Source organism: Meriones unguiculatus, chromosome 8 (assembly GCF_030254825.1).
Source record: "Meriones unguiculatus strain TT.TT164.6M chromosome 8, Bangor_MerUng_6.1, whole genome shotgun sequence".
NCBI lineage: Eukaryota > Metazoa > Chordata > Mammalia > Rodentia > Muridae > Meriones > Meriones unguiculatus.
In genome coordinates, this window is record NC_083356.1 from 14579535 (window position 1) to 14867892 (window position 288358).

At 48.1% G+C, this 288358-nt stretch overlaps 1 protein-coding gene across 5 annotated transcripts; it reads right to left on the minus strand.

The window, feature by feature from the left end:
• Positions 1 to 6600: 6600 nt before the first annotated feature.
• Positions 6601 to 220951, minus strand: Tafa5 (TAFA chemokine like family member 5). Of its 5 annotated transcripts, none has more exons than XM_021644104.2 (4): positions 220576 to 220936; positions 88348 to 88497; positions 49173 to 49300; positions 6601 to 8664 (listed from the first exon to the last, which is right to left on the minus strand). In XM_021644104.2, exons 1-4 carry the CDS (start codon positions 220685 to 220687, stop codon positions 8656 to 8658), a joined length of 399 nt encoding a protein of 132 aa, XP_021499779.1. In that variant the 5' UTR covers positions 220688 to 220936; the 3' UTR covers positions 6601 to 8655. The 5 variants fall into 5 exon arrangements, with proteins under 5 accessions (XP_021499779.1, XP_021499781.1, XP_021499777.1 ...); XM_021644106.2 differs by lacking the exon at positions 220576 to 220936 and adding an exon at positions 145219 to 146471; XM_021644102.2 differs by lacking the exon at positions 49173 to 49300 and having other exon boundaries at positions 220576 to 220951.
• Positions 220952 to 288358: the final 67407 nt, after the last annotated feature.

The window sequence follows — 288358 nt, forward strand, 5'->3', positions numbered from 1 at the left end:
TAAACCCAAGAATATAATAATATCATTTTTATTTTAAATGGTCATGCATAGTATAAAAAAATTATGAGAGTATACATATGCATACATACATATTTAATATTTCAGCATTTCTTGCAGTAGGGACCCTCTGGCCATGATTTTATTCAGCTTTGCCTCTCTGGAAAGGCTTTTGTTTCATCTCTATTTTTGAAGATTAATTTTTCTGGATATACTTTTTGTCTGACAGGTATTTTTCTCTGTCAACACTCTAAGTCTCAGTGTCTCTGGCCTCCTGCACTTTGGATGTGGGACCATTAATCTCACCATTGCCCATCTATGAAACATGTCATTTTTTCTTGCTATTTTCAAGAATTTATCTTCATCTTCATTTTTGAAGCTGCCTCTCTTACCTGGCTTGGTTTTCTAATTTTTTTCTTTTTTTTTTTTACTTCTTTGGGAGTGGCTCTGAATAGTCCTGTTTGTTACTCTCCTTCCTAAGGCTGGAGGATTTGAGCCGTGAGTTCTTTAAACCTTTTTTTTCCCCCCACACCACATTTTCTGGAGCTCTGATTACAGGTTGCACTGCTTGATTTGGGCCCAAAGGTCTCTGAAACTTTCATATTTTTCTTCAATCATTTTTCTATCAGGTTCTCAGATGAAGCCATTTTTATTGATCTGTCTTAGGTTCACTGGTTCCTTTTCTGTTCCCTTCAATCTGCTGTTGAGCCATCTGGTAATTATTTCCATTTCTTTTCTGATACTGTATTTTTCACCTCTAGAACAACTACCTCATATCTATATACATATATATGATATATGTGATTAATAGCATATAGATGAGATAGTTATATATACATATATGAATATCTCATTATATACATATATATATATACATACATATAAGTATATAATTTCCCCTCTGTTGAAATTCTACCTATTCACTCATCAATACCATTACTCTCTTAATTATTTAGACTTAGGATATCTGTACATAGCAATAGCCCACACTGTCATAACTCTGAAACCATTGCCAAAGCCAGCACAGCCTATCTCTGGTTAGTTTCTATGCTTGGGTACTTTCCTGATCACCAGCCTGTTTTTGTTGATGTTTGTTGTGTTTTGTTTTAGTGTGTCTACATGCTTGTATGATTGCACAGGGGTGTGCACTCAGAGGCCAGTGGTTGATGTTTTCATCTTTGCAGTTGCTCACCTTATTTTTTGAGACAGGGTCTCTCATTAAACCTAGAGCTCACTGATTTGGCTAGACCAGGTGGTCAGGAAGCCCCAGGTATGCTCCTGCCTCTGGTCTCTCACTACTGGGATTACAGGCATGGGCTGCTTCCCTCAGCTTTTTTTTACTTGATTGCTGGTGGTATAAACCTGGGTTCTCCTGCTTTCATGACAAGTACTTCACCTTGAGCCATCTACCCAGCTCTCCAGTTTCCTGTGTCTTTGCATGTCTAAAAGATGCTGGTGTGAAGCTCAGCACTGTAAGTCATATGTCATGGGTACTCTGAAATATCTTTGGCTTTGCTAAGGCTATTTGTTCAGTGCTCATACTTAAATTTGAGGTTCACCCCCCCCCACCTGGAGACTTGATTCTGATGCTGTCTCTTCCTTCTTCAAAGCGGAAGCTTCTTCCTTCAACAGGAGGACTCACTCCATAGGTAGAAGAGCAAGCTGGGCCAGTGACACAGGACTCTTGCAAATATAGCCAATCATTTCCTGTGCTCTTTCTGCCTTCCTTTGCTGGCCTACCACGCATACATGCCATTAGTGGTCATCAAAGGATTTGAGCAGTTTCTCTCAGCTTGCAGAGCTCAGTCCATTTGTGCTCCGAGCTTACGCATGTCCTCTATTCTCCAGCTGTTCAGTTGCTCAGAGCTGCTGCCACCTCTGCTGGCAGGGCTGTGCCTTTCACTGCAGGTGGGGTTCTAAGGAGCTGCCTCGGGCAAGCGGCTGAAAAGCTGTGGTCCTCAGCAGATGCAAAGGCCTCCCTTTAGAGCCTTTCTGTTCAATTTCTGCCTCCCTTTCCCGACCTTTTTCATTGCTTCCCAGTGTCGTTCATGCATGACTGTGCTTGGACTCTCTAATCATTGCCTGCAGGAAGAATCGCCCCTGGCCTCTTCATTCCTCCCTCTGGGTCTTCATGGTCAGAGGATCCTTCTTCATTACCTAGGCTCCAGCATTCTCCTGGAGTCAGGGGGTGTCTTTATTGCCTCATCCTTTTGGGTTGCCTGAGGTAAGCATCTGGGGAGAGTACATTCTTTGCATTTATAAATATCACCCACTACACATTCATTTAAAGGTACACCGTTAGCAGATATAGAATTTTAAATTGGGAAGTTTTGATTTTTCTCCCTATCAGGACTTTCAAGGTATGCTGTTGCTGTATGGCCATGAAGATTCAGTACCACATACATAGCAATCCCATGGGTCAGCAGATTGAACATGGACTTGCTGTCTCATAATCTGAGTCCTGGGGTGGGAGGTCTTCTTCTGTGCTCCTTTCTTCTGTTGTAGCCCCCAGGATGGCCTGCTTGAGGGTACCATGAGTGGGCGGACACACACAGCCAGCTCTTCTCACCTCACTGCAGCAGCATACTCACAGCTGTTGTTTCAGCTGGAAGTCTTGGGGACAAACTCAGAGGCAGTATGGATTGCACAAGAAAGTGTGGGCTGATGTGCTTGGCCCCAGCAATCCAGCAGAACCCCTTTCAAAGAGCATATGAACTTGGGTCTGTGGGCATGCCTTTTCTCCTGGTGGGTCTGATCAGATGCATGCTATTAGTGTCCAGAATGGTGCAGGCAAGCAACACTGACCCACAATTAATGCTAAGTTGCCTTGTGTCACGTGCACCATGGAACCTTCCAGAAAATACAGGCTGAAATAAACTAATCCACATTGCACATAAGAGGAGCCCTTCTTCATGCAAAGCCTCATGGTAGACAGTTGCACCCTCTCCCATGGAGCCCAGCACCAAGGACTGAGGGCACAGAACTGGACTCCCCCTGATGTTTTAAACAGAACTCTCCTGGGGATCTCACACCTCACTATCACATCGTTTCCCCTTTATGCAGAAACTCTCTTTTCCAATATACACATAAACATGTGATTAGTAGCTCCAGGCTGCCAATCTGTGTGCACATTGAGGACAAATACCTTGCCTCTCCTTATAGGAAACTTTTCTCTTGTTGAGAGAGAAAGATAAGGAGATACATAGGTCTTTTAAGCTATGGAAGACAGAAAGAGGGGAGTTGAGGCACGCCATTCTTTGAATGGCCAAGCATGAATTTAAATCTACAGAGTGAGTGGGGTCTAGATCATGGGGAACTGGGGTTGTGGCAGGCAGAAAGGAGTTCATATGAAGGTGTGAGAACACGTTCACATGGTGAACCAGACTGGCTGGGTGCAGCGATGGGGGATGGGGGCACAAATCTTGTGCAGTGGGGCTGTCCTGCTTTCTGCCCTGGGTGCCTCCCTTATCTTGCTTATGGTGGCTTCTCTGTGACTTGATTTATGTTCCATCCATATATGAGACTTATAGCAAAGGGTTCTTAGTGTGACTACTACAGTCTGACAAATCAACACACCCATTGCCTCTGAGAGCACCCAGTGTGTGTGTGTGTGTGTGCGTGTGTGTGTGCGTGTGCGTGTGCGTGTGCGTGTGTGTACATGCATGCATGTGCACGTGTGTGTATGGTATAAATGTGTATATGTGTGTATGTGCACGGTATGTATGTCTGTATATACATGTGTGTAGTCATCACACCTGAAATCTGTGCTTTCACTCAGTGTTCAAATGTCCTTACCAGAGTCTCCTGCTGTGTGCATATACAAGGCAGGGCGACTCACACAGGCTTCTGGCCTCTACTTCTGACCCTCAGAAGGAGGGCCCCAGATCCTGCGCATTATGGGGGCCACAGCCACCCAGACCTGCACCATTTGATCTGCAACCCTGCCAGTGTACTCTGCTAGTCATGGCCCCATATGCGCTCTTCATTCATTCTGCTCAGGCCCTCACTCCACTCAGTGGCTGGAAGACCTTGCCATCTGCTCTGAGTGGTGTTTAGCTGAGGTTCTCTGCCTGTGTCTCTGGTCTTGGCTCCTACCCTCAGGGTCTTAAGTTAACACTTCCTTTCTGGTCTCGATTAATGTCATGTCTGAAGCTACGGGCCATGTTCCTCCTTAGAGTCACTGGCCTCTTTTGAAGCAGGACTGGTCTGTGCCCAAGACAGACACTGGATCTTCTGACTGCTTTTGTCCCGGAAGAGTCTTCTCAGAGAAACACCAGAGGAAAAGAGGCAGGAGCTTCAGCTGAGCCACCAAAGGTCGCCCCAGCTTCACAGGGCCAATGGCTACCCACAACCAGTGATGGAGACAAATTCCCTCCCCGAAGCGTTGGTGGAGGGAATAAACGAATGATATTCTTAAAAGCAGAAAACAAATGTGGTTATTATTTCAGAGTAATTCCATGACCGCAGGCACAAACAAAGAAACAAAATATATTTAGGATGCAGCAGGCCCCTAGTGGTGGAAACTTCTGGATGATGGTGTGAAGGGTCACAGAGCAAGATCAGGCCTCACTGCATGGAGCCAGTGCACAGGAGCTTCGAGGAGATGAAAGTGTGGTAGATGCCCCAGGTTTGGGGGAGCACCAACATCCGTTCTGGCAGAGAGGGGTTCACTAAGTGGCTGAGTCGGGGGCAATGTCCTGTCTCCATGGCAGGTACCTGGCCAGACGAGACCAGACCCTGTGCCCCTTCCTATATACATGTTGCTGGGGAGTTGACAGGTCTACAGGCTGAGTCAGGTGGACAAACAGGGACAGGAGCTAAGGTAGAACCCTGAGATAGAGATGGCTGAATATGTGTTAGGGCAATGATAGCTCACTGTCCTGAGCTCCTGAGGTACTGGACTTTGTTTGTTTTCTGTGGAGCAACACAGATGTCCCTCTGATCTGGTTCTTCATTCCCTCAAGATGGTGCATGGCACCTCCACTTTGAGCCCAGTTTATCCTTCCCTATCAACTTTTCCTACTTGCTGCTCACTTCCCTGGCTGGCCCTGTGGAGGAATATCCACCATGAGCTCAGACAGGTAAGAGGGAAGGACCTACGGACGACCCTGCCAAGTGAAGTAGAAAAGCCTATCTCTTCCCATCAAGTGCAGTCTTAGATCTCCAAGATCTGGTTTCTCTCCATTCCAGAAACAGCTGTAAGAAGAACAAGTCCTATATTCTTGGCCACCTTTCAATCTGCGTGGTACCTCAAAGCTCTATGTGTTTTCCCTCTGGATGTCAAGGTGTCTATCAGGAGGCAGGGAAGACTCAGATACTGCAGGAAAGAGGGAAAGAGGGGCAAGGCTCTTTTTGGGTGTCAGTGGCTGTCACCTTGGGTTACTTTAACTCAGCTATCCCTTACCTTCAAAAGGTACCTCTGATCACAAGCTCCCTCTGTCATGGGTTGTCACCCTTGCTGGGTGCATTTTAGGTGATGCAATTGCCTTTGAGTTGACTTTGCACCTGTCAGTAACTCCTCACTGTCAGTAACTCTCCCCTAACCCCAATAAACTCTCTGCTACTTAAAGTAGGATTTTTACTTTTCTCTATTGCCAATTCCCTATCTGGGATGAATAGACAACTTCCTAGAAATGATGCCATACAATGTGTGATTAAAGGATGGAGGAGGGGACCTTGCTCTTGGTACCACTGATCCATATGGACTATACTCTGACTGCCATACTCCAGGGCAGCTTACCACAGTATACCTTTGTGAAGGAGCCTGAAGGTAAAGACTCCAGGCTGACTCTTCTTGGTATGGGCATTCATGCCTCACCTGAGAAGGGACAGTTTTTTTTTTGGGGGGGGATATGGGGGTCGGGGCTGATGATAGCTGCCTTTTGTTTCCTTCTCAGCCACAGCACAAACCATATCCTTAAAGGCAGACTGGTATTGTCTACCTGCCTCTGTGTCTTTGAAGACTGATGGACTCTCTTCGGAACAAAGCCCAAACTATCACCTACAGCCCACCCAACAGACACAGCTATCTGGGGTTGGTATTGGTAGAGGATCTGGAAGATGGCTTTGGATGGTGACTTTAGGCCTCATCATCAAGGACTGCTCTTTGGAGGCCTGAGATTTCTGTGAAAGGAAATCCTCCAGGAGTGCATGCACTCTTGAGCAGGATTCTCCTTCTGTATCTTGGCCATTATAGCCCAAGAACTGGGAGACAGGCAGATATATGTGGTAGTCCATCTTCCCTTGGGCACCTGGATGTCTCTGGCCCACAGGGGTGAAGGAGAGCAGAAGACTATGTCTTTAAAGAGCAGAGAGCCCTGCCCTTACCTCTGGGGGATGGGCAAAGGACTCATCCCAGGGGTGCAAAGCACACCTGAGCAGAACTATCATATAGTATAGAACCCCTGGGGTGGCTTTAGAGCCCACTGCTTCAAGCCCAAGAAATACTTGGCACTCAACTTCCAGATGGTGCTACAAGAAGTGTCAGCCTTGGGTTCTGTGACTATGAAGGACCCAGTGCGTGGTGCCCACCTACGGTCCCCACCAGCCACACAAACTATTCCCCTCTCCCAGGACACCACGGCCAGGGAACAAAAGCCATGCTTATCAAAGGACTTTTTTTCTTTATTTTCATAATTTAGCTGAATCAACACAAAATTGGATACTGTAAAACAAGGGGGGAAATATGCTGCGACATCTTAATTCTCCCGGTCTCTGCCCTCAGAGGTGTCTACACTAGCTTTCAAAAGAAACAGCCAAAGGGAGGTGGTGCGATGTTGAGATTCAGTGGTGAAATAAGACCTCCTGCTTTGCTGACCCCCTGCAACACAGGCCACCAGAGCCCGGCACCATGGGGACAGCGGCCTTGCCTGACCACCTCCTCTGATGAGAATCCTTCATGCCAGCCTCATCTCACTGCCCAGCATGCTCATCCCTATGCAAAAGTGAAGGGGGTGACATGTGGCTACTGGAATGGGTCTCACAGAAATGGGCTTTCTTTCCTATCTTTAGCCTATGGTTGCTGAAACAGCATCTATATACTGGAAGTTAAATACTTTTTTTTTCTTTTACGTTTTTCTTTAGTAGCATATTACTAGCATGATAGTCATGTTAATTGGACATGTAGGTAGTATACTTTTAGCAGAACTCAGGAAAATAAATAGGGACCATGTCTGTCCCTTATTCGCTGGCCTCTGGTCCCACAGTGTAGGGTAACCAAGGACAGTGACTCTGTTCCCCAGCTCCTCCACCCCCTTCACCCCAACTGTCTCAGCCTCCGAAAGTGGAGACCTCTGAGAATGAGGGGAGGGGGCATTCATTTAGGAAGGGCAAATTGGCCGAACATGGACTCAAGATCTACAGATGGCAAAAGGGGTTAGGAGAGAGAGGGACCAAAATATTGTACACACAATGTTTACCAACACAGACTCACAGGGGAATGTGAGCTACCTGACCAGACCAAAGCAAAGAGAGACACAGCTTCCTAGAATGGGCAGGGCCCTCTGCACCTCACCCACAGCTCTGCCCCTCCATGCCTGCACTGAGGTCTTCCATGGCCACCCCAGAGTCTTCAGGGTCACAGGGGGCACAACTCTCGGGATGGTCAGACCTGCCGTCAAATGTTAAATAGGATTTTCTACAAATATACAACATATAAAAACTGTTAAATATATAACTTTAGGCTTTTGCAAAATACATTTAATGATCTCTTTCAAACAGGGTTACTTCAGTTTTCTTTAATTTGCTTTCTGGAGCTAAATGGTGTATCAGATGAGATAGCAGTCACGGGAGACCCAGCATGCTCTTGGCAAATGGTGGATTATCCAACTATCAAAAATGGAGCTGTGGAAGAGGCATGTCTAACTGGTTAAAACAGAAAGTGATTTTAGTACGATAGAGTTGGTCTAAGCACAGGGGCAAAGGGTCTGTGTCCGGGGCCCTTGCTGTCCGCTGGGGGCCGTCGCCGGCCACGCCCCGGCTGGGTCCTGCAGGTGCACCACGGTGGTGTCCTTCTGGGCAAAACCATCCTCCTAGGGCACGCTGCAGTGTTCGTGGGGCGAGGGTCTTGGCCGCGGATGCCCTCTCCATGCTGCCTGGGCCACCAGCATGTCTGTCCCTGTGCCCTCCCCCGCCCCACAATCAAACCCGGGAACTCTTGGCAGCAGGGATGCGTCCACGTTAAAATAGATTTGCTCTTTGGTCTATTGAGTATACTGAAAGTATAAGAAAATAAAAGCGATTCAGACAGTCTGGGACAGAGGAAGTGGTGGCTTCTGCACCTGGCAGTCCCCGGACTTTGCGTCGTGGCTCAGCTGGCTGGGCCGCAGCCTCCTTATTCTTGTTCTTGTCCTCCAACTCCAGGGAGCAAGTGGCTAGTGAAGATGGGTGCAGCCAGGCTCCACACACCAGGTATTGCTGATTCCTGGCACCACCCCTGACATGTGCATCTGAGTCCCGGCCTCCTGGGTTCAGTTGGACAGACTTGAGCTCAGAGCTCCGCGGAACTGGGCTGTCCTTGTTAGGCTGCTGGGGAACAGTGGGTGGATGAAGGAGGAGGAGAATGGGCGGTGTCCACACAGCATGGAGGACGGTGGCTGAGGTGTAGAATCTCCAGGGAGCCACGGCCACTCCCAGGGGGCACCGCAGGGGCTGCGATTGTCAGGAGACCTGAGAAGCAAAGACAGAGAGCTGTCAAGCTGCATACAGAGAGCACCCGGAGTCAGGTCCCTGACACATACCTTCCCTTTTGCCCTTTTGTCCTGGGCAAGTTAAACATCTTCTGGAAGGGAGACCATGATTGCAGACCTGGTTGGCTGGGGCGAGGGGTATTCTGCATTGATTAAGCCCCAGAGGCACCAGTCTGTGTCCCACGGGAGGCTGCCCTCTGCTGGGGACACAGAGGAAACTCTTGAACACTCTCCAGCCTATGCTGATCTAGGTGCTCTCGGTTTCCTGAGGGTGCCTAGCACAAATCTGCATACTTAGCATGCTCCCCACACTGGTGCAGGAGGCAGGCACTTCACCCTTGGACCCTTTAAACAGTTATGGCATGGTGGGAGATAACTGGCCCCCACCCCTCAGCTCTCAGACTGAGACAACAGACCCTAGAGAATTAGAATATCTCCAGAAGCCCTAGGGTGACAGAAGGGAAAGGTAGAGGGTTGGTGGCAGCCACAGGAGAAGCCTGTTTCTCAACAAGAGCACTCACACAGTTTGGATAACTTCACAGACCACCTTGTGGTTCCCTAACAACGGGAACAGGGGCTGTGTCTGACTCTGTTGCCTGCCTATGGATCCCTTTTCCTTAGCTGGGCTGCCTTGTCTGGCCTCAGTGAGAGAAGTTGCACTTATTCCTGCTGTGACTTGAGGTTCAAGGGTGGATTGGTACCCCTCACTGGCCTTCCCTTCTCTGAGAACGAGAAGATAGAATGAGGGGAGCAGCGTGTGAGCGCGGGACTGGGGGGTTGAGATCAGGCTGCAAAGTGATAAAATATTTGAAACCCCCCCCCCAAAAAAAAAAAAGGAGAGACTTGAGCTGAGACAATGATGGCCAGCAACAGCTTGACCAAGACTGTTTGGTCACACAGATGCCTCCTATCCTCTACACCTAAACCTCATTCAGTATCCTACAGATTCAGGGATCACCTGACCTCTGACTCCTCCTCCCAGTGTGTACATGCGAAATAAGTCTGCTTTCCCTGCTCTTCACCACTGCTGGCCTCAGTTGTATCAGGATGGATGACAGGCCTTGCTTGTTGAGGCTGCCAGGTCTCAAGCTAGGACTCTCAACACTGCCAGTCAGAACCCCAGCTCTGCCACCCTGAGGGGTTGTCCTGGGATGGAGACACCACAATTCCAGAACATGGATCCTTTCAACATGGACAAACCCCGAAGATATGTACACATAGTGGGAGGTTCAGCTGCTGAGCGGCCTCTCCGGACCATGTGCCATGGGAGAAGATGGCAAGGGTTCACGGTGGCAGCCACCATTCCTTTGGCCTGGCAAGTTTGTAGGTGTAGACAGTCCTTTGTATCTTTATTACTTACCAAACATACAGGGAGAACTGCATCTAAAAAGCTCACATTGCTCTTATCAATATCACTGGACAGTGCATGTAAGAATGGTCACATGGCATTCACACTGCAGCTGTCACCAGAGGCTGACTAAGGCCGCACCATCCTGCCTGCCTCTGTGGCTTGGCAGGTTTGGTGTGGGCTTCAGCAATGTTCGCCCCTCTCCCCCTACTGCCATACTGAGCTGGGATGGGATCTGTGGTCTGTGTCTGCAGCAAATTTTGGAAGGTGATTGTTAGATATGATAAGACGGTGGGGGCTATCTGCAAACAGAGGGAAACCAACAGCTGAAACCATACACATTTGTTATTCAGTGACATCTCCTTGGAAGAAAAAAACAAGCCATATTGTTGAATTATCAAAAATTCACCCTTCCTAGATGTGTTCCGAGGGCTGCTCTCCCACAACTGTTGTGTAGCAACAGTCTCTGCTCTTTCTAGAAAGAAACAATGAGGAAAGTCTTAGCATTTCTCCATCTGTGCTGCAGGACAGGATCTCCTCCCCCCTGCACACACACCCTAGCTGGTGTCTGTTCTTGTCCATATTATTGCTCTATAAAGCCATGCTCCCAGCATTATGGAGATTCTTCATGGTGAGGGATTAAGCAGACCATGCTTAGCACTGTGTGTTCCCCCTTCCTGCATCCAAGGCTGCCTGCCTGTTAGCACATGGCTGTGGCAACCCTTTCAAAACCACAGAAGCTCTGGGCTGTTCAAGCTACTCGCTGGCTAGAGGGATTATCCCTGAACACAGATCTGCTGAGACACAGCTCATAGGCTGCCTCACAGCCACCCTGAGGGACAGGCCTGCCGTCCACTCGACACTGAGCTCCTCTGTTTCTACCCTTGCTTGGCGCTGCTGTGCATCATGGCTATACATAGATAACCCAAACAACAGTAGCTCCACACCTCACAGTTCTTGGCCTAGAGTTGGAGGGCAGCTGACCAGGGCTGGCTCCAACTGCATGGAATTGCCCAGGTCTTCTTGAGGCTGGTGGTTGTGGCCTCAGATTCATGCTGACAGGACCCTGACTTTGCCTCTCTCTCACAGCTCAAGTTAAAACAGTTGCCACTGGCCATATTAGGCCTGGAAGTATACTTTGCATGGAGGGCCTTGGTTCCATCCTATGAGCCAAAACTGCTGCCATGGGTTCTGAGTGGACATTCCTCTTGGGATTCCCCCGTTAAACCCAGTGGGTCCTTCCTTCCCTCACTCCCTGGCCAACCTGTACATTCTCATCTGGGCCAGCTGCTGATCCAGGCTGCTGACTGTGATCCCAAGGCTACCCTCTCAGATTCTCACCTTCCCAGGCTCTGCTGTGCCCCAAAGGCACAAGTGTGTAATGCCATCTGCCCCTAGCCTTCTTTCATGAGGATCATGTGAGACAGCTTGACCTGTGCCTTCCAGTTCCATCTAGTGCCTGTGTGCCACCTGTGTGGCCTAAAACCGAATGCCATGTAACAGTGCGAGCACTGTAAAAACAGTCTACCCACCTTCCCCAGCCCTGAGTTTAATGGTGGATATGTGTTGAACAAAGGTCCTGGTTTTGAAGGAATGTCTTCCTGCTATTGCGACTAGCCTGGCAGTGTTGAAGATATTCCAAAGAGATGTTTGCTGCTCTCACTTTGGCTGTCCCACTATTCTAACAACGATCCCTAAGAATCTGGAATCCCTCATCCCCCCAATAATCTCAGGCTGGGAAAAGAGAAAGCTTAAAGCCTGAGCTAGATAGAGGGGACACTTCAACACGCTGAGATTTGCAACTTGTCAGGGCAGCTTACAGAAGGGACAATGATGGGTCAAGGTTGAGTGGGACCACACGCTGACCAGCACCGCTTAGATATGCACAATGCCTCCCTCTACTTAAACCTTGACCTCACTTCAGGACCCTGAGGATGGATCTGAGGAAGTCATTGCGTCTCTTTTCCCAATGTAGTCACATTAAACAGATCAATTTTTTTCTTCCTCCGCTTTTCACAATTAATTGGACTGTTTAAAATGGCTTATTGAGTCTAGGTGGCTGGGCCTGGCTTGCTGAGCACAGGCTGTGTCCAGTCACTGTTGTAGAGTGAGTCAGGAGCACGCCTCACAGTAATCACCAGTTATGTGATGGACATGAGGTTGTTGGTGCCACTTTGGGCCTACTGTGGTTTCCTGTCTGCACCCTGGATACGATGGCTGTTTCTTCGGCTTCTTTGACCCTTATCACTGTGGCGACAGCTACACAGGCCCTGGTACCACAGGCTCCCATTCACAGGTCTGGTATGTATTTAAGAAACCCATTCCACACCAATACACACTACTGTGATCAAAATCTTTAGTTTCATTCTTCCACAAGTATCCAGCATTTCCAGTGTTCTTCACCGAAAAGGCTGTCTTCTTTCTAATGTACTCTTTTGGTACTTTTTGTTTAAAATCAGGTGCTGTTCCTGGGTGGGCTTTTTTCTGGGCCCCCTATTCCATACCAGCCCACATGCTGTTTCATTTCTATGGCTCTGTGGTGTAACAGAGGTTGGGTCTGGTGGTACCTCCAGGGTGTTTCTTTCTGTTTAGGACGGCTTGAGCTCTCATACGAATTTTAGAATTTGTTTTCTCTATTTCTTGTGACAGCTGCCACTGGAATTGTAAGTCCGCTAAGTCTGTGGACTGCTTTTGGTAATACGCCATTTAAATAATTAAAACAACAACAACTAAACCACACACACAAATAAAAAAACAAAACAAACAAAACAAACAAAAACCATGGGCCAGTTGTCCATGATGGAGCTTGAATAGTCTATCTTCTAGTGTCTTAAACTTTCTTCTTCAGTGTCCAGAGTCATGGTGCTATTACTGCAGAAGTCTTCCACTTCCTTGATTAGTTTTATTCCTTTCATATTTTTGAAGCCATTGTGAAAGTCAGTGTTTTCCTGATTTTTCCCTCAGCGCATTTGTTACTGAACTTTGTATGGTGACTTTGTATCTTACTTGGCTGTAAAGTGTTTATCAGGACTAAAAGTTGCCTCCTGGAGTCTTCAGAATCTTCTACATTTAGGATCATGCTCTCTGCGAACAGTAGTGATTTTGATTCCTCGTTTCCTGTTTCCTCCCCACTACTCCTTTCTCATCTTGCTGTTTTGGGCTGGGTCAATTTTTGTCAACCTTACACAAGCGAAAGTCATCTGGGAAGAGGGAACTTCAGTTGAGAAAATGCCTCAATCAGACCAGCCTATGGGCATTTTCTTGATTAATGATTGATGTGGGAATGTTCAGTGCATTTTTGGTGGTGTCACCCCTGGGAAGGTGGTCCTAGGTTGTATAAGAAAGCAACGAGGAGAAAGCAAGCCACGAGGAGAAAGCCAGTAAGCAGCACCCTCCGTTGCCTGTGCTTTAATTCCTGCCTCAAAGTTCCTGCCCTGTTTGAGTTCCTGCCCTGGCTTCCCTTAGTGATAGACCATGATTAGGACTTGAAAGATGAGTAAACCCTTTCCTCTCCAAGTTGATTTTGGTCAGAGTAGTCAAACACAGCAACAGAAGATAATTAATACTCTGTTCTAGCCAAGGTGGCACACACTACTGAGCAGAGACCCTTGTTCCTTTTCCTCAGTTGTCCCACTTAATGTAACATTGGCTACAGATCTGTCACCTATTACCTTTATTGAACCAAGGTATGTTCCTTCTATTGACTTTCTTTTATCATGAAACTCTGTCAAAATCCCCATCTGTGTCTACTGAGATGATCTGTGATTCTGTCCTTGAATCGATTAACGTACTGTATTATACATTATACTTGTTGACTTGTGGAGACTGAATCATACTTGCATCCACAGGATGCAATTATTTTGGCCATAGTGTAATGTTTCTTGAGTTCAACTTAAAAGTATTATATTAAGAAAGTTTACTGGGCAATGGTGGCACACATCTTTAATCCCAGCATTTGAGAGGCAGAGGCAGGCAGATCTCTGAGTTTGACACCAGCCTAGACTACAGAGCAAGTTTCAGGACAGCCAGGGTTACATAGAGAAACCTGTCTAACTATTCTTCCACAGGACTTGGGTTTAATACCCAGCACCTATATGGCAGTTCACAACTGTCTATAATGCCAGCTCCAGGAAAAAAGCACTAATTCACATAAGTAAAAATTTAAAAATCATTAAAAGTATTTAAATCATTTAAAAAGAAGAATGTTTGCATCTATGCTCATCAGGGATAATGGTCTGTAATCCCCCTCTCCCCCACCTCCTTTTAAAAATTCTGTCTTCACTTGGTTTTTATTATCAGGACAAGGATGGCTTCACAGAATGACTTGGGTAGAATCCCTTTTATTTTGTGAAGCCATTTGAGAAGTGTTGGTTTTTTTTTTTTTTTAAACTTGTAGAATTTGGCAAAGAATCCACCTGTTCATGGGCCTTTATACATATGGAAATTTATTGTTGCTTCGATCTCATTTGTGAGGTTAGCTATTTATATATTCTTGACTTAACTTTGTTAGGTTACTTTTGAAGATATTTATCCATTTCTTGTAGATCTTTCATATTTAGTGGAATGTAATTTCAGTGTTCCATTACAGTCATCTGAATTTCATTGGTCTCTAATTTTATTAATTTGGGTTCTCTTTCAGTATGCAAAGTACTATCAATCTTGTTTATCTTTTCGAAGAGCCAACTTTTTGTTTGGTTAATTTTGTGTTGTCCTTTAAGCCTCTACTTCATGAACAGTGGGGACAATGAAACTAGATCCATATCTCTCACCCTAAACAAAATCAGTTAAGTATGGATCAAAGACCTTAACTGACCTGCAACTTCAAAAGTGCTGAAGAAAAACACTTGATGATATGGACATATACAGGCTCTTTTTAAAAACAACTCCAGAATGCTACAGCAAGTGAAAACAAAACAAAACAAAAAACTAAAAGTTGACAAACCTGTCAACTAAGAGTTTTAAACTAAGAGTTTAAAAACCTGCACAGGAAAGGAAATGATCAGCAGGGTGAAGATGCAAACTATACAATGGAAAGTTTTATCAACCATGTACAGAACACATGAAACACTGCAAACTATAAAAGCCAAACAACTAACAAATGGGCTACTGAAATGAAAAGAAAGTTTGCTGTGTGCTGGACAGTTTTATGTCATCATGATGACAAACTAAAGGCATCTGAGAAGAGGTAACCCCAGTTAAGAAAATGCCTCCATTAGATCTGGCAATAGGCAAGCCTGCAGGGCATTTTTTAAAATTAGTGATTGATAGGGGAGGGACCATCCCATTCTGGGTAGTGCTTTTCCATAGGCCGGTGGTGCTGGGTTCCATAAGAAAGCTGACTGAGTAACCCATGGAAAGCAAGCCATTCAGTACCACCCCTCCCTCCATCGTCTCTGAATCAGCTCCTGCCTCCTGGTTCCTGCCCTGCTTGAGTTTCTGTCCTGACTTCCTTCAGTGAGGAGCAGTGGTATGGAATTATAAGCCAAATAAACCCTTTCCTCTCCAACTTGCTTTGGTCATGGTGTTTCGTCACAGCAATAGTAATCCTAAGCAAGACACACAGTTTTCAAAGAAAGAAACAAAAAGTGGTCAATTTAGCCACCAGGAAAATGCAAATGAAAACTGCTATGAGATTCCATCTCACCCCAGTCAGAACAGGGGTTCTAGAGAAGAGTAAGTGCTGGTGAAGGTGTGGGAGAGGAACCCTTTAACACTGCTATTGGGGGTGTAAACCAGTGTAGCCATTCCTTTAAAACACTGAGAACAGAACTGCCACATGACCCAGTTATTCTACTCTCCGGTATATTCCCGATGAACTCCAAGGCAACAGACCATGGAAGTGCTTTTCTCCTGTCCACAGTTAGGGCAGCACTAGCACTAGTCATAACCCCCAGGAATGGAACCAGCTCATGTTCTTTTCTGCGGTAAACACACACAAACACACACACACCATCCCTAAAGGAAAATACAGCTGTGACATTTTCAGTGAAGTGAAGGCAACTGGAAATCACACTGCTAAGTGAAACAAGCCAGACGGGGGTGGGGGAAGGTCACATAATATGGCTGAAGAGACAACCCAGTGGCTAAGAGTGAACACTGCCCTTGAAGAGCTTGTCTCCTAGCACCCACACCCTAGAGCCCACAACCATATGTACCTCCAGTTCCAGGGTATCCAATACCTCTAACCTTCTTGGGCACCTGCAGTCACATACATATGTCCATGTACTGACATATGGAATTTTTTTAAAAATCTTTAAAAATAGAAAAAGCATATTACATGTTTTCTCTCATATGTGGAACCTAGTTCTCCACCCTCTCTTCTGATATGAAAATATCTAGGAGAGCACAGAGACCATGAGAAGAGAGGAAGAGATTGTCAGGAGGAGAGAAAGGATAATGGAGAGTATTAATGGAAAAGGGGGTACTACTATTTGGGAGAAAGCAGGAAATAAGGGGGGGCAGAGAGATGAGGAAGAAAAAGGTGGAAAAGGAATGAGTAAGAGTGAAGTAAAAAGACATATATGCATGGGAATGCTTAAATGAAACCTGTTACTTTATGTGCTAACTTAAAAATAAATCATCTGATGCAACAATTTACAAACAAAACAAAACAAACAAAAACCCAGGATATAAAGTATAGAGATGAGCCAGGCATAGTGGCATACACCTTTAATCCCAGCACTCAGGAGGTAGAGGCAGGTGGCTTCAAGGCCAGCCTGGTCTACAAAGTGAGTTCCAAGACAGCCAGAACTCAGAGAAACCTTGTCTCAAAAACAAAACAAAACAAAACAAAACAAAACAAAACCAACCAACCAAATAAAATACAGAGATGAATCCATGCATCCTTTAAAACCATGAATATGATTAAAACATATGAAACTCTCAAAGGAAAAATAGAAATTAAAAAAAAAAAATACAAACACAGACTCTAGAGATGGTTCAATGGTTAAGAACACTGTCTGCTCTTCCAGGACCCAGATTTGGTTTCTAGCACCCACATGGAAGCTCACAACAATCTGAAATTCCAGTCCCAGGGGACCTGATGCCCTCTTCTGCCCTTCATGGATGCTGCACACACATGGTGATAGACATACATGCAGACAGACACTCATGTATTTAAGTAAATCTTAAAGAGAGAGAGACACATACACAGAGAGAAATATGCAAACCCAAGCAGCAGAGGGAAAACCTAGATGACACATAAGACTGATTACTGATCACTGATTACTGAGCCAACGGGGGTGGGGGCAGGGATCTGGATTAGCAGTATAAAAAGTGCTTTGTGCTCGGTCAGCATGCCTGCCATTCTGTGCAGATGCCTATGGCTTCTCAGAGCCACAGAATGAAATGCTCTGCTCTTGCAGCTGAGTCTCCAGTATTTGTTGGTTTGTTTTATAATAAAGTGAGGGTCTGCGTATCACATTTGGTTTGATGAGTGGCAAAGCAGCATTCTGTTTACGTCCTTTTCCACCTTTTATTTTATTTTATTTTATTGGATGATGGTGGTAGTTTGACAAAAATGTTTCCTGGTCACTGGGTTAGCCTATCCTTTGTGAGTGTCTGCCACTGAGTCTTGTTTTTCTCACTTACTGCATCTGTGTCTCCCTGGAATAGTTACTGTAGGCCAGTGGTCCAAGCTCTTTTGCTTTTATTTATATCACATTAGATAAAGGGAAGTCCTCCCTCTGCCTTCCTTCCTTTGTTTCTTGAGATAGGGTCTTGTGATACATAGCCCAGGCTCTATCTCCCGTCTCAGTTTCTAAGTGCTGAGTGCTGGGGGAGGGGAGTCTCCTGTGGGCCACTGAGCTCTTCTAGATGTCCTCACTAATTCTTTCTCTGGATCTTCCATCGAACATACAGTGAGTACTTTCTGGAGATTTCTTACAGCAGTAGCTTCCTCACCACACCGCCCTGGTGTCTTCTGTAATGCCTAATCACTGAAACAGGCACTGCAGATCCCACCTCCTTCCCAGGCCATGAGGTGCCTTGGGTACGATAAGGGAACTGTACCAGAGACAAGGGTCTCTGGAGAAAGCTTGGGGTTGGCAGGTGTTGTGAACTCCTCCAGGGAGGTGACTGTCATTCTGACAAGGTTCTTCACAGGCATGTTAGATACAGAGGAACTGAGTGAGTGCTTCTTACTCCCCAGTGACCACTGGATGAGGCCAATTATGCCGCATGGTTCATGGTATCTGTCCCTAGCTCCCAGCTTGGATGTCACAGAAGAAGTATAACAAAGATTAGAAGTCCATGTCCACATATGGCCTAGTGTTATAGAATGGCCACTGTAGGGCCTGACCCCAAGGCCAGGACTCTGCTTTGCTTTTCCCAAACCATTCCGGAAGTGAGTAGAAGGAGAGTGACTGGTCAAGGTTCTGAGAGAGCATCCCACATTGTCTATGGGACCACACAAAGGACCTGTAAGCCTTTCTGGGCTTATGTAGTGGCAGTGGCAGAGGGGGTAGGGGGTAATCGGGGCTATGATGGGTTTTCAATGTCAGTCTTTGATGCAGGAGGCTAACTAGAGGGCCTGAGTGTCAAAGATTTATGGCTGGCTGAGACTCTGCCCCCATAGTTCTAAGTGTCTATGACTCATATGTCACTGACTGTCACAGCTGCCATCTCAGCAGTATGGCCCTCTATGTTCCATGTGTGTGCTCATTAGATCTGACTTGAAACCAGGCATGGCCAGAGCTGGTTATAAATCTTACCTTATAGGGCCACAGGCCTTTAGCAACATCCCAACTCACTTTTTCACTAACACTAACCTCATACCCTCTTCTCAGTTGTCCAGCCGAACACTACTCTTGCTGGTCCTGAATGTCCCCGGAGACTTATGATTAGCTACAGTCCCTATCAGCATAATCCAAGGTCTGCCTTTTCAGCTGGACTGGAGGCCAAATGTCCTGCCCACACAGGATAGAGAGACCTACCACAGAGCCTGAACTGTGCAGGGACAAGCAGCTGGGAGCCCAGCATTTTTCTGCTTGGTATGGACTGAGAGCCACAGGAGGCTGACTTGTAGTTAACCCTAGACTGGCATCCTTCAGCCACCTGCACATTCCCATACTCTCCTGCACAGCAGACACTGAATGGGGATTGTGAAGTCCCCAGAGGCTGCAGTCAAGGACAGAGTGAGCACAGACCACAGAAAGAAGGTAGGTATATGGCAAAGCTTAGCATACACTGAGTTATGATCCCAGACAGGTAACCTGTGGTCACCTGACAAACTGACCAGTTGGTGTTGACTGTTCACTGGTCCTCCTGTATAACCCAGGCTTTCAGTGCTATAGCCCTAAGATACAGCAAGGTCCAGAGGGGGCTGAGATAATGGCAGAGTCCACCTGGCCCCAGAGAGGTGTCTGCAGTTTGAGGACCTTGTGACTAAGTCACTCTGTGGCACAGATCCCATGTCTAGGAAGAGTCCTGGCATTGTTCTGCCCATGGTTGTAGCTTGGAGGTACCTGGTCCAACAAGAAGTGAATAGTAGGGTCACCTCTCTTACCCAAACCCTGGCATAGTGCCTTGCTGGGATACAGTTCTACCTCTACACATTTTCCTTGCTTTATCCCCTAGAAATCACCATGTCACAGTGTTCTGAGGACAGCCAGCCAAACCTCGAAGAAATGCAGGAAGCCTTCCTGGCCCCATGAGATACTTCTCCATTTACCTGGGTACCACATGCTGGATTTGGGCCATGACAAACACCAACTTTCCACCCTGCTAACAGCAGGGCACAAGAGACCTTCCAGGGTATCCAGGCTTGTTGGTGTCCTCTGAATACCTCGTAAAGGTTCAAGTCCTGTGAGCATCTGGTATGAGTTGGGCCTGTCCATCTCCTGCTCACTGTCGTCACTTCAGTCCTATCCTACCTGGCCTCACTTTCAGCCCCATCCTCTAGAGGGTTTTTATCCTGATACCCACCCCTGCCAGTGACTGAAGCAGTCTTGACAAGGTCTTTTAGCTGAACTCAGACAGGAAAACTACCAAAGGTCCTGGCAGGGATGACTTGGGAGCTCAGCCCACCCTCACATCCCCTCCCAGATAGGTAGCTGTTTACTTTGACGACAGTGCCCTCTTTCTTGGAGGACTGACATGAAACTAAATCAAGGGTGGTGCTAGTGTCTTCCTGACCCAGACAGAGGAGGCACCTCTGTGCCCCTATTCTCTGTGACCACAGCTCACAGGCTGCTGCTGCTGCTGCTGCTGCTGCTGCTGCTGCTGCTGCTGCCACCGCCACTTCCCTGTTGGATTCTCAGCTGTGCAATGGGGCTGTGGCTCTGTCAGTTAGTGTGCAGTTAGGCACTGAACTCAACTTAGAGGTAAAACAGCTCACGCCAGCTGAGGAAAGCCCTGTCCTAATCCATTTCTGCCGTCAAGGCAGGAACTCAGGGCAGTGAGTTACGTCACACCCACAATGAAGAGCAAAGACAAATGAGTGCCCGATGCCCATCTGCTTGTGCTCAGCTCAATTTCTCCTCTTGTAGAGTTCAGGACTCTGCCTAGGGAGTAGCACTGCCTACAGTAGACTGGATTTTTCTACATTCATTACCTTTTTAATACAATCCCCCATTGACACAGCCACAAGCAAACCCAATGTAGCTGATCTATCCCTGAGACTTCTCAGATGATTCTAGGCTGTGTCAAGTTGACAAGGCTAGCAAGCACCAGCCCCAAATGCCAGGCCTTCTTAAGGAGGCACCCTATGTAAGGACTCCTGGGGCTGGCCCTGTTTACTCTGCACTGTGTAACCAGGTTTGGTTCACTTTCCTGGTATCATCTCTAGGATTCCCAAGTCCAAGATTCATGATACTTCCCTCCAACCAGCCAGCATGTTCATCCTCTCTAAGGTGGACAGCTAGGTTTGCCTTTAACTTGGACATAGCAAAAGCACCAACGCATAAACAACCTTTCTGCTCTTCCCATAGGTGTGACTTTGTCATCCTCATTAAGAGTTTCTTGTGACACTGTGGTGAGGAAGTGTCTGTCTCCTGGAGGGGCACACTGTTCTGAGTGGGAGAAACCACAGGAAGTCCCTGGTAAAAGCAGGAAGTGTGAGCGGCACTCAGCAGCAGCCTGTGCCCTGCAATCTCGTTCCTTTTCTGGATTATTTCATCTTCTGAAAGAAAACAGAACTCACCAGGAGCCAGGGTCTCATACCTGTCAAGCTTCAGATCCACAGACAGCTGGCAGAGTTTGTGGCTCAATTTAGAATCATGAAACATGGCTGGGAATGGTGGCACATGCTCTTCATCCCAGCAATCAGAAAACATTAGCAGCATGGACTAAGATGGGTTTGTTCCAGACACCCAGTGAATGTTCTGGGGGTCAGAATGCTCAGGGCCCTGGGACCTGCAGACCTTTTGTTTAAGTCTGGGTGGTGGAGCACATCTGGCCAGGGCTGGGCAACAACAGAAAGCCTTATCCTTTGGTGTTGTGTTCTGCTGGTGTCCACTCCTGGCTTGTCTACTCTCAGCCCACCAACTCACAGCTTATGTGAGTCTAATGCAGTGGTTCTCAACCTGTAGGTCTGGACCCCTTTGGGAGTCACATATCAGATATTGAGCAAATTTACAGTTATGAAGTAGCAATGAAAAATAATTTTATGGTGGGAGGTCACCACAACATGAGGAACTGCATTAAAGGGTCATAGCATTAGGACCAACTGGTATATGGCATCAAGCCCTAAATTCATGGTGACCACCAGGCTTCAGAGATGAGGACCAGGATACCTTTTTATGACCTTCCTAGTCTGTTCTGGGTCCCCCTGGCTCTGTTCTTAACCAGCTGGGCTACCCTGCTGTACAGGAGGGGCAAAGTCTCACCCCATTCCCAGGGAAGAATGTCCCTTCCAGGCCTAGTGCAGTGCTGCAGATTGCTTTTTCAACACATGGTTGGTACCCAAAGTTGGCCTCCTCACACCTCAGTTTCTCCAGGTCCAAACACATCTCCATCATCAGTTAGTGTTTACGAATGGTGAGATCTGAAAGCCTGTAGAAGGTGGCAGCCCATGTTGAGAAAGACAATAGCTGATATTCTGAGACCTCTCTTGCCCTCCTTTCTGGGGTGTGTCCATCCCCCTGATATCTTGGGGTGTCTCTTTTCTGGCTACTACTGCAGTCCTGGTGCAGTGAGTGGGGAGTCCAGCCGTCAAACCTTCATGACAAATGGGTTCCACTCTGGGCTTGCCTGCCTGTTATTCACATCTGGGAAGGGGGACAAGTGCCAGTTGGAACAAGACCTTTGTCTCAGGAGAGAAGTCTGCCCACGTCCAGAAGGTACCATTTCCTGCTGGGACACCAAGTAGGGAGTCCTACACCCACCACTGTCACTCAGTTCCTGTGAATATATACTGGGCCACAAGAGACACCCTAGTGGGATAAGGACAAGAAAGATGTCCTTATCTTATAACCTGCTCTGCTTATTTCACCCAGGGGAGAATGGCCAGAGTGAGATGCCACCAGAAGCAAAGCAAGCAGCTGTCCAGATATCACATCCAGGGTTACAGTCTGAGTGTGGGCTCAGGGCAACAGAGCCACTTAGTAGTCACGAGGTCACCTTGACATCTTGTAGACTCCAGCTCGACACTCACAGTGACTGTGGTGGACTGAAGGCACACACAATAGGCACCGCCTTGCTTTGAAGTAAAAGGACAAGCATTTGCTGAAAATGGAAATAGGGTTCATTCAAAGGCCCTGTCCCGGTCATTTCTGCAGTCAACACACAGGGTTGGGCCTGGGAGTAATAAGCACCATGTGTACTCTGATGGCATGCCAGTAACTTGGGTGAGGGGCCCGATGGGTCACTGTGCATGGCAAAGATGTCTTCCTGAATAAAGAACCTCCACAGTGACAGAGCTGGGTATGGAGTCACTTGCACTCAGATTCAAAGCATTCAGGATACCCTATCTGGCTGACGCTGGTTCTAGGAATACAGCAGTTACCTCCTGCCCGTCCAGCCTGGTTGAGAATGCGGCAGGACACTCATGGCTAGCGGGGAAGAGCCCGATCAGATCTGCACCTTCAGACAGCAGGTGTGTAACATACTTAGCTTTAGTAGGCTCGTTCTGTTTGCAGAGGGGCTTTGCTCAGGGCTACCTAAGTGGAAATGCACTAACACACGGTAGCAGAAGCAACTGCACGGCTCAGGAAAGGCACGGGGCTTAAGTGCCTGGTCCCAGTCTCCAAATGCAGAGCTGCTCCATATTTGGTCTTGCTTTGAGTCCAAGTGGAGACCTGAGGTAAGCAGCACCACCCTGTCACCCGAGTGCCACCACCCACCTGCACGACACAAAGGACCTCTCCCAGTTAGTATCGGAGACTACTCAGAACAGACCTTCCCAACAGCCAAACAGGACAGCTATGGAAAGTGACCCAGACGCAATGCCACCACACAGTACAGGCAGATCTCAATACAGGGCCACACCCTCAAACTGCCCAATGGCAAACAGCAGCCCTGATAAAATTAGCAAGTAACACCCCCCAAAACTAAACAAAATGGGGTGTGATCACCGAAGCAGTACAGAGCCCACTGGGACCTAGAGCTATGTTCAGGAGTTGTAGGAGGCTCTGAGGAAGCCCGGAGGCTTGCCCGAGGAATCTGCCCACGGTTATTCATCCTTCCATTAAATATTTATTGATCTTCCATAAACAAACTCCTTAATAAGGAGGGAACCAGAGAGGAGCGGAGGCGGATTCTCTTCTCAGAGAGAGGGCTCTCCACGTGCAGCTAGTCTTGGAGAAAAGCTGCAGTTGTGGGGATGCCAGGATGCCACCTGGGCTCTCGTGCCTCCGTGACTAGGAGCAGAGGTTGTGCCTAATTACTCTTGGTCCCCTCAGAAGGTTATGATCTATCCACCCTGACCTTGATGGTTCTACCTGAGGTAATCAAGGAAAGATATAGTACCACGGGATTTTGGAGAGCCCTACTCTAACGACTGGTGTTGGTACAAGGGCAGGACTTGAGGTTTGAAGATATAGACAGGACCATTAGCAACAGCCACATGGGGCCAGAGGTGTAGACTGAAATGATGCAGTCATGGGTCAAAGACTATTGCCACCACCCGAGACTTGGCAAGATGGGAACGGTTTTCTTCCCTGTAGGCTACAAAGAGAGTACACACCCTCATCTCAGAGTTGTGCATTCAGAACTGTTACAAGGTAAGTTTTGGCTGTTAGAGGTCTTCCATCTCTATCAAAGCGGGCTCCCATACTGTCACCACATGGACCTCATAAAACCAGGCAGGATGCAGGTGCTACAGGCCCTTGCATCTGAGATGGGTTGGGGTGCTCCTGCTGAATTAGATTAGCATCCTCCACTTCAGGGTCTCTATGTAGTATCTTGACTATGGGTCAAGGGCTGTACTTGGCTGAGAATGGAAAGAGGTACCCCTGCTTGCTTCCACAATGAAGCACAGCAATCAGGATGCTTACAGTTCTCAACCTGTTGAGACCATGGGGGTCACATGTCAGACATTTGCAGTATGATTCAGAACAGCAACAAAATTACACTTATGAAGTATCAATGACATAATTTCATGGTTGGGGGTTGCCATAACACAAGGAACTGTAAGTAGAAGCCTTTCCAACATCTGGGGGTTCCCACATCCTCTAACACCTGAACACCCAGAAGACTGCATAGCATGCTCTGAACAACCCAGGTCCTGATCTCCACTGTGCACAGCACCAGCCATTCCCTTGCTGCAGCAATGGAACCTCACTGACTTCTTTCTGGCCCTCTTCTAGATCCCAAGATTCCCTTTGATTTACTAATATGGACCCTTCCAGGCAAGAGAAATTGCAATCAAGGTGAACATCTTGCAGTGCTGATGAATAGCCAGCATAAGGGTGGGAGGCCACCCACAAGCACACACGGAGGAGGACAGGGATGGGGTTGTAAAGAGTCAGCACCTTTAGGTCCTCTGTCCACTGCCAAGCAGGCCCTGCAAAAGCAGTTGATTAAAGACAGAGATGGACCCAGGGCTGAGACCACAGATCAGAGTACATGACCCTCACACAAAGGGACAGGACGTGGATGGGTGAGAACAGGCCGTGAAGAAAGGAGAGACAGGCAGCCAAGAACACACTCAGAGAGATGGACAGAAGACCACATGCCGCTACCTCAGATCTTCCTTAACCTGAAGCCATCAACCATCTAATCCTGAGCTGTGAGCTCCAGGAATAGAGGTGACTAGTGCACCTGAGGTAACTCTCTACCTTGTCACAACTGTGGTGTGTGCTACCAGACTGCTGAAGGACACTGTGGCTGGACACATGCACTAACCCCAACCTAGGCTGGACTGCAAGTAGAAGAGCAGGAGCCAAACACACCCAAGAGGCAGGAAATCACCAAATTCAGAGCTGAAATCACTAAAATAAAGGTGAAGAGAACAACACAAAGAATCAATAAAGCAAAAAAAAAAAAAAAAAAAAGAATAGTTCATTGAGAAAACCTGCAAAATAGACCAACCCTTAGTCAAACTAACTAACAGACATAGAGAGAATATCCAAATTAAAAAAGAAATCAGAAACAAAAAGGGGGACATTACATGAGGCACCAAGGAAATCCAAAGAATCCTTAAGCCATACTTTAAAAACCTGAACTCCACAAAATTGGAAAATATAAAAGAAGTGGACAGATTTCTTAACAGATACCATTTACCAAAGTTAAATCAAGATCAAATAAACAATTTAGATAGACCTATAACTCCAAAGGAAATAAAAACAGTCATCAAAAGCTCCCTGACCCTCCCCCCACCAAAAAAAAAAAAAAAAAAGCCCAGGGCCAGATGGTTTTAGCACAGAATTCTACCAGACTTTCAAAGAAAAGCTAATATCCTCAAACTATTCCACAAAGTAGAAACCGAAGGAACACTGCCAAACCCATTTTATGAGGCCACAGTCACCCTGATACTCAAACCACACAAAGACTCAACAAAGAAAAAGAATTACAGACCAATTTCCTTCATGAACATTGGGGCAAAAATAGCCAATAAAATTCTCACAAACAGAAGCCAACATCACTTTAAAAAGCTCACGTAGGCTTCATCCCAGGGATGCAGGGATGGTTCAACATACAAAAATCTGTCAATGTAATCTGTAGGGCCCACTTTTGAACTCATTTTTTATTTGGGGTTCCTTAAAGGCTCTCCCTCTCTCCCACCAACCCTTTATACCTAGGTAAGAGAAGAAAGGTTAGTGGGGAGACAGGGCGCAGACCTGTTTACTTCTCCCAGTTGTTGAGGGGCAATGGGTTGGCTATACCAATCTCCATCAACAGCAAATGCAGCAAGCAGTCTCCCCTGTTTACCTCCTCCAAGCTGCTGCGCCATGAAGCATCTCCCTGTGTCTCTCCAAGCCACCACACACCACACCTTCTCTTTCTGGGCTCTCATATTTATCCCTCAGAGTCCTAGACCAAGTCCCTCTCCATGCTACACGAGGCAGGCCATTACCAGCTGGCAAAGACCATGCCCCAAAGGAGGCAATTATCAGTCAAACTAAAATCCCACACTTGAGATTAAAACAAAAACATATTTAAAATAACATAAGTAAGTTTTTAAAGAAACCCAAACTTCCATTACAGTAATCCACCATATAAACAAACTGAAAAACAAAACAAAACAAAACACCAACATATAATCATCTCATTAGATGCTGAAAAGGCCTTTGACAAAATCCAATAACCATTCATGATAAAAGTCTTAGAGAGATCAGAGATACAAGGAACATATTCAAACATAATAAAGGCAGTATACAGCAAGCTTACAGCCAACATCAAATTAAATGGAGAGAAACTTAAAGCAGTTTCATCAAAATCAGGAACAAGACAAGGCTGTCCACTCTTTCCATATCTATTCAATACAGTATTTGAAGTTCTAGCTGGAGCAATAATATAACTAAAGGAGATCAAGGAGATACAAATTGGAATGGAAGAAGTCAAAGTAGCCCTACTTGCAGATGATATGATAGTATACATAAGCAACCCCCAAAATTCTACCAGGGAACTCCTACAGCTGAGAAACACCTTCAGCAAAGTGGTTGGATACAAGACGAATTTTTAAATTATCAGTAGCAGTATCCATGGAAAAATACTGGCATAGTGTGTGTGCGTGTGTGTGTGTGTGTGTGTGTGTGTGTGTACCTGTGAGTGAAAGCAGGTTTGGTGCATGGTTGTGCATATATGGGAGTGGTATGTACATATATGTGCTTGCAGGTATGATATATACATGTATGGTTCATGTGTGCATGCAGCACATGTGCCTGTATGGACATATGCCTGTATTTTATACACATATGTGACTGTAAGATAGTACACATACATGCATATGGGTGTGAATGTGCATGATGCCAACAAGAAGCTATTAAGTCTTCCGATTCATTAAGCAGCAATAGAAAACAAACCCACCCGGTGCAGGAAGACCTAACTTCTTATACATCTTAAATTGGAATAATGATGTTAGGTGTGAGCACATAAAGCTGTCATACCCCTAGCTTTAGCCTCCTTTCTCACTTAATTAAATGACTGTCAACAGTGAGGATGGTCTCCAGATGAGACCTATGGGGTGACATCCCTCCTCACAGAATCAGAAGCAGAGGGTTGTGGAGGATAGAGGTAGATGAAGAGGCCCTCTAGATGCCTTGTGGGGGTGTAGAGACCCCCAAGAGAGCTGAGAAAGGGCTCAGGGATGTCTGGTTCACCTTTTCTCTCTTAGATCTTGAGCCATGGGTTCAAGAATAAAAGCTCCTGCCCAGTGGTGAGCCTCTGGATGAAGGATGGTATCAAATGTCTTCTGCAATCAGTGGCCTTGTGACAGCTATATAGCTGGGCTCTGTGCACTTTACTGAGAGGGCTGTACCCCAGCCTACAGAGGAGCTGATGTGTCCTGCTTCCTCTAAGAGTTGAGTTGAGAATAATCACTATGTCCTAGGCCTTTAGAATAGTGCCCACATGTCTTCCTAAATGACAACCCCGACCTCTGAAACATTCAAGAAAGGTACTCCGTTTCCTCAGTAGGCAGGGGAGATGGCTTTGAGTTATGAGGCCACCTTCAGGCCCACAGTAACCTACCACCTGTCCCTATTAGCCTCAGCTTTACTGAATCCTGGGTAGGGGAGAAGGTCAGTTTTCTGTTTCAGGAAGCCTGGAGGCTACAAGCAAGCCATTCATGGTGAGGAGAGTCCTGGCCCCTCTAGGCTGAGGCCATTTCCCTCATCTCTCAGTCTTGCACAATCCCATTTGGACTATGGAGTGAGGCTCCAGCCTTTGTAATGGCCATACAACAGGAGGATGGGGCATGTGGCGATGTTTTCCCTGACCTGGATGTGGTCCATTGCTGTAGAGGCGAGACTCATCTCCACCTAATGCCTCGGGTAACCTGGTACTACCTGGGGGTGGGGGGCTGCTTCTAACCTCTCCATGCCTCCATTCCTTTGGAGAGGGACGAAGGAGCCTTGACAAGTGAAGGACATGCATTGTGACTTGACCCCTTACCCCTTTATCCTCAGCCATGATGCAGCTCTGCCACCCCTATCACTCTGCTGGGACAGAACCTGTCTAACACCTGGCCCCTCTGTCAGTCTGAAAAACAAGACTTGGCCAAAGTCACAGAGGTCAACTGAGGCTGCTCAACTATTAGCTATCCACAGATATATGTCTGAGCCCTGTTACAACAGAACCAATGTGGCCAATCAGTACTCAGTTGCATGGCCAGTATGTTTCTGTAGCCCATCATCTACATGACCATTTCCAAGGTCCCTTCTCATGTCCCTTTCTACTCAGGATAGCCACTAGGGGCAGTGTGGCCACATCTTTGTGGCAAGATTTCAGAGCTCTGAGCAGGATACAAGAGATCCAGGATATATAAAGAACTCAAGAAGTTAAAAAGCAACAAATCAAGTAATCAAATTAAAAAAACAAAAACAAAAACAAAAAACAGGGCACAAAGCTAAACATAGAATTCTCAATAGAGGAATATCGAATGGCTGAAGAACACTCAAAGAAGTGATCAACATTCTTAGTCATCAGGGAAATGCAAATCAAAACGACCCTGAGATTTCACCTTACACCCATCAGAATGGCTAAGATCAAAAACTCAAGTGACAACACATGCTGGAGAGGTTGTGGAGAAAGGGGAACCCTCCTCCACTGCTGGTGGGAATGTAAACTCATACAACCACTCTGGAAATCAATCTGGCACTTTCTCAGACAATTAGGAATAGCGCTTCCTCAAGATCCAGCTGTACCTACCACTCCTAGGCATATATCCAAAATATGCGCAAGAACACAAAAAGGACATTTGCTCAACCATGTTTGTAACAGCTTTATTTGTAATAGCTAGAAGCAGGAAACAACCCAGATGCCCCTCAACTGAAGAATGGATGCAGAAATTGTGGTACATCTACAGAATAGAATATTACTAAGCAATAAAAAAATAAGGAAATCATGAAATTTGCATGTAAATGGTGGGAACTGGAAAAGATCATCCTGAGTGAGGTATCCCAGAAGCAGAAAGACACACAGGGTATATACTCACTCATAAGTGGATATTATACATATAATATAGGAGAAACCTACTAAAATCTGTATACCTAAAGAAACTAATCAAGAAGGAAGACTCTGGCTAAAATGCTCAATCCCCATTCAGAAAGGCAAAGAGGATGGACATCAGAAGAAGGAGAAAACAGGGAACGGGACAGGAGCCTGCCATAGAGGGCCTCTGAAAGGCTCTACCCTGCAGGGTATCAAAGCAGATGTTGAGATTTATGGGCAACCTTTGGGCAGAGTGCAGGGAATCTTATGAAAGAAGTGGGAAATAGTAAGACCTGGAGAGGACAGGAGCTCCACAAGGAGAGCAAAGAACCAAAAAATCTGGCACAGGGGTCTTTTCGGTGACTGATACTCTAACCAAGGACCATTCATGGAGATAACCTAGAACCCCTGCACAGATGTAGCCCATGGCAGTTCAATCCAAGTGGGTTCCATAGTAATGGTAACAGGGATTGTCTCTGACATAAACTGATTGGCCTGCTCTTTGATCACCTCCCCCTGAGGGGGAGCAGCCTTACCAGGCCACAGAGGAAGACAATGCAGCCACTCCTGATGAGACCTGATAGACTAATATCAGAAGGAAGGAGAGGAAGACCTCACCTATCAGTGGACTTGGGGAGGGGCATGCATGGAGAATGGAGAGGGAGGGTGAGATTGGGAGGGGAAGAGGGAGGAAGCTACAGGTGGAATACAAAGTGAATAAAGTGTAATTAATAAAAATTTACAAGAAAGATGGTATGGTCCCATTAAGCTGGTCTCCACAACACTGCAGTCCATCACAAAAGGTTTCCTAAGTTCGGGCTTGTAAAAGTAACTTTTACTCACCCTTTTCAATTGTTGTCTCAGAGGCTTACTGCCTCTTTCTACTAACGAAGGCCTAGTCCTGGAAGCTTCTAGCTTCTGTACAATCTATCCTAGGCCTAGAATGTTTTCAGCTGCTGAGCCTTATTGCTGAATAAGCTCACTATTTCCTGTTCTTACTGAGCTCTGGGATAGCTGGTTCAACTCAGCTGTTCTAGCTCAAACTCTTCTCCTAGCTAATGTATTCAATCTGGCTTTTCTCTCAGCCTCTGAATTGCTCTGCTTGGCCTCAAACTAACTCCAGCAATCTGCTCTAATCTTCTGGTTCCTTCTCAGTCTCTAGTTTGTTCAGTCTTCAACTGAGTTCTCTCTCTGTAACCTGTCTCTGTATATTTGTCCTAGTAAAACTGTCTCCCCTCCCTCTGCAATGCCCTTTAAGTAACCTACCTTTCCTCTCTCTTCTCTTGAATGTTGGGAATATATTATTCTGCCAAATCTTTCTCTGATTCCATACCTTTTCTGCTACTCAATGAGGCATCACTTTCAAACATGGGTGCTTCCTTCTACAAACTACCCACCTTCATTGTACCACCTTGCCTAAGCTTTTCTTTATCTGATATTTTCTCTATACTAGGCTGGCCTTGAACTCAGAGATCTGCCTGCCTCTGGCTCTGGGATTAAAGGCATGTTTGTATTCTACTTGGATCACACAGACCTAGAAGTCTTTGGATCTGGCCTCTTGCCAGAGCAGGCATGTTCTGAATTGAAATTCCTCTACACAGGTTGGGTGAGATGATGCAGGGCAAATCTCCATAGATGCAGCACACAACATATACATTTCCTTCATAGCCATTTTACTGAAATAGGTCTAACTATCTCGTATTTAATCATGAATTGTGTTAAGCCAATGGATTTTAGTATATTCACAGGGTCAGGTGATCGCCATTACAGTCTGCTTTAGCTTAACTTTGTCTCCTCAACGAGGCAGCATGCCATCAGCCATCACCCACTTCCCTTACAAACTTCTGGGATTTTCCTATCCTTGTGGTCTGGACATTTTACAGAGGCAGAGACATGCAATGAGGACTCAGGCTTGGCTTCTTCTACGCAGTACGAGGCGTGCAAGGTGCACCACATGGCAGCAAGCATCAGCACCCATTACTCTTCACAGGGTTGCAGTTACTAACCCACCAGCCACTGATGGACACCTGACCGTTTCCATCTCCCGGCTGTTTGAACAACGTCACAGCGAACAGGTGTGCACGTGTGCAGACAGGCATTCCTCTTCTGTGGGTAGAAAGGCACAAGGAGGGGGGTTAGGGTCCTGTGCCAACTCTAGGCTCATCTTTCTGATCAATGGCTACCCTGGGTTCCATGTGCCTTAAGCACTTCTCTCTGGTTATCCAGATGGATGTGGTCCATACGCCTTCCAGAAGACTGATGGGTTTCTACATACTAGCATCTTCCAGAAGGTCACAGAGGGAGCTGGAAGGAGCCAAAATGTCTCCGATAACTGGCACCTCATTTGTGTTTTTATCAGCCATTGTCTAAGAAGAATCTCTACATTTCTTTTGCATTCCTGTTTCGTATTGTAGGAATTCGCTAGTCACACTCCTTACCCCCTGTCCTCTGGGGACTGTCTCTGTACCTCACAGTAAGCCTGCCCTAACAACAATTCCAACCAATCTCCAGATTACCACAGCTCTACCTATAATTTTTCAGCTTTATGATGGGTTACAGATCAAAATATTTTCAGTGGAACAAATATCTGGAACACTGATTTTTGACAGGAAGTGGGGAGTGGGCTGGTGATTAAACCCAGGGCACCATGCATCGTAGGCAAATGCTCTGCCATGGAGTTGTACCTTCAGCCCATAGGTTTCTCCCAGGCGAGAGAGCTGCAATGCTTGGCAGCTGCAGTGTGTAAGCTTTTCCACGGAGCTAGGCTGCAAGATCGGTCAGGTGCACTCAGGAATCTGACACTTTTGGTATTTGCTATATTCACAGAGAACACTGGCCAGCTCATGGTATCAGGGAGCATGACCTGAGGCTGTGAATTTTGCAGGCTAGGTTTGAGCTTGCATCCTTCTTCCTGCCTCTGAACTTGGTTCAGTGCTCATCTGTGCTTTGTCTCCACCACCTCCATTTCATCCCATTCTGCAATCCCTAGGGAATTTCATTTGGAATACAGTGTGTGATGCGGACCCAACCTGACTTTCCCCGGAAATACTAAGGTAATCCTCCCAGCAACTGCTGATGCTCTGAAATGCTGATGTGTCCCAGTTGAAGTTCTTAGGAACACCTAGCTCTATTTTAGACCTGTTCCGTGGGTCAAGAGACTACTATCTCCTGTAACAAGATATAACCACTGCCAGGCTTTAATCAAGAGCTGGGACTTTGTCAACATGGCTCTTACATCATCTCACATGGGACAGTGGCAGAACCAGGGCTCAGGTCTGGCTAGATCCTCAAGCCCAGAATCAGGTACCCCTGTACGACCTTTGGTTCCATGCCAACACTGGAGTCATGTGTCTGCTGCAGCAGGGCATCCCCGCTGGGCACCCCTGTGCATCCTCCTGGCTGAACTACATTGTAAAGCAGTAAACGAACTGAGCTACACTGTAAAGTCCCAAATGATGTTATTGGAGATTTAATGGAAATTATAGCATCAGATGTGTGGATGAGCATGAACGATCCCTCCGAAGGCTTTATCTACAAACAGAGTAGCTGGGTCTGGTCTAGGGATCACTGCTTGTCAAAGCCTACACTACAGGGTGTGTATGGGTACATAACACTCAACATTGAATACACTAACTACGGGTCCAATTTATTACTTCTGAGTCACCCAGCCAAGTTTCCGAGGCTCACAAAGTTTGCATTTCTCATCTCAGATATTCATAGCACTGGGTTTGGTTTTCAAAGAACGTCCAGTGAGTGGTTGGTGGTGGTGCTGGCCTCAGTTCCTGACTGGGCAACCTCCAGGTCTGTACCTGCCTGCAGGGCAATCAAGGCCTCTGGTTTACATGGACCCAACACAGGGCAGGGAATACCAGACCAGTCAGGCTGAAGTCTGAGGCTTCTGGTGCTGTTCATTTGATTTTCACTATTTGCAAGTATAATTATTACGTGCCCAGTGCCTTTCAGGTACGTTGGCTGCAGGAGAAACTCTGTTTTTTGTTTGTTTGTTTGTGTTTTGGTTTGTTTGTTGTGTTCTATCAACAACATATCATGGTCTTTCATACTACCTGACTTTGAAATTCTAAAGTACAACTTCATTTCTTATACAAACCCTACATTATGGCCACTGGCTTTATCTTACTTTTCAAGGACTGTGAAGTTCAGGGTGCAGTGGTCTCTTGTGGGAATAGATGATATGTGTTGAACACAACAATGCCATTGGCAAAGGCATGCGGCAGCAGGAACCCAGATGAATCTGTAGCATCTCAGATGGCTGAGGACTCAGGCTCCAGGGGTACTCAGCTGGGTCAGTCCTGTGCCCAGCATTCCCTGCAACACCAGCCCTCAGTCTTCATAAATATGAGCAATCTTGCTTTTGCTTCTTGAGGATACACCTGCGATCAGGGCTTCGATGGCTCCTGAAACAGGCCCAGCAGTTTTCTGAATTTCTCAGTATTTAGGTGGAAGAGTCCTGTATGTAAATGTGTTCATCAAATCTCTCTGCCTAGAAAGTTTACTGGAGATTATTAACATCTTTCTCCTCTCTGATATGTTTGGTAATTTTCTGTACAGAAAAAACAAACAAACAAACAAAAAAAAAAACCATGCATGTCATCATAGCACCTGGATCTTGATGAATATAGTGGCGGTTACTGAGCATCTGAACAGTGTGAAGGTGAGACCGACATTCTCTTTCTACATTTACTTTTTGGCTTTAAAAAATGTGGGCCAGACAGAAGTAAAAAAACAAACAAAAACTGTGTCTTTTTGATATAAGATTATCAAAGATATAGCAATGAAATCTACAGGTTTCTCTTTAAGCTAATTAATAATTTCAGTGCTAATTTTTACTCTGTTTGGAGGGTGTTTCCACACAAATTTAGTTTTAGTTTTAGTTTTAATTTTCATTGTTTCTTATTTGTAAAGACACACTAGCTCATACCAAGAACATCTTTTACTGGACATGTCGAATTCTTTCTGCGTCATCCTAAATGGTATGCTAATTCCTTGTACGATTGCCCAGCACCTGCTGCCCTGGACAGGTGATGCTCACTTGTGGCACCAGCTCTGGAGGTGGCATCTTGCTTATTTTATATGGACACAGGCTGAGGCCCTGAGAGCCAGGTCACCTGAGTTGGCCTGGGAAGCTGTTAGACGGCAACATGGCTTCAACTCTCTGTGGCCTTAAGAAAGCACAGCTCCATGATTCCGAGGGGAAAGGAAGGCTGATGCCCCTCTTCCACCTGGGGCTTAACGATACTCTTGTGGAAATTTTGAAAATGATAACACATTAGCAGCAGCCTTGTTCACACACAAGTTTCCAGAGATGACTGCGAAAGCATGTGTGGAAAGGTGGGTTTCATGCCCTGCTTCCCCCTACTCCTACTCTTGGTGAAAATTATTTGATCTCCAAGCAGAACTGACAGACCCCATGTTACTTCAACTTCAAACACTAATTCTGTTCATTTTATGTGCAGTCATGCTCCCTGACATGCTTGTCAGCTGTAGGGGTCCCAAACATTACTCCTTATTATTATTTCAACTTGAACTACAATGTACAAACAAATACATGTCATTAAGTAACTGTACCGACACATGACATCACAATGTTCCAATTTCTTATATTTCACCTCCTGTTCTCCTTTCAATTCTATCACTTGCTATAGCTTTCTTTATTCTTTATTCTTCACTGTAAACTTTTCCTGTGTTGCTTAGAGTGCCTTCAGAAAACTCTAAACAGTTGCTATTTTGAACAAATGACCCGATAGTCTTTGTTGTTTTTTTTTTGTTGTTGTTGTTTGTTTTTTGTTTTTGTTTCTTTTTTTTTTTTGTTCCTTTGTACAGCAGACAAAATTGTTTTCACTTGACTGAGAATTTCCCATTCATTTGAGAACATTATTACATCGATGCCCTGTAACAACGCTTTAGTTAAATAATGATGGAAGAAAATACACCAGTGAAGACTGTTTTTTGAATACCATCCACAAGATAACCTGAGCTAGTGTCTGGAGCTGGGGAATATATTAGTAAATATGATGTTACAAAAAAAAAATTGTGAGCTTTGTTTTTAATGTTCTATAAAACAATCTGAGATTGTTTGGAAATTTTTGGTTCTTTTAAAATTTATTATGTATATTTTTGTCACTAATATTTTTTTTCTTATGGAAATGTTCAATGTCTTTAGTCATAAGGGAAATGCAAATCAAAACGACCCTAAGATTTCACCTTACACCCATCAGAATGGCTAAGATCAAAAACTCAAGTGACAACACATGCTGGAGAGGTTGTGGAGAAAGGGGAACCCTCCTCCATTGCTGGTGGAAATGTAAACTTGTACAACAACTCTGGAAAGCAATCTGGCACTTCCTCAGACAACTAGGAATAGCGTTTCCTCAAGATCCACCTATACCACTCCTAGGCATATATCCAAAAGAGGCTCAAGTACACAATAAGGACATTTTCTCAACCATGTTTGTAGCAGCCTTATTTGTAATAGCCAGAAGCTTGAAACAGCCCAGATGCCCCTCAGTGGAGGAATGGATACAGAAATTGTGGTACATCTACACAGTGGAATACTACTCAGCAATGAAAAACAAGGAAATCATGAAATTTGCAGGTAAATGGTGGGATCTGGAAAAGATCATCCTGAGTGAGTAGTCTTTGCTTTTTTAATACAGACAGCTGGTACATTGACATTTATTGTTTTCACAGGCAGTAAGGTCCTGTCATACAGAATTCTCTGTACTGGCCTCTGGCTACCCTTCTCTCCTGGCTCCACTCATTTGCATATTTGCTCAGATCTCTTTTGCTGTTTTGTTTGTGGTGCTTTATCAGACTGCAATTTTAGTTTCACTGTTAGTTTTTAATGTTGATCAAACTAAGGAGACCGTTTCCCAAAGGACTGAAGCCATCCTAGAAAATTTTGACCACAAAGAGGAATGATCCTGCACTGAGGATGGACTGGAGTAATATTTCCCATACTTCTGCTGTCTGCACTCTGGCCATCCTTAATCAACCACAGGTGACACTAGGGCTTTGCAAAATCAGAGAAAATAAAGGATCAGCCCTGAGAGTTTTTATTCAATTCTATGGTCACAGCAACAGGCTGGCTTCAGACTGGAGATCTTACTGCCTCACTTTCCTGAGTGCTGGAGTTTTACATATGTGGCCATCATGCCCTGAGATTGGTGTCAGTGATAAACATCAGTCTTCCTTCAAATGAACTTTTCCATCTCCCCCTCTTGATTTCATTGATCCAAATGTATCTTTTATTCACCTTTTAAGGAACATTATGCTGGGGTATGCTTTCCCAGTCACAGAAAATCCTCCTAGTTACTCCCTTTATCCAGTGCAATTTGAAATAATGCTGAGTTCATGAAGGAGATTATGTTTTACTCTATCTTGTCAACAGTCCTTGTGTTCTGGCTTCAGGTCTCGATGGGCTCACAAGACTGTGTCTGCATTGGTTCTGTGGATTCATGTTCTTCCATCTTTATTTTTCTTCTGTGTCACCTACATGGCTGTCACACAGGTGCCCTTCATTCATCAAACTTAGACACAACCTGTGATGTCTGATCTAGTCAAGTTTCTTCTCTAATTGGGACTTTCCTTCTGCCTGGGGGACCAGAATATTTGTTTCTAACACCTCACATTAGCCTGAAGCTCATCATTTCACTTCCTGATGCCAGGTTCTTCTCGGCAGCACCCATTCTCAAGCTTCATGTCCCTTCTCTGGTTTCCAAACCTGTCTCCATCACCCTTTGTTCCATTCCTTTTATGTTTCCTGGTTTTAATATTGCTCTCACGCCGTGGTGGTTTCCATCTTCTTCTGTTATTTGTAGCTTCAGATACACATCTGGATTCTGCTCCTAGCTCTTCAGGGTTCCACATGCGCCATGTGTCTCTGTGGGAAAACACAAGGGCCTGCCTTTGCTCCAGGACCTTCTCTGCCATATCTTCTCGGAATAAGGGACATGACCATGCTCAGCTCAGAGTATCCAGGCAACATCTCTGAGGCTGCCAGTGTGAGCCCAGTGGGTTGTTGCAGGGTTACACGGCTCTCTCTTCAGGACACACTCTTCACAGGTAGTGCTCATTTCCCAAGGATCCAGCCTATGGCTGGAGCTCACCCAGCAGAGACCAAAGCTGCCTCACACTCCAATGAGGCTTTGCCAAGTCTTCGGACTCCCTCTGCTCCTCTGGATATGTGTTGTGCTATCTTCCTCCAGGCTGGACCTGGGTGCTGATAAATGTGAAGAAACATTCATTTTTGTGTGACCATCAGCAGGTTCCCACCAGCCAAAGGTGGCCTTAGGGATGGATTCTTGCTATTAGAAGTTTGGCTTCTGCCTCAGGTTGGTAGTTTCACTCTCTTCAGAGGTCAGAAACAGACAGGATGAGCATAGACCCTGAACTTCTCTTTGCTTCTGCTCCACACAGGAGGCTGTGCCTACCAAGTAAGCTTTGAGAGCCAGAGCTCTGGAGCCTGATAGTGCAGGAGCAGACCCTACGGCATGCCCTTTGCCTTCCTGTTTTCCCACCATCGCCTAGATCACATGTCCCAGTACTAAGCCCACTAACATGTCCTAGGGTTCTTATGCATGTTGGATCACAGTCAAAGAAGGGTTGAGAGATGACACGGGTTGTTTTCTCTCTTGAGGAACCCAAGGGCATCTTACATGGGGAATCTCTTCATGCCCTTAAGCCTTGATGATACTGAGAGGTCCCCATTTCAAACTTCCATGCTAACTGGAGGCTGGGAAGAGGATGAAGCGAGCCTGTTGAGCCCAGCTACTGTATCAATTTACAAACCATAGATGCTTCTCCAGGGACATGGGAGAGAGGCTGAGTTCTCCTCCCAATAATTACTAAGGAGTCCCATCTCTCCCATGATGAAGAAAAATATCAGTCTGTCTCACCTCATCTCTGGACACTTACCCACCAGTTGGCCACATGAGACCCTAATGGTCATGGCTATGCACAGAAGATCCAACCAGAATCAAAACAACATGCTAGAGAGATGCAGGTGTACAAATAGTGCCCAGACTGTTCCGAACACAGGAATGCATTCAAATAAAAGAGAGATGAATCCTCAGAAGAGGCTCCTTCATCTTACACAGCCACTAGAATGTGGGCAACCAAGAATATGTGGTGTGTAAAAGGACACTAACCTTCCCTACAGAGACTTCTATTATCTCAGATGCCTTTTCCCTCCTTTTCTCATCCCAGTAACCTTTGAAGACAGCTGAGGGAACCCTCCCAACTTCTCCCGACAGAAAACCAAGGTTTAGCGAAACCAACTGTCACAGGACACCTGTCCAGAAATACAGACATGTTTCAGTTCCCCAGGTTATGGATAACTGGATCTGAACTAGAATGTTCATTCAGTACCACAGATCAGTCCTACAATGGGGCTCTTCTCCCAAAAGGTACCTAGGTGTTATTATGCATGCTGCAGGCTAAGGCTGAGATTTATGCTCCAGCGCAGGGCATGAAGCCTTTATGGGGACCTGGTGGCAGATCTGCAGTGCCATCTATGCTGCTGCTGGTGAGAGGGTGAATGCTGTCCTAGGACCTGATGCACCTGCTGAGTGTCTAGCTTAACAGAGAGTTGACATTTAAAGTAATGTGACAGAAACACAATCTCATTTTAAAAGATGTATCACAGATGCTGTGCCAGAGAGTTGTATGTCAAGCTAGAGTTATCTGAAAAGAGGGAACCTCAACTGAGAAAATGCCTCCATGAGATCAAGCTGAAGGGCATTTTATTAATTAGTGGTTGATGGGAGAGGGCCCAGCCCACTGTGATCGGTACCACCCCTGAGTTCTGGTTTTATAAGAAAGCATGCTGAGCAAGCCATGAGGAGCAAGACAGTGAGCAGCACCCCTCCATGGCGTCTGCATCAGCTGCAGGTTTCTGCCTTGTTTGAGTTCCTGTCCTGACATCTTTTGATGATGTGATGGCTACTGTTGGTTGTCAACTTGACTGTATCTGAAATGAACTACATTCCAGAAATGGAGAACCTGCGATCTGAATTTTGATGCTGGAAGCTGTATGTTTTTAACCCAGATATTGAGGTAGGAAGACACACCTTTAACCTGGGTCACACCTTCTGCTGGGAACCTACATAAAAACACTGAACAAAGGATGGCTTTGCTCTTTGCTTGCTTGCCCTTGCCTTGCTAGCATACCCATTCCTTCACTGCATTGGAGCCTACTTCTTTGGGATTCCAGCATATAGAGAAGGCCATTTAACCATGTGGGGCTGAGAAACTACTAGATTCTTGGACTTTCTGCTCACAGCTAGCCATTGTTGGATTAGTTATACTTCAGCCTGTAAGCCATTCCAAGAAATTCCATATATATATGTAAATGTATATATATATATGTATATGTATATATGTGTGTCTATGCATGTATGTGTGTGTCTATGCATGTATGTGTGTGTGTCTATCCATGTATACTGGAGAGAGAGGGGGAGAGAGAGAGACAGAGAGGGGAGAAAGAGAGAGAGATGGAGAATCATCACATAAGTTCTGTAGTCTCAGCTCTGTAGAGAACCCTGACTAATACAGATGATGAACAGAGATATAGAAGTGTAAGACAAATAAACTCTTTCCACCCCAACTCTATTTCTGGTCATGGTGTTTTGTCACAGCAATAGAAACCTAACTTAGAGAAGCACCTCTGCCAAAGGCTATATTTCATTACTTCTGTAGCACGCAGAGGCCACTGCCAAGGGTCCACCACCAGCACAGCCCCTCCTGTTCACTCAGCACACAGAGCTGGCTAAGGACAGTGAGTCACATCTGTACACCCAAACACTAAGGACCAACTCAGGGATCCTGGAGCCTGAAACTAAGGGACAGCTTGGTTCAGGGACAGAGCTCACAGAGGTGTTAGGAGGCGTGGCCCTAACAGCTTCCATGATGAACACACAGATGCTAACTCATCTTTCAGCTTTCAACTCGATATTCTCACTATTGCTGATATAGCTGAGACCTGCATATACTCCTGTCCTTAATAAAAAAACAACACTATTTCTACCCAAGAGAGCCTAAGGCCAAGTTCATACAACACAGAGAAACATACAGAAGCACTCTGCCAGCATTACCTGTCAAGATGGCATTAAGCCCCTTTCTGAGGAAAGCAGGCTTATCTGTTGGAGACACATGCCTGGCCCAGGAGGTGGCAGCGGCCTGGGGTGCCACATCTGAGGGTGGTCACCTAGGTATCAACTTCACTGTGCACAGGACAGGTCGGAGGGAGTATCTGACTGTATCATTCTGGGTTATACTTAAGAGGTAACTTCAGAGTCTTCTCACAAGTCTCTAATGCAATTTTCTGGAACATTTCCTAGCCTGAGTTCCATGAGCAGGCTTGCTCGACATGGCAGCCCATGAAAACTTTACATCCAGGTGCTTCACCTTTTCCACGGTTACATTCAAAACAGTAAGTGTTCAGAATGCTGAAAGGTTGAGGCTTGAAGGGGGCCCCTGAAAAAAACAAGATCTCACTTCTGGTGGTGGTTCCATTCCCAGCTTCCATTCCTGGAGAACATGTCATCTAGTCACGGGGGCTGCTGCATCTCTCAGCTGTGTCTACGTGACATAAGTACTGCAAAACCAAAAACTGGCACCACCTCAGCTGTTCTAAGCAGCGCAGTATGCACCGAGATAATAAAGTGTATTCAATAAGCACCAGCGACTGACCCCTCCAGAGAGCTGTGAGGGTTTCAATACCTTCTTAATGTAGGGGGCTATGTGCTGAGTGAGCCCTACACCCGTAGCCTCCAATGTACAGCCACTGTGCTTGAGAGACAAGGAAAGGCACAGACAGGGAGACAGGGTTGCGGAGACAGGAAGAGGCGGAGCATGTGGCCCAGCTTCACAGGGCTAGGAACTAGATTTCCTTGGCCTACTCTGGGAACACGAACCTTAAACAGACCCCAATCCTTATCTTCAACCTCACTGGAACCCTCAGCCATCCTGTGCCCCTTTCAGGCATGCTCAGTGCCGGCCCAGTTACTGGTCACTTCCCCTACGGGGAGGTGGACTCACTCCTCACCCACCTGTCTGATATGACAGGCTCTGCATCTCACCCCCCACTGAGCCAGTTTCCTCTAGTTCCAACCATTCACCACTTATGTATTTAAAACAATTCAAAGAACAACCGCTTTAAGGAAAATTGAGATGAATGCAGACCAATTACAGAAAAAGAGGGACCAGCAGTAATGCCTCTCCTTCTGAAAAATGCCGACAGAAATAATGTAGCTTGGTCAAACCAATCTGTTTTTTTTTGTTTCTGGGCTCATATCCACCAAGAGCATGAAGAATGTCTCTGCTTTACAATACTACTTGATGCAGCGCCACCATATACATTTTTTGTTTACGCACGGAATCTATTAAAACGTCCAGCTATTACTGTGGTGATGAAAAGGGTGACTCAGAGGAGCACAGAATGGACCACACACAGATTCAAGTAATGACTCTGGTCTTCCATCACTTGTGCCGAACAAAGATGGGTTAGGGTGCAGGCGGCGGGCTCCTGAGGACTGAGCCTGCGCTGCCTGCCTCAGCACTCACACCACTTTTTAAATCCAGTCTGCTTTGTCCTTGTGAGGACGTCACGTCCAGAAAGCATCTAAATCGATCTGAGGTGCAGGGCTGCTGGACTAGAGGCCATCCCTGCCTCAGGGTTGCAGGCACGATTTTCTCCTCCTCCTGTTCGGTGACATCCCTTTTTGGCAGTCTGCCTGCTGGAAGTATTTCATCCTGCACGGTGGCTCTCTTCTGCCCTGGTGTGTCTGGTTCTTCCTCCATCCATGCTTCTGGTTCCCTGGGTCCTCACAGTACTGGAGCCTGGCATCAGTATTAGGAAGATATTGGGAGCCAGGCAGATTCAAGAATGAAAGGATGTCAGTGGAGCATACTTAGGTCAGCTGCATGGCAGGTGGTCTCCCGATGTGGCATTCAAACAAATAATCTCCACAAAAGCACCCCACTGAAGGCAGCCCATCCCAATGACCCCCTCCTCTTGCTCATGTGAAATACGGTGAGGTCAATAGGGTGCCACCTGGAGCCGCTATCTAAGTCAGGCTGTTACAGGGAAGCAGTGTCCCCTGAGGTGACCTCACACGCCACCTCCTTTCCGGCTGTCTCCCCTTTGTTTTCTCAGGGAGTGTTCTAGATCCGTGGCCTTACCTTCTAGGCCACACAGATTCTGCTGCCCCTTTGGGGATCTTAGCCCTGACTTGGGCTAAGGGAAGTCTCTTGAAGGCCCATTTTCCCAGGAAGAGCTCACGACAGGAAGGGTCCAACACATCCCATACATGTCGCCTGCTCCTGCCATTTCTACCACAATGGCTTCGAGACCAAGTGTAAGTGTCATGGGGGAGTGGCTTAGTAACTTAGTGAACAGGTAACATGTGTGTTGGAGGGGGTGGCACATAAGCGTTTGCTCCCCAGTCTCATCCGTGTACAATTAACTGAATTAACTACTTGGGAAGATGAAAGACGTTGAGTCAAGAGAAGACATGACATACCACATGCCATGTCTCCAAAGTCTGGGAGTTTCAGACCTAGAGAGCTGCCTGTCTGCACAGATGGACATAAGCTTCAGACATCCCCAACATCAGATAGAGGGAGGAGAACCATATGAAGAGAACTAGCAGTATTGGGAGACAATGGAGCCTCCATCAATCAGCAAGCTGTCAGCCTTAGAAAATGCCTCTGGCATGGCATGGCTTCACAATGAGGAATAAAACAGTCATAGGCTCCAGGTAGGGGTGTGGACAGGGCAGATACAGGGTGACCAGGGCTCCCCAGGGTGGCTAAAAGGTACCCCCTTGCTGCTCACATTTGGCCAGCCACTTGGAGATCAAGACACCTCTTCCCTTCCTTTCAAACAAAGCTAGGTATTGACACAGGCTGGCTTTGTCCTCAAGGAGTCCTGAGCTCTGGTAGCAGCTGCTACAGGGTTTGCTGCCTGCTGTGTGGGGTTGGAAAGTGACCACAAGTGTCCCTAGGAGCAGCCAGGCCTCTGGCATCCACATCACATTCACCCTGATAATTCTCTATGTCAGTTCATGGTCACCGAGCTCATGTGTGGTATACTGCAGGCCTTTCCAGGTCAAATGCTCCTTCTCAGATCAGGGTTGCTGCACTGACTCTACTGTATTTGTGTAAATAAATTGCCACTCAGATGGGCACCAGCAAATGAATTGTTTGCCACTCAGATGGGCACCAGCATGGTTCCTGTGCACCGCTCAGCTTTCCTTGCTGGAGACTCACTCACTCTTGGAAATGCCCTTTCTGGCTACCTATATCAGTTGTCTTGGGTTGGGTGAGGGGCTAGGTCCAAGGTGGACATGCTTCCCTGACTGTCCCATGGCTGATTCAGCTCATCATTTACCCCTCAGAAGCCATGCTGAATGTACAACAAGGTTTCTCACTGAGAGTTCCTGGGCCTTTCTAGATGATGGGTAAGGCTCAGTACACAGATGTGGGACAAACTCAGGCTGAGGCAGCTGGGATAGCTCCCTCCCATCCCCAGGGATTCATTTTCCCATTTTCTTCTCCCAGAATTAAACCATTAGAATTTATCCAGATTCCTACTTGTCACCCAGGAACCTGTTCATTGCTCCTGCTTCTGGGGGTTGTCTTCTAGGTCCTAGACCCCTCCTTCTCTAGCTTCACAAGGGCAAGAGTGCAAAGCCAATGGTGAGGGCTCTGGGAGTAAGGCCCGTTCTCTCTCCACACTGATAGACAAGTTTAGCAACTAGGGACCTACAAGTCAGGAGTCACATATGGTCTCCAGCACCTGTGTCCTGCAACAGGTGGGCTAGGGACACCTAGCCGGTCTCTGTTCCCTAAGCAGCATTTCATTCTGAGGTCTGCCTGTGTGCATGCATGTTGTGTGTCTCTGTGTGTGTGTCTTCTATTGCTATGATAAACAGCATGACCAAAAGCAACCTGGAATGGAAAGTGTTTATTTAAACCTACACTTCAGGTAACAATCTATCCTATAAGGAAATCAGACCAGAAACTCAAGGCAGGAAGCCAGAGGCAGGAACTGAACAGGGGTCATGGAGGAATGCTACTACTACTGCCTTGCTCCCCATGACTTGCTCAGCCTGCTTTCTTACAGCACGCAGGACCATCTTAGTAGGGATGGCACCGCCCACAGCAGGCTGGACATTTCCGCATCAATCACTGATTAGGAATATGCACTACAAACCTACGAAGTCATGGTCTCAACTGAGAGTCCCCCTCAGAGTTAAGAATAACTCTTCACTTGTGTCAACATAGGACAGTGTGGGGCTGATTTCTGCCCTGATGTTCAGATCCTCCCTCCCCCTTCTCCCAGGGGCTCATATCTCACACTGGGAGCTCCAGGATGAACTCTTCATTCATGCACCCTTGGGCTTTGGTGGGTGGTCTCACATAGGAAAACCACACCTTCTAGTTCTACAAATTTTGTATGTGTGCATATACGAATGTGCATTTTGCAGGAGAGACGGGCTGCCTCTCTCAGGTACTGTTTTCCTTGTTGTTTGAGACAAAGTTTCTCCCATGGACCTAGGACATCATGATCAGGCTAGTCTGGCTGGTTATGGAACCCAAGATACTGTCTCTGCCTCCAGTGGGTTGGATATTACAAACGCATGCCTCCATACCCAGTTTTGTATGTGGGCGGCTGGGGTGGAACTCAATTCCTTGGTTTCTGTGGCTAGTGCTTTACTAACTGTGCTGACTCTGGGGCCTGAGCCTTCCTGGATTTTCAGCCACCACTAGTCACCTCACAGGCACGTGCTTCCATCTCTTCTGTGGCGTCTTTGTACTTTCAAAAATAGCCTATTTCCCTCATCACATCTTTGTCTCCTCACAAGGGTTTCCAGAAGGCTGGTAGGCAGCATGGGGGTCTGGTCCTTTTTAGCTGAGGCCTTAGGACTAGCATTTGTTGAGTTTCCACAAAGACCATTCTGAGACTTGCTGCTCAAATATGGGGGTGCTCCATGTTTCTGGATGACCCATGACACTGGTGGGAATCTAGCCACACCTGTGTGTTGGCACTCAGCTAGCCATGGTCACAGCCCTATGTTATTCCTGGGAGGAACCCAGTTCAGTTTTCTCTGATTTCTTTCTTTCTTTTTTTTCTTTTCTTTTTTTTTTTTTTTTTTTTTTAAGTACAGCCAACCAGCCACACACAACCTTCAGAATCTCATGATGAAGACCTTGAGGTTCAAGCTCAACCTACAGAAGCTCCTGAGGCTGGACCCCTTCCCCACTTCCAAGTTTGCAGGAAGCTGTAGGGGCAGAGTCCTGACTACAATGAGTATTGCCCCTCGAACAGCTGGCTCTACAGCAGAAGGGGCCAGGGCCCTCCCTGCCCCAAGCCAGCTCTCCTGAAGCCTGGTTGCCATGGTCAGATGCTAGATTCTGCAAAAGATGCTTCCAGGATGGCTGCTAAGCGGAGCACCTGCATTCGTGTTCAGCCTCAATGTGACAGCTCTCGGTGCTCTTGACCTCCAGATGCCCCAATGGGCCGGGGAACAGTCTGCCCAGCCCAAGGCTGCAGCCAGTTTCAGGCAAGCTCAGAGTTGGAAGTGCTGCTCAGAATGGCTTCTTGGAAGGACTCTGCATCTATCTGCCTGTAACAGAGGCTCCAAAACACTGGGTGCAGAGGTCTGACATTCACGACCACAAGTGCTCCTGCAGCTGGCATCTGGACATATTTGGATCTGTGCTCTCTGGGGTATACATCTCTATGCAGTGCTAGCTCTTGAGCAGGACTCCCAGAAAGCCCTCCCCAAGCCTCCCACCCCCAGGACTGCGTGTTTCTGCATACAAAATTAAAACGCAGTGCTTAATAGCTAATTGGAAAAAAAATGGATTCTAATCCAGCTGGTTTATTCTGATTTAGGGAATGGTACGGCTCACCGTTGAGCATCTTGCGATTCATAAACATCACAGAAATGCAGAGTAAAAACACTGATTAGAATTCCCGTGAAAGCCACTAACACGCGCAGCGCGCAGGGTAGCCGTTGCCAGCCAACATCTACACAGAGAACCATTCCTACCCAGCCATGAGGGAGCAGAATCCCCACCTGGGATCCTCCAGTCCTTTTCATCTAGGTTCCCTGTAAGTCCTGCTGCCAGGGCGAGTGGAAACTGGGAGCCCTGGAGCTATAGAAGAGGAAGGGAATCCTACTGTTTGTCCCATCTCTAAAAATCACACATCGCAGATGGGTACCGGAAAGAATTCTGCTTCCATACCCAAGGAGAACCTTCAGCATTCGCTAGTCCCCTGGCTTGGTGCAGATGGACGCTCACAGGGCACAGTGTAAGGGGCAACTCCAGAGGTAACACTTAACAAAGCTAGCCCAGGGCCTCGTCTGCCTCCTGAGTCCTCAGGGCCATGGACTTCCTACTATCCACAGTGACACTTGCATCTCGCCCAGTGACCTGAGAAACACTCTAGTATTTTCATGACCCTTCTTCCTTCTCTTACTTGCTGATCACGAGCCAGTAAATTAATTTCATGACCCGCTAATGGGGTGGTGACCCCCACTTGTGAGGAGCAGTGATTGTGGAAATGCGAACATCAGCATGTGGCTGGGGTCTGCACTGGGCTAATCAATGGATCCATTTATCACACACACTTAGGAGGCCCCATGGGGGAACAGGCTACTGGATGCCCAGACTCAGAGATCATCCCCTGAGCATCCCCAACTCTGGTGACACTAAGAGAAATGTAATCAGCAGGTGACACTGAGGGGCTTGGACGCAGAGGTGGCATAGTGGAGGTACAGGGTGGGGAGGAGTCTTGTCTGGAGGAACAGCCGATCTGGAATGAGTGACACTGGAAGGCAACTGGCAGCCACCACATGGATACCAGGCCTCCTAAAGGTAATGGGTGACAAGACCATCATCTAGGGAAAACAATTTAAGGTGAACTATGGTAATAATTTACTCTATAAGAGGCCATGATGTGATCACACAGTAGGGACTTTAAATTGTGTTATTTTTAAGATCCTGCTGGAGAAAATTTTAGACACCTTAATAACATGTCATCTCAGGCCAGAGGAGTTGACTCACATCTTTCTAGACTCAAGGATGCACGCAGGGCAGGCTAGACTTGCAGAGCAGTCTAACTCCCTTCTTCAATCTGGAAGAGATAAAGCCGGTGGCTCAGGGGGCCTGACACTCACCCAGGCCAGTTTGATATCCAATTGCAAATACACACTGCCCTTACTTGCCCATCCCTTCCAAGTATCACCTCAGCAAGTGGAGAACACACCAAGCCTAAGGCTCCTTTTGGTTCCAAGAAGGACACAGGCCTGGGTGTTAAGAACCTCTGGCCTTTTGGTGAGTCTGCTCTGAATCACAGAGGGCCATGGATATTATGTGTCCTTTCTAGACACCAGTTTTCATCATTGTAGCCCTTATCCAGGCTGAACAGACTGGAGTGTGGTTAGGGAGGCTTGGCCTTTATACAGGAGGCCACAGTGTGGCATTGGGGCATGCCTTTAGCAGCCCTCTGGGTAGTTATGGGTAATGGCTCATCACTGTCTATTATCATCCCTCAAACCAATCTGCAGCCCCTACCTGGGGGAGGGGGGATTGTGAACTCAGGGGTCCAACGAGGATCTGTGGTCTGCACAGGGCGGGGACAGACATAGAACATCCTATACCTGAGGATTCTCCTCACCCCCACCATGCTTCTTTCCAGGCTCTTCAGAGTCTAAGGCTCTTTGATGCCTGCTTTCTTCCATGCTCACTCAGCAGCCTAACAGGTTCCCCCACTGGACCTGAACAGGTCCCAGACTTCACACTGCTCTGAAAGAAGCCAGTGCTGTGTGAACAGTCACTAGCCCCAATGATGAGGGTAAGGCTTACCTATCTTGCCCAAGGACCCCTTCACCTCTTAGTTTATTATCACAGAGAATCATTATCTGCAGTATCCAGGCACTGGACATTACCTCAGAAATTACAAAGAATGGGCAACAACAACAAAATATCACAGAACACCCTAGAGTCCTCTGCCCTCAACCACCTGAAGGCAGAGCAGTTCTGGAGACCAAGTTGGCTGTGGCCTCCCGAAAGAGCTCAGTGAAGCCTGATCAGTGGGATGAGGAGCATGAAGAATGGGAAGCTCTTGGGGTCTGTTAGCAGCCACCATACTGTATCTGGGGCAGCAGCAGAACTATGTGTAGCCCCCTCCCTAGGTCTGAATCTTGATGGCTCCCTTGGCCTCAGGTGGGGTACAGACACTTGCCCTCAGGTTTGGAGGTACCTGATGTACCTCCACATCTCCCCTACAAAGTCAAGCAGCTTTGGTGCCAGCAATATGCACTGCCCTAGTTTCACTTCCAAGCTGGCCACCCCAGCTGACCAATCCTATGGCTCAGTCCTTGAGTGCCAAGACCAAGTGATTGGGAACAGGCTGTTTGTGACTTAGCACCAGAGAGTAAGGGGAAGCTGTGACAGGGATAAAGACACAGGCTGCCACCTGTCCCCTGATCCATCCCGTAGAGTCTACATCCATCACGGGCTGTGGTGTCTGCTCACATCTCCCATCATGCCCACAAGGAAGGAAAGGGGCCACATACCGTGGTGGTCTTTATTCGCCCTCCGGGCTGTGTGCAAGTCCAGCCTGACCGGTTGATTAACAAATCGCAGCCTTCCCCCTCCAGGCAGGGGAGCATGTCACACCACTGCTTTGTCTTGATAATTCGAGCTGTGAGAGAGAGGAAGAGAGCTGGTCAGTGTGCCACTCCCAACCTGCAGGCTTCACTGAGTGCAGTGCTGGCATGCTAAAGCTGAGCCCTGCACCTGGATGTCATGGAGGGAAGCCCTGTGAGCAGGCACCGTGTCATTCCGAGACATTCGGAGTGGATGCTGGCCACATACTACCTCTCCTGGGCATACCATCATTGGTCCCCAACTGTACGTAGTCAGTGAGGGTGTTAGAACATTTTCATAAAAACATCATTTTTTCCCTGAGGAGCCAAAACCTCATTTTCTGCTTTGTCACAAATGGACAGATCTACCAAGGTGACTGCCCACCGGACAGTTTGGGTAGAATCGGGGCTCAGTGTAAGGAGTGAGGCCTGGCAGAAAGTTAGCAATTTCCCTCATCTACAGACAATGGACTGACTCAAGGCTCTAAGACAAGCAGGCTTAGCCTCTGTCTTGACCCCTGGAGCCTGCAGGGTAGGGGTCAAGTGGAGAGTTGGCAGTGAAGAGGTGGTCACAGTGTTCATCAGAACAATGGATGTCAAAACCTACACAGACAAAAACCATTCTTCTTCCTTGGAAACCCACCTAGGTTTGGTGGTTAGGCCTGGCAGACAGGAAGGCTCTGTGAGAAGCCCATGAGGAAGAAGTCTGCAATGGATTTAGTTTTCTTATTACCAGAATCATCCATGACCTACTCATCCTGCTAACCTCCTTCCTGACACACAATTCTTACTACTGCACTCAAGAGATTCATAAACAAGGCTTGCGGTCCAAGTAAAAGCTAAGTCTTCAAGATGTTCAGTCATGCTTAAAATGACAGGACTCAAGGTCACCTAGGAGACAGTGAGGCACAACCATGGGTGTCTGTGAGGGTTTTTCCAGAGAGAACTGGGCAAAGGGAGACAACCTACCCTGTTCATGGGCAGCACAGTCCATGGACTGGACACCTGGGTAGAGCAAAGAACAAGGAGAAAGGCAGCCTAGTATGGGCATTTCCTGTCTATCATGCTACCCACTTCTGCCCCATGAGGATCTGTCCAAGCGCATGGAGCCAAGCAAGCATGGACTAAGCCCCCTAACATCAAGAGCTGAAAGCAACCCTTCATCCTATCTCTGACAGGTATTTCATCATATCAGTGAGGAAATAATAAACACAGGTGGTCAGTGGGACTCTACTCGCTGTGGGTGCTGTTTGAAGACTCAGTTATGCAGAAGTCAACATCCAACTTTAACCCCAACATCCAAGACTGGAAGATACTCAGAATCTTCCATAATCAAGAAACGCAAAAGGACTGCAAAAACCTTTAGGGTCTAGGGTCATAACAGACCAGAAAAGGAGTAAGGTTATACTTGTTACATTCCTAGTATGTCATCTCCGTGTCTAACACACCTCTCCCTATGCAGGACGGGCCTAGCAGGGACTCCTCACTGCTCACCCATTTAGAGCACCACCTGAGGTGTGGGCTTGATTTCATTTCCTTTGGACATCAGACTTTTGTATTGAGAATCATCACACTTTCCATTTGGGTTCCTCCTCCCTGAAGCAGCACTGCACTTCGATTGGCCCCAAGGCCCAGCAGGTGCAAAGAGCTAGTGGCTGAGCTGCAGGACTTAGAGAGGAGTAGGTCCCTCTATGGCACCTTCACAAGACACAGCTACAGAGACCGTTCCAACCCAGGCAAGAGGGGAACCCCACCACGCACACACCTCTGGTCCCACACACAATCCCTCCAATGCTTACGTTTCCTTCCTTCTCCTAGGCTTTCTTTCCCATTTCATTGTAAAAAAAAATATTTTTTTGAAGCACAGGACTCAAGATTTTCTTAAAATAAAGGTACAGTTCCACAGGATGTGTGTACTACAATTTCTCATAGTAAGGTGTGGTAGCTGGCATGTAAACAGCTCTGCAAACACCTATGAGCTTGGGTGGAGTATGCTTCAGCTGGGAAGTCAGTGGGATTCACTACCATTTGAGAGTATGTGCCATGACCTGGCAGTGCTCTGCTCCTTGATATCTTGATTTTGCACATGCAATCCCAGAGTTAACCTTTTATATAAGGCCAGAAAACTGGCTGCTCTGGAGGAGTGACTGTACTGATCAGCTTGGGCAATGGGTGTGGCAAAGACACAGATTAGAGCTCACATAGTAAAAGCTGGGCCCCACGGTTGGGTTTGGAGGGGCTGAGGTAGTACAGAAGACATGAAAGTGGGCATGCTGGCTAGGTCGGTGTCCATTGCTTGGTAGGCATAACACACCATGATGAAGTGACTGTAGCACTGCAGACAGGAGTTTTAGAATTGACTAGCGATGCCTGCCACAGGCACAGTAGAGAACACTGTGGGATATGTTGCCGGCCTCACCCCATTCCAGCAACTTTATATCAGTTGCCAGCTAGGTGGACTGTCCAGTCAGGATCCTAGGCGGGCTCTTTTCATGCTACCATTAGAGACATAACATAAATTTGTGTGCAGAAGCTCCTGACCCCTGTATTCAGAAACAGGACCATAAAGAAGTAGAATGAAGTCACAAGGATGGGTTCTTGACCTGGCAGGATTAGGGGGTCTTAGAAGAGACCCCCAAAGCACCTCTGGTCCCTGCAACCCATCACCTGTGAGGATACAGCAAGAAGGTAGACATCTGCAAGCTGGAAACTGGCCATGCCATCACTGTAGCCTTGGATCTCCAGTCCCCAGCAGACGTCAAGCCACTAAGCAGCCCACCTGTGGCATTATGCTACAGAAGCCTGAACTGACAGGGTGAGGACTGTCCCATGCTTATCTGAAGTCAGCTGTAGAGTCCCCTGTGCAAGAGTGACAGTGAAGGCGGCTGTCCCCTCAGGGGTCTGGGAGAAAACCACCTGGCTTCCTGGGAAATAGCCCCAGCTGTAGCCTCCCCATGCCATGGGTATCCCCAGGCTGAAGGCATTCCAAAGAGCCAGGCATCAGGCCCAAGCCAATCTCCTGGGCTCCCACTAATCATAGCACAGGTGGCTGGTGGGCGAGTAAAAGTTGGCTTGTGTCACACATCTGTCCCTAGCTGTTCATTACTTGTGCGATGTCTCCAGCAGCTGCTTCTCCCAGCCCTGATGTGTCATTTTTTGGTGACAGCAAAAGATGCTATGAAACCCATCTCAGTCACCAACAAATATAAGCCTGGAAACCTCATCAGCTGCATCAGGATCCACACTCCACACATACATTCTCCCCCAACGTCTCCTCTCTCTCCCTCCAGCACGATGAATGCAAGGGAAGGGTTTAAGCAGTAGGGGAAATTGCCCTGCATACACAAACCTGTACCATACAAGGTGCTGAGAAAGGGTCTTCCGGTCAGTGAGCCACAGGCTCGCATTCACACAGTCTCTGCCTGCCTAACAAGCCACGAATGGGGCTGGCTGGTGCAAGAAGAGGGAGCCTCCAGCTGTTAGAGGGACAGCAGGGCCTGAGGTGACTCAGTATGGACCGGCCAGGGTGGCAGCACCCAGAGCCTGCCCCAGCCTGCCTGTCTACAGGGCACACCAAGACTGGATGGGCTTTGGCAGCTGAGAAAGGTTGGTGGCTTAAAGGGACTGAGTTCAGATCTCATCCTGTCTTGTACCAAGGCCACTTTCCCTGAAACACACAAGGGGCTCGAAAGCTTCCTCCACACACTAACACTCCGGTAAGTAGTGGGAAGAGGAATAAGAGCATGCGGCCTGCTGTTGCTGGGGACAGACCACACACAATGAGGTGATACACACAGATGTGCCCAGGGCTGGGAAGGGAGTGACAAGGTCCTAATGGCCTTAGGTTATGGGAAGGACAAAGCTCCTGTCCAGTCCACATGCCGTCCACACCCTCATGAACATACATGTGTGCAGACATGGGTGTGCATACAGAATACATGGACACATACACAGCACATGGTACATACCTCACCTGGTCTGAGCACAGCAGCATATAACATAAAGCAAACTATATGAATACACATACAAGCAGAGCACATACTCACACATGTACACACTTACAGTGTAAACCTAGGACACCCAGCCACATGTACCTGCACCACACAAACATATTCACACACTGCACATACATGTATAAATTCTCACATACATACACCACAAATGCACATGTACAAAATGACAGACACATTCACACCGGCAAATATATAAGCACACACATGTACATACTCTCCACTAAACATGTACATACATATGTCATGTATAAGTATACACTGGTACAGAAATATGCTTACACACGTACTCACTGCACATACATAAGCATACAGACAGATATAGGCAACATGCATATCACACATGCGCACACTACTACACATGGACACTGCACATAAATATATATACACACTCAGACAACATCCATGTCACATATGCATACACCCACACATATGTATGCACTCTATGCATACTCATGCCTACCTACACATGGGCCTACAACGACGTAGCACGCACAGCCAGGCAGTGTTGTGGGCTGGTCAATGGCAGCACAAAGGCAAGCAGAGCCTGGGCATACCCAGGGGACACTGGAATGGCACTGAGCACACAGGTCCTTTTGTTTGCCTGCAGGAGCTCAGCTCACCCAGTCCTGCCCACTTCCTGCTGGAGGAGGTGGGAGACATAGTGCCAGGCCAGCACTGGGCTACCACATCCTAGGGACAAAGGGGCCTTTCATGCCTCCACTTCATAACTTCATCTCACCCGGCCATGGGCTGAGGAGGTCCTTCTCTGGCCTGTTTTTTGTACAGTGCTCTCAGCACGGGGGAAGGATGTCCCCGGGGCTGATGGGTGCTCCTGAGGAGCATGAGTGAAGGGGGCTGGTGGTCTGAGTTTGGGCAGACAGCTGCCACGGCCTGTAACATATGATGACCAGCAGAGTTCCTTGGCCTGGGGCAGGCAGGAGATGGGGCCTCAAGTATCTCCATAAAGTGCATACTCTGGACAGAGAAAAAGAGGGCAAGCTGGGAGCTCCAGCCTGGATGGAATAGGAAGATGCTCCTGGGACTGAAAAGAACATTCCAGAACCTGAGCCTTCCACAGGGCTGCAGAGTGGGACCCAGAGACACAGCCACACATATACGTGCTTCCCCAAAGCTAGCATGGCAGCCTACAAGCTCCTCTCCGAGGTTGTTGTCTGTAGCACACACATGTACATTTGTATAGACAGCATACTCATCCACACACCACATACATACACATGACAGCATTCACATGCACATACAATAGGGCTGCACACACAAAATGCTGTTCACATACATGCTACACATATCCACATCACACACATGCCTACTCATGCATGCATGCACGCACACACACCGCTCACACGCACATCTCAAACTGAGAATAAAAATTCACATCCATTCTGTCACATTTCCACAACACAGCATGCACCCTTGATGCTGACTCGACATGACAGCCCTATACTTCCAGGGTCTCAGGTAGTATCCTGAGGACAGAGAAGCAGCTTGCTCCCTTCATGTGGACACATTGGATTGTATGGGACAGAAGCTTGTCCCCAAATCCAGTCTGAAGCTGCTGCTGTAGCCCAGACCCTGTTCTGACAGGTGAAGAACCAGTGCCCTGAGGCTGAATGCAGAGGAGGATGCAAGGGCACAGGGACCTGAGGCTTTCTGGGGCTAGGAATGGGTCACAGGTTGGGAAGGCTCCTGGATCTTTGTCGCAGCTAGGGAACCTTGAATGGAGCTGAAAGCAGCTGTTTAGCTGGCAGAAGCTCGGACAAAGGGTAGAGTTTAGACAAAGGACTACAAACTCTGGGATAGAAACAGATCTGAGGGGTATGAAGGCTCTCCACAAGGGTGGAGCAAAGAGAAAGAGGGCTTTGTGGGCTACAGGACTCTAGCTCTCTAGTGACTGCTAGACAGTCTGGGAGGACCTCAGAGGGACAGAAGGCTTTGTTACTGTGCAAAACACAGCCACTTTTCTGTCTGTCCCAATCTATGGACCGTTTTGTGGCAGGTTCGTCATACACCACCTTGTTACTTCCAGCAGTGGCAGCCGCCCCGCCCCCCCTTAGGTCACACTGCTATAAAATCATTCTACATTCTGTTTGCTAAAATAAACCCAAAGCCATCTAATATCATGCGCCTCCCTGGCAGGACCCTCTGTTGCGCCAGCTCAGGTTCACCTTGGATGCACCATACACCCAGGTGTGTGGGGCTGGCGAGCCCATTTCTATGACCAGTGAAGGTACTGCACAACTTGCCTGAAACACCGAAGCCAGTGAAGACATGCTGTGCTTGCGGAGATCAAGCTGTAAGTACACCCTGCTTTCCCCACTTCAGATAGGGCTTGGCCAGGAGTGACATAGCCCCAGCCCCGTGGTTACTCCTCAAGGGCATGACATTCCTTCTCAAAGAACAACCCTCAGTAATGAATGCACGCACGCGTGCACACACACACACACACACACATACACACACAGAGAACCTACCAGGGTCCACTGGAAATGGCCATCATGGAGAGGCAAAGCCCCACACCTAGGGTCATGAACGTTCTGTGACCTTCCTCTACTTAGGGGTCCCTGCGGGGGGCTGGGAATTCCTCGGTCCTGGCTATTCTCATCATGGGCAGACAAAGAGGGCCCCAGGAGCCGTGGGTTTTCTCCCAGGTCTCCTTTGCTGGAAAACTCACGCCAGGACTCGGGAGATGAGTCTTCTCTCAACTGTCCTTTCTCAGTGTGTGCCTTATCAACTGGGATCCAGGACTACAATACATGCAGAACCTCCTGTGTGGTCTTCGGGGGGATGATTCAGCTCTGTGATGGCTGATCATTCCTGTCTCCTTGATGGGATTTACAGTTACCATGGAGATGAGCCTGTGGGAAGGTCTGTGAGGGATTATCTAGACTGAATTAAGTGAGATGGGGGACTGACCATGAATGTGTCTGGCACCATTTGCAGGCTGGGGTCTAGACTGTGTTTGAAAAAATAGGAACACCAGCTGAACACAGAGAGTCATCGCTGCTCCCTGACTTTGGGTACAATGAGACCGGCTGCCTCACACTCCTGCCACCATGCCATCCTGGCCATAATGGACTGTGCAGCCTCAAACTGTGAGCCACAAAGAATCCTTTCTCCCTTAGCTAGCCTCTTGTCAGGAATTTAAGGCAATGAGCAAAGTAACTATCATAAGCTTCCTGTGCTACCCTCAGCCTGTGCCCCCATGAGTACAGGTTTGCATTCAAGTATAGCAGAGGTTCCACAGGAACGGCAGTGGGCCTCGGCTCCAGGGAAGGCAGAGGCAACACCCAGCACCACACGCTGCTGGCTCTCTGCCTCCCACTCCCTGCCTTGCAGCAGTTCATTGGCACTAAGCACGGCAGTAAATAAGCAATGAAGATTCTGTTCCTGGGCCCTGCAGTAATTGGATTACTCCCATTTAAAGCAGCGCCCTGTCAGGCTGCGTGGCAGAGCCGTTGGCATGGGAAGGAGACAGCTTAAACGAGTTATCAAGAACCCGCTATTAAACATGCCTTCTGGGATGGCTCTGGGTTAAATGGAAGGTGTGATCACAACAAACAAAGCCACTGTTATTAGCACGGTTCAGGCAGCTGCCCTTACGTATGTGTGAACTGGCATCCCCTGAATGAACACGGAAGCCATTTGAGTACCAGCAGGTAGTTGTTCCGCCATGGAGTCTACTCCCCGAGCTGCGGCTCTGGGAAACACCTGCCCTGTAAAATTAATGCTGCAAATTTCAATTTTATTGGTTTCGCTGTTTTGTTTGTGTTTAATTGTAAATGGGCTTCGGTTTATTCCTGCTCTACAGTCTGGGAGGGCTTAGCTTGGCTTGTGCTCGTATTCCCACAACATTATAATAAAAAATGATACAGCTCAGCAGCAGCTGTAGGGGGAGCCGCCCTTCCAAGGGCATTCTACATTGTTTGAGTCTGAGGAATGCTCCTGTCTGCCCATTTCTAGGCCACAGAAAGCTGGTCAGTGGGACAGGAGGCATAGCTGAGGTGAGGTTTATCTGGAGAGAAACCTGACCTGCCACAGGGCAGGGGCAATAGGGTATCCCAGTAAGAAGGGACACAGCTCTATCACATACTGGCCTTCAGGAACCCAGATAAGGAGGAGCAAGACTTGGAAAGGAGCTGAGGCAGTGCCCATATAGGCAGTGCCCAGAAAGCTCTGAAACAGTGTACCTCTAGTCTCTGGACAGAGGGCCACTGCCCTCTCCTGTAGTTCTGGCCTCATCTTGTTGGGATTCCAGCATGGATGCAGAGGCTGAACCCAGCAATGAGATGTTGGGTAGAATCAAGGAACAGCTTTGTGCCCCATGGTCAGAGGTCCATGCTGGAAAACACAGATTCTGGCAGTTCTGTGGCTATTTTAATCCCTCCGGAGTAACGGAGCATCGTGTCACCTATGGCCTCACATGGTAATCAATTCTGGTTCCAGGTCATCGAGGAAGAGAACTTGATTGAGCTGGTAAGCTCCCTCTACTTTATCCAAACAGGAAGAGATATGTTCAAGGGTGCCATGTTGAGCCTGGAGTCACTCCAGCACATATTACTGAGTCCTCAAAGCCTAGGAATCAGGCTGCACAGTCTCCTCTGCTGCCTGCCTTGCTAAGAACTCTATAAGGCTGGAGAGGCCGCTCCTGCTGCAGGAGGCACTGACCCTATAGCCACCCTGCTGATGCCTTCACTTTCATCATCTCCACTATTAACACCACCATTATGATCGCCATCATCAGCAGTGTCACCACAACCATTTTCACCATCATCTACTTTGCCTAATTCTCAGACTTATCACTATCATTACCATTATCATTATCATGTCTAGCCCTCCCCCCCCAGCATCACTACTATTTTTATCATCATGGGTTCCATCATCACCATAACTATTACTGCCACTCTGGCCATCACCATCACATTCATCATAATCACCATCATCATCACGACCACCACCACCTCTCCAGCATCACCATGCTCACCATCAGAACTACCACCATGGCCATCACCACCATTACCGTCAGTACTGAAGATGGAGGTAGGCCTTACAGAAGGTGAGGTCTGAGGTCTCCTTGAGGCTAGAGCTTCTTGCTCTTATCCTAGGGCTTTTTTGGTTACGCTGTACTGGCAGCAGCAATCTGGGGCTCTACAGGACAGCTCAGCACAGAAGTAGCCTACAGCGCATGCTGTAGAGGGCTTGAACTCACAGATGGAGGACTCAGTTCCAACACTTAGGCACTCAAGTACCAGCTGCTTGGATTCTAGAGGCTATGAGGTTTCTCTTGGATCCACCCTTTGTGGTTGGTTGAGCCCTGACCTGCAGTAAAATAACTGCAACCATCCAATTCAGTCTGAGAGATACATCAGACCCAACAGCTAAGTTCACTACAATTCTTGAGCCATAGAGGGACCCCAGGAAGTTTCCTAATGACGTAGGAGACAGGGGACAAGTGGAAGGAGGAGAGGGGAGAAGACAGCCCTGCGCCACCTGGCTTTAGAGGTCATGGTGGGCTCAGCACTGAGCTACAGTGCCATCCTTACCTCTTTTCTTGGCAATGTCTGCCTCCCATCTTTCCATCCCAGGAAGACCCTGTGAGGCTCCTGTCCATGTACTATGTAAAGCCCAAAGCCTGGCATCTGGAATTTGCCACAATTTAGAAATGATGGCCCCAATACATGGGTTGACCACAGGTCATAGGCATGAAGACAAGTGCATGCCCGGAAAACACAGCCAGCCATTGTGCTGCTGTCCTAGATGGATGTGCCTCTTCTCTCTGTGCTTGTCACCTTGCTTCTTCAGGCACCTTAGGGAGGCCATGCAGCCAGCTCACCTTCAGGGATTATCTCAGCCTTCCAGAATCCTGTCCGCTCCTTTACAGGCCCTGGCCTGACATAGGTCTTCATCAGATGCACCTACAGGTCTAGCAGCCCCCACTACCACTGTGGCCAACAAAAGGCATTGTGCTCATGTGTGACGCTCATGTTATACAGGTCCCAAGTCCTTTGCTGAATCCTGATACTCAGTGAGGATGGGCTGACACCAAAATACAGACACTCCATTGAAGAGATGAATGAACACATGTCTCCACAGTCTGGAGACACTAAAACTCGTTCCTCCAGGTCCACAGGAACCTGTGTCTGCCAAGGAGATTCAGGGCTTCATAAGCTGGAGAATCTAGCCATATCTCCCTAGCAGGTCTTGGAGGACCAGCTGCACTTTGGTTAGCTTTCTCCACATCCCCACACTAACACCCATGAAAGTCTGGCTTCCTGCTTCTAGCTTTGCTATTAGTTCCCTTGGTTATCCCAAGGGGTTGTACTTAGAAAAAATATGGATTCGGCACTGTCAATCATGGGTGCTAGCAAACATCCCGGAGCCTCTGTAGATGTCCTGTACATACCTGGCCGAGGTCAGACACCACTGGTTACTTCCTGTAATCTTAGGTGCTCAGGGCCCAAGTACCTACTGGGAAAGCATGGCAGGGACCCAGCCTTGCACTTGGAACCTGTGCCGAGAAGTTTCACTCTGTGCCTACTGGACAGAGCGAGGCAGGGAAACTGATTTCAGGCTGCCCTGACCACACAACTTGGAGCATATCCAGCTCAGGAGAATGCAGGTCTGTCTTTAAGATTGTTCTGAGCACACCAATCCTGGTATATAGGGCCATCATATAGAATTCACAGGACAGTGAGGGCTCCTGGGCTGCCCCCAACCAGTCAGGAGTGCTTCCAGAATGAGGTGAGCCTTGAAGGATGAGATGGCCACAATGAGTGTATAGAGTGGATATTTCAGGTTGATGGGAGCAATACAAGTCACAGAGGCCTGTGCTAAAAGGTGGGCTCCTAAGTGTCACTGTGTGCCTAGAGTACATGGCCAGTCCCTTGTCATAGTAGCAACAGGAGATAGACCATGGTTTGCTGGTCCAGGATTTGTGAGCCACATTTATAGATAGACTGCCCTATGATCATCTGAGAGGAAGGTGGCACCAATCAAAGCAGGTCCTCAGTGGGCCCCAATATAGTGTTGCTTGATCAAAGAGCACTCATGCATGGAAAAAGGAGGACTGACATGACAGCATGGAGCCCATTCTGCCTGTGGCCTCTGTTGCCAGCCTTGGTGTAGGACCAGAGGACCATCACACCCAGGCCACTTCATAACCTGATCAACAACTATACCACAGAAGCACAAACCCACAGGGTTCCCTTTCTTCATGAAACCAAGACACTGCTTCCCATAGGAAGGGGATTCTCTCTTCAGCTCTGCCACTGAGGGAAGTATGGAATTCTGGTAGGAGACCATCAGCCACCCTTAGAGCAGGCTATGAGCTGAATGTCCTACAGATTCCGGGGCATTCACGGGGCAGATGCTGGATGGAACCAGCCCTGCTGCAGGAGTACCGAAGATCTGGGGAAGTGAGGGAACTAAGCAAGGAGGAGGGTGTCATTCCCTAGCACCCCACTGTGCTTTTTATCACTTGGAGAGGAACTATCTGTAAAACCCGGTTTTGCATATTGAAATGACAAGTCCCTTCCCACAACTTTTCGACAACATAATTTAGTGAGAACTGCCTCGATAATGATTTTTGTCTTTAAATAGTTGCAGTAGAATGGATTAATTTTCAAGATGGCTCTCTGATTACGGAGATTCATTAGCTGCCTGGAACTATCCCCCAACCCTCAAGAATAGGGAGCCCCATATTATGATTAGCACGTCATGCCACACCAGTGCAAAACACTCCAGATTCGGGTAATCAAATTAGATTGAGAGAGGAGGGGGAAAGCAGAGGGGGAAAGTTGTCATGGGGTGCCTGTTTCATTATTTCATTAGGATCAAGACAGGTAAGGGGGGGGGGAAGCTACTCCAATCAGTTTGCACGGGCAAACTACTGAATTGACAGAGGCTGTTTAAAAGAGAAGACAGGCAAGACAGCGGGCTTTAATTTCCATGTGCGGACTGGAAATATTTCCTTTCTGCTTCCAAGCCCGGGGTAGCTTGCTAGGGGAGCAGACCCAGGGATCATGAGGAATCTGGACCATTGCTTTTTACTATGTGGGAAAGCTACTTGACCCTGCACTCAGAAGACATTTCTTCACTCTGGGAGCTGAATGGGACTGCTGAGTATCAGTGTAGGAAGATAGAGGGTACTCCTGCCTACAGGTGAATGACATTTCTTCTGATGAGACACTGGTCATGGCAAATGGACACTGAGGATAACAGTGATGACAACCTCTTTGGGGAGTCCTTGCTAGGGTTGAGACACCTCAAAACTCAAGTGGAAACATCACTGGCAAGTCCCTAGATTATTTAGTTTTATAACATGCCCATCTGTTCATCCATCTACCTATCTACTCTACTATCATTCTAATCATCCACCCATCTACCCATCTATCTACCCATCTATCTATCTATCTATCTATCTATCTATCTATCTATCTATCTATCTATCTATCTATCTCCATCCATTTATTCAGCATGAATCATTAATGCCACAAAAATCATTTATACATCCATCATCCTTCTACTTACTATCCACTCATATTCCATCATCTATGTATAACTCACCTAGCCACCCATTATGCATCTCTCCATCACCTATCCACCATCCATCCATTATCCATCATTCAGCAATCCATTTATCCACCAACCAGTTTCTTCTATCCACATACATTTTCACTATTTACCTATCATCCATCCATTCATCTCCTATCAATCATTCACATGGCATCCATCCATCCATCCATCCATCCATCCATCCATCCAATCACCCTTCCACTCATCTACCCACCTACTCACACAAACATTCAAATGCCTGGGCACTAACTAGTGTGTTATGATTTGTATGAAGCCATCAGTCTCTGGGTATGAAGCTTTCTTCTACTCAAGTTGATCTCCTGACTTGCCTCCTTGATCTTTGATATCTAGCTCCCAGCCTGTAAGGGACAGAGGATTCTTGCCCATGAAGCCACTGGCAAATGGCCCTGTTACTAAAGACTGAACTAACTTGGACATGAGTTAGCCATGGACTTGCCTTTCTTCCCACAGAGGTCAGAGGCCCTGAGTGTCTTTTCACACTATCCCACTGTGGGACATGTTAGCTGGGTGACCCAGGACAACAGGCACGAGGCTATGATGAGGTCAGAGATGTATCCAAATCCCGAAAATCTCATCCTGAGACTGGTAGGAGTAGAACTGCTCCCTCCTTGCTTTCATGCCTGTATGCCCCCAACTCTCAAAGGAGTCACATGTAGTCATAGATCTGGCACCTGGATGCAAACAGCTTTACCAGCATGCCAGCCACAATCAACAAAACCCCAAACCCCTCCCCACTCACCAAGGTTTATATATTCCTTGTGCACCATGGAATAAAGGGACTTAAGCTGCTTCACTAAAAAACAGGCAGAGGCTGAGGCACTGAAGATCATCTTAGAGCTGTTGTTTCACTTGAGGTGTAACACTTGAAGAACTGTTTCAGAGAGGGACTTTTCTCTCTCTCCCGACATTCACTTCTGGAACCTCGGACCTGACCACCCAAGTAGCCTGGCCAGCAGGTCCCGAGCTCCCATCACAGCCCACGCTGCCATAGCCACCCACCACTCTGGTCACCTGACTGCTCTGCTTCACATTCCTCTTGGTGAAGGGCTATAATTGCTGCCGCAAAGGGCTGGAACACCCTTCAGAGAAGGCCTTCTCCCCCAGGCACCCCCAACTGGACTGAGATCCTGCAGACCTCAGCTGTTCCAGACTCTGCTTCATTCTCCCTGGCTCAGTGTGTGCAGGTGTCCAGATACCATGAGGGACTGAGCTTAACTCTGAACCACATCCTGCCAGCTGGGGAGGGGCTGTGTGTCCTCTGTGTAGAGACCTGCCCCATCTCCTATACTCTAGAAAACTTTGCAAGGGGGCAGAAGAGAGATGGCACTGGGTTTGTTTTGACCCCATCTGACCTCAGCATGCGTGGCCTATGAGCAGCCCTGAAACTTCACTGGAGGTCACCAGGAAAGTAGGAAACGACAGGGCAGAAATGGCAGAGGTGGCCTCTCTGCTACAGCTGGGGACCGTGGCATGTACACAGCAGGAAGCAGGCTCCTCACTCTTCCTGGAGGACTTGAAGCACTCTGACCTAACTGCTGAGGCACCTGCCTGTCATAGGAACACAACACTAGTTATAGCAAAATCCACACTGTCTCTGGGTCTTGGTTGTCTCTTGGGCCACCTCACTCCCACTGTGCTGCATAACGAGTGGGATGTGGCCCTGTTTCTAGATGCTAAAAATGTTGTACATGGACCACTTAGACTCCTCAGAATGAGCTGACAGAAGCCTCCCTCACCAGTCTGTCAGAGGCATCACAGCTACCTCTTCTGGGCTCTGCCCAGACCATCTCTACCAATGTCCACCTCAGCAAATTGACCTAGAGGTCAGTTCTCTAGGTTACTGTACCTTTTCTGCAGTGAAAAAGAAAGGCCCAGAGATTCCTGGCTCGGAGATATGACAAGAACAGGTTGGGAATTCAAGATCATTCCAGAGGAATTTTGAGATGTATGACCTGGCTGTTCAGTGATGGCCTGACCAGGAAGCCACCCAGGGTCCTGGATGCTAAGGGGTCAGAGAGGCATAATGTGAGTCAGAGGCTTGGCCACACAGTGGTGGCTCCCCTCTTGCACAATGTCACTCTGCCAAACAGACCCGCATTCTCATTTAGAAACAAGGTTTTGAACAGCATCTATCTATAGACAGCAATGGGGTATGAAGAATACTGCCACAATGAGCAGGGTTACTATTCTGGCTGGCAGGACTTATGATGTGTACCTTCTGTCAGCGACCCTTCCTTAGCTGGTGAGAAAAGCATCAGCCTGCACTCTTGCCTCCGGTATGAAAGCTGGCCCGATGCCTTGGCATCCAGTGCTTACATCAATAGGCTATTCTAGCCTCTAGTGACTTCAGCCCAACACTTCAAGAAAGTGCCTTTCTTAGGCAGTGGATCATGACCACTGCTGAATGAGTGAATTATGTAGACATGTGAGACACTGATCCTACACAAACAAACAAAACAACAACAACAACAACAAAAACAAAACTGCACCATTAGGAAAAGATGCAGGAGAGTGTTTTGTGCATCCAAGATGGCCACTTGGTGGTGGCAGCGGTGTCTGCAATGGCAGTGGGGTGGGGTGGGAGGGTGGGGATGTCGTTCAAGAAGAGGCCTTGCACTCACATCTGGATGGTCACATGGTGATGGTGGTGATGGTGGGGCTGTCCAGGAAATGGGACTTTGCACTCAGTTCTCTTCCTCAAATTCGAGGCCAAAAGAAAAGCTTTCAGTGGTCAGTTGTGAGAGAGCCCGCTTTAGAAAACCAATGAAAACAGCCAGAGAAGCACAAGCTATAGGTTGCGCTCAGAACAGAGCCCCGCCCCCAAGGCCTGTCAAGTCAGGATGCTGCCAATGACTGTAAGCTTCCACACCAGGAAAGTCCATGCTGAGTAGAGACACCTGCACTTGGATCTCTGCTCTCACCAACTTGTGGGATCAGAACATCAAGGCTTGTGGGATGAGAGGACCTGCCATGGGCTCCTCTATCCTGTCAGGAGCAAAGGTCTGGGAGTGGAATGGAAGCTGGGGGTGGGGTGGGAAAAGCCCAGGTATGAACATAAACCAGTAGTCACCAGGGCAGAGGGGTGGTGTTTCACAATGCTGCCCTCCTCCTTCTCACCTGATCACTACTCCCGGGTAGCTCTCTGATAGGGTATCTTCAAGGATGGCCTGAGGACTTGCTATACCAACATAACCCGAGTGCCTCATCTGATCATCACTAGTGCTTTAGGAACTGCCTGAGAGGCCACATCTGGGATCAGAGGTCATTATACACCAAGGACTGCAGCGTTGATGAGGTTTCGAGAACCCTGACAGCCAGTGTAGTGGTTAAAGGTCCCAAATGTTAAATGTACTCCCAGGGACAGAGATGCAAGGCAGAGACTGGGGTCTCACCTATCCAGGAGGCCCAATCACAGAAGAGAGAAACCGAAGCTCAGGATGCCATGAAAGAGAGGAGGCAGAGGGAGAAATGGATTTGGTCTACATTGCCTGGCATGTCGGAAAAGTCAGGCCCTTTGGACAAGGTTGAGTCCAGATCTGCAGGAATCATGGGGTAGATGTAACAAGTACTGAAGTGGAGACCCAAACAGGAGTGTGATCTGTGGCTCTGGATGCCAGTAAATCTAGGTGTCTCAACCATGCTCCTCCAGAAGGCTGGCTCTAGGAGAAGCCGAGGACTCCACTGCCTCCTGAAGTCCTGGGGGCTGTCGACAATTTCCATGCTCTTGACTAGTAGATATGGCAGCAATTGAGTCTATGTCACATAGCCTTTATTCCTGGGCATCTGTGTCTAGACTCCCTTCACCAGGCAGTGACCATAATGGATGAAGGTCCATCTTCCTCTCACAAGACTTCAGTTAACTCGATCAAAGCTGGAAATGGCTTATGTCACAGTATACTTCCTATTTCCCAGCATGCTGTTCCTCTTAAAGGCTTATTTTCTCTTCTACATAGAGATGTATGTATGCTTGAGTGTATGGCTAAACAACAGATGTACAGGTACCATCAGGGCTAGAAGAGAGCATCAGATGTCAGATCCCTTGGAACTGGAGTTACAGATGGTTGTTAGCTGCCCAGTATGTGTTCTGGGAAGAAAATCTGGGTCCTCTCAGTGCTCTTAACCACTGAGCCTGTTTCGTCCTAGCCCCTCAACCCTAGAACAAAATGCTTTATATTGAGTTCCACTGACCACAGATGCCCACCTGCAGCCAAGAAACAAGAACGCAGGCTTGTCAAGGGCTGGGAAGATACCAGAGTAACAAGGAAAGTAGGCCAGATTGTGTAGAGTCCATGACACTCTCCCTGGACTCCTGGACAGGGTGCTGCTGTTTGGTCAAGCCACGAGGGAGAAGCTATGTTTTGATAACAGACAAGGATCATCTATCCTGCTTCCAGAAAGGATAGACCGCTCTAAGTTAAGAGTGCTCCATCTGAATATATCCTCAGAAGCAGAATGGGCTGTCTCCACTGGGAACCTCTCCCTGTTGGCTTTTGAAAGACTCACACGAGTGTGTGTGTGTGTGTGTGTGTGTGTGTGTGTGTGTGTGTGTGTTCCGCTAAATGTGCTGCTCATCCCTTCCTGGCTTGTTTCCTATTGTCTCCTGAGCCTCTAAACTGGAGGGAATCACATTGTGATAGTTTCCTGAGTGAAGGCTGGGGCAAGCAGCTGAGATATCTTCCCATCTCTCTGAGCAGTGAGTCCTTCTTAAAGATAGAGTCTCAGTTGGGCCTAGAGATCTTGTTTCACATTTCCACATACTGGTTCCCAGCTACTCTTCCACAAAGTGAGTTTGACCACAGTTTGGAGCACAACTTTGTGGCCCCATGAGCACTCCACCCTGCCAGGATTCCTATAGCAACGTTATTTCTGTAGCCACTGCAACAGGAGTCCAGGGGAACTGCCTTCTGTCCACTGCACTGGCCTCCCCAGGTGACAGTTTCTTCCTTATGTCCCACAGTAGTCTGTATGCAGACCAACCCACTGCCTATGGTTCTAAAAGATGCTTGGTGGATGACCTGTGCTGGTGGATGACCCTGGTCCCTGCAGCTCCTATTCTACTCCAAGATCTGTACACGATTCCTACTTTCCTCTTCTGGTGGGTCCTCTAGGGCATCTCTTCCATATCACAGTTTGGTCTGTGGGCTTTGTTTTTGAGAATTCAATATAGCTGGCATTGACCTGGCCTACGAGATAAGCAATCTCCTGCCTGTATTGGCACAGTCCGTGAATCTTTTATTTATAGTGTTGCCTCTACCAGGGGCAGGATTCCAGCAGAGCCTGGGAATTTATGTTAAACAGGTGGGGTTTCAATATCAAACACTATGTCTATTTCCCCATGGAGCAGCTGGGCTATCACTACCATTCATATCCACCATGGTTGCAGCAGCTACTGGAGAGACTCTACAAGAATCCTCAGGCCTCTGTGATTCCTAGACACCCTCCCTTTTAAAGAGGGGGAAACTGAGGCTCAGGAGGCCTGCCCAGGGCTGTCAGAGAGGAAGAAAATGCTGGACATGGACCTAAGAGTTCCCGGCACACATGCCATCTGGCCACGACTAGATTGTAAGAACAGCAGAGAATGTTGGGGTCCTTCAAATGGCGTGGAGAGTGCAGAAACCAGCAAGCTTTCTTTAGAAGGGGGCCTGTCCGTTCTGTGTTTCAGAATGTTGATAGAGGACAGTCCTGTGTTCCTTTTGTCTAGGTTTACCCCCAAAGTCATTGTGACTTGAAAGGGTGTATCTGGCATTGCATGCTTTATTTTTCTTCTTGGTTCTGTTGTGTGATTGCTTGCCCAGTGAGACACTTATCCCCACTGTCATCAGATGAGCACTGAGTTTCCTTCCTGAAAGTGAGTGATCCTCCTGTACACAGACTAGACTCTTAACTCTGCTCAGTTCGGCCATGTCCTGTAGCCTCCCAGCACCACCTCTAGACTCATTCAATTCTGGGACTTCCCAGGCCCACAGGCCCACCATACTCCTGGTGCCTGGGGCCCTTCCCAACATGGCCAGTAAAATACAGGTGTGAGGCCTTGATCAGCACTACAAGATTTATCCTATCTAAGTCCTGCTAGCCCTCTGTAGCTTAAATACCCACCCTTTCCATTCAATTCCTGCCGGGGTCATTTGCGCAGAGGAATCCAGTATTTGCTAAAACATTCATGTTTCCTATTTTAAAAGCATGCTCATTTTGCTCATTTGTCCTGCTCAGCTATTCCCTGGCTCCCTCCCTGCTGCCACCATCTCTAATCATTTCCACAAACATACTGGGATAAGGAAAGCATACCAGGATCATGGAAAGACAGAAATTAACACCAGAAGAAAGGCATATCCCTGCTCCCTGACTTACTAGAGAGTTAAGAATCAGTCTTGTCCACTCTTCCCAACCCCAAGCAGGTCATGAAATTGTTTTGATCCATTGGCACTCCTGCAGGAACAGGAGGCAGATGTATCCACCTGCCCACTGTATCTTTTTGACAGAACACAGGGGCATAGAACACTTAACGAGAGTGTCTTCCCAGGTGGCCATGCAGCTCTCACCTCAGACCCTCACAGTGCCAGGACATGGAATGTTAAACATGCCAAGGGATTATGTCCTTTCACTAGTATCCTAGTGAAATACTGGCCACCATCCATACTGGAACATGTTCAGCCAACCAAGCAAGGCCACAGCCCATGCAGATTTGTCAGGCAGGCAAGGTATCCCTTCTCATAGCTGCCAACAGGGAGGATATGTCAAGGACCAGCTATGGCTCTATCCATACCTTCACTGGCCTAAGAACTGGGGTTGGTTAAGACAAAAGGCATCCAGAGCTAGGCCAAAGCAAGAATGTATGGGAAATCACATGGCCCAGCTCTGGTGCTGAGCAGCTAGGAGGTGACTTGAACGGCTGGGTCCCTGATTCTGCTGCCCGCCCAGCACCACTCACCACTAAAACCAGATTAAAAAACAGAGGGAGTTTTGAAGTCTGAGACTTAAGCCCTCGTCTTAGATTTGTGTGGACAAGCTTGGAGGGCATGAGGCAGACAGTGGAGCCCCAGCATACCCAGGTCAGATGCACAGAGGCCCATTTTCCTGAAGCTATGCCCTGAGCTCCCTTTTCAGCCCCATTGGCAGTGTGTCCTGCCACTCCTGTAGGACAGTAATCAAGGCCCAAAATGGAGCATTGAGTCATGCTGATATCGATTAGCTCAGAGTCAATACCCAGGCAGAAGCATGCTTTGCAAACTCTGCAATGCCACCAATAAAGCTGATGCTGGCCTGTCAGAGCAGCGAGGATCCCAAGGAAGAGTGAGGCAACATAGAATTATGCCACCTGAGTGCCTAGCAAGCATGCTGAGAGGTGCTATGCCAGCGATGTCCTTCCCTCTTCCTGTCCTAGGAGCCCCACATGTTACTTGGGTATGGGTAGGGGAGCAGACAACACCTGTGTTAGTCGGCTGTCCCACTTGTCGCTGTGCTATTCTCCCTGCTGCAAGGGCAGTAGATCCTGAGTAACATGGTTTGGCATCTTCCGAAGTTTCTCTCATCCAGAAGGAAGAGAGACAGCCAGGAACTGTGTGAAGATAGACAGACTCACTTCAGGAGGTCTGACCCTTTCAAAGAGGACCCCAGAGACACGTGGAGGTCAGGGGGTAGGTGACATTCTATTAGCAAGGAACATGAGGGGACAGGTATGAGGGAAAAGGGAAGAGCCCTGTGACTTTCACTGGAACTTCTGTAGAGGATATGAGTATCAGCATGCAGGGCCCAAATGAAGCATGGAACAACAATAATAACAAAAGATGTAGTCTTGCATACATGCCAGAACTTGACAACCTTGGTTCAAAGCACCAAAGGCCCTGAACACTCTGGCACACATAGCAATTAATCACTCACGCATGCCCCAGTGCTGGGTCTAGTGCCCACTGAGAACAGCTTTCTTGCTGGACTTTCAAGAATGGCAACTACAGGGGAAAGAAAATAATCAGAGATATCAGGTAAAAGTCCTTTAGTCCAATTATAACTTCCATTCCCAAAGAGGCAAGTCAGTGGTGCCGCTGAATGGGAACATTCAGAGGAATGGTATGCAAGTCCTGGAGGGACATGGGAATACCTGGGATTTCATACCATACCAGGATGAGGGGCCACAGAGGAGCTGTGAGAAGGAGACACCATCTTTCCATCTATGTGAGAAAATCAGTGGGACTGCCTTTTATACCCAGCTAAAATACCACACTCTGCAGACCAGGCCTGGAGAAATGACTGACACTAGGTACGTTCTTCAGCCTTAAGGTCTTTTTCGTTTCAGGATAAATTCAAGGAACACTTGGCAGCAGTATATTTTGGGTGATACAAATATTTCCATTTTCATCTCTACGCCCTCCTTTTCCCTTCTGTCTAAATATTCAACACTGGATCATATTGTTAAGATAATTAAAGTAGACACTATGGAAGCAGGGAGCAAATATGTGTGAGGCAGGACAACTTCCCACAAGCTGTCTTCCCTTGATAGGATGCATATCCAGGAACCCAAACTGAGAAAGCAAGAAGTTTTAGTCAAGGATCAAAATAGGTCTGTGAATGAAGTCTCTACATGTTGGATGATCTTGGGAATCACCAGGTGACAGTTTCATCTGTTTACTGACCTTGCCTCTCTGATGCTACTTCCTGACCTTGGTTTTGGTATCCTGTCCACTTGATCAAACAGAAAAGTCAGACCCAAGAAGGCATGCAGCTCCAAGCGCAAGACCTGGGATCAGTATCCAAATGGTCTGCCTCAAAGCCGCTCATCAGATGTAACTTGGTTCATTGAGGAAGGCACCCTCTTATCTCCCTTGTAAATCTGAGCCTAGATCAGGAAGCTGAGCTAATGATGCTATGACTTCTGGGTGGGACTAGACCCAAGGTGGCATGGGTGGATGTGCACAGGATGCAACCAATGTCCTGTCTGTCCAGGATGGGAGGTACATGGAGTCTCCACAGGCCTCAGAGACCAAGGTCATTGCCAAGAGCAGTTGTCTGCTGGTGAATCAGTTAAGTGCAGGTATGTTGGCATCTGGGAGATTCCTCTGCCAAACAGCATTCTTCCAAAACTGGTGTCCACCTCTGCTATAATTAAAGACAGTAGAGTGAACTGCGAGCCCCATCAACCAGAGTAAATTAGACTCCATGTCCAAACCCAGGCAGCCAAACCTTGCAGAAAGAGATGGGGCATGAGGAGCTGGAAATGCCTGACAGAGGACAGAAGCCCATGTTCCTTCCACATGGTCCTGAAGGCCACCAGGACTTAGGACATACTAGTCATAGATGCTTCTGATGCTAGGAAGCCTGGCAGAAGAGGGGAAATTTTTCCCATCTTCTGTGCAACTGGAGCATCAAAGGTGTGATTTAACAGGTGGGTTCTGTTCCTCTAGGCTTCCGTGTCTCAGAAATACAGACAATTCACCCGTGTTTTCTGATAAATACCTATGTGCAATGGACCCCCTGGCCTCCTAATTTATGGGTAATGAGCAATGACAGTTTGACTTAACAAGGCTTAAGATTTTCATTCAAACAGATAAGTTAGCACCACCTGTCCCGGCCTTTCGAAATGTTGTTTCCAGGCCTTATTTATTATCCTGAGTAGAGTCGCCAGGGGCCCATAAAGCCAGCTGCGGAGAAGCTGTGGTTCATAATGATCTCCATCATGGAAAATCACCCTCATACAACTTGGGAGGTGCTTCATGGCCATCAGGGCCGTGACAAAATGCTTGCACCCAGAGGTTTTTGCATTAAGTGATGAAATGGCAGAATGGCCAGGTCAATACCAAAGGCTCCTAAATCCTCTTAATGCTGCTGAGAGCTAGACCTGGGGCTCCACTCTAACTGGGCCATACCTGTTACCCTCCTGAGCCCGTCCACACGCACCCTCCAATCACTGAGCTCTGTGGTCCCATCTTGGAACTCCTGGAGCACGGGGCTGATCCAATCCAGAGCCTCCCATGAGTATGAGTTCACAGCATGCAGGCTTCAGGCTCTGACAAGTGCAGACTGATGTGGCTGCATGGATCAAGTGCCCCCAAAACCTGCCTGCCATGGCCTTTTAAGGAGTCTGTATTTGAAGCGTCCTCTAGCAAGAACCTTTGTTAAAAGAACATTCCACATCCTCTGTGGAAACCAAATCATAATGACCTCTTAAGAGGAAAACTGCCCTAGATCAAGGAGCTGTAACCAACACTGCACTTATTTTCCATAAAAGCCACTATTAAGGATGGCAGACCCACACATGTACACAGTGATCAGTGGCCAATTACAGGATTACGGATGGGCAGAGCTAGGGCAGAACACGCTAACAGCCCAGAGCAGTCATGGGGGTGAGATTCAGCCACCCTAAGAGGCTCTTGAAGACTTATCCACCCAGAGTCCACACCTCCTTCCTCTCACCGTGGCTCACCCCCTCCCAACTTTATAGGATGAGCATGTCTGCAAAGCCAGACTAGACAAGCTGCTTGTAAGCTGAGGTTGGTGGTGGCCTGGCCTGGGGACAAAATGGAGGGGGCTGGTGTCAAGGTGGTTGTTTCCTGGTTCCAGCTATTGACTGGCCTTGGAGTATGTGAGATGTCAGATTCACAGCTCAGCTTTGCCACAGCCTTCAAGGTGACCAGCAGGTTCTCTGAGGTAAAGCAGGAAATGTGGAAGAGGCATCATCCCACAGGTACCTTGCTTGCCACAGTGGCTCCATGTCAAAGGCACCATGAGACCTGTCTCTGAGCCATATAAGACATCCTGTTTAGGGATAATGAGACCTTCCTGGGAAGAAAAGAAAAGTAAAGAGCACGTACTCCTAACTGAAATCCCAAAGGCAGGGTGAAATCCCTGGCCACCTAGGATGGTTCACTGAGAACTGAATGCCACAGCAATGATCCAGATACATGGGCTGGGGACAGCAGGTTATGGAGACAGTGGGGGCTCTTCCCCTTCTAGGGATGCAGGGTGTGAAGAGTGACTGACATACAGATGCAGAAGTGAGGCCACAGCCTTGTAGGCTTCAAAAGAAGGAACTCCAGGGAATGGGGGAATGCCTGTACCCAGAGCGAATTCCCAAGTTTCTCTACAGATGGAATTCCACATGCTCATCCGGCCCACAGCTACATCTTCCCAAGAGTCTGAAGATGAGGCAACGGCTTAGTCTATCTGCCAGGAGACACCGCCTTAGACTGGGCACCTTGCAAACAGTGCATGCTGATTTCCATGATCCCAGAGGCTGCAGGCCAAGGTTAAAGTATCAGCAGATTTGGCATCTGATAAGGGTTTGTCTCCTGGTTCGCAGGTAAGATGCTCTCTGGAACTTCTCTTTCATAAGGGCACAGACCTATGACCTAATTGCTGGGTCAAAGACCCTGCTTCCTAACCTCATCTTGCGGGGGAGGGATTAGGGTTTCAATCTTTGGATAGGGAAACCTCAGACATTAAGAGCAGGGCTTGCACTCCTGATGAGATCTGATAGACTAAGATCAGAAGGGAGGAGAGGAGGACCTCCCCTATCAGTGGACTTGGGGTGGGGCATGAGTGAAGAAGGGGGCGGGAGGGTGGGGTTGGGAGGGGAGGAGGGAGGGGCTTATGGGGGGATACAAAGTGAATAAAGTGTAATTAATAAAAAAAAATTAAAAAGAGCAGGGCTTGCCCGTTGGGTGACAGGGCCTCTCTCTCTTCCATCTCCAAGGACAAAGTGGATCAGCAGCAGGTGCCCAGCCCATGAACCCAGTCTCAACCTCTGCACCAATGGGACCTGTTCTGCTAAAGACCCCAGCACGTACAGGCAAAATTCTGCAGCCTCGGCAGTCAGAAGCCAATGGCTCTTGTCAGGAATCAGAATGGAGGAGGAATTGAATTAAGCGGGCAGCAGTTATAATGCAGTGCGGAGCACCAGGGAGCATCAATATTCAAGCAAAGCCCACAAGATAAATAAACATCAAAGGGAGAGAGCAGGCGCAGAAGCGGGGGAGCACTGACGTGGAAGGCTCCTAACACCCAGTATGCAATTCCCGTGTCAGAACCCATAAGGCTACAAATACATCAAGCTCACAGTTACACTATTTCAGGAAATGTAATTCTATTAGAAGTTTTCCAATCTTTCCTCCCTTCTTCCCAGCTCATCTCCCAGGGCTGGCCGTGGCTCCTCCTATTACAACATGCATTGGCTCCCAGGTAGCTGGACAAGACAGGTGGATAATCATGCCATTTAGATGGCAGTGACCGAGCTGGGCAAGTGTGGGACTGGCTCTTTGCAGGTATCCTCTGGGACACCAGATGCCCTTGGTAACACGGGCATGGAGCAGCACAAGGGTGAGCAGCTGTCCCTCCCATGCACTTGAGGCACACCCTGCAAACAGCTTCCCTTGTAACCTATTCAACTTGGCCACATAGGATCCAGGCTATATAGTGAGAACCTTTGGCTGACTGCTGGGTAGATGGCTCCTAAGGTTGTCTTTCCCCCTCTCATGAAGATCCCAGCCATCAGCCATGTGGTGATGGGGCAGGCCTTCACCTCAAGAGGACCTGAGGAGTACCCCCCATGTAGTGTTGACAGAGCATGTACAGCCTCAGTTCAGCATCTCACCAAGGTAGCAAGGGACCCATTCTGTTGTTATCCTCGGGGCTAGCACAGTTTTAGGGCTGAGGATCCACATATGCCTTGTGATGCTGCAACGGTGACCTCTGACACTGTTTATCTCATAAAGCCCAGAGCCCATCCCATCACATAAAGGAGTAATATGCAAGCCATACTCTTAGCTAGTATAATAATAAGCTCCAACTATACTGATCTTGCTGGTGCAAAGGAACATGGGTTGGGCAGGAAGACCTCTTGTGCTTTCTATTCTGTTTTTCTATAAACATAAAACTTCACTAATACAAAGCCGATAATTAAAAGAGAGCGTGCCTGCTCCACCCAGACACAACACAACAAGCCAGGTGGCCCACAGCTTATCTTTCAGTTAAAGTTAGCATCTTCCTCTAGCAGGCAGCACGGGGCCTAGGGGCTTACTTACTACACAGCTGCAGCTCTCATAGGAAAAAGAAAGAAGGCCCCAGGCAGGAAAAGTACAGTCTCTATCACACTAATGGGTACATTGGTCTCCGCTTTTGCTCCCACGAACACACAAAAAAAGAGCAAAGGCTAAGGCCTTTTCAAGGCAGCCTGCATACCAATGCCCTGTAGTACCTACCCCTTGTTCTCATGGACTGGGCATAGGAGAGTGATGGGGAAGGAAAAGCACCCACCACCCCCACATTGCCAACCCCACCCCGGATGTTTATAGAGGCAAAAAGGAAAAAAGGAAACAGAAATGGGTTTGTTAGCATTCCAGGGGAGGGGGGGAACCACACAAATACACATGGTAATCTGTGAATGATGGCAGCCTCCGCTCGAAGCTGATTAGATGGTACGAGATGATTAGCTAATTAGACATAATATAATCAGAGATGAGGCCCATCTCCTCTATTCCACCTCAAAAAAAGTGTTTCGGAATATTACACAAAATCATCATCTCAAGAAAAAATGCTAGAACTTCCCAACAAGGGATACCAGATCTGTCAGCTTTCCAGTGGCAGAGAAGGTGAAACTTGAGCTCTGTGTCATAGCACAGAGGACAGGGATCAGAGATAAACAGGGCCTGAGTTCAGGACCCAGGCACAGGGTCACTCTCACTACAAGGTCAGATGGTGTTTACTGCACAGAAGGAGCACACAGCCTGTAAAGCCAGGACTTGATGCATCAGACAAGAAGATTTCTCTATCAATGTGTCCTATTAGGCAAAGGGCAAGGCACCCATCAAGTTAGGGCACAGGCAGTGGACTCCAAAGGAGAAAGCAGAGAGCCTCCTGTGACGCACCTAACAAAGGACCAGGAAGCAGCAACAGGCAGGGGCAGGTAGACAGTATGGGAAGGTAGCCATTTAATTCCTCAATAGGGTACCAGATCATTTTCAGAGGTAGCACTTAATAGAGAAAACCAAGCCACCACCACCAGGAAATCCCATGTGCTTCCAAGACGGTGGTTAAAATTAAAGACTGAGGATGGCAAGTGTTGGCAAAAACTCAGAACAAATGACACGTCCATGGCTGCAGGTGGCACATTAAAGAGCACACCTGCTTTGAAAAGCACTTGGCAGTACTGATAACCACTGACTCACAGCTCCACCACTTCTTGTAGGCGTTCCTGCAGAAAGATATGCACACGTGGTAACCAAAAGATGCACATTTGTGTTTATAGCAGTTTTGTTCATTATGAATTAGAATTCAGAATAATCTATGTAGAGTATACAAACACAACAGTGCGGTTGCAGAACAAAACTGTATACATTGGAAAAAGCCTCTGAAACACTGCTACACAGGTTTCAAATGGCTCTCAAAGACGGCACATGGCGACATCAGCAGCAGAGGGGCTTCTTGAGTCCAGCTGTGGAGTCCAGGAAAGCAGACACAGGGCAGCAGAGACTCTGTTAAAAGGTCAGAGTTCAAAACCATAGCACATACACACACAGGCCTATTGGATGTCTCAGAAATGTTTTTACAGTATAATCACTTATTTTGGATCTGTAGTTTCATGTGTCCTTACAGGTGCATTTGTGAATCTGTGTAGTGGTGTAGATGTTGCTCCATTAAGGCCATCTGAAGATGTGGGAATACAGCTCTTATGTAGCGATTTCCTCCCAGGGAAAACCTTCCCTCATGGAAGAAAGCTTGTTAAGATAAGGATGATCTAAATGAAGATGAAAAAACACCATTCTTCAGGGAAGCACCTCCGACTCAGAAGCAAACAACTCAAAAGCTTTAGGAAGTCCCTAAAACAAACCAGATTCAGAAAAACCCTCACTCCCCAAGCATTATAAAGACAGCAAGGACCACTGAAAGGCACTCCTAGAAAAGCCAAGCTGCTTGGAAGAAAACATCCCCAAAGCACTCTACTGGTGCTGCAATTTCAGTGTAGCGCTGGCTGATAGTGTACAGTTTTTCCAGGTTCTCCGAGCCATTAGCTATGCTGAGGGTGAACTTTGAGAACACAGCTGTCTTGGATTTCTGCTCCTATAAGAAACCCCTCATCCATACTGCTGTATGTGACCCAGCCAACTTTGGTTCACTGTGCTAGACTTCAGTGGTATTACTTAGGTCTGTTGTCAGTTTTCCATATCTGGGGTGAGTAGATGTTCACTCATGACTGTATCACACAAGATGGAAACTAGGCCCCAGGGGATGGTGTGCTTGGGGACATCCCAATACATTAGTCACTAATGATCTCCACACCATTCAAAGGAGACACAGTTGTCCCTCTGTATCCACAAATACTCCTAAGTCCCTAGATGATCAAAATCTTTACATTATAAAGTGTAATGTTGGCAGGAAGATTTATGTGCTTCCACTGCTAAGCTTTCAATCACCTGTGGATTACTTGTAATGCCTAACACAAAGTAAACACCACATAACTAGCTGTAATTCCATAATATCTAGGGAATAATGGCATGAAATCACACGTTCAGTACAGATGTATTTACAAGAACACCTTAACCCTTCCTTATGCTACATGCTTGGAAAGTGAGGCCTGGAAGACAGGCTGATGTCCCTTCATCCTGCTGCTCAGGTAGTTAGACTATGATCACAGCAGGTGCCTTGACGGGGCTCCTCACCTCCAGCTGTGATGTCAGCTCGCACAGCCGCTTACCCTGAGCTAAGCAGCCAGCTTAGGCATTCCATACTGAAGGGCTGGACAGCATCGCACTGGGAGAATGTCTCTAGAGGAAAAGGAGACAAAGTGCTTATGGACCCCTTGAGTAATAACCCTGTTATGATCCGTCCAGGGATGACAGACGTATCTGGTGTTCGTCACAGCAATCTGTTCTCACCCCACAAAAATCGTAAAAGCCACACCAGAATTAGATGCCAAATGTGTTTGGGACAAGTTCAGCTCAAGGTCTTGGAATCACATTCAACTCCCTTGTTAAGCAGGAGTGCTCCACAGTGGTGCTTGGTAAGATGAATCCCAGGGGAAGCACGTGTCATTCTCTTTCAGTGTTCAAGAGACAACATTGGAACCAACATTTGGGGCCATTGCTGAAAAAATGCCCAATCCCAGGGAGCACCAGGATCCAGGGGCACAAAGCCAGGTCCATCTTGGAGATGCCTAGAATCATCCACCCCTGCATCAATCTCAGGAAAGGAGCCAGGCATGTCCCCATCCTATACACACTCAGTCACATGATTAAAGTGGATTCTAATATCACAATGAAAGGCTGCCTGACTTTGATCTGCTCTTCAGCAAACTTTAATTTGGTCTGAAACCTCAGCTGCCATCAAAGATAGCAATGGGGTTCAAAGAAGGGTCACACTGAGCCTTGAGCCAGCTAGGGGTGGGGGTGAGGTAGACAGGTCATCACCTTCAGTTACATACCCAGTGAGTCCCTGCCACACAGACCCTGCTGGGTACCTCACACTAGGTCTAACAATGATCTCGAAGCATGGCTCACAGCACAGTGGGGATGTATGCATCAGGCAGAGGTCGCCTTGTCCTCCAGGAAGCCACCCTGGATTGCCACCTTTTCACTGACACTGTAACTGTAATATGGATATATTAAGGAGGATGGAACCCAGGAGGTTATGATATGATATATGGTATCATATCCCCCAACCCCCAGACTCAGTCTCCAGTAGGCCTGTGGGGTGGGACTGAACTCCATCCATGACATGATTCCCCGAGATTCCTGGATCCTGTGACCGCATTTCCACAGCAATGCAAAACTGATTTTGTTCTATGACACTGGAGATGGTGTATGTGTGTGTGTGTGTGTTTTCGTGGAGGAGGTGGGGCACAGTCCTTGTGAAGCAGGACACCTGTTCCATGTCACTCTGAGTCTGGAAGGTATTGCTCCTGGCACAGGGTCTTGGGCTGGCCCTTGCCTGGGACAGCTGGACGGTGTTGCCAAGGTGGCTGGATGTACTGCCTGAAGACTTAACCTGTTCCTTAGGAGAACAAATACAGTGGTACCTCCTCCAGGAAGCACTCTACTGGTGCTGCAATTTCAGTGTATTGTTTCCTCCTTATGGCTTATGTCATGGCGCAGACTCTTTCCTGAGCCTCTCGAACACCCTCACTCTCCGCTTAAAGCCCCCGGTCCCATTCCATCTCTTCCTGTACCCCAGTGTCTCAGGCCTGGGCCAGCTGAGATGTTTCCTTGAGGGAACAGACACCCCTTGTGGCCTCATTTCCCAGCTGCTTGCTTTGAGCCAACTCTACCCCATGTGAGCCTACGTTTCCTGTTTGTAACTTAGAACCTCTCCAAGCCGCCAGCAGAGTTTTCTTGGGTGGAATTTGTGAAACTGTATGAAAATGACAAGGCCTCTGGAGACCTGGAGGAAACTTGGATGGTCACATCATCTCCACACTGGCTGTGCTGTGAATTTAACTATATAAAAAGCCCTGTTGCCCCAGGTTAGGTGTGGCTGTAGTCTGGGGTTCCCCAGGTTTCACCCACATTTATATTCCGTTCTGAGAGTCAGGGGCTGCAGAGCTGCGGCACTTTGCAAGCCACCCGCCCAGGTTGACGGGGCTGTGGACATCAACCCAAGAGAAACCAAGGAAATGCAAAGCCACCACTTCATGGTGGCATGCCAGCTACCATCCTTCTCAGCAGAACACTAAGCATTCCACGGACACCATCAAACACAGTGTCAGCAGATATCCTTCTTGCCAGTGAGGAGTGGCTTGCAGCTCTGTGGCAGCATTCCTTCCCCAGGAAGTGTCAGAGTGTCTCCCACCGGTGGCCTTAATCAGAGCATGCAGGCTGTCACCCCATGCTGGGTCCATCAGCCCAGGGTTTCCTGGAGAGAATTCCCTCAAAGATGTTTCAAAGCTATGTCTACTTGTACACGCTGATTATTTCCACACCCTGATTAAACCATGAAGATGAAGCTGCACCACGGTCACAGTGTGTGGTGGGCACATTAAACATCAAGGGTGGATCAGGCCTCCCTGCAACCAGAACAGCGGGATCCCCATGTTCCCGGCCTGGCCTTGCTTGCGACCAAGCCGCCTAGAATCCAGCAGATACCATAGAGATGGCAGGTGGACCGGATGACACTTGTGGGGCAATGTCAGACCCAGGAGATAGGCTCTCTGCAGGAGACGCTGCACGGAAGAGACAGCCAGTCCCTCCAGGTGGGACAGAATGCAGGGTTACTTGGAGAAAAAGGACACACCAAGGATGAAGAATACTGTGAGATTTAACAGAGACACACAAAGCAACAGGACCAAAAGCTAACCTGAGAGGGGTGGAGCTCCCAAGCTAACCCCAGCCTTAATTATTCCGTAGACATTGGTTTAAAGGATTACTTCTTGGTAAACCTGTTGGTTTATTTTTCTTTCATTTTTTCTTTCATTTTTTCTTTCTTTCTTTCTTTCTTTCTTTCTTTCTCTCTCTCTCTCTCTCTCTCTCTCTCTCTCTCTCTTTCTCTCTCTCTCTCTTTTTGAGGAGAGATCTTATGTGGCTAAGATTCACACCTCTCTCTTCCAAATGCTTTTGTCAGAGGCATATGCCTTCATCCTTCCCTTCTTCATCTTCTTCCTCCTCATCTTCCTGCCTAATCGGTCCAGCCACACCTGTAGACATTTCACAGGGTACAGAGAGAGCACTCCTGTCTTGTTTCTGATGGGAAGCACAGCACCCTGCCTCCCACCACTCAGCAGGGCACTGGGGGCAGGAGTTTCAGAGATGGCCCTGCCATACTGAAGATGCCTTCCTTTCTTAGTTTTCCCAGCACCTTCATGGTAAAACATTCGGGGGTCTCATCAAAAAGCTTCCTGTGTATACCCTGACACCATGGTCTAAGAGTGCATCACAGTGGCTGATTGTCATGTGTAGAGCCGACTTTGCATTCCTGAGAGGAATTCTATGGGGACATGGTGCCTGGTCCTTCCAAATGAATGTGATTTCTTATAGCATGAAGGGCTTCTGTGTTTGGATGTCTAAGGCCTACAGTCTTTCTAGAAATACCTTCGCTGATTCTTCTACTGTCAGGATGATACTAGCTTCACAGAAGGTGGATGGGTAAGAGTGTCAGCCTCGGGGTAAACCCGTGAGAGAGTACTTAGGTTTTAGATTAGACCCTGAGCAGTCCTGTGATGAGTCTCTTGATTAATTAAAATGGGAAGGTCCATCCTGCATGTGGGGGCACCTTTCATTGGTGACCCAGAGAGAGGGGCGTAGACAAAGGCTTTTGTTTTTTGCTTGTTTGCTGCTGCTGCTGTTGCTGCTCCTGCTGCCATAACTGCCAGCCACTGCTTCTGTCCCCTTTGATGCCATCAGAATCAGCTTTCTTGGCCTTCCAATGGTGACAGAAGGCAGTGTCTCTCTAGAGTCCTCCAGGGCTCCAGGAGCCTACTGGATCTTCTGAGGCATCCAGCCTCTCTGGTGTAAAGACAGCCATTGTTGGACTACCCAGTTCACAGTGCGTAAGCCAAATCTATTTAATAGTGCTATTTAATATATCTTTATTATATTGGTTCTATTCCTCTAGAGAACTCTGGCTGAGATAGAGGCAAGAAGTGGTTTTGAACATGTCCATGTTCCCAAGCATTTGAGGACAATTCATTCCCATTCTCTGAAGACTTGGTGATTCACTAGAGAAATCATGGCCCGGGAATTTCCTTTAGGAGGCCTTGTGCTCTTCTGTTCTCTGATTCTCCTTGTCGTACTTCAACTCCTGAGACTTCTTGAGTCATTGTTGGTCATTTATGCCTTTCTGTGGATGTCTGTGTTCTTTTCCCTGAAGTCATCTTATACACTTGGAGACAGTCACCTGTAGGGTTCTATCTAACCTTCTCGATTTCTGTAAGTTGGGCAGACCTGTCCCCTGTTCCTGTGATGGTTTGAGCCTTCTGCTTTTCCTCTATGGACCTCTCCCTGCTCTCTTTCTATTTACCAAATTCAGGTTAGCCAACTTCATTCTTTATCGACAGCTTTCTAGTGCTTCTCTGTCTACCTGAACTCACAACTAAAGAGACACCAGTGGGCCGGCCTGAAGCTGCACAGTTTCATTAAGAGTTTGCACATTTCCAAAGTGCCACATCTTAAAACTGTCCCCCATTGTTCACACTGAAAACTTAGCCCCAACACAAGAAAGTTGTCATAAGACCTGCATTCTCATCAACAGATTTATGCCACCACTCTAGAAACCTGAAGACAAACTCTGGCCCATTTCAGAACTTTGCACCCTCAGCCTCTGGGTGGCCTTGACTGACGTGCACAGGCAACACTGGACTTGGCCTTCCTGCCCTCTGAAACAGAAAGAAAATGCCTTTCTGGCCTCTGAAACAAAAAGAAAATGCATTTCTGTTCTTTATAAATTGCCCAGTCACGGGGATTTTGTTTGAGCGGGCTAAGAGAAACACATGGAAGGAAAAGTCTCTTCTCCTGGGAAAGCAGACCCTGCTACCCACTGTGCCCTCTGTTGCCCTGCGTGGCTCTCAGCTCTCAGCAAGGGAAATTGCTGGCATATGACCACCCGCCAACTAAGAGAGAACATGGTGGAAGGTTCCCCCAAGGTGACTGCCCAAGGTGACAGCAGGATGCCATCCTACACCACAATCCCAAAGAACCCAACTCCCACAGGCCCTTATACTCTTACCTACTCTCCCTCTGTCAGGCCTAATGCAGCCTGCGATGGCCTCTTCTATCTCCATCGCCAGTGCTTCTGTTGCATCGCAGGGCAGAAGCAGGGCACTCTCTACAGCTGTTCTGAACCATGATCTGATCTCTGCTCTGGCCAGTATCTTCTGTCTGCTTACAAGGCTGCAATGCTAGATGGCAGTCTAGCCAGATTCACATAGCAACTCCTCAAAGACCCTACCACCCTTTCCCATACTAGTTAGCTACTTTCTTAAACTAAGCTTCTAACCAGCTCCAACATCAGAATCTGAGGTAATACGCCTCCCCCAACCTGCTGGAGCCATTGGAATAAGGATTGCAACACAGGGACCCCTCATAAGGATAAGGGAGAAGGTACTGGCCTGGCATCATCAGGCCTACTCAAAGCCCTGGGTCTCTCTGTTCCCAGATAACATGATACGGGGAATCACAGATCAGGGACTGCATACTATGTCTGGATTCTACCACCCCATTCTCTGGAGAATCGACCCTCATGGCCCATCAGCTAGCTGTCCTAACTGGGGCTAATGGACAGTGGGCTTCACAGAACTGTGACAGCAGCATGATCCTGGAAACCACAAACTCCAGCTTGGCTCAGCACACACAGCAGGCCCATTCTCATGGCCAGCTCCACACAAAGGACTTGGGAGATCAGTGAACACTGGGAATCCTCTTCTACAACACAGAGGAGCAATGTGGGCTACTCAGTGTCCCAGTCTACCCTGAGGCAGGACAGAAAGGAGAGAACGATTCAAGGGACCTGGGAAGGGAAAATGAGCCCCTCATCATAGAATCTGGCTGAAGTTTCTTGGAAGCCAAGAATCCAGACTTCCAATACGACTAATATTTGCTGTGAAGGTTGCCAGCATAGAGAGAATATTCCCCCTTATTTTTGTTTCTATATATCTTTAATAAAGTATAGCAATCATATACCTAGAGTTGTTCAGTTTGGATTCTCATATGTATCTATACACACACACACATCCTAAGCAGGAGCTCTGAGGCTAATCATCTTAGCTGTGCATAAATACCAAATACTAACTGAGTTGCAATGCCATGTTTCTGACAGTTAAGGACTGAATGGATCCAAGAGACAGCATGCCCAAATGACCTTAAGGAAGCATACTCGCTATCAATGCAGTGGGCACCAAACTCTGTGGCTACAACTGAAGCGGGGAAAGCCACTGGACTAGTTTCCTGTTGAGATGGCTCCTTGGTGGTCCCGATGCAAGTTCATATCGAGGGAACTGAGGCTCTCTTCGTGTCCTCTCCCTCTCAGATGCCAGTCACAGCTTGCTCACAGCTCACCAGTGACCCAAGCTCCATGTGGACCAAGATGATCTTCAAGCATGATGGCTGTGCTTGCAAGGTGAAGTGTAGCAAGCATTTCCTAAGTCTCTCTCAGCTTCCAGGGGTTTGCAGCAAGCCTACCTCAGGCATGGCTAGACGACACTGGATCAAGTCACTGCCTGCTACACCTGACAAGCCGAGGACGACGAGGCTGCTCATGTTGGCAACCAAATCCTACACTATGAAGCAGAGATCCATGCTGGGGGAGATAGTGGACACTATTGGACCCACAGGGGGCTGGGGCCTGTGGGAACAGTTTTGGGAAAACCACAGAGTTGTCAGGTGAAAGTCCATTAGGAACCTGGTTGTGACTCCCCCAGATGCTGAGGTGCCATATAAGGCCCTTCCACAACCCATCCTGTGGCAGGGCCCCTACAAGGTGCCCCATCTGACCACTGCCAAAGAGGAGCATAACCCGGCTTATCTTGTCATCCAAAGCAAACACCCCTTTCCAGTATGACTACCAGTAATCTTTGTCTCTGAACTTCTGCAGGACATTTCACAGCAACAGTCTCCATGTGTGGTCTCTGGGGAAATGGCTTCTTTCAACGGCATCACAGCTTCAAGTCTCAAAGTGGTCCAGCCTGGCTAGCCATTGTGGATGGCCAGTCTGCTGACCTCGTGGGGTTGTGATGGACACTCTGCTGTGTCCACTCTTCAGTTACTACCATTCTGGAAGCTCTGGTAGTCAGTGTGTGTGCCTGTGTTCTGATCACAAGCTTGGTTTCTTGTGGGTATATGCTTTGTAGTCATAATACGACTCCATGCTAAACAGTTAAGGAACTCATAGGCTCTCTTTTCTCACCGTTGTGGAAGCTTTACTTTACTTTTCTTTAAATGCTGTTTTTCTTTTTTCTACACCTATTTATTTATTTTGTGTAGGGGTATCAACATGCATATGCCATGAGATGTGTGTGGAGGTCAGAGGACAACCTATAGAATGTTTCTCTCCTTTCACCATCAGGGTCCTGGGGATCAAACTCAGGTTGCCAGACTTGAAGCATGTGTCTTTAACCTGCTAACTCATATCCCCAGCCTTTTTTCCTTAAAGGTTTTAAAAACCTTTATATTTTATTTATTTATTTATTTATTTATTTGCATTTATGGGAGAGTTCATGCCATGCCTTGTGTGCGGAGCCCAGAGAACAACTTGGAGACCTGCTGCTCTTCTTCTACCACATGGGTTCTGGGGATCGGGCTCTGGTTGCCAGGCTTAGTGGCAAACACCTTTAACCACCGAGTCGTTCCACAAGTGAAGTTTTCTCTTTCATGATGGGATAATTGGATACAAAGGAATTTCCTGCTTTGGTGAAGTCCAATCTCTTTCTGTTCCTTATCTTGTTGTTTTGGTGGTCATACCTAGGAAACTTTAGCCAAAGCCAAGATCCATGGGGACTTGCTAATCTTCTGAGAGTCAGACAGTTTTCACTCTTCACATCTGCTCTGAGGTCCATGCAGAAGGGGGTGAGGTAGGGTTCTGGTGTCAGTATGTGGATATCTAATGGCCTTAGTGACACCTGTTGAAAAGGTCTCTCAGGTCTCTAGTGGGAAATCAGCCAACTGTAACTGAGGGCAGATTCTGCATTCCTAATCCCTTGTAGCCATTTCTAAGAGTGGAGGTCCCTTACTCCCTTGCCTTTTTCTGGATCATCTCCCAAGATAAGGGGCCCCATCCTTACCCAGAAACATAGCAGCCCTCTTACATAGGCCAGTCCTGCAAATATATTTCCCTCTCCCTACTTCCCCAGAGGAGTTCCCATGGCCACATCTGATAACATGCAAGTGTTATGTATTAGTGAAAGAAAGATGTTGGTCCCCAAATTGGTATCAGTCTTATGAAGCACTCAGTGTCTTATATTGCTTTCAAGGCTTGAGACAGCTGAGCTGCTGTCCCCAGCTGTTCAGGAAGATGTGGGCTTTTGCTCACGAACTGTGGGTGGTGAGAAGACATGAAGATGGAGCCTCAGGCCAGAACCTTGGTCTGCTTTGCCTCCCAGCCCATGCTACTATTCCTACCAGGAAATGCAGACAGGCACATTCACACCAGCACCTTCCAGGAAGGTGACAGAGCCATCAGCGTAAGCCAAGCAGGGGGCTTGAGAGCCTCCTAAGTGTGGGTGGGTGGGTGGATGGGGTGACATTGGGCAGACATAGAAGAGATATCAGAAGACAACCATGGGGAACCTGTATGAAGTTAAGGGAACTCTCCTCATGCTGGGATGGCTTGCACCCCCACCCATACCTGCCCTCCTGCAAAGTTCTCACGGGAGCCCCCTCAGATCTTAGATGACATATCCATAGATACTACCCTTTAGTAAACTCTAGCGACCCAAGCATTTTTCCTCCAAAAGCAATCAAAATATCGTCTTCCCCTTCCCTCTGACACCTAACAGTCATGCTTTATTCTGATTTCTTTCCAAGGTAATTTCATGAGATCTCAGCATGAGAGAAGGAGGCATCCCCTCTTGGCTCTGGCCAGAGTGAGAATGCACAGAGTTTTCTGCTGAGAGCCCAGCAAGGGTCCACAGGGCAGCACCAGGAAGGGGACAGGACCATGTGGAGTAACACAGAGCATCAACACACACAAGCCAGGGCTGCAGAAACTGCATCTGCCATTCACAAAAGCATAACTATATGGTTAGGTTTGCTTGTTGATGGTATCTGTGTAAAAATGGGAAGCCCTGGGGTGGGTGATCAGATTGCTCTCTGGTTTCTTTTCTTCTGTTAGGTGGATCAAGGCATGATAGTGCATAAGGTCATTGTGTTGGAGAATGGTTTCTGCAAAACTGCCTCAGCCCAGAGGCCAGTCCAAAGAAGGACTATGAAGTCAGTCTCGAGATAAGCTCCATCCTTCCACAGAGAGCTTTACCCCTCAAGACCCCATTCAAATACTCCTTCTTCAAGGATACTCCCTCACCCAGGTGAGGGGGTGGAGTCTGATGGATCAGGTGTTTTGAGACTTGATCTCCCTTACACCTGTCTATACCTGATTTATTTAGATGGATGGATGAATGAATGAATGAATGAATGAATTTATCAGTAGCTACAAAGTCAGCAAGCAAAAGAACATGTGATCACCCAGTAGGATGAGCAGTGAGCAACCACTTTTTTGTTCCTGAATCCAGGGTCAGCATAGACCACTGCAGGCTAAACACCACTGGCACTCAATGTCAGCTGGACTACCACAGCCTAAGTTGTCTTCAGCAGACATGGTGGCATACAAGGAAACTTACTATGCACACAGAGCAAGAAAACAGAAAAGCAGAAATTAAATTGGAGGGTGGCCTAAAAAAACGCCCACTGTGCAGAAAACGTGAGCAAACTAACTTGTTTGGCCTCCCTTGAAAATGGTGAGGTTTTAATGTGGGTCTCTGGGACCTGGCTCCTAAAGCACCAGGAGGCTGTTGGGGGAGGGACAGGGATTTGGTTTCAGATGGGCAGATCCAGATTCAATTAGCAATCAGCCTAGACTCTCTCTCCTTGAGGCTGGTAGAATGAGCAAGAGAAGAGAAAGTGCTTTGGCTGTGAACTCCACCCCACCCCAGCATAGTCCCAGAAAACCTGTCTATTTTTACCAAGTGGCTGCTATCACTCTACCCACAGGGATCAAGATGCTGGCTCCTTGGAAACCAGGCTGCACAGAACCCAATCATTGGACCCCACTACCTATGTATAAGGTCAGCGAAACCCCAGGCATCCTATGGTTCCTCCATCACCCACTGCCCCGGTCAGCATGCTCAGCTTCATTCTCCACTTTCCTGAGTGTTATAGACAGTCTTCAAGCCCTTCCAAGTTGGTAGCAGAAGTGTGGGGTGCCCACATCCCTGGAGAGTCTACAGAAGATGCTGAAGGAGATGAGGGTTTGGTAAGTTTAGGGTCCTTATTTACTGTACCCTTGGGTCTCCATCTGAGGGCAGGACCCCAGTCAGAGCTGACTCTATTCCCCAAGCTACACAGGGAAGCCACGGCCTGAATGAACCTCTTGTCTCAGTCTTGGGTAAACTAGATCCTGGCCAGTACCTAGCCAGATCCGAGATCCACAGTAGGTACCATCTGGGATCTAGTTCAGGATCTTGTCATCCCTGTTCTGACCATGCTCTGGGGTCTGCTGACCCCTTTCTCAAGAGCCTTCCTGGCTTTTAGAAACTGATCAGTCTGGTGGTGGCCCAGCTTGTTATAACAAACATCTTCATGGGCTGAGGATGGGAACAGCATCGGTTGGAGACATCAGGTCTTTGACACCTGGAATCATGTAGTAAGTGGCCGCTCCCATGTGCCCATGGACACAACCACACTAGATATGGAAGCCTAATGAAAGTCTGTCCAGGGTCTCGACCCTAGGGATATGCCTTGAGGTCTTAGCCTCAGAGCATTCTAGAGAAGGCTCCTTCAGAGTGATGCCCTTTTACACAGGAGCCCTTGAAGACTGGGCTCAGAACTCTGAAGTGTTGCTGGAAGACTGGGGGCTCTTACCGTCCACACAAGCAGGCCGGGCTCTCGTGGTGCCTGCGATCTGCCCCTTTCTGCATGCACAGCGCGCCGTCTGCCGGGCGATTGTCCTCCGTGGCTGACTGCTGTCCCGGTCTAGGGTCACAATCTCACAGGTTCCAGCGGCCAGCTGACCTGTAAGGAAGGAACAGCCACAAGCTGAGTGGCCACAGCCTGGAGACCCATAGCCTGAAGCCCACCTAGCACCCACCTAGAGTGGGGTCCACCATAGCTGGCTCTACCAAAGAAATGTGGAGAGAGCTCTGTGACAGCTAGAGACAGCCAGCAACCCGTCTTCTATATGCTCTGTCAGGGATTCCAGTCAGCCCTATCCCAGCAGACAGGAAATTAAAAGTGGCCATCTTCTCTGCCACACACGGAAATGAAATCTCAGAATTACAGAGGAAGGTGCTGCTTCCTCCCCTCCCCACTGCTCCTCCATACACTATGATTTTACAGAAAAAAACACCTGCCCAGAGCACAAGGTCCTCAAATCAAGCCAAGCCCTGTAGGCTCTTTCCCTCAGGATGGGCTACCTTGGAGCCACAAAATGGGGTAACCAACAGTACATAGGGTACCATACTGCAAGGAGGAACCATCATACCCATCTGGGCACAGATGCCAAGACAGCTAGGGACCCAAGTTACATATTCCTGAAGGCCCGCACATACTAATACATGTGGACACATACAAAAGGTGCACAGAGACAAACAGCACCGATGTTACAATCCAAAAGCCTGGCTGGCAGACATGGGGAAGACTACAAAGTACACAGGAGGCAGTGAAGTGAAAACATCCATATGTTGCAGGGGTGCATGTGCTGTGTACATATCACACACACACACAGGTCCACACACGTTCCCACATGTAAACCTATACCTAGGTGCTCATAGGTTATATGGATTTGTCCATACACATACAGAGGCTCAAAGGAGTACATTCAGCTACACTCAGGTGCACACAGGCTACACAGGAGTGCCCGGGTAGAAACACAGGTTCACATAGGTGTACTCATCTGCATTCAGGAACACATGGGCTACTCTGATGTGCCCATTAAAAACATGCATATATGTAGCTGGGTTTTGCTAATTTATGAGTTTTTCTTTTTCCCATCCTCTATCCCTCCAGTGTCAGCCCCTCTCCCCCGCCCCCATCACAATATAGGAGGGAAAAAGGATGGGAGGGAGAGAGAGAGATCCTTGAACCTATTTTTTTCTTTTTGTTTCTTAGTTGAACATGACTACTAACAAACTACAACCTCCTCTCTCCCCTGAACGACCAACAACCGCTCACCACATCTATCAGAGCTCTAGCATTCACGTGCATGCTGAAAAGTTCCCAGAATTTCAAACATCACACAACCACAGAAACTGCCTGCAGCTGGCAAAACCACGCCACTGCTAGAGCATGAGGCAAATCACAGTCAACTGCTGTGGACAGTCCGAAGCAGCCCCATATCCCCACACCTGGGATTAAAATGAAAACATGTTATTATAATTATAATATTTCTGTGTTTTTAAAGAAACCAAAATTCCATAATTCTCACTATGTATGTAACAGCAGGGGCACACTCTACTAGACATATGCTTCATATATGCTCCTCTATACATACATAGGTCCACAAGGTATACTCAGCTGTACTCAGTACATACAGGCTACATGGAATTCTCATATACACACACACAGGTACACATGGGCACACTCAGTCACACATGCTGTAGGTATTGTTCTGTGTGGACACACAGATACACCGGGTGCACGCAGCTGTATACAGGCACACATGACCCTGGAATGACTCTAGAAGAAGGGACATGTTTCTCCAAAGCCCCAACCTCACCTCAGGAGAGGGCATCCCCGTGGGAAATCAATCCCTGTAGTTTAAGCTGTCACTGCATGGCCAACACCAGTAAGTGCTAATGAGCAAGGGTATCCAATAAAGATAGCGTGATGCTCACCGTGGTGTGAACCATAAAGATGAAAAAACTGGCCACCTTGTAGGAGGACAGAGGGCATTCCTCAGCCCAGCAGGTGCTGCCACATTTGTCCTGGCATGGTGAGCCCAAGTCCCCTCCATCATACAGCTTCACAGCCTCATTAGTGACACATTCACAGAAACCCTAGGATATGTTACTTACTCATCTTCAGGCTCTTCCGTTCACTCAGCACACAGTATTTGCTGCCCTCTGTGGGTACAGAAAGACCTCAAGGCACACAGCATTAATCCCACCCTCAAGGCAGAGACGCTGGATGTGAGAATCCCACCCACTTGCATGAGTGCCACACAGGTCAGCAAGAAATAGCACAGGGTCATACAGACAGACAGACACCGGAAAGGAAGTGAGGGATATACACACAAGAGTGCTCATCTGATCTGCAACCAGACTGGCAGGAAGCTCTCAGGGCTTCTCAGCAATAATTCCTTCAGCTCAGGTTACCCTTCCTAACCACATGAATCCTTTTGCAACTGTCACCCAAACACCCTTTCTCTAGTCAACAGGCTCTGTGACAACAGGCACTGAATCAACCTTGTTGCTTGGATTCCACAGATCAACCAAAACCCAGATTAGAGCAAGTATCACACACATTAGCAGGAAATATGGGCAGACTGACTCAGCAACAACAACCGGGCAATGCCCAGGTTACCAAGAGCTTGGGGTGTGTCCTGTCTAGATGTCCTCAGGGCCACAGAGGTATGATAGTTCCAAGGAAAGGCAGGCAGGGAGGAGCTATCCAAGGTGACTATATTCTACTGCTCAGATCCATACAGGATACTGACAGATCCTGGCTGCTGTGCCAGGTTGGGAGAATGAATCAGACACACTCAGAGGAGGAATGGGGCATCTATCTCGGGCCTCCCTGAGGACTATGAGCTGCCCCTCTTCTGCAAAGGCCTATGCCTATTCAAGCAGAACTCAAGGCCCCAGTTAGAGCTGCCTCCCTCAGACTGCTGGTTTTGCCTCATTCATTTTGCCCAATCACACCCTGAATTGCATGCTGTTGTCAAGAAGAAGGCACAAACAAACATGCACAGACAAGTGAGGGGATAGGCAGAGCAACAGATGGGCACCCAGAACATCCAATCAGCTCTAGCACTGCTCCCAGCAGCAGAGCGCCAGGCCTGATGGGAGCTGACAGGCAAACTGGCAGGAAGTGGAACAAGCTCTGCAGCACAAGAGAAAGAAGCGATTTCTTGTGCTTGCCACTGCAATGTGTGGACAGGCAGCCACGTGGTCACCACCCCAGGCTCCTATTTTAAGGCCTGCAGATTGGCTCCAGCCATTTTGCTATTCCTGCCAAACTTCACACTGTGGTCATGGTTTATAGATATGCAGATGGCTTCTCTGGGCAAGGACTGGGCAGTCTTCTAGAGCTGTCCCAACAAGGTGGGGCATACCACCAAGCCAATGACATCTTATAGCTGTACTACTGATTCCTGAACACTGAGAAAGTCCTGGGCCAGCAGCAGTACCACTGTAGGCCCCATTCCCAGCTCCCTATCAGCAGGCACTCCAAGGTCATGTGAAAGGACCAGAGGCCCATGCAAATGAAGCCCCATCTGCAAAGAGTAGGAGTAGGAGAGGCAGTGAAAAACAAAACTCTGAAGTGTCCTCACTAAAGAAAGATGCAACATAGTTAGGCCAGAGTCACATGAACAGAAAGCATCCTTTTTCATCCAAAGATGAGCCCAATCCCAGTGATTTATCAGGATCTATTTGCACTCCGGGGTGCACATAACTGTGACAGGAAATTCCTTCCAGGACCAGCTGATCTCATATAGCATGTCCTAAGTCACCTTTCCAGGAAGGCAACGTGGCTTTCCACTGCTTGTGACTGTCCACACGATACCACCAGCAACCTTTCATGGGGTCTTGCGTGAGAATTCCAAGGTGATATCACTACCCCAGTGATGGACAGATGGACAGCCTCACAATCACATACTGATATCACTGATCTCTGTGTCTGTGCTATCTAAGAGAAGTCTCCACCTTGTCCCCACATAGTGAGCAGGTGGGAAATCTGGGCTTAGAAGAGTTGTGATTTGCAGAACCAAGTAAGAACCCACAGACCTGAGACATCTGCAGCAGGGCCAGGGCCTGTACACGCAGAACCCCAGTCATCTCATTAAGAAAACACCTTGGGGATAGGCCTTCCTCCACTTTCATTCAGCCTGTCCCACTTGCCCAGTGTGGCCTCTGAGCACCAAAGGAGGGGCTCATGGTCTTAGGGAAGCCCTGTGTAGGGGTGCGTCCCTATTAGCCAGAGAGATACCCAAACTTGACTCTTGAGTGAGTTGTGCTTTCAGTACCTGGTCTTCAAGGGGTTTCTGAGGGGCTAGGACATGGGCCACCGCCCATCCATGCCCTTGAACAGCACACAGGGAGAGTGGGCACAGGTGTGCCTCAATACTGGTTTGGATGGCAGTTCTGCCTGCCAGCTTAGCACTGGGACTAAGCCTTAGCACAGTTGTGTGATAAACACACATGCTATCTGTTTCACTGGGTGCTGGTGACAACTGAATCAAATCCTGGGGCTTCCTTAAGGCAGGAGTTGACATTGTAGAGTGGCCTATCAGTACTTGATGCCCTCTATATGCTGGGATTCTGACGCTGGCTCCACAGCACACAGGCTGTGATCTGGATCATGTCCTACATTGCATAGGTTGGGATTAGAAGTTAGCCCAACATTGAATGGGGCCCAGTGGTGACACTGGTCTAGGGGAGTCAATGGCTATACTTTCTCTGGGTATCCAAACCAGGCATACCTTGTCCTCCTCCTCTTGCATCTCTTGGTCCTGAAAAAAAACACCTCTCTCAGCTCATGTCATCCATAGGAATGGCACAAATGCCGCAACAAGATAAAGGCCATAGTGGATACATCTACACGAGATTCCCAGAACAACATTCAGCCATTTGATCTCCTGGGTCTCTAGGACCCTGGTGGCCCCAGACAGGAAGAAAAATGAAGGCTGCATACTCATAAGTGTTCATCCACTCCAGCCGTTTCCTATTTTCTGAGAGACACAATCTATCCAGAGGACATAGCCAACACCAGGGAGGAGCAGACTGGAGAACACAGCACAGGGCAGGTACCATTAAAATGCCCAGCCATGGGGGGTCTGTCAGGTCCCAGGTTCTCTCATACACACCCCTCCACCTGGGGCACACATTGACGAGCTGTTTATTCCAACAAGACGGTGACTACATCTGAGAGGATATATGATATGATGGATGTCAGAATAGAGATTCAAAGTGACTTTGACAGGTACAGACTGAGAGGATGGCATTTAACAATCATAAATGTCAGCTCCATGTTTGGATTAGAATGAAAACAAGGTAGAGTCAGGAGGCCAGAGAGGCCCTAGAGCCTTGGTTAGGTGGCTTTATTTGGTCATGGGATTCAGTGTCATTCAGAGGATGGAGAATTGAGTAGGATCAATGAGAGACACATAAGTTGAGACAGGGCACCCATGACCCTACCGGAATTCCCAGCTCAGCCCATGGTTCACAATTTGGCTGAGTGACAGAAGCCCTGGTCCTTGGCCCACAGAATGCTGGGTACAGCTGCTGGCCCCAGCTCAGATCTAATCCAAAATGTATAGACAGCACCAGGAGCCCACAGGTGGTTCAAGCAGCAAACTTCATTTTACATATATTCTTCACCGCTGACAAGGGAGAGTTTGGGGCCATATGACTTAAGAGATTCATCAGGAGCATCCTTAGCCCAGGCTAGCAGGACTAGGGATCTACTGTGAGCCTGCTGGGCCCCCAGGAATCCTGAGAGGTGATGATAGATTTTGGTGACAGAGAAGCAAACTTCTGTTAGTGCATACAGGCACCCTCATCATTACAGTGAGGAACAAGTGCTCAGTGGTTCTTTAGACTGCCACAGAACTGGTTCTGAGAGCAAGGACTCACTAGTTAGTGGAGGACATTAGCCAAGAACAACACAGAGCATCACGTTTAGGCCTGGGGGAGGGGAGAAGTGCCTGAGGTCCAGGCTTTCCAAATCTGTCATGACCTGCTAATCTCTGGGGAGTCAAAGGAGACCACTAAAGAAGGTCACATGTGGGTATCATGTGTATGCTTTGCAGCACCCTTCTAAAATGTGCAGCTGAGGAGTTATTGTGATGAGTTTGCACAGGGGGAACACACCTGAGACAACAGTTTTTAATTTATTTTTTATAATTTATCTACTTTACATCCATTTTTAGCTCCTTCCCTCTTCTTCTCCCGGTCCCTCCCTTCCTCCCTCTCTCTTTCCCCCACCCCTCTCTCCTGGTCTTAAGAAAGGGGGAGACCTCCTCTCTTACCATCTGACCCCAGCCTATCAAGTCTTGTCAGGACTGCCTGCATCTTCTTCCTCTGTGGCCTGGCCAGGCCGCCCTGACAGGGGGAAGTGATCAAAGAGCAGGCAACATAGTCCATGTCAGAGACAGCCCCTGCTCCCCTTACTAGGGGAGCCATGTGGAGACTGAGCTGTTTATCAGGTACATCTGAGCAAGGGTCGAGGTCCTTTCCATACATGGTCCTTGGTTGGTACATCAGTCTCGGTAGGGCCTCCTGAGCCCAGGTTTGTTGGGTCTGTTGCTCTTCTTGTGGAGCTCCTTTCCCAGCTAGGTCCTTCTATCCTCCTCCACCCCCGACTCTTCCATAAGACTCCCTGCACTCTGCCCAAAGTTTGGCTGTGAGTCTCAGCATGTGCTTCCATCCTGTGCAGAGTAGAGTCTTTCAGAGGACATCTATAGTAGGCTTCTATCCTATATCCTGAATAGTGCTACCTCAAGATCCAGCTATACCACTCTTGGGCATATATCCAAAAGATGTTGTACTATACAACAAGGTCATTGGCTCAACTATGTTCATAGTCATGTTATTCGTAATCTGAAAACAACCTAGATGTCCCTCAACCGAAGAATGGATAAAGAAACTGTGGTACATTTACACAATGAAATGATACTCAGCTATTAAAAACAAGGAAGTCATGGAATTTGCAGGCAAATGGATGGAACTTAGTAGAAAAGATCATCATGAGTGAGGTAACCCAGACGCAGAAAGACACACACAGTATATGCTCACTTATAAACAGATATTAACCATATAATACAGGATAACCATACTACAATCCACAGAATTAAAGAAGCTAAATAAATAAAGGACCCTAGAGAGGATGCTTAATTCTCACTCAGAAGGGCAAATAGAAGGGCATTTCTTCTGGCTCCTAAAAGCTTGCATGTCTTCTATAGGCCTTTCTGCCATTCCATCTCACCAGTTAGTTACTAGGACAGGGACCCTGCTCCCACAGGTGGCCATGACAGGAAAGAAGGGAGATTTTGAAGATATGAGAAATGAATCATGTGGTCAAAATATTCGTCACTGAGGTGAAAGTGAGGGCATATGTGCCTACCATGTATGCAGACTGCTTTGTACACAGTAGTGGCCAAATTCCAGATTTGGTGATGTGGGGGTGGGGTCCCACCAAAGGAGTCCCATACTCATCGTTTCCTAGTCCCCATGTCACTGACCTGTGTCAGTTCCCATGAATGAAATGCACCAGAAGTGATCTGCTATTTTGGGCTCTAACTCTCACATGCCTTGGCCCTCCAGGCTGCAGGAAAGGCTTAGCTCTGGGCTGGCACCGAAATGGTGCTGTGTTAATCTGCTTGAAATAACACAAAGGGATATTAATCTGACTTACCTATCCCAGACATTGCCTGTATCACAGGGTTGGGGATCTAAGCAGGACCAAAGGTTCTGCTTGTGGCCCCTCTGTCCCTTCCCCTGAACCAGAGGATCCTTAGATAGAACTCTCTCTTTCCTGTCACTCCTAGAAGGTGTGATAACTTCTGTTGTGCTGGGCACCACCCAAATGCCTAGATCCCTGACCCATCAGGGAAGGCCTCATACCCATCCAACTTGGGACTCAACGTAAGCCTGGTTGCATTCGAGGTTTGGAAGTGGCCAGGGCCGTGCTAATCACAAGAGAGGGTGCTGAGGCCAGACACTACATAAAATGTGTCCCTGTCCCTATCATGTCCAAGACCTCAACTTCAAACTGAAGACAAACAAACCATCATCCCTGCACAGGGCTCACAAATGAAGCTACTGTTTAGTTTTATCCCCGATTTTATAAACACACAGTACGGAGATTAAAAAGTACAGGGGAAAAAATGTTCTTAAGATCCGATGGAGAATCCATCTCAATGTTTGTGATGGAATGAAATCAAGCCTCAATTAAATCCCAGTATCAAATTCTTTCTCGCACTCCAACTGCTACTGAATCAATTAAGTGAGTGCCACAGATCACAAAGCCCACTTCTGCAGACAGGCTGAGGATTATCCCTGCATGATAAGTGTGAGGGGAGATTTAAAACACACACACACACACACACACACACACACACACACACACACAGAGAGAGAGAGAGAGAGAGAGAGAGAGAGAGAGAGAGAGAGAGAGAGAGAGCAGGATAGGCCATGCTGGTCTGCTACCCAACCTATTTATGCAGTTGGGGCAGAAGATGGAACGGGTTGGATCAGCAGAACACAGGTCTAACCCTTGCTGGAAAGACCTGGTTCATCCATAATCAGCAGTCAGACTCCTGAGTGGTCAGACCTCTGCAGAGGGCATGGAAAGGCACGACTTTGTCACCAGAAGACAGGAAAAGCCCAGGGATCAGGAAGCAGGAAGATGGGTTCATTGGCCCTGCATGGCTTGCAGGGACTCTGGTTTCAGAACCACTCCTCTGCCTAGGGCCAGCTCTGCTCCCAGTGAGCTCCATTTGCAGTGACAACAACAGACCTCAGAAAGAATCCTCAGGGTCCCCTTGGCCTGGACTTAGCTGTCTGGGATGGCAGGCCAGCATAAGGGGGTAAGGACAGCAGAGGGAAGGCCAGCAAGATGGTACTGACCTCCTGGTGCTGTAGGCACACTGGCATCCCTGGAGTCCTACCTGGACATGGAGAAAGCCTGACATGTTTCAAAGACACAACAGAACCATGATTCAAACTCAACCTGCCCAAAGGTCTCCTTTTGAAGGCCAGAGAGATACAGGTATACGTCACATGCTGCCAATACCAGCCTTTTAGCTGTGCAACATGTTCGTGGATGGGATGCACATACCTGCCCATGCACATCCTCACAGTGCACTGCCTACACACAAAAGGCACCCACACATATCCAGACCATGCTTTGTTCACACAAAGCATACACCTCGTGTATACTCACACAAAGGCATGGGTATATAAAGACCACAACATGCATACACATACAAATGGCATGCTGTATATAAAAACTATGCTACGTTACCATACCATACGAACACATGACACAGCAGAGGCTGTGCACACCACAGGTTGCATCTGCACACTTACACCCAGGCATATGAACACAGCTGGAGATGTGTGTGCAATGCCCTTCAGGCTTAGCTCCAGGACTGTCCCTGTTTGTTATCTGCAGAACCAGTACCTACTTGCCAAGATCCAGTGAGCCTCCCCAGGGTGTCCACGAGTTCCCAGGCTGTGTCTCTCACCTCTCCACTGGAAACAGATCCCTATGGCCAGTCTGACTCAGAAGGCCACACAGAACATGCAGTGCCATGGCTGTTTACATGCACGGGTAAGAATGTTTATGGGTGGGAGGCACCCACAGCCTAGGCCTATTGGTTCAGCACTTCCAAAGCAGCTCCTTTAACACCACCCCCTTAACTTCTTGAACTTCAGCAGCTGGAAGGAAGGAAGGAAGGAAGGAAGGAAGGAAGGAAGGAAGGAAGGAAGGAAGGAAGGAAGGAAGGAAGGAAGGAAGGAGAAACAGTGGCTAGGAGCATGAGAAGCTGGGCTCTTTGGACCCTCCCAGAACCCATACCAAAGTGTCCACAGTTAAGTTCCTTCCACCAGCCTCCCTGGCACTGCTCTGCCAGTGGTCCCCAACAGCCACACTGAAGACATCACCAAGAGAAAGATCGGCCAACAGAGCCTGCACATGGACACAGCAACTTCCCCAATGCCATGAGAGTGATGGGAGGCAAGGACAGTGGCAAGCTGTGGTCTCCTCAGTTAACCTCCCACAGTCTATACTTTAGAACTTTCCAAGACTACAAGGTAGGCATGAATTACATATATCTGTCCAGGAGGTGCAAGAAGGATCTCAGATGAAAGTCTGTTCACCTCCCCAACCCCTATGAAGGACTATCAACAGTAACGAGCCCATCTTAGGGTGTTCTCCAACTGGTCACACTATTCAGATGAATGCAATGGCTATTGTTCTGTGGACAGTACTCTACAACATAGGACAGTCCTCCCCTCAGGAGTATCAGAAGAACTAGCTTCCCAGTGGTCCCCTTTTCTCCCATAGGAATCCGCCATCAGTGCCCCCCAGAAATACAATTGTTGCATGTCCAGTCTGGACCTGGCACTCAACATGGATGAGGCTGCCACTAGGAATGGATCACAGGATATAAACTCCCAAGAGGGTTTTCAAGCCCCTAGAGGTTAATGAGCTCCATACATCTCCCAGAAAATACCCAGTTATCCTGGCACTCTTCCTTAGCAACGTGGCATGAAAGGCCATTGAGACTGCTCGGCCTGAGTGACAGGTAGATGCTCACCTGGTCTATGAGCTGCTTGTGGGAGGGCAGAGTGGGGCAGTGGGAGCAGCTCATTCAGGAGTGGGCTCCACCTATATCTCAAACCATAGCCTGGGACCCTTACAGGGAACCTGCTGTTCCTGCTGCCCTTTTCTCCAGGTATAAGTGAGTATTGCACAGCACCTCATACACTGCCTAAACTTCAGCAGGCAGGCCATCCTCTTGAATTAATTATCAGAGTAAGAGCATGAAGCTCAGGGCTCCCTCTCAAGCTTGTCCCCAGGGCCAAGCTGGTTGAAAACAAAGCACACCCCAAGTTGCTGCCCACACAGGCGACCCAAATTCCCTGTTTCTCTTAGCACTGTGGGCCTAGGATGCCCTGTGAGTGCCCAACTTTCATGTCATCACTCAGGCTCTGGCGTAGGTCAGTAGAGAGGACAGGGCCACACCTGCTGTCTTCCGCTCTCCACATGCTGAGGCTGCTCCAATGTTCAAATGTCCACAGGGAAGCGCCTAGCCAGCTGGCCTCTATTCAATTACCCCCTTAATGTGTATATTAATGAGGCGATGCTGCCGGCCTTGGCAGGTCCAGCACAGGCCCCAAGACTGATCCTGAGATGGTCTTGGAAAGCTGTTCTACAGCATCATAAACACAGCAATTATGCCTCAGTTTACGAATTCACAAGGTCAGTAAAAGACGGGATGCAGGCTAGCTGTGAGCATTCCGTGGTAGACAGTAGGGACCAGAGCCCAGGAAGGCACAGGCATCTGGCCGAAGACAGCAAGGCACGTCCTCAGTCTTGATGCCATGGTGAAGAGGACTTTCCTAGAATGTCCTCATCCTGCTTGCAAGTGTATGGTGCTAGACAGCACAAGCCATGGTCAGTGATATTGGGCAAAAAAAGGACAGAGCCACCCACAAACACTCCTCCAGCTAAAAACTGTCAGGTGCATCCTGCAACTCAAGTTGCCTCTTTAGGAAATCTAGGCATTTGCATAGCCTGCCCTCCCCACATCCTACACCCCGCCCCTAGCCAAGTGGGCTCTGGATATGGTGGTCTTCAAAGAGCCTTCTATGCATGTCCAGTCTGGACCTGGCACTCAACATGGATGAGGCTGCCACTAGGAATGGATCATAGGATATAAACTCCCAAGAGGGTTTTCAAGCCCCTGGAGGTTAATGAGCTCCATACATCTCCCAGAAAATATCCGGTTATCCTGGCACTCTTCCTTAGCAACGTGGCACGAAAGGCCATTGAGACTGCTCGGCCTGAGTGACAGGTGGATGCTCACATGGTCTATGAGCTGGTCCTTGTGGGAGGGCAGAGTGGGGCAGACGGGACATGCACCAAGATTCCTGGTTGCCCAGGTGCCCTGACATTCTCACAAGCCAGAGGAGGACCAAGAGCTTTAAGAAGAAGCAAAAGCTCAGATTCCCCTCTCTCCAACTTCCCAGCAAACCTCTGCCAGGAGAGGAAGGCCACAGGCCTTGCGGATGTAGAAAAGGATGGAGCCTGGAATCCTCCTCTTCTACATTCAAGATGTTCTACCCAGGCAGCCCTCGATGACCACAGAACAAAGGCCACCAGACAAGGCCAAGTGGCAGAAAAGCCAGTTCCAAGGCCAAAGTGGAAACATGGGGACCCGTATGTGCCTACAACATGTGTATGTCAGTTCTACACAGCAGCATGGAACAGTGTGAACATTCAAACCAATGTTCACTAAAATCATCTCAGCCTTCAGTAAGCCCTTTCACCTTTCAAACGTTTCTGGGCAACAAGGATGCTTAAGCGAAATATGTTTCACACACAGGCAGTAGCCAGGGCCAAGGCCCAGGAAGCTGCATGATTGCAGAGGGAATCAAAAGGGGCTATGGAGGACAAGGACATGAGATGAAGAACAGGGGTTGGGACAGGGGTAGAGATACAGAGGATTCTGCAAGGTGTGAAGGTCAGGATATGTTGCCTACGTCAGTCTGTCCTTTTGAGACTGACCATGCTGACAGCTATCATTGCCCGTGCCTTGTGCTGTCTAGCACCATATACTTGTAAGTGGGATGAGGACATTCTAGGAAAGTCCTGTTACCGTGGCATCAAGACCAAGGAAGGGTTCCCAGTTTTCCTTGTAGCTGACCGTTTTCTATTTTTGTTGTTGTTAAAGGTTTGGGTGTTTTGCCTGCATGTATGTCTTTATAACACTTTCACATGTCTGTTGCCAGTGCAGGCCAGAAGAGGGCACTGGTTCCCCTAAAACTGGAGTTACAGACTGTTTTGAGGTGCTGTGTGGATGCCAGAAATCAAACCCAGGTTCCCTGGAAGAGCAACAAGTGCTCTTTAACCATCTCTGTGGCTGCAGCTGGAAGCTTTCTTCAAACCCTCCATGGTTTGCTGCTTCAAGTCCTTGGGTTATCAAAGGGAGGCATTACCTGCTTCACCAGACAGGGGCTTCTTGTCAACAGTGTCCCTGCCTCCTCCTAGTCCAGGCACTGCTTTCTTTGTCTAGTTGACTTAGAACCCTCAAGCCTGAACACAGGGAGCACACAGAACACTTGACAAGAGCCCTACTAGGTCTGACAGTTCCCGAAGATGCTAGCCATGGCGGGCTTTGTGCTTGTCTTTGTAACTGAGGCAGGCCATTTCCAGCATTGGCTATCTGTCTGAGAAAGCAAAGGCAGGCTGATGAACTAGAAATGTTAGCCATCATTCTATCTCTGGCTCTGGTTCTGGCTTCAGGAAGGGACTGGGGCTCTCTCCTCCTGTTCTGTGTGCTTGACAGGCCAGCTGGGAATACTTCATCCAGTGTCACTTTCTGGCTGTTGAGCAGTGGAAGGTGCTGTGGCTTTCTGCTTTCACTGATGGCACTCCATAAGCACACACAGGCAGTAGGTGAAGCAGGTGTCTCCACACGGAGGACATTTGGCCCAAGGCAGTTTGCTCAGGACCCAGAATCCCAGAAGAGGGAAAGCAAAAGGCCACTTTCTGGAGGCAGAGGGTAATGGTCCAGACATCCGCAGGACCTACAGCTGGTATGGAAAGGCATGCTACCAACAGACTGCTGGCATCCCAGTTGCCTGGGCATCCGCATGTCATGAGGAGTCTTGCCTAGGCCAGTGTAGAAACTAACATGATAACATATGCCTACAGTAGTCTGCGCTGAGTGTCACTTTAAGTGGACCTGGATCCTGAGGACCCCTCAAAAGGCCTTCAGGCCAGACCCACTAGGGCTTGTCCTGCCCCTCACTGCCCTTGCTCCCCTGCCAGTACTGCCTGCAAGGATAGCAAATTTCAGATTGGCCAGCATCACATCTTCCACTGTAGCTGAGGCACCTACCACACTGAAGCTTCGGTTTCTCTGCCTATGGTATGCAGTGGAACGAGGAAGGTAAGCCCATCCACCTGGGAGCCTGCGACACAGGTGCCAGCTCCGACTCTGGGGCCCATGCACCCAGGCTTGACATGGCTAAGGGGCAGCAGCAGGACCCAGTCACCTGTCTTTTCCTCCTGTTGTCTGCAGTGGCATCTCTGCTAAGCCACACAGCAGAGATGTTTATCTAGTCCTGCTCAGCTCTAGACCAGTGTGCCCCATGTCACCCCATACTGGAAAAGCACAGGGAGAAAGGGGAGTAGCAGCAGCCTTGGGTCCCAGGTCACAAAAAAGTCTCACTTTTGCTCCTACTCCGTTTTCAGTGCTGCTCTGCCATCTGCCTCCTGTTCTCAGAGTGCCACGATGGGAGTGCATCATGTTCAAGGTTGCAACAAGGGTTTTTGGAAAACCACTGGGAGCCATGCAGGTACACGTCCAGCCTGGATCTTGTTTCTGGTGGACGTGTCCACCTGCTCACATATTCTTCTGGTAAGGCTGCCTCTGTAGCTGGAGCCAACAGCTGCTCAGCACAAGCAGTCAGGGACCAGCAGTTGAGAAAATGCCTCCAGGGCATCAAACCTGCTTCAAACCCTCTGTTATTTGGAGGCCGCAAATGTAGGAGGCTTGAATGATTCAGGAGAACAGAACCACTACCAGATTCCTTGGATGCTTAGCTGGTGGAAAACCTGGTCTTCCAGTCCATGCATGTTCTACAGATTAAAAGAAACGAAATCTGCAGGATCATCGCTTGGGAAGGGGAGTCAGATTGCTCTTCTCACAGTGACAAACCCTGCAGTCCCCTTGGGAAAGGTCTTCCACCATGAGAAATAGGGGTGTTGACCACAGGCTCATGCAGCTTTGAGCCCAGTGACAGAAAAATATAAAAAGTAAAACATTGAATCTAGACACATACCTTATACTTTTCACAGAATATAATTCAAAATGCATAAGAAACCTAAATATAAAACACATTAACGCGAAACATCTACAAGTAACACAGGAGAAAAAAAAAAGAATCATGCAAGATTGGATTTGGTGACAAGTTTTTAGATAAAACACCAAATTCAAAATCCTTGAAAGAAGAAAATGTGACAAATTAGACTTTGCTAACACAGAAACATCTGCTCTGCAGAGATGCTGTAAGGAGGAATGAAAAGACCAGCTGAGACAGGGGGATGATATCTGCAAGCCACGAAGCTGATGATGACGCGTGTCCAAGACATCCCAAGAAAAGTCTTTCAAATGCCAGGGTGAGAGACAGATCAAAGACAGCAGACAAAGACTGCAACAGACACCTCGCCCCAAGTGGCAAACAAGCCACCAGGAAACATCAAACCACCACATAACGATAATAAAGGAAATATTCCAAGTCTTTCCCAAATACCAAATGCCAGCTAGAGTGTGGAGCAAAGGAGTCCTCAGCCACAGCTGCTGGGAACACAGAATGATGCAGCTACTTGGAAGGAGGGTGACAGCTTTGACAAAGTGAGATTCTCCCACCAGACGAGACCACGCCCCTAGGGACTTAGCCAATTGATGTGGAAAGTTCTGAGTGCATGCACAGAAACACACACACTCACACACACACTCTCTCTCTCAAACACACACATACACTCACACTGCATATAAGCATTTAGAACAGATTTACCCATAATTTCTCACACTGGAATCATGGAGATCAATCTCAGGCAGGATGCATTAAAAAACAAACAAACAAACAAAAAAAACCTGGGGCTTAGTCCTCATTAAATGAGGAACATTATTTAATAGCAAAAGGTGTAGAGCTCTAGGTGCACCAAGGGCACAGGGGAGCCATAAGTAACTATCTTTAAGTGAGGATGGCCAGTGGGGAAGGCCACAGACCACAGGAGTCTAACTGTATGACATCCTTAAAGGATGTCAACCACGGAAAAGGCCAAACAATGAGTCGTCATCACAGGCATGGGGGACTGAAGGAGGGGAAGAAGAGGTGGAATCCACCATGAATGGGGACTGTTAAGACTCCACAGTATAGCACTGCAATGGAGACACACAGCACCGTGGAGGTGCCCAGACTGCACCATTTAGTAAGCTGAGGAGGACAGTAGGACTCAGGTGATGCACAGAGCCACCTCCCTGGCGAAGCAAGCAACACTGAAAGCCAGCAGGGCCTTGAGACTGAGGGCAAATGAGCTTGCCCCAAGCGCAGTACACTGCATGATGGAGCTGTTTCCATGGGGACACGCTATGGGTTCGACACCCCTGTGTGTGCATACTTGAAGACACAACTGGCTAAGCGAATGGATAAGTGGGAGGAGGCAGCCTTCTGTACAGGAGTGGGAGGGAGGCAGCAGATCGGCAAGGGACAGGGACAAGATGGTCCTGGTGGTGACAGATTAGAATGACAGTGGGCAGGGTGAGATCATATGGATACAGGCAGTTACACACATGTATACATATAGGTCCCTTCTTGTGGCAACTGAGAGGACAGAGAAGAAAAGACACTACCAGCAACAGGGCTCCTAGCCCATGAGCTTCAGTACCACTTTACAAAGGAAGGAACTTTAATGCTGTGTGTAGGATAAGGGTGGGAAAAGTGGAAGAGGAGCCCAGAGACCTAGTTATCCCTAAAGAAAGAAGTGTTCAGAAGACCATTTAGAATTGCAGTGGATGTATCAAGGGACCCAGGAGCCACAGGACATGACTCGCAAGACCAAAACTACAGGAGAAAACAGCTCTGAGTTATTACTCAGATATCCAAGAAGCCTGAGGCCACACTGTCCTACATAAGTGAACCAATCAACACAGGGATGGGATAAAAGCTTCCATGCAGAGATCCACATCCTCTGTGGACAGACATCCTCACCAGCCCAGCATCACTGCCTGTATGACTGTTTGTGGTAACTTCCCCTCACAGAGAATACCATGAAATGTGAAAGTGACTCCCTGGTGAAGAAGCCTGGCAAACTGGTTCTCAAGCATGGAGTCAAGCCAAATAACTCATTCTAACAGTGGAATTGACTGAATATGGGGGCAACCATCTCCGTGTCAAAACCATGGAAGCCCCGTCCAACTGCAGGGGAGAGCTCTAAATGTGGATTAACTATTGGAGACTTTACCAAAGCTCTGGCCAGTATACCTCACAATTAGTTGTCAGGGTTGTGGCTGTCAGGATGCCTTGGAGGCTGTTTCCAGGAGCCAACTGGACAAGATGGGGAAACGCTGTGTGGTGGTCTCAGCAGGATACAAACCCACAAGAACGTCAGATAAAGGATGAGAACTCAGAACATTGAAAATTACAGCATGCTGGTGGTTCCTTCCAAGGTAACAAATGTGCCATACCAAGGTCAGGATGCCAAAGTGTTGACTACTGCCCAGGTAATCAGTTTGGGGCACATGGGGCTTTTTGAACTGTCTCCACAAGGTCTCTGTAAATCTCAAACTTTTCCAAAGAAAGAAGAAGCAAGCTCTATTGAAAAATCCATGAAGACATGAAGGATGATGGCTTCTGTGGAGTACATGCTGGGGAGCTCAGCGGATGCCTTGTGGGGCCTGCGCCAGGATCCGATGCGATTAAATGGGGCGTGCACGGGCCCGCTGGCCTGTTCCTTCTTCACACCTGTCTCTGGCTTTCCAGGAAATACGCTGAGCCCTGGGAATTTCACATCAGCCGTGTGCTTAGCAACAAACGGCCCATTTCCCTTCTCCTATGCACCAGGAGTCCTGGCTGAGACAGCTTTGCTCAAAAGGCAATGCCAGTCATACCCACATCCGGTGGGTTGCTAACCATGATTAGCTTGTAGCAGACCTTGGAAGTCCATGCAACAGACTGCCAGGAAGCTGACGAGACTTTGTAAACTACATACATACATACACACACATCCACATGTTAACAAATAAAAGCAAGAAACCTTTCCTGTACAACCTGAGCTTCTTTCAAGGTCAAAGGTGACAGCTGCAGTCTGAGCTCACCTTGGCCACCTCACATAGCTTCCAGAACACATTTCCATGGAGCGGGCTCCCCTTCTGCTGGGGTAATTAGGGAGACACTGGGAGGGCAGTCTGGAGATGTGACCTTCTGTAAATGAGCACAGCAAAGAATGGAGCAGAGAGTGTGCAGACGTACTCACAGGTACCTGTTGCTAGGATTAAAGTAAGGCAGAAAAACTCCACCTCAGACCACTGTCCACTATCCAGCTTAAGACCCATCAGCCCAGACCCTGCCTACCTCAGCCTTGTGATGGCCAGGCAGGTCTCAAGATGGAACCAGCAGTGCTATTTGCCCAGTCTTTCTTGCCTGCTTCCAGAAGTGTCCTATGGATGAGCCGTCCTCTAGATCACTGTTTTCACTTGTGTGTCACGATGCCTATGACAGTTAAATAACCTTTCCACAGACGTTGCATTATCAGATATCCTGCATATCGGGTATTTACATTACAGTTCACAACAGTAGCAAAATTACAGTTTTAAGTAGCAATGAAATAATGGGGTCACCATAACATGAGGAAGAGAAACTGTGTACTAAAAGGTTGCAGTATTAGGAAGGTTGAGAACCACTGCTCTAACAGCCATAGCCACAGCCATGGATGGCCAGGGTCACAGCCTCTTAGCATCAAGCTCTGATTAGGCTCCTAGAACCTTCTCAGGAAGGCTTCAGCCTTAGCCTGCCTGGTCCAATGTCAGCATAGCACCCCACTGGGACAATACTACAGGATGGATATGCTCTGTTTTACAAGTGCTCATGGGTCGTGACTTGGTTCCCAATGTGGTGGTTTTGAAGTCGAGGGCTTTCAAAGGTAGTGGTGCATAGTGGAAGGTGGTTAGAAGGTGGTGAGAGACCCTTGTAGGGGCTAAGGCCTTTCTCATGGAACTCCAGCTGCTGCACACAAACATGAGTTGGTCTAGAGGAGGGGGCCAGGCCACCAATCTTTGTATTCTCAGTTTCTAAAACTGTGAGATGAGTAAGTCCCTTTTGTACAAACATGCAGCCTCAGGTATTTTGTGTCAGCAGCAGACACTGGATGAATACACCCATTTCACGCACACTCCCCACATCCTTCATGTCCATCAAAGACCTTCTTGACCAACCTTATAGGCACCCAGGGTCCTCTCAGTGTCCAGGTGCTCTTTCATCCTGTAAGTCCCACTTTGTCACTATTTTAAGTTAGGCCCCAGCTTTCCTGCTGCAGAGTCACGATCAGCGTCTTCCTTGCTTTTCTCTTCCCTTTTTTTTAAACAAGAGTTCTATGATGCCCAGTCTCAACTGTCAGCTTGAACATATTAGCAAACCGTGTTCCTGATGGGTCTTAGAGACTACTAGCATGTGAGTCAGCAGCTGGGAGAGAGACTGTCCAATAGACTGGGGATGTGGCAGAAATATGACTGGAAAAGAGGGAAGTCAGCCAAGGGAGTGCAAGTGTTGCCATTGTCTGTGGACATCAGACCCTGGCCTCTTCAGCTCTTGGGCATGGGGTAACACTCAACAACTCCAGGGCCGGTAAAGCCCTCACAGGCCATACACCATGCTCTGAGGTTTCCAGCTTCTTGGACTAAGCAACTACAAAATTCTCTGTCTCTTCAGTATGCATCTGGCCATTGGGGTACTCCCCCACCTTCCATCATTCGAGACAATCAAGTAATTCCCCTGCCTCTTTCTCTCTCCCTCTCTCTGTATGTGTTGGTATTGCTCTAGTAAACCAAAAATAATGCAAGTGCTGTATATTTTTTAAAACACAAAAGTGACAGGACACAGCCATGGTAGGTGTGGATAGATGGATGAATGTGAGAGTAGGTGAAGAGAAGAATGAGAAGATGAATGGATAGATAGGTGGATGAGTGGGTTGATGAACAGACAGAAAATGGATAGATACATGATGGATGAATGAATGTGTTGGTAGGTAGGTAAGTAAGAAGCTGGATGAGTAAGTATGAATAGATGAGTAGATAAATTTGTGAATGGGGAGCAGATATCTGGGTAAGCAGGTGGATCATTGGAAAATGGATGGATGGATGGATGGATAGATGGATAGATTTATATAGTTCAGTAGATGTATGGAAAGGATAAGTAGATAAAGAGGAAAGTTCTCAGAATGCTGTGGGCACACTGAGACAGAGATAGAAGAATGCCTGGGTCAGTGGTTGGAAGAATGGACAGATAGCAATAGCTGACCACCAAGCACTCAAGCGTAGAGGCCTTTCCACATTCACCTCCATGTTTCCTGAAGTTGGGCCCAACATGATGCAAATGGTCCTAAAATAGAAGCCCAATAAAGAGCCATATGTGGGAAGAGGATTCCATCCCTGCAGGAACTAAGACACTGATGTGATAGAGACTTGCCCCCAGAGACCAAGACAGCATCCCTTACAAGCTTTAGGACACACATGATGGAGCTGAGAACATGCAGCAGAAAGCAAGCACAGGCTTTGCAACTCACATTTGGAGATCAAATTAAATTGTTCTCAGCAAAAAATAACAAAAACAGAAGAATAAGGGAAAGTGTTCCCTTCCTTCTCTGAGGAGGCGGCTGCTGCAGAACTAACTGATTACAAACCACCTCCCAGATTCCATGAGGATCAGAGAAGTCCAACTCCAAACTGGGCCATTTTGAGATAATGAAGTCAAAATATGTGCATTGATTTGCATACACGTGGGAAGGAAAGGAAAGCTCCAGGCAAGACAGAGCTATGATGATGAGGGGCTCACAGAGCCACAGGGATGAGGCCAGGGATGCAGATGAGTTCTGGGGGGCCTGGAATGGGGTGGAGCAGATTCTGAGGCTGCAACACAAAAGAGAGTATGTGGGGTCACCAGATAGGCCAACAAAGGTTGGGACAAGCACAAGCCTAAGTACTGCTGGGAGTGAGAGTAGAGGAGATGGGCAATGAAGCCATAGACCATGGGACACAGAGATGCAGGTCATCACTGCCTACTGCTCACAGCCCAGGGCCACCCATCGCCAAACAGGAAAAAGAAAAACTATCCTGTTCTCCACAGGCCAAGGGGAGTGGTGAAACTGCAAGCTCGTCCTCATTAGAGGCCACTTCCCAGCCAGCCAGGGCAGAGGCTGCTGCATAAAGGGGCAATTGCATTTGGGCCAAAAAGCTTCACTTTTAGCACTTAACCAGCACTACCAATGCATGGGGTGCTAAAGCCTAGATCTGGAATGCTCAGAGGCGCCAACAACCCACGGGAGGCATATCACCTCCTCCCCAGCATGCAGTTCATCTCTTAGGAAGAAGCTAGGGTCTAGGATTCCCTGCAGTAACCAGTGAGGGGACAGAAGGTGGGGCTTCAGGTGAACCAGAGGTAGAAGGGATATGGTGGAGTCCAGTTAGGTATGTGGTGGGGACTCTGGAAGGCTGGTATGGCTCCATTTAGAAACAAAGTTCTAGAACCTTGGCACTTGTGTTGGCTCCAGTGATGACTAGGGCCACTCGCAGGCCACCCGGCAAAATCCACACTGCTGTACGCAGCCTGGGGACAGGTGCGACAGAGAAGAAACACATGTGCAAATGAAAGCAGAAGCAGGTGTGGCCTGGAGATAGGAAGAGACAGAAGCATAGACCATGCCTTCCTTCCTCCTTCCTACAGGGGCTAAACATCCCCTTACAGAAACTCAACAACCAAGGTGGTAGACCTGAATCCTGAACCACTGGCACAGCTGGTGATCCCTGGTTACATCTACAAAACGAAGAGACGACACTGCCAGCTCAGAGAAGACCATGCAACAAAACAGCTGATATCTTACTCTTGGCTAGTCGCTGCAGGCTGCTGCAGGGGGTGTGGTGGGGGTGAAAGAGGAAAGAAGTGAATGAGACAGAGATAATCAGAGGCCCCCTTTTTAGACACCCAGTGCCCTACACTAGCCATCTGCTTATTCCCTGGTGGCCAAAGAATCTGTGAGACACCCCACAGAACAGCGAGAATCCTTCCACACTCTGCCACAAGGGCCTCCCAGTCTCCATAAGGGTGTCGAGCTGCCTGATTAGGAATGATGAACATTAAGCCCTGCCAGCCCATTACTTGACATCAGGCAGAGCTTTCCAGCCCAACTTTATGAGCAACTAAATCCTAAGCTCGTTCCAATAAAGTATTTACGAGGTCTCTTGTTTCAAAACTGTGTAAACAGCCTGTCTCTAGCTCATCCATCCCTCAAAGGTAATGATGACTTCTTGAATAAGATGTGTGAGCATATACGGTGTCTGCCAGCACAGCTGTGTTTTGATCTTGGAAAGACGGCTCTGCACCCATGGAAGGCCTGCAGGAGATAAGAACCTAACAGAGAGGCATTTAGGGACCATACTTAACCTCCAGTTTCCATGGAGGCCTGCTGTGGCCACAGCCCTGGAAGAATGTAAAGACTACCTCTCTTGACATACAAGCCAATGTGTCCATTGTCGCTTCTCTTTGCACACAACCTGGTGGTTTACCAGGCGATAGCATACTCTTCAGATGCTGATTCTGTTGCTTGCTAGCTGCCATTGATGGCTTATCTGAAGATCAGATAGAGACCACAGCACTAGAGAAGGCTCTTAATATAGATGATGGAGGGCCCACAAGCTGCTCACCACATATGAGAATACAGTGAACCCCTGAGGACCTGTGCCTCCAAGCATGCTACAGGATGAAGGAGGCCCTGACATCAGGCAGAGCCTGGAGGCACACTGCTGAATACTCGTAGAAAAGTCACTGTGACCAGAAGAACAGGGCCAAATTCAAATCCTCAGGCTCCCATGAACAGCCTCAGGAGCCACAGCTACAGTGGGTGTTCTGTGGGCAACTTGCTTCACATTGAACTTTTGTGCTTGGCTCATGAGTCACACTGGGCCAGAATGAGGGTGACAGTGACCTGCCCCTGGGCTGGAAGAACCTGTGAAAGACTTTCTGAAGACCCCTCTCCATAGCGTGTGCATTTCATATTGCTACACAGAAAATGGCCACAGCTGGGGCCTGTGGGACAGAGCAGGAGGGACAGACCCTCCCTCACGGATCCGAAGTTCCTGAATCTGCAATGAGCTTCTTCAGATGTAGGCCAAGGCATTGGGTCTGGCTCCTTCAGGAAGGTCCAGGTAAAATCTGTGTTCTGCTTTTCCTAGCTCTGAGAGATACCCAAGGGCTGCTGCAACCTCACCCAACTCACGCCTTCCCTTCTGTCCCTTCTTTCTCTCCTTGGACCTTCCTGCTTCCCTTAGAAAAGGAGCACATATAACTCCCCTCTCAAGAGCTACTCTGAAAAGTCCCTAACATCGGGTAAGGATGTGAACTTATTATTCAGATTAGAGTATCACTTTAGCTGACCAAACTCTGGATCTACAGGAAGAGCCACACGGAGTTGACCACAGCAATCAACACTTCCAGGATATTGTAGATTTTGTTTCTTGGCCAAGTAAACAGTCACCTTACCACAGATGAAGAAGAGATGTAGGTGTCTGAGGACTTCACACATCCATGGATGCTCCCGCCCAAACAAGGTGCTCCCCTCCTGCTTGGTGGCCACCAGAGAACCTGGGAGTTCCTTCTGGTCTGAACAGAGCTTGCTAACTCTGGGGCCCTGACCTTCAGAGCTGGGCAGCTCCCTGTTCCTGCATCTACATGCAGGCCTGCTCTGGCTGTGTTTCCTTATCAGTCTCTGGGCGCTTAGGTGGACAGGAGGGAGGTCTGGATTCTCTGAATGGCAACTCTACCAGGACACACACATCCCCTCCTCCACTCTGCCACCCAAGTCCACTGTCTGCAGGGACCTTTCCCAGATCACCTGGCAATATATAGGAGCATCCCACTCACCTATGGACAATGTAGAATACCCAGGGAACTTTACACAATGAACAGGCATTCGTGAAAAGTGTCTGTTACTGTGGTCTATGTGTGAAATGTCACCCACAGGCTCAGTGTTTAAATACTTGGTCTCCAGCTACTGTGCAGTTCTGAAAGACTGTAGAATCTTAAGGAAGTAAAAGAGGAAGTGGCCCACAGAGGGCCATCATTCTTGTTCACACTGCTTCCTTAGTACAAATGTCCTGTGACCACCCAGCCTCTTGATCCTGCTGTCACCACACTTTCCCTGCCTACTGCCATGCCTTTCTTGCCATGGTAGACTATACCCCTCCAGAGCTGTGAGCCAAAATAAACCCTTTCCCCCTTAAGCTGCTTTTGTCAGGGTAGTCTGACACAGCAACAGGAAAAGAAACTGAGATGTCCATCACAGGTGACTGGAAGGTTATGTAAACAAAACTTATAATGAAAGTTATTGGCCTTTCTGCCCAGGGCCAGCAGCCCTCTCTTTTTGCTCTGCCTGGTGCCCAAGACAACAGGACACTCTCTGGGCATCCAAGTCCATGCCACACTCAAACAGCTTCAGTCCATCAGTGATCCCAGCGATCCCCAGATACCTGAACCCCTGTCCCAGGCTTGTCTCTAGGGTTCTAAACAATGAATGGGGGAGCAGGGTTGCAGGACTGAGGCATGCCTGGCTATGTCCTTGAATTTCTTGCACTGAGCTCCAGAGTGAATCCCAGATATGTCTCATAAGTTGTCCTGCGGGAGGAAAGGGTCCCAGAAACAGCTGTGGGGACTGTCCTTATAAACTGAAGGCACAACACTGCATGACTAACAGGATCTATTTATAACTACACTGAGTGAAACCAGAAAGGGACATGACTGCCTTCAGAGACAGCCATGGAAGCCACTCATGAGGTCAGCAAGGCCAAGGAAGCACAGCCCAGGGCCAGCCCAGATAAGCACAGGCAGGTACCATCATTGGCGCCTGCAGGCAGGCACGGCATTCTATCCTCCACCACACGTCAAACCAAAGTGATTTCCATGTGTTCCATTAGCAGCAGGGTACAGTGTGAAGACTTGCCAACTCCACACTCTAATCACTATCTTCGTCTTTCTCCAGACAGCTCTGTCACCCAGAAATATACACACCTGTTCATCCTACACAGCATAGCCTGGCCTGAGGTAGAGGGGGGGGGGGGGCTCCAAGTGCAGGGGGCTTCTGGGAGACACTTGGTTTTTAATCTAAACTTCTCAGAATTGCGTTGGTGGTTTTGCTTGCAAGCCAGAAGATGAATATTTAAAATCCTGTGTTCCCCAAGGTTAGGGAGGCATCCACATATCTTTGTTAAAAGGTCATGCCTTCAATCACAGGGGACCCACCCATGTACAGTATCTGCCTTCTCCATGAGGCCATACTTTCACACACAGGGGATCTCTCCATGCACAGTGCCTGCATTCCCCATGAGGCCACAGGGGATCGTGGCCTGCTGCAGTAGCCACAGGACCCTGCATTCTGTATCTGTCACATCCCACACAGGGATCGGAGGACCACCACTAGCCCACTCAGTACTTGTTTGCAGAAAGACAAAGACAACCCACCCCTGGATTTCTGGAGGGCACACAGAGCATGTTCACCTAAAACATATCCCCAAGTGAGTGATCTCCTGAAACACAGGTGCAGAGGAAGCCGGGTGTCCAGATCCAAGCTCTGGCGTCCATCTAGCCCTGGAGTCTTCTGCTCTTCCTGGGACTCAGTAGGTACCATTGGGGACACTCAGTTTTGAAAACAAGTTCTCCAGCAAATGGGGGGGGCAAGTGGAGTCTCCTCAATATGGCTATCTATGGAGAATGTGTAAGTGTATGTAGACAGGTATAAATGCACACCTGTATATCAGCACCCGTGTCAGTGTGTTGAAAGGGAGCAAATCCAACAATGGTTCAGTGGCAGCGGAGCTCCTCCATGAGGACATCACGTGGGGCAGATGCAACTTTCTCCCTTTCTCTACGACTGTGTTCTCATAAGAATTCCTTAGTGTGGAAGAAAGATTTAAGACCCAGAGGACTGAGAATTAGGCTGTAAGATGGTGTCTTCTCTATATGACAGGGAAGTTTCACCAATGCAGTCTCAACAATATGGTTGCTGAAACAAGACCTGCACAGTGACGACACAACACAACGATGCGGATGCGAGAAATCTCGTAAGGCTCCAGCCCTAGATGAAGTGTAGGCAAACAATGGCTGCTAAGAGAGAAATCAGTTTTCCCCAGAGATAAGCAGTCAGCCCTAAACACAAACACATATGAGCAAAACTAAATGGGCTCAGCTGGTTGTAGTGATATATACATATGTATCTGCTCATGCATAGCAATAATAAAAGAAGAGGTGGTGAATTTGAGAGGGAATGGGGGGGCATGTGAGGAATTTCAGGGAGAGGAAGAGGTAGTATTCACATATGAAACTCTCAAAAATAATTTTAAAAAGATTTGCATGGTGGAAAGCTAGGGTTAGGGTGATGGCTCTGGGTGCATAAGGCTACCATCTCACTTTTAGCTCATTTTGGCCATCCTTTATCCACTGACATGGCTACAAGAGCTAACTAGGCACTTCCGAGTCTTGGTGGGAGCCAAGAACAACAGGGAATGCTATGTCCAGGAGAAGCTCTTAGGGTAGGCAGAGGAGATAGGCAGGAGGGGTGTCAGTCAGGGATGCAGACAGCAGGGACCAGGAGACAAGATACAGGGGCACAGCAAACATAGGGGATAAGATACCTGCCTGTGGGATGACAGCTGTCTGAGATCTTACAAGTGGATTGGGAGGGTGCTGCCCATGTTTGAGACCTGGCTACTGGTAAAGCTACAGGTGAAATCCTGTGAAACAGTCACACACTGGGACTAACAGTGCTGGCTGGAAAGCAGGGTGCGATTTAATCCCCTTCAAGTTTCCCAAGATTTACGCGGACTGTAAAACATGATTGGCCTGCCGTGAATTTTATACTCTTGCTTTTGATTACACATTAAGATGCAAATAAGCAACAATATGCTCGTGTGAGAGTGCACTGTAAGTCAAGCCTGTTTTCGGCCCGGGGATTTGTTCCCATAAAAATTACAAATCGTTAACGCAGGGGGCAAACAGATGCCTGATGCTCAGCTGGCCTGGCCTCCGCAGCAGGAGAAAGAAAGCTGCCTCCTCTGCAAGGCACAGGGCTACCTCCTGGCATCACCTCACCCGGGCCACCAACACAGGCAGCAGCTCCTGTAGCAACCCCTTATCTGCCACCAAAAAAAAATCCAAATCAAAACAAAACTTGCCTGACCACTGGGATCAGTGCCAAATGTGGCTACCTGGAAACGAGCTAGTTTCACAATGGGAATGGGACCCGCAAGGTTCTAAGGACATTCAGACCTTCTATTTTCCAAGACAGGTTGCTGAAGAGTCCTCACAACAGACCTAAGGACTTAAGACCCACTCGGCAGGGCTAGGTGCTGCCGGCAGGGCCACCTTTGAAAGCCTGGACAGCTCCAGCAAAAGGTGGAGAGCCAGATGCCAGAGTTTGCTGGGCTGCTCCCGCACCCGCCCTAACCCCAAATCCACTGTGTGAAGAAGAAAACATCTTATTTCCTTTAAGTTGGGTAACTGAGGCACAGAGAAGCCTGAAACCACAAACAGGTGGCCTGGATTCCAGAATAGCCTCTGATGCCTAGCCTCCCAATTTTCTGTTCGTCTAGCAGTCCAAGAGAGGTAGGCTCCTTGACTGTAAACCTTAGTGGCTCCTGAGGTGGTACATTCGGGATCAAAGCCTCATGACCTGTGCAGTACCTAATGGTCCAGGGGAGATGCTTCTTGGAGGAGACTCTAGTACTGGCACCCACTCCCTACTGTATATGGTCGTCACTTAGCCATCATGAGGCTTTTCTGCTGGGTAGGCCAACCTGTGTGTGAGCCTGGTTCTTCTCACTCCTCTCTGGATCTGTATAGGGAGACCCCTGTTCAGACTTTCCCTTTGCCACCACTGGGCTAAGCTGCTACAAGACAGACTTCAGGAGTGTGAACATTCTACACATCTGGTAGCCTGGAAGCAGCAAGGGCTGTATAGAGGCCACTCTACCCATTAACTGGCTTATACACAGGAGGGTACTCCAGTGTCCTGTGCCCAGTGGCTCAATGCTCATGTACTGTGTCACATGCAAAGAGGCCTGCTCCGTATGTCCAGCAGGCTGAAGCCACAGGAATTAGGTAATGATAGATAGAGGTGATCCAAAAGCACAGCTCTGCTAAGTGTCGGGGCCATCCAGAGCAGCCAGTGTGGGCAGACCAGAGTGGACCACAGTTCAAAGAGCAGAGATGCAGAGAGAAAGGTCAGACGAGACCTCATATAGGAGCAGGTCAGGCCTGACCTTCCTCTTTACAACCGGTGAGTCTTGACCCTACGCACAATACCGGGCCCCCGAACCAAGTTTGCATACTGCCTTTCACACTGATAAGCAGGGGTTCCACAGCCCCCCAGTATAACTCCCCTGATGCCTCAGCAAAGGCCAATGAGTGATCTGTGATCCTCAGAACAAAGACATCATGGCAGGCTTTCTCCCACACACGGTCTTTGTAGGTTCTGGAAAAGACCCTCAACAGGAGGGAACATGAGCTACACTGACTGGTAAGGATGCTTTCATGATCCCACACCTACACCACACTCATGCAGTAGACATCAAAAATTTCAGAGCTTGCAGTTGGGCTAGAAGGGGTCCAAGAGGTGCAGGTTTGGACTGAAATCTCCCTAAGCCTTGAGCAGAAACAAGCTTAGAAACAGCCCGGAGATACTTGCATCTGGGACTCTTCACATACTCAGTGAGGGCATGATGGGTAGGCGCATCACAATTGTCTTGCATTTTGTTACCCTCTGGGGCCCCCAGCCCTCCTGCCTTCCATGACCTGTTCTAATCACAGCAGGCCTACAGAGAGACACAGTTCCATCCACTCCCATCAAGAATGACCTCTTCCATCGGAGCTTTGGTGACACATTCCCCCACAGTGGCAGGAGGTGGTGACCCGCTGACCACAGGTGCCTGCCTCGGTCCACAGCCTTGCTCTGACTCACACTGCTTTAATTACTGTTCTGTGCTGGGCAGTGTAACTCTTGTGATTAACTCTACCAGAGTGATTCACTGAGCTGGGGACACCATACACTGACTCAGAGTCCCAGGGCTCCTGGGCAGATAAGGCTGATGGCCAAGGCCCACAGCTCATTGTCTCCTGGAGACAACCTACTTCAGAATCAAGCTTCAAGCTAGACACTGTGTGGGTCTTAACTTTTCCCATATCCTCTACCCTGTGCCATCATAGGGTAGACCCTTTCACTCAACAGCTCCCACGTAGAGGCAGCTACTCTGCTTTGTTCCAGGCCTAGAAACTTCCCACCTCTATGTACCTAATGCTTGGAATGCATCCATCATTGGAAGACTCTTGCAGATAGTTTATGTAGAGTGAGTCAGAAGAGGGGAGAGGAAAGAGAGGGAAGGAGTGAGGAGGGCTCCCAACCCAGGAGGTCTGTCCTACATTGATACAATCAGGGCATCACACAGACATTATTTCTGACAGTTTTGGGAAACACAGTACAGGAGTAGGCCACAGCACAGCCTCCTATAAACCCTAGTGAAAAAGGAAGAAGCTATCTAGAGGGCCTCTGACCCACAAGAGCAGGGTAGTGCCCACTATAATGCTACCCAGCTGAGCATGTCATCCATCGCAGATTCCCAAGAACAAATGAGAGAGAGAGAGAGAGAGAGAGAGAGAGAGAGAGAGAGAGAGAGAGAGAATTCCAGAACTTTCAATGTCTATCTGAACTGGAACTGAGAGCTATCTACTCACAATACTGAATGGACAGATCCTGATAGGTAACAACAATGAAAAAGCCGAGTGTGAGATATGTACCACCTGTGCCAACACAAAGACGAAAGACCTGGAGAAGGTATGTTAAGGCCTGGCTGGCAGCAGCTGGCAGAGCTTCACTCACAGACACAGAAAACTCCCAAACCCAGGAACCAAGAGCTGACCACAGCTCTCCCAGCTAAGATGGAAGTGAGATTGCAAGCTGGGCAGTTTTGTTTATTCCTTCCCCTGCCATCTTCACAAAGCACTTGTTGGTGAAAGCCAGCAGCAAGCAGGACTTGGGCTGAGAGTGGACCCTATCTGCAAAGTCACTCTCTGAAGCAAGTTCCCCATATGGACCACTTCAATCCCTCCTGTAGACCTGACTGACCTTGACCTCAGCAGTATGCCAATTTGATTACGTTGACGTTTAACTATCCATCTGCGATTATACACTGACGTGGTGTGAGAATGGAATCTTATACATATTCAGTAATGAGGACTCTGACAAAAGGCGAGGCCAAAGGCTTGGGCTCCATAAGAAACAAAAAGGGAAAGTTAGTAGGGGTAGAGGATGGGTGTGCTGCTGCAGAGAAAACCTCAGGCTTTGTATTTAGGGTCTCCTGAGGCCCTTCCTCTGCAGAAGAGTTGGAACACCAATGTAGCCACCAACCACAGTTCCACGCAGGCTTCCCTGCTTAGACTCAGTTGACCCCAAGTCTAACCTCTGATGTTCCACCCTAACCCAAAAAGTTCCCTCCAATGCATGCGTTGGACTGTGCACACCCTCCCCCAATTTATATACCAACACAAAATGCAGCATATCTCTAAATGTCGTCGATAGGATGCGCTCTTACTCTACTATCACTGGCAACCTTATATGGAAAGACAGCAACAGAGGGAACACAGCTTTGCATGAATGAGAGAGATGTCTAGAGCCACCAAAAGCCAGACGGAATCCTGAATAGAGCTCCTTCACAAAGGGCCATGGCAAAGCCATTAACCAGTGTAGTCACAGAAAGGGGCATGAGTCAGCCTTACCATATAAGAGGGGCAGGGATCAGCCTCTTCATAGGGGTATTCATGGGGGAGGTGATTTAACTGTGTTTTGTACTGATCAGTAAGGAAAGCCAATTGTAAAGCTGTATTCTAGCACAGCATTCAACTTCACAAAAGAAAGAGAAAGAAAGAATGGAAGAAAGAGGCAGGGACAGAGGCAAGGTGCCTCTGTCCACCCCTGCCCCCAACAATGTGGGTTGGTGGCTATGAGTAGGACCTTCTACCTTCTGGAAACCATTTGCACAGTTCCCTGCAATAGTAGGGCTGCCTCTAGGCCCCAGCCCTGAATGCCCAGCTATAGTGTGTCCTTCCCTGTCCTACCTACCCCAGGTCCCTTGAAGCCTAGGGGGACACTCTTTCCAGGGTTCAGCCTAAGGGCACTCCCTCCCTGGGATGTGCCAGAAAGAGGCACAGGTGAAACACAGCAAGTTTTATTTCTTTTTATTTATTATTCAGAAACTGAAGTTTTCTTTTCTTTGGGTGCACTGAATGCAGCCTATGGGCCACACAGAAGTGGATGGGCACACCAATCTGCACCCTGGGTGACCTTCTCTAGGCTAAGTACCATGCTGCATCTGCCTTTCAGCAATGGGGAAGAAATACCCCTAGGGCTGACCAAGGGACCACAGGCTGTGAGGACACAGCTTCCTCTTCATGATTCAGAGCCTGGGCTGGATTTGCCCCATGACACTGAGGACACAATAGGGCAATGACACCAACATTGCATGTCTCCATACCCTAGAATCCCAGTCTCCACTATGTTCATCTCATTCCATACTAAGGAGCTGGGCAGAAGAAACATGCACAGTTGAGACATGATTGTCACTGCTCATGGATGAGGGGACAGCCGATCCTACTGCAAAGATCATCAGCCAACAATGTGCTATCATATCTAACAGTCAACTAGAGAGCTGTATACAAAGAAGAGCCCTCAAAAGAAAGGAAACAAATTATGCCACAATCCCAGCACCCTGGCAGCTGCGAGGACACAGCCAGCATCTCTTCTTAATAGGTCTTGACATCAATGTATACTTATACACACGCTCAGGGAGGCGCTGAATCACCACGTGCTGAGCAATACAGTCCTTAACATATCGGCCATCTTCCCAGATTCTAGTGTGTTCTAGGGACATGGGGTATCTTCCTGGATGAGCCTTGAGATGGGCTCAAGCTGCAGCTGGAATGGCTGTAATCTCTGATGGTCTCACTCTCCTTCCTGAGGCCCTTGTCTTCCCCTCTCCTGCTCTCTCTCAACAAGACAGTTCTTAAGTTGGGGGTTCCTAGTGTTTTCAGAGGTTTCGGTATGGGGGGGTTCTCAAGTGCCCTCATGAAGGTGGATCAGAAAAGAACCCTTGGAGATGATACTCAAGCTGGTTCCCATGGAGGGCACACCTGCTGTCACACAAACAAACAGGAGTCCTTAGGACCTGACCTTGGGCTGACTCATCAGGCTCACTGGCTGAGTCATCTCGTCAATACTGCCCACTCCTTCCACCACGGCTCCCCTGCCCTAAGTATGCAAAACCCATGTTCCACCAGGAGTAAAGAGCTTTCCCCTATGCTGTAGAGAGCACCATGAATGAGAACCCTCCACAGACTCTGGGCTCCTCAAGTCCAACCTTAGGAGTACTTATATTCCTAAATTAGCACCATCTTTAATCCCAGGCAGCAAACTGGGAACACTCCAGATAGACCTAGCCCTATGTGATTTGGGGAGAGAAAGACAGGGCCCTGATTTTGAAAGTATTTGTGCTCATGTTCAAATACAGGGGTTCATCATCTCCTGGCTTTGGATGTGGGGTAAGTTGCATCACCTCTCAATCCTCTAATGTCTTATAGAAAAAAATGCCTTCCTCTAGCCTAGCAATATTCTTAGGCATAGAGGGGAGATGATGGGTATACTGTATTAAAACACACTCCTCACCACCACTACACCACCATTACCATAGTTAGCTCCAATAACACCATTATATCACTATCATCCACACTATCACTACCATCAGCATCATGATAATCACCACCACCGCTTACACTACAACCACCATCACCATTATCATCACGATCATCACCACCATCACTACCATCACCTATATTATCATATCTATCTTGACCGTTACCACCGACATCATTATTATCATCATGACCACCATCACTTCTACTATCACTACCACTGCTCTCAGCATCATGATCATTACCATCGGTCACCACCACCAACTATATTATCATTACCATCCTTGTCACCATCGCCTATACTATTCTTACTATCACCATCATGATCATTATCATGATAATAACCATCACTGTTACCATCACCGCTACTATCATCACCAACACTGAAACCACCACAATCACTATCAGTGTGACCACAGCACCACCATAATGACAATCACCATAAGCATCATCACTATCATCTTCAACAATGAAATCATCACTATGATTATCACCATCATCTCTTTTACAAATATCACCTACAGAATACCCACCATCACCGTCAATACCACCACTGCCACCAAAATCACCATCAACAACACTAACATTATCACCACCACAGTCATGATTATCTTCTCCATGACCAGCACCATTGTGACCTCATGGACTAACAGGAAAGTGCTCTATAAGCCACTGATTATCAACTTTCCTATGTTACCACCTTTTATTACAGATCTTCATGTTGGAGTGACCCCCAACCATAAAATTATTCTGTTGCTACTTCATACCTATAATTTTGCTACTGCTATGAATGATAATGTAGATATCTGCTATGAAGGATATCTTATATGTGACTACAAATGAGTTGCAACCCACAGGTTAAGAATCACTGCTTTTCCACAAGGAGAGCAATAGAACCAAAAAAAAAAAAAAAATCTGGGCCCAGGGGTCTTTCCTGAGACTCATACTCCAACTAAGGACCATTCATGGATATGACATAGAACCCCCGCACACATTTAGCCCATGGCAGCTCATTCTCCACATGAGCCTCCTAGTAAGAGGAACAGGGGCTGTCTCTGACATGAACTCAGTGGCTGTCTCTTTGATTACCTCCCCTTGAGTGTGTGGGGGCAGAGCCTTACCAGGCCACAGGGGAAGACAATGCAGACAGTCCTGATGAGACCTGATGGACTAAGGTCAGATGGAAGGGGAGGAGGCCCTCCCCTATCAGTGGACTTGGGAAGGGGCATAGAAGAAGATGACGGAGTGGAGAGAGAGAGGGAGGGCAGGATTGGGAAGAGACTGGGGAGGGGGCTACAGCTGGGATACAAAGTGAATAAATTGTAATAAATAAAAAAATATATAAAATAAGAATCACTGCTCTAAGCTAAGTCCAGATAGCCCTTTCACTCCAAACAAATGTGTTTCCTAAGCATCCCTCCCAGAGAGAGGCCTTCCCAAGGCCCTTCACTTCCCCCAGGTTCTCCTTGGAGGGACTTAGAAGAGAGGAAAGAGAGACTAGCCTTAGGGTGTTGACAAAGCCAAATAACACAATTTGCCAAGGGATTCCTTCAACTCCCAGACTCACAGCAAAGATCAGAAACGACAAAGGAACAGGCCCTAACCCAAGGTCAACCTTGTAGTGCGTGGAGGCCACAGAACCCAAACCCAGGCACACTGACAGATATCTACTTGGAGCACTCCACATGGTGCCAGGGCAGGCTGGGCGAGAATGTAGGACCAGGTTGAGGACTTTTTATAAAGGCTAAGTGGGGAGGATTCATCTCTTTGTCGTCCCCGCTTCTGCTGATCCTTAGACGACAGTCTAAGTACATAGACCACCAACAGCACTGTGACAGCATTCAAGAGTCTGTCTAAAAGCCAGTGTGACCCTGTCAGGACTCCAGCTCAGACACCTGGGATATCTCAAACAAAGATCATGGCCCTCTGCAATTCTGTGGGGTTGCAGCTGCCCTATGATGTCCTCTATGGGGTAGGGAGAGCATCCGAGAAGCCAGGACTCAGGGATGAGTGGCTGAGCACCAACAGGGTTTTGTGGGAATAACGCTTCCAGGTATTTAGTCTGTATGGTTGGGGAACAGGTTGGCCACATGGGAAGTGGCTATGGGCAGAGTATGAAGACTGTGGTAGGCACACTGCACCAAGCAGGTTCTTAAAGCACTGCCCTGGCTTGGGAAGCATGGTCTCTGACATTTTGAGCATGGGGACAGGTTAAGCAGCCCACAGAGATCACTGAACAATTGACTTAGCACACACCCAAAAGGCTAGTGGCTGGAAGCTCCTGAATAAGGACAGCATACCCCAGAAGCTCCTGAATAAGGACAACCAATTCTTGGGACATTTCCATGGCGTGTTTCTGGGCATCTCTTGAACTATGTAACAGTAAAAATGTCACCTACTCTGAGTGTGGAACCTGTTCAAACATGGGCATGTAAACACAAATATGTGTCATATGTGTCGAGATGCCTTTAAAGACTTCCACCGATGCCTGTACACATGTCCACTAGTACATGGGCTTTAAGACACTGAAAAAGGAGGCTGGGGAGGTGGCTCAGTCACCAAATACTGAAAGACACCTCATTTTGGATCCTCAGCAGCTACATAAAAAGCCGGGCGTGGCACTGTACACCCGTAATCTCAGTCCTGGAGAAGTGGAAACAGACAGATCATAGGGGCTTTGCTAGCCTTCTCAGCAAAACTGCAAGCCTCAGGCCCCAGTGAAAGACATCTCTCAGAACATAAGGTAGAGGGTCGCTGAAGAAGACACCAAATTCAACCTATGACCTCCACATATGTTCACACATGCAACTGAACGTTTGTGCACACACGCAAGAACACATCTATACACACATGAGTGTGCGCACACACACATAGAAGCACACACACAGAGACAGACATGGGGGGATTTAAATTGAAGAGACATCTGCAATGGGCCTGGTGTGTCTGTGGTGACTGTTTTAGATAGGTGGGGCTTCTGGTTTGCCCCACTCACAGGTGACATCCTGTTTGCCATCACTGCTGTTTTCAGTTTCACACAGTGGAAACCAATTGTGACAAATAACGGAAAACAAATATCAGGTGGCCTCAGAGGTTGCCACCCTCCATCCATTCCTCCTTCTTCTTCTTCTTCTTCTTCTTCTTCTTCTTCTTCTTCTTCTTCTTCTTCTTCTTCTTCTTCTTCTTCTTCTTCTTCCTCTTCTTCTTCCTCTTCCTCCTCCTCCTCCTCCTCTTCTTCTTCTTCTTCATTGGAATCACAAACACTGGCAGAAACATGGAGATAAAACAGGCCCACTATTTCCAAACAGGGGGAAAAAAATAAAGTGACAGAAAGTAAGCCACAAGCACAAGCCAGAAGGGAATGCAGGCAGAAGGTCCCTTCTGGATGGCAGCTGGTGGTCTGTGTTCTGGGTCACAGTGCCTCCTTCCCCAATTGCACAGTGGCTGGTGGCCTGCATTCTGAGCACGGCACCTCCTCTCTCTCTCAAATGGAGGAGGTAGAGTCTAAAAATAGTGGTGACTGTCTCTTCTCAGGAGAGGCTGCTCCTTGGGCCTCTGAGGCTGAGGAAGAGATGCAATTCCATTCCTATGAAGCCATATTAAAGAAGGCATCTGCCGTATGTATCCACAGTACCAAGGATGTGCAAACTGGCTAAGAAATACAAAAAGCAAAAGTATATCCGGTGCTGATGGATATGGGAGTCCTACCAGTAGCTGCCTATGAAAACAGAACCTCCCTTTTATGTCTGCATGTCACCCCAGAAACAATAGGGTACAGAGCCACAGCCCCAACCCAACTAAAGGCTCAGAAGGATGTTGACTCTTCCCCCTGTTGTGGCTCTCATGAAATCCCACTGTCCAGTCTGCCCTATCGCTCCTGAGGGCCCAGATTGATCTGTCCATAACACAAGCCCACTAGTCCATAGTGCCCTCATGGCCCTTGAGATAAGGGAGCCAATAGTTAGATCCTCTATCCCTGTGCCCTGCCTCTCACCCACATCTCTTCTGCATGGCATGTCAAGAGAAAGAAGGTGGCTAGCACCAGATGTCTCCAGGAAAGGGCTCATCAGGAGAGATCAAAACAGGCAAGAGGATGGGATTCCAACCCCATGGTTCAGCTCTAAGGAAGCAAGGGGTAACACCTGGAGCCAATCACCCTGACACCATTTTAACCACATCCTGACCATTGACCCACATACAAACTCCTGAAAGATTCCAGGAGCTTTGGATAGGGTTCTACGCTTTGTTCCAGCATCATTTCTCTACATGGCAGATCTAAGTTCATCCTTTATAACAAAGATGTCTCTAGTTTCTCAGAAACTCAAAAATGGAGCCAAATAGAGGCGTGTAGCCCCTGGTTGTAAGCAAGCCAGTCATAAGTAGAGATGGAGGACAGGTAGGGACCCAAGTCTGCAGCATCGCAGTCTGCACATGAAGCCCTGTTACCTCGCTTTGTTCTCCATACTGCCGTGAAATGCCAGAGCACGGCTTAGTGTCTGAGAAGGCTCAGAGAGGAACCTGTCACCCATGGACCATAACAGCTCAGGACATCCTGTTGGCCTGACTGACATATCACACAGCTGTCTGAGAACAAGGCCACTGCCAGGCTCTAGCATGGCCATTCTCCCAGTGCTGGCACTCAGAGGAGCTGTTGCAAGTTCCATGCCTCCATGCCTAGACATCAGGGGCTTTCACACTGTTAGCACTTCCCCACTGCCCTCTTGAAACAGTATAATGAGTTTGTCTCAATCCCCCAAGCCACCAGGCTCAGGTATTTGGTCATTGTTCTGATGTTCTTGTATGGACTAACACTCAAATCAGTCAAGGCAGATGGCCCTCCATTATGTGGGTGGGCCTCAGCCAGGCAGTGCAAGGCTGTCAGAACCAAGGCCAAACCCACTGAGCCAGAGGGGTTTGGCCAGCAGAGGCCTTCACTAGACCCAAGCCTGCTACCACATGCCCTACAGAGTTCCAAGTGTATCCTGCTCAGGAACTCCTGCTCCTGTTGCTGTCCTGGCCAACTGATCAACCTTCAGTCTCATATGTCTGAACAACCAAGATCTCCCTGAGTCCTACCTGAGGCCCAACTCTGAGATGTTCCCCAGTCTGCCCAGCCTCACCTCCTCCATGACAGGTTTTATACTCCCAGAGGGCATAGCTTGACCTGCACACCAATTCCTTGTTTGCAGTCAGCCACTGGGAAGTTCCCCCACCCAAACAAGGGCTTTCAGGGGGAATGATGGGGACAGAGGAAGTGGTACCTACCAGGTACAATAGTAAGAAGCAAAGTAGAAAGGAACCATTTATGGGGGATATCCAGCATCCATAAGCCAATGGAAGAATGAGAGGGAAGTCTTAGGGAGAAGATATGGAGCAAAGGAAGTATCAGGGCATGGGCCTGAGGCACAGGGGAGTCTCAGGGGAGGGATTGCTTTTCGTAAGACAGTCACAGTAGACAAACGACATGGCAAATTTGTCTACACTCATAGAATGCCCCTCCTCAGTAGAGTACCTCAACATAACCACACCTTTGTGAACAGTGAGTCATATCAACCTTGACAAATATACCAAACCCAGGTACCTTGCTTAACAGAAACTGAGGGGCAGCACAGAAGACGGGCTGCATAGATCTTTTTAAATTACAATTTATTCACTTTGTATCTCAGCAGTAGCACCCTCCCTCATCTCTTTCCAATTCCACCCTCCCTCCCTTTTCTCCTCCCATTCCCCTTAAGGAGCATATATAGGTTAACAAAGGCCAGTGGGGGAGGCCCCAGGCCACTCATCCCTCTGGCATCCCAGAGGCCCAGAGCCCTACAGACTGGGGGAAGGTTGGAGGGGACCCACAAGAAACAGACAGTGGGCCCTGGGCCTTAGAAACATCATCTACTTCCCTTTTCCTCTGCTCCACAATATAACTCCATCTGCCTAACTCTCAAAAAAGCAACTTATTTTTTAATGAGATGAAAACTACTGGTACGACAGGCACAATTTCTCCAGATGATCCCAGCTTTGAAAGCCTCCCGCTCGCTCTCTTTAAACCTGTGAGATCCAGGCACAGCTTTCAGCTACGTTTTCAAAGCTTTGGAACATGCCTGTGTAACACAAAAGTTAAGATTTAACAGTAATGCCACTAATTCCCCTGTAACAGAGCTTAAACAGAGAGATAATGAATGTCCTGCTACAAATCACGCCCAAAGATGCATTATCATACTTAACGACATTTTTGCATAATCTCACCACTTAATAAGGATACAAGATCTCATGTACGAGAAGTTTTAATTTATTCAGCTTGTAACTCAGCCGTAATTGAGGAAAATCTCAGTTCTAAAAGGATTAGAGCACAGAAATGTTAGCCCGGCCCCACGTAGGCACTAATTAAGCTGTGTGTAGGGACCACCTCAGATGATGGGAACCAGCCCTAGAGGACACACACACACACACACACACACACACACACACCAGGTACTGAGTAACCCTGCGCCCAGGCTTCACACTGGGCTGCTGTCTTATGCTGACATTTATGGATGTCCCTTTGCCATGGCTTCAGCAGCTGCCCCTCCAGTCTCCTCAATCCCGATCCATTTCCCATAGCCCCTTATAACTCTGCATGATCGCTGGGACCGTGCAGCCACAGGCCCTTTCCAGACTAAGCTGGGTCCTAGTTGCTTGGTAAGACTTTCAGAGCTGCTGGGAGATGTTCGTAGCACAGACAGCCCCTGCCACTAAGAGATGCATCGGTTTCTGAACCACTCCAGTGGGTTCACGGGCTGGGATGACATCCACCCAGGGGATGGAGAGAAAAAGGGAATAAGGTGCCCCCGATGTCAGAGCCATGGGACCAAGGTGGCAGGGCTTCCCCGGTTCCTGTAGGCGCACCAGCCTGAGAAGATGAAAAGAGAACTTCCTACCACTCTCAGCCTCCGCTGGGCCTTGAGGGCAGTAGGCAGTGAGCTGGCCAAAGCTGCAGCCGTGCTCAGAGTAACTCCAAAGTGAAACTCAGGGCTCACGAGGCTCATGGGAAATGCTGATTCCGAACGGCATCCAATGGGGCCTGTGCTTACCAGTGTAGGCCAGTAACAGAAAGCATTGCAGAGACCCTCAGGTGGCATGGTCTACTATAGTGCTCATGGGGTGGGGAAGTCCCAAGGGCCGCTCTGGACAGACAAAAGGCACATGTGGGGAGACACAGGTGGGCAAGCTCTACTCCACCTGTGAACTATCTCTCAGGTCACAAAGACAAGACAGAATATGAGAGCACGGCAGCCACAGCTCTGCACTGAAGGCTTCATCCTCACATCACCCTGCCCATCCTTACGTCCATCTACCCACCCAACTTTTCACCCATCCACCCACCCACCATTCATTCATTCTACTCACCCATCCATTCACTCATCTTTACATGCACCAATCCACCCAATCACCAAACATCTTTCCCATCCATCTATCCACCCACTCATTCATCCTTCTACCTTTCCATTTATCCACTCACCCATGTATCCATCCATCACCCAACCACACACTCCTCCATTCCTCTCTCCATCCACCCTGCATTCAGCCAACTAAGCCCTTGCCCATCCTTCTGAGGCAGATAATGGAGAAACAGAGACTACCAAGTTTCAGCAGCTTCACATCCATCCATCCCACCACCCTCTGCAGAAACCTCTGAATGCCACAACAAGGCTGCAAGGTTGGCTAGACGCAGGTACAGGACAGCTGATCAAACAGGAGAGCTGAATATCCAGGGGGCACCAGCCTTGGTGTGTGTGTGAGAGAGAGACAGAGAGAGAGAGACAGAGAGCGGTGGGGGCCCAGGTGGCAAGCTCCAAAAACAACCAGAGTACTAGCCAGCATGAACTAGATCTTATGTGATGCAGGCCCTGTTCACTGGTCAACCACCGCAGCCACCTTCATAATTTAATGTCTACTCATAGTCATTCTGAAAGCCTCGGCTGATGCAATAAGCCAGGAAAAGGAAATTACATTTCAGAAGCACTTTATTTCACCTGACAAGAAAGAAGGGTCACAAGATTCCAGGACACAGCTGGGCAGAACCCCACCCAGCCAAGTATGGTTACTCCACCAGTTCACAGCTCAGTGCAAGCAACAGAAAGTGCCCAAAAGGGATTGGAACCCAGAGGCACAGCTTTAAGTAACTAGTACCAATGGTCACTTAGTGTATTGGTAGAAAGGGCCAGGTGGGTATCTCTGAAACAACACCTTCCAGGCTCAGCGGTAGACTCCAGCCCAACCCAGCCACTTTCTCAGTCACTATCACGTGTCCCAATACCTCAGCCCAAACCGCCCACCTTACATCTGTCGTTTCCTTCTTACGTCCAACAACGCTAATTTGGGACCTATGTGACCTGGACAAACTACTCTGCCCCCTGTACTCATCTGTAAAATGAGACGCTTTGTGCTATGACAGTCATCCTTCAGTCTGTACATTTTATTCAATATCCTGGAATAAGCAGGTGCCAAACCCCACCTTATATAGTACAGGGTCACCAGTGATGTGAATCACATAGCCAGGCTGGAATCCAGCAAGGAGACCGCTCAGAGAGAGGGTGACAGACAGCTTCCATGCAACACTGGTTATGGACATGCCCAGGCACCCACTCTCCTGGTACTGCGTGTCATTTCTACCTAGGTTTCACAGGGGCATCATAATTCCCACAGCTGCAGGTGGAGCCACCCTCCTGTGAACCATTCCCTCCGCTCTAGACAGCTCTGAGGACCCTCAGGCCCGGTAACCAGCAGGAAGTATCATGACGGATAGGATACACCATTGCCTGTGTCTCCTGATAACAGTTCAGGATAACAACGTTGACTATCGGAGTCCTCACTGAGCAATGCCCTTCGCTCTGTGTCTCAGTGTTCCACCCCTCTGCAAACCCTGGAGGTCAAATGCAACAGTGCGATGGAGTTTTAACTGTCAACTTGGCATAATCTAGAATCACCTGGGGAGAGAAAAAAAAATCTGTGACTGACTATCTTAAAGATATTAATTGATGTGAAAAGGCCTATCTGCTGTGGCCAGCCCTATTCCCTAGGCGTGATGATTTTGGACTGTGTAAGTGTAGAGGGGTTGCTAAACATACAATCATTGCCCTCTGCGGACTTTGGAACTGGGTTCCAAGTAACTCTTCTTTTTCCCTTAAGTTGCTTTTGTTAGAGTTGTTTTTTTTTTTTTTTTTTTCTTCACCACAACAGGAAAGAAAACTAGGATACAAAGAAAGGAGAAATGGGAGTTCATGACTAGGAAGGGTAGATCAGGGTAGGGCTGGCCCAAGTCAGAACCCTAGATCCTACCCACTACTTCCAGAGCCCTGATGGATGGCCCTGAAACACCCACCATGGACTTCAGGAGCCACCTCCTCCTTCCCACTCAGAGAGGATGGGAAATAAATAACTCACACACAACCAAATGCTTTGTTCTCACTGCCAGGTTGCCAGCTTAATGGGAAAGAGAACTATCTCACTTTCAATTAATGAGAATTAATGAATGAAGAATAAATCACAAATAAAAAGAATAAGCATTAGGAACACATTTTTAATAACACACCAAGTAACTCCTAAATTGGCCACAGTCTCATCCAATTGGAATCAGGAATGCCTGTGGGGAAGCAGGATACAAATGTCAGGCTGCTTTTTGCAACTCGATTTGAAAACTAAAAAGAAAATGAGAGAGGAAAAACAGGCTTCTGAATGGATGTGGAGTAGACTCCTGGGCTCCCGGGCTCCTTGGCTCCCAGGCTCTTCCAGGCACTATCCCGTGCCCATATATAGGGTAGTCATCATTTCAGCAGGCCTGGGGTGTACAGAAATTACTTAGTCAGTGGCAAGAGAATGGCAGAGAACCTGAGAGCAGGACCAGACTGATAGGACACTAGGGCCAAGCAGGAAGAGACAGGTGGAAGTCCCCACCTGGTCTCTCATGACAACCTTGAATCTCGAATGGTGAAAAGTGGCCACATATGTTCTGGGACCCCAGAGGAGACTGAGGCCAGTGCACAATTTCTCCATATTCCCACATGGTGGTGGGCTGAAGAATGGCCCCAGAGATGTGTGCATGGAACCTGAGAATCCGGCCCTATTTGTAATACAGTATAGCATCTAGCAATGAGACCAATATAGATTGAGTGGGTACTAAGAGCCATGACTGATGCCCTTGCCATGGAAATAAAGATCAGAGGCTGTAACAATGCAGCCCCGAACTAGGAAGATGTGAGGCCAGGAAAGAGGCCACACAACAGCTTTCCACTGGTCCCCTAGAAGGGCCCGCGCTACTGACACTTCAGTTTCAGGTGTCTGACCTCCAACCTACAGGAGGGTAAACTAGTCCTTAAAGGTATCCAGTTTGTGGCCATTTGTCACCATAGCCCCAGGACACGTTCACCCTTCTATACCAAAAGAGATTTGTAGAGTCCTTATCCATTAGCCTCCCATGGTATGGAGGTATCTTTGACATGCGTACACCCTGCAAGCTTACTATGGCTGGAGCAAACCTCCTCATGCCATGGCCCATGTTGGCCTCCACACACCTTTCCAGAACTTTCCAGCATACCTACTCCCTACAGCCAAAGACCTGCTGCCTACCACATCAAACCATGGCTCCCTTGTTCCGCCCACCTTGTCTTCACCCATCTAAGCACGAGCATTTTAGTAGGTGCCAAATAAGCATGTTCTTCCAATGAGTCCCACCCACCTTGTGACCAGGGACTTCGCCATGTCTATGCATCACTTTACTATGAAAAAGACACATTCCATCACCCTGTAAATAGAGCCAGCGGCATTCCATAAATAGAAGGCAGCCATAAAAGTAAACTCACGCCATTAAGATGAAAGATGCCATCCGCATCCTGTGTGAAATCTTCTTGCAGACCAACAACAGTATGTGCCCTTCATTTGGAAGGAGGCTGAATTTGTGTGGGGAGGGTTGTTAGGATTTTCTGGATTTTCTCATCCCAGCCCAATTTGAGGGGAACACCAGCTTCTGCCTGAAGACCCAACTTCAGGAAGCCATACCTCTATCTTCATGAAGAAAAAGCATCTTCCCAACCAGGGCTTTCAGGGGATGTGGAAGAAGAGATGAATCAGTTTCTAACCTGACCCAGGAGCCATATTCTCAGATCGTGCATGTGAATACACACAGAATATACAACATATCACATACATACACACAGCACATATATATGTCATACACATACACACATGCACAAACACATACACACACATGCCACACACATATACACCACACAAATAATCGCATATAACACTTATGCACACACTACACATATATACACACACATTCCCACACACTCATAAACGCATACACACTACTCACTACATACATGAACAACCACACATACATACACACCACACACATATACACATAAAACCCTTCCACCCACCCACCCATATATACACCATAAACACATATCATATTCACACACACACACTCCCCACAGGGGTAGGCTGGAGCTCCTCACTTTCTTAGGATCCCTCCATCATTGGTGTATGCTGCCACTGTTTCTTGAAAGTGGCCCACAATTTCCCACAAATCCTTTGTGTAAAACAAGCCACTTTTTTGCCTTGGATATCTAAGGCTTGACCAGAGATCAAGGAGTGGCAGACACACGTTCCTCACAGGCTCCAGAGGAGGGTGCTCTCTGCAGCACACCCGCTAGACACTGCTTTGAGCTTCACATGTCTGCTGCAAGGCGTGTGTCCACATCAGTGTTATGTGTGTGCATATCTGGTATTGTATGTGTATGAGGACAGGCTATCTCTTCTACTCAAGAGCTTGTTCTTGGAGTTGGGGCATATCTATGGTATCCCCAAATCATATCTGTGAAGAGCTTTAGCCAAAAAAAATTTAAAAAATAAAAATAAATACTGAGTTCATGGATTCAACTTTTGGAGACCACACAATTACTGACCCCTCAAGGCATCCTATTCTCAGGGTACACTAATTTTGCTCCTCTTCCATCCTTCCACATGTATCCTGGCCAGGGAACCCTCTCCAGTTACCCTCAGTGCCTTTCCCCAACACACGAACCCCTTACCTACATACAGTGAGCACTCGATACTCGCACACTAAAAGGAGTCTAGCGTGTCTATTAAGGTTGTCCCCACGGCAACAGGCAGAAGAACAAGAAGCTGTCACTGTGCAGGTGTTCCCTGGGGACAGGAGGTCTGAAGATGCATTCTGTGTCTCTGTGAAGCTGGAGTTATTTATAAGGAGGGCTCAGGCTCTATCAGCGAGGCGAATCGGAGGGCCTGCTTCACTGCCTCTGTGCTCCTGAGAAGGGAGGGAATTGGCTAATAAAATCCGCCTTCTCCGAGGCAGAAGCTGGCTTTGAAAAGTGTGTATTTTAAAGGCCGCATGACCTCTTCTAAATATACCTGGGTAGATCACGTGGGCCCAGCAGGCTCTGTGCAGGACAATTCTGGGGGACAGGTCTGCCTATGGGCTACTGAGACTTCTGCTGGGTGATGGCTCTCACCCTGTGGGTTATGACCCCTTTGGGAGTCGCCTATCAGATATCCTGTATATCAGAGATCTGCACTACAATTCATAACAGTAGCAAAATTACAATTATAAAGCAGCAACAAAAATAATTTTAGGGTTGGAGGTCACCATAACATGAGGAGCTATATTAAAGGGTCGCAAGACTGAGAACCACTGTTCTAGATGATATCTTGTTTGCCCCAACTTAAAACTTCTAGAGGCATCAAATCCTATTCTGTCTGAGGTGGGACAAAGACATATAGAGAGGAGCAGCATAGAGGAAGACAGCAGTGTTTCCTTCTCATGTCCCTAATGCCAGAGCCAGAGGCCATTACCCAGAAGCATCAGGTCAATCTGCTACAGCCTATGATAACTCAATTTGACTCAAAATGACTCTTTGGGTCATTGGAGCTGGATTGGAGGTGACCTCCAATCCCCTTGAAACTTCTGACAACCCCTGTCTTGCAGACATACCCCAGCCATTGAGGGTACACAGCTGAAGGTCTTCCTTACTGGAAGCAGGTCTTAAAAGGCCCTGAGATAGTTACCTGGTCCTTGCCTGGGCTTTAAGTTCATACCTCTGGAGCTGTGGCCAAGATTCTGTGCCTCTGTCCTTGAGTTTCTTCAAGGGCAGTCTTGAAACAGTCAGTCTCTTTGAAGGTGGATTGAGAACTAAATGAGGTGACAGCTAAGAGCCATCACTTTGGTCACTTGCCAGGCCCATGTGCATGCTCAGCACCCCCAGATCTATGCCTTGTACCTCTCTGTCACTGCAGAGGTGACCCCACCCTTACTTCAAGGTAAATGCTGACCCTGCAGCCAACTGATTTCCACAGAGATCCTCTCTCCCTCAGGGGTCTCCAGTGAGCACAAAGAGCAACCTCAAGGAGACCCCACAGTCCAGCCTATCTGCCTCCCTCCTGGAGCCAAACAACCAGGCAAGGGGGAGGTTCCTGAGGCATCATTACCACCCACATAAGGCTCCACTAGGAAGCAAGGTCGACATTTGAGAAACTCAAGGGGCCAGGAAGCAAGCAGGCTACCACCCACTCTGTACACCCTTTATCCAGAGAACTGTGAAACCTTACAGTCTGGAAAAGCACAAATACAACAAGACAAGGTCTGAGGGCATCCCAGAACCAGGTTTGCCAACTGACTATCCAGGAAGGCCACACAAGGTAGGGAACCAGTTGCCTCTGGGTCACTCTTGCTACTACCACTCACTCTTCAGGCCTCCATGCTATGGACCTCCTGGAGACCACAATGCTCAGCTAAAATCAGGTCAATAGGAACCACTGCTCTGAGGCCTAAGGTGGTAGCTCTCCAATGCACAGAGGTCCACACCTGCATGGTCCACCCCAGCTGTCCTTGCTGCATGAGATCATGTTTTTTGTTAACATGGTCAGCAGAACAATTCTTCCTTCCAAACTACGAAGCCCAGGGGCTGCATGAGAAAAGAGAAACTAATGGGTCCTCCATCTACACAGAAGACATATGACAGGTGCACACATGTACAGGTACACATGTACACTCCTGGAATAATCAATTGGCAGCTCCTCAGAGCAAGGCCATGGCTAGGACCATTTAGGTTTTCAACAGAATGGGCTGCACCAGACTGGGGCAGGCGTGGAGATTCCCTGTCAGCAGAGGCTATTCCCTGACAAAACTTGGCCTCTGCATTCTCTGAAGAATTAAACACAACAAAGAACAATACACAAGACTGGGAGAGAAGCATAAAGAAGGCGAGCAAATACTAATGGCACAAGATGGTGCCGGTCTTAGGGTACACATCTATTACTGTGATAAAATGCCACAACCATAAACAATTTGGTGAACAAAGTGTTCACATCCTCTTATAATTCCCAGGTCACACACCATCACTAAGGGATGTCAGAGCAGGAAACCAGAAGCAAGAACTGAAGCTGAGGCCATGGAGGAATGCTGCTTACTGGCTTGTGCAGCTTTCTTACAGCACCTAGGACCACCAGCCCAGAGGTGGCACACACGGCTCGCAGTGTGGGGGGCTTCCCATGTCAATCACCCATCAAGATGCTGTACGACAGGCTTGCCCCCAGGCCAATCTGTAGGGGTCATTTTCTCAACTGAAGTTCCCTCTTTCGAAACTGACTCTAGCTCCTGTCATGTTAACATAAAACTAGTCAGCAAAGCTGACCCCTTGTCGACCTGACACACAAACGTCACTGTTAAAATGTAACTGTCCTTAATATCATAGTGCAAAACATTCCAACTTCCATGAGTCTGAGAATTTTTGAAGTTGCAAACACTTTAATGGAAGTTCAGTCTCATTAAAACTCTCTTCCAAAGCTTAAGGTTTCTCTAATACCCGAAATTTCAAAATTTTAATGAAGGGCTTCTGTCAGATCAATAAATAAGTGACTTAATTTCTTACTCTAAGAGGGAGGAACCAGGGCACAGTCCCAATCAAGTCAAAGCATAACCAAAGTCCAAAGGTGTAAAGGTTCGGTGTCTGACTTTCTCTGGGTTCTTCCATAGTTCTTGGGCCACTTCTCCCACTCTGTTCTCTACAGCCTACATAGATTTTTCTCCTACGTTCAGGCCAGCTCCACTCCACAGCTGCTGCTATCCTTGGCAGTCATCCTATGGTACCAGCATCTCCAAAATGCTCTGCAACCGTGATGCACTGTCATCAGTAGCCATTCCTGATTTCTCTTCAGGAACTCACCGTTTCACCTGGTACCCAGCCTCAACTCCTCTTCATGACCCCTTCCATACTGGGCTTCCACTACAATTAAGGCTTCACATTCACTAATGGCCGGTCCTGACCACTCCTGGTGTCAAGCCTCAGCCTGAGCTCTCCGTGACCTCTCCAAAACCCGTTCCACCTGGGAGACTCTTCCATTGCCAAGTGTGGCTGTCAACATGAGGTATAGCTTTGACCACCTCTGGGCCATACCCACCATGTGCTGGCCCGGAGGAAACATTTCCCAGAAGAGTCTGCCTCAAAGAGTTATGTTTTTTTTTTTTGTTTTTGTTTTTCTTAGTCACAAGCTGATTATCCAGCCCCAGACGGCCAGACCCGCAAATCCTTAATTCAAAAATATCAAACAAAAGACCCCAGTAGAGTCTTCACTTCCCTATGAAACTTTACAAGCCAGGCCTCCATCCTCTGCACAGATCTCAGCATTATCTTCCAAGTTCTTACAACTTCTCATTAAACTCTGAGAACTCAATGACTTAGATTTAAAGTTCCAAAATCCTCCTATAATTCTCACAAAATTTTGGAAATCAGTACCAGCAATACCCTATTCCCAGTACCAATTTCCATCTTAGCTATAGTTTTTATTGCTATGATAAAACGCTATGTCCATAAACAACTTGTAAAAGAAAGGATTTATTTCATCTTATACCTGTAAAGGTCATATCACTGTGGGAAGATAGAGAAGGAACTCAAGGTAGGAATCTGGAGGTAAGACCTGAGGCGGAGGCCCCTCATGGCTTTTTATATCACCATGAACCATCAGCCCAAGGATAGGGATAGCGCTGGCTACAGTGAGCAAGGCCCTGTCACATCAACCATAATCAAGAAGATGCGCTACATGTTTGCCCATGGGCCAATCTAGTGGGGGTGTTTTCTCAACAGAGGCTCCCTCTTCCCAAATGACTCTAAACTTGTGCCAAGTTGACATAAAACTAGCAGCACATGGCAGGCACATGGCTCCAAGGATCTGCTTGGAGTCATTCTCATATAGGTGGGCTGGGATAAGGTGACAGTTGTGTTCTGTTATCCAAACTAGACCTATGCCTGCACGTGTCCTGCCCTTGGGAGCAGGAGACGTATCAGCAGAGGGCTGAAAGCGGCTGGGGATGTCACTGCTGCAAGGTCTCCTCTGTCCTTCCATCACGTGCAGCCAGTCACACGCACAGAGCAGCCAGCCTGATCCCACTCACTGGTAAACTTTCTCCAGAAGATGGGGACCTTGGAGCCTGTCTGTGGCCTTGAATCCAAATGCTTATAAGATGGGCTGTGGATGGGTATGGTGGCTCTGGCTCTCACTTCCTGCCACACTGTTCCAATAAAGTGGCTATTTGCTGAAGGAAAGGCCTGAGATCACTTGGGAATTGTAAAGGTTGCCAGCTGTGTACAGTGGAGTCTAGATGGGGCTTCGAGAAGGCATCCAACAGTGTCAGGGCCGGCAACCAGGAGTTGAGCAGGATGCAGGCACCATCCATCGAAGCCAGGCCTTCCTGAGGGACACAATTTCTTCCAGACTGCTAATATTTGCTCATCCTCCTCCGAAGAAAGTGACAGTGCCTAGGGGATTGTCAGCCCCATGCAGGCACAGTTAGCTAGCACAAGGTCCAGTGGAGAGTAGGACAACTTCAGGGCAGCTGCTGCCTAGCACAGGTGGCTGACCTCCCTCCCCCACCCATCCATATGGCATGACCTTTATAGCGCCACCCACATGGATGTGGTCCTCACTACTGCCTTGACACTCAGTAATCAGCCTCCTGGAAAAGGCCTTCACCCAATTCCCTAAGTGCAGTCCCTGATGAACTCTCCTTGAGAGACAAAGTAAATGAGCATAAGGACAGGGTGTCATCATTGCCCTCACCAGGGAAGCACTCAAACCTGTTCTAGTTCCTTTGTGTGCTCTAGAACACCAGATGATTGGTCCCAGTCCTGAGGTGGACCAGTGTGTAAGTGAACCTGTGTGGCCAGGAGTGGCCACCTGCGCCCTCATGCTGGTCAGTGTTGCACTTTCTTTGTAGGAAGCCTGTGTCTCAGATGAGGTTGTGGAGGCCTAGTCTTGTGGGAGGCCCTGCCACACTCAGATCAGATCAGGGAGGGCACAGGACACAGCCAGCCAATCACCGTGCTAAGAGGATACAGAGGCAGGGTCAAGCCTTTCTGTGGACTCTCTGGCATTCACCCGACTTGGAGAAGGCAGGAGTCAAAGGGACCATGCAGAACAGTGGGAGCCAGGGCAACTGCATCATGAATGCCCGACCAGCGTGCTGAGGCCCCTGCTCCTCAAGACAGGGCATGAGTTACTCCACTTCACGCACCACACCACCTGTCTGCCATGCTCCCAAGTGGCCACTGGGTTTGTTTTCCATTGATCTCCTAGTCCTAGCCTCAGGAAACCAAAACCTGGCAGATGTTCTCACTAGGCCATACTTCCTTCCTCCTTCGTCTGTGAAAACACACTGTCTGGCTTCTGTGGTATGCAGAATGTTCTGGGAAGGCCCAGCTCCTAAATGCCAAGTATGGGATAGGCAGCAAAAGCAGAAAACAGGCATGGTCTGGATCGACCTTCTACCATTCTTGATGCAGACGAGAAGACTGTGGAGGGAGAGCGTGTGGGTTCTACAAGCATGGTGTGTGTGTGTGTGTGTGTGTGTGTGTGTGTGTGTGTGTGTGTGCTTGTATGTGTTTCCAGGTGTGGTGTGGGTTTGTGAGGGATATGTGCATAGTGTATGTTTTCATGTGCAACATACTTGTGTAAGATGCATTTGTGTGTGTGTGTGTGGCATGTGTTTGTGTTGGTTTTAAATGGAACATGGCATGTATCTGTAAGTATGTAGTATAGTAGTATGTATGGCACATGGAATGCATGTGTCTTACATGGATGTATCTATAGTGTATGTTTTTATGAGTTCTGTCTGTGGGAAGTATTACAGATATTGTTTGCATAGTATCTGTATGGTGTCCCCAAGTGTCTGGTGCTATCATGTATGTGTTGTGTGGAGATAAAGGTATGAATGCATGTATGAAGTAACGCATGTGTGTAAATGTGAAATAGGCACATATGTGTTTGTAGTATATCTGTATGTGTATATGGCCAACATATATACTATAGGTATGTATGTGGAGGGTATGATGTGTATTTGGTATATGCAATGCACGTATATTTAGGGTATATACATGTGATGTACCTATGTTTGGTGTTTATGTATTGTGCTTGTGTTCTGTACAGTATATATATATGTATATGTGTTTTATGGTACATATGGTATGTTGTGGCATGCATAAGCTATCTACATATGTTGTGTACTTGGTTTGTACATATGAGGTGTGTGTGGTACCTGTGTGTAGGCAGGTGCTACAGTGACATGCTTCGTGAACAAAGGTCAGTTAAGCTACAGATGATATCCAAGAGAAAGGAAAAGAGAAGGCTGTGGGGAGGAGTTACAAGCCAGGCAGGTTGGAGCTTGTGGATGGAGGGAAAAGATCAGAAGAGGCAGACCTTGGTTAGTAAAGAGAATGTGAGCTGGCATCAACGTGCCACAAACAGACTTGTAGTCCTGTGGGTCATAGTGAGTATTCCATGTGTGCCCACACCATCGGAGGCTACAGCCATTTACACAGTACCCATGGATCTGCTTGTGTATGAGCAAGAGAGGGAGCTGCCCCCACCATCTCCCTCATTACAGAGCTATATTTTTAATCAAGTTCATAATACATGTTCATAAATTTATATGCTTATGCAAATTACATCCAACGATATAAACATCTCAGTACTTAATTAATATGTAATCATATGCATGAACACAAACACCTTACTTATAAAAAGGTCAGCAGTGGGCATCCTCAGGCTGCCCCCCCTGACACCTTGTATACATAAATATTAATACCACATGCACACACACTCTATACACCACCTGGGCTGAGCAAGCAGTTAGTTCACCAAGAACCGGGCTTGGCTCTCAAACACCAAGTTTACATCAAAGCAAGATAGAAGGCTGAGTTTCCCAAGATGCACAGGGAAGACCAGCATGTAACTTATGTAGCTAGGTCCCAAGTGGACAGGGTGTTCAGATACCCTAGCACAGCTCACCGCTTGCTACCTGTCTCTCAAGGGTCTTCCTCCTGGCTCTGTGTGGGCGAGCTGGGAAATTCAGACTCCAGACTCCTGCTTCTTCCAAGCTCTGGTGAGCCAGTATGCAGCCACCTCTATTACCAACCCCTTCAAGTCAGACATCCAGCCAATGAGTATCCTATTATGGTGAGTGTGGGTTTTATTTAGATATGTGTCACACAAGAAGTGATAGTAAATGATGATAAAGGAGCTGGTTATTTTTAATGCTTTTCCAATCTCACCCCTCTCTAGCAGTTGTTTGCTTACCTGGCCTCTCAGTAAAGTCTACAGGAAGGCTCGGGAGAAGCAGACTTTGGGCACTGGGAAGGCACATGCCCTGCCCTATCATACACCTTGCAGAGCTATGCATCTTGATGTAAGGACCGGGGAGACAGCAATGGGGAGCCCTGAGGTCCCTGGACAATGCTGAGACCCTCTACACTCAGTCCTGAGCCATGGAGGAGAAGTTGTGAGATCCAGCCAGGCTGTGGGAAGTCAGGAGAACAGAGGTCTGCAAAAATTCCTTTCCTTAAACATGCGGGTGTCAGCCCTTCGGGACATCATAGGATCTAGGCAGAAGCCAAGCAAAGATCAGCTCTGCCAAGAACAGCCAGGTTGTTCTGAATAGCCTCTACCTACCTCGGTGGACTCCACCAGTCCCCACCCACTGCCACTGACTGTCCAGGAAAATAAGTACTGATAACAGAAACGATACACTTTCTAGATTCAATGATGTTGTTAAAAAAAAATCTTTATTTTTATTGTATGAACGTTTGTCTGTTTGCCATGTGGTATATGCCTGGTCCCATAGAGGTCAGGCAGCAGATCCCCTGGAACTGGAATTACAGGTCCCAAGTTCTCTGCAAGAGTAGCCAGCGCTCCTAACTGCAGAGCCATCTCTCCAGTCCTTTCAATGAGGATATATATATATATGTAATGATTTCTTAGGGCCAGTAACTGATATATTGCTCAAATTCTTTGTCCGTTTTTAAAAGGTGGTCTACAACTGAGAAGACTGGGTGGCTGGTAAAGTAGCTTGCCTTGTGAGCATGAGAGCCTCCGTCTGATTCCCAGAAACTACGAAACAGACAAACCAACCAGTAAATTTATCTAATAACTGGCCTTGGTATTGTAGCCTGTTACCTTAGTGCTGGAGAGGAAGACAGGTGGGTCCCTGGAATTCACAGCCTAGCTTGTCAGTGAGTTCCAAAGCAGTGAGGGACTCTGTCTAAAAAAGGGGGTGGGAAGTATAGCATCTAAAGAAAGACATCCAAGGTTGACCTCTGGTTTCTACATGCACAGAAATGACCCCTCTGCATACATGTCCATACGAGCATACATATATGCACACACAATAAACCCCTGAAAATAAAAATAAACTGATCAACATCACAGGTATGTATTCAAGTGTCCTGGGATAGCAGCTGTGGGACTTGCACAGATGGTGCTAATTACTGATCTCTACTGAGACACAACCTAGTACTACTGCATGCCTGCCTGGGGTTAAATATGTCCCTTTTAGTCTGGCCACACAGGCTCATGGAATGTGCCTGACTTCCAAAGTAGTGAGCTAACTAAATAAATTAAAGCTGAATCCTATTTGCTCAATCAACAGTCAGCCCTGGTAGCAGCTGAGGAAGATAACACTGGGTGAGGAGACTCTGAGTTCTTGGGAATTAAGATGCTGGGACATTGTGCTGGGGCAGCCAGACACGGACACTCATCTCCCCCACAAGCTCTCAATATTAACCAGAGAAAGAGGCTTTTTAATAGCATGCTCGGTTCATGCAACACTCGCCCAGCCATCAAAAGGATTTACAAGGACAGAGAGTTAAACCTCAAATCCACAGCTACTGGAGACACGCAGGGATGTCTGCGCCAGACAAAAGGGTCGGTGGGTTAAATCCTGGTCCTATATCCCTTGGGCCCCAAAGGTCACAAATCCACGGGCCACAATGCACTGCCTGGTCAGGCTGCAAGTCTCACTGTAATGTTTGTTTTTTTCTGCACTGGTACGTAGCCAACCAGAGCTCATGCTGCTATGCCCTGGCCCAGATGCTGCAAAGATTTCAAGTGTGTTCATAATCCCAGCTATTACCCTAACTCCATGTAGCCTTCTGTTCCCTCCTCCTTCCACCCTACACCCCTGCTATGCTCCCATGAGGCAGCTGGATCCAAGTAGGGTTCTTAACACATCACCCTTGCCCTGACCTGTCTGTCCTAGCTCAGGGAAACCAGAGTCTTCACAAACAAGAAAGGCTGGTAATATGCCAGTAGGGTCGTTAGGGCACCCCACTGATGTCTGAACCCCATGTTATAGCTATGCTCGCCTTCCCCCAGCCCTCTGGCTGCCTCCACTGAGTAACCCTGGTGGGCAAGATCTGATCATACAGGAACTGGACAAGCTGGGACAGCGATTAGGACCACAAATCTCTGAGTTCACAGCCCTACATTCATCGTTGCAATCGCTGCAAGACAGGCCAGCCAGACTGGGCTGGATTAGCCATGGGGTAGCCTGGATCTCCACACAAAAGAGAAAGTGTGAAAAACTGCTCCCTGGGCCCCCGAATTCTTCACCCCTGGGGGAGGAGCCCCGATTCATGGAAATGGCTATTCATGCATCTCTTTCCCACTCCATCCCCAGGCAACAAGTCACAATTGTCCACAGTGCCTAGCTCCCTCTCTCCTAGCTGATTCCACTCTGCAACCCCATCCTCCCAAAAGGGCCCTGTGACTCCTCTGGGAACCACAGTCTTCAGCCTCTCACTGCACATGCCTAAGGACTACCCTAAGGCTCCTGACTCAAATGCTAGAGGCAAAAATACAAAAACAAAAATAAAAACAAAACAAACAAAAAAACCCAGCCAATAAGTACAGGGATGCCAGCCAGCCCTGACCTTTGTGACAGAAAGAATCAGCAAAGGGCACTGGGATCCAGGGTCACAGAAGAAAACAAAACAGGGTGGACCACAGGGCTCACCAGGTCCCACAGGGCAGGCACGGTAACTTCTTGGGCTTTTCCTCAAGAGCAGCCTCCTAGACACTGTGCCTTCAGATCCTATGACCCCCATGGTCAGCATGTCCTTCTTCCTTCCTTTACCCGACCATCCGCCACAGCATACGTATGTCTATCCACACCAAATGCCCAGGCTTCCTGTAAATCCACCTTTAGGGAACATTCCCCTGCACTCCAGAACACGGGTGCCTATGCATACTGCCTGTGTGACCTCATACCTGGCCACCGCGGACACAAGAACTTCCCCCTTGACCAAAAGACAGAATCAAATAGCTCAGAAGACTCTGGGACTTGTCTGTTTCCACCGGTTCCAGACAGAAGAGACCCATCCACTCTGTCACATGTCTCCAAATGACCAGCATCTCCTTTGTGACCCCAAATTACTGCTCACTACAGCACAGTAACTCAAGCAGGTTTTCTCAGAGAAGCCCCAACGCCTTCACATCCATGCTCTTCCCTCAGGTGAATACCCCAGAGAACAAAGAAGCAGTGGAAAAGGCAGAGAACTTGTGCCCCAAACAAGATCTCTTAAGTATAAGGACCCTGTGTCCCGGGGCCTTCAGGGTACTATGTGGTGGTCTCCACCTCCCACAGCTGCCTGGCAGATGATACCAACTGAGGACAGCTCTCTGGAGGTGGAGGGGGGTGCCTGAAGGAAATGACTCACGCTTACAGGAAAGTTACCTCAATAGCAGGGGACCCCAGTCCCCACCCACTCATGAAGTTCCTAAAGCTCACCGAAGCTTTAGGAAAGACGGGTGTCCAGGAAGGGCCTGGGAGATCCAGCTGAGCAGGCTCACTCCCTACTGCTAGCAAAACCTCGCTAGTTTCTGTAAAGCAGCACCCGAAGTCAAGGGAGAACAATGTGTAGCAGGCCAGACGTGCTCCCAGGATCCAGGTAGCTCCCGGCGTCCCGGAGCTCAGAAACTGGGCAGGGAAGCTGCAGAATGTTGCAAGTCCTTCAACCTTGGGAACCTGGCGCTACAGAGAACAGTTGTAGGAATCTGCACCAGTACTTTCCAGGGCTCGGCGTTTCCTACCGAACCAGGGGAGCGCTAGCCAGGCAGGCAGGATGGTCTGTCGAGAAGAGCACCAGCAACCACCTACAGTAGGTGTTACCAGACCAGACTGAGCCCAGAGGCATCTGCCCTAGAGGGCAGAAGTTTCTAAGTGTCCACCGTCTGCTGCCTACCACTGCACACCAAACAAGCCAATGGAAAGATTCCCAAAGGGCCACCATGACCACAAGAGTCCAGTGTGTACTACACAAATCTCAACAGGGTCTAGAGAACTGGATGGGGCAACCTTGCAATCCAGAGGGGGCCAGGATGGCAAAGGAACCAGAACTTGAGTGGCTCTAGGCATTCTGCTGATGAAGAATTCCGCCCACCTAGCCTGAGTCTGGTGGGTACCAGGCCGAGTCTGGAAAGCAGCATGGGACCTGGGTGCAGTTTCACAGTCCTCACCCCCTTGACACCTTTGCTTCCCCAGCCCCCAATCCATTCAGTCCTGGCCTGCTCAGCACTGGCTTCAGCCAGGCTAACAAAGTGGAGCGCTGGTGCCACCTACCGAGGGTCGATGGCATGCGGGCAAGCGCAACTGCCACCGAGCTTTGCGGGGCAGGGGATGACAACTGCAGCCTGAGCTTGAGCCTGGGCTCCCAGACCACACCAGAGCTAGCCAGGCCCCAGCACACCCAAGCTCGCACCTAATAACGCGCCTCCCCTGAGCCCTGATGCACCAAGGGATGGCAGATCCAGCGCTGGGCTCCGGGAAGGCTCGTGCCACCGGCCACTCCGGCCCCGCAGAGCCTCGGCCCACCTCGCGGGCAGCCGTGGAAGGTGCTGGAAGCCGTATCACGCGCAGGGGCCGCGGCGAGCAGTGCGGGGTACCGCGCGCGCCGGGGACAATTACCTTCTTTGAGGAACTGCGCGTGAATCACCAGGACGAGGAAGCAGCAGAGCGCAGCCCCTGCGAGTGCCCAGAGAGCCTTCAGGAGCTGCATCGCGGAGTGCCAACTCGGCCGACGCCCCCGAAGTCGCGCAGCGAAGGTCCAGGCGCCGCATCAGCGCCCCGCTGGGTGCAGCCGCCGCGGCCGCCCGATCGCGCCCTCCATCCGCCGCCAACGCCGCGCTCCGCCGCGACTGGAGGCGCCACTCCGGGAGGCGATCTGTGTCTTTTGGGCAGGGGGAGGGGACGACGCGGGGGAGGGCTCCGGGGAGGGGGCGGGAGGGGGCGGGGAGGTTAGCAGAAAGTCTCGGGCCGCGGCGGCCGCGGCTCCGGCCACTCGGCCACCATCGCGCGCTGCGGGGCGCCGGGGGCCCGGGCGCGGGGGACTGGCCGCCGCGGCCCCATGAATCAGCCCCGCCGCCGCCCCCGGAGCCGCGCCGCCAGCAGGGCCCAGACCGGCCGCGGATTGCGCAACGGCCCGGCGGGCTTGGGGGGTCCGGCGCGGCCCCGGCGATGGTCGTCTGTAGCCCCGCGCCAGAGATCGGCGTCGCCTTCCTTCGCTGCTCTGCCGCCGCCGCCGCCTTCCCGGGCTCCGCCGCCGCAGCTGCCCGCTCTCACCCCGGCGGGGGGCTTAGGGGGCTGCTCCACCGCCGCTGCCGCCGCCGCGCAGAACCAGCCTCAGGGCCGGGGCTGCGCACCGCTCGCGGAGCTGCAGCACCATCGCCGCCGCCGGGGCCCGCACGGCCGGGCCGAGTCCGCCGCAGTCCAACTTGCACGGCCCGGAACCGCCGGGCCGGTCCCCTCGCCCGGGACGGTGCCGGCCTCCGCGCCCAGCCGGGAGAGAGCGCGCCTCCGCCGCCGCAGCCCGGACGAGACCGGGCCCAGCGCTGCCGCGAGCCGCCCGCGCTGGCTGGGGACGCCGGGGGCGACGCTGAGGGTGGCCGCGCCGACAGGTGGGGCCGGAGACGCTGCGCGCCTCGCCGCCCGCGGGACGCCGCTGCTCCGGTGCTGGTGGCGCGCGCCCGCCGCTCGGCTCGGAGTCCCTGCGAGCTGCGGCGGGAACGGGAGCGCGGCGTGGGTTTCGGTCGGCCCAGGCGGCCAGGCCGCGCTGCCTCGGACTGTGGCCCGCGCCTGCCGCCGTCTGTGCAGCGCCCGGGCCGCCGAGCTGCCGATGCGCACTGGGCCGCGGAGGGGACCCCGGGGACCCGGCCGCCCTGCAGCGCCCCCGTCTGGTGTGCCGGCGGGTCAGGTGGGGCTGGTCCAGTAGAAAACTGCGGGTCGGGCTCCACCTAGGTGCGTTATGGCCTCACTGCAGAGCGCCGGGGTTGGCGCCGGGAGTCGGAAAGTGAGCCCAGCCCCCAACCGGTTCCTACCCTAGGTCCTGGGAAGAATGCGGAACCAGAATGAGGACCGGAGGGCGGATGTGCTGCTAGATGGGTTCGGAGCAGGCTGCTCTCGGTGGGTGGTTCCGAGGGGGCTGAAAACTGCACAGGCGACCAGAAACACACACCCTTCCCACCACCCCATTGCATCCTAGGCCTCATGTGTGCCAGCCTATAGCCAGCTTGCAGGACTCCCAATGGCACAGGCACAGGAGATGCCCACAGCCTGGCCCAGAAGAGGCCAGCAGGCATTTCCCTGCCACCGCCTCCATTCTTCAGCAAGGAAGAGCCGGTATTTGCATCTGGAGGCCCAGAGCTAGAGGCAGTGTTGTCCATTATAGGGGGTCCCTCCATCCTAACAGCACCAGCGCCAGCACGGTAGGCCTGAGGCACTTTAATCTGAATCGAATTTCAAATGCCCAGCTCTGAGCTTTGGGTAGGAACCAGGGACGTGTGCTTAGCCTGTGTGTCATGCAGGGGTGGAGCTGAAGGGGGTCTGGGGCTCACCTGCTTCACATAAAGGCATCTTTCTCTCTGCACAAGTGTATAGGTGACATGGGAGAAAAGAGGCCAATTCTGAAGGGCTCTTAGAGGTCAGATATGTCAAACCTCTTAGGGTGCAGGTGGGGAAACTGAGGTCTGTAGTAGCAGTGTGACCAACACCATTATGGGGAGACCCTGCCAGCCACCAAACTTGATACTGTCTGTCTGACCAGACTCTACTACGCCCACACCTGGGCAGAAGAGGGACTACTGGAAAGCAATTTGTCTCTTACTGGCTGCCAACACCCCTCTCTCACCCCTGAAGATAGCTAGGAGAGACATGAGTTAGTTAGACCTTCCTCCCCACCCCCAACCTGGAGGTGGCCCAGCCTTGCAACAGCTGAACAACTCAACAATTCAGGATCTACCAGGGGAAGGACCGGACAGTCTCTTGTGCAGTTCCCTGGAGCCCCTGCATCAAATAACTACCCCCCACTTCACCCAGTTACATATTCCTACACATCTTCCAACAAAGCCATCCAAGTGGCAGCCTCAGGATCCTGCCCTGTCCATCTTGGGAAGTCTGACCTCATCAAGGTCGCTGGCCTACACACCTCACCTAAAACAGCATGCTCTACTTCAGAGGGCCCAGAGTCTGGAAGGTGCTCATCACACACACACACACACACACACACACACACACACACACACACACAGACTTGGCCCCAAAGAGACCGCAATCAGGAGAGAAGGCCCACCCATGACACATCAATCAGTTACACATTATTTGAAATCCTGAAAACTGATCACTATCAGAAAAGAACTAGCCATTTAAAGAATCCTTCTGCAAACTGAATTTATAAAAGAAAAAGAGTTCCAAAAGAGATGCATGGCCCACCAATTAATTCATTTCTACTGGATAGAATGTGTGTCTATCTCCACTTCTGAGGACCTCAAGGATCCTTCCCCAGGTGTCAAGACCTCCTGCTGGACTGGCAGGAGGTACTGCTGGTGCCCTTCACAGAAACCACAGGTGAAAAGCAGAGAGCCTGTGTCTGGCGACCAGAGGAGCAGGTGCACTGTTTAAACTGAGGAGCCCATTGGGCATTTGGCTTGGAGCAGCAGCAGGTTCACCTGACTACAGGAAGCCACCACGCCAGGGGCGGTGGACACAAAGGAAAAGGCCCTTTAAAACAACTCATTAGACTGTGACAGGATGAAGATCAAAAGCTGGGAGGCCAGGGAAATCCTGGTGCTGAGAGCTGGACAGAGGAGAGGAGTCATCTGAAACATGCCCCTTCCTCCAGCCACAGCACCCGGGATGCTGAAGGGTTGGCACCATTGGAGGGGTCTGCTGATAGAACGGTGGTTAGGCAAAGAGCTGCATCACCAAAGATGCACGTGAGCAAACCCCTCTACCCCAGTAGTTGCTGCTGCTGGGAGGATTAGCTGAAGATGCCATGGTATGCTGCTCAAAGAGAGGACAGTCCCCACATGCCTTATGCCTGAGATACAGGAACCCAGATTGCCGGGGGGGGGGGGTAGGGGGTGGATTTTATTTTACGTGTCTCTAGGCAGAAGTGAACATTACCTTCAATTAGACACGTGGGCAGTAAACACAATAGTTTAGCTGTGACTGTGACTTTGTCACCAACAGAAATCACAGGTATTTTCATATCCAGTTACAGATCTATGGCTATCACAGCATATTGCTTATGTTCACCATTATTTCAAATTACAGTCATTCTACAGCTAGGCTTTTTATGTAATGCTTTAATAAAGATGCAAACATACCCCTGTATCAAAATGGGTTTTATTTTTTTAACATTTGATAACTACATTTAATATAATTGGCTTTCTTGGTAATCTTGTGTATGTTTATATTATTCTTAAGACGGGTTCCATAGACTTCAGCAGTTAGCCAATTATGTCCATGACCCCTGCCCTCAAGGGAAAGCCAGGGCTGCATACATAACTGGTGTGGAATGGGTTGGGATGGAGGGAGGACCTCTATGCAACACGGCCCAAACGTTGAGGTACCACAGTGAGCTGGATGTGAAACCCACCAAGCCAGTGCATTCAGGAGGGGGCTGCTTGCCCCTAGGCTCTGTGCCCACTTCCAAAGAGGCTTCACACACACACACACACACACACACACACACACATTATTTCTAGAGAACGCAGACAGCACACTAGAGAGTAAAGTCACACAGTATCCCCTGACCAGTCACTGCCTACTGACCCCTCTATGTGCACTTGACAAATTCTATACCCTGATCATCGCTGTACACTGTCCAGTTCTGGCTCTTATACATTCTAACCAGTCACTGCACACTGACCATTTATCCTGTGCTGACAAATAACAACACCCTGACCATTTACTGTATTCTGACCATTTCCTGCATACTGACCAGTCACTGCCCTCTGGCTGTATAACTCCAGGTTTCCTCCTCCCCCCCCCCCCCCCATGTAATAGGGCCTGACAGACTGGATCACCAGGTGTTTATAGAAAGCCAGGGCAGAATAGAGGAGGGAGGCTGAAGACATACATTCCACATCTAACTCCAAGAGGGCAGAAATAATTCAGGGAAGACTAAAGGAACCACAATAACCCTAAATTTCATCATGCTGAAAACACAAGGAACCACAGTCGCTACCAAACAAAACCAGGAGAAAAGAAAGGCTTCAAATGAACGTGGCGGTCGGGTCTTAAAAGGATGCAGGGGTGTGTTATGTGGTAAAATGGGCAGAAACGAAGGTCAGGTGTGTAGAGTAGTCATCAAAGCCTGGAGAGTGAAGCCCACAGAGGGGGAGCAAAGGCAAGGCCTCGGAGTGTAACAGTGTGGAGAGGGTATCTCAGGTGTTCAAGTTTCCTATTAGAAATCCCAAAGTCAGGAAAGAGAACAAAGAAGGGGAAGTTGTAAGGAATGGAAGGGCTTGTGGTATTCTAAACATACCTGATGGGCCTACCCAGAGCCAAGCAGCCCTGAAGCCCTGTAAAATCAAAAAGAACAATAAGGCAGTTCTGACCCATCGAATCTGAGGTAAAGGGAGAATGGGCTCCTGTTCAGCAATGTTGGCTATCCCTTGAGAGCAGAGCAGTGTCCTCCCGTGCTGGTGGGGAAAGACACCTCACCAAGAGTGCTGACGAGCCTCTCTGTCCAGAGCAGGCAGCCAAAGGAACCTTCTCACCCACACTCACACAGAAAGCTGGTGGGGGCTCCAGCAGAGAAAGGAACCATGGGAGAAAAGATAGCCAGGAGACTTATGAGATGCAGAGAAGGGGTCCTGCAGAATATGCATGGAGAGGCACTGGGCCCTGAAATTGGGAAGAATCTCCACCAACCGGCAAGATCTTTACAGTAAAATACCACGTCTCTCTCTCTTTCTCTCTCTATGTGGTTCTAGTCACTGATCTCTTCTATGGGAAGCTACACAGATGGAACAGGACCACGAATTCTCCGTTTCTACACAAGTCTTAAAACCAGCTAGCAGACAAATTTCGGGGGTGGGGGAAGATACCATCTAGCTAAAACATAGAGTCCTAAACTTCGATCATTAAAGATACATGTGCTCAGAGGCTGCGGGGGACGGCTCAGTGGATAACAGCCCTTGCTCTACAAGCAAGCTTCAGCATGTTTGGAAGCACGGAAAGGTGCATCCTGAGAGCTTCCTCTTCACAGGGAACCCCGTTCTCAAGGGAATAAAGTGTAGAGGGATAGAGAAGGATACCCTAGGTCCTGCTCTGGCCTTGGCATGCATACGTATGGGCATATATGCACATGGGTATGCACACATACAGGCTTATGTGTATACAGCACACACAAACCACACAATATGCATACAACATAATATAGTTATACATATGAATGAAAATGAATGAATGAATGAATGAATGAATGAAATAAACAAGTGGGTGTGGCTTGCTTGAACACTGAGTTGGACAGAGAGCCAGGGGAAGGCAGGGCAAGAAGAAAAGAGATCTAGGCTGGCTCAGGGAGGTGCCTGCCCACAAACACAGGCCTGGGGAAATAGGGAATGTGGGATAAATGAGGAAGGTAGATTTCTACAGGGCGCTACCCTTAGTGAACTGGGTTCAAGGTGGGGGAAGACATATGCCCAATCGCCCAGCAGATGCTGCAGCCCCGAGGTGGAAGGATGCGTCAGCTTAGCCATGCAACACAGACTGCACCTCTCAGAGGTCCAGGCCCTGTACACACAAGGGACCAATGAATAAATGCAGATGCATGTAAGCTTGGACATGAGGAGCTGGCTTGCTCCCACCCAACAGGCTATCCAATTTGATATGGAGGCACGCACATGCTTACAAGCAGCTCACGTGCCTTGTGCTCCTGTATAGGTGTGTCTGTAGCAATGTGTATGTCTACAGGTGTGCAGTCGCAAGTTCCTGTACCTGCCCACATGTCTATGTGTGGACTGATGATCCACAAATGATTTAGTTTGGTTTTCTTATAGGCTCACTAGGCACATGTATCTAGGTGTATTCCTGTGTTTGCTGCTGTGGCTACTGTTTGTGTTGGGGAGAGGCCTGTGTTCATCCCTATTACATCTATCTGTGCATGTATGTGCCACCGTACTTTCTCTAGAAAAAACACTCAGATACTTCAAACAGGCATTCCCTGGTGACTCGAGATGTTGCCTCACAACAACTGTATGTCGGCATCAGTGGGATAAACGTTCCTTGTACCTACCCTATCCATCCACCCACTCCTGCCCCTCTTGCTCTCCTGGGCACTGGGTGTGTGTACGTGTCGGGGGCAGACTTAGAAAGCAATCTGGCACACAGAAAGCAGGAAATTCTTGGTGCATCAACACGGTATCTGCGCAACCACTGTGGGCGGGGTAGTTGGGGAGGTCATTCTGCAGGTATCTGCAGGTATCTGCAGCACACACAAAGGAAAGAACACAAAGCCCCATCACTCCACAGTGCACTGACTTAGACACCCATCCAACAAGACCATTTTCCAATCCATGGCATCCAGGTCCATCTTCAGGCTGGCCAAGCTTGCAAAGCAGCTTTGGAGAGGATGGCACAGACATAGTTCAGTTCTGGTAGTTTAATTTTATCTCCAGACTGTGTGTTAGTGGAGCTGATATGTTGGCCACTATGAAGGAGCCTCAAAACAACTGGACACTTATCTTCTGTAGGAGCCAGCTGTCCCATTTCAGGGTCCATATCCAAAGGAAAGACATCAGCTGATCAAGGAGATATCATCATGCCTATGTGCCTGAAGCCCTGTTCATGGCGGCTGAGATTCGGACTTAGCCTTGGAGGACACAGACTCATGAATGGAATAAGAAATCAAGGAAGAAAGGTGTGTGTGTGTGTGTGTGTGTGTGTGTGTGTGTGTGTGTGTGTGAAAGAGAGAGTTGTATATTAGTGTAGATATATTAGCATATTAACATATGTATAAGTATTGATTCGTATGTAAATGGTGGAACACAATTCATCCTGGAGAAAGACATTTGGGACAAAATGAATGGGGCTGGAAAACAATGTACTAAATGAAATCACCTAGGCACAGAGAAGAACATGGTCCTTGCCCACTTGAGTATAATAAAGTTGACCTCATTGAAGTAGCTAGTGAAATGTGCTTGTCAATGGCAGGAGAAGGCAGAGATGGGGTGGAGGAAGGATAGGTGCTGAGCCACAGACAGAAGCAGAAAATTCAGATGAGCTGAGACACAGCAAGGTGGTCTCAGAGGAGACTGGTGTACTATGTATTTCAAAACAGCTAGATGGGAGGATCTGTTGTATGCCCAGCACAAAGAAGTGACAATTTCTGGGGTACTAGGCATGCCAATACCCCGACTTGGTTATTTCACAGTCACAGCTGGTATAACATCACAAGACACATGACCAAACAAAAGTAAACATTGCTTTGTTGAGAAAGCCTTCCCAGCTGGCTTTGAACTTGTTATTGCCTCTTATTATATCAAACAGTGAAACGAATAACTTTGGTCTAAAATATATCATTTCTGACAGCTTCATAGGGCTTCATCTAAATCTCAATCCTCCCCTGTAACGGTTAATTTTTTTCAACTAGGCTGCCTTTGGGGATCACCGAGGAGACATGTATCTGGTCATGCATTTCCTGGGATGTTTAAATGAGAAGGAAAGACCTGTTCTGAACATGGGCTGGGATTTTGGACTGAATGAGAAGGGAAATGAGGAAGCTAGCTAAGTACAACCGTTCCTCCTTCCCAGCTTCCTGACTTCGGAAGCAGTGTGACCTCAAGTCCGGCCCACACACTGCCCCTGCTATGACGGACTATACCCTTAAACCATCAGTCAAGCCCTTTCTTCCTTTAGCTGTTTTCGTCAGGAATTTTGTCACAGTAAGGAATGAAGTTACACACACCCGAAGACTGCAAGGCTGGAGCCAGGCTCAGAAATGCAGTGGCCATACCAGGGGTCTACTGAGCAAAGGGGATGAAGTGAGGGAGGCCCCTAGCATACTCCCCACCCTCCAGCAACAGGGGCCACACAGCATCATCAGATGTTAGCCAGCCCCTGCCACCTGCCCCAGTCCCCTGCCCTATCTTCCCCAGAGAGCCTCTTTCCAGAAGCCTCCCTAGTCATGTCGCTAGTGTTGGAAGGGGAGAAACAAAACATCTTCTCTCCAGTGCACCCCCAGTTTGGTACTCAGGTCTCCTGTCAATGAACAGGCAGGCATGCAACAAGACTCAGCTTCTCCTTCAGAGAAAAGATAGGAATGCCACACAGTCCCCCCCCCCCCCCCTCCACACACACACACCTCTCCTGAGCACTGAGCCCTCAGCACAGGGTGCTGCTCCATTCAGCCTCCAGGTCTTACTTGGTGAAGCCTTCAGGTCACTATGCAGGTGGGGAGGCAGACCCTGCCCTGGTTGAGCCTAATATTCTTCACTTCCAAACCTAGACTAGGGCTACTTTTTTTTTTTCTGCCCGAGACAGAACAAGCCCCACTCCACCCCACCCCAGCACCATTTTAAAGGCATCCCGCAAGTGGTTGTGCCTAGAGCTGGCTGTCTAAAAAGAAAAGGCTTGTTGCACAGCATTTGCCAATGTTGAAGTGGTGGGCACAACCAGCAAGGCCTCCAGCTAGCTATATTTGGGTGCCCAGCCTACCCTTCAGAAGGACACATAAGTTCTGGTGACAACTGGAACAGTCATCCAGCTGTTGCTGCAAACACAGGCATGAGCCACAGCCCACACAGTATTTAAAACCATCTTTCCCAGGATTCTTGGCACCGACTGGCACTCTCACCATCCTATGCACCATTCCCAACCTAACCTGGGAGAGGCCTTGCAGTTTCAAGTAACTTTCTGTTGCATGTCCCCAAATCTCCTCAGGCTCAAGAGTCTATACCCCAACCCAGGAATACAATGTCTGTGATATTCCAGAGACCCTTCTGGAGTCATTTTCGGTCTCACAGTTCTCAGTAGCCCACTGCAGGGGTGTAAAAAATGAGCACTCTAAGATAGAGGTACCTGTCCCCAATATCCAGCAAATTTTCATCTCTGTTCCCCTTCTGGTTAACTCTGAATTCAGAACAGCCTATGCCCATCATTGGCTCTGCCCATGAGAGCTACCTACCTGCCCTCTACCACCCAGATAGAAAAAGTGAGTGCTGGAGAGATGTTGGGAGGGCAATGTGATCAGAGATGTCTGACCTGGCACTGGGAATGTCCTCTTTGGTCACCTCAGCCTCACATAAGACTCATCACTGGATCCTGGCTACTTTGGGAAGAGACCACGGCACACTGTAAGCTTCAAAGTCGGTTTTCATCCTTTCTTTCCATTTTGCATAAATATAAGAGGCAGAGTACTGTCCCAAGAGAGATCTCTGGGCACGTTCTAAAAGCACACTATTCCAGAAAGCAATAGTGTCCAGTCACCCAAACCAGGAACTTCTGCCTTAGCTTGTGTTCCTTCTGTATAAAAGTCTAGTAGGGCTTGTTCTGAGATGTGATCAACCCTTGATACCCTAAGGTAAATTCCAGATTTTCCCTCCAGTGTAGAAGAGACAAAAAGGGGAAGAGGAAAAGTTAACAGTTGTTTGAAGAGGAGGAAACTATGACTGGAGGCGAGGTGGAGACAGGAGAGGGTATATGACTTCTCAGGCTGATCAGATGCTAGCTGCTATCAAAAGGCCTATGGGCTTCACCTACAGCTGAGGACAGCTTCCTGCCAGCAAGAGCTTGGGACTTGCACTCTCCCTTTTGTGTCTGCACCCCCCTTATATCTTCAGAAAACGGAGGCATGACCTGAATGAGTCATCTTGTGGACACCCACATGCCGGGGCATGGTTGCTCACAGTGGGCTGGACACTCCAGCCTTTGGGAAGCTCCAGTGGCTGAATCCTACCCCAGTCTATGCTCACACCTCACCCTGTCATTGACCTGTTCAAGCTGGTCTTCTGTTCAACACCCATCCTGAGACTCAGAGCCATACCCATCTGGCATACCTGCACCCGACTCCAGATCTAGATTTCCCTCAGCTCTAATTGCACATGTAGCATTTTGCCCCAGAGAGGCCATCAACCAGGGAGGATTGAGAGTATGACTCAGGAGGAGGGTGTGGGAGGAGGCATTGTGGAAAGCAGACACACCCTCCTCTTCTTAGGTTGCCTGCTTTTCTCGGTCCTCAGCCTGTCTTTTATACCAATGTCTGTGATGTCTTTAGCCCAGACCCATGGCAGTTCCCGAATTCCTTTCCTTAGAAGGCTTATCTTCTCTCTGCACAAGAGCTCACACTTCATCCAAACCCAATAGATCCCCTCTGTCCAAAGTAAAGATTGTCTTTAAAGCTTTTCCTTCTTCTTCTTTTTAAACTAAGGCTCAGAGGAAGCCACTTGGCTCTTGCTGACCCTGGTCCTCAAAACAGATGTGCAGATGTGTGTACATGAGGACCTCCTCTCAGCACTTAAAGACCAGGTAGAAAACAGGATTGCTGGCCCAAGTTATGCTACAGCCTGCTTTTGAATAAAAATTCTTCCCCATTCAAATGTCTTGAGGAAATATAACACAACCAAATATGTGTGAACCATGCATACAGAAGCTGTGGGGCACAAAGAAAGAAAAGTCCTCTCCACACAGACAGCAAAGCCTTGGAAACAACACTATGCTCTTCCAAGGGAAAGGTTGGGTACAGGGTTACCCAATGCAGAAGCAGAAGAATAAACTCAGCTTATTCGTATCAACAGGCACGAAATCTCTAAGCCACAGTGAGTCAAACATGTGCCTCAGAGCCACAGGGTTGCAGAAACCCAGACAAGATGTACCAGACTGTGGAGGGACAGAGAAGCCCATAGTCTGGGGTAAGATTCACATACTTGCCCAACCATGTTATCAATGCAGCCTCCTGTATCCAAGGGTCCCCTCATTCTGAGGGAACTGGGACTTGGGGGCTCATAACCTGCTTAAAGCTTATAGCTATATCTGAAGCTGAGCATGGTGGCACACACTCAGAAGCCCAGCACTTGGGAGAGAGAGGGAGCCAGATCTCTGTGAGCTCAAGGCCAGCCTGGTATATATAAGGAATTTCAGGCTAGCCAGTGAGGTGGAAGAGAGTTGGACAAATCTGAGTCAAATGGGCAGATTGCACTTCTCTCAGAAGAGGTCAAAACATCTTCATAGATCTCTACAGGTCTCCATTCACTCACCTACCGATCCATCTACCTGTCCATCCTCTAACCATGTCTTTATTGATCAACTCATCCATCTATCAATCCACTCACCCATAATCCATCTACCAACCCAATTACCCATCCATCTACTACCTATTATCTATCTACCCATTCATTCATCATCTATACATCCATTGACCTATCCACAAATCCCACCAACTGCCCATCTACCAATCCATTTATTAACCCAACCACACATCCATTTATTCTGCATCTGTCATCCATCTACCAATCTATTAATCCATCTACCCATCCATCAACCTAACTGTCCATCTACCAGTCCATTTGTCCATCCATCCACCCATCTATCCCCTCACTGTTGTGTAGCTGCTCTTTTCCATCTGAAATTAATGATTCCTTCCTGGGGTGAGACAGGAGATGCATAAAACTCGGGGAGCTAAGAAAACTTAGGAGGATCAGGAAGCTCAGAAACTTTTAAGGCCCTTCCCCAAAGTTTTTGTAAACATCAAATGACTGCCAGGGGAAAGGCGACTCTATGGTGGACCTGCCTGCAGGTTGGGCAGGTATCCTCCAGGGATGATGTTTGCATGGGATGTAGTGTTCAGGGCCATACTCTCGCCTGTGCTGGATGATGTGGATACTCTTGAGTCACTCATTCTCCTGTAAGTGACTCTAAGAAATTCGTTGCCTCAACAGGCTAGCCTGTATGGTTGGCGCCCTATCAGGGATGAGTAGCTCATATTTCTCTAGAAATCACACAGCATCCATCAACCCACTAGTCCAGCTACCCATCTACTCATCTTTCCATTTATGCTCCTATCCGTCCTCCACCAACCCCTTCTTTCTCTCCACCCATCAACCCTCCCACTCATACACTCACCTTCCCAGGGTTTGCCTAAGTGCTTGGGGCAGTTTTTGCCTTGCAGGACAAGCCCTGTGGCAAGGGCAATATACAGTTACCTATGGGTTGATCTCAGGCCCGGGTGGCGCCAGGCCCTGGAAACCCCTCAGAGGCTGGGAGAGAGGCAGAGCTCTAAGGTGGGAGATGAGTGCGCAGGTGCAAGAACTGAGGAGTAGTGAGGTGTCTCTGCAGATGCCTAAAAGCAATCTCTGAAGGGAAAGGCAGAAGATTCTGCCCAAAGTGGTGCAAGATAGGTAGGTGTAGCTAAGCAGAGGGATAAGGACCAGTGCCTCTGGGTTTTAAAAAATTCTTTCTTTAAAGGTCACAAGGAAACAAGCTTTATCCACTCCTGAAACTGGGACAGCAGCATCATCTGATGCACTGCCGTCTTTATGCTAATACCTGGGCCTCGGGACTTCAACTAACGACGGGGAGAGCCACCTGCACTTTGGTAGCCAGGGAACATGAAAGGCCTTTGGCTCTGCAGAAAGGCCAGGCTAAGCAGGCACAGAAGAAGCAGGGCAGAGTCGCCACACCCTTGAGATTAATCCCATGGCCATCAGCGCCCCTGTCACCTCACCACCCTGCTTCATCAACTGAACACATGGCATATAATTTATTTAAGAAAGGCAGCCAGTAGTTCCTTCCAGAGGGCCTTAGGGGCAGCCCATAAGACTAAGACTCCAGCACCGTGGCTCTAGTAGCTGCACGTCTCTGACACCCTTCCTACCATGCAAAAACAAGAGCCAGTCCTAAAAGACAGTTACTAACTTCCTTTGGGGACTAGCACCCAGTTTATAGGAACAGTAAGGATATTGCCTCCACCTTACATGAAGACATGCAAAACTAAAGCCAGCTTCTCCCATCCCCTGTGGATCTGGTGTTGAGCCCCAAGCTACTTGTGGGGCCAAGCATTCAGAGTTCATTTTTCCTTACAGCATAAATGCCCACCACCGTCCCCACGAGGAAAAAAAAACAAAAACAAAAACATGATGAACCAACGGATAGTTGTGAGCTTCCTACCTACAGGACCCTTGCAAAGGCTAGGCTGAGGGCCCAGGAGAAGCAGCTTCACTGCCCACTAAACGTCAGGGAAACGGCTGAAGATCAAGGGCGAGCACTTGGCTGCAGTGGAGCAAATGGGCCCAGTGTCTGGGGTAGGAGTTACCCTAGGTTCCAGCCTGCCATGCACCCAGACCTCTAGGCATTCCCACCCGGACAAAGGGACAGCCCCAAGCTCAGGAGGGGGATCAAAGCAACAAAGGTCACAAGGTCCAGCTGCATTTCCTATGTCTGCAAGAATTTCCCTTTTCTGTGGCTGGTAGGTCTGTCCAAGAAAAGCAGTGTAGAGGACCAGGTCCTAATTACCCTCACCTGACTTAACCAGGTCCTGTAGAGTGGGAGACCAGATGGCCCTCTGATAGCCTTGGGAAAGTATGTAGAGACATGGGCTTTATAAGTAGAATCCAGAGGGTCCTATGGTCCTATCATTGGGTTCCTCATGGGAATAGAATCCTCGCATTTCCTCCCACGACACAGGTTTACAGGAAAGGCTGCCCCATTCTTGCTACAGGCTGCTGGGCCAGGTCTGTGGAGCTGATCACCAGTCACCCTGTGTCTTCCTTCTCTTGGGGGAGTCTAGAGTCAGAAGGAATGGTGGTATGGATAACTGATATCTTTTTCGGCTCGTTATGTGACGGGAACATCAGGGGAGACACATGATCCGTCCATGCCTTAGATTCATCCTCAGGAAGAGAAACAGAAACAGAGAGCTTATGTCCTCAAGCCTGTGCTGGACACAGGAGCTATGGGCTGAGTCACTGCCCTCTGGCCCCTCCCATACCATACAGCAACAGATGGAAATGACTCTGGCCTCCAGGTCGGTCACTTTCTCCCAGAATGTGGGTAGCTGCTTCAGTCCTGGCAGTGGCGAGAACATCCTTCCCGAGGAGGTCGAAGCTCAAGTCCGCCACGCACCTCCGTCCGGAGCGTCAGAAATAGCTTATTGATTTTAAAGTCCATGGGGGATCTCTGCTTGCAAAAGTAATTCACTCCTGCCCGCTGGCATTCAGAACTTTCTAACAGGGATGTGGTCTGTGGGTTGCAATCACACCCCACTGGCGGAGGAGTCAATCATATCAGTCCTGACACTGGGGAGATTCTGTGGGGAGAGGAGCAGAGAGTAAGGGGTGAACAGTTTAGGAAATTGCACCGTTTTCTGGTCCCACAAGAGCAGAACAGATCACTTAGGAACAACAAGCTTGAGATGACATGCAGCTACTTATGTGGCTAGAAACATCTGGCTACCACCTAGTTGGGGACACGCTAAGACTCCCCACAATCCCCAAACCAGCAGGCTGCAGAATTCTAGGTCAGCCTCCTGCTCTGATGTCACCACCTGCATGGGTACAGGGAATGAGGAGGACAGGGGGATACAGGGATGAGGAAACTTTTCTCCGATGCAGGAAAAGCTCTGTGTTCTATGTGTCCTGAATGGAATCTGTCATAGGCTGAATGCATTTCTCTTTAAAGCAGAAAGTTGCTGCAGACAGGTGTGCCGGAGAGGGGTGTCACAAACACATGCTAGAAACATGGAGAAGGAAGCAGGTCCCATTTGTGTGATGTCATTAGCCCAGAAACCCTCTTGGCTGGGTGGCCTGTTGGCTTTCCTGATGGGACAGGTGAGGTGTCTTGTGCCACTGATAGGGCCTGTGGCTCCCCGTGTCATCCGTGTGGCTCCCCACTTCTGCCACACGAGTCATCTCATAGCATAAAGCTGTCGTGCCAGAAATGGATGACTTGGAAGAACATGAAGGTAAGAGGAAGTCTGTATCCACCATGGTCGAGCCCATATCCACAACTGAGCTTCTGAAAGATCAAGGCCAGAAAGAGTGATCTAATGGTAGGCACGCCCCAAGTGACCTGGGAGAGGCCATGGATCACAAGCTCATCGATAGTCTCTTCAGATATCTTCACATCGGTAGGTCTATGTCATGGTCGCCTCTCAATTGTCACAGCATCTGAGCTCTGTTGTCTTGGCCCAAGTGAGACATCAGGAGTGCCCACTGCCTGGGTCAGCTTGGATGCTGTACCAAAGGACCACAGGCCAGGCTACGAATACTCCTGAAGGTCTAATATCCGACATCAGGATTGGGGTCAGAGCCTTGGCTAGGCTCTCTCCTCGGGTTTCAGAAGGACCCTCATCACTGCGTGTTCATATGATGAAAAGAGAGCACAGAAGTATACTCACATCTCCTTTTTAGGGTGCTGATCCCAACATCAGGGCCTGCCACATGACCTAAATCACCTCTCACGGCTCACCTCTGAGCATCATTGCTTCCTGAGGCTTCTGCAGATGGATTTGGTGGGGATGTGACTCCATCAGTGGCACATGCTCTTGGTATCTCCTGGGATCCCAGCAGATGAGTGGCAAACTAAGCATAGAATGTCTACTCCTTTCTCTGACACAGCAGGTACTTGCATGGTTCCGGTCCAGGTGCCACCTCCCCTCCCCTTTTTGTGTCGGTTCCTGGCCCATCCCCATCTTGCTTTACCCTCTGGCATGGGCCTTGTCATGCCATGGGAGCTGCACGAACCTGCTGACATTCTGTCCCTCTCCTGTCTGAGGGTAGTACCCCCACGGGAAGATGCTAAGATGCATTTGGTTGTCGGTGGAATGAATAACAAAAAAATGCAGGGAACAAAAGGAGAACTCTCTGACACCAGTTTCCAAGGAGCAGGAGTAGGAGAGGGAGAGCGAGGTCCTGCATAGACCCCACTCCATTCACTGGCTTCATTACTGGCATGGAGGACATGTCCCTGTAAGTAATGTGCTTCTTGAAAATGCAGATGATCGTGAGCTCCAAGCCCCGAGAGGTGCAACGGCTATTAAAACACATTATGTCGGTTCTAGAGAGGGACACATTCAAAAACAAGATTTAATTTGTCTATGTGTAAAACCTAGACTTTAAGAAACACCTAGGGCACGCAGCAAATGAGTGTGTGCTGAGAAAAAGCAGACAACGATTTGCCGGCTCCCAGCAAATTGAACATAAGCTCGCATTATAATGCGGCTACAGAAAGCGAAAACGCAATAATGACTATATTGGGATGTTGCGACCATGGTGCTGAATGAGAACGAATAGGCACAGGCCCGCTCCTTACCCATCTGGGAGTTCCTGTCACCTTCCCTGCTCCGAGAGTCTGAACTTATCCTCCTGATGTGCAGAATCCAGCAGAGGCATGGAGGGGAATGGAGGTCACCCTTCCCATAAGCAACAAGGGTTCCTGCTGAGAGAGGTCCTCCCTAGAGAAGAGACCACAGGAACTAGACCCCTCGCTATGGATTTGGAGGTGACCTGTCTGTTTGAGAGCAGCCGTGATGCCTGGCATCCAGGTGTGACTGTGAGTGGCTATGACCTTGGAGAGCTTATGCGTGGAGGGAAGATGGAGTGAAGTTGAGTGACGGCCACTATTTCAGGAGACTTCCAGGAACCCAAGCTCCATGACCAGCCCCCTCATGCTTCCTCCTTGCGCTGGTTTTTGGCCATGGTGAAACGTCACAGAGGGGCAGCTGAAGCTGAACAGAGACTTATTCTCCTCTATCACAGGAGGCTTGACATCCCAGAGCAAGGAGCGAGCCAGGCTGGTCAAGAGAGGCCTCTCTCCCCAGCTCTTCCTGTGCCCTTCCAATATCATCTCCACAAAGATGGGCTCTGTGTTAACCGTCTCATCTTACAAGGTCACCCGCCATACTGCATTAGCTTCTACATTAACGACCTCACTGTACTCTAATCACCACTGTAGAGGCCCTCTCTTTTAGATATACTCACAGTCTGAAGTACTAGGATGCAAGACTTTGGCATGTGCCTTTGACAGGGAGACATAATTGGCCCATAATTCACCCTAAGTGCTGATGATGTTGTGAGTGAGTCCCCAGACCCGGTGTTCCTGTCCCCCCTCCTGTGGGCTCTGCCAACTGTGTACACACGTGACAGTTATGCTGGGCTTTTGAAGAGACATTTTCCCCTCTGTCCAGGAATAAATGCAACGTCGTTTTCCGCTTATATTCAAGGACCAAGCAGGGAGGAATGTGGGTGAGGCCAGGAGTCCATGAGCCATCCTTCAGTGAGCTGTGGAGCTTATCCTATCAACTTCCCTGAGGAGCCTATGGAGTTCCCCAGGGAAGCCAGCAGTAGATACTCAGGACCTACTTGGTTGGTCTCTGAAGAGGGGACCCAGGCCTCTGTAGATCCACTGGGCCTCCCTGGTTTTGGTTTGGCTGAGTCTCGGGAGCCTCCCTCTTCCCAGCATTCACCCAGGATGACCCTGACTATGTGTGGAGCTGGGTCCTCCCCTATGGAATCCACGACAAAGAAGTGCCCCTATGCACAATAGGCCCTACAACCTTGTCCATGCAAGCCATAGCCAAGAGTGGATGAAAATATTTACCAGAGAGGCAGGCCCGGCTGCCTCCATATGACATGTCTATAGGTATAGGGAGGGTCTACCAGCTTACTCTGGCTCTTAAAAGTCCAAGTCGAGCAGACAAAGAAGTGGCCCAGCTCCATCCTGGCCAACATCAGGCACTGAACCCAAACCTGGGTGGTTTCCCACGCCGTGTGGAAAAACCATAGGGATGACCACAAGAAGCCGTTGCTGAATGAGGGGGCTACGCAGCCACGGCAACAGCAAAAGATAGACACTGCCTTCTCCACCCACTTCCAAGGGCCCAGTTCCTCTGGCAACCTTGGCAGGGAGGAGTAGAACATACTCTTCAATTTTCACAGGAGAACCTAAGCCTGGGGAGCCAGTTCTAACTGAGATAGAAACGTCATCAGTACGGGTTCCCCGCCTGAGACAGGATGACAAGCACAGAGCTGCCCCCCACCGCAGGCAACAGGGCATAATCCCCTTCACAAAGACATCCCGGTCTTCCAGAACTCAAAGGTCTAGGCACACTAGAACCCATATCTTTCATCATTCCCCATGATGCTCAATACATTCTCCTCCCATTTATGAAACCCTCAGTGGTTGCAGGCTCTGAGAGGATGTAACTCAAAGGCACCTCATGCCAGGTTTTTTTCAATCCACCCTACAGGGCCTTGCAAGCGACAACAGATCTCAGCTACCTGTGACATGGTCAGCCCCAAAGTCCAAACTCCACACTGTGACCTTGTACTTTACCCATTTAGGGTTGTTCTAACACATATTTCACAGCTAGGATCTGTCACGAGACAGCTGCCCCTCCACTCAGGTCCAAGGATGGAACTGGAGACCCAGTGACACACCCTAAAGTCACTTAACTCTTTTCTTCCAGTCTGTGGTTCAGCCATGTTGCCCAATCCCACCACAGAGCCACCTCCCTCTCAGGAGGATGGCTACTCCCAGTCATCTAACTGGCATCTGGCTGACAATGACATGGGACCTCTTGCCCCCTTGCAGCTACCAACTACCAGCACCTCTCTAGTGTCTGCCTGTGGGCTATATGCCTAGAACACAGTGTGCTCTGCCTGATCCACTCCAACATGGGGCTCCCTGTAGGAACCCTTTTCTTGGTTTCCCTGGCCACACCTGTTGGGCACCATACCCTGAAGTTTACCATCACTCACTCCTCTAGGGACTCCCAGCTTCTCTCACAAGGCTGAGGTGTTCCAGTGTGGGCTGGCTTGAGATCCAAGCATGAATCCTTGCTGAATACAGATGGCGGAGGCTGATTTAAATAAATCTATTAATTATTTGCAGCTTAGCAGGCCTGTGTGTGTGTGTGTGTGTGTGTGTGTGTGTGTGTGTGTTCGCGCGCGCAAGCAGGGCTCCTAAATAATGCAATTTCGGAAGCCTCAGCATCTATTACATTTAATTACTTTTCCCTGTGGTGTGGAGGATACAGAATCAGTGATAATGGCAATGTCCTGGGAGCCTAGCAAACCCCAGAGGGGTGGCTCAGTGGGAGAGGCTGGCATGGGAAGGCAGGAAATGAGTACATTCCTAGAGAAAGGAACTCACCTCTCCCCCAGTTCCCTCTCCCCCACTACATAGCTTCCCCACATGCCAGAACAAACCTTATTCTCCCCATCCCCAGTAAGGTCCCAATACCCCACGCCTCAAGTACTTGCTGAAACCATCAGTTTCTCTTATCTGACTGGAATTCAGAGTCTTGGGCAAGACCCTGGAACCAAATTTTGCCTGTGAATATGCATGCCCTGCCAGAGAAAGATGGAAAGGGAGAGCAATGGTCCTTAACTGTCACTCCCGATATGGACCTGTCCATCTACCTGCTAGAGCCATGGTTGGGAGCCACACACCTAAAGAGGTGCCAGGTATGTGTGCAACCCTCGCCAGGCCAAAGCATACCCGCCTCCCAGATGCCCTTGAAGGAACTGAGTGAGGGGCTTCCTCAGTCAATTGGACAGGTTGGGACAATATTAACCACAGCAACAGCCCTCCTCCTACCTGGACATTGGAGATTAGGATGGGTAAGGCCCGGCTGCAGAAGACCTCAAACACCAGGGTGCTGACATTGTGGAGGGTACACTATCTAGCTAACACCAGGGTGTCTAGTGTTCAGTTTCCTCTCTCCTCCTGTAGCGATCTTTGTTTCCAAAGATACATTTCCACTTGAGGGATCCACTGCATAGAGGTGAAGAATGACTGAGAAAAGCCAGAAAGGGATCTCCCTAGGGGATCAGCATCTTTGCACGTGCTGTCCTCCAGCAGAAGGCCTAAGCCCCCGCTGGGCACCAGAAGCACAATAGGATCCACCTGCTGGGCTGGGAGAGAGGCAGAGGTTGCTCTGAGAGCCAAGGCCCCGAGGTGAGAATGGCTATGCCACACAGCTCAGAGGTCCACAGTCACCTTGCAGCCGCCCACTGTTGTGGGGGTAACTGTTTCACCTCCGAGATAAATATGACCGTGAAGGTATTTCAGTCTGGAATTACAGTTGATCTGAGGACTTGCAGGAGACCCTCGTGAGATCAAATAACATTCCCTGGTAAAGTCTCAGGAGACACACAGGGGACCACGAGCCTTTCAGGAATCTGTCACAAGACTCCACTCCTGCTTGAGGATATTTGAAAGGAAAGAAATTAATTGGTTTGGGGACTTCCAAGTGTTGTAGCTGTCTTTAAGCCGCTCATGTTCCTGTAAATAACCCTAGTGCATTCACTGGTTCACCAGGCAGGATTCGGACAGAATGCTTTCTTTGGTCTTCTGGTGTCTTTCCTAGGGTGACTTGATGCTTCTTCCTGTCGCCCCAGGAAAGTCATGTAGCCCTCCCCCAATAGGCACCACAAAGCCTGCAGTATGCCAGGCCTGGGCTGTCATGGAGCAACCAATGTGAGTGTGACAGGAACAGGCCAAGGCACAATTTGGATCTGTGGTGGCAGGTCCTCTCTCCCCTGCTCCTGCAGATGCTGATGGTGACTTCAACATCCTCCTGCCCCCACCTCCTCACTGGCTGTGTTGGCAAAATGGGACATTATCAAGACACTCCTGAGGACACAGAACAGCTGCTTCCCTGGGAGGCCATCAGGGTACCCCTACGGCCTCTCTCCTGGGTAGACAGACTGGGCCACACTGTCGAAGACTGTAGAGAAGATCCTACAATTGATATCTGGGGACAGAGATGCCCACATCTTTCCAGGACTAACACCCCTGGAGAGAAGCCTGCAGCTCTGCAGAGAATCCCAACATTAATAATTCTTAAATTATATTCAGGCACCTGGGAAATTTTGGAATAATAATAATTTGGAGGTCTAATCTGTTAAAACAATAGCTTTTAATATTCATTTGTTACTGGCAATAAATGACCATAGTAATTTGATGATTAAGCTGCTGTGACCTTCAATGAACCTTAGAGATCCTCATTTGCATTCTCATTAAAATGACAGTTTCTGTCTCATTCTTTGAAATCCGAAATGCCCTCCTTTCCAGAACTTTCATAGCCTCCCTAAAGAGTAATTAACTCATGTGATTAAAAATGTAATATGTTGGGAACATTTTTTTACTTTACAAAGGTACTAGGTTAAAAGTTTTAATATGTACTGTATTAATCATAACTCATTTTTATTTTTTTCCAAAAAAAAAAAAAACCCTCAGAGTGAGAAGAAAATGGGAGAGCTCAGCTGTCAGTGTTGGATCATGTTCATCTCTTTTTCCTATCCCAGGTTTCATTAATGGAAAGATAATAATGGAATAACCTAGTCAAACTGCTGCACCTTCAAAGCACACCCCAGGCCCCAAGGAGCGCCCTAAGAAGCTGCCTTACTGGGCCTCCTCCCCAACTCTTCAAAGCTGCTCTGGTCCCCCGAGCCCAGGTGGGAGGTGAACCCCTTTGAGCTGCTGTGAGAATGCATTCCAGGAGCTGAGGCTGGATGAAAAGGAAGCCTCAGTTTGTTCCTCATTTTGCACTTTGCAGGAATTTCCATACCTGCTTTGATGTTCACATTGGGAGAATGGACGGTGTGGGAGCAAGCAGGATGGTCCTTGCAGGGCAGAGATGGGACCTGAAGGCTGGGCATGAGGCATGCACTCCACAGAGGAAAACAATCAACCCACTGGTGATTAAATTGGTGGGGGGAGACCAGGATGCAACAATGTTAAACAGACCTGGTGGGCAACACACACCTGGACAGAGACCAGATTGGCCTGGGCTGGAAGGCAACCTTAGGAAGCTTCTAGTGTGCTTGTCCTCTCATCACGACCAAGCAAAGGGAGACAGGTCGGTGCAGTGTGTAGTCATGTGAAAGACTTGGGACAAGATCGCAAATCCCATCCCAGTATCCAGCACATGTCTTCCTGCCCACTGGCCTGCTCTAAACCCTTCCCAGGATTTCTCCCAGCCTTTAGTACAAAATAGAAGTGCCTCAGAATCGAACCTCTGACCTCTCCTCCAGACTGATATCTGCCTCTCATTTGTTCAGTATGCTTCTCTCCAATCCAACTATTCCCAAGCTAGGAGCTCCAACCTCAGAGCAGTTCCCAGCCTACACCCTGCCACACCCATGTGTGGGGCCTGGGTACTGTGGAACTGGGATGAGCCAGTCTGGAGCAGGAGTGGGGACCAGTCTTGTCCAACCCCAGAAATCTTGGTAGGGTGGGGATCACTCCCTCCCCTGCCCCAGGCCTTCATGTCCAGGCAGATGCTCTACACACCCCACCTCTGTCCACAGATGAGACCTCATGGTTCCAGGCAGGTTAAACCTCCTCTCTCCTTATAAGGTCATGTCCAGCAAGTACCTGGAATTCCTCTTCATGCAAATAAGGCATTCCCAGCACCTGAGCCCTGGCTGCCATTGTACATTCACCCGAAAAGCCTCTACTCACTCCCCAAAGGTTTAAATAGGGTGGAGAGTTTGGGTGGAGAGGCTATGAAGATGAAAAAGTGGAAGGAAGGGATGGAGGAAGGGAGGGAGGGAAAGAGAGAGGGAGGATGTGTAAATGAATGAACCAAATCCTCCCTCCAGTTAGTCCCAAGCAGACCTTAGTCTCTGAGATTTTGGGGGGAGGGAACCCCATCATTTGTGAGCACCTTTGGGTATCTCATATCTGGTTCAGAGTAGAACAGAGCTCTTCCCTTGGTATGATCAGCCTGCAGGAATTCCAATGGAACTATCTACTCCTTCTCCGGGAGCCAGGTCCCTCTGAGAATGATAAATATTTATTTAAGGTTTTTCTAGATGTCAGCATGATGAACAGACCCCTGACAAAATCAATGACTCAAGTAAGCTCAGTTAATCTATGGGGGCCCTCATAAGGGATGTCCCCATCAGCCTGGGACTCAAGAGCCCCTTGAGGGGTTTTTGGACTATTGATCCAATTAGGCTAGAGCAGCACAGAGGGCTTCGGGCTCTTGTCTGGGAAGGTGGTGGTGTTCCTGTGTGAATAAAGGAGGTCATTGTCTCACTTCCCTTGGAGATACCCGGGGTGAGCTAGAGTTGGTCCTAGGTTTCAGCAGCTAGCTAAATCTCAGAGGCTTTATTTTTAATAAAGAGGCCATTCTGTGGGATTCCTAAAGGCATCTTTCCTCCTTAGAATGGGTCCCCAGCTTCCCCCCACCCCAACCATCCCCTCCAGGGCTGTTAGGTGGGAGCATCAGGAACACAAGTGAGGGTCCTGCCCTAGTGATTGAGTGATGAGAAGCCCACTGTAGACAGACTCCGGGAGGAGTCTCTTCTGTTCCCTACAGGACTTCTTGGTTCCCGGAAAGCATACAGCCTTCCTGAGAGATAACAGAGCACGGCCTGGGGAGAAAGAGAATGGAATCTAGGTAGAAATGGCACTGGGACAGAGCCAAGGCCTTGGCTAGAAGCAACAGCTGCCCTGCTATGTCTGCGCTGTCTGGGGGTCTCCACCGTTCCTCTGTTCCTTCTCTTGGCCTTGGCAACACTGTTACCAATATCTCACCCCATTTCCACATCACTCAAAGAAGGCTAGGGGAGGGATGATACAGGGCCAGTTTCCTCAGGACAAGGGAGGAAGGGATGGATGAAAGGAGGGAGGGAAGAAGAGAGAGAGAGGGAGGGAGAGAAGGAGGGAGAGTGTGAGAGAAGAAGGGAAGGTAGGTAAATGAATTAACCTTTCTGAACTCCCCTTCAGAAAGGAGAATGCCATGGGAGGCATTCCTGTTTCACGGACCTCCCTTCCACTGTAGAACACAAGCTGTATAAACCCTGCCTGGCCTGAACCAGGCCACACCCGCATCCACAAAGGAAAACAGTGTATTAGCCCTGTGGGTCTTCACTCCAGCATCAAGCAGGTGTCTGTCCCTCCATCCAGAGCAAGGAAAACTAGTGAGCTTGCTGCCCCAACCCTGTGAACCACTTCCATTTAGCCATCACTTCCACCAGGCTGAGAAGACACTAAGACCACCCAGCCAAGGTCAGGCTTTTTTTTTTTGGGGGGGGACGCTTAACCCTCATCCGGTATGTGTCCCCCTTCTCAGATTCATCTGTCACCAGTCTCCTTGCCTGCCAGAATACCCAGGAAACAGTTCCATGCGGGCCAAATCAGCCACTGACCATAGAAGGATGGCTGATCAGTCAGCACTGAGTACGGCCATGCGAGCAAAAGCCACGGACCTGCCTGCTGCATCTGCTTTGCAGACACCACAGGTTTAGAACTCACCCTGTTTTACATGGTGCTAAGGAGGGAGAAAATGAATGGTGCTGTTCCAGTGTGGGTGGGGGTATCAACAGAGCAGTCCAGGGATGGAATGTCTCCACAGCAACCAACCTCATGACTGTTGAAGCAGGAATCGGTTGGCACTCAGGAAAGAGAGTATCTATGACCCTTGATGGCCCAGCAATGGCTGAATAATACTGCTCGGGGCAAATTGTTGCATTGGTAGTCCTTGATCCAGATTGGTAGCACCTGATCCAGAAGTGAGGCTCTGGCTTACCAAAACCACAAATCAACTAGAGGAAGGACCCCAGGACCTACCTCACCCAGGTGCTACCCCCTTCGTGCTGTGTGGCCCCCAGGAAAGCCATTACACATCCCTGAACCATGGACTCTGATGTGCAAACAGATCCTAGGCAATCGAGCCTGGGGGATGATGAGAACCAAGGGGTGGGGTGGGGAAAGGGCACATGCTTGGACCAGAGCTGGAAGTCTGACAGCAAGTCCCCATGTTAGTTCTTTAATGCCCATGTACTCCATCTTCCATCCAGCCTCACCCGCCCCATCTTGCTTTCAGGGAGATAGCCAGGGCTGGGTAACCAAGGCCCCCTACGCATGCCACTAACCATCGGCAGAGCAGGCATCCCTAATTAATCAGGCTCCAACTCACCCAAGGCACAGACAAGACTTCAGGTCTTTCTCCTATGAAGCTAATGGCAGCCACAGGAATGGGCACAGCTGACAATCCCTTGCTATCCTGGAATCCCCAGCCCACACCCCAGCCTCTGCCTATCCCTCTGTAGAACCCACCTCTCCCCATGCCCACACTTCCTCCTGGCCAGATACTACACGACATACCACTGGCCTGGCTCATGGCTGACTCCCCTTTGCTCTTAGCTTTAACTCATGTCCACCACAGGACCAAGGAATCTTCATTGAACACATCAAGAGGAGAATTGAGGTCAGGCTTTCAACATGATTATCAAGCTTGAGAGACACTAACTGGTCATTATTAGTTATTTTAGATGCCCTGGTAGATGGGAAGTGCAGCTGGCATTGTAATGGTTTAATTGTTATAGCCTCTTGGTTTAAGGACACTTACATACACCAGCCCCAACCCCGTGCTTCTGTATTGGCCAGTTTTACGTGAATTTAATACAAGCTAGAGACATTTTGGAAGAAGAAACTTCATTTGAGAAAAATGTTTGCACCAGATTGGCTTGTGCTGCATTTTCTTGATTGATAATTGATGTGGGAGAGCCCAACTCACTGAGGGTGGTACCACCCCCAGCCAGGTAGTCCTTGGTGCTATAAGAAACCAGGCTGAGCAAGCCCTGAGGGACAAGCCAGTAAGCAGCACTCTATCATCAGCCTCTGCATCAGATCCTTCCTCCATATTCCTGTCCTGACTTTTTTAAGTGGTGGACTGTGATGCGGAACTGTAAGAAATAAACCCTTTCCTCTTCACATTGCTTCGGGTCACAGTGTTTTATCAGAGCAAGAGACCTAACTAAGATAGCCTCCTGCTATCTTTAACCCTTCTCCTAATATGTATGTGTTATGATGTCCCAAAGGCTGAAGTCCAGTCCAGCATTCCCTCCAGCTCAGCCTGATCTCTGCATGGACACACTGGACTCTATCCAGTTCAGAAATAACAGTTTGGGCCACTAGGAGCCAGCGTACTGCCCACTACTTGAGCATAAGAATCGAGGAAAAGGGAGTGCTTGGCCATGACTTCCACATCCAGGAGACCTTGGCCTGAACACTCTTTTCACAAGCAAGGGCTCCTGGCTATACACCAACAAGGCTTCCCTGAACTCCTTCAACTCCCAGGGTCCTGCAAGCTTTGTTCTGAGCTGGTCTGCAGCCCATTTCCCTGGGATATACCTTGGGTCTTCTTGGCTGGAGCTGGTTTTACATTCAAAGGCCATTAACTTCCTTCTAGCAACTTTTTTGGAGGGCTTCGTCCAATCCTGAGGCCTCGGAAGACATATGGAGAAGCCACTTCTCCTGGTTTTCTTCACCTAGCGCTGACTGAACAGGTAGGTTCTCAAGATGTCACAATATACACAGCCTAAGTGTTGGGGCAGGGAGCAAGTGGTGCCAGTCTCCCTCTCCCTCAGTCTCTCCATGTCCTGACATCTGGTTTGGGAGAGGCCCTTAGCTCTCAGAGCATCTGGTTCCCAGAAGGCTGTACACAGGGACAGGACAGGCCCAGGTAACAGAGGCAGGTAACAACAGAGCAGAGAAAGTGCAGTAGTGGATGAGAACCCAGCAGGTATCCCGAAGGCATGGTAGCCAAGTGCCAGCTTCTGTCACATGCTAATCATTTCAAGTGCTCAGTTGTTTAATGCTCTGTGGCTCTCAGCTCCTGCTTGGAAGGAGGGACCACGGTGTCACCTGACAGGGGGTTGTGAAAGGATGAATCACTGTCTACAAGTCACTCGGATCCATGCCCACAGCAGAGTGGGTTGTCGGTGAACGCCAACTACGAAAGCAAGCCGTTGAGAGTGTGTGGCACTCCAGCAGGGGCTTGGCTCCGTGAATCATCACTGTGAGCGACCCACACACCTGGGCAGGGCCAGTGGCTCGCCTTAGTATGCATGCAGGTGCATCTCTGGCCAGCGTCCGACACCTCTATGGTTAGGGTGCAGATAAATGTCAACCTAGGCTGCCTGAGCCCCAAAGCTCAGCTGTGTTCTGGCCACACCCATCAGGGACACAGATGGAAGCACAGGGTTGGGCAAGAGCAACTGGATCCATGCGAAGCACCTGTCCTTGCCTCCGCCTTGGTTGAGTTTCTGCAACCAGTTTGGCATTGCCATCATGTCCCCTTCTCCAAATGCCACCACATGAATAGATGAATGATATTGAAATTCAAATCAGGGCCACTTCTGAAATGTATGCAGAATCACTCCCTGAACCAAAGTTCAGATTAGCATGGATCTGGAATAGAGCACACCTTCTCTTGCTCTGCCAGCGAGTCTCGGCATCTCTCAAATCCAGGTCACTCCTGGCATTTGATGAGGGTCCGTGCTGTTCAAACAAACAGACCAGGGCGGGATGGTCTACCAATCGCAGACAACACAGCCTTGATCCTCACCATTGGAATGAAAAGAACAGAAGCAAAGAAAGGGACCGGACCGTAGACAATGTTACTAACTGGGAGAATCAGGTTAGATCCAGTTGAGAGTGCAGAGCATTTGCTTTTAGTATTTCTATTTAAGAGACAGTTTGCAATGGATCTGGTTGTGTCACTTCCCACCAAAAGATCTGCACCTCACATTTGGAAGCCCTTCCTTGGGTCCATTTGATTTCCGAAAACAAAACAAAACAAAACAAAAACCACCTCTCTGACCAGTCAACCTTTGCAACATGGATATAGTTACCCTGCATCCTCACATTTCAGAAAGGCAAAAATTTTGGTGAAAACAATCGGAATAGGTTCAACAATGAGATGCGCATTTATCAAACACCTGCTGTATACCCAGTGCTGTGGGAAATTGGTTAAAGAGGCAGAGAGGGGGAAGAGGTATGGATGCCGGAAGGGTGTTGAGATGACGCTTACTCCCACCCATGGATGGTGGCTGGGGTGGATTGAATGACAAATGCCCCCCCACAGGTATTTGAACACTTGGTCCCCTGTTGGTGATGCTGTTTGGGGAGGTTATGGGACCTGTTGGACATGGAGCCTTCCTATATGAAAAATATCTCTGGGGCAGGCTTGGAGAATTTATGGCCCCATTTTCAGTTTGCTCTCTCTGCTCCTTGTTTATGGCTGGAGATAGGGTACCTCAGCTACCTCCTCTTGGCACCTGTTGCCATACCTTCCTTTCCATCATGGGCCATAAGCCATAATAAGCCACTAGCTGAAATAAACTCTTTCTTTTGTAAGTTGCTTTATACGTGGTGTTTTATCACAGCAATAAAACATAACCAATACAAAGGCCTGACACATGGCCACCTGCAGCCAGTAGGGCTTTTGGTGTCATGTAGGAACGGGGAGTGGTGGCTTCTCAAGCTGTGCCTGCTCTTTGAGGAACCCACCCCACAATCTGAGCTCACCGAACCCCTCCTTTGTGCTCTGAAGCCTGGAGTTCAGAGTAGGGCTAGCTCTTACACTGCTGAATCAGACACCCTCAGCCAAGCACACACACCCCACCAGCTGACCACAGCCACAGATGGCTTCCTAGTGATCCAAGCATGTTGTGGTTATAGCTGTTATGGGTGCTTAATTTAAAACACGTACAGACCGGGGAAGAATCCAGCAAGTTAATGATGACTTAAACCCAGCAAGTCGTGTTCCAGGTCATGGCCTGTGTTGGTGGGAGCAGCATGGGAACTTTGAGGAACAGGATGGCACAGAGTACTTTCAGCCATCTTCTTGGCCATTATCTGATTTGGCAATGAAAGTCAGATGTCAAAATTCCAAACGTTGCTAGGTCACAGAAGAGCTGTAAGGACTTTGTGAAAAGGCAGTCCCATTCTCATGCCTTCTGGCCTAGTCTACAAGCATTGAAGGCTCACTTCTCCCACCTATCAGACATCAGAATGTTCAGGAAGGAAGAACACATATGCACATATGAGCATGTGCACACACACATAAACATATATGCACACATACACAGCCACACATACACCACGTATGTAAACATTTTTCATGTATACATTCACATATATACCACACATATGTACACGCACATAAACATATACACACATACACTTTCCCATTCACACATACATACATGCACTTAAACAGACATAAAGATACCAGAGGCATGGGCTAGGGGATCAGGCAGCCCTCTGAATGAGGGCTCTGATTTTGCCATTCCTTCCTTTGCTAAAATGGCCAAAGAATGTAAGGCTACTACATCATCAATTCTCCACAGCATACTTGGAAACAGAATGGGGGATGCTCTGCCCTCTATCTCAGAACAGTAAGTTGCTATTTGAAGCACCCTCGAGAACCACAGAGGAAGACGAGGAAGCCTGAGCCCTTAGCTCTGAAACCACAGACCTAGGGGGCATCAAAGAGCAGGACTTTTAACCATGTCTCTAGGCAACGCTGATGTTTTGGACCTGGTTCTGACAACACCGGCTCAGAGGCTGTGGTGAAAATTAAATCACCTAACAACACTAATAATGTTCAACCAGGCCTAGGCCTGACTGAGCTCCAGCACTGCACCCTTGTCTCCACACAGCTGTCCCATGCTGGCCAAGCCCCATGCCAAGCACACACACCTCCTTCCCTGCTTTTCATCCAGGCAGGTACTCCAGGCTCAACATTAAGTGAGCATTGTAGGCAAGGACTCCATCACTTCCCCTCAAAGGATGGGCTCACTTACAGAGGGCCAAAGCATCCCAGGGAATCGCCTGGTAGTTCTAATCCACAGGTCCAAACAGGCCCCTGAACAACCCGGGAACACCCTTGATCCTTGATGGGCACTTCACCACCATCACCACCCCCTGTGATGGCACGTGACATCTGCCAGAGAAGGAGGTGGTCTCCAACCTGCCTTCCACCTGCCCTGGGAGATGAGGTCAGCTGCTAGGCTCAAGGCTCTCCCTGTGACTGCTTCTGCTTCAAGCTGCCTCTGCCTTTTCATTGGAAAATATAGATACCATCAGACATTTTGATCATTTCTATTTTTGTTTCTACACTTCAATTTTGGCAGTGCTCTCTTGGGAGCTGGAGGGGGGAACACATTTTTCTCTACCATTTTTAATCTTCTTTTATTTATCAAACTTAGCTCCTCTTTGGGTGGATTAAAACAGACTTGGACAGAGTCTGGAAAAACAAACCCTTCAAGCAAGACGAAGACTGAGTCTGGCCAACTGGCGACTTTCAATCCTTGTTGAATTGAATCGGGGCAGCCTGCAGGAGCAACCTACTGCCATCAGAGCCTGTATTTCATGGCAGATGGTGGGGCCTTTCTGCTCACACAGTTGGAGTCAGAGGTTTCCAGAACTTACTAGCAAGAAGAGGGCACCTAAGGCTCCTAAGCCTTCCTGGTGGACCTCAGGCTGTTGGTCATGTATGCTGGGTGTATGCACGAGGTTGACCACAGAATGAGGACTTAGGACTACCTGGCCTACCCGATTCTTTAATAATTCTCTACATCAGTGTCTCCCTCTATAATCAATCCTAACCTCCCTCTCGGTACCATGAAGGTAGGTATGTTGGCAAATTCTTGAGCACAAAGGACCTAACTCCCTTCTTCCTGGCTCCTGGAGGCAAAGCAGCATTCTCAAGATTTCCAACAGATCTCCAGATAACCCCATGTCTAGAATGTGTTTGTCGAAAACATGTATTTACATGGGCAAGCCGGATTCAAGCCTGGTGACCCTGCGTGCTTAGACACAGAGAGTGGACAAGCTGCTCAGAGGAAGCCATGTGTGATCCTGCCAGAAGCAACAGGGAGGAAGCCACAGATGCTCAGCAAGGACTTCCTGTGAGGACTTCAGGAGGGTGGGACCAAGGAGTGAGCACTTCCCAGGTGAGGCTCACTGTAGGGGGAGGAGGGTCACCTTACACAGGACAACTAAGGGTCTTCCACTCACTCTGGAGGAGTTTCCACCATCTACCTACAGAGACATCTAACTGCTGTCCCAAGCTACCTGCCTGGCCAATTTCACTGATGGTGGGAGGCCCAGCCTTTGATCTCTGGGATCCCAAGCCAACCCAGGCTCCATTCCACTACCGTTTACCTGGCTTGGCCTAGACACCTCAAAAGAAACTCTACTGGACAGTTCTTACTGGTAATTCTAACCCTGAAGCATGATCACTCCAAGTGGAGAATTCAGCCAGCACACAGCATGAAGCATGTATCCACACACAACCCGTCCCCTGACCCCATTCACTCACTCATACTTACTGGGTGCTTCTGTCTTACTGGACTTGGGGGTGTCTGCTAACAAGACACTTGTGGGAGAGATGGGCCCTGGAGTTGCTTTCCCCTTTACTCTTCTCTCAGGGTCTCATGAGGCTCCCAGTTCATCCTTTCCCACCCCCAGTTATCCTCCTCCAGTCAGAACCCCACCAAGACCTGGCCCTGACCTGCCCCGCAGGCACATACAACCCTGGGGTGCGGGATCTAGGAACCCTAACCTCAGCTACCTTACCATCAACATGAGCTACTCTACTGTGTCCAGCTTCATCCTACAGATATTGTCAAATAGTGACCATACACCTACCCACTGCAACTTGCAGGCCCTGCCAAGACAGGGGCCATGAAGCCTTTGGACAAGTTGTCTGTCAGGAAAATCATAGAAAAGAAGTAGAAGCCCCAGGTAAAATGGAAGCCATGGTTACTGTTGGAAAGGTGGTTTTAGTAGGCAGAGGGAAAGACTGGTGAAGAAGGAGGCATGTGAGGGTAAAGTCTACAAATGCAATTTCCTTGGGGCTTGAAGCGTAGCATCACTTGGAGGATTTGGAGGTGGATTTGGAGGTGTCTGCATTCATTTCTTTGAAAATTCTTCCTTCTGTTGACTAGATGAGACTGATGCTTCCACTAAAAAGGTCCTGCATGCCCCTTGCCTTATGTGAGTAAGAAGGTTCTGGAAGCTTCACTTCACTTCTGACCATGTGGTGCCTAGAGGCAGGAAAGGGACCTTCAGAACTACAGCCCTGGCTTGGTAGCCTCCTCCTCCTATAGTCCCTGTGTTCCTTCAATCAGGTTGGGGCATAGAACCCTAAGCTTGCCTTCTTTGCAGACTGCTTAAGCTGAGGTGTGCCGTACTGGCCCTTGAGGAGAGTGAAAGTTGGTAAGTCAGAGAATTCTCAGGTAGGTCTCCCCATGACCCAGATGGCTGTCTGAGGTGCAAACAGGTTCTCATTGGCAGGCAGCTCACGGGACCTGGTGAATCCGCAAAGCGACTGTTTAGCGTGCTCCAGGAGTTTCAGAAAGTGCATACAGAATGCAAGCCACCTCACACAGCTGGCGCCTGCTCCTCCCCAGCCCCAGGAGAAAGCTGGCATGGCGCTAATGTAATTAACACTATTCCCACCCTCTTGGTGCCACTGCTCATTTGAATAAAGCCCAAATTAGCATTCGGTGCAGAGGTCTGCATATTTCAATAATGCAAAGCCTTGTCAGATGTCTGCTCGACTGAGATCTGATGAAGGCCCCGACAAGCCTAGAATTGGTCTAGGCATAAAAAAAGGAATCTGGGACGGTCCCGGGTGGACACACCCATTCGGCCAGCCTCACACTAAATGGACAAATAACTTGGAGTGAAAGATGCTCCAGCAGTGGAGAGACAGAACAAGGCACTGTAATCTCAGCTAGTATTGGGAGGCCTCAGAGTTCTTTTGACCTCGGGACGCTGCAATGCCCCATGGTCATTCAGGTCAAATGAGCTGGGGAGGGCTGTTTGGTCTGGGGACTGTTCATCTCAGACTGTGGAGAGCATTGAGACATCATAGAAAGCTGTGTAGTCCACTGGGAGGATGATGCTCCTGGAGTCCCCAAACTGGAGGCCACTATAGGTTGGAATGATAGAGCTGCTAGACTCTGTAGACCTGTCCCCGCCCCAAACACACACACACACACACACACACACACACACACACACACACACACACACACACACAGGTCTTATGGAAAACCCAGGTGATGCCACTGTTGGCCACACAGCCACCAGCAGACACTCACTATTGTGAATGAGTCTGGGTGGCTGTGCACAGCTTTACAGACCCCTTTTTTTCCATTCCCTGCACCTCCAGACCTGCTCACAGACTATAATTATGTGAATGGCCCTTCCTCTCCACCAGCCTGGCCTGCATGCAGATGGAGAAGTTGGAGGTTCTTTCTTACTGGCTGGCCTACACTACTTTCCCTGGCTCTCCTCATCCAGACCACGCTCAGAAAGGGCCTGTCCCAGGCATACAGGAGAGGCACTACTTAGCACCTGACGTGGTTCTGTCGCAGGAGGGTGGCGGACAGCCCAGGAGGAAGCTGCCCGATGATGGAAGCTCCCGTGGCCCAATCTTCTGGGTGACATTTTCTCCAGAGAATGGCCTGAAAGGTCACCTCCCCTCCACTCCAGACAGTTTCATAGTCATGATTATATTTTATGATCTTTTTATGAAGGTTTTTGTCTTTACGTTCCACAAATGTTATTACAAAAATGGACTGGGGCCCAACCTCTGCCCCTGGAAAGGATGCACTTGGCTGATGGGCTGGCAATTAACACTGGTGCTTTACAGATCCTGGTTTTCAGGGGAAGACCATGTAGGGAACAGGATCCGAGAGCCTCTTGGGTCAGGTTCTATAATGTAAACCCCAGTGGCAGAGAGAGATGAGTCAGGGATGGGTATAATGCTGTGCCTGTGTGATACGGACCCCACAACTCTCCTCGCTGCATGCTCCTGGGTAGGTTAGCCCACTGCCATTCACTGGGGTCTACTTCTGAAGAACAGGCATAGACAGGTGGCTTATGAACCGTGAGATGGGTGTCACTGTAGACACGACCCCAGTGGAACAGGGGTCATGGGTCCGGGGGTCACTGGGTTCCTGCAGACAGGTCCATAGTCACACAAGTGCTGAAGTGATAAGGGTTGTGGAGAGAGCTGAAGTTTGGGCTGAAACTCCCAGCGCCTCTTCTACGACAAGTATTTTTAGGTATGTCCCATGTCCCGGGTTTCTGCTTCCCTTTTGTGTACATCACTGCAGGTTCCCCGACTCTAGCACTGCACATAGGCATGCAGAGCCTGCCTTAGGACAGGAGCTACCTGGCTGGCTTCTGGTAAACAGCTGCTTTGGGCACTCAGGTTGAAAACGGCCTGACAGGAAAACAAATATCTAACATGGAGCCCTACAGGCCATCTTGTGGACATCCAGTGCAAAGACCAAGGCCACCGTGGTCCATCCATGACCAAGTTCTGAATTTCATCATGGGGAGAGACAGAACTGTTTGTAGTGAGCACTGGTTAATGCGTAGACCTGTAACTGGCCAAAGTGTAGAGAATAAGGGACTGCTGATGGCTCAGCCCTCAAAGAGACACCTCTATTGTACCCATCCAAAGGCCAGGGAATGTGGCAGATGAGGTGGTGGAAAGAAGGTAAGAGCAAGAAAATGGGAACAAATGCTGCAAAACATTACCTTTTAGATATGAGAGGAACTGTTGTACCCATGGACTCTGCACAAGATATGTTCATCCATGCTGAGGAGCATCATTCACAAGGTCCTGCCTCTCCCAGAGGAGATGAGGTAGTTAGTATGGGATGGGGAAATCATTTTCTTCAGTAGTGTAACTTATGGTAAGATGTCTCCCTCAAGTATACAACCGTCCTCCCTCATGCAGGCAACCCTAGCTAGATGCAGTGAGACACACACACACACACAAATGACATGAGAGTAAGTCAGGGGCTTTTTGGAAAGGAAAGGTTCAGTAGGAGGTAGATGAGAGGTTAACAGGGGATTATGATCAAAATACACTGCAAATAAGTAATAAATCATGGAAGATCAAATACATTTTTAAAAAGAAGAAGAAGCAGTTGACTTATGAGAGGACTTTAGCATAGCAATTTTGAGGAGAAAGGCCAAAAGAGAATGGGAACCTAGCTGGGGTTCAGGACACTATGGAAGATATAGGCAAGCCCTGGAACAAGTCCACTGTGGTGCTCTTCACCGTGCTGGGACTCTCCCGGCTGGAGCTACAGGAGAACTGCAGGTCAAGAATGTGACAGGAGAGCTGACCCTGCCCCTTGCCCACTGCAGCACTGGGTGAGCAAGCCAGGGCAGTGCAGGAGGGTTTGCCCCGGGGGTGCACATGTGGGAGAGCCGGCAGGATGGCCAATTACCACCCGGGCCCAGATCCAGGGATTTGAGTTGGCCCACCCCAATAGCTATGCCATCTATGAACAGCTGGAGCACGTGAAAGGGACAGTCCTGCAGATCTGCAGCTGCAGGACCTCCATGACACAGGACAACAACAGGATAACCAAGAGGAGTCCTGGTGAGGATCCAGGATTGATGGTGTAGAAGCCAGAGACCTCAAACCAGACCAATGACTCATTACAACGGACATTTGCAAGCGAAGATGTGTGGGCAAAGGGATATGGGGGAACAGTGTGTCATACTACAGCTTCCACGGTGAGATGTTTGAAAATGTGTTGTTGTTGTTTTATTTTGAGGGGAGGTTGCAAAGGCAGAGGGTGGGTATGAAGGGACATGAGTGGGATTGGGGTGCATGACTTGAAACTCACAAAAAAATTAACAAAAAGGGTTTTTTTTCTGTTTTTTTTTTTAAGAATGTAAGAGTCTCATTCAGATAAAGGGGGAATCAGGGCAGAGCGGCTGAGTGTTGGGTGACTTTCTCTACAGAGTTAAATCTCTGAGCTCCAAATGATCCTGAAACAAGCACCCTGTGCAGACAGTCTCTGATGCCTGACAGCTCTGCTCTAAGTTCCCCATGAAGCTTGTCAGGTTCTCTAGTTCAGCAATAACACTTCCTGATTCCCAACCTACTACAGCCATGGTGTGGGGTGCTGCCTGGAAATGCTGTTTCTTGTCACAGGTACAAAGGTTCAACTTTAGGACACACACTGATCAAGCCAGAAGCACCCCAGTCTCTACAGTCAGGCCATGACTCAGGTCTGTCTTCAGTTCGGGGAGGGCATAAATAGCCTGGTAACTGGCAGTGAAAGGGCATAGAGAAGAGGCCATCCCAGGAGAAGCATGGCAGAATAGGTTGGGCCAGTGGCTGGCAGTCCACCTAGCTCTGGATGCTTCTCTCTGTGACAGAGCCAAGGTACCACTTCATTTTTACACTAGGTTGAGTCAAGCTGTCATTCAAAAACAGAATCACTCAGGTGCCATGAATTCCTGGTGCTCAGACCCTAGGAGAGTCAACATGTCAGAGAGGCCAGAATGGGCTGTAGAAGACCCAGGTGCACTAGTCAACACATCCAAGGTCACCCAGGGTTAACTGAGTCTGTTTCTTCTCTCTGAGAATCAGATCAAATCAAAATTTGAGCTCCAGGTCCCAGGCACCACCCTGCCTCCATCCCCCAACCTACGCTGACCCAGGCCTGTCTGGTCATGGCTGCTGGGAAGTTTGGGCCTTGGAAGAGTCCCTGCTTCTCTCCTTTAGGCTCAACTAAGATGTCGCTTCTGAGGAGTGACATTTCTTGACTGACTGATCCCTGAAGTCAGCCTGTTGCACCAGCCCCTACTGTAATCCTGTGATGGCAACTGGTTGCAGAGGCCTGTGGCCTGCTCATGAAGTTGGCCATCATTTCCTCTGCCATGAGCAGGTGCTCTCTGGGCAAGGAGATCATCAGGCTGCAACAACCCCAAGCTGCTGTTCTCCCCCCAATTACTTTGGTAGTCTTCTTGATAGCCACCTGACACACATAAGCCTCTCCTCAGCTCTGCCTGCTTTAGAATGCATCCAGATGGAAAAGAAAAAGCCAAGTTGATAAACTACACTCATGTAAAGGTAACTTCGTCTTAGGAAAAGTCAACACAGTAATTCTCTTCGTTTCATTCTGGGTGCCAAGAGGGAAATCAGAGAGCTTTTTCTGCCTGAGAATTGGTGAGAACCCAGACCATGCTCCCCCTCCAGAACTGAGGTCTACAAAGAAGCCCATGTCCTATTACAGAGTCTTCTTCGTCTCCGATTATCTGGCAAATAAACCAATTTGGGAGCCCACTGGGGTCTTTCTGGCCTCCTCTCCAGGGCCCTGGCTGAACTGACCTTATCTTCATTTCCATACAGCCAGCATCCTCCGTGAGATGAGAAATGTCATTATTTACCGAGAAAGCAAGGTCTGAAAATGGCAATTACTCAGCAGGTCAGCAGAAGGCCCTGGGGTATTTTTCTCAGTAGAATTTAGGCAGGCTGTATCAGAGCTGGGAAAGAAAAGAAGGCAATGTCTCCAGCCTAGAGGTCTTCAAACCCACACACACTCGTCTCCTTTCTCTCTGACAGTGTGTTTGTGTATGTGTGTGTGTGTGTGTGTGTGTGTATGTACGTATGTGTAAATAAATTTTGTGTATAATTTACTCACATTTAAAACATAAACTTACACGAATATGTTAATATATATACACACACAATAATACTACTATGTGTATTATAATATTATAACATACATTATATATATATATATATATATATATATATATATATATATATATATTACTCACATTTAAAATAAACCCACTGAAGATTTTACAGGACCTAAGACAGACATTAGAAAGGAGGAGGTATGAGGGACCATGTTGGAGGAACCCTGCTATTTGAGGTTGCAGTTCTCCCAGGCCAGCTAACCATTCCAAGCTCTGCTTTAAAGTGCAAGACTCAGTATTTCCAGCAGGGCCTCCTACTCTCTGCCTGACTTCATCTGGAGAATGTCTTTAGACACAGACACCCCTAATCACATCTGAGATATGACCTTTGGCACAACTCCCTGGTAGCTTTCCCCTGATCTACCGGTACCTATGTGATAATTAGGCACTGTGTTCCCTTTCGTATGATAGAAGTGTGCTGTTGAATGCAAATCAAGCATCTTTGAAGTGCCCAGTTTTAACCAATTGTGTACACCTATCTTGAGAGCCCTCCACCCACTCTCCAAGGGGTATACAGCCTTTGTTCCCTAGAATTTAAGTTGAACTAGCTCCCCGAAGTGGTTTCCAGAGCATGTAATCCCTGTATAGTGTTTGCCTGCCGTTCCAGGCATGCTTCTCGTCTGGTACCCCTCCTGACTTTCTGGTGGGAGACAGAAAGTTGGTGGGAGACAGGCCCCAGGCAGGAGGAGAATCACAGGACCCTATCCTGACAGCTGATTTGTAGATACATGCTGGTTTCTGTGCTCCAGGATGTAGATTTGGATATCTGCACATCATCAAACCATCCCTCCCTACTGGTCTTCCTTGCACATGCCATGAGAGGACATTCTTTCTCAGCCCCTCTGATGCCAGCCAGCCTGGTGTCTTGCCCTCAGAAAGGACATGTGGTGTGTAAGCTTCTTTCAGACCCTCTAATTGAGCTTGGGGGTGGTTTCTGTTTGGCGTCTTTTGTGCCTAGAACACACCATGACAAGACCGTGCCAGGAGGACATGAGTAAAGAGCTGCTGGAGACACACAGAGAACACCTGAGCCCACTGTCCAGCAGCATGGAGCCCAGGTCTGCAAACCTTTAGATGTACAAGTGAGATCATCAATGTCACTGTCCTAAGCAACTGAAGAATGCTTGTTAGATAGCCTGTGTGGTGGTGGCTGACTGTCACGCTGGCTTGGGCCATGAGTCTAATACTCCACCATACTCCAGAAACATTGTTAGGTTTTTCAAAGAGTTCAAGGAAAGGAGATTCTAAAAACGGGGGACTAATTGTCCCAAATCACACATATCTGGAAGTATGGCCCCTGAATTCTACCCTGAATGTCTGACCCAACACTCAGTTCATCAGTCCCTTGGCCAAGTGTGGTGGTTTGAATGAAAATGGCCTTCATAGACTATGGCACTATCATGAGGTATGGCCTTCTTGAAGTAGATGTGGTCTTGTTGGAGAAAGCGTGTCACTGGGGTTGTGCTTTGAGCTTTCAGAAGCTCAAGCCAGGACTAGTGTGACTCTCTCTTCCTGCTTTCTTCAGATCTGGATGTGGAACTCTGAGCTACTTCTCCAGCCACGTCTGCCTGCATGCCACCATGCTTCCCACCACGATGGCAATGGACTAAACCTCTGAACTGTAAGCTGGCCCCCAATTAAATATTTTCTGATATAAGAGTTGCCCTGGTCATGATGTCTTTCATAGCAATAAAAACCCTAAGTAAGACACTAAGGTTGTTCTATTCTGAGGCCTGCTTATTTCTGGCTCCCAGCTCCCCGCTCTGTCTTCCTTTCTGTGGAAAGGCCTGAAAAACATGGTTCTGGCTTTCAAGGCCACACTCATGTTGTTGCCTGGCATGCCCTCCTTTGTTACAAGATTGCACAACACATTCTTCAAACCTAGCAAGCCAGAAACAGGGCCTACAGACTACCTATGCCTTTCTGGGACCCAGAAATCAGACGAGAGCAGTGCTGCCCTGCAGTTGGTGAGACCCTGACTACTCAACTCTTAGATCACTACACCCAGGCCTGCCAGAGACCCAGCACAGAAAGGAGGACAACTGTATCAGCTATCCTTTCGTCTGGTCCCTGACTCCATCAGCTCCTTCACGGTTTCTGGAGCACCCCTACCTGTCAATCTTCTCAGAGCTAAAGTCCTTCCCCTGCTCCAGGCTCTTTCTGCAACCTTCCCTCTTCAGGGTCCACAGTCAGTGTTAAAGCATTCTGCAGGCTGAAGCCTCGGATCTGTCCCAGCAGTGGGCTACTGGCCACAGGGTAACCTAAAGGGGAGGGTGGTCCCTGTCTACAGCACTAGGGTGTGGTGCCAGCCCTCAGCAAGTAGGAGGCTGTGCGACTTATTTCATGCACACCAAGAGTTACAAACTGCCCAGTCCTCAGAGAAGCCCTGGGAGATCTTCTCAGACCAATGGCTGGCTTAGGGCCTGCTATGCATAAGTACTGGACTGTGCCAGAGCCATTATCCTCCTCCTCCAACTAACTGCCATCTGGCTCCCACCCACCTGACACACCATTGTTCCTTTCCACGCTTACCTAGAAGTGTTCTGAGGCTGAAGGGACCCTCAACTTTTCAGGTCCCTGGGGGACTGGGCCAGATGGCTGGTAGCAACCCTTCCTTTACAACCCTAACATTGAACATGGGAAGAAACAGCCAGGGACGGATGGCAGACCTCAGCATCCCTACCTCAAGCCACTTGGCTATAGCCTTCAAGACTCTTGGGTCCTGCCAGAATGGAGGCCATCAGGGCTTCACTCTGTGGTAGCATCTTCCCTGGCCACCACCAGCACCAAGCTTCCTCAGAAGAGAAAAAAAAACAGACCTAAGGGGTGCCCTGTCCAAAGTCCAGGCCTGCACTGGCACAGCCAGAATCCCTACTCTGTTTCTCCAATTTCTAGGACAGCCCTGCACAGCCTCCTTTCAGGGGAAACTCCTCTGTGCATGGGACAAATCATCCCAGAGCCTGGAGAGAGAGGGATGGTGAGCGTGTGCACGCTGCAGCGTGTGTCCCTCAGCTGCCAACACACAAAGACACTCTGTCCTCTCCATGGCGAAGGGACACCCAGGCCGGAAGCCAGGCAGCAGATGAAGTCAGATACACAGTTGACATGGAAACCCAATAGTTAAAAAAACAAAACAAAAAAAAAAAAAAAACCTCAGGCTATTTTGAAATGTCAGATTTTGATAAGCAGGCTGGAGTCCGTGTTCCTCCACAGTGCAGTATTTGGCAAAACAAGCTCTGCCATGAGTTCCTGACAGCATGTCAAGGGCCGCACACAGCCGTATGTCTGCCTTGCCGGGTGCTATTCGCTCGTTACCGGCACTGCTCCTGAGATGACACGCTGTTCAGTCAAACGACCACGCTGCTGTGGGTGCATCTCTCTTACGAACATAGAACTTGTGGGTGAACAAAGGAAATCCACTTGTTTCCTGGCCTGGCAGAGGGAAAGCCCTCTGACAGACAATTCGCCCTCTGTGGTCGCACAGAACCCAGTGCTGCTGGCACTCACCCGGAGCCAGTGATGGTGGGTTTCCAAGACCTGTCTGATTAACTGGAATATATATGTGCGTGTGGATCCACGGGCATGCTCGTGAGTGTCTCTGTGTAGGGACCGAGGGAGATGGGGTGGGGGGACACCAAGAAACAGTCCCACACCTACATATGGACAGCTGCCTCTGCCAAGTTAGTTTCAGAAGAAAACGTACTTGATGTTGAGAAATACTGCTGGTGGTTGCTAAAATTTTCCTGCTGGGGGAGACACGAAGATCTCCCATCCTCTCCCACGCCTTTTAAGGTCCTAACGGCAAACCAAAGTTTGACCCCACCAGAGGTCATCATGAGGAACCCAAGAGTTTAGTGGCCTTGCAGCGTTTAGGTGAGAGATTATGGAAAAAAGTAATCCGTCTTCTGGGGTGACTCCAAAGCAGCCACACTGGGGAGTTTTCACCCAGGCTGGATGGAGGCGTCGCCATAGCCACCACTATCTCCCCCAGAATACACATTCTAGCACCAACCCCCGAAAGCCCAAGGCAAAACTGCATACAAGTGGCAGGGAGCAGTGAACAGAGCTCCTGCAAAGAGTCCAGTGACCTTCCCAAGCCCCTCCTACTAAGAGGGAGTGTTAACTGTTCACTGGCCAGACTGATCGACTCAAGGAAGAACACACTGGTGACCTCAAGAAGACAGTAGCTATTTGGCTTGCAAGGTGGTATTGTGAGACATTGCTAGCACCAGCACAGTCTGGATCATGGAGCAACAGACCATTCTAAGTGGAGGTTTTGCCAGGGTCTGGTGAAGACGGAGCGTTAACCGTGCATAACTATGCAACTCTAAGTGTCCTTTGTGCATGTTTGTGTGCTGTGCGAAGTGAGTGCACACACACACATACACAAGCTTGGTGTGTGTGTGTGTGTGTGTGTGTGTGTGTGTGTGTGTGTGCACTTATCACGCCCCACCCTGGGATAGGAATTCCCACGGAATAGAAAACTCTGACATCACTCCTGGATGACTGACAAAGGGCAATAGTTTCCTCTTCTCTGTTATGCACATGCTAGGTATAAGTCGGCATCTTACACAAATGTGTGCAATGCTCCACTGGACAGCAGTGTGCATGTATTTCTCTGTGTGGTGCGTGAGACATTTTCTGAGGCTTCACACACACATGGAGTGGAACTGTTGTTTTATTTTATTTTTCCTCAAACCTTAAAAACATTCCTACTTCTGGGCCAGTTTTATAGAGAAAGTCAAAACATTCCCACAAGGAAGAGAGTCCAGCCAAGGTTTCCCTCTGGGCAACTTTGTATTGCTAAAACTGTGGGATCAGAGACCCACAGGGCACAGGGCCTCAGTCTCCAGAAAAGGACAGTGCAGGGTGATAAGAGGAAGTCAGAGCTGGGGACAAGACAGCACTTTGACAATATTCTAAAGGGGCCCTCTTGGTTCTGTCACATTGGCTGGGGTGATGGGGCAGGCATAGGGCTGGTGCCTAGCCTCTGGTGGCCAGCTAAAAAACTAGCCCATACTTACCGTTCCTCTGCTTCCTCCAAGGGTTCGCCCAATGAGGTCATTCAATTTCACCTCCCTGACTTCTGTCAAGCCCAGCCAATCTATGGCCACCTTGGCAGAGAGTCTCTGGGGAACTCATTTCCAAAATGTGAGCTTTGTGCAAAGGACTGGAGGTGGGGGGTGGCAGGCACCCTCCAGCAGCTGTTAGGGCTGCTGAAAAAGTACAGAGTAAATAAAAGGAAGTAAATAGTGCAAAGATTAGACTCCTGTCCCTGTAATCGCTATAGAGCTCTTAGCAGGCAGCCCCAAGACTTCACAGACATTTGCATAATCTCTGTAGAGAAATCCTCCAAGGGGAGTATTCATCTGCTAAGAAGACAAGGAAACTCCCTCTTGCAGCTACCAGAAGGCTAGGGAATTCTTGGGAGGAGATGAGGGGAAATCAAGAGGGAGTTACCCTCTGCTGTCCTAGCCTAGTAGTGCCACACCCTGAAGACAAGAAGCTTGGCCTATAGCCTCAAACAAAAAAGCACATTCAACCAGGGCAGGGATAGTCCCACATCCATCCATCCATCCTTTCATCCATCTATCCCTACAAGCATCCATCCATCTACTCATCCATCCATCTATCCATCCCTTCAAGCAACCAGCCAGCGAGCCAGCCAGCCAGCGAGCCAGCCAGCCAGCCAGCCACCCCACCACACACCCACTGATCCACTGGGACATTAGCTCTCTGTGTTGCCACCCACTTGAGAGTCACCTCTCCAACACTACCTTCTCGGGGCATGACAGAGAGTCACTGCACTGTCGCAGATAGGCTTATCTTCCTACCTCTCCCTTCCCCACAGTGCCTATGATTTGTGGGCTCCAGGCCCCCAGGGGATACTGTTCACCTCACTCACAGGTGTAAGAAGGTAAGAGTCTGGGTTGGCGTGCAGAACAGGGCTCAACTATGAGATATATCTCAACCACTTCCACTTTGTCCTGCACATCCGGCCCAGAGAGTCTGCTGCCTGCATTCCTGGTGTATGGTCATCACAGGGACCACAAGCACTCAGGTACCATGCCAGTGGGGGTTGGCTGTAGAGACTGAGGATCAGACAAAAAAAAAAGTGCTTTTCAATGGGACAGAGAGCAAGTGCCCTTATCTTTCTTGTCCCAGGCTCTTCTTCACAGCCTGTGTGGAGCCACCAATGAATGCACCTAACCACCATGCTGACATGCCTGTGTGTGGTCTCAAGGCTCCTAGAACTACAGATATGACCTCTAGGAAAGCTGCAAGGACCACAAGAGGCAGACGACTCACAGGAAACCATATTACTAAGCTGCAAACACTGCAACACCCTTATATACTATAGCTACTCAAGTCTCACTCTGGCTGACTTCCCTGAAATCCCAGACACTGGACATACTCAGGATATCATGACCCCTGGACCATTTTCACTAGGAACCCTGGTGGACCTATCTCCATGGCTTCTGTATTCTTATATCCAGGGGCACAGAAAGGGATTATCCCCTTGGCCAAGCCAATTTCCTGTGGCATTGCTCTGCGAGGACCACAGAAGTTTAGCCTATGGCAGGCTGAACAGGACAACCCTGACACCTAGCCCAGACAGTGGATCTCAGTGATAAAAAAAGCAACTGGATGGGAAGGATGGAGACCCACTGCCATAGGCCTTGGGAAGAATTCAGGACAGTGGCAACTCTGGGGCAGCCTTAGATTTCCTGCTCCACTTCAAGCAGGGGAGAAAATGGACAGTAGCCTGCTTTCTCCAAGACTGGCCTCAGTTTTTCCCTGTGTGTAAAACAGAAGCAGGATACGCTGGCTGTACTTTGGTTCCCCTAACTCCTCTGGTTAGTAAAGAACTGAGAACAATCTCTTACAGAATGTCCTTCCTACTAGGAGGGTGCTACAATGCTCAGCTAGCAGTCTCTTGCTGGGGTTCTACTTGGTGCCAGGCTATGCCGTCCAGGCCCAGCTGGCTGCTCAGGCTTGCTCAGCCCTGCATTTCCTCAGGAAGACTGCAGCACCAGGCAGAGGCACAAAGCCGCTTGATTGCCCCATTTGTCAGAGGATGTGTGTAGAAGTCACAGGAGCAAGGAGAGTTAGGCTAAATTTGTTCTGCAGGCAAAAATGTAGATGGAACCCCGCCTCTTACCTCCTCCTCCTGTCACCATGGTGACCAAGCGGGCGGTGCAGGTCATCAGCCCAGGAGGGAAGGCTGCGGAAGTAAAACTACTCCTGCCCGCCTGACAGTGTCCAGGAAGCCTAGGACCCACGACCACAATGGGGGTTGTCTTTAGCCTTGGTCTGAGAGGAGCCAGTTCCCAGGGAAGAGCAGCTGGCCTGACTGCTACAGCACTCACCTGGACAGTTTATCCCTCAAGAGCCCTCTTCTCTATTACTCTGCCAAGCTCACTGTGACAGAATGGCTGCAACTCCCCCATCCTCCACATACCAGAACAGGGCAAGGTGTGGGAGACAACATAGACAATTCCTGGCCCACACTCAACAGAGTCCCACAGGGACACTGACACTGACACCTGCCACAGACCATCCTGGGAGAAAAAAGTTTTCCATCTCCTGCGTTTCTGTGTCACCTCCATGATGGTTAATAAGATTGCCAATTTGACAGTATCTAGAGTCATCCATGAGACAGGCTAATGGGCATGTCTGTGCGAGCATTTCTAGATTAGGTTAACTGAGGTAGTAAGACTGGCCTTACTGTGGCGGTCAGCATGCTGTGAGTGGTGGCCCAGGACTGAATTAGAAGAAGAACCGAAGCTGAGAACTAACATTCGCCTCCCTCTGCTTCCTGACTCTGCATGTGATATGACAAGCTGCTGCATGACTCCTGCTACCTCAAACTGTGAGCCAAAATGAGCTCTTTCTCCCTTCAGTTGCTCCTTGTCAGATATTTTGTTACAGCAGAGACAAGTAACTAGTATAGCCTCCTTCTTTGATGTCTCATTCTTACACGGATGGACACAACTTTCAAGACCCCTCACTTGATGGCTTACCTCCTCTTATAGCTGAATAACTTGTCTCCTGCCTGTATACTTTATGTCCCACGTGGTCACTCCATTCTCTTGACTGTGCACTTCATCTCCTGAACACGGTCACCTCACCTCCTAATCCCTGAGCATCTTCTGAGCACAGAAGTACAGATACCCTCCAGGTGTGTGTGTGACAGTCTGCTGGTGAGCTCTCAGACTGCTGCTGAGGTCCAGTCTGAGCACAGAGATCTCCCACAGAGTCTGCCTCTCTGGCAGGTGCCAGCTGTCAGAAGGGCTAGCTTCTCATAAGGCCCAGAATGCACTGGTGTTGACCTAAAACATCGCAAGTTAACTGCCAGTTACACAACCACCTCTGGCACCACCTGCCATGGTCACACCTCAGGGGCACTGACACAGCCTCAGCTCTAAACTGTCCCAGCACCATGACGGAACCAGCAGTGGCTTAGACAGGACCCCTCAGGAGGATGAATGTGCAGTCAAGGACTGGCCACAGTTTTGCAGGCAACACAGACTGAGACTCACTGCCTGCAGTGTTCCTAACATCTGCCCTAGGCTCTATAAGCTAACCAGGGTGGTGTAGGGGCTACACTAGCTTGCCCAGAGAGCTGAGAAAAGGTAAGGAAAGGAAAGGAAAGTAGCTGGGATAGCTCAGCTACTTACAGCAAGATGGATACCTGGCCATGGGAGAAGGAAGATACTCTAAGTATAGACTCCCTTCTGCCCTGTGGACTCACCTCAACTGTCCCTTAGTAGAGTCCAAATGAAGCCATCAGCCAAAGGGGAAACAAGTTCGCTGCCTTGCTGGTTCTAAGCATTTTTGACTTTGGAGTTCTCATCAGTCCACTGTCACCACAGCATCCTTAGAGCCCACTCAAGGTCATAGCAAGGAGGGAGGGACGTACAGTTAGGTAGACTGTATGGGTATGGTGACCAGGGGCTGCACTCATCACCTTTACTCTGTTATGCTCTCCTCTACCTTGAGGAGGTAGCTGATTTTCAGTCTTGCCTCAGCCCTACACTACGGAGCAATCAGAGGCCCAGAGCCTGTGGTGCAAAAAGAGTATGGCTGTCAGTCAGAAAATGCAGGCAGTGCCAGCAGATGCCAGGGCAGATCAGAGAAAGTTATTCTCACGGGAACCAACCACACCTGAACTCGGCACTGCACATATTCTGGGGGGGGGGAAGATTTGAGGTTTGAGTTGAGGAGTAGAAGAGGCAAACTCCCCCAAGCTGCTACCCCAATTCAGGGAGAGCAACACAACCCCAACTTGCACAGTTGTCTTCTGACTCCTGCTCCTGAAGCCACATGGTCATTCATGATCGTGAAAACCAAACTCAAACGAACCCAGACTGGCCAAGCTGAGCCTCCTCCACAATCTTCAGAGCTGGCAATGTGGAGCAGAGATGGAGGATAAGTGGCTGTGGAGGGGCAGCATTGGGCATCAGGAGGTGAGGGAGGGGGTGAACTAGAGGACAGAAAGGGGAAACAGTGGAGGGCAAGAAGGATGTGGAAAAACTGCATCTTCTCAAATCTCATCCTTCCTGTGGGCAATTTTCACAGGGAAAACCAATTGCTTTCCGCACGTTCTTGCTTTCTGTGTGTCTTTTCTTATCAGAGGCAGCAGCATGTCCTTAGCCTGCAAGGGCCAATAGGAAGAGGCCGAAGGCCACTACCTAGGGCAGGCAAGTGCAGGTATGAGTCTCGACAGGATGGAGCCAAACCCTCTCTACAGTCACACTCAGCACACGCGGGAGAACAAATGGACCCATGCACAAACGTGCACATGCTCACACATATACACACCACACCTACACAGACACACAAATGTGCTTGTGAATGCCTGTGCCTCTGTGTGCCTGTGACTGTCCGGTGATGATGTGCATACACACCATGCGTGTGTATGGGCTGCTGTGAGTTTGTGCAAATGTGTGCCTCTGAGTATTGGTTAGTATATATAGAGTGTGTTCATGTAACCATGCATGTACGAACCTTGACCGTGTGAGCTTGTGCAAAAGTGTGTCTGTGTTAGTGTGTACTTGTGTGTGCCCATATGTAAGTGTTGTCATGAACACACATGTACACATATACACATTCTCGGGCATGCACCCTTAATGCTACAACCAGAATCCCCTGACTACCACCACCGATGTAAAGGCAAGCCTCACCTAGAGACCCAGGAGGTGGCAAAAGGGCTTCAAGATGGCCAACCAATCCCCCCAAGCAGGTACCCCACCTAGCACAGGCCTGTAGTGTCACTTATGAAGGCGTTAGCAGCCATGTGCTCTCCTCCAGGTAGCATACCACCGGTCCCTGAACTGGGTCTTCAAGGTCTAGATCAAGAAGTTGAAAGGATCACCAGTCAACTATTTTCAGGACCTCATGAGATGCCACCAGGAAAGGGCCTGGTGCCCAGCAGGACATATGCCTTCTTTAGAGGGTCATCAGGACAGCCACTGAAGGTAAGACAGAGACTCCTAGTTGGGCATACAGAGATGTAAGTCCTGCACTTCCTGTGCTGCCCCACACTTTCCCAGAATCCTCAGAGGGCAGGAGCCACTGAGCCCCAAGTACAGCAAACTCCAGAAGAGGGATTCCCTAGAAGGAGCACTGCCTGCTCTTGTAGCTGAGATCTGTCCCCACCCACAGCTGAAACGGTTTTTATGGGGGAATGGGGAGGCCAGGAACCGTGCTGAAGGGCTCTGGGACCGGGCTACCACACTGTAAGCCTGATCCCAGATTTCTTCAATGCCTGTATCTGACTTTCACAGAATAGAACCAACCAAAGTTAAGATGGGCCTCATAACGAGAGAGAGAATACTTGAAGTCAAATAAATCAATCTTTTTTTAAAGATCACAAGGACAACTTCACATCTTCCCCCTTTCAGAGGACTGCAGTCCCCATCTCACAGTCGATGTCATTGTTAATTTTTTCTAATGACACATTCAAGAAACAAAGCAAAACAAAAGAACCATCAACTCAGCATTTAGAACAACATATTTTGACAGCATATTTTTAAACTAATTCCCCTCTTCCAATGAAAGTGCCATCTTGCAATCTTTTTAAGTCTATTCAGTATATACCAACATGATTATCTCATTCTTCTCACGATAAAAACTCCCAGATACATAATGACAGCGTGATCAACATGCAGATGTATTCAGGGGACATTGTCTCTCCTGTAAGGACCAGGAAGGAGGGAACAATGAGGATGCTGCTGCAGGAGCTCCTGGCGGCAATGGTCCATGTGATGCATTGTATAAGGTGAGAGGTGAGCAGAGGCCCTCACGTTTGGCATGTCCTGGTCTGCAAGGGGACAGGCCTTGGAACTGAGCACAGGGTTTAAAGGTAACACCTGATCCTTCTCTGTCATCCCCACAAAAATAAAATGTTAGCATCAGCTGATGACACAGGATGTGGGTCCCCTGGCAACGGCTCCAGGGAAACAACCAAAGGCATAGACAACACCAGCTCTGGAGTGGGACACAGTGGGCTGCAGTGGGAGGAAAGCAATGTGGAAAAAGAACACAGGGCTGAATCCAGTCAGATAAAGCCACTGTCCTTTTGCCAAGAGGACCTGAGTGAGACCACAGGAAGTACCCCTGACTGTAAAACACACCAAAATGAGGCCGGGGGGACAGGAACTATCACTGGATAGTTCCAAGGACACAGAGGAAGCAGAAGGCCATCAAATCTGCATTTCCGGAACTAGAGTGTGTGTCCCCCACAGCTGTAGCTGTGCCTTCTGGTGCCCTTTTCCTCCCAACCATTACCAGGAATGGGGATCCTACTTTGCCCACTCGGGCAGAGCAGAGAAAAGAAAATCGGAATAGCCTTAGAGACTGAGATGTGATGAGAGGAGGGGAGAGTGGAAGAAAGAAGCCATTCTGTTGACTTTGGAGATAAGGAAGGAGCCCAGGAGGCCACACTCTAGCAAAGTCACTTCCTAATCCAGAGAGAAGAGCCCTTGACTTCAGCTAAGAAAGAAACATAGCACATCTCTTCTGGGACTGCCAGGCAGTCCATGTGCTGGTGTTGGGATAGAGTATGAGCTCCTTGCCACAGCAGGCTCACACAGCACCACTGTCCTGGCCCCACCAGCTGCCTTTCATCATTTGTCACTTAAGGGAAGTGGATGCAAACATTTGTCAGTTGCAGGATTGGGCCCCAACATGTCCCAGCGTCTCGCTGACCATGGTAAACACTCCCACAATGACAGATACTGAGGACTGGCTTGGCCCCGGGCTGTGCTCACATGCTGTGGAGTTGCGCTTCCCAAAATGAGGCCGAAGCCTCCAGAACAAACTTCTGAATGAGAGCTAAGGCTCCAGGCCACTGCCTACTCTACAGAAAGAATTCTGTAAGTGCCATGTACCACTAGCCAGGGAGAAGTGAAACTTAAGTTTCAAGTACAGTCCGTACTGAACGTGTGTCACTTTCATTCCACTGTAAGGTCAGATCATTACAAAGTATGTGACCATATGTGTTCTTGAATAAGGTCACAGTGCGAGGCTGTGACAATCCCTCTTGGCAGCACAGTTCACTGCCTGTTGTACCATCTGTGGCCATATTCCCACTACACTACAGGGATGAGTAGTTGCCAAAGAGAACATGGACCCACAATGCTCATGGATGCATCCTGTCTCTCAACAGAACAACTTAGCTGATCCCCTGATGGAGGACATTAGCAGATACATTCCACAGAGGAGGAGTGGCAGGCAGTTGTCAGTGTCAGACTCCTGGAAAGCTGGCAGCAATATGTGGCAGGGTTGCTGGTCCCAGAGGCTGAAGGGAAGGGAGGAAGAAGAGAGGCAGGGAGGAGGCTGAGCTTGTGTTGGGACAGGAACTCGTGGGAACCAAGAACACAGCCAGAGATGCAGGGCCTGAGTACTTTAGCTCCTTGCTCTGGTCTGGTTGCTTCCCCAAGACTGAATAATACTTCAAAGGTCAGATGTCAAGAGTTCTAGTTCTTCTGATCAGGAAGGTTCTAGAGAAGTGTCTCTATGGCAGATATCTAAACTGACATCACAGGAGACCCTAACTCTGCACAGGGTTACCTCTGAGCTTTCCAGTATATATCTGTTCATTTTAGAACAATTTCAGAATCTGACTAGTCACCCCATAAAAAATGAAGTCTGTCCCTCCCTGAAGATAGGCACTATAGTGCACTATAGAAACAGTTTGGAGTGAGGAATGCTTTGAAGCAAGGACAGGCTGATGTTCAGCCAAGTCTGCCATCCTGTCCTCCTCATACCTCCAGGAGTAGGCGCTCCTGAAAACTATGGGATGACCTGGGTCATCACAGGAGAAATTCATGAGTTCTTATCTAAATATATGCATTAGTGTAAATGTGTATGCAGAGTCCAATAAGCAAAAACCTGGCTTTACCAATTCTGCTATCACCAGCGGCAGCAGCCTCATCCCTGAGGACCTGGCGCTCAGGGAGGTTCGCAGACCACCCTGGGAATTACAGTTACACCTTCCCCATTTTCCACACAGATACATATGAACATTTTCAGCAGGAGACTGATTCCCATCCACCCTCAGAGGACATTGTGAATTTGCACTGGGCTGTTGACTTCACGGATATATATATATATATATCTGTGAATATATATACAAATATATCCCTGGAGAAATGAAAGCTTAATAATCTCACAAAAACACATACACAAGTGTTTACAGCAGCTTTACTCATAATCACCCCAAACTAGAAGCAGCGCAGATGTCCTCTGATAGAGGAATAGATAAAAATCTGCACCAGCCCGAGAAAGGAAGAGGCATGGGTTCCGGCAACATCCGGTAAATCTCAGATATGCCAGGCTGAGTGACAGAAGCAGAATCAAAGATCTGGAAATCAAAGATCTAGGGCCCTCTACCCAGACAAACTAGTGGGTATCAGGGCCTGGCATGGGGTTTGACTATAGGACAATGTGGGGGGTGGGAGGATGGATGTTGGGGAAATCTGTGTCTTGCTCACAGGAGTCTAAGAATTTGAGGAATTTCTATTATTATTATTATTACTGTTATTTCTATAAAAAGGACCCTTTCTACAGAACTGCATTGGCAGTAGCAAAGGGTCATGGCTCTCAGCTTGAAAAGAGTTGGATAAGGTGAATCCTAAGACAAGATTTTAAGATTTTTAGAGAAGTGAGATGACTAGATCTAGACACATACACACACACACACACACACACACACACACACACACACACACAAACACACACACATCCTCTGTTCTTTGGATGTTGTAAGTGAACACTCCAGGTGCTCAGATGATAGTGAAGACGAAGATCATAGTGATGATGGCAATGAAGATGTTGGTCCTGACCGAGGTAATTATCATCATGAAGAGAATTAAGCAGATGAAGGTGATTTGTGATGTCAGTGAAGTAAAAGTAGTGAAGATAGTGGTTGTGATGAAAACGATGATACTGATGACAAGGAAAATGAGGGTGCAGATGAAGATTATGGAAGTGATGATAGTGAAGGTAATGATGACAGTGAAGCAAATGATATTAGTGATGATCATAGTCATGATGAAAGTAACGATAGTGATGGCAAAGAAGATAATGACGATGACATGAAGGTGATGGCTATGAAGAAGATGAAGATAATGATAACAAAGGCAATGGTGATGGCAATAAAGTAAAAGCTGGTAGTGAAAATGATGATTCTGATGAAAATTATGACTGATGGCAAGGAAGATGGTGATGATGACATGAAGATGATGGTAAAAAAGCAATGGTGAGGATATGATGATGAAGATGGTGGTAAGGATGATGATGATGATGATAGTGATGACAATAAAGAAGATGATGCCAAGGGTGATGAGGATCATAATGGTGAAGAAGACAGTGATGGTGATGCTAAAGGTGACAAAGTTGAAGAGTTTGAGAGGGCAGAAGACAATGGCTATGAAGGTGTCAGTGATGAAGTAGAAAATGGTGATAAGGGTAATGATGATAATGCAATGACCATGAAGATGGCACTGATAACAATTAGTGTGATGAAGATACTGGCTGAGAAGACAGGGAGTTTGAAAGGGCACTTACCTATGGAAAGACCTGTTTCCCTGGATCTCAGATGGGTCCTGGGGAGGAAGAAACACTGCCAAGGTGGTCATATGGGGAACACAAGCCCACAATCTGATACCCAGGGTCTGAGTCTTTTAACACACACTCCTCCTTTGGGCCAAAAGAGAGGGCAAAAAGGCCTCAGACAGCTCTGCTCCCTATGAAGTTAAGTCCATCCTGACCCCACAGGGCTCTCAGTGGCCTAGTGCCACTCTGCACTCTGACACTAACCTGTTTAAACAAATGATCCATGCGCCATTCTGACAATGACTGCCATGGAGGTCTCACACTTGACTCCATGGAGGATTACTTCCATACGTACTTCCCAATTCCCATACGTTACTTCCCATACGTACCTTCAACTGTCACAACTGGACATGGGACCCAAACCCATGAATGGGAAGCAAGTGTGGACTTGCTCCCAAGCCAAGGAGGCACGGGAGAGTGCAGCATATCTAGCCATCTCCAAGAAAAGTAGGCTTGTGTCCACAAATCTCACTAAGAGCAAGCAAGTGTCAACTCGGAGGTAGGTGACAGCTCAGGCCAGCACAAATCTGGACTAGCTAAGCCCTTCCATGCTACCAATTAAAGGAGCATAAAGATCCTGGGTGAAGCAGGCACACCTACCCGCCTTCCCACAGTGTTGGGGGGAAGAATCAAGTCAAGAAAATATTCCCTTGAGTTGGGAAGCTCTGAAGACCAATGTGGATAGAGGTGGGGCAGGCTCCTTCTTCAGCTGCAGGAAACAGGGTGAACAAGAAGCTCTGCAGACGCCCTTATGGGAAGGTAGAGCAGAGCCCATTTTCAGCTGCAGCACTCCAGGAATCAGCCTCGTGGTCCCTGCCAGAAGGGCTTGTCTCTTTGCCTCTATTCTTTCTAAATTCCAATCTGGTCCAGACGAGGTACAATGAACCTAGAAGGCCTCTGGGATGAATGAACTCCAGCATCTACTTGATGACCTAAACACATCATTTCTCTGCCTCCTCCTCTTTCTTTGCCTCCTCCCCTTTCTTCCAAATTGTTGTTTACAAAGACAAGGAAATCCAGAGTCCTCAAGGAACAAGCACACAGGGGCCTGGCCCCTGGCATGGCACATAGGTGTGCATCCCACTCATCCTCCTGGGTAAGGGTGCTGGAATCACCATAGCAGAGCCACGTCTCAAGAGCCACAGGGTACACCGAGCCTGGAATGGGGCAAAGACTCATCTTGTTTGGGTGGGTTGTAGGCCAGAACGTCATTCCCTTGTAGTATTAGCCCCTGGCCACCAAGTGCTGCTTTTCTGACCCTGGGGTGATGGAGTGCAAGAACATGGGCAGGGAGGCATGGCTTCCAGCTATCCTCTGGAGTTGGTAAGATGAAGTCTCACGAGCTGCAAGGATGCAGAGGACATCCTGTTTCAATCCTCGGATGTCCAGAGGGCATGCAGGCTTCCAGATGGCAGAGGTGCTGGGATAGCTTCGTCACAGTCCAGGGGCATGGGGTAGGGACATCTTTATCAACTCCCTGTGGGCACACAGAGCTCCAGGGAACTGTGTTCACGGCTGAACTTCCTCTCCACACAAAATGACAGAGGCCCCACCCAGCAGGGCCCCCATCACCCCAAGATGTGGCATGCACACAAGCCTTTGAGACAATACTGTGCAGAGATTAATGTCCACACGTCAGTGCCAGCACTAGCCAGTCTATCTGCTGGGAGAGAGAAGCAGGCAACACAGAGGGGCATAGTGAGATTCCAGGAAAAGCAGCCAGTGTGGACTAAAATAACACAGTGACAATGAAAACGGCTCACACGGCATCGCTTCATCTTCCCATTCACTCACCCCAACACACATCAAAGGCTGCCTGGCTGAGAGGAGCAGGTGGGGGATATGCGTGGGCCAGGGAGCTGTGGGCCCAATGCCCAGTCGTCAGGGCTACCATCAAAGGCAGCACCAAGCCCTAGCACATCGGTCTTCCCACGTGTGGACCTGCATCCATGCCCTGCCTGGCCTTGCCTATAACCCTGGTTTTTCAACTACTGGGGACAGGTCCCTCTAAATCACCTTGATAGTAGGATAGGATTAGCTAAAATTGGGGACAGGAAGCAATCTGTCTCTTGGGCCCTCGGGAAGTGGGCAAAGCCAGGGGTGGCTTAGTCAAGGCCTAAGGTGTGTTTCTGGATGGAACTTAGATAATCAGCCAGAATCTGATTCCAAGAGCTTCAGAAATGTGAGAAGTTGAGGCAGCTGGCTTCCTATGCCAGGCCTCCCTCCTGCTCCGGGAGCAGCAGGTAACCAGGACTAACCGAAGAGCCCAAGCCAGAGCCTTGAGCGGGCACAAAGAAGGTCTAACAGAGTGCCAATCCTGGCCAAGGGTCCTCCAGGAAGAGCTTCAAGGGGGCTCTCTGCCTTGATGGAGTCCACCAATCTTCAAAAAATGAATATGATGTTTTAACAACAAAACCAACAAAGTCTGAGCCACTACACGTGGTAACTGAACCCCACATGTCACGTTGAGCTCCTAATTGATAAGCCTGTTTGCAGCACACCTCCTTCGTCTGGGTGCCGCTGGCCGTGATGGATACCTTGAACCCACATTTGTAATAAACACCATTCATTGCAGACACAACGCCCATCCTAGAAAAACACGCTTAAGGTTTTTTTGTTTTGTTTTGTTTTGTTTTTATCACCAGCCTAATGATGACTAATGCCTGGGTGATTATCTTGTGCTTTTTTTTGTGTGGCACCGGGAACAAACAATATCATCAGCATTGCTGAAAGCAGGAGAGAAAGAGAGAGGGGGCAGGCATGAAGAAGAGCTAAAAGCCAGAGAAGAAGCAAGTTCTCTGCCTGGCAAGAGTGTGTCTACATACAGAACCCCAAGGGGCTCTGAGCTGTGATCCGGAACCTTCCATTCCTCACTGTTTGATGCTGTGAAATAAAACAAGCCCAAAATCAAAGGGAAGGACTCCCTGCGGGTGTTGGCTTTGTTTTGTAAAAGTGCCCAGATGTGCATTTAAGAGCAACACCCCGCTGGTACAGTAAAACCAGAGGCAGGAGCAGGGAGAAGGCAGCCACACAGAGGAAACTCTGAAGCTAGCTCCTCAGATGGCTGGATCCGCATTCTTAGGGCTAGGCTGGGAAGATGCGCCCAGCAATTGATTTCAAAAGAAAATTCCACCCGTGCACTCACGCATGCAGTTCCACGTAGACAGACATTTCTGGGAAATAGCACTTCTTGGCTCCACCCCAGCCCCAGTTCTAGGTCCTTCCCAATCCTAGCCAGGGGGTTGTGCTAGTGACCACAGTCTGAGAGCAATTCTGGGTCTATTTGGAGGAATAGCTCCAGACCTAAGACCCTGGAGCCACAGGAAACCTAGGCTAGCACATTCTGGGACTAGGACGAAAATCTACCTGCACCCCTTGACCTCTCCAAGGCTCTCCCTTAGGTGCCCTCCCTACCTTCCACCTATTGCCTGCTTGCCCATCCCTCCCTGGCCAAGTAAAACAGATCCCCACTTTGTCCTTGAAGACTCCCTCTTATACAGCATCCTCTCACAAATGCAGCTTCTCAACTCTCCAAGGCTATATATTGACACCTGTCCCTCTGCTCTGGGCCGACACATGAGCCCTTCCCAAATGCCCTCTCATAGCCTTGTGTCATAGCAGGACACAAGGCACCAAACCCTCAGTCTTCTTCTGTTTCGTTTTGTTTTAATTGACGTTTCCTTTTTAAATTTTTTGTGTGTCTGCGTTAAGTGTACTATGTGGGTCCACATGCCATGGCACACATAAAGAATTCGAAGGATAACACATGGAGGTCAGTTCTATCCTTCTGCCTTGCAGAACTGAACTTGGGGTGCCAAGCTTAAAGGCAAACACCCTTTTCCACTGAGACATCTCAAAAGGCTCCAGTCCCCCTGTTCACCTGGAATGACACGTGCATCGCCATCACCATTGAGGAGATGGGCTTGCCAGCAGAAGAGGGGCCTCCAGCACTAGGGTCACCCAAGCGACAAGGCGTGTGGACTCAGCTCCCAAGGAGCGAGCCCCTCTTCACGATTTCATAATAAATAGATTAGGGTATTAGGCACCGGAGTTATTAAAAGTGAAAGATGCTCAAAGAGAAGGCGAGAGATTCTTGGAGCCCTATCTCTTACAAATATGTAATGAAATTTAAATTGAATCTGGTTTAAAATCATTTACCTTTTGACATCATGTATCAGTACACTAAGCATCGGTTGAGAAAGCAAATAACCTCTCAAGCAGAATGAAAAATTACTCTGTCTCTTTTGATTCCATGTTAATTTTCAAATTTAAACTTCCCTATGGCTCCCTGCTTGGGGTCAGCCACTGGAGGCTGCTGCCTGCACAGGGCACAGGAGAATTGGGTACAGGGTTGGCCTGCCTTGCAGAACACAGGCCCTCCCTCTGCAGGCATAGGTGTTAGTGGAAACCAGACACCTTGTCACACTGAGAAAAGTCTGCTGTCCTATCCATCCTGTTTGTGGGCATGCCCAGCTTCCTGGAGGGTGAAAACTGGGAGATGAAGACAATCTGTCTGTCTGAGCATGGCTGCTCCTTTCATAGCCTGGGAAAACAGACCAGAGACCAGAGGTCAGAGGCCCTCTCAATGTGACAACGTTTCTGGGGTGTCCCTTTTTCATGGGAGGACCTGCTTTTCCATCAGGAGCATCACTAAGCCAGAGTCCAGCTTGAGGAGAGACAGCTATGCCCTGTGATAAAGTTCTCCAGCCACAGCGGAGCATATGAGAGCTGCTGTGAGTCATTGCTTCTTCTCAGGGCTTGATATACCCAATCTCATTCCCTGGGGAATGACTCACCAGGTGGGGAGGGGGTGGGTTGTGGATAAGCATCCAGGTGGAGCCAAGAGAACCAGGCTGAGCCACAGCCCAGGAGGGACAAAGGCCTGTCTTGGGTGACAAACTTCCTGATGGCCCCCAATATTATTATTTCACCCACTGAGCTCCAGGAGTCAAAAGGTCTTACATACCTACTCAGGATGCACTGAACATCAAGGGGATGGGGACTGGTGCTGGGGTCTTCCATGAAGTCCACAACTGGCTGTGCTGCTAGCTCTAGGCCCAGGGCTGGCATCCAGAGAGAACTCAGGGCCCAGCCCCCTTGAGGCCTGCTGCTATTTCTTAATTAGTGAGAAGAGACAAAGGGGCTTTTCATGGGACTGCCCAGTACTGTCACATGCCAGCATCACTGGACTGGAAAACAGGGTAGGCCTTTGCCAGCATTCACCCCCATCTTGCTTGCCCAGGAGGACAGCAGGGGGAGGAACACACAGAAGGAAGGGATGTGGGGGGAGACAGTAGGCATCTTGGGCAACCAAGCAGAGAGCCTGGCCCTGGAAATCACACCATCTGGCTTTATCATAGCCACTGGACAGAGGGACAGGGTGTCAGCCACAGGACAAGGCAGCACAAACTGGACTGAGTTCTACAGCTCCCTGAGTACAGGCCTGACTTCCTCCTGGGACACAGTTCAAGGCCTGTGGTGGCTTGAAGCCAAACCAGTGGTCAGCAGCCCCAGATGTGTGTGAGTGCTGGACAGAGCAGACACATACTTCCTAGTCAGCATTGAGAATGCTCTGGGCCTCTGCCTAGCCAGAGTTGGCTTCTGGATCCTCTCAGATCCAGACTCAAACTACGGGTCTCAGGAGGCTCAGAAGTGTGGGAAGGGGATGGGCAGAGGGCTTGGAAGGAGTTAAGAAAGCAGCTTCCATTAGCACCTACCACCAGCACACCACACCTGCCCTGCAGCCTGAGTTCTAAGGCTCCTGCCTCAACTGGGTGCCTACTGGTGCAAGCAACATGAATACAAATGCCCATTGCCTACAACAGGAGAACCCTACCAACACACACACACACACACACACACACACACACACACACAGAAAAAGAGAGAGCAGCTAGTTGTTTCCCTGCCAAAGACAGGGAGAGGTCATGAGGTAGAAATCCCACATACCAGATCTAGGGGGCTCTCTCTCAAAATGCTTGTAACTTTTGGTATTTCTAGGGCTGAGGGACAGAGGAGTGACTGTTTCACAGGGCACAATTTTCTTCAGGGATAGGGAGGACATTTGTGGACTTGTAAGAAGCCATGGTGACACAAGGGGTGACCAAATGCCCCTGGATGCATGTGTCAGCAGTAAATTGCACTAGGAGAAGTTCACCTCAAATGAACCCAACCCAGTAAGGCTATGGGGGCAGCTGGATCTCTCTGTAGGAGTCAGGTTCCTGTCCTGTAGGGTGAGCAGACCTAGACAAGCAACCACATTTCCCGGCAGCTGGGAGGTATAGTCTGTCCGGGAGGTAGATTCCGACATGGTCCCAGCAACAAAAATCACAGAAAGTCCTCTCCTCCTGACATAGGAGGCACCGTGAGCTTCAGCACTGCCCCTGACCCTATCTCCTGACCTCAGACATAAGGCATTGTAGAGAATTAAAGCCAGTGGCCTTCACTCTGGCATTTTTTGGTGGAGGCGGAGTGGGGAGGCACATTCCCATTTGGCTCAACAGTTAACGTCCCGGGATGCTTTGAGGAGAGCATTCACTTGCTTAAATTATACCACAACCATGTGGCTAGGTGACAGGGGTGGGAAGATGTGAGTGTGTGGTGCCAAGGGCCCAGGCTGTGCCGAGCTCTCCAGGAAGGGTATTAAAAGAGGCCGTTAATATGTAGTTAAAAAATTCTCAATCTCCACAAGCATATGCCGTTCTACCTAATTTTGATCAACTTAAATGTAAAAGTGCCTCTGCATCTCCACTCGGGTTTTACCGCCATCTGGTTTAATTAGTCCTTGGGTAGCGCGTCATAAAGTTAACGGCAGGAACGTTTTGGGGCCAATCAGAAGGCGGCTGCAAAACCCTATGTCACTGGGTTTCTTTCTCCTCGACAGACAAGAGGTCAAGGCTGGAGGTGGCTGAGCAGTGGTGGCGCTGGGCAATGGCACAGGGAAAGTCTAGGGCCAGAGGGTAGTCTCCTAGTGAGAGAGATATCCCTCTCACCTGGCAGGGTAGAGCCTGGATGTTGAACCCACCTGGAGGAAGGAGATCTGTCCACAAAGACCCAAGAGGTGACCAGATGGCTCTGGTTGGAGTTGATGCAAGGATCCCACAACATCTCCCATCTGCTTGGAATGACAGCTTTTTGTCAGAACTGTGGCTCTAGCTGTCCCCTCCCTTGCTGGGATCTGCATGCCTTCTGTCATCCACAGAGACACCTGAGGGGTTTGCATCAAGGTGCCCTGCCTCTGTGCTGGGACCAGACTCCAGTGTTCTAGAGACAAAGCTCCCACATAATATCTGGGGGTTACTGATGAGAGAGAGGACATTTCGGAAGTGTGGAAAAATCCCCGCCAGGCCACGAGTATGCATCATTGGAGTACTGTCCTGAGACAGTGGAAGAAGGCCTAGGACTGGAAGGGGCAAAGCCTCACACAGAGGTCTTGGAAACAGCTGTTGGAGATTGGCAGTGACCTCGAGAAGTCTCAGGAAAAAGGAGGACCAGAATGGAACAGAGACGAGCCAGAAGGTCAAGACAGGTAGAAAGAGTGAGGAGCCCAGGGCTTAGAGTCAAGGTGAGGGGCAGAGTGGACACAGCCAAGAGGGCAGGGCAAGAAAGACTCAGGACAGAGATCTACAGTGAGTGGCCCTTCCTGGAGCCTATCTGATGCCAGAGTTGCATCATGGCCAACTAATTCTGCGCAGCCTGCCGGAGCTTCTGTCTCCTACTGTAGAAATGTCCCTAACAGAGGTTGGCCTGGCTGGGAGGTCCATGGCTCATCCAACATTGGGCCATTATGATTCTACCACCAACATGGCAATGACAGCATAAGCCCTGACATTTTTGAGATTAGAGAAGAATTACCAAGTGCCAGAATGACAATGTTGTGATTGTGGCTTCAACATTCTGGGACACTTTAAGTCATGAAAGGGCCTGAGAGTCATGTGACCAGAGGACATTTCCTTTTCTGCTTTGCCTTCCAAGAACTCAACACAGTGGCTAGGAAGGAAAACTCCAAGGGACACTCCATGTCATCTCAGAGCACCCAAGACCATGTATACTAGAGCATAGTGAATGAAAGTTCCCTGTGCATTCAGGCAGGTCTCAAGGAGAGCCTATGGCCACTACACAGGATGTGAAACACATGCTGATGCCCACACAGAGCGTCAAGACTCAAAGGTCATAGCAAAGTCATCCCCCAAATACCAAAATTAAATTTATTAAGAGTTAACAGTTCTTCAGTGAATTTATTAATCAATTTGACAACGCCTGGGGATTGTAATATAAAAATAATCAGTTGGCCTTCTTACCAACATGAGGTGCCAAGAAGGTGTCATTTAATCTTCCAGTGCCCACTGCCACAGCCTGCAAAAACTTATTGTTACATTAATTGAGACGAAAATTTCTCAATGTGGGATTTTGGGGGAGCATGTGTGCATTTCATCCATTTTGCACATAAGGATGAGTGGTGGCTGGTGGCCAGCACTAGATTCCCATGACCTGGCCTCTTCCACTGTACCACACAGCAACTGGTCTCAGGATTGGGAGTTAGCATCCTAGAGAAAGACAGACACATGGGACCTTTTCACAGAAATGTGTGGAAAGCTCTAAACACAGAAAAAGAGCCCAGTCCTTTCCTTCTCTCCTTACTCTGTTAGGTAACTGGGAAACCGTGCCCAAGAGGAAGCCATTGTTTTGTGAACCCTTAAAACTAGCATAGCATCATCTTAGTAGGCAACTCTGGTCCCAAGAATGAAATAGCCCAAATAGACTTCTTTAAAAGCCGTCAGTGCCACTGAAGTGCCACATCCAGCACCCCTGGAAACAAACAATGCACAGGTCACTCTTTCTGCAGTCTGTCCAATGCTCAGACACCAGGGCCTACACCAAACATGAGTCATACCAACTCAGGGATGCAGCCTCCACCAGAGTGAACCACCCAGTCTTGGGAAGTTCACAATGGCACTGGCCGTGCTGTGAGAGGAATGAGTGTGTTAAACCTTCCTGATACTGCTAGTTCCCAATTCCACAGCTGACACTGCATGCTGCCTGGGAGCAAGGCCATCCCCGCCAATGAAAGCACAACCTCACCTCCAGATCAAGCTAGAGAGACATGCACACCCAGGACAGGTCTGGCACTAGGGAAAGTGTGCTCTCCTTAAAAGGCTGACTGTGTGGAAAGGGGGAGAGGGAGGTAATCACTAGCTGGAGAGCTGCGTGGGGCTAGCTAGGCTTAACTGGGTCATTTGGAAAGAGAGTGAAGTACAGATCTGGCTCTTGTGGAAAATTCTCTGTTGACACTTCCTGAGGTTAGTGCAGGCCTGAGGAGTTGTTGGACAGCATTCAAACGTGGTGACATTAGCCATGTACCTATTCTTTTTAAGGGGACATCTCGAGGAGCAATCTGGAATAAGTGCAGTTCCCCTTTCACCTCCTATGTTCCCAGCCAGGTATCAATGGGATCTTAGGCATGTTCTGGCCTCAGAGCCTTCACCTCTAATGATACCCTTAACTTTGCAGGCTGGACTATGACTCTCCAAAGGTGGGTAAATCTTGGTTGTGGAGAGGGGTGTCAGCCCTCAGAGTAGACCAGGAGTGCTGCCATGGTGAGCTGTGTTGACTTCAGTACAAACTGGAGAGCATCACGAGGAGGGTGTGTCAAGAGGGGCAGAGTTCCTTTGCCACTCCACACCTCCCTCACTCCCAGCCACCAGGGACTTGAAGGAAGCTCCTTGGCATAGTAGGACTACTCTTTCTTAGGGTTGGATGGGGAGGGGGAATAGGCTTTAGCCCTGGACTTATCTGCGGTGACCATGAGCTGTGACGGGGCCTTCCTACTAGCCTTAGAGTCTTCACTGTAAGTATATTCCTCCTGAATCTTCAAAGCAGAAGCCACTGTCTATTGGCTCTGGAGCCCTGATTTGGTGTATCTGGAGATTGGCAGCTGTCTTTCCAACACCCAAAGTGCTTGAGCTTAAAGAAGGTACTCAAAACATTGGCCACACTCATTCCTCATTCCTCCTCTGATGTGTGTGTGTGTGCCTAGGGGTTTCTGGCCCATGTGGACATTTTATGTTGAAGGGAAATCTTCCTGGTGATACCAAGTAGTGTGAAGGTTGACCAAAAGCAGGGTTTGCGAAATGCCTAGAACTGAGTCATATGTGTTGGCAAGTCCTCACCAGGATCACCATACATTATATACCAATTATCAGGCTTGTGGTATACTTTGTCACCAAACTGTACCACCTACCACTCACCCACACCTTAGCTCTTGGTATCCACCCAACAGTGCCTGGTTGGCACCCCTATGTCAACCCCAAGCAGAGAGTCAGTCTGGCATGGCAGATCACAGTGCCACCTTTGGTGGCCTGACTTTCTCCTGGCATATGAGATCTGGAAACCCCTGCCTCCCAGGAAGGAATGTGTGTCAGGCACTGACACCCCTTTCCCCCTCTTCTGGTCTTCCCCCATCAAATGGAAGGTAGGTCTTCCTGAGCTGTGGAGTCTGTCAGGAAGAAGCTTTGGTAAGGTGACCTGGGAGCAAGGGATTTCCAGAAAGTGCTGCTGAGGCAGAGTTAATTCAGAGGCCCCCAGGTCTCACATCACACCACACTACCCCAGCACAAGTGCCCTTCTCTCAAGGTCTCAAGGTCTTCTCTCACTCCTGTCCATCATCAGAGGGAAGCGGACTTCTCCCTTGACCCTTTCCACTTCTCCTCAAACCCTACATCATGCTCTACTATCAAGTGACGTTTTCCAAGAGGTTCGCTACATGCTAATGGTCTCTGTGGCCTCCTGGTGGAGGAACTAGAACAGGTACACGCTACTGCATTGGTTTTAAGTGAGGAGCACACTCATCTCTCGCAGCCTCGGCCCGTGGCTACAAGGTTGACACTGGCAGAAAGCCTCCCACACAGTCTTAGACCAGTGGTTCTCAACCTGTGGGTCACGACCCCTGTAGAAAGGGATTTCCCTTCCACAGGGGTCACATATCAGATACCCTGTGTATTAGATGTTTACACTGAGATTCATACCAGTGGGAAATTTACAGTTGTAATGCAGCAATGAAAATAATTTTATGGTTGGGGGGTAACCACAATACGAGGAACTGTATTAAAGGGTTGCAGCATTAGGAAGGTTGAAAACCACTCTCCTAAACAGAAGCTTCAGAGTCCAAGATGGCACAGTCAACAGAGAGTCACATGGACATACAAACCAGGCAGAAAACCAGGTAAGGACACAGGAGAAAACAAGTCCAACTTCTACAATCAGTGTAGGGATGATGGGCAGGGGAGACAGAGAAGTCCTTGAGTCACATTTCCAGAGGCAGTTGGATACTGGCAGATACCTAACAGGTCCTTCATGGAAGTCCAGGACTTTCTGTTTGTTTAATTTGTGTTTGTTTAGTTACAACATGTACTTCACATGGAAAGAGTAGAGACAGCACGGGCAGGCTGGTTCCTCCCACCTGCACCCCTACTCTGCACCACAAAGGACCGGCCAGCCCTGAATTTGGCCTCCAGAGCCATTGTCCCATGTGCTCAAGGTCACGTGACACAGGCATATTGAGTGAACTGACACACATCTCCCAGAGTGTCCTGGCTACTCCTGGATTCCAGAGAAACCCATGGCCCCCCGAAGAGAGATCTGTTCAGTGTCCCTGTGATGACTGCCTCTTGGGTGTCCTGACACTCACTGAAGAACCTGAGGCTTCTGCTCCATTCTGGAACATCAGGGCAAAAAGGAAGCAAGTGAGTATATGCTGCTGTGCTCAGGAAGGGCATGGATTTAGACCAAAATGTGGTTTCCTCAGAGACACTCCACCTCTCAACAGGACAGTAGTTCACGTCATGAAACAGGAAAAAATGCCGGAGGCACTGTGCCTGCAGACTACACAATTCCAAAGCCCCAGTGCATGAACTCAGTTGTTTTGGTGTTTTCCTTAGTCCAGGAAGCTCAGAACTGCAAGCCCTGCCCTTCAGAAACTTCTCCAGGTTCGTTGTCTACGACAGCTCCAAGAGCCCAAGTCCTGCATTCAGAATCAATACCAGTGGGTCCCTCAGGCATCTGTCTTCAGGGTCTGTTACTGCAGTTTCCACACACTTGGCTTCATGTGAAGTTTCAAACTCAAAGGTAGATCTCCCCAAGGATAGATAGAATCCTACACATCATATCTCAGAAAAGCTAAAGGCTTTGCCCAGGCCAACCCTCTAGGCCCCTCACAGATGGAGACCTGAGGAAACCTACTCATCTCTCCTCTCTCCGCACCAAGCCAGCAGCTCCTTCCCGGAAATGAGCTGCTGAAGAAAAGGGTGGGGACAGCTATGCATCAGGCCACAGAGGACTCCGCCTGGCTCCTTCAGCCACTGTAGCATAGGAGCTGAGAAACATAAATTAGCACCCATTAATGAACCCATTTCACTTTATTTAGGACATGCCATCACGTAGCAAAATGCTATGGGAGAAAAGTAAATTAAGCCAGAGTAAAAGTATCTTCTTGGATGGAAGGCCACTAGCATATGCCCACATGGCATTTAATAGTACTTTGAAGCTGTTAGCATTTTATCTGATAAAAAATATGACATAGCGAGGAGCCTCTGGAGACGGCTCCAATCTCTCCTAGAATGAGCCACCCAGGTTCAGGCTCCACGTTCTGAGGCACCTCTAAGCCGGCTCACTTGGGTGTTCAATATAATCAAATGCACGGCAGATACAAGACAAGCCACCTGTTCCTTTCTGACTCAGTCTGGATGTTTCATAGCAGCCAAGGACATTAACAGGGTTTCAAAAAATCTGTTCTCAGGTCAGCCAGGCCAAGAAAAATCCCTCTGTCGCCTTGCTACCCAGTGGCTTTTGAAACGAATATATATATATATGTGTGTGTGTGTGTGTGTGTGTGTGTGTGTATGTAAATGTAAATGTGGACAAAACCTAGGCATGGGTCTTCCTAACCATTAGAAAGGAGATAAGTCTTGGGTCATGGCTGTCAGTGATGAGACTGGAAGAGGCTTCGATGGGGTTAATAACCTCTCTTACTTGAAGTTTAATATCTAAAACTTATGGTAGGTGTGGCCATCGAGTGGAATTAGCAGGGTGTCCCCTGATTCTAGAACCTACTTCTGCACCACCTCTATTCTGTCCGTTTCTTGAGAAATCCTTCTGAAGCTGTCTACTAGCTGGGGACAGGAGCCAGGTATGCTGGCTGAGATGCCTGGAGTGTGAGCACAGAGAATTAAAGACAACTTTGTCCATCCCAGGCCTCCTCTGGCACACGCTCTTGAGCACACACATGCACACGTGCACACACAGCCTCTGAGGACAAAGAAAGCCCTTACAGGCTCCCGAATAAACTTAGTTCCCATCACCCCACTTCCTCAGATGCTCTGAGACTAGTGGGGGCCTCCCATGGAAAGGCTGAAGGCACCTTCAACACTGTTCCTCTACATCTCTAATGAGCAGCCAGCTTAGCCCTACCCGCAGGCTCTCTCTGAGTCTGAGACCTCAGAGAGGGGCTCTCAGCACCTGCCACCAGACACACACTATGTCTCTAAGATGATTCAGTGGCAGGGATATGACCTCTGTGAGGTCAGCAGAGCTCACCCTGGAAGCCCCTCCACCTTTAACACCCTCTCCTCTCCACCCTGAAGTCTGTGCTGAGGTTAAGCTGCCTGGAAGCAGGAGCTTCCTGGGAGCAGCAGACATGGCTGTCCTCATGTCTCCAACTTCTGCTGGATATGGTACAAGGTAGTAAGAACAGATGAAGAGTGAAAGGATGCACCGGCCTTGCGTTTGCACACGTGAGGCAGGAGACAAACCGATGCTCCTCTGAAAGCTAAGACTGGCTGTGCTCAAAACAGAAGACCTCCTTCAGCTCAGCCTAGGCACTTGAAAGATCAAAACATTAGTGAGTCCTATGGCCTCGGGGAGGAGGGCTGAGCATCAAAGGGAAGCAATTTAGGCAGGGGCTACAGCCACACCAGTCCTAGGCCACACATAAGACATGTGAGGAGTGTGGGCCAGCTGTTCTGAGACACTGGGACGGCTGACCTAGGGTGAGGGAATGGCCAAGTATGGGTGAGAGGGGACAGTGCCACTAAAGGAAAGAGTCATAGTTTAACCAAGTAACAATGAGACTGACTTTCTGGGCTGTGTCCACAGCATGACCTTAAGGATCTGTCATCCCAGTGATTCTTCTCACTGACTCCTTCCAGAAAAACTGAAAATGATCCAGGCAGCAGACACACCTCAGCCTATACACAGGTTCAGGCTTCTCCTGGCTTCCCACATCCCTGGTGATATGAGGAAGCCCCTATGTGGATTCTGATATTGGATACTGATACCAAAGAGGTGACCAAGGGTGAATAGGAACCAGCTGAGAACTCTATGACTCACATCCTAATCTTGCAGGCATATGGCTCACAATCCACCCAGCCACCACCAGCTCCCAAGCTTGCCCACCTCAGCAGCAACCCTAGAGGCTCAGGGCTCAGGACACTTGCCATGTCCTCTGGAGCTCATGTTAGATCATCAAGGTGAAACACAGCAAAGATGTTCATTGGAAAATGCCTCACCTTCACTGAGTGAGTGACGGGTGCATTCCCATAGACTGATCACACCACTAAAGCCAAGAGTAATCAGTTGTCACTGTAGCCTGGTGTTGGTCAACCATAAGGGAGAATGTCAGAATACAGGGGCCTCACGCTGTGGCCTTCCAGCTTCACTCTGAGGCTGCAAAGACTCTGTAGGCCCACATTTTCAATGCAGTGATGGGAAAATCTCAGGCTAGGAGGTCAATCACAACCATCCATTTCAAGCAAGGGAACCAGGACCCAAAGAGGGAAGGCAGACACTTGCTTGAGGTATGGTATGCGCAAAGGACACACAAATAGCAGGAAATGATGCTGACCATGAGAGGCCCCATCATGGAAGGCACAGTGTCAAGAGCCCAAGATGCCTAGCTCTACCATCTCCTAACTGGTTCTCATTGTCCCCTGTGTTGGGCTACACCCAGAGTTCCTTGGTTTACTGGGTAAAGGACAGGTTAATAAGTGAAACTTGAGGGACCTTTAAGAGCAGTCTAGCCTTTATTTCCCCTTTTCCTATCAACTTGGGGTCTCCAGAGACTACTGAGGTTGGAGGCCCAGGTGACAGATTTTGTTTAACATATACTAATCAAGGAAGAAGAGCTGGGGATGATCTGGGGGCTGCAGGTGACCATGAGTGTGTGTGTGTATGTAAGTAAGTGTGTGTGTGTGTGTGTATGTGTATATGTGTGTGTATGTGTATGCGTGTATGTGTGTGTGTGTGATGCTGGCCATCATACCAGAACACACATCTCAGTTCTCCCATGGGACACAGGCGGCCATCCCATGTATAGTAGGAAACCAGAGAAGGCCATGTTGGCCTTTGAGGGACAGAAACACAGAAATCCCAACTCAGTGCCCACAGAACAAGAGCATATTGGTAGAGAGAAGATACTCAGGTATGAATGGGTCTGAATCCCTGCAGAGCACCTGAGGAAGCCTGCACTTAACCAGGGCACAGTAGCCAAGGCCTGGAGAAGGGGCAGACTGGAGCAGAACCACACATGCTCTCTGGCCCCAGAACGTACAGTCTCAGGCCACAGCTTCCCAGACACTGAAATGAAGCAGCCATCCAGTCAAGAGCAAGGGCAGAACTTCCCACAGAGGAAAGAAAGGGCTCCGGGCATCCCAGAACACTCCAAAATCACACGTGGGAACTGGGCTGCCTCCGAGAAAGGAGAGCATAATTAAGCAAGTGGGTGGATGACGAGAGGTTGATGGGCTCCTCTGTCGTTACGCTGGACCGGGGAATGTTTGATTGCCTCTAAATGGCTTCATCACCATCAGCACTACAGTTGCATGTGCGATAGATACAGAAAATGAAGACTCGGAGAGGAGGCTGCAAGCAACCTTCAAAACGCATTGGTCCCAGCTCTGGAAAACAGCAGCTGAGGGAACGTGTGGAGACACCTTCCCTGTGGCAGAAAGTGGTTCCAACAGCACAGGGAGCCAGGAGGAGGAGGCCTCGCAGCAGCAACAAAGCCCACACAGGCCTTCTGTGTGGGGTAGGGGAAGCCCTGCTGGGCCCTTACAGTTGGATACCCTCAGACCCCACACAGGCTATACAGCTCAGAAGGGTTCCCAGCCTCACCTTCTTACCAGTGGTCCAGAAGCCCAAAGTCTCAGCCCCACAAGCTGAGAGATAATAACACATTCCTGTCCACTGGGGACCCACAGGCAAGAAACTCACCCAGTCAGTCTCCAAAAGACAAGCGGCTAGGAACGGTGCTGGTCATCACACTTGGGGGGAGGGGGGCTACGGCAGTGGAGGAGGGCTGCTGCTTATCCCCTACACTGCACTGAGGTAGTCCAGGTGCCTATGATGCCTTTGAGAAACTGACCCACAGTGAGAACAGAGCAAAGAAAGTCCCTAGAGGTGACAGAGATGTGCTGATTGCCAGAGCTAAGCAAATGAGGAAACAACCAGAGAGGGGATTCTTCTATTCTGGCACGCTGAGAAATGACCCCCATGGCCCTAGGCATACTTTTTAAAACAGTGAACACAGGGCAGAAATACCAGTTTGCTTTCTTATCAACAAGACTGTCAGATCCATGGGTCTTCAGGGATCTTACAGGCTCAGTCCCTTTTCAAAAGGCAATGACTCTCTGCTCCAGCCAGGGACTGAGTTCAGTCTCCAGCCTTGAGGTCCAGTTGCGGCTCTTTAGTATCATCACTACTCCCATGGCCAAGCTCTCTGCTTCACGGACACACCCACTTATCAACAATATCACCTAGTCTTTTCAGTCTTTTGCAAAACTCTAGAAAGACAACAGCTAATCCTAACCTAAGACCATCCGCTTACTTCAATCACCTCCCTCTAGCTTACTGGCTGTGGTGAGGTAGAAAGGCCAGCTTCTTTGGAATCTTCTATCATTGCAAAAACAGAAAGAAGGCAGAGAAACACAGGAGAATCATTTTCTCCTACCTCCACAGGTAGGAGGCTCATCTCTGTGTTTTGTTTCATTCACTCGTTCAGAGAACATCACCCATGTTCCAGGGCCATGATCAGCTGGTTCTTCAGAATAGGCTATTCTGGATAGCATATTCCTTGTCACAATCCTCTTAACATCAGGGACCCTGAGGGCTGAGTTGCCCCATCTTCTTGTAGTAGCCCTCCCTGTCTCTCACTCTGCAAACAACACCCAAACAAGCAGGCAGGCTGTGAGGGGCCACTGGGCTAACCCCAACATGGATGGGGAAGCAAGCACTTCTGGGCCCAGTTCAGGGTAGGTGGTGAGGGGAGAAAGCCCCTCAGAGAACACAACGTTAGACACAAATTGCCTCTCCTCACTCTCTTTGTGTCAACTGCCTGTCTTCCCACCATGATGTCAGCTCCCAGACATCAGTCATCTCGTCCACTTCTGCATTCCACAGCCTGGTACAGGGCTAAAAGTCTCCCCCCAACACACACCAAACATACATGCTGGAGGCTCCATCTCCAGCTTCACCAACCACTCTGGCCTCCCCTGGGAAGCCTGAGGAGTGAGCCGGAGGCCAGCTCTTTGCCAAGGGGAGACCAACCACAGAGTGACAAGGCAGTCCTGCCACTCACCATCCTCAAGGACAGAGTCTCAGAAGCTAAGACTTGGCTTCTCAGGAGGTCAGAAGGCTAGATCCCGAAGAAGCTCCACTTACTTTCTTAGAGGCAGAAAGGTGGGGGGATAGTCTTCTTTTCCCTGCCAGCCATTTTAAGGAGTGAACATTGCAAAGTACATGGTGGTTCTACACCGTGCTCTCTGCAGGGCCCAGAACAGTCAGCCAGACTCTCTGCTCAGCTCTAGGACAGTTCACAGCAGCTGCGGTTTCGCTTAGTTGCTTCACTCTGAGGCATCTGAAGGCAGGAGGGGTCAGTGACATTCAGGGAGTGCCAGTAGCCTGTGTGGAGATCCCAGCTCACAGATATCCCTGGGGCAGCTCAAAGGCACTAGTAAATGTAAGTGAGCCTTTAGGAAGAAGTACAGAGCCTCAATCGGTCCTGCCCCTCACAGGCCTCGAGCCAGTGACTGGTGGCACATATGTAGAATTGGCCTTAAGCGCTTGAGCCTGGTGACACATAGAAGCGGCCGTAAGCCATCATCAGCCACGCCTATAGAGTCTAGTCAGGATGCTGCCCGTCCACTCTTCCCCTGATCGAGGGGGCTGGGCATGACTGTAGCCCTGGGTGACAGGTGGCAATCTGTAGAGGTCATTAACTCCAGCACACCACGTTTTAATGCAAAAATGAGCCCTTCTAAAGAGGCAGCTGCCGAGCTATATAAAGAAATGGGGATTTTAATGTTTTGCTTTTTTTCCTTCTTCTACTGCGGCATTATCATAACATTCCCCCATAATTACGCCCATAAAGTCACCTGAAAGTACTTCACGCCACAAAAGTTGAACTACATATTTCATGCCCTGGGTATAGAGGCAGGTCCAGGGCTGGGAATTCAGCAGGGAGGAGTCCTGTCTAGTCAAACTCTTTCCTGGCCTTAGAGAGGTCCAGATAGCTCACAAATGATGGGATCAAGGAGCCAGCCAGCCCCGTGTGGAAATGTAAAGCAGGCAGTAGATTCTGATGTAAATGCCCCCGTGGAGAGGCTGGGGGAGGGGCGGGGTTGGTACAGACCCTCTGTCCAGGAGCAGCCCTCGCTCTGAAAGAGGGCAATGGATAGTCAAGTCCAAGTCGCTTCCCTCAGGTTTCTGAACAGAAAACCCTCGCAGGACTCAAAATGCCTCTGTCTCCATGCTCCCAGGCCTCTGAGTGCAGCTGGGAGAAGCGGCTGATCGTCACATTACGTGGCTGAAAGAAACAGCACATTTCACCCCAGACATTCATCAAATAAAAATATAGGAGGCAGGGACCAGGGACTGGAGGAAGACAGAGAGAGAGGACAGAGGAAAGAGGGAGAGGGGGGTGGGGAGGGAGAGAGAGACTTCCAAAAGGCATCACTTTGTGTCGACCCTGGTATTTTCAATTTTACCTCTTTGAGAACTCCAGAAATCACATTTGATCAGCAGGAACGTAGCACATCGCCATCCCCACTAAGTATGCCACAAATTGTATTTGTAAAGGAAATGTGTGCCGGGGCCCATCAAAAGTGCCTACGCTCGGTTAGTATTCTAATGGATTAAAAACAATTCAAAACTTGTTTGTGATGTCTCCTATCCACAGCAGCTGCGGACATGAGATTTAACTGAACGGCACAATTCCGTTTTAATAAGATTTATTTGAAAAAGAAAAAATGAAACTTATGTTAAACAGGCAGACCTACTGCCTCTCCTCCGCTGGACTCCCCAGCACTCTGAAAGGAGGCCGGCCGACCTTGCAGCATTTGAATGCCGGAGCATCTGCTCACCTCGGGGCTCTGAAGGCAGAACTTGCCATCTACGCTAGAGCAGAGTCCTTCATTCCTGAATTAAACACCGCTTGCAAGAATCAAAGTCAAGTCTCCGGGCGGGGGGACACCAGGCTTATCCTTTTCTCCACGTTTCCTTGCTGGTGTTATCTCCAACAACCCACAATCCAGTGTGGAGAGACGGAATCTTCGGTTCACTGCCCAGGTCCTATCTCATTCAACACACTGGAGCAATTCAAATACATCAGCTCTTTCCAAGCCAGTCTAAGGAGTTTCCCCAGCCCAGAATAAAGCACTTTCTCCCTTTCTCACAGCAGCCCATCGCCTAACTTTACCGGGAGACCTTGGTGAGCACTGTTTGCTTGCTTACGAAGTAGACTTTACCAGTAACATTGAGCACACACGAAAGAGAGCAGGATTTTAAAGATTTTAAAGGCAGCCTCGCAGCACCCCCCCCCCCTTTTTTTTCTTTTCCTGGCAATTCTTCCCCAATCCCTGAAAATGACAAGGCTGAGTCACCATAGCAACCAGCCTAATTGGTGGACTGCAGGTCTTTCTCTAGCCAGAGGGTGGAGCCCACCTCCTTAATATGAATCTCAAGCACATAGCAAAGAAGGACATCCAATGGGCAAGAGCTGTTGATCTCCCCCCCCCCCCAACAGAAACCAGGCCAGGAAATAATCCAGTTTCCTCCCATTAGGGCCAGGAAGTGAGCACGGAGAAGCACAGGCAGCATCACTGGGCCCTAAAATATGGACCCCAGCTTCACAAGTGTTTCTGCTCTATAGCAGAAAGACACTTAGGGTAATGAAAAGTCCTTAGTGAAACATCTTGCACACAAAGATGCTAACTATCCTTCATCCCAGATATGTTGAAAGAGAGGCTGGAAATCACAGAAACTATCTAATTATCATTTTCTATGCATTATCAATTCCAAGGGGGAAAAAAAAGAAATATTCTTTTCTCTCGGATTTCAGTTCCCAGCTATAAATTATGATGATGTTATTTTGTATTTTAGAAAAATGTTTTAATTTCTCCAACTGCATTTCTGGTGTAATGGGGTGTGTCTGAAAACGTTAGCTTATTGTCAATTATTCCATTACGTGGGGATGGAAACAGCTATCGAAATGTGCCTGCTCAAAGCTGTTATTAAGGACTCCTGCTCTGCTGGATAAGATATTCTTACCAATTGCCCTTGCAGCAGAGAAGGAACTCTCAGGATGGCAGGGCTGTCCTTTCTCTGAATGCAGGAGACTCCTTCCCTATAGTCAGAGCGAGGGGCAAGAGAGCCGGATGAAGAAGTGATTCTTGCTAAGGCTAGGAAACAAGGGACAGAGGCTATGCTGTCTGGGAGTGGACAGCTCGGTGATACCCTGCAGAGCAGAGTGTTGCGGTCAAGGGCTGGGTTGCCATATACTTGGGCAGCAGTGGATAGCTGTCCTTGTTTGTTTGTTTGTTTGTTTGTTTTTTCCCCCACTTGCAGAGCTGCCTCTATTGACCCAGTCCTTAACTCTGGGCTCTTCCGCTGACCCAAGGACACTGTTTCCAGAATCTGGCCAGGAAGAACAGTCAGCTCTCCATGCCCCTCCCCCACTGCTGAATGTGCCCCTCCTGGGACAGCACCAGGAAGCGCATTCCGTCCTGGCATTACCTGTTTGTACACCTCTGGAGTTTACCTGTCTTTAACCCTTCCTGTGCCACTAAGGAATCCAAGCTCAAACGGGCCTGGGAAGCCCCTGAAAGAAATCAGCAGGCTGCAGGAACCTAAGCAGCTAGCACCCTCATGGGGTTCACACCACCACACTCCTTTCCTTATCGTCCCCGGGCAGCGAGGGCAGCTGGGTTAGAACACTAATGTCAGCAGCTGGCCTCTTGCTTGATGACCCTCAGGGGAAGCTGCCACAGCAACACAGGGGAACTCAGGCCCGCTGAAACAACAGGGGCAGTTCTTGCAATAGGCCTACTCCCATGTCCCTCAAAATGCTTCCATACTGGAGGCTGAGCTATCCCCGGGCAGAACTGTCCCAGGACTCTGGCGACAAATCCGGACATGACTTGAGTCTCTGAGGCTGCTACAATCTCATTTCAAAGACAGGAGGAGCTGGGACTGGGAGATTGAAGGCCCCGGGGCTCTGGTGATCGCCGAGGGAAGCAGGAGGAATCGCTTGGTGATGGCCTGATTTATTTATTTTATTTTATTTTTGTAAAGAACCCATATTTTGTCATCACCTCCCTTGCCTGTGGCATTTTTCCATGACAGGTGTTCCCTGGCACTAGTTTTTCTTCCCGCAGAGACTGGAAGGCAGAAAGAGGCAAGCGCCCATCCCTGCTGGAGCCTGTGCCCAGGACACTAACCAGCCTTTCTACCCACCCCAGCAGCTACCAACAGGCACCAGGCACCAGCCAGGAAGATGCCTACCCACCCTACACCAGCCCCAAGTCTGTAACCAGAACTCAGATCACCGTTTCCCAGACGTGACCTACTGCCACCCACCGTCCCGCACCCAGCCCAGCTCCAGCGGCCCCCCTCCCCCGTGCCAGGCACCAACCAGCCCGCACGTCCCTCCGCAGCCCTTGCCAGACCCAACTGGGTCGCCAGTTCATTCCTCCGAACCACCCTCACAGAGGTAACGGGCCCTCTCCTCCAGTGGCATCCGTTCCCTTACTTCTCCTTTTACAGAAAGCATCTGGCGAGCCCGCTTCCCAGCAAGGCAGAAGCTCCACAATGCGTCGGAACCCAAGCTGCACTCCTGCCCTAGGAGTCCCGCTCGGGCTCGGCTGCCGCGTCCCTACAAGTCCCCGGAGGGAGTGTCGCCGGCGGGAAGCTCAGCGCGCGCAGCTCCGCTCAGTCTCTAGCCTGGGCTGGAACGAAGACCCAACGGCGGGCAGCCGGCCCCGCCGCGCAGGGACGCGCCGTGCCGGCCTGGGCCTGACGCCGGCCCTGCCAGCGAGTCCACGGAAGCACGCTCGGGCTGATGCGCCCGGCCGCGGAGTGCCTGGAACCCGGAGCCGCCTGCACCCAGCCCTCCCGGGCCAGCGGAACAGCGGCCAGGACCCGGGACCGCGCGCCACGCGATCGCAACTCCGCACCGACGCGGGGCGCCCCGCCGGGGCTGGGGCTGGGGTCGAGCCGGGAACCCGAGGCCCTTGTGGGGCCCGAGTGTGTGGTACTCACTGCAGTAGGCGATGAGGAGGCTGGCCAGGATCATGAACGCCCAAAAAGTTGAGGACATGCTGGGCAGGGCGGTCGCATCTTGCCGGCTGCTGGTCCTGGGCGATGGCGCCATTGAAGCCGCGGTGCCCGCGCGGGGGGCAGCAGCGCGTCTCAGCAGCCGGCCCTGCCCGCGCCCCCGCGCCGGCCTCCACGTGTGGGCCCCGCGCGTGCCATCCTCCACCTCGGCCTCCTCCTTGTCTCCGTCCTCCTCCTCTTCCTCCTCCGCCGCCTCCGCGCCCGGGCCCCGGCCCACTGCGCCCCGCGCCGCCCGCCCCGCGCCGCGCCCGCGCCCGCGCCGCCCGCGCCCGTGCTCGCCCGCCCGGGGACGCCAGCCCGCGGCTCTGGGCGTCGCTGCGCGCCTCGGCTCGGCGCGCCCCGTCACCAGTAAGAGGGGCGCGCCTGGAGCGCGTGCCCGGTGTGGCGGGGCCTCGCACTGGCCCGGGACTGGCGAGGGAGGCGATCAGAGGGGACGCCGCGCCCCAGCCGTGCCTCTGGATGGCGACAGAGACGGCCCAGCGTACCCACAGCCTGGGCCCAGGGAGCGCAGCTGGAAGTTAGTGGACTTGGGACATCCCCTCCCCAGAGTCTTCCACCAAAGGCCTGTGACGCTGGGATCCCAGACCTTGTTTATTGTGGGTCCGAAAAGTGAACCCAGAGTTCATTGCAAGTAAAGAATGCCTGTTCCCCGCAAGTGCCCACCATCAGGGCTAGAGAGTGTGTCTTGGTGTTCTGGGCCCAGCAGGGAGCATTTGGGTGCAACTTGACCTGCTCTGTCCCCAGAACTTGCCGTCCTGTGGACTCCGAATCTACCCTAGGAAGGCATATACCCAGAAATACTTCCTTGTTCCCAGAGTGCTCTTCGGCCCCTGCCCAGGCCCTGGTCGGTGGTGTCTGCTCTCCTCATCCACCTTCCAGAGCTTACTCAGGGCGAAGTCACTGGGCTGACTTTCTGAGGAGGATGACGGTCACCACAGCTCCTCTGACGTGCATCGCTGCCATTCTAGAACAGGTTTGCTCCTGTAAACAAGCTGAGTTGGGTCCCTTTTTTTACTTTCTCTAGTAATTTCCTTGCAGCCCAGGAGGTAACTCCGAAAGCTGGGTGTTTCCCCAGGTGGCCCTGCAGGTCTCCCCTTCCCTTCTTAAGCATCGGTAAACAGGCTATAGAAGCCTCTGCTAGGGTGGTCGCTGGTGCTTGTACTGTGTGGGAGAGGGTGGTACATCCACACAAAGCCTGGTTGGAAATGGAGACCTTTCCCCACAAGTCACTAGGTGGTCACCAGCATGAGCCGGTCCGCCTTGTGTCCTGGTCCAGCGTGGCGTTTAAATGGGCCAACGAAGTAGAGAAGGCTGCTGAGGGGCTGAGGGGGGGCAGGTACCCAGGTTGCATACATTGGCCGATACGGAGGAGTGCCACAGGCACATCACATAGCTGCATGAAGATACTCCACAAACCAGTACTCCACATGCATACATGCATGCCATGAGCCTGTCTGCACGCGACCCACATGTATACATATCCACACATGCATATCACATGACCACATGGACACACTCGCCCACATTGGTACATGCACAAGGCACCGACATTCATATGCCACACATACCTCCACATATGTGTGTACATACACACATGCACACACATAAATGCTATATGCATCACACGTGTGCAAACATACACGTATGCACTCATTTATACTATGTGACCACACTCCACACACATGCACATGCAAACATACGTGTCACATGGCTATACCTCACATGAATGCACATGAACACATGGACACATGTATACACATCATGTGCACATGCAGACATGCACGCCATAAGGCCACCTACACACAAATGTACAGAATGCACATCCACTCCCTTTCACAAGTCTATACACGCCCAAAGTGAAACTGAGGCACACTTCATACTTCCTAACTCCTGGCCGTGTTTTCTCTGTAATATGATCATGTTCACCAAGGGCGTTTCCCACTAACTTCTGATTTCCAATGTCAGCTTAATTAAGGCCCAGGTTTTCCAGGTACCATCTTCTCCAGGACAGCCCAGCTCACTTTCCTGTGAGGACCCCAGTCTGCAGAAACAAGACCTCCTGACATTGCCATGTGGGCAGGGTGGCAGCCCTTCTTTCCTGAATATTCCAGAGAGACATTTCTGCCCCTGGCCTCAGCTGGGTTCTCCAAAGCTGACCGTGGCTGTCTGAATCTGCCTTCATACTCTTTCCTTAGATCTAAGCCTTTTAACCTGCAAAAAGGACAAAGCTCTAAACCTGTACACTCTCCTCTTCATCCTGTCCTCCCTGATATCCTGCTCAGAGAGAGGCATTCCTGCACACAACTTGCATCTGTTGTCTATCTGCCAGATGTCAGGCATATGGGGCTGGAAAGACAGTGATACCTACATTTCCTCTCCCTGAGAAGTTTAGGTTTGGGAAACAGACTAGGATGGTCTTGTCTCACCAAGATAGGTATCATAGTAAGAAAGATTCAAGGGTGCTGTTGTAACTTTTGGGGGTTACAGGCAGTTGTGAGCCACCATGTGGGATCTGGGACCCAACCTAGGCTCTCTGGAAGAGCAACAAGAGCTCTTAACCACTGAGTCATCTCTAAATCCCCCAGTGGCAATGTTTACTACAAGGTTGAATTCTGGGGTACTGTAAGGAATATGCTAGAAGAGCTTCCATGAGATATGTTAACAGACAGATTTGGTGTCATCCTTACTTCATATAACATGTAGACATACATGGGCACAGACACACACACAGATACAGATAGACATACACAGTCACATACACACACATAGACGCACACAGACAGACACACACAGACAAATAAACACACAACACACACACACCTCTACCTGAAAGGAAAGCACAGCATTTACCCACTTACTCTGCCTGGTATTTTCTATTCTGTTCTAATTTGTTTAAAAAATGGTTGGTTGCCAACCCAATAATGCTGTTACAATAATAGTCTATGTTTGAAAGGCCCTTTTGCAGGACAGATGTAATCTTTGAATTGTGAAGGGGTAAATTGGAACTTCTCTGTCCCAAGGGGAAGGGCTGGTGACAGTGTTCAGGTCCAAGGCACACTGAAGTACACAACCTGCTCTGTTTACACTCCAGCCTTGAGAATTTTGTGGCTGTAATGCTGAGAAAAGTTCTAGATAGTGGAGTACGATTCATGTCAAGTGCTGAAGATTCCTGCAGAACAGAAGCCACACACACAGAGAACGGAGCCACTGTTGCTTGAGTCTCGGGATCCAGACTGGAAATGAATTTGTAAGACACGGAGGCTAAAGAAGTTCAGTCTTCCACCTCAGGCTGCATGGTACCAGGAGCTGTGGAAAGGGTAAAAGAGATTAAAACTCTACAAATGGAACTGGATAGCACCCATGACCTAAAGATTAATGTGCAGCCTTAGAAGATGTAAGGGCAGGTGCTTGTCCCAGCATGCTCCATCCAGGTCTTGTTTCCAGAGCCTGATAAGAAACACCGGATGGAATTGAGGATGGGGCGATGAGCAGAGCGCTGAATTCTGTTGCTAGGAGACAGAGGCTCGGTTCTAGATCCCAACATGTGCTACCAATTGACAATTTTCTGTTGTTATTATTGAAGGGCTGCCTTTGATCACCAGCCAGAATTAGCAGGACTTCAAAATGTGGAGGCTGTGTAAGTTTAGTAGAGAATCACACCAGTACCTTAACGCTAAGCCTAAAACACAAGCAGAGGCGACTGTTTAAGCAGAGGAGAGTCTCGGGTCTCACAGAATGCCCGTCCATAGTCACTGAGCTCCAAGGGACCTGACCCCTCTAGGAGCATCCGGCCTGTGGGATGATGGTCCCACATCAGTCACAGACTGTAACAGATAGAGTAGATTCCTAGGAGGGGGACACTGAGTAGAGAGCTTGCTTGGGACATGCGTTCCACATCCCTGTGGCAAAACTCGGCACCTCAAGGTATGCTATCAGTATTTCCCACTGTGCCAGATTGAGCCACAGGCTGTCAAGGCTTCCCCATCATCTCCATCTTCCACAGTGGCACATTTGCTGTTTCATCCAAGGTGCCTGACTGACAACGAACACCCAGAGACCCTGAATTCTGATCTTTGCGTGTTGACATGAAGCACAAGGCAGTCCCCAAGGAGACAGTGGAGAGGGAAACTGACTTCAAAAAGAGACAACCCTGTTTTTTTTAGGGAATCTTTATGGATCATGAGAAGGCAGGATACTCAAGGGACATGTTGTGTCTTGGGCAATAGCAACAAGTTTGTGTTCTACACAGGCCCCCTCATCTCTGGGCACCTCTGCTGTGTCCATTTATAGAGAATGAGAACTCCTCTATCTGTCAAGATGGGACCTGGAGGAACAGCCAGAAAACTGATTGAGAAGGTGCACAGATCCAGGTGAGAAGGCTCTGCTTGCTCTCACACCTGTGAGCTTAGACGACAAGAGTGAGCTCAACAGCTTCCCAAGGATGTAGCCATGACTGAAATGTCCTCTGTGACCCCAAGCTTCTGGCTACAGAGGCTCTAAATTTGGTCTTCATGTTTGTTGGGACAGTTTCTGGCCATCTGCAAGGGAATGACCTCAAACAAGAGGAGACCACCTTGTAATGAGACAAAAAGAGGGCACAGCACTGAGGAGAGGTACCAGCAAGGCAGGAAACAAGGCAAGGAGCCCACAGAAGACTGCAAGCCTCATGAGGGCTCCCAGCCATCAGGCTTGAGCACATAAAATGCCTTCAGAGAGTCACTAGTAGAGACGAGCCATCACTTTAAACAGTGACTACCAGTCATGTGGGCACCATTCCTAATGTAGGAAGTGGGGTTTTAATATTCCATTCTGTGTGCAGCCACTTCCCAAGCCTCCCCAGGCCCTTCCCAGCACCTCTTGGAGTCTCTGGTGCTGAGGAGGAAGGAGTTGGGGGAATTTCGCAAGGATCTGAGCAGGAGGGTGGCAGCTGGGGTTAGAACCCATGCCTTCTGGCTTCTGACAATGTTCTGATACCCTGTGTTCCTCAGTGTCTTGTTCCTAGAGTGGGTTCCTTCTAAAAGGCCGCCAAATGGAGAGAGGTTTGAGAACATGCCCCTCACTTCTTCTGCACAGAGCTTCCCATATTTTGTAATTTACTCACATCTTTCCATCTCATCCTACTGTACATGAACCTCTTAAGTATGGGGTATCATCACTTCCTCCAGCAGTTTGCTGTGGCATTGCTGTGCTGGCAATCCAAAGTTCTGTCACACATAAATACTGCCATCTCATTCATCAGTCTTTATTTTTGGACAGTTAGGCTATTTCCCAAGCTTTTCTTGTTTAAACACTTCAGAAATGAACACAATTACACTTGATGTTTTTAGATAGCTGTGACTATTTATAGACAGGGATTATAGAACCAGAATCACAAGGTCAGAATAACTACATGGTTTTAGACCTGGTTGTGGATCACTCTGTCAGTCCTTAACAGTGTTAATATAAATGCTCATGTCCCTGCCACAGTGTCTGGGAGCATCCATCACACACCAGCTCCCAATGAGCTAGCAGACAGCGGTCTAATGGACATCTTCACAGGTGGCGAGTGGTTTCCATGGTGGTTTTCATTTGCATTTGTTTGATCTAAGAAGGGTTAACAGTTGTCATGAGTGCATTAATGTCTGGGGTAATCATCTATTTATATCCCTTTCTAAGTGGCTCTTGGGGTGTTTGTCTTTTCATTATTGACTGGAAGAAACTCTTTCAATTTCTGAAATTAATGTTCTCAAGTTGAGTGGCATTTTAAAAATAGACATCAGTGTAAATAAGACATTGGCAGCATTGGCAACATCTTGCCTGTTAAGGTCCTTGTCTCTGTGGGCCTTGTTACATACCCGTGATTCCTGTTGGAGATCGCAATACCCTGTCAACGGGACTGTGGGTAGAGAGTCCTAGCTGTTGTGGCTCCTGGTTTTTGTAACAGTAGAGATGTTTAAGATTACCCAAAGAGAAAGAATAAAGAACCAACGGGGTGGGGAGGAGGAGAGAGAGGTTTATAATTGAGATATTGAGAGAGATATTTAAATAGAAATCAAGATGAGAGATTTGAGAGAGATTGACATAGATAAAAAGAGAGAGAGAGAGAGAATTAAAGAGCAATTGAAATGGAATTGAGAGTCAGGGGCCAGAGAGAATTTTGAAGGTTGGCTGACATCATGGTCAGGCTGCAGGTTCAGAACACACAGGGCAGACTGAGAAGCGGACAACAACTGAGGAGACCACTCCAGTCTGACGTCATTTTCCAGCAGAATTCCCTCCTTTCTGGGTGACCTCAGCCTTTCTCTCAGGGCCTTCACCTGATTGGATGAGGTCCACCCCATATTATGAAGCATAATTTGCTTTACTCAGAGTCAACTGACTTGAATGTTGATCTCATCTTTAAAAGGTCTTCCCAGCAACAGCTAGACTGGTTTTTGACCCAACAGCAGAGTACCATGGCCTGGCCAAATTGATGCAACTAGCTATGACACACACCTCATGTTGACAGTGCACTGTGTGACAGGCTGTGATGTGTGGCGATGGCAAACAGATCACTGCGTTCAAAATGAAGAAGCCATCACCCTAATGTCTGCATCACCACCGCCAACCCTCCCTGCCCTCAGCAACCTAGAAGACCTTTGGATTCTACTGTTCATCCGTAGAGATGTTTTAGAAGTTTCTATACCTTGAACCACACAGTCCATACATCTTTTCTTATGGCTGGGGTGTGTAATGAGAACGTAATTACTTTGGCTCCAACCATGCATGGCATGTAAACAGTTCCTCTCTGATGCTGGGAGGGTGCTATTCCAAGGGAGTCACATTTGCTTGCCTGTTGAAGGTGGTCAGGTCGTGATGGTTCAGGCTGGCTGTTAGAGAGCAAGTACTGAGTACATCCACCGAGAACTGTCTGCCTAAGGACATGTTTTCCTTTATGATGGCTGGTGGCAGTAAAAGGATCACAGCTGCTTTCTGAACCCCAGTTGGTGGGCACCCTTGCACATTCATACCAGTGTGTGAGTTTCCTGATCCCTTTTGCTTGCTGTATTTTGATTAGCATCCTCTACACTGTAATCCCACTGTCAGCCTGACTGTATTTAGAATCATGTAGAAGACACATCCAGTGAGTCTGTAAAGGTGTTTCAAGAGAGGTATAACTAAGAAGGCACCATCCCATGCCTGGGGTCCTATAACTACATAAAGTGGGGAAGAAAGAAGGCAGCTGGACTCCCATATCTCTCTCTTTCTGCTTCCTGGGTGAAGAAGTAGTGTACCTACCTTCTGAGGCTGACTCGGGCTGCTCCCTCTCTGCTATTCCAGAGGACCCATGTTCAGTTTCCAACCATGTTGAGAACCCCATAACCACCTGTAACTGCACTCACAGGGGGCACTCACACGCAGCATACACAGAAATATACATTGTTCTCTTTATTGACCCATTCATGTCATTTTGTTCATGCTGCCATGGTCAGCGTAAGTTTCAAATGTCTTGAAATCAACTAGTGGACAGCATTTATCCTTTCCTTTAAAAGGATCTTCTTGATCCTTCACATTTCTGGATGAATATTAGAATAAGTCTGTAACTGGCTTATGTGAGAGTACGTGTGTGTGTGTGTGTGTGTGTGTGTGTGTGTGTGTGTGTGCATGTGCATGGGTAAAAATGTGGAGGCCAGATAACAAGCTAGTTTGCTGTTCATTGGGTGTCATTCACCTTGTCTTTGGGGACAAGTTCTCTCATTTGGCTAGACTGAATGAGTGGCCATCAAATTCTGGTATATATGTCTCTGGGATTACAGCCGCATTTCACCTTGCCTGGATCCTTTTTACTTGGTTGCTGGGAATGAAACTCAGATCCTCAAGATTGTGCAGCAGGCAAATTTCCAACTGAGTGGCTTCCCAGCTCCATGTGCCAAGTTCTAGAAGTTTTCTTCTGCGATTTCTGCAATTACACTTCATATCTGATCATTAAATATATGAATCTTTTGAAAGGCAAGTGGAACTCTATGCTGAGTCTTCTCATCTATAGCCGGTTTTTTTCTCCATTTATTTATTTATTCATTCATTCATTCATTCATTTATTTTCAGAATTATTTTGTGATTTATTTTTATTTTTTTTATTTTGTGATTTTTTTTTTAATGAACAAGTCTTTATCAGCTTTTGTTATTTTGTCATTTGCCATTGTCCTAACATCATGCTTGTTGCATCCATACAAAGAGCAACTTGGAGAAAGGGGACTATTTTTTCAGTGCATAATTCTAGCTGCAGTCCATCACTGTGGAGAAGTCAAGGCGGGAACTCCCAACCATCAGCTGCACCACATCATCCATACTCAGGAGCAGAGGGGAATGAATGCATGCATGCCCACTTGCTTGCTCTTTCATGTTCAGCTCAATTAATCCTTTCTTATACAATTTAGGTCCCCCTGCCTAGGAAATGATGCCACCCACAGTCAGTCTAGATTATAGCATGCAGACAACTACAATTAACTACAATAACAGACACATTTTCTACTTTTTTAAAAATAGCTTTTGGCATTACATTGATTTTTTTTTCTCATAGTTTTTAGTTGTTTGCTCCTTCTATATAGAACAACATTTGACTTTCATTATAATGGACTCAGATATCAGCTCTGCTCCAGTTGAGTTAATTCCATCACTTTCCCCCACATAAACTATCTTACTAATATCCCTAGGCAAAGACAATAACTTCTTTTCTTTTATAGATGAGTGACATTTTCTTTTCTTGCTTTATTACACTGGCTACAACCTCTATCACAATGTTGAATGTAAGTGGTAAAAAATGACATTGTTTCTAATTTCTGATCTTACAAGGAAACTCCCACTCTTTCACTGTTATTCATTATGTAAGTTGTTGATTTTGTGAAGATACCCCTTTCAGGTTGGGAAAGTTCCCTCCAATACCTATTTTTTTTTGGCGGGGGGAGTCAGAATTGAATGTTGAATTTTCTAAGAGTTTTCTCTGTATCTATTGAGATAAGCATATCCCCTCCTACTGCTTGCGTCCTAGTCTCATTCTCATTTAGTCTAAAATACTACTTAGAGCTGTCTCTTAGTGATTTGTTCTGTGATCCATAAGTCATTTAGAGACATATTATTCCATCTGGAGGATTCTAAGGGTGTTTCTATAATTAATTCCTAAGTAATCCTACATTGGTCAAGAATATTATTTGAACTCCTCCTGATGATCCCAGAGCTGTTTACATTCATAGGGGTCTATGAACCAATTTCAAGCTCATGGTGCAAAAGTGTGGATTATACTCTTAAGGGGAGTAGGTTTTCTTTACATTTCTATTACATGGCATTAGTGATTAATATTGTCAGTCATCTACACCCTCACTGGTCTTCAACATACTTGCTCTGTCAGTTATCAAAAGAATGTAGTTCCACTCCTTGGCTAACATTGTGGGTTATCTATTTCTTTTCCTGTCACGTCAGTGTTTGTGCTTCTGTTATTAAGCGCAAGGTCATTCATAATTGATAAGGTTCTTCATGAACAGATGCCCCATATAATATAGTCATCTTCATTTTTCATGATCATTTGCTTTGAAATAAATCTACACCACAGAGTCTATCTTTTTTCCCCCTATACTTTTAGCTTTTCTCAGAGGTAAGTTATATGTATTATAGCCTGCCCTCAAACTTGTAATCCTCCAGCTTCAGTCTTCTGAATGCTAGAAATATAGGAGTAAACCACTATGCTTGGCTCTCTTATTAGTTTTTTTTTATAATTAAGTTGGTGTTTTTTAAATCACTTATTTTTGACAATTTCTTACATGTCTATAATGTGTTTTGGCCATATGATCCCTCTTCCCTGTTATCCTTCCTCATTCCCTCCAGCCCCTGTCCCTCTGGAACCCTTCTTTCTAGCACATTTCCCTCCTATTTTCATGATTAGGTTTTATAAGCCAATGAGTTTAATTGGGGTTGCTGGCATATGCATAAATTAGAGATTATTTACTGGACCATTATTTACTTAGAAGTGGCCACATCCTTCTACCAGAAATCGTTAGCTGCCAATAGATCCTCAGCTATGGGTGGGACCTCATGTGCCCTTGTCCTAGTTTGCTTTCTGTGACTGTAATAAAACACTGACTAAAAACATTTTTAGGAGGAAAAGGTTTATTTCATCTTATACTTTACAGTTCATTATCAGCGGAAGCAAAGGCATGAACTCAAGATAGGAACCTGGAGTCAGGAACTGAAGCCATGAATAAAAGCTATTCACTAGCTGACTCATTTTGCTCAGCTTGTTTTATTTGTTTGTTTGTTTATGCAGACGAGGAACACTTGTCCTGGGCTGTTACCACCCACAATGGGCTTTCCCATCAACTATTAATTAAAAAAAAAGGCCCCATAGGCCAATTTGAAAGAAATATTTTCTTTTTTTTAAATTAATTAATTAATTCAATTTGCATCTTGGTCTTGGGCCTCTCCCTCTTTTCCTGCCAGTCCCACCTTCTGTTCCACATCACCTTTCTCCTATTCCTGATAATAAGGGATCTTCCCTACCCTGACATCCCAGCTCATGTATCACATGAGTTCATTTTCATCTCCTGTGACTTGTAGGGAAGTCCCATCAGGGGGAAGTAATAAAAAAACAGGCAACATAGTCCATGTCAGAGATATCCCCCACTCCTCTAACTAGTGGGCCTACATAAAGCCTAAGATGCCCATCAGGATTATCTTTTTGGGGTCTGTACATTGTAGTATGTCTATCCTGTACTATATGACTAAAATCCACTTATAAGTGAGTATATGCCATGTGTGTCTTTCTGGGTCTGTGTTACCTCAGTCAGGATAATCTTTTCTAGTTCCATCCATTTGTCTGCATGTTTCATGATTTTCTTGTTTTTAATGGGTGAGTAGTATTCCAATGTGTAAATGCACCACAGGTTTTTGTTTTGTTTTGTTTTGTTTTTTTAAATCCATTCTTCAGTTGAGGGACATCTGGCTTGTTTCCAGTTTCTGGCTGTTGTGAATAAAGCTTCTGTGAACATGGTTGAGAAAACGTCCTTGTTGTATGGTGGAGCATCTTTTGGATGTATGCCCAGAAGTGGTATATCTGGGTCTTGAGGTATGTCTAATTCATTTTCATGTGTGTCGACTTCATTTTCTTTTTTTCAGAATTTTATGTATGAGTATTGCCATTTACATAATTTTCGTTCCTTAGCCCCTCCCCCCAACTTTTTCAGTGGCCCCAATTCCTTTTCAAATATGCAACATCTTAATTTTTAAATTTTAATTGTTTTACACAAACTCACACCCTGTTGAGTCCATTTAGTGTTTTTCATATGTCTATGTGTTTAGGCCTGACCACTTGGGATTAGACAACCTATCAGGAACTCATCCCTAGGAAACCTTCATTCTCCCCCCATCTAGTTATGACTCCACTTAAAGAATTTCCCCATCCATGTTGTCATGCCAACTGGAATTGTCATCATTCAGGTCTTGTTTAGAAGACCATGTTGTTGCGATTTCATGATGCAGCTTCTCTTGTCATTTATAGAAGACATACCCTAGCACAGATATCCTGGTCTTCTGGCTCTTGCAATCTTTCAGCCCCTTCTTCCGTGATGTTCCCTGAGCTCTAGGTGCAAAGATGCTGTTGTAAATGTTCCAGCTGGGGTTGGACACCGTAAGGTCAGTTGTCTTCTGCTTTTGACCAATTGTGTGTTTCTCTAATGGCCTTATTGGTTGCAAAGAGAAGATTGTTTACAACAGTCTCTGAATTGACCTTCTCAATAGGATAGAATTCATCTCTGGTACTGTAAACTTAGCCAACAACCCAAGGTTTGGTGAGGCTATACCCTAGAGTAAAGGCTAGGCTTGTCCTGCTTCCACTTTTCTAACCAGCATAGTCTCTAACTGCTTTCTAACTACCCCCAGGTGAATGTAGCATCTTCCGTTTCTAATTGCTGTCAACCTTATTGGTTTCGCTTTTATCTCACTTGTAATTTTTACCCTCTAAAAATTCATAGAGGGCCGTCTGGTATCTTCCGCATCTCTAGCTAGCTTTGTGAACATATGGATTCTCGTTTTAATGTCTTTTCAGGCTTCTTTGCCTGCTGATTCGAACACTGTGTCAGTTCTGGGTTGGTTTGAATTGATTTATCTCCTCGTGTGTTGAAATTTCCAGCTTCATCACATTCCCGACAACTTTTTATTGGACATCAGTCAATATGAACTGTCCCTGTGATGCTAGATGTATTTGTATCGCCATAAATATCACTGAGCTTCATTCAAAGCAACCGTGTCCTACTGGGTCTTGCTTTTTCAGGTCTTTTCAGGTAAAAAGAGTGCACAGTGCTTCTCTACTATCAAGGCTAGTTTTAGGTTCAGTGCATTCTGCCTGCATCCTCAAGAGCTTTGAATGATGCAAACAGACACTGCTCTTGCCCCTGGGTGAACAATGGGGGCCAGTCCTTCCAGCTAATGTTGGAGGAGGTGAGCAGCGTTAATCTGAGAGTCCTCTCTATGGACCATTGGCTCTGCTCTTTCACCTGGTTTTTCTCCTCCTGGGTGCCTCTTCCATCTCTCCCATACACTACACCCATATCCTTCCCATAGGAAATCTTCTAGGGTCTCCAGCATGTTCAGTCTCTCAGTGTCTCTATCTTCCATCACCTGATATCAGTGTCTCTCAAGGCATTGCCTTGTACTTTGTTGATGGTGTGGGCAGTGTGCTTTACTTCTGCTTTTTCATTATTTGGGAAGCAGAAGTTCCCTGCTTTGCGTTTTCTCCTTTAAAATATATTATGCTGTAAAAAGATGATCAAATACTATCTCTTCACTTAGAGTTCACAAGGATGGGATAAAACTGCTCCCTTGCTGGAGTGCTCGTGGGAGAGGACATAGCACAGCTCTGCTCTCAGTGCTGGGAACAGTCGAAGCTGGGGTAACATGTGCTTCTACAGAAAACATGTGGCCTTGAGGGCACAAGTCTGGGAAGAACTCTAAACCTGCCAGGCTGATGGCCAAGAGGAGTAAATAGGTAACCATAGGGCCAGACAGAGGTGGAGGAATGCCTAGTATACAAAAGCAGGACTGGCACATCCTAGGGAAAATGAGCCCAGGGGCAGGATCTGAACCTGCATTGTGTGGAGGAGCAAGACAAGAAACTGATTAGGCCATCCCTCTGAGACCCAGCAACTTTGACAAGTGCCCCAGCTCATTTCAGGGTTACAGTGTTGACTTAACCTCTTAGCTCTGAAGGAAAGGCAGGTCGCTCTTCACCCTGGAGGCTGGGGCTCAAGACTGGAAGGAGAAGGGATGGAAGGGGATAGACAGGACCTGGGGACAGAAAAGGCCCCATGAGATTATTGGGTATTTCAAATGGGTTGGTGACAAAGGAGAGAGCAATATAAACAGCGACTACCACCAAAACAGACTTGCATCAAAGGGTGGCCCTGATGGCTAAGCAGGGTGGAGAGTTCTTTTCAGGTCACAGCTGGGTAGCAGAGAGGGATGCTGGGACCCGCGGAAGTGAATGTGGCACCAGTATGGGATGTGTCTGCCTGGAAAAGGTCTTCTACTGGATAATGGACACAGAGAGGGCATGAGGTCCACAGGAGCGTTGCTCATTGTGACATAAAGAAAGAAGAGAGGGGATTGGACAAAAGGTGAGTTCCCAGAAAAGGTAAGGGGTTTGTAATGACTACATGCAGGTCACAAGGATGGAAAACCAAAGTGAACATAAGCCCTAAGCCAGCACCACCATGTCTGAGCCATGGTTTGTAAAATCTCCATCTCAAAAGTAGAGACTTAAATGACTGGGGGCCTCTTTATGTGCTCACAGTCATTGCTGGAGCTGCACAGTACAACAGTGGGTCTTGGATTCTGTGACTGTGATTATTTTGTGGTCTTTGTGCTGAATTGGTTACAGGGTAAATTAACACCCATGTATGAAACTTACTACAAACTATTTCAGAAAAACAATCAAGCAAACAAAAGAGAGATAGGGAGAGAATTATGGAAAGAGAAAATGGAGGGAGAGAGTAAGAGTGGTGAAATGAAGAAGAAAGAAGGAAGGAAAGGAAGAAAGGAAGACAGAAGGAGAGTAAAACAAAGAGGGAAAGAGAGGGGATGAGGATTTTCCTGGCTGAACTGTATCCATCCAGTCGACATTTAGGTGCCTGTGGGTCTGTGCCATCCCGGTCCCTGGGGTCTAGAACATTCATTATTTCTATTTTGCCCTGCTGAAGCCGGGCAACCACCCAGGGCATGAAGCTTGAGGCTTAGCATCTGAGAGGTGCTATGCTCTGAACTAAACCATGGGAGGACACTGTGAATATGCCTGCCATATTCACTGCCCAGTTAACTTTCCATCCTGATATCACTCATCCTTGTGAGAAGGCCTCCAATCTGCACCCATTGAATACTGCTGCTCTTGCCCTACAGTGGGTCTCCTAAACCCCAATAAAAAACTCTGGACATGCTGCTGGCTCTCTTAGCCCACAGTAGCCATGGCAAATAAAAATCCTGGTATAGTTTCCTTCGACTTTTTTTTTTTTCAGATGTGATGCACACATGCACTGGCTGGCAGAAAGACTGGAAATAATTGGCTGGAAAAGCCAATACTAAGCTCCGGCCGGCTATAGGGCATCCTGCTTCAGCCTAGGCTATTCTTGCACCTTCTAGAAACAGCTCCTGTGCTCAAGGAGGTGGACTCACTGTCCTAGAGGCTCTGAAAAGCTGTGGATGTCCAGCTTGGGGACACTAGGCTCCATCCAAGTGCTATGACAGGCATAGACTCTGGTCGGTGGCCAGCTCTGTAAGTATCTCCTACTGCCAGATTGAATTTATCAATTAACACTCTTTACAAGTGCCCTTTCGTGTTAGAAGAGCTTTTGGAAAATCGTGGAGATTGTAGTGTCCCCACGCAGCTGCATTCATTCCCGTGTTGCCGTCTTGCATCTGTGAAGACCAACATAATCTAAGGCCCAGCTTTTCTTTAGCAGCCCTTAGCCTTCACCCAGCATTATTTCTCTTCAACAATATTCATTGAGTGTTTCAAAATGGTGTTTGTAGCCACTTGTCAGCCTGTCTGTACAACTGAGAGTCTACAAGAAGTTAGTGATAACCAACAGGACACCCCAAGTGAAGGTAATAGCACACTTTGGAAGAGCACACCTGTCTGGCAGCAAACACATTGGTGCCTTGTTGCACATGAAGCTAAATGGTCTTAGGATTGTTTCATATTTATTTTATTGGCATAATAAAAAGTGATCTTGGGTCTATGCGTGAATACATGTCCCTGCTGGAATAAAACAGTGAAGCCTGCCCAGGTGCTGGCAGCCCTGAAACTGCAGATGTGACCAGCTCACCCTGAATTCAGCCGGTTCTCATCTCTGAGTTTTTCTCAGCCAAAAGCACTTTATATGGGACTTCAAAACTCAATGAAAGGGACTGGCTTCATGGTTAGGACCACAAGCTGCTTCTCTAGAGAACCAAGTTCAATTCCAAGCACCTACATGGTAGCTCCCACCTGTTTGTAAATCCAGTTCCAGGGGATCCATGGCACCAGAGATGCACGTGACGCACATATGTGTGCATGCAGGCAAAATATCTATACATGTTAAATTAAACAAAATAAACAAATTGTTAGCCAGGTGGTGGTGGCTCACACCTTTAATTCCAGCACCCAGGAAACAGAGAGAGGGAGGCAGAATGAAAAAGAAAAATCCTTTTTATTTGCCAGTTCAGAATTGGGGGGGGGGAGCATGGCATCTAAGACACATTAAAAAAGTGAGCCCACAGGGTGGGATGGTACATGCTTTATTGCCAACACTTGGAAGATATAGGCAGACTGATCTCTGGGAGTATGAGGTCAGTCTGGTTTACATAACAAGTTCCAGGCCAGGCAGGGTTACATAGCGAAACTCTGTCTCAAAAGGTATTGCAACCAGTTCAATCTAGGCCCCCTACACATATGTAACAGATGTGCAGTTTGGTCTTCATGTGGGTTCCCAAACAACTGGAACAAGGGTTAAATCTGACTCTGCTGCCTGCCTTCAGATCCCTTTCCCTTAACTGGGCTGCCTTGTCTAGCCTCAATAAAAGAAGCTGCACCTTAGTCTTACTGCAATTTTAATGTGCCATGGCTGGTTGATATCCAGGGGCTGCCTCTTCTTTCTGAGAAGAAATGGAAGAGAGAATGGGGGGAGGGAAGGGGATGGGAGAGAGAGGAACTGGGAGGAATGGAGGAAAGGAAAGCTGCAATCAGATATAAACTGAATAAATAAATTAGTTAAATTAATAAAAATTGGTGGTACAACTGGACTTAAACAGCAAAGGTCCACAGCTGTAGGTAGGGTGCCATCATGGGGCAACGGAATGAACCTGTAATGCGCTATAGAGGGATGGCTGAATTGCCTTGCACAGCCAGAGGCAGGTGAGCTCCTGGTACCCATAGCCCAATGCGCATATCTAATGATGAAGTTCTAGGGATGGGCTAGCCAGGCCCCTTCCCTCCATGTCAGCACTGCATAGTGTGTTTCCGGGTTAGAGGTTCAAGGGGAATGGAGCAGGAGGCCTGGTTGGCCTGGAAATCTGGGTGTGGCCCACGGCTTCTGTGTATATCAGAAGTCTGCTGAAGATGTTCCAGGGTTACTGGGGTGTGGGGCAGCAAGGCAGGGAGGCAAGGCCCTGCCCACAGTAGCCAGAATCCCTGTGTGACTCTGGGCCTACCTAAAATGTGCAAAATGGAGTACACAGAGTTGGCTGAAATACAGGATGTTTGTTGTCATTGTTCTGCGAGGTGGGGAGGCCTCATCCTCTGATTGGTGGACTCCTAAAGATTCTTTTTGAGACTCATCATGGGTTTTACCTTCCCTTGAAGGGCTTTTACGGGCCTCCCATGTGATATACACCCCAGTTCTCTCTTTCTATCTGTCTTGAATGACCAGTGAAGCTCTTCTTGATACTGTACATTTATAAGTCTGAATGAGCCCAACAGCAGAGGACAAACTCTTCCAGGCCTTTCTCAGGCTTCCTGTGGCTGCACCTCCTGTTTCGTTCAGAGGCTTTTATCCGGCTCTACTGTTATTCTCTTTATTTACCTTTCACAATGATAACTGCCTGAATTCTTCTCACTGGCTTCCCCATTGTCTGTGGACTTGACCTATTTCTTGAAAGAAAAAATAAAATAAGATAAAATAAAATAAAATAAAATAAAATAACCCACCTTCTACTTAAACACAAACACTTCATCCTTTGCATATTATGTGTGCAGCATGTGCCTGTGTGGATGTGTAGCATGTGCCAATGAAGGTCTGTGTGGAGATCAGAGGTAGACACTGGGTGTCCTCTATGACTCTCCACTCTCTTCTCTTGAGACAGGACCTCTCGCTGAAGCAGAGGCTTGTATTGTGGGTGGACTTGCTCTCAAGCAAGCCCTAGTAATCTTCTCCATGCTTCATTCCCAACCCCCAGCACAGCGTGCATTTAGTCATACATTGCTCAACATTGGTGCTGAGGATGTGAACTCAGGTCTTTATGCTTGCTCGGCAAGCACCATTACCTGCTGAGCCCTCTCTCGAGCCCTGATTGCTACATTCTTCTTTCTCTTCAATACCTCAAGCAATGTTACATACAAAAGCTTCCTCAAAATAATTTCAGCCCAAAATCAAAATCAAATTTACCCAGATTTCTACAATATTAACTAAACGTCTTAATTATTCTCTGTTTTCTTTTGATACTTGTCCATGCACAGGGATAATCCTTACACATCACACATTAATTTTGTATTATTCTTTTCTACTTAATTCCACAGAAAGAATCATCTTCATTTTACTCTATAATCTTTTTAATCTGTTTTTGTTTGAAATTTTCTGAGCAAAAGACAAAAAGTATTTATTATTTAAAACCCTATCAGTTAAAAGTAATTACAAGGGGTTCAAAAGATTAAAAAAAAGTATTCATTATTTAAAACCCTCAGTGATAAAAGCAATTACAAGGGTTTCCCACCAAGCTAGTGTAGCAAACACAACTGTAGAACCTCTCTGTACCCCTAGCCTAGGAAATGATGAGGAAAAACCAGGGCATAGATTGTATCTCTAAAGTCTGTCTGCCCACCCCTATGTCCTGGGACAACTTCTGAGCACAGTGCACACCAGGAGCCAGATAACGCCAGAGGCAGGCGCAAAAGGATAGGTGGGCTTGTGGCCAGTAATAGTGATCAGAGCTTTCATGGTAAGGTTGCAGCTAGACCTCTTCCTGCATCCAGGGGCAAGAGGTCGGTCGCCGGGAGGGACAAATGACAATGATTTACTGTCTACTGGGGTGCCATGGTATGGGGAGCTACAGGCCTTGTACACCAGAAGAGATAGGCTCTCTTTGAAGGGCCTCAAGGCCAGCCCCTAAAGGCCTTGCATGTAACCCAAGGTGTCTGCAGCTCCCTTGCTGGAAATGACATGAATCTGAGATGGCCTGGATCCAGATGGCAGCAGAGAATTACTATCTCTACACAGAAGCACGATGGGAGAAGAGGAGAAACAGTATCAATAAAGGAAAGCAATCCAGCAATAATTCTCTACTCCAAGCTGAGCAGAAGATCAAAATGGAGCAAGGCATAAACAGAAGTGTTTCTGAGAAATATGGCTAACTGTTTGGAGGGCTCCAGACTCATAGCTGAGAATGGGAGACATTGACAGCTTCCACACATCCCCTTCCTCAAAGAAAAAGGAAAGTCTGGAGAGGAAGCCATTGAGGAGAGTCTTTAAATACTGTGATGAGGATACTGAGGTGTGGCTCTTCACAGTTGTTTACTTCTGGTGGGCAGATGGGAAAGGATTCAATTATCTGTGTAGAGCTGGCCACTGGGAGTTTGACCATGAGTACACGGGCAGTTTGACCATACTCCAATGAGTATATGGGGAATGCAAATTGTTCTTGGTGTATGTTTTTGTGGAGAGGGTTCACAGTGAGGAGGGTGGGCCTGGAAGGCATGGGAGGAGAGTGTGATTGGATCATTGTTTGAAATTCCCAGATAATCAATGAAAATATTATGTTGGAATAATAGATATGATCAACTAAACATACTGTTGGGATATGTGTCATTTCTAGGTGAAAATTATTCATGTCTTCCTTATATAAACACAAATGTTTCAAACTAATTATAAAGTAGGTGTTGAAAGAAATAATTAAAGATAAAATCAACAAGGTAATTGAAGATAACAACTCACACACAAAACAAACAAACACACACCTACCCAGGATAAAATGGTTGAGCATAGTTTTGAGAAAAGAAACTAATTGGGTTAAAAGAAAAAAAAAGCCATTGAAACATTCTAGGAATCAGCTCTAGGTGATTCCAGGTGCCTGTAGGAGTCACAGAGAGGATAAGAGAACTGGAAGGCAGCTTGTGTGGAAATTATCCCAAATACTGCAGCCAACAGCTGAACAGTGTTTTCATTTAGCAAAAGCAAAGACCTACATTCTGAATTTCCGAAGGAAACCACCTTGATGAAGTTTTAGCCAAGAACTGGTTATACAATTCCTGAAATGGGCAGGAATTTGAAGAATTTTCAACAATACCTATTAGTATCTTAAAATATATTTATCACCTCCCCTGAGGGGGGAGCAGCTTGATAGGCTAGGGTCAGATAGAGGAGGACCTCCCCTATCAATGGACTGGGGGAGGGGCATGGGAGGAGAAAAAGGAGGCAGAGAGGGATTGGGAGGTGGATGAAGGAGGGGGCTACAGCTGGGATACAAAGTGAATAAATTTTAATAAATAAAAAAGTAAATAAATTAAAATTAAAAAACTCCCTATGTGGCTAATCCTCCTGAATGGAATCATCTCTTTAGCAACCAGTAGATCAACTCTGAACTGGTACATGTTCAGAAGTTAACATTTTAAAATTTACATGTAGAGTAGAGTGACTATAGGTACCAAAAATGTAAGTTAAAAAAAAAAAAAAAAGATGTTTTCACCACAAAGAAATGATCAGTATTTGAGGAGGTAGATATGTTATGTGTATCCTGGTTTGAAAGTAATGCAGCTTGGGCCTGCCTCAAAAAAATCACAAGATTCTTCTACATAGGTACAACAGCTTGTGCTAATTAAAGTACAAATCAGGGCCTGGAAAGGTGGCTCAGTAGTTAAGAGTGCATGCTGCTGCTGCTCTTGTGGAGAATTCGAGTTTAGTACCCAGTGCTCCCACTGAGTGGCTTACACCTGCCTATAACTCCAGAGGTAGGGGATCTGACACCCTTTTTTCGATTCTGTAGATGCTTGTACATATGCATGCTTGCACACACACACACACACACACACACACACACACACACACACTGATGCGTACATGCAAGCACTCATGCACACATAAATTTTTATAAATGAAATAAAATATAAACATAAAAATTGTACCACACAACTAGTTCTTGCACTTTTTTTTACATTTTTTTATTGTTTATTATTATTAGTTACATTTTATTAACTCTGTATCCCAGCTGTATCCAGCTCCCTTATTCCCTCCCAATCCCACCCTCCCTCCCTCAGCTTCTCCCTGCCCCTTTCCAAGTCCATGGATTGGGGAGGACCTCCTCCCCTTTGGTCTAGCCCTGTTTTATCAGGTATCTTCAGGACTGGCTGCAAAGTCCTCCTCTGTGGCCTAGCAGGACTGCTCCTCCCTTGGGGGGTGGGGAGGTCAAAGAGCCTGCCATTGAGTTCCTGTCAGAGATAGTCCCTGTTCTTCTTACTATGGAAAACCAATTGGTTATTGAGCTACCACGAGCTTCATCCGAGCAAAGGTTCTAGGTTATATCCATACATGGTCCTTGGTTAGAGAAACAGTTTCAGAAAAAACCCTGTGCCCAGATATATTTGGTCCTTGTGGGGCTCCTATCCTTTCCCCATCATATTAACTCCCCTTCCGCCGAAGGTTTGGTGCACTGCACTTTTAAAGCAAATCAAATGTAAAAGGAGTTCATTGCAAGAGTGTTGGGAAAAGCCAAGATCCACACGGTATAGGCCTATTCATCAGGTAGAGCTTGGAAGTAACTCCTTAGCCTGACAGGAAAGGCACCTGGCACAGGAGAGCTGCAGAGACCTAACCTTAGAGCATTCCCTATGCACAAAGAAGCAGGACCTGGAGCTCTGACATTGCTTCTGCTACACTATGCTGGACTGAAGCTAATGCAACCAGAGGAGGAAAGATAGGATTCAGAAACTACAAAAATTAGGTGAGATTCTACTGAGACACAGAACATTGTTGTGTAGGAAGACCGTCAAACAAACAAAACTGCTAAGAGAGTTTCTGGGTGTATAGTTTTAAAAGAAGAAAAATGAATAGAAAATTCTCCAGGAGAAAAGGCTCCAGTTACCTTGTCCTCAGGTACTGGAACAGTGGTTCTCCACCTGTGACTAGCAACCCCTTTAGGGAGTCTAATGACCTCTTCACAGGGGTCTCTTAAGACCATCAGAAATATCAGATATCCACATGATGACTCATAACAGTAGCAGCATTACAGTTATAAAGTAGAAACAAAAATGAATTTATGGCTGGGGGATCACCACAACATGGGTTAAAGGGTCTCAGCACTGGGAAGGTTGAGGACCACTGTGCTATAAGGTTTACCGATTGTTTAACAGGCCTCTGCAAGCAAGCCTGTGAGCTTTTAAGGTGTACTCATAGACTGGAAATCTCAGTAGTCAGAACAAGTCAGTGCTTGCTACCTACATTAGCCTATAAATTTTATGTGCGTCCACTCAGAAGTCCAGTGGTGGTTTTCATGGAATTTACTTGTTTATTGTCACATGACTGAGATGAGAAAGAGTAGGTTATGAGAAATTATAAGTAGGTTATAATTGTTTTGTTTTTGAGACAGGTTTTTTTTTTTTTTTTTTTTTTTTTTTTGTGTGTGTGTGTGTGTGTGTGTGTGTGTAACCCTGACTGTCCTGGAACTCGCTCTGTAGACCAGGCTGTCCTTGAACTCAAGTATCTGCCTGCCTCTGCTCCTGAGTGCTGGAATTAAAGGCATGCACCACCCCTGCCTGACTTAAGCTGAGTTAATTATGAAGAAAACAATGGCAGTCCTGTCTTGTGAAGCACTGATGCGTCATGGCAGAGAGTGACAGAACCCAGTCCAGAGCACTGTAGCAAGAAGATACGAGATTAAAAACAAAAACAAACAACACCAATAAAACTAGACCCATCCTGATGCCAAACATTGATTGGGTGGTGCTTAGGGCGTCTTGTGTAAAAGTGGAAGGAAAGGGAAAAGGACCTGTAAATGACAGAAGCTCCACAAGACAATCAACAGAGCCAACTAACCAGGGCCCAGAGAGGCTTGCTGAGACAGAAACATCAACCATGCATGAACTGGACCTTGGCTCCTTACAAAGCTGTAGCAGATGGGCAGCTTAGGCCTCATGTGGGTCCTTAGTAAGGGAGTGGGGACTGCATTGGACAGACTCACCTGCCAGCTTTTTGATCACTTTCTCCTGGAGCAACTGCCTTGCCAGGCCACAGGGGGATGAGGAGAAGCTTAGTCCTGATGCAACTTGATAAGCTGGGGTGGATGGGAAAGGGAGCTCCCTTTTTCTGAGGAAAAGGGGAGGAGGGGAGACAAGGGGGAAGGAAGAGGGGATGGGACTGAGAGGGGAGGAGGTACGGGGCTACAACAAGAATGCAAAGTGAATAAAAATATTAAAGTCAAGATAAAAAACAACAAAACAAATAAGCAAAACAAAACAAAGACAGAGCAGAGCTGTGTGGCAGTGATTCATGTCACATGTCTACCTTTACATGAGAAAAAAAAAATTTAATTTTCCCATAAATCATATATAGCCAATTGCTTGTTGATATGGAAAACTATATCAGTATCTCACACCATACTCCAATTTATTATATTCAGGTGGGTTGAGGTGGCTTGAAGATGATATAATAAACCACTCTTCAGATGTGGATAAAGTACAAGACATAAGCTTTAAGATTCCAGTCTTAAAAAATGCAAAGAACAGTCTTCAGAAATTAAAAACAGGGAATATAAAGACAGGACCTAGTGACATCAGAGAGCACAGGGCTCATTCCTCAGAGGCACTAAAGGGCACAGGATGTGTGCCCTGGAGTCCACTTAATACAGACTCATTGAAACACTAGTAAAGCCAGACTCATTGAAACACTAGTAAAGCCACCAGAACAAGGAACCAGAAAACAGCAACACCCTTATTCCATGGAGCTGAGGGAGAGGCTTCCTGGATACAAGTCTCTCCCTCACATGTTCCATTTCATGTGCTTTTATTGAAGACAGGCTATGAAAGGCTGCTGGGAACCAACACTGTGAAAGCTTAATGGAAGCAAAATAATGTGATTCCTAACATAAAAAAAATAATATAACTGAACTTTAACACCAGTGGATAGGATGAATATTGCAGTTTGAAAAGGAGTTGGATGATCTGAAGATAAGAGCTTATACATCAAGTACAGAGTGAAATTTCAAGTGTCTAAGAAAGCAGAGACTGTTCCGGGCAGTGGAGAGATGTTGGGAAAATGGAAGGGCTCTACTAACCCAATGAGGAGCCTGTGAGGAGTGACAGACCACTCCGAAAGAAAGAACAAATCCACACAGTGGCCAGATGGCTTAGCCACATGAGGCTTGCACCAGGGCCAGAAGAGGCTCTTGGGAAAACCACAGATAAACTTTGTCACATGCTCTTCTGGGACGAATTTCCTCCTCCTTCTCCTTCTCCTCTTCCTCTTCCTCCTCCTTCCCTCTCCTCCTTCCCCTCCTCCTCCTCTTCCTCTTCCTCCTCCTCCTCCTCTTCTTTCAAGGAAGGTCTCATGTAGCTCAGCCTGGTCTCAAACTTCCTAGGCAGCTGAGGAATACCTCGAACTCTCAGTCCCTCTGCCACCATTTGCTAAACACTGGGATAACAGGCATGCATCATCACACCCCATTGAAGCCAGGGCCTTGTGCATGCTAAGCAAAAACTCCACTGAGCTACAGCTACAGCTCTCTCCTTAATTCTTTTTTTTTTTTTTTTTTTTTTTTTTTTTTTTGTAATGGTGCATGCTTTTAATCCCAGCACATTTCGAAAGTAGAGGCAAGAGGATATCTGTGAGTTCAAGGCCAGGCAGGTCTACAAAGTGACTGTTACACAGAGAAACCCTGTCTTGAAAACCCAAACAAACGAACAAAAAAACATGACTTTAAAAAAAAATCATCTCATTTTGTGTGACATTTCCTGGGAACATATGTGTATTTACCCCAGACAGGGCACAAAAAAGAGAAGAGTCTACTCAAGTCTAGGTGTTGAGTCAGCTTCATTAGGGTTATTTCCAGGTCATGGACAAAGGGCACTTACACAAGCATGGCTAATTTGTGGGCAGCTACCGCACCAAAGTGCCTTTCCCCACAGCAATGGGTAACCACCTGTATTTCCTTAGGTGCTGACTCCTGCGAGGTCCAGTAAGTCGCTTCTTGCCAACTGGGTCTTGTAAGCTGTTCTCCTTCCCGGAGGATGTTGGTGGGCCCAGGCTTGTGAGACTCTTATAGGATCATCACATCATCTCTGAACTCAAGAAGGCAACCTTCCTGCTTCTGTGACGTGACAGAGTTCTGCAGCACTCCGCCTCTTCTTTAAAAAATGGGGAACAGAGCTAAACAGAGAATTCTCGACAGAGGAATATCGAATGGCAGAAAAACACTTAAAGAAATGCTCATCCTCATTAGCCATCAGGGAAATGCAAATCAAAACGACCCTGAGATATCATCTTACACCCATCAGAATGGCCAAGATGAAAAACTCAAGCGATAACACATGCTGGAGAGGTTGTGGAGAAAGGGGAACCCTGCTCCACTGCTGGTGGGAATGTAAACTGGTACAACCACTCTGGAAAGCTATCTGGCGCTTTCTAAGACAAATAGGAATAGTGCTTCCTCCAGACCCAGCTATACCACTGCTAGGTATATACCCAAAGTTTGTTCAAGTACACAAAAAGGACACTTGCTCAACCATGTTTATAGCAGCTCTATTTGTAATAGCCAGAACCTGGAAACAACCCAGATGTCCATCAACGGTGGAATGGGTACAGAAATTGTGGTATTTTTATACAATGGAATACTACTCAGCAATCAAAAAGGAGGAAATCATGAAATTTGCAGGCAAATGGTGGGATCTAGAAAAGATCATTCTGAGTGAAATATCCCAGAAGGAGAAAGACAAACATGGGATATACTCACTTATATAGACCTATAAGATATGATAAACATAATGAAATCTATACACCTAAAAAAGATAATCAATTGAGCGGACATGGGGTAAGATGATCAATCTTCATTTAGAAAGACAGATGGGATGTGCATTGAACATATGACAGGAGTCTACTGAGCGCATCTGAAAGACTCTAACTAGCAGTGTTTTCAAAGCAAAGACTCATGACCAAACCTTTGGCAGAGTACAGGGAATCATAAGAAAGAAGGGGAGTTAGTCTGATGGGGAAAGGATAGGAGCTCCACAAGGACCAAATATATCTGGGCACAGGGTCTTTTCTGAGACTGACATTCAACCAAGGACCATGTATGGATATAACCTAGAACCTCCACTCAGATGTAGCCTGTGGTAGCTCAGTAACCAATTGGTTTCCCAAAGTGAGGGGAACAGGGACTATTTCTCCTTAATTCTTAAAGGATGCATGCAGTTTGTGAATTAAGGGTAAATTTTCTTTTTCATACATGTGGTGTTTCCATTTTGCTGTGAGCTTGACATTTTTAACACTGAAAAACAAACTTTAGACTCTCGGTAGTTAGGGAAAATTCTCTCTCTCTCTCTCTCTCTCTCTCTCTCTCTCTCTCTTCCCTGTGGCATCTTTGCAGCATGGTCATGAAGTCAGTAATGCACACAGCATGGGTCTGAGTTAGTCTAGTCTATTTCATGCGTTTATTAAAGAACATTTATATAAACACCACGTTGCCTTTGACTGCAGTTAATTGAAGAAGTCTTTAATTCCTCTGATTTTTATTGTGTCCTTTTTGTGTGTTTGAGTGCATATAACATGCTCTCGAGAGCATGCGCTTGAGTGTGAGAGTAGGTAGCTATGTATGTGCATGTGTGCATGTGCTCTTGGAGGTGACTCCTCAACAATTTGGGGTATCATTCATCTACCCTGTTGTTTTTTTTAAGCTTTAGTTAGTTTGTTTGTTTGTTTTAACTTAAAGTGTTTGTGTGAATGAATACTGTGTGTGCGCACTGGTGGCGCAGGGGGCCAGAATAAGGGAATGATCGCTTAGAACTTGTGTTAAAGGCAGGTGTAAGGCATCCAGCCTGGGGGCTGGGGACCCAAGTAATACTTTCCCAGCTCCTAAAACTTGTTTTTTGAGACAAGGTCTCTTACTGGTTGGAACTCAGTAAGTAGAGAAGGTTGGCTGGCTAATAAGCCCCCAGGGACCCTACACTCTTCCTGCTTGCTAATGCTAGGATTAAAACACACCACCATACCTGCTTTGTTGTGGAGGTTGTTATTTTAATGTGGGTTCTGGGGATTGAACCTTGAACTTCATTCCCAAATACTTTACGGACTGAGCTACCCCCCCTCCCTCAACACAAACACACACAACCCTCATTCTGTTCCTCTCCTTCTGTTCCTCACTTCTCTCAGCTTTGTGTCCTCTGTGTACTTATACAGGTTTTAGAATCAGGTACAGGAGTCCATCCGGTAAAGTGTGAAAAAAATCATGTATTAAACTACCAATCAGTTTTTAGAAATTAGTATCTTTACAATGTTGAATCTTCACACAAAGAATGCAATCCACTTTTTCAGGTTACTTGATTTCATTAATTATAATTTTCTGTATACAGTACTTTATGTGTATTGCTCCCCAACAGATGTTTTACATTTTTAATGTTTTCATGGGTGAAATTTTCCATGTTCAGCATCTGATGGTATATCCACTGCTAGTATGTGGGAATGCGATCTATTTTGTACACATATCTTATATTCTGTAACTTTGTGGTGCTTTTTCATACACTTCTTTTTCAGCGATAACAAACACATCCAGCTTCTGAACACCTGACAAAGACTTTATTATGTCTCCTCTTTTGAAAGATGCTTTCACTGGAGAGAGACATGCATGCTGACCTTTGCTCCACTCCAGAAGTGATTCTTCTCAGAGGAGAAGGAGGGAGGCTCTGAGGATGGATCCGCTGTCTGCATGATCTTCATTCTTCTGCGTGTGATGTAATATTTTTTTTTGACAGCTTGAAGATTTGTTTCTTTGCTGGTGATTCTAAAAATTTTTGGGAGCATAGACATCATGGTTTCCTTATTCACGATCTTGGGAGTTCAGTGAGCTTTTTGAATTTGTGAGCACATGGTCTTTATAAAATATGCAACTTGGCTGTTACTCATTCAAACACACATTTGTTTCTATTCTCTCTCTCTCAAAAGTCTCAGTGCACATATCTCAAGATGCCTCTAGACTCATAGAGGCTAAGCAAATATTGCTGGCTTTTCTCCCCCTGTGTCTTATTTTGGATAATTTCTGTTGCTCTGCCTTCCAGTTCACTAATATTTTGTCTGATATTGTCTAAACTGCACTGGTCCCTTTCAAGGTACCCATTTAAGGTGCTTTCTACCTCACATTTTGTGAGTTTATCTGTAGCTTCCATATTTAATTTTTATTGAATAACTTTTAGATAACTCCTACATCGTATGTAACACACACACTCTTAGTATTTTGAACATATGGCACAGAGTTATGACAACTAACTTCATGTACTTGCCTGACAGTTCTAACAACTAGGTCGTTGATAGGTTGATTTCAGTTGAGTGTTATTTCTCTTCCTCATTTTAGGCTGAAACATCCCAATTCTTTGCACATTTGGTGAGTTTTGGTTGGATGCCAGGCATTTATGAATTTTACCTAAGTTGATGTTGAATATTTTATATTCCTAAATTATTCTTGATATTTGTTCCAAAACACAATCCTGTTACTTAGAAACAGCTTAGGACTTTCAGGAGCTATGTTCCATATCTATCAGCTAGGAACGGAATCTTTTGTCTGGGGCTTATTTTCCCCTTTTTACTGAGGCTGACCTTTCTGGGTTAGCCACCCAACAACCCATGAATTATGGAAATGTCTGTATGCCTAGTGAGAAAGTGGCTATGTGCATTCAGGGTGATGTTCTCTCTCACTTTGGGAGCTTATGAGTCTGTTTGCTCACACCTTTGGGATGCTTCTTCTGCTCTAAGTAGCTTCTTTGGGTGTAAACACAAATCCACTCTCTACTGCATGGTGCAGGGTGGGGATTCTAGAAAATCCAGGGAGCCCTCTCTGTCTCCTCTGTGGCCCTCAATCCTGCTGATTACTTGCCTTGACCTTATATTGGCTCCATACTAATCCCAGAGTGGCCTCTTACTCCAGATGGTTCCCCTTATTAACTGTGGCTGGAAATTGCAGGCAATGGCTACAGGATAGTCCTCCATCTGCTTCAGTCTCCCATGAGACCTTGCCCTATACTCTCTGGCATCCAGAGTTTTGAAACCAATTTTTTTTCACACATATCTCATCTGAGTTTATTGCTTCAGACAAGGGGTTGAATCTAGTCCCATTTCTCCAACTCAGTCAAAAGTGAACAAGAACACCTCTTTATATTTGTGTGTGTTGGCGAGGGCAGAGGTCAACATTTGAAGACTTGTCTACCTTTTCATTTTTAAATATTCATTGGGTTGGGACTCACCAAATAGGCTAAGCTGTCTTGCCAGTGAATCCCAGGATCTTTCTCTCTGTGTGCACTCAATGCTAGGATGACAAGCAAGCGCTACTATACCCATTTTTTTTTTAAGATGAAGGTTCTGGACACTAAATCCAGGTTCCTGTGCTTACAAAGAAAGAACCCAGCAGACTAAACCATATCCCCAGCCTTAATACTGATTTTTTAGAGATAATGCATTACTAATTTATTCATGAGTCATATGACCATCAATAAGTGACTGAGCAAATAGACAGGCAGGCAAACAAAGACAGTTCCAGAATTTCCAGTATGATGTTTTGATTCTCCATCTCCAGGACATGCAGATCAGCATGCTCCCCACATCTCTAAGGGACGGCTGGACTTGGCCACTGTTACCCAACGCTCCAAAAGAAAGAGTAGAAAGAGCAGATCTTTAGTAGAGAATAGAAGCCAGCACTATCCAGACTGTACAAAGTCATCTCCAGCAATGCCACTGGGTTTCAGGGCCTCAGAGGCAGGGTGAGGAGAAAGGCATTGCCTACCAGGTGACAGTGACACTTCAAGAGTGTACTAACCTGGGTCTATTCATGAAAAAGATAACAGACAAGAACATATTCATGGACAGGCTATAGGTGGCATGGTCAATGCTCCCCCAGGCCTGGCAAGGTTATGCAAACAATAAAAGTGAGGAACTGTAAGTCAGAGACGATTGGAAGAAGATTGTGACAGCTGAGCATGATGTGAGAGTCAAGACTCAAGACTAAATACTAGAAGAGAAAGAACACTTTGCAGGGGAGATGGTGAATAAGCTGGGCTTTCATGAGAGAGAGAGAGAGAGAACTAAAATAAAGACAAGATGGTGGCATAGGAAGGAAGGAAGAAAGAAAGGATTGACTCTTTAATAATTGAATTGTCTGTCTGTAAAGATCACCTCTTTCCCTTCTTTCTTCCTTATATAAAAATCAATTTCAGATGGATTACAGATCTAAATGTGAAAAAAAAAAGAAAGCTTTTAGATAGAATCACAGGAATATATCTTTGCAAGCTTAATGTAGGCAAATTTCTAAAAACAATCCCATCTCTGAGAAAGGGAAGACTTGGGTTATTTTAAAACTAAGACCCTCTACTTCTCAGAGGACACGGTTAGGAGCATTACAAAGACAGCTGGCAGAGAGGGAGGCACAAGCTCCTGTGCACGTGCGCGCACTCATGGCTGAAGTATGGGAAGAATTCAAATTAACAAAAGAAAAAGCCTACCCACCTGGGCTTGTCACACCAAAGACCTGCCCTAGTGTCCACTGCATGTGGAAACCTTTAGCAAGTTGTACTATACACTCCAAACAGTGGGAAAACCTTTGGAAGTGCAGGAGTCAGTGAGGATGCAGAGTGGCCTCATGTCTTCACAGCTGCTGAGAGGCAGGTCTGGCTGTGTAATCTAGGCTTGTCTAAAACTCTTTATCCTCCTGCTTCAGCCTCCAGAATGCTGGGAACATAAGCATAATATTTCCAACCCCAGGAATGTATTTAGAAGGAGCAGCCACACAGGCCTCAAAATGTAGCCAGGACCACAGGACCACAGAGCTGGTATCAATCTGTGCACAAGCAGGCGCTGAGAGCAAATGAGCCAGTGAACCAACTTAGCCAGCTCCTGCCTTTCTTTCCAGGGGAGACCTTGAAGAGATCTTGTAGCTTCTCTGATTATTTCAGGTGTGAAACACACACACACACACACACACACACACACACACACAAATAGAGTTTAAAATGCCAGCTCAGAGGCGGGAGAGATGGCTCAGTAGATAAGAGCACTGGCTGCTCCTCCAGAGGACCCAGGTTCAATTCCTGGCAGTCACATGGTATCTTGCAACCATCTATAACTTCAGTTCCAATGGATTCCAATACCCTCTTCTGGCTTCCTGGAGCACTAGGAATAGATGTGGTACACAGATACACACGCAGGCAAAACACCCGTTTTCATAAAATTAATTAGGTAATTAATTGATGGATCATTTAATTAAACAAATAAAATGCCACTTCAGATTGTCATCCAGTGACTCCATTCTTCCCCGTTGCCCCTCTGGCAGAGTCTACCAGGCACCGGTGGGGAGGGTGTCCTTTCTGCTCTTTGCTGCTGCTGTTCCTTCAAGCTTGCCCAGAGCTCCTGTGGTCAGAGAACTTGCCCAGGATTTGGAGGTAGTTGGAATGCTCCATGCTAGGCAAACACCCAGAAGCCAACTTGCCTTCAGATAATGGCGTTTTTCTAAGTCTTGGAAGACCCTAGACTCGGTGGGGGAGTCTAGGGCAGTGCCCTTGCCCTGCTTGGCCTCTCATTCCCTTCTCACAATTCTTCGTCCCACTCCCCATCCTTCCTGCTTAGGGTGAAGGTCCCTTGGACAAAGCTTTCTTGGGGCTGTTCATGTTGCCTTTTAAGTCCAGGAGCCAGGACACCCACTTAAACTGATGCTTTGCCCTAAGGTGTAGAAGGATCCTCTTCTCATTCTCTGCAGTGTTCTAGCTCTTTGCTTGAACAGCAGGCTGCTTAGAGCTGTGGTTACTGCCAGCACTCTTGCAGGCAGAGCCCGGCTGTGACACTTGCCACTTGTGAGAATCTGCCAAGCTTCCAATTTCCCTGCGCTTCAGTCCCTCATTGGTCAGATTTAGCTGAAGATGGTACCAGGTCAGGCAGTTCCACTCTTGATTTGGGATGCATTCAGGTCGTGGGTATGGGTGTGGGCATGCATCCCTGGCTCTGTGCCTGGTGCACTATCGTCTCTAGGCTTTCACCTGCAATAATTGTTAATGCCCTTCTGTGTTGTGTCAGGATGCTTGCTCAGGCCCATGGCTTGTTTGTTTACCTTTCAACAAAACTTTTGTACTCAACTTCCTTAGCTCCACCATCTTCACTCTGCAGCCATTTCCAATCGCAACCACCCTCTCCCTGCTTTCTTTGCTACCTGCCTCAGCTATCCTGCTTAGACTGGTTGTGGTGGTCTGCTGTTGGCTTCAATCATGGGATGTTGTGGTGGTGGTACTGAGAGGAGGGGTCTCTTGTTTCCTAGACATCTTTCCTGCATCCATCATGGGATAAACTATCCAATTTCCCCCAGGGATCAGCCATCGTGGCAACCTCTTCCTTTACTTGTTAAACCATAGACAGAGGATTAGCCAATGTCTAAAAGCAACTCAGTGCCCATGAGGTCATCTCAGCTTGCAGGTTGCTAGTCAGTGTTGGGTCTCTCAGTGGAAGCTGCTTCTCTTTAGACCTGAGACTTCTTGACCACCAGAGCCTGATTGTGGGTTGGGAACAAATCTTTGCTGTGCTTCACAGGGAGTGAGGAGTAGTGCTATTTCTACACCCACACCTTGATTTCAGGAGCTGTGGGTTCTAACCACAACTGCACCATACACTGGGCACTAGAACCACAAATAGGATCTTGCCCCATGTGTGTAGTCAGGGTACCTGGCTGGAGCTGTGGGTGAGCCCCAAGAAAGGACATCTCACTGTTCCATCTAACCAGCTTCTTCAGGCTGATGTGGCACTTGAAAGGACTACAGATATCTTCTTGCAGGGGCCCACAGCCACACTACACTCTATGGAATAGATAATCATAGGTCACATGCCATGATGGTGGGTAAAGCCTCTGTCCATGTGCTCACAGATGTCAGTCTGGGCAGAAGCACTGGGAGAAGGAAGGTAAATCCTTACCCAGATATGTGTCCATTGCAGCACAGGCAAAGTGCTGTTTCTGCCATCATGAGAACTATCCAGTGTTTCCAACCTGTCACTCTGGTGACTGGCACCTTGTTGAGGGCTCAGTTTAGTCTTTGTTGTGAGTGATCACTTAGTGATGGTTTCTGGGAGAGGAGTACACACGGTTGAGCTTCTGAACCTATCCTTGCACCCATGGCCACTTGGCTCATGAGCCTCTGGGGATGGTGATGGTGATGGCAGTGTGACTAGGGTCAGGGTTGAAAGCACCCTTCTTCTAGGCTCCTCCTCTAGTAAATATCCATACAAGATATTTGGTGGGAAGAAGTCCTTTTGCTTGTCCTCAAAGATGCCCCAGAAACAGCCACACACTGCAGCGATACACTTCCAGATGGCACCTCTACAGTGTACGGAATCACCTGGGATTCCAGCTGAGTTTTTCTCTTCCTGTAGACTGAGCACAGGGAAGCAGGCAGGGAGAGGGGAGGAGTTAGCGAGAGTAGCCTATGGGCATTTGGACCGCTACATGCTGTGCCTTCAGACCCCTGCTGAGGCTATTATTGTCTCCGTACAGCTACGGGATGATAAAGCCCAGCTGTGTGTGTCCACCTTTGTGGCTTAGGGGACTGATAACTTTTAAATTGTGTGTCACATGGTAACAGTGTAGTCTAGCGTCAAGTCCAGATCGACCAAGGTCCGGTAGCAGACTATCCCAGTTTCATTCTTTGGTAGAACGCTTAGACCAAAAGTAACCCAGAAGAGGAAAGGGTTTGTTGGGTCTATACTTCCAAGTCATATTCCATCATCAAGTGAAGCCAGGGCAGGCATTCACACTCATGAAGCACAAATCGTGGAGGAACGTTGCTTTCCGGCTTGCTCCCAGACCAATACTTAGCTTGCTTTCTTATCTAGCACAGGACCACCTGTCTACCCACGGTAGAATGAGCCTGTATCAATTATCAGAATGGTCCCTTCATAGACATGCCCTCAGGCCAATCTGATCTGGGGAACCCTTTAATTGAAACTCTCTTCTCAGAGGACTCTAAGCTGTGTCAAGTTGACATCTAGAGTTAATGAGGACATAGGGCAAAGGTCTCAAGGCTATGCTTCACAGTCCCAGGCTTTGCACTTTGACATAGCTTCAAAGGGCTTGTCCCAGAGCTTCCAACAGCATCTCTCTGTCTTTGACCTTTCAAACATCACAGGATCAGGAGGCAGAGCAGCCAACCCTTCCTGTTCTCTAAGTCCCACTGAAAGCTAGAAGTCTTGGTTCAGGCGATGACAGGCCAGAAACACCATGCCAAGTGAGAGATGTGTGGCTTCAGAATCCAGCAAGGCTGGCAAGACACCATGCCTCACTCTGCACTGTAGGAAGGGCCGTGTGCAGCCACTTGCCCTTTGTCTTAGAAGGGATGCCTTAGCATGCGCCATTTCACTGGGCCCCACGAAATTTTCCTGCTCTGACTGGCCTCTGAAAAATAATAATCACATTCATTTCCTACCCTCTGGCAAGAAATGTCTCACTGAAAATCCCAAGTCGGTTACTTCTCCTTGCTCAACAAGTCTAATCAGCATGGTATTATCCATACAATAGGCTAATGTAATGCTGTCACATGGAAGAGAATGGTGACCTGGATCTCTGAGATTAAATGACACCTGGATGGAGAGCTGGTGCACTCTTGAGGAGGGACAGTATAAGTGCTCGAATGGTCAATTGACAGTACTGCCCCTGGTGTCCTTGGAGACAAAGAAGGAGAAATGACACATGCCAGGGCAGAGATTAAGAGATGGATCCACCTTCTCAATCCAGAAAACCATATTAGCAGCTGCCATGATAATGACCTGATTAGGCTCAAGGGAACCCAGTGACACTGTGTGCTTGAGGTGGGGATCTGGACGGAGCTGGGGTGGGAGTCACAGCCTGTGTTCTCTGAGCTATCTTGGAGCCTGGGAGCATCCACTGTTTTGGTAGAGGCAGCCCCTAGGATTTCCACTGGCCTTTGGTAAGAAACACAACATAGCGAAGAAATCAGTATGAGGATTGTGCCAGATGTTTTTGTGTCTGTTGCTATTTGGCATCTGACATGGAGGAGTGACCACAGGTGAATTGGCTACCCCTTGGGCTCACTGCAATATGGCCCTGAGCTTGCTCCTTAGTCTCTGACCTCCACGAACTCTGGCAGTGGATGGAGGCCTGTTACATGTGGAGCTCCTAAGCTGAACTCTGACCCTGAGCTCCCCTGAAGCTGGCTGGCCTTTCTATCCAGCTGGATCAGGAAGCTCCATGTTCACTGAGAAACCCTGTCTCAAAAAAGTAGATGAGGAAATTGAGGAAGACCCCTAACATCACTCTCCAGCCTACACACACACACACACACACACACACACACACACACACATACATGCCCACATGCTTGCTCACATGCACATGCACTGTGTGTGTGTGTGTACGTACATACATACATACATAATACCCAGAGATATATCTGATTAGCAGGGCTTGAGTTTACATATGTAGACTCTCACAGTATGCAAATAAGTGGATGGGCACAGGATGCTTTTGGAGGTAGATTCTGGATGGTCCCCACAAAGCCTGGCCCTGTGACCAGGATCAATCTCTTCAATTAAAAAAAAAAACTGTCTTGATTTTTCTTAGAAAATGAGTGGAACTGTGTTTTGGTGTGAAAACTACAGCTAGCATGGCTCCAGCACCAGGAAATGGCATCCAGCAGGATTCTCGCACTCTTCTCTCCGAGTGTGTGCATTGGTGGGCACTGAGAGCACCCTCACGCGTCTTCACTTTACCAATTTCTTTGGTCCAGACTCAGCACTGCTCAAAAGGAAAGTCTGTACTGCCTACTTGGTAAAATCTCGGCACAGAGGTGGTTCTGTGTTTTCTTATTCTGTGCAGAGGGGGGTCCCCGAGCCTTCCTAGGCTAAGCATCTTGTGAGCAGCTGTTCCCTCCTCTCTGTGGCCATACAGGCAAGTGAATCAAACCGACTGGATAAAAATCTACTTCGGGAGGCCTGTGTTTGAAATGCAGAGTTGACAACGTGACCAAGGTCTCTTAAGTTATTAAGGTAACTGTGAGAGAGGCAGTCAACCCCGCCCAAGCTTCTCTGTCTCCATCTGAAAGACATAAGGACTGTCAATGGGGGGGGGTGTCTCTAAGCTCCCACCCATTCTGTCTTGCAGCTGGATGCAGTTCTCCAACACAGCAGATCTAAAGGCTTTCCTAAATCAGCTGCACAGAAAAGACCTATAAATGAACTATTCAAAGGCAAAGATATTGTCATATTGTCTTTTTGGGTACAGGATAATTATATCTTCAGTGAATACGAAAACTACCTAAAATCATTACAAATTCAGGCCAACCCCCTTGCGTGGTTGCAGGATGCTACATTGTCAGGACCTCAGTGGAAGAGTAGAGATTTTTCATCTCAGACCGGATGCTCTGTTGGAGGGATGGTGTGTGCCATGGGCATCTCTGTGCCAGCCTGCTTCAGGAGCTGAACTGGAAGATATTTAATACTCTGCGATAATAGAATTCAATGCTCATTATTCAGGAGCAGGCACGGGCTCTGGCCCATGGTAATTATTAAAATCATGTTTATGCCAAGTAATGCAATGAACGTCACCTATTTTTGACCTGCCTGTGCACAGAAGGTGGGGGAGGCAATGTTTTACATCTTATCAATTGGATTTAGGACATGTTTGTGCCACGATGGGAGCAAGAGGTCTGGCCATGGTGATTAGTGGCTGGGCCCTGTGGATAAAGGGCTGTTGGTCTGCTCTTGCTGCCCAGAACAGAGGTGTCAGCTCCCCAGTTGCTGCAGGGTACGCTAGGGCAGAGCAGGGACTATTGTTGGTTATAGGGAGAGATCTTGACTCCTTGGACTGGGTCCTCTTCTGATAGCTATGGGTTGTATCTGTTCAGTAGTGGTAAACCTAGACAGGCTATCAGTTTGCCATGTTACAAGGCACCAGCAATGTGGAATAGAGCCAAAGAAAAGCTAAAGTGGACCAATGAGATGCTTATCAAACCAAGAGAGAAGCACAGTGTGTCTCCTTTGTGCCAGAGACAGCCCCTCCTTCTACCTTGGATAGGGGATTGTGTTGCTGGTCTTGCTCCATCATTCTGTCAACATCTCTATCATCTCACACCCCACTGGTTATTTCCAGAAGTCTCAGAGAGTCTCATCCTCCACAGGGGCAGCATCAACATGACCTTGCATTGGTCCTCATCTAGACTAAATGTTATCACCAAGCCAAAGCCCTGTCCCTGGAAACCGCTGGAGCTGCTGAGGTACCAAGATTCACAGTGAGCTGTGTCAGCATCAAGCCCAAGTAGCCCAGCTCCCAACACAGAGAGGAAGCTCTTCCCACTAACATCTTTACACCCTTCCTTTAGCCTAGATACTGTGGAGTATTAGGTTTGCAGGAGCTGAGTCTCTCAGAGTCAGAGTTTTAGGATGGATGTACCCCCTGCCTCCAGCCTCCTTAGAGATGCTCATAGTACATGCAATGTACTTGGTGACCTCCCACAAAAGGGAACCTCTGTGGGATCATAGGTAGGGAATGGATCATAGGTAGCCAGGAAGTGGCTGAGCAAACCATAAATCCCTGGGGCCAATTCTGATTGTGCTGAGTCCTGGATTTGAGAAGGGCCAAATTCTCCCCAGGACAGGATGTGTCCTCCTAGTTCTGGGAAGGCAGCTCTCATGGCAAGCCAGGCGTTCCCACTTCCCTAGGGATTAATAACTATAAATTGGATTTTTGAGTGTCTGCTATTCCAAACCTCTTCAACGTCTTTCTTTTGACTCCTCTGCCAACTGCCTCTATGCAAGGCTGCTGCTCGGTTACAGAGGGTAATGCGGGTTGGCAAAAGCTACAGATGGCAACTGTTGGCTGCAGGGTGAGATCCCCTGTCTGGCTCTGTTAACTTGTGGCTTATACAAGCTCAGTAGTGGGAAACCTGGGTAAGGCTTCAACTACTTCACTTAACTGCAAGGCCCCAGCTTTGTGGATGAGACCCAAAGGAGAACTAAGCTGAATCAAGACTGTAGGATTTGGGCCCTTTTCTTGTGGGAAGGCAAACAGTGAGACTTACAGACATAATTAATAGTTCCATTTTAAAATCTCGATTTTATCAGTCTACACAGACCCTTTGAAGCAGATGATGGTCAGTTAGTGTACATGCTGTGAGATTGCACACATACACATACTTGCTTGTTTCGGGTTTTGATCCCTGAGTTTTGTGCCTTGCTCATTCCTTTCTTAAAGTCATCTTACTACCTGGGATAGAGAGCCTCATGGAGAAGAGTTAACATTCAGAAAGTGGTGGGGGAGGGGGATGGGAAACTCTGTACTTGAGAATGAAGACTGAAGCCATTCGCAGTGCCCTGAGTTAGACTGTGAGCCTCCGATACTGGAGCCCACTGGGACCAGGTTGCTTGGATGGTTCCTGCTGTCTGGTGGTACCCTGGCAACAGCTTCCACAGAACCTTACCCACAACTTTCCACAGCTCCTTAGCCTCGGGCTTTCAGAGGAGGTTTAAACATGTTGGGGGCCCTGAATAAAGACAGAGGTTACATCTCTGTAACTTGGCTCCTGCCGTGATGGCTATGTAATATGGCCTGGTACATTTGTGAAGGAACAGAGCAATAAAGGACCTGGAGTTAAAAAACAGACTTCCTCCAGGGCCCCCACTCTACAACTCAGGATCCTTTAGGGCTCTGAGTACAAGTCAGAAGCTAGGCTCAGCTTGCAAGGCCCAGTCCAGTTCAGCTGGCTGTAGAGAGACACTCAGCCTTTGGGACTGGACTTAATACCTGCTTCTGTCACTCACTGGCAAGGCCTTGGCGAAAGCTCTGCATGCATTCGTGGCCTGGTATCAACCCTAAAGCCTTCATGTCCTCCTCCTTTCAGACTGCCTGACCCCTGAGCTGAAGCCCAACTCTTCAACAAATGGTCAATGTGTTTGTGTGTGTGCTTCCCCATAGGATGTCATTTTTTGTGACACTAAAACTCATGATAGAATCTGAAACAGCACCCTTCAGGGCCCTTGTCACCTTGGGACACCAATAGGAGCCCAGCCATTCTTCCAGAATATTCTCTCAGATGCTCTGTCATATCTGCTTTCTGTATGTCTATAGTCATCTGGAGAGAAGTGGGTATGAATGTGTGCACTCTGCCTTTTGGCATCTACCATGGAGCTGAACTGTACAGCCTCAAATCTACATTAACTTTCCAACCCATTGTGTTTGCCTGTTGTGAAAATGGGGTCTTATAAGAGGTGATTTAGTTAAAGTGAGACCTTTGTGCTGGCCCTCATCTACCATGATTGGTATCCTTCTGAGGAGGAACTAGACACACGGTCACATGCACACAGCAACAATTGTGTGGTGAGACAGAGAGGAGATGACCTCTACCAGTCAGGGTGTCTGTTGTGCAGATAGTTTGACCTCCACACTATGAGAGGCTCTGTCTGCTTATGCTACAAGCTTGGTACTTCACTATTGCAACTTGAGTTGGCCAGTGCATCCTCCTAGGTGGACAGCATCTATGCTGGGTAACTAAGAAACCCGTAGGTACCAGGACAGGGGAGGGAGAACAGGCAGGTCCAGGAAACACGATTTTCAGTGTTGACACTGGGAATTCATGGGTGTATCTGGAAGACAACCTTGCACCTACTCAGGCTCCCTAGGTCTATCTCAATGTTTCTTATTTGTTCACATCCTTTTCTCCCCATCTTCACATCTGCTTCTTGAAGGCCCGAGAGACCAAACACTGGTATCACCATCTCCTAATCAGGTACTGTGGGTAGGGTAACCCCAAGGTTTATTCTTCATTAGCTTCTTTCTTCCCTAAGGAAACTTTTAATGAGGAAAAAAAAACTATAACAAAGCAAAAAAACCTGATGTTGACTATAGAAATCAGATAAAAAGGGAAGGCATAGTCAGTACTTATTGCTACTCAGTAAAAAGTTCAAAAATAGATAAATATTATACATTCCATCAGAAACTTAAAATTAATTACCATTTTAGTTTCATTGGAGTCTTCAACGGATTTGATTACTATTTTCAATTATAGACCTAGCAAATTATTCCCCCTTCCCAAAAGCACAAGTGACATTTCTAATTGCTGATCTAAGAACCGGCTTCCTAAAATAGTCAAAGAGGACAAAAATAAGCATGGTGGGTAATGAGAATCCATCACCCACTGCTGGGCACAGCTCTCAGGCCCTGGTGGGCAGAGGCAAGGAACTGATTGGGTGGGTATCTCCTCTGGCCTTTTCATCTTCCCTGAAGATGTACCAGACCTGGGACCATTTCTCTGACCTCCAGCAGGGATTTTCCTCCTGCCTCCTAAGAGGAAGTGTGGTTAGTAAGTAGGATTCCTGAGCATAGAGCCTTTTCTTCTTCCTGCCTTGGTAGCCACTAAGGTTTTGCTTGGAAAATGCCTGTCTCAGATATGTGCTCCAGTGGAGGTCAACTTCAGCCTAGGTCAATGAGTAAAACAGCCTCTCTTGCCACCTTCCCAGCACCAGGGATGCTCTCCTACCAAGGAATTTTTCTGGGCTTGTTCAGGAAAACTGCCCTGCCCCATGAAGGGCAACTCTTTATAGACCTGTTTCTTTCCTGTCTGGGAAGAGTCCTCTTCTTTTTTCATCCCTATGCCTGACTTGATATACATCACATTCCTCTCAATCCTGGTGTCCTTGGTACAGATAGTCCTCAAAAAGAGGCAAGAAGGTGTGTAGTGGAACAGTAAGGCTACCTTGAGGCTGACTTAGCTGGGTGAACACTGGCTTCCATGGTCAAGCTCTGAGAAACAGTGGTAAGATCCTCTTCATGCTGAATACGAGGAGACTGAAAGAAAAGCCACTACGTTCATATGTAGGTTTCTTTAGAATGCATGCTTGAGAAAAAAAATCCATTTGTTCCACAGTGTGGCGATATCACTGTGCATAGGGCATGGCTACTGCTTGATGCCTCAACACCTGAGTCAAAGTGACCCACAAAGCCAGATGCCACATTGCTTCTCAGGCCTGCACTGTACTTAGCTCACCCACCCCAGACTTCTCTAAACTGAAGTTCCTCTGACTTCTCTGTTTTCTCAGGGACTGGGTTCTGCCACCGGCAATCATGGCAGAACCCAAGCCACAGGGCTGTAACTTCTGTTTTCATTCAGGGGTCCCAACAGGAGGTTTGAGCCCAACTACTTCACAACCTTCATCCTTCAGGGAAGACCATCTTGGTAGAAGGGTAGCTGGATGACTGTAGAGCAAAGGAAGGTTGGTGTGAGGCTGCTTGGTAAAGATTGCTTATTTGGCTTGAAGGACATCGGGATGCTGAGGATGTGGTTGCCATGTTAGTCATCATGTTGCTCTTGTGAAAACAAGTACTGAAGAGACATTGACAATGACAGGTTTATTTTGGCTCTCAATTTCAGTCCAAAGTCACTTGACTTGTTGCTTTTAGAAGAGAGAGAAAGTGGAGGGGAGGGAAGAGGATACTCTTGAAAGGTGTGACCCAGTGACCCCCGCTTCAGTAGACCAAGCCTTGAACTCTTTGTCACCTCCCAGTGGACCATCCCATATTGGGATAAATACCTGATTCTTTCAAACCCAACTCTGAGGTGTGCTGCAAAGAAATGGTTTTCAACATGTGAACTTTGGGGGACATTTCAACTCTATCTAGAGCAGTATATGACTGCTGAGTCTTGTCCTGGGGGACAGTCTGAGTTATGTATTCTCTGAAAAGTTCTTGGGTTGAATTCGGATTCTTTGAAAGTGGACCACCTAGTTGGACAGCTTCCTGCAGTTGTCCTAGTTTGCTTTTTATTGTTGTGATAAAGCATTCTGACCAAAGCAACTTGGGGAAAAAAGAAAAAATTATTTGGCTTTATTGAGGGAAGTCAGGACAGGAACTCAAGCAGGAAACTGGAGCAGGAACTAAAGCAGAGACAATAGAGGAACAGGTTTTGGTAGCTTGCCTCCCATGGCTTGCTCAGCTTTTTTTTTTTTTCTTTTTTTCTTTATTCAGCCCAGGACCACCTATCCCATGTTGGTACAATGCACATTGGGATGAGCCCTTCTATGTCAATTATTAATCAAAAAAATGTCCCATAGACTTCTAGACCAGTCTGATAGAGGCGATTCATGAATTGAAATTTCCCTTTTTTAGATATATCTAGGATTTTGTCAAGGAGATGAAAACCAACCATCAAAGGTAGGGTGGGATTTATCTGTGTTAGGCTTGCCCTTTTTATCTTCTCTGGATCCCTGAATCAAGTAAACAGAGCTCTCAGGATGTCAGAACTCAGACCTTGTACAGTGGGAGTCAGAGACAGTTCCAAAATCTACCAAAAGCCACACCTGTGGCTTTTCCACTCTGTGTATTCATGAAGTCATCAGTTGCTTCCTGAGTACCAAGTGTGTGGTGTTTGTATTTCTAGTTAGTGACACCCTGATGGGGAACATTTTCATGATTCATGCAGCTTGATTATGGAACTCTGACTATAGGCAGTGAGGAAATGATGTCTTCTTCTTTCCTTCATGGGTACCAGGCATGTACATGGTATCTACAAATGCATGCAGGCAAAACATTTATACACATAAAATAAAAAAAGTAAAGCTAAAAGTACTGTTTCGAAAGAAAGAAGGAAAGAAAGAAAGAAAGAAAGAAAGAAAGAAAGAAAGAAAGAAAGAAAGAGGTTGAGGTTAGGTGGAGTATGCACACTCTGATCTCTGATGGAGTAGCATTTACTGTCTCTGAAGCCCAGACTCCAGGACCATTTATTATATACAGTAAAGGAGGAGGGGTTAGCTAGTCTGGGAAAGAGGTCTCTGAAGACAAGCTGTCTTATGCTGTAAACATCTGGGGGGAGGAAAAAAAAAACAGTTGCTAGTTTTTCTACACTGATCAATCATCTATAAATACTTGTGTAAGAAGGCTTTGCCAACCTCAAGACTTGGCCATATGAGGAACATCTTTGCCAATTTCCTGTGAGTCTGAGGCCTTGTTCTTTGTCTTGGCTGTGCTTATGTCAACAATACACATTTATGCAAGGCTTCACTTTCTCAGGACTTCCTTTGCTTCCTGTAGAGCATCACGGTTTTCTAGAGTCATGAGCATGGTCTGTTGTGTCATTCAGGTAGAACAGATCCCTGAGAACCAGAGGAAGCAATGCCAGCCAACACCTTGTGTGTACAACCTCTCCACACCTGCTCAGGTGAATGCCAAGGGATGGGTGCTCTCTGACAAAGTGCTAACAGTTTTCTGGATTGGCTCCATTCATTACCATCCACCATGCCTTGCAGGACATAGCCACCCTTCTATGCTACATTTTTCAGACCAGCTCAGGCTCAAGGTAAAGCTGGGCTTCACTCTTGCACTGGGCTTCACACTGGAGCTGGCTCCCTGCCTTTGGTCAGCTCAGGACAGCTGCTGTGGCTACAGTTTCTCCATCAGCCACACTCCGCTCTTGAGATGACTGGGATTACAAAGTCTTCACACCTCCCATTTGGGAACATAAATACCTATTCCTAGGACAAGTTTCATCTTCCTCACATACGCCAAATATCATTCATGTTTTTAGTGAACTGTTGCCCAGGCTCTGGAGCCCTTCAGAGGCTCATTATCACAACCTTTTTAATCCTAGTTATTCTGGCTCCACACAAATCTTACCACATTTTCTTTCAAGGAACCTGTGCATGTCTCATTGTCTACTTTTCTTTTTAACCCCCCCTGAATGCTTTAGCACCTTAGGTAATTAGCATCACAAGGTGATCAAAATCACTCACACCCACAACAGCCTCTCCTGTTTTGTTGAGATCAGGTCCCACCAAGGCTCTCAACAAAGCAAAGCAGCCAAACTTCCCCAAGGGCCTAATAGAATTAATCTCTCTCTCTCTTTCTCTCTCTCTCTCTCTCTCTCTCTCTCTCTCTCTCTTTCCTTCTCTCTGTTTGTTCCTCTCTCTCCTCTCTTTCCTCTTTCCCTTCTCTCTCTCCCTCCCTCTCTTCCTTCAGATTTATTTCTTTTATTTTATGTGTATGAGTGTTTTACCTGCATGTGTTTTGTGGGTACCATGCACAATGTCTGGTGCCCACAGAGTTGAGAACAAGGCATAAGATCCCTTAGAACTGCATTTATAAATAGTTGTAAGTCACCATGTGAGTGCCAGGAACCAAATGCAGGTCCTCTGCAAGAGCAGCTAGTGTTCTTAACTGCCAGCTTTCCAGCCCCTCAGCCTTAAGTCTTTGGAGAACACCGTCCTATGTGCTCCAGTGAGCTGGGCATCAAACATCACCTTTCTCCTGTCCAATTCCCCCAGCCATGACTGCCCATCTTCTGTTGTCTTCCATTCTCTGATATTCACAGAGACCTTGGACAGTGATAACCAAGTATCCAAAGGGCTCCCATGAGCTAGTTGGTCAGACACTGGTTTCCTTCATATTGCTTTGGGTTATACAGCTTTTGTATAGTTAGGTTTCCATAGCACAGATTGATCCTGTCTGTTCCCATGTCCCATAGTCTCACAAGCCAGGAAAGGGGCTCTTCCAATTATTGTTTAAGAGTTCCCCAATTCCAGAAGCTCAAATGTATAGATTTCCTAATTACCATAGATTCCTGGGTTAGGCCATTATTAAGAAAATGTCTTGTCTTCATGCTGAATGATAAATTTGCCAGATCTAAGGGCCATCTTCAGTGACTTCTACCTCACTTTCTCCCTCTTTACTCTCCACTTCCTTATAGGACACAGTGTATTGCCCTTCCCATCCTCCCCCCAAGCCCTGGAAGGGCTCTCTGACAGTCTAACTTCTATTCACTCTTCTTCTTGTCCTGCTTATTGTAAGAAAGGGCAAACCAACTACTCCATTCTTCCCTGTCCTCTCCCATCTTTATACTAAATAAGAGGCTAGTGAGGAGGATAGAATCCAAGTACGCACACTCTGTAATTCCACCCCCTTCCAGGGACAGGGACAAGTTCCTTCTTAGAAACAGCTGAGCCTCAGTTGCGCGTCTTATCACCCACAGCAAATGCCACACAACTTCTGTCACAGCCTTCTTCAATCTGATCCTGTAGTTGGTACTTTCAGAGATTGGAATATGTTCTCTACTTGTCTGGGGGTGCACTCGAGTACTTGCATGGCGGATCTCATTCATCAGGAAGGCATGCCACATTACACAGTGTAGAGGAAGATGGCCACCTTGGGGTATTACCATCTACCCCAAGGATACTTTACTCTTAATGCCTTGGCCTTGACTGCACATCTTATCTTCCATTCTGAGGAGCCTGCAACTGCTGCTACAGCAAAGAGACACATCCTCTGAGCCATGTGTGGAAGCTGGCTGCATCAGGATGCTCTACCCTCAGACAGGTCAGCTTTAGCTACATGTCTTAAACACCTATCATGGATACAAGCAGCTGTTTCTAGAAAACTCATGGTTTTCTCTGTCTCTCTGTCTCTCTTTCTGTCTCTCTCTATTTTCTTTTTCTCTTTCCCTTTCTCTCTCCCTCTCTTCTTCCCACCTTTTCTCTGCCAACTATGTTTCATGACTTTTCCCGTGGAGGCATGAACAATTGTCTCTTCTCCTCAGATTAGTATCAACAACATACAGAAGAAGAAGAAGAAGAAGAAGAAGAAGAAGAAGAAGAAGAAGAAGAAGAAGAAGAAGAAGAAGCTGTAATTCAAGCCTAGTTTGGTGAGCCAATAGAATTATAAGAACATGGTCGGGGAGGGGGGATTATCTACATGATCATGGATGACTCAGAGTAACCAAAAGGCCCACTCTAGTGAGTGTGTGCATGCAGCATGTCAAGCCCTCGCTTTCCTCCTTTGTATTATGTGCATTGGTGCATGCAGGGATAGCTATCTTGGACTCCCCAGTACTAGCATGTTGCTGCTTTAGCTGGTGCAGAACACTATCCCCAGGGTCAGGCTTGGTGGCTGTGAGACTCCCAGGGCAAGAACATCTCCTATGGTCTTAGCCGGCTCTGTAAGAAGCATGAATTCCCCATTGTGGCTGATGGCAAAGTCACAGACAAGACAAGTGGGCAGGATGGCATCTGATTTTACTGCTTAGACTGGGTCAGCCGTTTCATTAACAATTTGAATTCTTCTTAATCATTTCTGTAGCTCTGACTCACATCTGATGAGAGATATTCATGATCACCCATAAATTCAAATGCTTATTTAAGAAAAATACTCTGTGGTGGAAATTTATGATGGGCTGCGTAAGTTTCTCTAAACCAGCCTTAAGCTGCAGGGACACGGGAGACCTCCATCTTCTGGGAGGGATTCAGAACCCTGGAGCTCCAGCCTGGGGACTCACCTTGTGGACTGCCACTCTCTTGTCACAAGCCACTGAGGACTTCTTAGAAAAACTGACCTCTAGGGCACTGTAGATTATTGTCTTTCCAACCAACATTCTTGTGAAAAGTAAGAAAGGGTGCCCATGTCTCCCCAGTGTCCAGTGGGGGCTTTTTTATTGTCATGCTCCAGGGAGAAGTCAAATGGAGAAGAGAGGCAAGGTCTGTTTTGTCTGATGGTACTACTGACAGATATGTGCAGGCAGTTGCCTGTAGGTGTCTACAAGAACGACAGAATCTCCCCTATACCTCCTACCCCACAAAGGCTTCCCAAAGCTACTATCCTTCATAAGTCTAACTTGCCTTTACCCTGACTTACAGTGTGGCCCAGGCGTAGGTGTGGATGGGTACCAGAAGTGTATCAGTGCAAAAGCTGGCTAGAGTTCACTGAACATGCATAGGACAGCAGGGACAGTACATACTTTCTGTGTACAGAACTGGGATAAGACTGTGCAAAGTATCAACACCCTCAGGGCCACCAGCTAAAACATGCTCTGGAGCTGGCTTCCTATCACATTGAGGCAGTCTTTGTTGGCCATGGTGTGTTTTTTTATTTACCTTTATATAGTTTATGATATGTGAGATGTCCTTTGCCTAATCAAGCCAATGCTCAGCCATCCATAAACACCTCAATGGTCACTTTTATAGTCACCTTAAGTGCTTTGTGATGTCTGGGCAGCTAAACAACAATCAACCTAGCTCTCTGTCCTGTGTCCATGGTTAGGATAGGAAAGCATGCTGGATCCCTGAACAGGCTGATGCCAGGCTATGTGGTCCTGCAAGCTCCGGCATATGATAGGAGGCTTATAGCCCTCCTGGAATAGCAACCGCACTAGGAGAAAACCCTGGACCCAGAATAGGTTTTTCTGACACTTGCACATCTGGTCCTAAAGAGGCCAGTTCTTAATGTGGGCACACAGGACCCAGGACAGCTGCAGATGCAAAGCCAGTGCCCCTCAAATGTCCCCAGGTCTGTGGTTTGTGGACACTCAAGTGTCTGTGCTGAGGTGCAGGGTGTGGAGGACTGTGATTCACTCCCTTCCTCTGGGCACAGTCAGGCTTCAGCTGATCCATGGGTTCCGATGCATTAATGATAATGTCACCAAGACATGGTGAGTTTGCCTCTGAAGCAGTGCTGGGCCATTTTTCATTAAATAACATAATTTGTTGCATTGGTATGCAAGGACAAATGGCACTGCCGAGCTGAACGCCTGGAAAAAAAAAAGAGTAATACAGTGTTGTTATTCATGGGCTGACGCCACGCTCCCAGAATATTCCTCATTTTGACTTAAATGTATCTTCTGCCCACTCAAAGCAAATGCAATTTTCCTTTTTATGGCCATCGGTTATTTACATGGAAAAAGTTTAAATAAGGCTGGAGCTCCCGACAGCCGCTACACCTGAAAGGGACCCCTTGCCTCACAACATCTCAGAGCCCCTGAGACCACAATGGACAGCCCTATAGTCTGGGTCTGCTCTCCTCACTCAGCAGGGAACTCTGGTACAAAGCACTCTCTCTCTCTCTCTCTCTCCTCTCTAATTCTCTCCCTCCTTTTCTCTCTTTCAGGTTACTGGATCTGAGTTCTCAATATAGCCAATAGTTCCTCACAGAGGTGCTGGGAAACGAGGCGTATGGTGGCACAGAGAGAGTGTGTGCAGTCTGCATTCCTTCCTCATTTTCAGAACTGAACATGCCCAGGCTATGGGGAGGCAGTGTAAGCACATGTGAGTGTGAGTTCAATGCACATCCCCATCCTTGGTGGCTGGGGCTTTCCTGAGAGTGTTGGTACTACGGAGTTTGAGTATTACGTCTTCAACGTATGACTCATGACAAAGACCTGAAGACTCAGGTCGTGGTCTCAAGCTCAAGTCTCCAAACTAAAGACTCAGGACTCATGTTTAGTCCTCTGGGCTCAGGCTTCCATACTCAAATCTCACAGTTTTATGTGGATACAGAGAGAGAGAGAGAGAGGCAGAGCATAAATCTCTCTATACTCAGCTAGGTATCCACAGCCTGTAGGGAGACAGGAATACATCATCATCATCATCATCATCATCATCATCATCATCATCGTAGAAACAGTGCTATCGGAGGGATCCAAGAAGACTGGAACCAAAGCCTCCCTAGAGGCTTGGAAAGAGGTTCAGCTACCATGATGCTCAGGGGTAAACCAGAGCAGTTTAGTGGCTGTAAAGCATAAATATAAAGTGCCTGTCAAAAAGCCTGAGCAAGATGGGGGTACTTTGGACAAACTTTATGAGCGCGAGCTAGAGGGAAGAGCTGTGAGGATCAGCAAGGTAGGGACATAATGGGCACCAGGTACTTATTCTGTATGCTGGGTTCTGAGCTTGTACGTGATGTGGCTCTACTATAGCTTTGTGCATTGTGATGATCTGAAAAATAATGATCCACTTGGGATCATATACTTGAATGCTTAGACATCTGGGAGTGGCACTATTTGAGAAAGATTTGAACAATTTGAAGGTATGACCTTGTTGGAGTAGGTGTGGCTTTGTTGGAGGAACTGCATCACTGGGAGGTGGGCTTTGGTGTTTTTATTTTATTTATTAATTTTTATTTTTTAATATTAAGCACAAGTTATTTACTTTGTATCCTAGCTGTAGCCCCCCTCCTTCATTCCCTCCCAATCCCATTCTCCCTCCCTCATCTCCTCCCTGCCCCTGTCCAAGTTCACTGCTAGGGGAGGTCCTCCTCCCCTTCCATCTTATCAGGTATGACTAATTAAGAATAATCTCTTTTTTTCTTTTTACTATTATTAATTACTTCAGTTTATATCTTGGTCATAGGCCCCTCCCTCTTCTACCAGTCCCACCCTCCTTTTCACATCCCCTCTCCCCTATTACTCAGAATAGGGGAGCCCCCTACCCAGACACCCCAGCTCATCTATTCACACGAGGACTGAGTTCATCTTCCTCTCCTGTGGCCTGGTAGGGAAGTCCCATCACGGGGAAGAATTCTAAAGGCAGGCAACATCAGAGACATCCCCCACTCCCCTAAGTAGTGGGTTGACATGAACCCTATGATGTGCATCTGACTTATCTTCATTGTAGTATGTCTATCCTGTACTATGTGACTAAAATCTGCTTATAAGTGAGCATATATCATGTGTGTCTTTCTGGGTCTGTGTTACCTCACTCAGAATGATCTTTTCTAGTTCCATCCATTTGCCTGCAAATTTCATGATTTATTTGTTCTTAATGGCCGAGTAGTATTCCTTTGTGTAAATGTGCCATGGTTTCTTTATACATTCTTCAGTTGAGGGACATCTATGCTGTTCCCAGTTTCTGGTTATTTTGAATAAAGCTGCTATGAACATAGTTGAGCAAATGTCGTTGTTGTATGGTGGAACATCTTTTAAAAGCCCATGCCAGGTCCAGTCCAGACTCTCTGCCTATAAATCAGGATGTAGCTTTCAGCTAGTGCTCCAGTGCCTGCCTGCATGTTGTCATGCTCCCCACCATCACTGATAATAGGCCATACCTCTAAAATTGCAAGCAAGTTCCCAATAATGCTTAAATGCTTTCCTTTACAAGGGTTGTCTTGGTCATGGCATCTCTTCACAGCAATACAACAGTAACTAAGGCATGCATGAAGGATTCATTGGCCTGGGGTGGTGTCTTCAAGATACAGCTGAGGTAAGGTCTGCCAGGGTAAAGCACATCAATCACGGATGCAGTTCAGGTGTGCCAGGAAGGTGGCCAGGAGTATGGTTTTCAGCTGGGCCTTGTGGAAAGACTTTGGTCCTCATTGGTTTCAGGGGTGCAGCTGGCATATGCTGGAGTCAGGAATCCTGGCAAACATTCCACAGGATTTGGAGTTCTGAGGGAGCAGCATGGGGAGAGAAAGGAGCTGCAGAGGATCCCATGCCCATAGCACAGAAGAGGAAAAGTTCCCTGCTCAGGAAAAGCCAATATCCAGAAGTCTGCAGACAGTCCCCAAGGGATGTGTGACCTCCAAGCACCCTGAAGAAAAATGCACAGAACAGCCAAGGAGCCAGAACTGCTGCTGGCTGTGGAGTCTGTGCCGCTGGCTTCACTGAGAGCTCTGTGTGTATTCCTCAGAGACAGTGAGGGTACATTAGCCCCAGGACCCCTTTAAAATGCCACGGAAAAGAGACAGCAGGAGCTGTGTCTGAACATCATAAACCAGCAGGAGGATGAGACTCCAGGTAAATTGTGTCTGCTTTACTCTTAAAAGGGACGTTTGGAAGCATGCATGATGAATTTAGGTGATTCCCAGGATTACTCTGATAAAGCTCCGGCACTGAGATCTGGGCCGAAGATGTCAGATTTGTGATCAGCTTGATGGCTCATTTGTTCTTCAAGAGACCTTAAACTTTGTAAGATCAAGTTATCTTGCATTAATGCAAAGATAAAAGACAGAGGAGAGGAAATTTTTACCATGTTATAAAAATGGAAAACACAGAGGATGTCAATCTCTCGCCCAAAAGGCAAATGCTTTACACTTTCCAAATGATTCTCCTCTTCTACCAGGACTAGAAAGGCACCACACTGGCTGTGAAATTTCAGGCAGACAGACAGACAGACAATGTGGAACTTGGCAAGTATTTCTAAGTTTAGTGTAAGGCTCTGGATTCATGAAGAAGTGAGGGGATCAAGAAGCCACAAGCTTACATCAGTGCTGAGGGGATGTGTAACTCAACAAGGAGAGGGCCTGGGAGTCTGTACGGCCGGATCCAGTCCTGAAGGATATCTACTCCTCGACCATGCTTGCAGCAGATGCAAGACTTCAGGTGCAAGACTTTAAATGTAAGACTTCAGAGAGGACATTCTGCCCACCCCACTGAGTGTCTGAGTGTCTCATATCCTATCTCCTCAGCTGCTTTTATGACCCTCTGAAGCAGCTCTGGTATACTCCTCTGCCTTGTGCGAGGGAAGACTTTTTCCTGGCTTTCCCACCTATGTACCTTATGAGATGTTCTTGAGGTGACCCAAAGTCAAGTATTTGGGTTCTGTTTATCAATATGAGTGGCTCAACTATGTCTCCCAATAAATATCCTAAAGCTCTAGCTCACAGGACTCTGAGTATGGCTGTATTGGGAGACATGGCTTCTATGAAGATCACTAATCTAAATAGGTCATGAAGACAGGGGAAGTGTCCTGAAACATTAAGACAAACATCCTTTTGAAAAGAGGTGATCCGGACATAGACCGACTTTCAGAGATGACCATGTGAGGAAACAGGAGTGAAATGTGAAGAAGACATCCACAACCCATGAAGAAAGGACTAGGAAGAACCAGCCCTGGGATTCCTTGGTCTTCCAGCCTCCTGTACCCAAGAGAATCTAGGTCTGTGGTTGAAGCTGCTCTGCTGTTTGCTGCTATTGTGGTTCTTTGTTCTGAACCAGAGTGGATTTGTTCCCACTGTATCCTGTAGGGGAGCAAGCCCAGGCCAAACAAGGTCTGTACATGATAAAAAAGTGATAGTTCACTGCAGGTGTGCAGATCACAATTCTCACGAGGTCTCATCAGATTCTCATGAGGTCAAGGGTAAGGGATGTGCGTCTGGATCAGAGGGGAATGACATGGTTTTGTAGTCAATGGGGAAGGGGTGTGACAGAGGCATCCTCTGTGGGAATGTGTTAAGTCAATCATTTCACCTCTGAGTAAACAAAGTCTAAGAGTGACAGTGTCTCAGACTCCCACAGCTAATCATCATATGTGTTCCTTTTGCCCTTAAACACTCTCACCAAATAGGAACTTGCAGACCTGATGGGTATTCCCACAAGCAGACATCCTAGTAGCCTGGGGAGCTGCTCTCTAGAAGGACATGGTGGCTCAGCTCATGAATGTATATTAGGGGGACTCCAGTTCTCAATCAAAAATCTCTTGGGCTCCCTGTAGGACTTCTGATGCTTGAAAGTCCTGTGTTCTGAGGTACCATCTATGGCCTGGGGAATGAGGACAAGTGTCATGTGTCTGATGATCTCTTAGTTTGGAGGAAGCTGAGACAAACCAATAAATAGAGTTGGGATGGAAAGAAAGCACAAACAGCAGTGCCTGTAAGATTGAGCAACTGGTGTGATGATGGATTGTCCACTCCATGTTCTGAAGGACCACATGTCCTTCCTGGCATCACTGTGGCCTGTTCCATAGTAAGACTGAAACCAGGAGCTCTGTTAGGCCCTGGGAGAAGGCAAACTCATGCCAGGGGTCTCTGATGTGGCTCTGGGAAGGTGGCTCTTGGCACAGAGGACACTGAGATTGAGAATTGGCTGTTTAACCACTGAGGCCTCTGAAGCTAAAAACAAGGTTTTCTCATATGTAGCCAAGACCACTTGTGCTTGAGAACCCTCTGCATTTGGGATAGAATGAGACCCACCCTCTCCAAGTCCTTTCTCTAGAGTATAATTCTAGTGTCCTGTTCTGTGACCTAGATGGCACTGAAAATGAATGTGCCTCCTTAAGACCCACCTACACCTGCACAGACAACAGAGCCCATGAGTCCATGTCTCCAGGTCTCTTCTGGCTTCTGTAAACGTACACAGTGAAGCCACCTTCTGTCTAGCACAAACTGCACAGGTTGGGGAATCAGTTTAATCCTGTCCACACAGGGCTGAGTGCTGAGGACTTAGTGGGGGCTTATTGGGATGTGGAGGGCTCTGCATGGCACACTGCATGCCATCATCCTCATTTTACTACTCAGTCACCAATTCATCACCCTCCCTCTGGACTGGCCTCCCGGTTTCTTTCTCCTCCTGCCTCCTTCTTGGCTGCCATTTTCTCTCTGCTCCTGCTTGTGCCCATTTTTCTTTTGCATCCTTATTCACCTTCTCCCTTGTCTTCCCTTTCATTCCTCCCTTTGTGAGACATATGTAGAGCTTCCAAGACCAGTTCCTCTCCTTCACATGTGAAAAAAGAATGAAAGGACGAGTAAGTTGCCCAGAGTAGTGAATAGGCACATGACTGACCAGTGTGCAGGCCACAGATAAGAGGAGTGATGAGCCCCTGTGATTCTCTTGGTGCCTTCCTCTGCCCCTACCCTCTCTCCTTCATCCCAAGCTGAACTTGCTGCTTGGCACACTCATGCTTCTCTTTAGTATGGCTATATCCATTCCTATGTACCAACAGTGAGGCAAATGCACCTCTCAACCTAGCTGAGATGGGGATACCTACATTCTCAGACCACTGGCTTAGTGTTTTCTTCTCTCTGCACCATGTTCCTAGGTCCTCACACTCTAAGGCTCCCCATGTGGGCAGGAGAGAGTAGAGGTAGGGCAGTGACAAGAGCTTGAAGAGGGTGCTGATAGAAGCTCATCTTGGTGAGGATCGGGATACTCTGTTTGCTGAGATTATTTTCTGAGCAGAGAAATGGCATGGGTATTTTTGAGTTTCTAGATATGGGGAGAATCACACCTCTGCTTTGATGTTGACTGTTCCCTTTGAGGGCGTGGGTGTTTAACTATGCTCATACCTTTGCTATCTACACGATAGCTGGTAAGGATAAAAAATTCCCTCTTCTGGAGTGAAGGCCTCTTTACGGGATGCAGTGAATACATGTGGACTATATGATGCCTGTAATGTAAGTAAATTTTAGGAGCCAGTGCTACTGGCAGGGAGGGGCTGACTCTCTCTTGGGACATTTATACCCAAGTGTAAAACAGAGCAAACCTTCCTGGCACTGTCTTGGAGCCACAAGACTGCAAACCTAGCAAGAACCCGAAGACTTCCTAGAGTCTGTGCTGGGGTTGTGAAGGTTCCTGCCCACCTTACTTCTTGCTTACCATACCTCAAGGTATGGATCTTCAGGTCTTGTCTTGTGAGTGCTACCACAAGTCTGGTCAGAGGCAGGGTGCAGTCCTACTGGGTCCTAAGACCCAGCCATGGATTCCCTCAGGACTGTTCCAGAATTTCAGTTCCAAGAAAGTACCAAACGCCTCCAAGTAGGTAAGAGGCATTGAGGCTTCAGGAGAGGATTGAGCCATGAGGTGCCCAGAGACTTTAACCCCTCAGGACCATCAAAAGGTGGAAGGAGAGCCAGATCTGCTGCAGCTACTTCTAGCATCAGAAGATCTCTAACTACATGCTATTGTGTTTTTAGTAAAGGCACTGTGTGCTGGAGGGAAGCAGGCTGTGAGCTACTTCATTAGCAGAATCCCTTGCCCAGACAGGAACACCTGTTACCGGTCATCCAGCCCATTCCTGGCCATTCAGCTTGGAAAGACAGGTCAGGGGCCAGCACAATGGATGCAGCAATGAACTTTAGTGTCCACTTCCTCTGTCTGTACTACCTCTCTCTGGGCATCAAATTACAGGCTTTTCCCTTTAGTTGGAAGGCTCTCGGCATCTTTTATTTTATTTTGGGGTAAAATTAGATGAGAAAAAGCTCTCTGTGTATGACAGTCACTTCTGGAAGAAAAGGCAAATGAAATTATCCCTGCAGGGCTGAAGCTCCTTTCACATAGGAAGAAATAAAATTTGCACAGAGTGTTCCCTCTCAGAGAGCAGACTGGCATGCTGAGGAAGCAGAACCCTAACTTCATTCATCGAAATCCTCCATGGTGCTCAGCTACCCTATCCTAGGCTCTGGATACAGTTTCGTGGTGTGCGTGGACTAAATTTGCATGTGAAAAGAGTATGTGTGAGCACCCTTCTGTGGGCATGCACTAGTGAGTGTGTCCATATACGCCTGTGCATGTGTGCAAGTGCAGGAGAGTATGTGAGGGTGTTTTTGTGGGGTGTCCATTAATTTGGGGTAGTAGTAGGAGGTAGTGGCCATAGTAACTGTGGCCCAGGGAAGGGGAACCAATTTTTTTTTTCCAGGAAGAAGAGGTGAGCATTACAAGGCAACTTTATAATTTTTTAACTGGGGAACAATGGAGGCTTTTAAAACAATGGAGGAGGAAAATACACAAAGAAAAGTAAAGGGAAACGAAAGCAGTTGGACTCTGCATCTGCACATAATCTTCTGCATGCCTGAGGCACAGGTCCTGATTCACAGGGCCTGCTACTCTGGCATTTGGTGGTGGAAGCAATTCCAGGTGGAGTGTGGCCCCAAGGTGCATCTGTGGCACATGGCTGGGACTCCAGAGCTGGAGGAGTGTGTCTCGAGGGAATGCCTCAAGTCAGCATACTGTGGGTCAAGGAGACCAGGGAGGAGCTTATGCTGGCTCTGAATCATGGTAGGGTAGAAGAAGGTCGAAGGAGTTGACCTGTTGTCTTTCCTGCCTCCTTTGTAGGCAGGTGATCACAACCTTTGTGTCTCAGAACCATGATGACTACCGCCCAGATATTGGGGCCTCTTGAGTTGGGTGGAAGGCTGAGTCCAGATCACATGGAAGCTGGATGTCTTCGCAGGACTTTCACCTCACACTGTATGTAGAGTGGACGGAGGCCTGTGCTGTGTTCTGCCCTGCAGTAGTCTGGCTGACTTACCAACTTCCATCCTCCCTCCCGAGGTCCCAGTCACTGCTAGGCAGCTTCAGTTCCAAGTCATGATTCTTCTTCCTCATCTTATTGAGGAGCTCCCTGAACCTTCCTATTGGAGCCCTCTCAGCTCTGCTGGACATTGGACAGTCTTGTAGCTTGGGCATCCTATAGTTCTACTAGTCTTGCTGCTTGCTGTTCTTCTTTTCTGTGAGTTCCTTGCCCACTATCCCGCTGTTTCATAATGATAATGTGGCTATAGCCTGGTCTGACACCATTTTAAGAGCTCAGGCGAGCCTGTTCATCCCTTGGGATCTCAGGTACCAGCCGCTGGAGACAGGAGGGTGGGTTGGACAGAGCATCTTCTTGCTCAGTCCTTGGATGCTTTGCGTCATGAGGGATGTTATTTTCGTTAAGGACATCTGCAGAGCACATCTGTTAATGTTCTGTATTTGTTTATCCACAGAAAAAATCTGAATTAGTAACTGTTTCACACTGCAGCTCACAAATAAACAGAAAAGAAGCAACACAACAGAAAACCTAAGTAGAGGCTCATCGAGGCAGAAGACAGAAGAGGTGGGGTGTAATAGATAATGTATATTTTGGGGAGCTTTTCTACTCACCCACTCTAACTTCCAAATAAAAGACACAGAGACTTATTAGATTTATTAATAAATCTTTAGGCTCAATAACTGTGCAGATATCCATTTATACTAGTCCTCTAAGTTAGTCTGGCTACTTCCCAGCCACATGCCCCAAGTTATTTGCCATATTGATCATGCTTGGGCTGTTTCTGGTCCATCAGGTCAATTTCTCATGGCAATGTCCTCTTTCTATCGCTTCTTCCTTCCCTCTCTCTCCACAGTGTGGTCCCTACTGAGACCCCAAGACTGGGAATGGAAGTCCCTCCTACCTATCTCTCTGCCCAGCATTGGCTACCCAGCTTTTTTTTTATTAACCAATCAGAGATAGTTGGAGAGCAAACTTTACACAACATTGATCAGGGTATATGACAATCCCAGAACTTCAACCAGACTTTGGGGCTCATAACTCAGCACTTGTACACATAGAGCACCAGAACAACTCCCAGCAGTGGGGAGGAGCTTCATGGACAAGCCTGGGTCCACCCCACTGGCTAGGTTGAACAGGCATGTGGACATGGAGTCCCTCTCAACACCTGGCTCTTCCTCACGGTTGCTGAATATTGTAGAGTACTGTGAGCATCCCCGGAGATGGGGGATGGAATGGAGGGGAGGGGAGGCAACCTCAGCACCCTGGGACCAGAACTGGAGGTCGGGTGATCTCCAGCTCCTTCCCAGCCACTTAGCTCCTCCCTAGCCAACCCTGGGCAATAAAGGCAGCAACTTGCTTTGTGGGTCTTTGGACTCCCCAGATGAAAGATTTCACTCCAACCATGACCCTGCTCAGTTCCTGAAAGAGAAAGGACCAGGGTTCGAGGACACCCTGCACCACAGCTTCTTTCCTATAATCCAGAAGGTTCTCTTGCTGTCTCAGCATATCACTTTAGGAATGACCAAACTGAGGCTTGAAGAGCCATTAAGGGTGTGTGTGTGTGTGTCTGTGTATGACCAGCTCCAGTGTGACATGACACATAGAGAAAACTCATATATACATCTCTCTCTCTCTCTCTCTCTCTCTCTCTCTCTCTCTCTGTCACACACACACACAAATGGCCAGAGAGAGATAAAAGAGCAAGGCATTGCTATTTGTCACTGATTAAATGTTTCTAGGTGTCTGTTTTCTCCTGGGAGGCATTGCATAGGGCACAGCAGCTCACATGTGTCACAGTCCCCAGATGAAACCAAAGGCTTCTCCACCCTGGTGGGAGGACACACCCACATTGAGGGAGGGGGAATTGGGGGGACTGTCACCATCAAAAAGTGACAAGTCCTCTGTTTATAAATGTGTGTGGTGGCAGCTGAGCAATAAAAGAATGTCTCTCAAGAAAGAACTACACATCTTCAGAGTTTAATTATAAACAGCCCTGTCATTCGGAGATTAATGGTGAATGGGTTTTCCCTTCCTTTTCTTTTCTTTTCTTTTCTTTTCTTTTCTTTTCTTTTCTTTTCTTTTCTTTTCTTTTCTTTCTTTCTGTCCTTTCTTTTTTAACTTCAGATGACTGCAGCTGAAGGAAGCCACCACCATTTTCCTCTAGAACGTAGAGACAAGCACTAATGGTGGTGAGGGGTGGAGGAGAACCAGGGAGTTGTGTCTCAGCAGCTGGGCAGGAGAGGAAGGTGACAGGAATTTTCCATAGCACCGAGACCCTCTGGGTCCTCAGGCAGTGACAGAGACTCTCAGGAATGGAGGCCCCATCTACCTGTCCCCTAGCAGGACAGCAGTGAAGTCGGGGAGAACACCAGCACTCCATCCACACATACACAGATTGTTCTGCCTACGAGATTACTTAACACTTGTGGTGGCCCTGGGGACCGCTATTACTGCCTACACTACCCACCAGCCCCTAATTCATCTGTCCCTGCATCTGGGCTGGACTGTTACCACAACCTCACAGTTCTTATTTCTATGCTGATGTAATCATTGTCTGACCTTGGGGAGATGCCTTGCCTTCTGCAGTGTCAAGGCAAAGGTTCTCAGTGCCCAAGGGGATCTTTCACAAGGCCTGAAGCCCATTGAAACTTCCATAGCAAGAGATGTGCAAAACGGCATTTCTTATACCACCTCCAGCCTTCCAGAGGAAGGGTACAGGTATGACCTATTGTGGACAGGCCTAGGGTCTGACTCTAACATCCTAGTCCTCTGCAGCCAAGTGCTGTGGCCTGAGAGACTAACAGGGACCTCAGCAGTGTGCCCTGATCAAAGCAGGAGGCAAGACACATAGCTATCGAAATGTGGTTGATGTTGTAATCAACTGAAAATAAAGTTTGCATGCAGATATTTATAGTAGCATGATTAAAAGTAGTCTGAGTGGAAACTTTGCAAAAGTCCATACTGATAATGAATTGACAGAATATGGCATACTCACGCATAGGCCTAAGACAGAATGACTTATGGACACATTAATAGAGCCTATGAGAACATTAGTGAGTTGAAAGAAGCAGTATAAAAGAATACACGCTGTAGGGTTTCAGCTACACGAGATATTCAAAATAGACAAATCCGCAAATACCGAGTAGGAGTCGGGGGGAATGGGTGTAAGTGTAAGGGCTTCTCACACCTTCTCAAGTGACAGATGCTATGACATTAAGACTGATAATGACTGGTCCCAGGGCTGCAGGCTCTGTCAGCTAGCGGTCTGAGGAGAGCTGGCCTGGCAATGGTTCCACCAGGGCTCTGAACTTCAGTTCCCAGACAACACACTATTTGCCTGTGTGTTTAATGGCAGCCTTTGAATTACCAGATTGCAATATTGTATCTGGCCCCTGCAGAGATCGCATTATCCACTCCATAAACAAATAGCATGGACTCATTAAGTTATTAATATCGTACAGAGCCACAATCACCCTGTTTACATCTTGGAGCAGATTTATGAATAATACAACCATTAATCACCCCGGAACGGGCAGGCTCAGAGGAGGGGGACCACTGTGGGCCTTCCCACCCTGAACAGGAACCCCGAGTTCTGGCCAGCCCCCTGTCTTAGCTTTCTGCCCCAGTTTCCAGTTACTCAGTAGTCTACACGTGTCCTCTGCTGTCTTAGGCCTATGTGTGAGGGCTGATGGTGGGTCCAGCACTCAGCCTTCCTTTTGATGTCACACTCCAAGGAGATTTTTTTTTTTGAGGGGAAAAGGGTGTGGTGGGTGTGTGCCTGGCTTGCTTATCAATCTGCGAAGGTTGGTGAGTGTGCCAGCAGAGCCAATCCAAAGTTAAGATGTCAGTGACCTAAAAATCCTATCTGCGTTCGTGGGTTTTTGTTTGTTTGTTTGTTTGCTTGCTTGTCAAAGCCAGTTCCTGCTTCATGCCCTTCCAACTGTTCCTGCTCGAGATCTACTCTTCCCTGCCCTGCCCTGCTCTTCCCTGCCCTGCCCTGCCCTACAGTGCCCTGCCCTGGGCTAGGGAGCATGAAACAGATTTGGACAGTGTAGTGTGTCTCTAGCCAGCCTAAGTGTACACTGTGCGTAGCAAAGGAGAGAAGAACAAATAAGTCTCAGAAAAGATTTTAACTCATGAAGGGAGAGATGTTCTTATTTCTTTTAACTCTTCAAAAAAAATTTTTTTTTCTCACCATGCCAATGCGAACAGCAGCTCCTCTTGTTCTGGTTTTGACAGTATTGGGCTCTGTCAGTCTCTCCTTATCTGTCTGGGTATTATATTTCTTGCTCTGTCGTCTGTCTCTATCTATCTATCTATCTATCTATCTATCTATCTATCTATCATCTTATTATTTCCTATTTTCCTTCTTTATCATTAATCCCCATTTAATATTGTTGATTGAACCCAAGACCTTACACATGCCAAACAGGCCGCATCTCTTCAGGCAGATCTCTGTGTCTAACTGCTTAGTCCATTTGTTTGTTGCAAGCATGTGGCCAAGTCACAGAAGCCTGAATGTAACTCCTCCAACAAGAAATCCTTGAATGTGTTCTTCTTGTATCCCTGTAGATTATGTTCACATTGTCAGGGGATGGGAGAGAGCCAGATCAAGAGAGGAGAAGGAATCATACAGGGCGGGGTAGGGAGAGGCTCCTGGACAGTTCCAAGTTGTATTTAAAGATCTGTTGATCTCAGAGGTACACCACGGGACAAACATTCGCATCTTGCTGGGACACCTGTTTCCAGGCTATGGTGATCACACCCGCTCCTCAGTTTACCTTGTACGAGTCTCAGGAGGGCAGACAACTACAGGGCACTAGCACAGTCTGGGTAGACTGTGGAAGGTGGTCTGATGGAGGGACCTGGTTTGTCTTTCCTGGCTGGGCTCCCTATAAGCTATGGACTACCCTGGAAGACACTAGCATGCCAGGGGCCACTAGCAATTAGCATGCCTATGTCAAGGCTTCTCTGATCCCTGATGTGCTTCAAGCTACCTACTCAGCTCCTATGAGCTGAGTTCTTTTTGGAAAGAAATCTTCTGTCACATTGTCTCTGCCTTCAGAACTTAGTCTTCTGTCCCATTGTTTCCTCTTCCCTTTCTTCCAGCCTTCCTTTTCCTCCCCTTCCCTTCTCCACTTGTATGTCAGCTTTTCTATAGAAAAACAAAACAAAACAAAACAAAACAAAACAAAACAAACAAAACAAAAAACAGATGCCAGCCTGCTCTTTTTCATTGGAAAATAGTTTGGCTCCAGGACCACAACCCCTCTCCTTAGCTTCCTATGCAAATCACTCTCTGAACTCCAATTTCCATCTGTGGCTTATTCTCACACTTGATGACTTTGGAAAACTCTGGATGTTTCGTTAACATCTTTGCTGTCACTGTGCTGAATGACAGCTGTCCCCAGGTAACAATATAGACTGTGGGGTGGGCATGGCTGTGTAGGCAGGTGGCAGGGTCATGAATGTGGTCGTCTCTCTGCCTACACTTGAGCTCCCCCAAGCTAAGGATCCTCAGAGATCAAAAGACAAAGCAAAAAGATGCATGCGCTTGATGATGCCCCCCTCACATGGGGGTGGGGCGCTTGTCACAGAGCCAGGAGCACAAGGCTCTACTTCAGAGCCCCTTGCTCCTCACTGGGGCATGGAAGAGGGCGCTCATGGATCACTGTGATGACTCACAGAGCCAATTTAATTACAAAAACCTGATCCGAGGCCTTAATTAAATTTTTAAAAATGTAGTCTGTTCTTTCTGGGAGCAACAGGGGTCGTTTTTCCACCCCACTTCCTGCATGAATTAGCTCATCTGCTGAGCGAGCTCCCGGGGAGCCATTGGAAATGCAGATCACCATCTCCAATGTCCCCCCTGGCTCTAACAAGTCCTCATTATCTGGAAATCTCAGTACCCCTGACTGGAGCCTTAACACACACACCTTTGATAGGCGCCCACGACTCAGGGACGGTAGCCCAGGAAACCTATGCTATTTGTCAATTTAATCTCCTAAAACCAACAGCCTGAATCTCTGTCAACAACCATTACGCAGGATCATATTGTGTTTCCTTTCTATAAATCCAACTCATTACTGTGCGTGGCAGATCTCGGCCCGTTCCTCTTGTTTGCCTTTCTTGGGCTCAGCCACTTCTCTTCCTGGGAACGTGCTGGCAGGGAGCAGCGACTCATGGGATCATGCCTCCTTGTAGCTTCTTACAAATTCTGCTCAGAGAGCTGAGGCATCAGCCAGTAGGAGACCCTGGGTGGGAGGTTGGGGGTCCTCTGCTTGGCTCACAGCCATCCCCTCAAAAACCCTCCTTCTCAGGGCTTCATCTGGAAGCTGGTTTCTCTTTCCACACTTCCAGACACTTCCAGTGCCCCTTGGTGATGCTTGTGGCCCAAGACTGTGAGTTGGATGAGACATAGGGCTTTAGACTTAGAGTTTGACCCTCAAAGCATCCAGACACAGTTACTTCTATCCTGTGCCCGATGGAGATAAGGACAGGGCTGGCTCCTCAAGGCTTGGCTTTAGGCAGCATGGGAATGTGGCATCCCAGGCATGCTTGACTCTCTGTAGGAGTTGGTTTTATCCATCCTCTACTTCAAGGCATACCAGCTGGGCCTCATGGTCTCCAGCACCAAGAAATGCCAGTGAGCCCTTAGGGCCTAAGATGACAAGCTGTGAGTCACAGATATGTTACTACCCTGCAGTAGCCGTGGAGTCTCATGCGGGCCGAGCTGGCACCTGGTGCTGACCTGCATGGTGTGCTGTGGGAACTGTGGGCAGAAGGCAGCTCCATCTCAGCTGGGTCCATGATCTTGAGGCCTGCCAGACCACGGACAATATTAACGTCACAAGCCATGCCTCCTCCTTGGTGGTGGATGTGTTGATTAGCTTCTTGTCAACTTTACGCAAGCTAGAGTCATCTGGGAAGAAAAGAAATTATCGTTTGAGAAAATGTCCCCATCAGATTGGCCTGTAGGCAAACCTGTGGGGTGTTTTCTTGACTATGGAAAGACCTGGCCTGCTGTTGGCAGTACTATCCCTGGGCAGGTGGTCCTGGGGTTATGTAAGAAAACAAACTAAGCAAGCCGTGGAGAGCAGACAGTAAACACTAATCTTCAAGGCATTGCCTCAGTTTCTGCCTTGCTTTTCTCTGATTTTAATCTGTAAGCCATATACATTCTTTGCTCCCCCAGTTGCTTTGGTCCTGGTGCTTTATCATAGAAATAGAAACCCAAAACAGAATGTTGGGGCAAATGAGTTAACATGGCAGAGGCAGCCTGTAGCTGGTGCTAGTTACTGCATGGGTTCTTCTTTCTTCTGCTTTTCTCCACCACTTTTCTTCTTCCATTTCAAACCCTTAACACTAGATATGAGTGAAAGAAAGGAGAGGAGAGCAAAGAGATTCCTGAACTAAGTCAGGGGTTGAAATGGGGACAACATTATCGTTAGACAACTTCTCACTGATTAGGGGAGGCAAGCTCTTTGGAGCATGTTTGGTCTTCACCATCAGGATGTCTAATTTCTTGTTGTCATTATTTCTTCTTTGCACATGACTACTTAACAAACCAAGACCAACAGCCAGCCAACAACCCATGCCTCTTGGGACTCCAGCATTTATGTACTCTCTGAAAATTCCAAATGTCCCACAGTCAACAAAAACTACCCACAGCTGGCAAAATCATGCCTTCTCTAGAGCACAAGACAAATCATAGTCGGTTATTGTAAAGTGGACCCATAGCCCCACACCTGGGGGTAAAACAAAAACATGTTCATATATATTTCTGTTTTCAACAAAACCAAAATTCCAAAGTTCTCACTAAGGTATCTTGACAACAGTCAACCTACCAGAGCTAGCCCATGGTGGAGCTTTGACAACTGTGCACATGGCACATTGACTCATTCTCCAGGCAGTGAGATGGACAGGTGCTCCAAGGCCCACGGATCTGGAGCCACTTGCCCTCTATTTCATTCCTACTCCATCGTGTCCTCAGTTTTCCTCCAGACCTGTTCCATAGTGATGGTTGCTTTGACTTGGAAATGACAGATCTTTTCCTGTTGTCAAGGCCATGCCCACTTAAGCCCTTACCATATCCATAGGCTTCCCAAGTGTGGGAGACACTTTTCAGCACCTCATTGGGCACTGTGGCTGCCTTATCAACTCTGAGTCTCTGCCTATTTCTCCATCTCCTTCTTAAATCACTATTTCTTCTTCAGAGCACCCAGGAGACCCCTCAGGGTCAGGGGCCCCATGACCTGAAGGGATCCAAAGCCAGGCTTCAAGAACTGTGTCTCACAATCCACTCCCTGCCCCTTTCTTCTCAGAATCCTGGGTCCAGGTGATGGTGACAATTAGCTTTTCTTTTACACCTGCCTGTGGCCTCTGCAGCTATCTCCCTTAGAAAACCAGGAACAGATGTAGACATCAGTGATTCCATTTCCTCATCAATATTGACCCCGAGTCCCCAGAGTGTAGTTTGCATGAACTCTTTGCTCTCATGAAAGAAGTTGGCTTTCTCTGCTGGAAAAACCTATTTCAAAAGGCATTGTTTTGCTCACAGATTTATAGAAATCCATTCTTTGTAAGTAGATTTTTTGCTGTAGTACCATCAGACTTACTCATAGGATGTCTTGGGACTAAAAAGCTACTGCCAGGTAGGGAGAGAATGAAGTTGTGAGCTGGAAACTATAGAGTGTCTCTATATATACTTCTGGGTGCTGACAGGCTCTGCATGACCTCCTGCCCCAGGATGGGTGCAAATCCTGGAAAAAGCTTACACTTCTTGGCACTGGCTACCAGCAACTATTTGTCTCCCCGCAGGATTCCAATTGCAGGGAATCAGCTGGTGCAGGGATGCAGAGGGTACGTGGCATCATGGTCAAGGCCTCTACCTGGATCCCCACTCCTTCATTTGATCACTGTGCCTCAGTTTCCCACTCTGGCACAAGCCTATAGGTTGTGCTGGGGTGAAGGGTCACAATGCACTTAAGAGTTTGGGGACATTTTTTGAAAATGTATTTATGTGGTGTGTGTGTGTGTGTGTGTGTGTGTGTGTGTGTGTGTGCGCGCGCGCGCGTGCATTCATGCAGGTGCCCATGATGGCTAGTACAAAGCATTAGACCATTGGAAAAGAAGTTACAAGCAGGTTGTGAGCTGCCTGACTTGGGTGTTGGGAAATAAACTTGGACCGATTAGAAGAACAGCCTCTCAGCTGCTGAGTCATTTCTCCAGCTCCAGAGCTCTAGAATTTGTCTTGGATGAAACATGTTCAAATGATCAGGGTTTCATGGGTCTAGGTGGTGTCTAGTTGAATTTTTATCACTGGAGTGTTGACCTGGCTTTTACACCAAGTCCTCCTCATGTCCATGAGACCCACTTCTGTGCACAGAAACTCCACAGACTTCCCTGAGCCCTAAAATAGTCAGTGGAATGTTGGATGGTATGTACCTTATTTAGGTTCTATTGTGTGGTGAAACATCGTGAGCAAAAGCAACTTGGGGAGAAAACAGTTTATTTCACTCACAGTTTGGTCATCAAAAGCAGTGAAGACAGGAACTCAAGCAGGGCAGAAATGTGGATACAGGAGCTGACAGAAAGGGCACAGATGGGTGCTGCATATTGGCTTGCTCAGTTTTCTCTCTTATACAACCCATGACCACCAGCCCAGGAATGGTACCACCCAAAATGGGCAAAGCTTTCCTGCATCAATCACTAATTAAGAAAAATGCTGTGCAACTGGATCTAAATTTGCCTATTTTTTCTTTTCTTTCTTTTTTTTTCTTTTCCTTTTCTATAAGGTGTTTCCCTCTTTTCAGTAAACTTTCCCTTGTGTCAAGTTGACATAAAAATAGCCAGCACAGATGGTATCTGAGAGGAAGCCTGCTATTGTGAGAGTGATTCCAGGTCTATGTACCCTCCTTTTTAGTCTCCTGGCCTGGGTGTCTCCCTGCAGCCTGAAGACTCTATTCCACCTAAGGAAGGATAGTGTGAAGGAACTTGCTGGGATCTGCAGCTGCTGGAGTGTGGTGCTTTGAGAATGGCACCCAAAGGTTACCGTATTTGAATGCCTAGCTCTCAATTCTGTTTGGGAATGTTGGGGCATAGCCTTGCTAGAGGACATATGTCATTGGGTGGGGCTGGTCTTTGAGAGCTTGATGCCTCTACCAATATGCAGTTTGCTTTGCCTGCTTAGTGTCTGTGGTTAAAGATGTGAACTCTCAGCTTCCTGCTCCTTTTACCAGCATCCCTGCACCCCAACACCCTTGCATCTCACCATTCCTGCATTCCAGCATCCTGGCATCCCTGCCATCATGGATCATGGTCCAAATAAAGAAATCCTTCTAAAGTTGCTTTCATCATGGTGTGTTATCAGAACAACAGAAAGTAACTAATATGCAGGGGCTCTCTTTTCTGCTTTAACTCTTGATCTTGGGTTGGACTTTAGAAAAGAAAGGATGCTGTTCCCTTCCAGAAGACTCCAAGAAACATTTCTGCTTTTCCTGACAACAAATAAAAAGATACATATTCATCAAACCTGGGAAGGTATGCAAAGCAGGGAGGCTTCCTCCAAGTCTAGCTTGGTAAACCAATGAGGTTATTAGGTTTAGGAGCATATGTGACTCATAGGTAGAAAGAGAACCTTGGGCAGCCCACAGGAGTTGTTATGCCAACAGTATTTCAAGCTAGATAAGAAAAGTGCAGAGCTATAGGCCATGCTCATGAAAGAGGGACTTTATATTTTGTGTGTATGCTCAGTGGACAGCCATTTCAATAAGCTCATCCATGGTGCTGGTAGCCATGTTCTCTAGAAGGGTAAGTAACTGAGTGTGAAGAAGGCCAGTTCTGGGCTCAGATGCACTCATGATGAGAAAGCCAGAAGTAAAATATCCTGGCCAGAGCCAAAAGCGGAAGGGAGTTAGAATAGGAGGACAGGACATGGCTTTCTCTTCCTACCGGCAAAGAATTCCTACTATGTGCTTTTCCTAATGGTAGAGAATTCCTGCTATGTTTTGTTTTGTTTTTTTCTTACTGTCAGAGAATTCCTACTGTGTGCTTTTCCTACTGGCAGAAAAGTTTTATTATGTGCTTTTTCTACTGGCAGAGAATTTCTACTGTGTACTTTTTCTACTGGAAGAGAATTCTACCACCAGAAAATTCCTGCTATGACATCCAGAGAGACAGGCTGTGTGATTGTCAGCCCTAAACCTTTTTACAGCGCCCCCCACCCTGTGAAGACCTATTAGATTTAGTAGGCTAGGTCTTGTCAGGCTGTCCCTTCTCTGTTTCTCCATGACTAGCCATTGTACCCCACTCCAGGATCCTCACCTGCACTGTGGCTGTCAGAATCCCACCTGTCTACACTGCCACCCACTTCTGCTTTTGCTCAGATGTTAACTTCTATGACTGCGGTTGTCCTACCTACAACTACACGCCTGACCTCTCGAACTCACCCTCAGGCCTTCTTCCTAGCGTATGTGTTCACAGCATAGTCATTGCTCTGTGCTAGCGTTTGAGCATTTCTTTCAAAACTATTATTGAGACTTAACCCTCATTGGGAGCAATTAATGAAAGGGAACCTTGATCTGACCTGGTGTTTGAAGGTGGGATGCTTGGGAGTTGATTACGTTTAAGTGGAGCTGCAAGGGGGGGAGGGGTCATGATCTAGTGACTAGCTTCATAAGTGCCAAATATTTAACTTGGGATACTCACTGTTCCATCCTGTGACCCTTCTATATACTCCTAACTCTATAGACAGCTCTCCCAGCAGGAAGGAACTCACTAGTTCTGGATGCCTGCTTTTTGCTAGGGTTTTTGTTTGTTTGTTTGTTTGTTTGTCAACTCAACATAATCTAGAAACTAAGAAAATTCTTGAATCAGATTGGCTTGTAGAGAAGTCTGTGGGGAATTTTCTTGATTAATGATTAGTATTGGAGGACCCAGCCTACTGTGGGCGCTATCACCCCTGGTCAGGTGGCCTTGAGTTGTATAAGAAAGCAAGCTAAGTAAGCCACGAGGAGTGAACCAATGAGCAGCTTTGCTCCATGGCTTCTGCGTCAGTTCTGCCTCTGGGTTTCTGCGTTAAGCTCCTGCCCTGACCTCCCTTCATGCTGGATTGTAACCTGCAAGATAAAATAAGCTCTTTTATTTTATAAAATAAACATTTTCAGTATTCAGAGCTGCAGTCTTCTTACAGTCGTCTTCTTCCAGGCAGCCTTTGCTCACAGAGCAAAACTTTTGAGTAAATAGGGTGATTTGGGTTCCTGGGCTCAAATGCTCAAATCCAAGATCTCATGGCCCCATTGGCTTGAGTTTTTCCACAGGGTGGCAGGGACACAAGCCAAAAAGTGAAAGTTCACATCTCCAGCCAGAGCAGAAGAAGAGAGAACAGGACGTGTCCCCCATCAAGGCACACCCCAAAGACCTAGGGACCTCCCTTTTTACCCTGCCTCCTAGCAGGAGGCAGCTCAAAGCTGTGACACATGGGCCTCATGTGGCCCGGTATAGCTGAGTATCACTATGAACCT

Bases quoted from the DNA above. Each gene is read 5' to 3' on its own strand.
- Tafa5 (XM_021644102.2), bottom strand. From the start codon at position 220,687: ATGGCGCCATCGCCCAGGACCAGCAGCCGGCAAGATGCGACCGCCCTG. The intron at 88,498-220,575 runs GTGAGTACCACA...CCTTCCTTACAG, and splicing joins CCTCCTCATCGCCTACTGCA to GTCAGCTGGCCGCTGGAACC. The intron at 8,665-88,347 runs GTAAGAGCCCCC...TTTGCTTCTCAG, and splicing joins CCGGCCTGCTTGTGTGGACG to GTCTCCTGACAATCGCAGCC.